A 253,115-nucleotide genomic window follows, 5' to 3' on the forward strand; every position below is an offset into this window, starting at 1 on the left:
TGTTTTTCCTTCCATAGGAATCCATTGTGTGGTTTTCACCAGAAAATTTTCTCTGTGTCCATTTTTGAAAACGTACAAATATTCCTCTAAAATCAGCCGAACTACGAATTCCGATTTACTCACCTGTTATCAGGAGAGAACCCAGGGCTGCATCTATTAGCCCAACACTGACCCTGAAAAGTAATTCTAAGCGTACTTACCAGTAACTTGTATTTCCTTCCGTAGGAATCCATTGTGTGGTTTTCACCAGAAAAGTTTCTGTCTATTTTCACAAACTAAAAATATTCCTAAAAAATCGTCTGTATGACTTAAACACATTCTTTCAACTGCTTACAGGAGGTTGGCCAGTGCTGGATCCAGGATCCACCACTGAGTAAGAAAAAGTAACGATAACACTACTTATCTGCTAAGTGAATTTTCTGCCATAGGATAACATTGGTGATTCTATGGGAAAAAGTTTCTAAGTGTCAACTTTTAAAATACAATAATATTCCTTAAAAATTACTACTGTAACCAAAGCACTTTCACTCAACTGTTTACAGGAGATGTCCAAGGACTGAATCTAGGATCCAGTCCTGTGGTTAGAAAAGTAATCCATAAAGTAACTAATTGCATTTAACTAGAAATTCACATTGAGCTCAATGTTGCTTTGTGTTTGAAATTGTGTTGCCCATTGCAACAACTGTAACTACTGTACTTAAAAGTCTGTTGCCTATTTGCCAAGTATTTAAACTAAAGTAATTCATTCTGAGAAAGTATATTTTGTATTGTAATGTATAATGTAATTATAATGTAATTAAAAAAAATATATCTAAAAATAAATAGTTTAAAAAATGTAGTAAATCAGTATAAAAAAATCAGTATAACAATTAATACATTCAAAATTGTCATTTACAAAACCTTTGAAATTCACTGAAAAACCATAGGTTTCAGGCCTGATATAGTTAGGAATTAGCATTTAAAAAACCTTTGAAATTCACTGAAAAAACCATAGGTTTCAGGGGCGTTATAGTTAGGAATTGGCATTTAAAAAACCTTAGAAATTCACTGAAAAAACCGTAGGTTTCAGGGGCGTTATAGTTAGCTGGACATTTCCCTCGTACAAAACCCTAGAAATTCCCCCGTTATAGTTAGTCAGCTAACTATAACTCGCGCCCCCGCAATGCACTGCTGATGACGTCACATATTACATCACTCATGACATGGTCAGTGACATCACTGATGACATCACTGATGACATCTCAAATGACATCTCTGATGACATCACTGATGACGTCATCCATGTGATAAATTAGTGCATCTTCTCACACCCTTTGATATACTCAATCAAAATTTCAGACGTCCATTCTCAAAACCATAGATACTCCAATACCAATAACTACATACCCACTCATTGACTCTTAGATCTACACACACATCCACTCACTCACCTGTACAGTCACTAATACTTACAGTCACTCAGTACAGGACTATCATATGCATTTATACACCTACAGAGACACTCACACACCACCAATCATCCATAGAGGTACTCTCACACCTAGTCAGTCATGCAAATAATTAATCACACACTCCCATTTACTCACCTATGCAGTTATACACACACAAGTTCACTTACTCATAAAAATAGTACCACATTGTTACGCTCTTATACAATCACTGATACAAGCACACACTCATCCATACAGCTACTCTCACAATCACACACTCTCACATATACCCACTTATATACTCTTACACACATATATACTGCCTTTCACATATGTAGTTACTCACAGATGTACCACTGAGATATACATTCAATCACTAACACACCCATACATACATTCACCCATCCATACATTCCATCACAGTTGCACTCTTAAAACCATGCACCCATAGAATCACCCACTCACACATGTATGCATAGAGTCACACACACCCCACCCACACAAACACTCAGGCACCCATACAGATACTCAGACAACCAATCAATAACCCATAGAGACACTCATATAGCTATTCACAAAACCATGCAGCCGCTTATACACCAACAGACAGACAGATACAGACATTCACACAGTTTAGTCACTAGTCTGCAGTAAGATACATTTAATGACTCACTTATAGAGTCAGTCACGCACCTACTAAATCATCCATTCACACACTTATACACCCACTCATTCTTCCATAGGTTTTTCCCTATATATATAATAAACATATTTAAAATTTACAGAAACACACACTGACTGGATGACATCATCAGTGATGTCATCAGTGATGTCATTTCAGATGTCATCAGTGATGTCAGCAGTGATGTCACTGACCATGTCATGAGTGATGTAATATGTGACGTCATCAGCAGTGCATTGCGGGGGCGTGAGTTATAGTTAGCTGAACTAACTATAACGGGGGAATTTCTAGGGTTTTGTACGAGGGAAATGTCCAGCTAACTATAACGCCCCTGAAACCTATGGTTTTTTCAGTGAATAAATATATATATATATATAGATATATATATACTGAGAGATGTACTGTAATGTTTGATGAAGTGCTGTATATAATGATGGATTTGTGATGCACGTTGGAAATTATCACTGTAATTTGACAAAATAAATTTAAAAAAAAGAAATTGAAACAAGTGAATGGGGGCAGTTTATAATTATACGATTAACTCCATGAAGAAAAAATACAGGTGAACGGTACTTTATATTACTGTAGTTAAATACAGAGGATACATCACTGGTCATATGTGAGTAGAATCCTGGGATGGCAATTTAGGATCATATTACATATTGCCCATTATGTATTTTTATATAACAGGCTTCTTTATGGGAATGAGTTTGAAAAGCTAGTTTCTTCACAATGTTAACAATGGGCACTGAATAGAATTAAATTATTTATGTTTTGTTTAACTTTCATGAATAAATTGTCAATAAACAATGTGCAATGGTTATGGGAAGTGGATTTATGTGGTTTTGGGTCTGCATTGCTTAGCACATAATTGTAGATTTTGCTCTTTTGTAAATTATACAAAAATGCTCTTTCAGGATCGTAAATATCCATTTGTTTGATAATTACATTTCTTAAACTTTGTGTGCATTCATATGGAAAGCAATTTTATCACAAACAGGTGATCCGTGTGATACTTTTAGCATATATTAAATTCATAGATGAACTTATGTGTTTTTTGAGAAATACTGAGAGATGGTCAATGTATTGTAGGTTATGAATATAGAATCAAAAATGTTTTAAAATAAATTAGATGAGAAAGTGCAGTGTGAATGTATGAAGTCTGTGCATGCTGTGATATTCTGTGCAAAGTATAATTTTTTAGTTATAGAAGGTAACGGGGAGTTTATGCAAAGCATGGGGTTTAAGTTAAACATGAATAGTAAAAAATAAATTAAGCATATTGTACTTATACTCATGTACAGTGTGGTTCCTTTCAAGGGAGTTGAATGTATAATCTATATGTTCTGTTGTTCTCCAGATGCTGAATGCAATTAAAGTTTGATATACCAATTTCGGGCGGATTTACATTGCAAAAGCAAACGTTATCCTCACAACAAATATTTTAAATCAAAAAGCACAAATGTCAACCTGTACAGTATCTACAAATGCACTTGGCACAGGAATTATAAAAAAGATGCTCGCGGCACAAAGTATGGAGAATACAACAGCAACATTTCGCAAAATTTTCATTCCTTTTGAAAGGTTTAAATTTTTGCTAAATTTGATATTCACTTCATAAATAACCTGACACATCAAGAAAAATAAAGCCGACAGATTTACAAATGTACACTAGCATACAGGATTAAGCATTTTTCCTGGTGTTGTTATCTACAGCTTGCAAGGTTTATTTGTTGCTGCTATGGGAGCTGTTCTGGTTAATTAAAGAGAACAATATTCCCACCTGGGGGATTAGGGAAGCATTTTTAGCTGTCCTTCCCTCTAAGGACTGGTCTGTGGCAGCAAATCACGTATGCCAGATAACTACCTACAGAGTGGGCCCTGACAAAAAATACTGTCATGCCATATATTGGAACACTTCGGTACTAATTTATAGCATATATTGAAGGTCCAATTCTGCAACCGGAAAAGAGAAGATTAACTAGTTTGCCAAAAGGTTTAGTTGCTAAAATGTTTCTTGATTGTAAAGAGGTCATCTGTCTCTGGTGTATGATTGGCGTATTGGTCTCCTCTGATCTGTCCATTTTAGGAATAATGCGAAATTGAAGAGTTCATTCTCTGACATACGTTTCTCTTTATTTTTTCTCATCTGTTTTTAAAACTGTATTTTTCGTTTCAATAATATGAAAATTGAGATAAAAAAAGACGACCACAGACAACAAATAACATTGAGATGAATTTGTCTACTCAGAGGCACGATCTGGCTTTAAAAAACCGAGTCTAGTCAGGTGGTTACGTTCTTACATTATTATGTGACAGTAAATACTTGTAAATTTAGCTTCGTATTTTTCCGGCTTTGGATTCCTGAGTTCTCTTAGGGCTCCTGTTTTATGTGTATGAATAGTAAATTCTAATGAAAACATAAAGAAACTTACCTCATTACAGTATGTCATGGATAGTAATAAACTCACAAACATTCTAAGTTACAAGTTATACACATGCTTTTCAGTATGTCATCTCCTCCAATCTCAATCCAATTCAAACTTAAATTTATCTTTCATATCCACCACTCAAATCACTTTCATATTTCACTATACTAATTCACCACTAATCCTTTATGGGTTCTGCAGTAGCATGCTACTTGCCGAACAAACGCTTGGACGCCTCATCAGGGGTAGTAAGCACTATATAAATGCAATTACAATACAATAACAATACCATAAACACACATAGGAGGATTTTTTGGCTATGTCGATTCTAGATAGGAAGGCATTTTAGAAAAAGTGAGATGGATCGGTACCGCCCAGACTTTAGGACTGAAAGAGCAAAATGTTTCATATCTTTTCTGAAAGACATAGTAGAGTGGCAGAGACCATAACTCCAAAGGCCCTACCACCACCTCTGGCCTTCTTAGCTCGTGGAATCTGAAGACCGCAAGCATTGGCAAAGTCAATAGGCATTGCCCCTGACACCGGGCACAGACCTATCGGCTGTGCCAGTGCTTTTTTTTCCATGTTTGCCTTGATTGTGCACGTCCTTCTTGCAACGCTTTTTCTTTCACATGTAGAAGTAGTGTTCCAAGATGGCAGTTGTGCGTATGCATGTATACATGCCTGGTGGACATCTTGGAATAGTGTGACTTTTGCTTTAAGAAAAATCATTCCAAGGTGGCCACCGTGCATGGGCAGCAGCCATCTTGGAATCCCCTTGCAATTCCTCATTATTAAAGGTACACAAGGGAAGGGATCCTGCTTTAACCTCTGGTAGCTTCCCCGCCCCCTCCAGAGTTACCAGTGCGATACCTCTGGAATATTTAACTGCGCGGGGCCCAGTTACAGGATATAACTTCAGGTCACTTGTAGTGAAGCACATTGGCTTAAAACATTTATCTTTATTGGCGGGGAGTGGCATTTTGAAAACTCACAAAAAGTCTGAAAATATATGCTATTGCCGTAGTCCAGAGCAAGCTTGAAAGAAAACATTTGCTGCCTGTACCTGATGAACAGTCTCTAGCTGATGGATGATCTTGCTAAGGAGACGTTAGAGTACAAAGGGAGTTTTACCACCAGAGTAACGCGTATTTCCATGGAAATGTCCTTGTCCAAAAAGATCCTCATGTTTCTTGCAACTTACACTGGAGCGGGAAAACACTCAAGGAGGTGATCAAGACTTCTGGGACCCAAACCGGAGAGATCTAGGTGGTAAACAACATTTCTGGATGCTACTAGCAGATTTTATCTTGGATCAGATGGAGAAATGACTGGAGGACCCCTTTAAGAAAAGTCTGGGATGGGCAGGAGAATGAGTTCTCCTGCAAACACCAATGGGAAGCCTACTTCAAAGCGAATGCATGTTGAAACCATATCAAAGAGAGAAATCTGCTGCAAACACTCAAGTGCGTCCACAATAAAACAGACTGGACCTACCTCTCATATGCGTAGTCTGAGACGTGCCAAATGATGCTGTCTCACCACCTTGAAACAATGCATCATTTCAACAATGCAGCGCATCCTTGTTACTCAATGCAAACATTTGGTCGTTGCTGTCAACAATGAAAATGGATTCTTGTAAGCCAGCCTGAATGTTCAGTTATTTATAATCACAATTACTATTGGCCTTCAACGTGCCCCCATACCCATTATTGACAGATAAGGACGCTGAGGGAAAGAGAAATAAAGGTATTTGTTTAGAATTGATTCTGAGCTTGACTTTGCGCTCAGTCTGATTTGGGACAGTGCTGGCCCAGACTGAGCTGAGAGAAAGAGGAATACACCAGGCTCTAGGCTAGCCTGGGTTTTTGGTTGAACTGTAGACTGGACTACGCCCAAGTCATGGAAGATTTTCTTTGAGCTCTTGGCTTGCCGTAGATGCATAATGGGATGAGCATGGCTGAGCATGGCTAATCTGGATCCTGAGCTGGGCTTTTGGGAAGAGGACTCCACACAATTTGGATGCAACTGAACCTGTCTCGGGGTTGCATTAGTTACCCATTAGGCAGACTTGGGTATGGAAATGGTTTGGCCATGATTAATGAATGGGTGTTTTTTTTTTAATCACACGTTAAACATAAAATCAGGTGATGTAGTTCAATCAAGGGCTTGATTTAAGTTTTGGTGTTTGGCCTGACAGCCCACCGAGTCAGCTGAGGCCGTAGTCTCCGCTCCAATGGGAGAGGACCTACTGGTCACAATCTCTTTGTCTTCAGGGCATCTGCTTGTATGGTGATGCACTGAAAGCTGAAACTGAAAGATTAATACAGAGCAGGTACAGTGTTTGTTTAGCCTGTTTGGCATTATTTGTTTCTGAAACTAACTCCCAAACATGGAGTCAGTTTTATAAAACATAAAAACTTGGTGGCCTTGAAGCGCAGGGAGTTGTATCCCTACACATCAGAGGTATTGCTTGTTTGACTTGCTTGGGTCCATCATGCATCATATGGTGAACCTGAGAATGGGAAATCCATGGCTATATCCCCACCCTAACTAAAAATGGGCGTTAGTACTGTGACCAAGTGGTACTGTGGCAGAGAGGTAGCCAGGTCAAGTGTTTCCGGCATCCGAGCCCCAGCGGTCCCCCAATTCTAAATGAGGCAGGGGACCTGCAAGTTTGGAAGAGCAGAAGGACTGCAAGCTTCTGCTCTGCCAAACATTTAATGAGGACTGAAGTTGCCACCCATAGACCTAAATGTCACAGATGTCACGAAGGGAGCTGAATTGGTGTCTCATTTTTCAAAGGGCAAGAGAATGAGAACAATTCATTTGGGTAATAATGTCTTACACTTAATGGGTACTAATGTACTTTTCCCGTTGTGAAGTTCCCAATGTGTTCCTTATCATCAACATGTTTATGGAAAGTTAAATGAAAAATAAAATTCTCATTAACCAGGTCAAACAAGATATGGGAGTGGATCTTTGTAGCAACACATGTTATTTATCCATGGCAGTGCACCTGTGCATCAGGCCTGCATCCAATTATGCTTTGTATCCAAGTCACATTTCTGCTTGACATTTAGTTTGTAAAAGATTTCGAAGGAACCAAACTTAAGAAGATTTAATAAATATCACTGGGTTGTCTGTTCTCAGTCTTCTTCATCCTCTGGCAGCTCTGTTATGGAGACCTTCTTGGAAAAGGCAAAGTCTCTCAAACTCAGGCTAGTTCGTCTCTGCTTTACAGAGTCTCTATAATCTATTAGGATTGCGGGCACTCGATAAAATTCTGAGTGCATGAGTCTGCCTTTGGTATCAATATACGTTTCACCTCCGTGAACATGAATGCCACCTGATGTCCATTTGGACTATCATTGTAAATAAACAACTGAATCTTACAATTAAAATAATTGTGTGATACTGCCCTGGAGGGGTGGGTCTCCTTACTAAAAGACTGGGATCAATCGGTTTCTCTTCCCCCATATACTCTGCTATGGTTCAATTAGATTGCGATGTACCACAGGGATCTTCCATATCCCCTCATTTGTTTAACCCTTACATTCCCCCTCTAATATATTCCCTCCAGGAGCGAAAGGTGAAAATATATAATTATGCTGACGACATGCAGCTGATTTTCACTATCGACACCATACTTTATATCCGGGACTGGAGGAATTTTCACCAGCTGAAGTTAAACTCCGATAACACCAAAGTTGTGGCTACTAATAATAACCTGATTCAATGGAATCCCTCCATTTGGAGCCCTTGAACCCCTCGTACGCTCAAGAAAGCAGTCAAAAGCCTTTGGATTCTTTTGATGAGGGTATATCCCTCAGACATCAGATTGGAGCTGTGACATCCTCTTGCTACTTCCAACTTCGGAGAATAAGGAGACTCGGGAGCGATTTTACGGAGGAAGCGGTCATCAAATTTCTTACCACTCGCGTGATACATCGGATAGATTATGCCAACACTCTTTACTTGGGACTTCCCACTGACTTAACCAACAGGCTGCAACTAGTTCAAAATCAGGCGGCCCGACTGGTCTTTTGTCAGCCATGACACTGTCGCACTGGAAGCCACTGATGACAAAGCTCCACTGGCTTCCAGTGGTTCAGAGGACCGTCTTTAAAACAGCCAGCACTTTTTTTAAGGCTCCTGATGGCAAAAGTCCTACCATTGTATCTGCCAGAATTCAGTGCTACACCCCCACTCCCCATCTTAGATCGGCTCACCACAATTTACTTACGGTGCCAAGATGTAAAAGAAAAAGATTTGGAGGGATCAGATTTTCCGTACTAGCCCCCCTCACGTAGAACACTCCTCCCCCTGGAGATCAGACCATCATCCAACTATGTGAGTTTCAGGAAACTTTTAAAAACCTGGTTGGTCCGAGAAGCTCATGTCTAACCTGGATGCTAGATGCTGTCTTTTGCTACCTATCGCCAAGAGACCTTATGGTGAACGTGCGCTCCACAAGATTCCTACAACATGACATAATTGGAATTAAAATTAGCCTAGCAAAGAGAAGTATAGAGGCTTTTTCCCAGATTGATTACGTTGTAGGGACCACCCACCAATATTAAAAGTGGGTTACACGCGTTCCATGCTTGGCAGTTTGCTAGGCACTTGGTCTGAGACAAAGTTGACTTCCAAAGTCTCTATGACTCTCCGGGTGAGCTTGATGGAGCTGTCAAGGCCCAGCTTAAAGGAGGAGGTTTGCAGGTTGATACTATATGCATTATGATACAATTATCACAACCTGAGTAAAGATTTGGTGTCCGGCCAGACTTGCAACTTAGTTATCATAACAACGCTTTAATAACAAACAACGCTTTTTGCATGGGAAAAATATATCAACCAAACAATAGGAAATTACTCCAGATAAACACAAAAATGGATTCAAAGTGTCATCCCTGGGTAAGCATGTTAAAAAAGCAACAAACTTTCATAGTAGGATGCACAGTCCTATAGCCTCAGTAGGACTCAAAATGTATTTTGTAACAGAAATCCAAACAAGATGGATTTTTGATCGATTGGACTATGTATAATCAGTCAGTCAGTCAATCAGTCAAAAAAAGCTTTATTTCGATAAAAATTATCATTAAAGCATATACATACAATAATCTTGGTTGTCTATAATATGATAGAAATATGATTTATGAACTGATTTAGAATTTGGTGGGCGGATACTCCCGCCTTATTACAAGTGGGGCAACTGACAACCAGGCCTATTGATGCATACACTCCGTGGGGCAACTGACAACCAGGCCTACTAACGCATACACTGTGTGGGCAACTGACAACCACGCCTATTGATGCATGCACTTCGTGAGGCAACTGACAACCAGGCCTACTGACGCATACACTGTGTGGGCATCTGACAACCAGGCCTACTGACGCATCCACTGTGTGGGCAACTGACAACCACGCCTATTGATGCATGCACTGTGTGGGCAACTGACAACCACGCCTATTGATGCATGCACTGTGTGGGCAACTGACAACCACGCCTATTGATGCATGCACTGTGTGGGCAACTGACAACCACGCCTATTGATGCATGCACTCCGTGAGGCAACTGACAACCAGGCCTACTGACGCATACACTGTGTGGGCAACCGACAACACGCCTATTGATGTATGCACTCCGTGAGGCAACTGACAACCAGGCCTACTGACGCATCCACTGTGTGGGCAACTGACAACCACGCCTATTGATGCATGCACTCCGTGAGGCAACTGACAACCAGGCCTACTGACGCATACACTGTGTGGGCAACTGACAACCAGGCCTATTGATGCATGCACTCCGTGAGGCAACTGACAACCAAGCCTACTGACGCATACACTGTGTGGGCATCTGACAACCAGGCCTACTGACGCATCCACTGTGTGGGCAACTGACAACCACGCCTATTGATGCATGCACTGTGTGGGCAACTGACAACCAGGCCTACTGACGCATAAACTGTGTGGGCAACTGACAACCAGGCCTATTGATGCATGCACTCCGTGGGGCAACTGACAGCCAGGTCTATTGATGCATTCACTGTGTGGGGCCACTGACGGATGCAGTGGGTGAGGAAATTGATGGTCATTACTAAGCCCAGTGATGATTATATCGTATGTGGGGCCTCTAGTAATAGATTGACTAAGGCAGGTCACCAGGCTAATTGATGCACGTGCTGTGGCCACCCACTGGTGCTTATTTCTAAGCCAAATGAATCCGGCCACTGTGTGGGGCTAATGATGGTAATTTCTAAGTGCACTGATGGATGCGCTGTGTGGGCCCACTGTCGTTCATTGCCAGACCCATTGAAATATGCACTTGGGTATCACTGATGCTCATTACAAGGCCTATTGATTTACGTATGGTGTGCGGCCACTGTTACATGTTACCTGGCCTAGTAAAGCATGCACTGTGTGTGGCCATTGATGCTTCTTACTAGGCCCATCAATACGAGAACTCTGCCAGACACCTAACACTTGTTATTAGGCCCATTGAGGCTTGCACTGTGTGGGTCTACAAAAGTGTGTTACTACGTGAAGCATGCACTGTTTGGGGCCAATGATGCTCTGGTCACTAGTTGCAATAATACATACAGTGTGTGGAGCCACTGATGCTCATCATCAGGAGTATTGATGCATGCACTGGGTGAAATCAATAATGTTCATTACTAGCCCACTGATGTGCGCATTGGGTGGGGACACTGATTGTCATTACTAGGTCCATTGATGCATGGCATATGTAAGGCCATTGATGCTCTTTATTATTCTCACTGATGCACATGCTGGGTAGATGACCTTGTTGCTTGCTACTACGCCAACGAAAGTACTCTGTTGGGCAACTGTTGCACATTACCTGGCCCAATAATGCATGTACTGTATGGGACCACTGATGTTTGTTACTAGGCCATTTAATGAATGTACTATGTGGGGCTATTGATGATTTTAACTGGGTCCAGAAATGAATTAACTGTGTGTACCACGTACGTTCATTATCAAGATGAAAAATACATGATTAAGCCCGTTCCTGTAATAATGAGTAATTTGGCACAAAAATCCTACCTTCTGAAGCAAAGGAAAAACAAACTTAGTGAGTGTGAACGGCTACTGCTCTTAATGTTCTGTTGCATTTAGAGCAAAATGCATCCTCGGGCCCTTTCTTCATGCAAGAGTTCAATGTGTGCTAAGAAACCAGCGCTAAATGTTGAGTTATGCTCTTTGCAGAGTTCTGTGTAATCTCACATAATTTACGTGCAAGTTTGCGTAATTAAGCTACAGCAAATTAGATGAGTTACGCCCACCCCTAGTTAGCAGCTGATTTTGCTAATTTACTGAGCCCAAGCCAACAATCCACAGAGAGAGACAGTAGGTCAGTGTGCTGAACCATTGGTGGGGTAATTGCTGCATCTTTCATTACACAAATTACTACAAAGTCTACAGGCTCCAAATAGGACCGCCCTAGTGGCTTTTCCAATGCAGGTTATCAAACAGTGTCACTGTCCTGAGAGCTCACAGCCTTAAACAAAATTTACGGCATATAGAGATGCTTTTTCGCTCTCCTGTCTCTTTGCCCCTCTCTCTCTCTTTCTCTGTGTTAGTTTCATTAGCACATCATTCACGGCAACATTTGAGCATAGCTCAGAGGGATAAATGTCGCAGAGGCCTTTCTGATGAGGCTGTGGGAGGGAACGGAAGATTAGTTCTGCTCTGTCCAGATAAACGAGGACTTCATGAAGCAAATCGCAACACTGTCCCTAAGCAAGCCTATGTGCTGGAGAAATATAGCAATGCACATCTAAAATACAATTTTCCAACATGCATACCTGCAGGTATTGCCATCAATGCTGGGAAGCAATCTTGTCCTCGCCACCATGGGGCGATGCATAATGCACAGTTGCAGCACATGAAAATATGTATCTATAAATTAATGTACATGGCCACTTGTTATTTAGCACGTACTTCCAGAATTCACCCAGTTTCTAAGCATGCCCACCGTTGGTAAGTATGTTAACTGAGGCACACTGCTGGGGTGGAGTACTGGGCTGAGTGCTGGGCTGGGCAAATCCTGCGCTTGTGACATCAGCTAAAAGATTTTGGGCCCTCAGGGTCCGTATTACTCAAAGTGCCCCAGGCGCGCAACAGACGTTTGCACCCTCTTTGCGTGCCCTGGGGCACTTTGGTATTACGGAAGGGGCCACAGACGCTAGTCTGGCCCCTTCCGCAATACAGAACATGCTGGCACATGTACACCGCCAGCGCTTTCTCAAGAGGGCCTTCCCTCATTTGCATGGGAGTGTGGCCCCCATGCAAATGAAGGAATCACTTTGCCTCTAAGCCCACACCGTTTTATAGACGCAGGCACATTACAAAACAAGCTGTAAAGGGGCACTGACAGTGTGCCACCTAAAAGGTGGTGCACTGTCAGTGCGCCCCCCGATAGCAGCCCTCTGGAGGGGGGAAAGGGGGTCCACTGGAACCCCCAGACATCCCCTTGCAGATGGGTGCAGTCACTCTCAGTACCTGCCTGCAAATGGATCTCTAATCCCCTTTAAAAGTGCAGGCGGGTTGCCGCCTGCAAAGTGAAACACAGAGCGGCTGCTTCAAAGCTGCTCGGTTTTTCACTTGAATACGATGCCCCCAGGGTAGCGAGAGTTCGCAGCTGCCCTGGGGCCAGGGCATTATATGTAATAGGGTGCACTTTCCCTGTTTACACCTGGCACATCTGTTTTAAGGTGCACCAGGCGCAAACAGAGAAAGTGCACCCCATACATAATAGGGCCCCTGGTATGTGAATGGCTTCATGCTTTGTTATAAGCAGTCAAAGACAAACACAAATATATTTTACCATTCTATCTTTAACAGTAGCATAGGCAATGCTAGATTCCAGGTAATTAAACACATTAGCATAAGCATATATTAAAAATGTAAACAAACAGATAGAAGATATCTGAGATTTCATTAAGGGCTAACAAGTGCGTCATTTAAATTTCTGTGATTTGCTAGAAGAGTACACCCTCTTATCGCTCCATACCGCTCCTTTGGTCAGCAATGATCAGTTTACCCTTCATCGGCCACATGTTCACATGACTTGGGCTTGGTACTTAGCTGACTGGAACAGTATTCCCTGGAATCCAAAGAGTCCTCCTTGGGCAACAATAGCCAGTGTTTTATCCAAGGTTCCATTCTGAAAACGTGAAACTTTCTTTGTTGTTTTCCCCACCAGACATCGGATCACAACACTAGAAGCTTTCCGTGCACAAGGTTATGATAATTATGATGCAAGGACTGTGCAATCAATTCCAGCAGGGGCAAACATTAATAAGTTTAAGATATTACACTGGCAGCAGAAGCATCAATGTACCTGTAGTTCAATCAGACTGTCTTAGGTAATGGTGGGTGGTGAACTCCGCTCCGCCATAGGAGTTAGCGGAGTTTTGCCACTCCTGCTCCGCTTTAAGTGTGGAGTTCAGCACAAAAAAAACCTCTGTCACCCGCTGTCGGAGCGGAGTTTACCACGTGCTACTGCTAACCCCTTTTACCTTACATTGCTCTTGCAGCTGGTTCTTGTCTGGGTTGATCAGGATCGGATGCGTCACTACCTTACATTTCAGCCATACATTTTTCATTGTAACGGGCTAAAAAAAACCTTGAGAAAGAAATGGCCGTGCCAGCACGCGTCCAATAAGAGCATAACATGGAGGCATGTGATAAATGCACAGTGCAAGAAACTGAATCATGTCTCCGCTGTTAGGGGACATGGCTTTGAAAAAAGGTCCGGCTCTAGAGGGATCACAGGGAGGGTCGAGGTTTTCTATGCAAGAAGAAACAAGCATTGGCATAGCCAATAGGTCTCGCTTTTTGGACCTTCTAAGTATTTAGTTATGCAGCACAATATCCTTGGTGCAACCACATCAACTGTTGCGTGGCTAAACACTTATAAGGTCCCAATGGTGAGGTTGTGTGTGTGGTTGTGTGTGTGTGTGGTTGTGTGTGGTTGTGTGTGTGGTTGTGAGTGTGTGGTTGTAAGTGTGTGTGTGGTTGTGTGTGTGTGGTTGTGTGTGTGGTTGTGTGTGGTTGTGTGTGTGGTGTGTGGTTTTGTGTGTGGTTGAGTGTGTGGTTGTGTGTGTGGTTGTGTGTGGTTGTGTGTGGTTGTGTGTGGGTGGCTGTGGTTGTGTGTGTGTGGCTGTGTTTGTGTGTGTGGTTTTGTGTGTGGTTGTGGTTGTGTGTGTGGTTTTGTGTGTGTGGTTGTGGTTGTGTGTGTGTGGATGTGGTTGTGTGTGTGTGTGGTTGTGTGTATGTGGTTGTGTGTGTGTGATTGTGTGTGTGGTTGTGTGTGTGTGTAGTTGTGTGTGGTTCTGTGTGTGTGTGGTTGTGTGTATGGTTGTGGTTGTGTGTGTTTGTGTGTGTGATTGTGTGGTTGTATGTGTGGTCATATGTGTGGTTGTGTGTGTGGTTGTGTGTGTGGTTGTGGTTGGTGTGTGGGTGTGGTTGTGGGTGCGGGTGTGGCTGTGGGTGTGTGTATGTGTGGTTGGGTGTGGTTGTGTGTGTGGTTGTGGTTGTGTGTGTGTGGTTGTGTGTGTGTGTGTGTGGTTGTGGGTGTGTGTGTGTGTGGTTGTGTGTGTGGTTGTGTGTGTGTGTGTGTGGTTGTGTGTGTGGTTGGATGTGTGTGTGTGGTTGTGTGTGTGTGTGGTTGTGGTTGTGTGTGTGTGTGGTTGTGTGTGTGTGGTTGTGTGTGAGTGTGGCTGTGTGTGTGGTTGTGTGTGTGTGTGGTTGTGTGTGTGTGGTTGTGTGTGTGGTTGTGTGTGTGGCTGTATGTGTGTGTGTGGTTGTGTGTGTGTGTGTGTGGTTGTGTGTATGTGGTTGTGTGTGTGGTTGTGTGTTTGGTTGTGTGTGGTTGTGTGTGTGTGGTTGTGGGTATGGTTGTGTGGTTGGGTCTGGTTGTGGTTGTGTGTGTGTGGTTGTGTGTGTGGTTGGGTGTGGTTGTGTGTGTGTGTGGTTGTGTGTGTGTGGTTGTGTGTGTGGTTGTGTGGTTGTGTGTGGTTGTGTGTGTGGTTGTGTGTGGTTGTGTGTGTGGTTGTGTGTGTGTGGTTGTGGTTATGTGTGTGGTTGTGTTTGGTTGTGTGTGTGTGGGGTTGTGTGCCTGGTTGTGTGTGTGGTTGTGTGTGTGGTTGTGGTTGTGTGTGGTTGTGTGTGTGGATGTGGTTGTGGGTGTGGTTGTGTGTGTGTGTGGTTGTGGGTGTGGTTGTGTGTGTGTGTGGTTGGGTGTGGTTGTGTGTGTGGTTATGGGTGTGGTTGTGTGTTTGTGGTTGTTTGTGTGGTTGTGTGTGGTTGTGGTTGTGTATGTGGTTGTTTGTGTGGTTGTGTGTGGTTGTGTGCATGTGTGGTTGTGTGTGTTTGTGTGCGTGGTTGTGTGTGGTTGTGTGCGTGGTTGTGTGTGTGTGGTTGTGTGTGTGGTTGTGGTTGTGTGGCTGGGTGCGATTGTGTGTGTGTGTGGTTGTGTGTGTGTGGTTGTGTGTGTGGTTGTTGGTGTGGTTGTGTGGTTGTGCATGTGGTTGTGGTTGTGTGTGTAGTTGTGGTTGTGTGTGTAGTTGTAGTTGTGTGTATGTGTGTGGTTGTGTATGTGGTTGTGTGTGGGGTTGTGTGTGGGGGTTGTGTGAGTGGTTGTGTGGGGTAGTGTGTGTGTGGTTGTGTGTGGTTGTTGTGTGTGTGTGGTTGTGGGTGTGGTTGTGTGTGTGTGTGTGGTTTTGTGTATGGGTGTGGGTGTGTGGTTGTGTGTGTGGTTGTATGTGTGGTTGTGTGTGGTTGTGTGTGTGTGGTTGTGTGTATGTGTGGTTGTGTGTGTGTGTGGTTATGGTTGTGTGTGTGTGTGGTTGTGTGTGTGGTTGTGTGTGTGGTTGTGCGTGTGGTTGTGGTTGTGTGTGTGGTTGTGGTTGTGTGTGTGGTTGTGTGTGTGACATTAATACTAAAAGCATATCAAAATAAAGGAACACATGCACAGAGTTTGTGGAAAGTGAAAGCACATCGTAAGTCAAACGGGCGCAGCAAAGCATTAATCAATCAAAAGAACTTTATTTCGGCCGCTCGAGCCATTAAAGTACATAAAATAAAAGACCACAAGTATTTACACAGACTGATCAATATTTTCAACCCTTACATTCATATAGGAGCTGACATCTAATTTTAGAAAGTTGTTAAAACTTAATTTAAAAACACACACAGAGTTACTTATAGTGATTTTGGTCATGTGCTCCTCCCCTGTAATTACTTTAAAAACCCTCTCCTTATGTGCCACATGGCATTTAAAAAACGTGAAACGGCAAATACAATTGGAGGATCAGTATCATATTTAAGCACTCTCTGGGTCTCTTGACAACGAACAAACCCAAGGTTTTTGCATATTTGGATAATCAAGCATTTACGGGGCAAAACATATGTAGGGTAGAAAAACAGAACATGGGTTTCAGTCTCGGCCGTTGATTTACATACAGGACACACACTCGAATTCTCAGGGGCCCATAGGCTGGAGTGCACTGCCAATGGTAAATTCCCAAATCTAAACTGTAAATACAGTTTCCTAGCCAGAGGAGGGTAGATTACATCCAAAAAGGATTCTTTTTGCATACCTCTTTGATTTGTAAAAACTCCATAGTCAACCTGCCCTATTTGGCACTTTCTTGTAGGTACAAAAGGGTGGATTGCCTGTATTGATTTACGATATCCAGCCTCGATGTCAAGGCACAAGAGAGCTCTGGAGATAACCATTAACCATAAGCATTAACACAACAACATGTTCTTTGATGTTTGATTTACTTTGAACGAGAACATCAATGGGGCGGCGCGAAAGTGATCGCGGGCGCTTAATGAGCATGATGAGGTTTGCCATATGGTGCCTCTGCTCCTAAGCACGCGCCCGCGCACATGCACTGTAGCTCTAGGCTGGCCATGGTAGCATTTTTTGAGCCCTCACTAAAAGTCTCGCCAGACCAGCGCATGCGCTGGGTCAGGCGAGACCTAAAAAACATAAATATATATACAAACATATGTATATACCCAACATAGGACATATGTTAAAAAGAGACAAAATGGCAAAGGGCATACGACACGAAACTTCCATAAGAAATATTAAACACATGCAGGAAGACATATGGCAAAAAGTAAACGCACATAGTCATATAACTAACGCCATATACGTGCAGAACATACATATATAGAAACAAACATATATGTAAAGACCCTAGGCATTCTCTGGTGGGAAAAAGATGATCCTGTTTAAGTGAAACCCCTGACAGTTCGAGGAGATCCCTCCCTGTGAGACTGGTAGTCACGGTGCAAAACATACATAATCATATATATATAGAAAAAACACATATGTAAAAACCCTGGGCAGAAACCCCTGACAGTTCGGGGAGATCCCTCCATGTGAGACTGGCAGTCGGGGTGCAAAACATACATAAACATACATATATAGAAAAAGCACATATGTAAAAACCCTAGCACATATGTAATAACCCTAGGAAGTCACTGGTGGGAAAAAAATGATTCTGTTTAAGTGAAAACCCCTGACGGTTCAGGTAGATCCCTTCCTGTGAGACTGGTAGTTGGGGTGTCACGTGATAAAGTAAAAGTAAATTCAAGTTAAAAAAAAAAAAAAGGAAAGAGAGCGAAAATGCCCCTCTTCATACCAATCTATGGTGTGTGGTAGGGGTGGGCGGAATTTGCGGAAGCGACTTTCGCAAATTATCGCGAAAATGTTAAAAATCTCCGCAAACAAGCGGAAATATCACGAAGATGCCGAAGTTTTTATCCCGCCCGTTCGCGATATTTTCTGCATGGATGCGGGTCGCTAACTTACCCCTGCGGTTGCTCGCGGGCGCGGCCATCTTGTTTTCAGTTGTCTCGCGGTGCATGATCGCGAGAAGAAAGACGTGATCGCGCGACGCATGACGTCACTGCGGACGCGAACTGTCGCGAGACAGCGCTAATGGCTAAAACAATACAACATCTCATGGAGAACGCGACCGGATCGGGAAAACTTGTCGGCGAACGCGGGGATTCAGGTAAGGCGATCGCGCGCGCGCGAGAATGTATTATTTTACAGCGCGAGCAAGAACCAAATTATCGCAAAGCTGCGGAATGCGGAAATTTTGACATTTCCGCGCTCTCCGCGGAACGCGGAAATGCCAAATTATCGCAAATTCCGCGAACGGAACGGAAATTTTGCCCAGGCCTAGTGTGTGGACGATGGGGAACGGAGGTCCATGAGTCCCCAAAAGTCGTCTCATGGATAAGTATTGAGCTTGTTCCTGTGTACTGTATGATTAAGCTGGGTGGGCGAAGATTATGCGAAACCGAAGGCCTCCTTGATAAGGGCCAGCGAATGGAGATCATGCAGAGGAAAAAATGGAGTGAGAAGGGAATAACAACTAGAAGGGGAACACAGAAAAAAGAAAAAGAAGGAGGTTGGAGTAAATGGAAAAGAAAGTGGAAAGTGGTGGAGGAAGAACTGACGCATGTTTGGAAAAAATAATAAAATAAAAATAAAAAACAAAGAGAACATGAAATGTAAAAAGGCATAGCTGAAATAGAATGTGCATATGTATGGTAATCAGAGCAGAAAAATAAAGTAAAAGCAGGCCATAATCGAAAAAATCTATCATAGTGAACTAGAGAGGAAACCATAAGCACCATCTGGAGCAGTCCATGTCTACAGGGTCCATCATGGTAAACTGCTCGAGAAGGTATGAGCACAATGAATGAAGTCCGCTTGGACCGTGAGATATGGGAAAAGTACGAATGGGGTAGATGAGACTGCAGGTGACAAGAGAGATAAGGAGTAATGCACGCGTTGAAGTGGGCCATGTTGCGGGTGAACGCAGCAGGTTGCTCCTTACATAAACATAGCGCCGTGAAAAATAGTATCTATGACAAGCCTGTTAACAGATGGCTGAGAAGAAATAGAGGCGGCTGGCATGTGTATAAGCAGAGGCGGCTGACATGTGTACTGTTACAAATGGCCTAGTTGAGGGAATAATATATGTTGTGAAAAGAGTAAAGCAGTGGCAGTTAAAGGGGAAAGAAATGGGCCCATGCCAGCCGAAATGTAAAAAGGCAAGAGAAAATGAGGAAACACAATGGTGGCATAATAAAGAAAGAGAATTTTAAGAAAAAAACGAGAATAAAACAGAAAAACCCTTCAACCGGAGAAGTAAGAAGCGGAAAAATAAAATGATATGAGCCATAAAGTGACCCAGGGCATAACTGACTTTGGACAAGAAAAGCCCTTAATGAAGTATAGGAACCTGAAACTTGGTCAATATCGTCATTTGAGAAGGAAATAGAAAAGAAACTGGAAAAAATACCCGTACCTGAGGTGCAGAAAGCTAAACGCAGTCCTCTTCGAATCCGAAAGCTACCGAACACTTGCATTCCAGCAATTAAAAGCAAAAAGACGCGGGAAAAGGAAACCGAAAGAGATGAAATATTGTGAGGTGCCGTGTGGCCTCCAGTATATCACGGATGTAGGAGAGTAGGATCTGCTTCACATGGGTCGCCCCCACTTTTTGCTGGTGTTTCACTGTTTTTCGACCTTAGTCTGGCTGTGGCCCCTGCTAAACAGGACCACAGCCTACCTGCTTCCTCTCTAAAAATGGTTTCCATGTACATTAGGTACTTATCTAATTGGATTCTGGAGTGCCTTATAAGCCCCTAGTATATGGTATACTATGTACCTAGGGCATAGGTACTTCAGAGGCCTACCAGGGGCTGCAGCATATATTATGGCACCCCTGGGAAGCAATCCAAAATGGCACCACAGGTCTGCTACTGCAGCCTGGGTAAGGGTGTGCTTGCACCCCTTGCAGTGGTATAGGCTACCTATACCCACATATATATACAGACACATATAAACCTATAAGCCACTCGTATGGCAGGCCTTCACAATCCTGAAGGCAGAGTGCTTGGTTTTATGTGAGAGGGTGCCCAAGCATGAGCTGAGCCCCTCTGCAGATTTCAGAAATACTTCCTTATGGCTGTTCTGTGACACAGCCATACCATATACTCTTAAGTGCATTATAACCTGGCGGTAAATGCTAACTTTGGGATGGCTGCATCAAAACATGTCGTGTTTGGTGTCAAACGCTTTGGAATACTACCCCCCTCCCCCGCTCCCCCCCCCCGCCAGTCCTGGTGGCGGCGGTAGCATTCCACCCTTCTTGAGGGAGAGACATGTTCACACTGGCTAAACCCGGAGGACATACCTGAGCCCTGGTATCACAAAATGGATGCCTCTGCCACAGACACGGGTCTGGCCACCTGCTGCTGACCGAAACTCCGGCAGGGGAGACCTGGCAATAGGTTTCCTGTCGAAGGGAGGTGTCACCACCTCCCCAGACAGGCGAATGTGTATTGGGGCTGGGCGGGAGCACTCTCTGGTGCTTTGAAGTCCTGCACTGGGGGCACGTTTGCTATCCCTGTGCATAGCCCAGTTCAAACCGGTCGCAGGGGCTACCTGACCCTGCTCTGGTGCGAAACTGGACAAAGGAAATGGGTGTAACCACCCCTCTTTCCTGGCCCACCCATAGGTGGGGCCTTAGAGTTAGTCCACCCCTTAAACTTACTATAAGTATCGGAATCCAGTCCCTAGGACTTTAGATTACCCTGGACGAAACTCTGCAACATACATCCTGGACCTTCGACGTTCTATCCTGACTAGAAGACTGAAGAGATCTCCCTTGGGGTCAAGGAGTGACTCCCCTGCTTGGCAGGCACCAAAGAAGCAACTGACCGGTCTGCAATTCTGAAGCTCCCGCCGGACTCCGAAGTCTCTGCATCCCAAGAGGTGGATTTCTAGACTTTCCTGAGGCTACCCTGAGTCTACAGCAAAGCTGTGACCCATGGCTATCGTGGGTGACGTGGAACTATGACCCCTGGACACCGTGAACTTTTGCAGTAACACTATCTTCCTGGTCCTCCTCAAAGTTGTGCTTTGGGCTCTGAGTATCTCCAGCCTTGAGCACCTCCTGCACCGAAGATTGTAGGCCTCCACTCCACGAGTGACCCGAGGGCCAGCTTCCGGTGCGACCGCTTCAGGCTCCTTTGCGATCACTAGCCCATTGGCTAGCAGGTCCCCGCGAAGGCGACTCCTTTTCTGATTGGGCTTACCTGATTGCTCCAGACAAGTCCTGATGTACCCTCACTGGGGGAGTCCCTCAGACCTTGCTGGTCTGCACCACAGTCCTTTCTCTAAATTCGAGTGACTTGCCGTTGCCAAGGCTTGTTGGGTCCATTCTGGTCAGTGACACCGCAGCACTCGACAGACTTCGTGGGACAGCTCAAATCCGGCTCGTGGACTTCGTCGATGCCTCCTGGACCTCATGGCTCAAGACACCCATCAACTCCCCTGAAGCACCCGATATCTGTGGGCATTGGTCCATCCTGCCCTCGGTCACTGGCAAGTGACCCAGACTCTGTCCCCTCTGCTTTCAGGTTCCTTCCATTCCAGATCCAGGCTTGGATCTCTTCGGACACTTATCCTCTTCACGGCAGCAGCAGTTCTTTGCAGGCTCCTATTGAAATCGACGACGCGACCCGACACTAAAAGACACCCATGCACCCGGCTTCCCTGGGTGAGGTAGCTCGAGTACTCCGGTGCCCTCGTGGGTACTAGCCCTAGAACTTCTTAAGTCCAAAAGGGTTTGGTCCTGACTCGATTAGAAGTTTTCCTAATCTTTAAATTTCCAACCGCGACATTGCCTATAGAAGATAACGGGAACCCGCGGTTGTGTTTATACACTGCATACAGTTCCATGGGTCCCCTGTGTCGCTACCTTGGGTGGTTCCTAGGGGTCCCAGCGATTCTACAGGCTATAGGCCTAGTGTCTATTCCAGTCATTGTTCTTATACCACTTTTTTGGTATATGGTTTGGTACGCCCCTAGGGACCAAACGTGTATTTGTGCTATTACTGATGATTGCTATCTTCTAACTTAAGAGACTAGAGGGGTGTGTGTTAACCTAAATACATATATTTTAAATATATACCTGGTGTGGTTGTCCTTTCATTTGATCATTCAAGAGATTATAGACTGGTAAAACAAGCTGCTTTACATTCCTTCAAGACTTAGCCTGAAGGCTGCTCTCCATAGCTACCACTAGGATAGCTTTCAATAAAGGTTGTCTTTAACCATTCACCATAAGGGGTTGTTTGGACTGATACATGGTGCCCACTAGAACTAGTGGACAGCATATATCAGGCCACCTTCTCACATTGGTGTGCAGCGTGTGGGATTCCAGTTTGCTATTGTTTTACCAGATAATCACAATTGAATTGACCAACTGAAAACCACTAAAGGTACCTAAGGTACATATAATATCAAGTTTAGCTACAGTAAGTTCTACTGAACTTAGAGTTGTGTGTTAAGGGATAGCACACCCTTTCTACAACTCAAGATAGTTTAGTAGGCCACACTAGGGTAGGTAGTGCAATACACCACACCACATTAGTAATGTCTAACCAGCCAGGAACCAGTGGGTCCCTACCAGGAACAAGTGAGCTCCTTCCCTAGAAATATGAGGCTCTCACCTTTGCTCAGCTTAGGGCCTTATGTTCCATTAGGAAGCTGAAGACAGGCAAAAGTCCATCCACTCAGCGACTCATAAAGATACTGAAACTGGATGATATCACAGGGCCTAGTGGGTCTGATGATGTAGACAGTGTGGGTGGGGCAGCACCTGAGGGTGGATCTAGTGGTGGAATCTCCCCTGACCCTAACTCTAATGCTGACCAGACTGGTGACAATGACCAGACTCTGGTGAACACAGACCACCAGGATTAGCATGAGGATGAGGAGGATGACAATAATGCCACTTCCTTTATTCCTCCTGGTAGGTCTGACAACAGGGCTAGAAGGGATAGATCTCTGTCAAGGGGATCTATCTAGTCTAAATCCTCTATAGGAACCTCTGTTTCTTCTCACAGAGGGAGGGAAACCTCCCAGGACAGGAGAGAGAGACTGCTGAAGTATGAGCAAGACAAGTTCAACCTCAGAAAGCAGCAGATGGCCCTAGATAGGGAAGCCCTGGAGCTCTACAGAGCTAGTAAAAAGGAGAGACTAGAGTCCCTTGGTGGCAGCAATTTTCCTAGAGATAGGGAGAGGTCTTATGACCATAGAAACCTAAGTAAGATTGTCCCTCCCTACCAGAGTGTGGATGACATCCACAAATGGATAACTGCCTTGGAGAGGGCATTTAAAGTACAGAAGGTCCCTCAAGGTCAGTGGGCAGCAATCTTATGGCTCTTCTTTGCAGACAAAGGTAGAGACAAGCTCCTCACTGTAAGAGAAGAGGATGCTGATGACTACAAAGTCTTGAAAAGTGCACTGATCGATGGGTTTGGCCTAACCACTGAACAATACAGGTTAAAGTTCAGAGACACCCAAAAAGCACAAAATCAGGACTGGGTTGACTTTGTTGACTGTGCTGCTAAGGCTCTGGAAGGTTGGTTATTGGGCAGTAAAGTGTGTGACTTCAAAGGATTGTACAATCTGATAATGAGGGAGCAGATTCTTAATAATTGTCAAAATCAGCACCTGTACCAGTAGCTGGTAGACTCTGATCTGACCTCTCCCCAAGAATTGGGAAATAAAGCAGACAAATGGGTCAGAACCAGGGTGAGGCAGAAAGTACAGAACCAAGGTGGTGACCCTAAGAAGCAAGATTCCAAAAACTCTGATAAGGGTGGGGACAAGGGTAAAGACCAGAAGTCTTCACAAGGGCCCCAAAAATCTTCTTCTGGTGGGGATTCACAGGCTAACAAAGGGAAAGGCCAAAAGAAACCATGGTGCAAAATCTGTAAACAGAAAACTTACTGGACTAGTGACTGCACCAAGGCCAAAGAAAATACGCCAGCCCCCTCAATGCCCCTAAGGCACCTGCTCCCCCTAGTGCAGTTACAATTGGTGGTGGGAATACGCAGAATAAGGGTGTAGTAGGGTTGACCCTGGGTTCTGAGATGGACTCTGGCCTAGTCAGAGTACCAACTCAGGCTGTGCTTGTCAATGATGGGGGCATGGATATGTCCCCCTTTGTGAGTCCCAGTAACCTGGGCAAATACAGACAGCAGCCTTTAATTAATGGAGTAGAAGCTTGGGCATTCAGGGATACAGGAGCAAGTGTCACAATGGTGACAAAAGATCTTGTGGATCCTGGGCAGATTATACTTGGTGAAATGTACCAAGTGACCAATGCTAGCAATGTCAGAACAGACCATTCTCTGGCAGATGTTAACTTCTCCTGGGGAGGGGTAACTGGCCTTAAGAAGGTTGTGGTAAGTGCAGATCTACCAGTACAGTGCTTGCTTGGCAATGATCGAGAAACTTCAGCTTGGGCTGAAGTGGAGCTCAGGACACATGCTGAAATGTTAGGGATCCCTGCACATTTCTTTGCTGTGACTAGATCACAGGCTAAAATGTCCCTGGATTCTGGAATAATGTACCAGGTGCCTCACAAGAGGAGGAGCAGTAGGGTTAAGGCAGAGCCTTCCCACCTGTCTCAGGATGTGGATCAGTCTCCTCAGGGAGATGATCTTGAGCCTGAAGAAGGAACTGTCCCAGAGGAGCTTGAACCTGACCAGGTTGAGTTCTTGGGGACAGGGGACCCTTCCAGGTCTGATCTGAGCCAGGAGCAGAAAACCTGCCCCTCTCTTGAAATCCTCAGACAGCAAGCTGCTGATGAGGCTGCTGGGAATGCTAGTGGCACCCATAAAGTTTATTGGGATGATGGACTCCTTTACTCAGAGAGTAGGGACCCCAAGCCTGGTGCATCCAGGAGGTTGGTTATACCTCTGAAGTTTAGGGGTTTCCTATTGACACTAGCCCATGATATTCCCCTAGCAGGACACTTAGGCCAGAACAAGACTTGGGACAGAATTGTTCCTCACTTTCACTGGCCTTGCATGTCTGAAGACACAAAGGAGTTTTGTCGCTCCTGTGTAACCTGCCAAGCCAGTGGCAAAGCAGGTGGCACTACAAAGCCCCCCCTGATACCACTACCTGTGGTGGGGGTCCCCTTTGAAAGGGTAGGGATTGACATTGTTGGTCCCATGGATCCCCAAACAGCATCTGGGCACAGATTTATACTGGTGGTAGTGGATCATGCCACTAGGTATCCAGAAGCAATTCCCCTAAGGACCACTACAGCACCTGTAGTGGCAAGAGCTCTCTTGAGTGTGTTCTCAAGAGTAGGCTTTCCTAAGGAGGTAGTATCTGACAGGGATGCAAACTTCATGTCTAGTTACTTGACTGCTATGTGGAAGGAGTGTGGAGTGAACTACAAGTTCACCACACCCTATCACCCACAATGCAATGGTTTAGTTGAGATATTCAACAAAACCTTAAAGGGCATGATCAAAGGACTCCCAGAGAAGCTTAGGTGAAAATGGGACCTTCTCTGGCCCTGCCTTTTATTTGCATACATGGAGGTGCCTTAGAAGGGGGTTGGCTACAGCCCATTTGAACTTCTGTTTGGTCACCCTGTCAGGGGTCCATTGTGTTTGGTGAAGGAAGGATGGGAGTTACCGCTCAAGCCCCCAAAGCAAGACATAGTGGACTATGTACTTGGTCTCCGCTCCAGGATGGCTGAGTACATGAAAAAGGCATACAAAAACCTTGAGGCTAGCCAGGAACTGCAAAAAGCCTGGCATGACCAAAAGGCTGTACTTACGGTTTACCAGCCAGGACAGAAAGTGTGGGTGTTGGAGCCTGTGGCCCCAGCAGCTCTCCAGGATAAGTGGAGTGGACCCCACACTATTGTTGAACAGAAGGGAGAGGTTACTTATTTAGTAGATCTAGGAACTCCCAGGAGTCCCCACAGGGTTTTCCATGTCAACAGGCTAAAGCCATATGTGGAAAGGGCTGACATGGGCTTGCTCATCGCTACTGATGAGGGACAGGAGGAAGAGAGTGACCCACTCCCTGACCTCCTCTCACAGAACCCTGATGATGGGTCCGTTGATGGTGTAGCCTTGGCAGGCAGCCTCACTGCCCAGCAGCAAACTGATTGCAGACAGGTTCTCAATCAGTTCAGACACATGTTCTCACTGACTCCAAGTCAGACTACCTGGTGCACTCATGAACTGAACACTGGGGACAGTCTGCCTATTAAAAATAAGTTTTATAGGCAACCTGACCATGTCAGGGACTGTATCAGGACAGAAGATCAGAAAATGTTGGATTTGGGTGTGATTGAGCCCTCAGATAGCCCTTGGGCTAGTCCAGTGGTCTTTGTGCCAAAACCTCACACCAGTGGTGGAAAAAGAGAGATGAGGTTGTGTGTGGACTACAGGGGTCTCAATGCAGTCACTAGGACTGATGCCCATCCAATACCAAGGGCAGATGAGCTTATAGATACTTTGGCCTCAGCCAAGTACCTTAGCACATTTCACTTGACAGCTGGCTACTGGCAGATCAGACTAGCTGATGATGCAAAGCCAAAGACCGCATTTTCTACCCCTAGTGGACACTATCAATTTGTGATAATGTCCTTTGGTCTGAAAAATGCACCTGACACTTTCCAAAGGTTGGTGAATACAGTTCTCACAGGCCTGGAAGCCTTTAGTGCAGCATATCTAGATGATATTGCTGTCTTTAGCTCCACCTGGGAGGATCATCTGGTCCACCTAAGGAATGTTTTGGAGGCCCTGCAAAAAGCAGGCCTAACTATCAAGGCTACTAAGTGCCAGATAGCGCAGAGTTAGGTTGTGTACCTGGGCCACCTTGTAGGTGGATGCCAGGTTCAACCATTGCAGAGCAAAATCCAGACCATAATGGACTGGGTTGCTCCAACTACCTAGACTCAGGTGAGAGCCTTCTTAGGCCTGACTGGGTACTTTAGGAGATTTGTCAAAGGGTATGGATCAATAGTGACACCCTTGAATGACTTAACTTCTAAGAAAATGCCCAAAAAGGTTCAGTGGACTACTAGCTGTCAAAAGGCATTTGCTGACCTGAAGCAGGCCATGTGCACTGCTCCCATTCTGCAGAGTCCTGACTACTCCAAGAAGTTCATTGTTCAAACTGATGCTTCTGAATTGGGGGTTGTGGCTGTACTGTCACAATTAAATGAAGAAGGTCAGGATCAGCCAGTAGCTTACATAAGCAGAAGGCTGACCCCTAGAGAGAAACGTTGGTCAGCCATTGAAAGGGAGGCCTTTGCTGTGGTGTGGGCTCTGAAGAAGTTGAGGCCATACTTGTTTGGTACTCACTTCCTTGTTCAGACAGACCATAAGCCCCTCTTATGGCTAAAACAAATGATGGGTGAAAACCCCAAACTGCTTAGGTGGTCCATTTCCCTACAGGGGATGGACTTTACAGTGGAACATAGACCTGGGAGTAACCATGCCAATGCAGATGGACTCTCTAGGCATTTCCACTTAGAACATGAAGACTCAACTGGTCAAGGTTAGTTTAATATCCCTGCGTTTGGGGGGGTTGTGTAGGAGAGTAGGATCTGCTTCACATGGGTACCCCCACATTTTGCTGGTGTTTCACTGTTTTTCGACCTTAGTCTGGCTGTGGCCCTGCTAATCAGGACCACAGCCTAGCTGCTTCCTCTCTAAAATGGTTTGCATGTACATTAGGTACATATCTAATTGGATTCTGGAGTGCCTTATGAGCCCCTAGTATATGGTATACTATGTACCTAGGGCATAGGTACCTCAGAGGCCTAACAGGGGCTGCAGCATATATTATGCCACCCCTGGTAAGCACTCCAAAATGGTACCACAGGTCTGCTACTGCAACCTGGGTAAGGGTGTGCTTGCACCCCTTACAGTGGTATAGGCTACCTATATCCTCATATATATATATATATATACAGACACATATAAACCTATAAGCCACTCCTATGGCAGGCCTTGACAATCCTGAAGGCAGAGTGCTTGGTTTTATGTGAGAGGGTGCCAAGCATGAGCTGAGCCCCTCGGCAGCTTTCGGAAATACTTCCTTATGGCTGTTCTGTGATACAGCCATACCATATACTCTTAAGTGCATTATAACCTTGCGGTAAATGCTAACTTTGGGATGGCTGCATCAAAACATGTTGTGTTTGGTGTCAAACGCTTTGGAATACTATCCAGTCTCATAAAGAGACTAGAGGGGTGTGTGTTAACCTAAATACATATATTTTAAATCTATACCTGGTGTGGTTGTCCTTTCATTTGATCATTCAAGAGATTATAGACTGGTAAAACAAGCTGCTTTACATTCCTTCAAGACTTAGCCTGTAGGCTGCTCTCCATAGCTACCACTAGGATAGCTTTCAATAAAGGTTGTCTTTAACCATTCACCATAAGGGGTTGTTTGGACTGATACAAGGTGCCCACTAGAACTTGTGGACAGCATATATCAGGCCACCTTCTCACAACGGAGAGGCGGATGAATCTTATATCTGTCAGCATGTCTGACTGAAAATGAGCGTCAGCACATGTCGACTTAAACCAACGTAGAAGGATGGGTGTGGCTGTCTGTCAAACAGCGTCTTTGGCAGAAAAACGAGCGTCAGCACAAGTTAGTCAAAACACCGTGACTGGTGGGTGATAAAACTAAAACAAGCATGCGCGCCGCGCGAGTGGTGCGCACGCGATGGCAAAAGTAGGCTGGCGAGTGGTGTGCGATGCGGTGCGGGGCTGAAAGCTGGCGGATGTGCGCGTGCACGCTCGCGTGAACGCAAACGCTAGGCCAGCCAGCAGCACTTTGAAAACTCACCTACAAAATGTCTCTCCGAGCACCGCATGCATGCTGACTTGGCGAGACCTAAAAAAGTGCTTGAGAAAACAACGAGCAGCAGGTCTGTTTTCTGTTCCCCTGTTCATTGCTCGACCGTGAGTCACCCAGACAATGGCAGGTCTGGGGGGACTGGGAGGCGGCCTGTGCTGAGGGTACGCTCTTCATGGAGAGGGAGATCAAGGACAGAAAGGGACAAGCCACCCCTCGCATGAAGAAGAGGCTCCCTCCCTCTTCCCCCCCTCGTTGGCCAGGACTTGTCTTATGAGAGTCCTGTTGGAGGAATCATGACGGAGGGGCTGCTACAGTGCCAGCTCTGGCTGCTGCACATTGTCTAGTGGTCCCTGGCAGCCAGCACCATCCCTCCTGACCTCCAGGATTCCGGTAAGCACACTGTGCCCGTACTGCACCAGTCTGAGGCTAGTTTGTTTGCTGAAGTGGAGTGCTTTAGTAGGTCGCTTGACTTGAGTGTATCATGGCATGAACGTCTTCAGGAGGGGAAGGGGGATGAAGGTGATAAGAGTATACTCATGGGGAGGGGACAAGAAGGCTGCACAAAGGCCAGGTTGGCCTTCTCAGATATTCATGTATCTTGGGTGGCCGACTCCGGATGCATGCAGAACTCCGTGTAATTCCACAGAGAATTTTTGTCAGTCTGTGGAATTCTGCGGAGTGGAACACCGTGAGCTCCGCCCACCCAAGGCATTTTTTGTTTCCTCAATAACTGTAGCAGTTTAATGAATTTGCCCTACCCCTTTGGCTCTTTCAAGTTTTGCACTGATCCATCAAGCAGGGTCAAGAAAAAGGGGGATCCCAAAAGTGTGATTCCCCATTATAATTCTCATAGGAAAGTGAGCTCTCTGATACAGAAAAAGGGCTGAACAGAATTACAGAATATATGGCAAAAAGTTAGCACTTTACCCAAAAAGCATGCTTTTTGTTATTTGGTGTAAATGATTTCAGTAGTTTTTACAAAATTTGCTGAATAGAAAAACAGGTGATATGTTTCTACGTACACTATATCACTTTTCATGTTGTAATGACATTTGCTTTTCCAAATGTACTTATAAGCAGTTCGCATGTAAAATAACAATATGACCTCTACTGTATCTTATGTTTTGCAAACATAAGCTTGTCTGTAAAATGGAACTTTCCTACTTTTTCTTTGTAATTTGTGCTTTTTATTTATTATTGCTTTCTGTCCTTTTCACTTTTATTCTAATGTTTGAAAATTCTGTAAAAACTATTTGAACAACTTCCCTCAACACCACCAGTAAGGAAATGCTCCTAAAAAAAGCCCATTATTGGTATCTCACACCAGCAAGAGTAGCTACTTAGGAACCCAGGTGGGTGGGGGGGCGGGATGTGCTGGCGAAAGTGCGGACAACAGGGTACCCTCACCCATCTCCTGTGGTAATGCCACAAGATTGGTCCATACTGGTTAGAAGTATTAGCTGCTATTGACACCATGTTTAATATGGACATGCCCAAACTCCCCACTTTCATACTGCTGGGTCTTCCCAACCCACTCGCCTATCCACTAAAATCTCCCAGGGTAAAAGCTATCACTCTTACGCTGGGGGCAGCAAAACAACTTTTGTTAGCCCGGTGGGGGTCTGACAGGAAACCCTCGCATCAGGATTGGTTGCACAAAGTCTGGGATATTCTGGGAATGGAGAAACTTACCGCAGCAGCTACGCAGCAACTACTGCGGGTTGACAAGATGTGGCAGCCCTGCATAGCATACTTGGTGGATGTGTTCTGCGAACAGACATGCCCTCAGTACTAGCGAGTCCTACGTTTAACAACCACGGAACCCATTGCGCAAAACCAGGCCACATCCACCTCCTAGTATCTCAACACTTCAGGAGAGAGGAAGCCGCCCCTCCTCCCCCCTCTCCTCCTCCACCCCTTCCTCGCTTATAATACTTTTATTTACATGTTGTTATTATGCTCCTGTTTTCTTTCGCTCTTTTCTTTTACGTTTGCCTACTGAATACACACCCAAATCAATACCCGCCAGCCATTGGATGTAGGCGGTTCAAGTTGTATAGTTGTTACCCTATAAAATCAATAAAAACAATTTAAACCGAAAACTATTTCACCTAAAAACAAAAAGAAAGTTGCTCAACGGGCATAAAGGGGCTAACTTTGCCAAAAGTGACAGATATCTGCACAGTTAGGTAAATGTAAAAACATAAAAGGAGTCTACTCATAGGATGGCCCCTGCAGCCAAGCATCCTGCAGGCTCAGGCCATGCGCAGTGGGTTGACCGCGCCGCACACATCAGTCGTATCGTTTGCAGGCGCCAAATGGTTTTTACAATGTACAAAAGCACTTTAATGAGTTGGGACCCACTCTGACGTTGCATATCTGTTTGACCTAATGGTTCATTGACAACTTGGAAGGGTATTATTTGGTGCAAATTGGATTGTTTTGTAAAAATCTCACTGAATTGAGTAAATCCTAGACTCAACATCTGTGGGGGTCTCATATGAAGCCGCATCCATGATTGATACTACATGGGGTACAAATACGATTGAAGAGGGTGGCTTATTCTGCAATAACAATTGTTCAAAATATATTGGGCCCGATTTAGAGTTCGGCAGACTGATGATTTAAGCAGGGTGGACATCCCGCCCGCCTCATTGTGATTTGGGAATATGGCGGAAGAATAAACCAAGACCCATCTAATCAAAGATCTATGAGACATAAACAATATTTTAACTAAACTAAATGACATTTAAACTCTATAAGAATTAATCACTGTACTCCTGTTTTTTTAAAGAAAATCCTAGGAGTGCCTTTCAATCCCTTAAAGCTCTCACAGCCACTTAGCCGACAAGTAGGCTGAAATGTGTTTTGTGTTAAATTTCATTGGCAAACAGGTTACAGAACCTTAACACAGGCTGTAGAGGATCCCACGCTAGGTCATTCGTGCTAATTTTCTTGTGTAATATTTGCACACAAAGTTCCCAATTTATGGCTTCGAACAAAACCATTAATTTGCCTTGCAGTGTCACATGTCACACGAATAAGACAAACCTCTAATCATAGAATGTACATAATTAAAGCAATTACCACCGTTCTTTTTGGCCTGACAATTTCAGTGTGCCTCTCCGTGCCTCCTTCAAAAGCAGTTGAAGTGCAAATTAAAATTAAAAATGGCATTACTGTGGCTCAAAAGAAAGTAAAGAAGCTTTCTTAAAGAACACTTAACTCAGCATGCCACAATTTGGTCCAATTAGACTTACAGGGGGGTCAACAGCCCTACCTCATAATGACAGATAAAGAAAACCGCTGACAGTTTGGCTGAGTACAGCTTGGCTTTTTTAGCTGAAGACAAAATTATGAAAAAAATATTATTTTTTGGAATATATTTGTATTGAGTTCTAATTTGACATAGGTGTACAAATAACATTGCAAACCAACAGAAATTGTAATAAAACAAATCCAATCGGTCACAGAGATATTCGGTCTCACTTCCGCTGTTTCCTCCCACCCACTCCTCTCGTACACTGTGCTTTGCATAAGTTACACTATTCCAACATATTTTCCCTCCATCATATCTCCAGTTTGAGGGTTGGTCCCCCCACGTGTCTTTGAGGGTTCTGCTGAGTTGTCTCAGTTGACCCCAGGAGTATGGTTCTAGTTCTCACATCTTGCTCGTCCCAAGTGGTCCACCGCCATAGCTTTTCAAATTTGTGGGGGCAGCCCTTCCCCTCATTCACTTTTTTCTCCCTTTTTCTGCATATATCCATGCCCCTTGTCCAGTCTTGAAGTCCTGGGCCTATCGCTGTGCCCCATTTTCTGGCAATTTCTCTTTTAGCTAGTAGAAAGCTAGGGATTGATGAGAAGTCTCTTGTAGGATGTGGCCTTAGATTCCTGATATATCCCAGTTTTACCAGTGGGTCTTGGGTTTCATATTCACTACTGTGGCTTCTTCCAGTTTGCTTATCACTCCTTCCCAGAACAGTTGGAGTTTTTGGCATTCCCACAATGTCGATATGAAGGATCCCTCTGCGCACATTGCCTCAGGCATGCGTTATCCCTTGTTCTGCCTATAATGAGTGGTAGTGTTCTGTAGTAGTACGTTCTATGCACTATTTTTAGTTGGATGAGACTGGATGTTGCTTTTATGGAACTTCTCCAGGAAATTGTAGTGCATCACTCCAGTCGTCAACATCCAGTTCGCCTTTATCTTTTTACCATCAAGCCCATAGTCGTTCAAGGTTGCCCTGCGTGTTCCCGTTAAGAATGGAGTATGTAAGTGAAGCAATAGCTTTTACTGTCATGTGGCAGTCCAAAAGTCTCTGCACCAGCAGGGAGTCCCCTTGTGTGTCCTCCTCTTGGAGTATCGTTGCCTGTAGTGCGTGTCGTACTTGGAGATACTTAAAAGTTTGCATTGTTGCCATTTTATATTCCGTCAACAGGTGCTCAAAAGGCACCATTCTAATTGCATCCCATACGTCCCATAGCATTGGTAGTCCGATCATGTCCCCTTTTTGAAAATCTGTAAACTCGGATACCAGGCCCAAACATATTCGCATCCACAGTGCCATTGTGGGGGGCGTTCTCTATTCCCATGCGAGTTTACGCCAAGTAGATACTACTGTCACTGTTGCCAGTAGGGTGTTGGTTCTAACATCCCTCCATATAGTGTGTGTGGGTATCACTTCTGTCCCAGATAGATAGGGTCCATTTTAAATTGCAGGTGACCTATCAGGTGTATACTCATTGATTCAATAAACTAACCTCGACCTTCCGTGTAGTATATACGGACATTTGGCAGTGCTATACCCCATTCATAGATGGATCTCTGGAGAGTGGATAATGCTAGTCAGGGTGGACCATTCTGCCATAATAAGGTCCGGAGCATTCTATTTATGACCAGGAAAAACATGTCTTGGATTGTGTATGGGCTGTTTTGCATAATGTAAGTGATTCGGGCAGTGCAGTCATTTTAAATATTGCCACTCTGCCCAAGAGGTAAAATGGCAGTGCCCCCATTGTTTAACATACTAACCCAACTTGCGGAATAGTGGGTCTAAACTGTCTTTATAATACATGTGCTTGCTTTTTGAGATCCAGAGCCCTAAATATGTAAAGTGGCAGGTGTTGATCGTCAGCCGTAGGAGTAGTTCCACCTCAGCCATCCTACTGCCCATAGGAAAAATTTCTCCCAGTTTATTCTCAGGCCTGAAAATGTGACCTATACCTCCAATATCTCTCCTAGTCTCTTCAGCGACCTTTCCAGTTCAAATATAACGGAAAAAGTAATTTAGCATTTGGTACATTTCCTCTTACATAGCAACCAATGCCTATTGCACATGCAGTAATGTGCAACATTGAGTCTCTGCCTATGTTTATTGCTTAGACTCTCATTACGATAGTAACATGCTGAGGTTGAAAGATATAATTCCATATCAATCATCGAATCAACACACTCGATCTCTCACCAGTGATGGTGAATACCAAAAGTACAAAAACGTTAAAGATGAACTGCCTATTATTCAGGAAGGGGTTATACTGCATGGGTCGAGAATCCTAATTCCGGAAAGTTTAAGACAGAAAATAATTGAAGTGGCTCACAAAGGACATTGTGGTATTGTTGCCACCAAGAGATCACTCCGAGATTGAGTTTGGTTTCCATATTTAGATAAGAGGGTTGAAAAGGAACTCAAGGCCTTTCATCTATGTACCTACCCCTCTACAAACATCACTCAACATACACTTACCATGTCAGAACTCCCTAAGCATGCATGGGAGAGAGAATAGCCATCAATTTCTTTGGTCCACTCAACAATGGGCATCTCCTGATGGTCATTGTGGGTGAGTACTCTTGATTTCCATTAACAGAGGACCTGTCATCCACAAGTCATGAGCGAGTAATTTAGTGGCTTGATGGCATTTTGGCAAAATGTGGTGTTCCAGCCCTTTGGAAGTCTGATTGTGGCCCGGTGTTCAACAGTCGAGAATTCATGGAATATCTGAAGCATCTGAACGTAAAGCATCAGAAGAGTACACCTTTGTGGCCAACTGACTTGTTGAACGTTTTAGGAGTAAGCTAAAGAAAGCAGTACAGCATGAAACTCTTAAAAGGCTCAATTTGAAAACTGTGTTGAATTCCACCCTACGGGCCTATCGTTCAACACCTCACTCGACCACAGGCGAAATTCCTGAGACTTTGATGTTCGGGAGAGCAATGACAACCAAGTTACCTCAATGAACCAACAAAAGAGAAGGAGGTAAGAACACAACTCAAATGAAAGACTTGGTTAACAAGAAACAGATGAAAGCCTATGCCGACAAGAGGAGACATGCAAAGGACTTTAAGTTTAAGACAGGAGATCTAGTGATCGCTTGCCAACTGTGAAGAAGAAAATCTGATGCACCATATGATGCTGAATGTTTCTATGTTGTGTCTACCAAGGGGCATATGGTGAGTGCTGAGTGTCCTGGAAAGTCTATTACCTGAGACTCTTCTCACTTTTGGCATTCGATTCATTGGTCTTCTGATCACAGTGATTAAAGAAAGACTGAACCTAAAAACCCAATGACTGCTGTTCGAATATCTCGGATAGTGAAGAAGGGAGATCCCAGCAACCAGATCAGGTTGAATATTTAAAGCGCCAAGAAGGTTGGTTGAGGAAATTTGAATATAGTGGGCTTGAGATCAACACCCAGAAGACCAAATCTATGGTCTTCAACCCAGTTAGCAGTACCCGACCAAACCAGCGCTTACAAGGCATCCCTCTGGAGAAGGTGTCTGTATTTGAGTATCTCTGGGTCACCCTAACAAAAAAGATGGACTGGGGAGCTCCAAAAAAAAAACAGCTTTACTTTAACTCAGACCACGGGGGGGTTTGTCTAAGTTATTTAGGAATTCCACCTATAAACCTGTTGGCCCGGTAGTTGAAATTTATAAAGTTTAAGCCAGGGGTACCGCTATGTACGGGGCTGAAATCTAGGGGCACAGTTCTCTCTGCACCATAGCTAAGATTGAGAATATTTTTTTTAGGCAGCTATTTGGTCTTCTCCTCAGCACCCCCTCACACCGCTTCACCTGGATCTTGGGGTGAGGCCAATAGAAGACGAAATTGCTTCCAGACCCCTCCCATTCTGGCGTCATCTGTGGGCCACTCCAGAACTGGTTGAATATAGGGCAGAGCTGAGGGAGGTCTTGAGCCTTCACTGTGTGGGCAAATTGCCATGGCTAGTTCATGTCAGGGACACACTTTTGGCTATGGGTAGACCATATATATGGTACAGTGCTGAGACAGCTTGCCCCACAATATCCAGGAAGGAATTGGCACGGAGTTATAGGGAGAGTAAACTCGCACACCTGCAGAGGAGCCCTACAACCGTGCTCACTTACAGCAGTATTCCTGGGAATCAAAGATCAGTATAGCATTGAGCCCGTATTGGACGACATTCATCCCACCCTAACCAGAAAGCTATACTTACAATTAAGGTACGGGGTTCTCCCGCTGCATGCCTTTACAAATAAATGGTCTGGTTTGACCCCATTTGGTTGTCCGGCCTGCAGCAATGTAGAGGAGACAGTACTCCATGTATTCTTTTTCTGTCCGGGCTATAGGAAGGCTAGGCATCAATGGTTGATCCAGTTATTCAGAAACCTGGGATCCCAGCACTGTGCAGAGGCATTTAGGTTATTGAAACAGAACACTTATATGCTCATTGTATTTGCGGTGTTGCGCTTCTTATTCTCTATGTCGGGTGTATGCAGAACGCTTTTGATTACCAACTCTCAGGTTCATGCTGACAACCCCACAATGTTTTAACTGGATTTGGTTCCTTTTTCTTCATTTTTAATATTTATGGCTTTTATGTGTGTTTTAGTGATTTTAATATGACTGACAATTGCTTTTATTAATGTCTTATGTATACATTTAGGTTTATTTTATGGAGTGTTGGTCTTTGGGATGGCAATTTTTTCAAGGCTAGGATATCTGGGCATGTGCCCATTTGGATCATCTTAATGAAATGTTACTGTAATACATATGCACTTTTATGGCCCCCGGCCAAAATAAAGTTTCTTTGATTGATTGAAATGTGAATATATATATATATATATATATATCCACACTGACAAAGACACAAATACCATCATCAACTTGTCACCAATCATCCTAGATGAGGCTGAAACACAACTGCTCTCTCTAGGATTGCTCAGACATGCATAGATGTATATAAATTCATTCGTAAATTGAAGTTGAGGAAATACCATCACCTAAACAAAACAAACGACACGAGTGAAACAGAGATGGAATCCAAGATTGCATATAGTCCCAATATCTTGACAGCAGCAGATGCTGAACTGCTCACAAACTTACAACAACTGGAACAGGAAAATAGGGAAGACATCGGTGAATCGGAGAATCCAATAATCAACACTTTTGGAACAATTCGCACGAATTATAAACCCAAATCCACATTTCAACCCATCACGCTAAGAGACTCACTAGATGTCTTTAACAAACTTGTAACCGCAAAGGTAAAGAAATTAAATTACCAAATATCAAGTGTACACAAAAAATACAATTATCAGAAGGACAAGTACAAACAGTTGATTAAGAAGTTACAGAGTAACAACCAAAATAATCATAAGAAATTCTGATAAAGGAGGGAATATTGTTATTTGGCCAAGACAAGACTATATGGAAGAAGCGACCAAACAATTGAATGACAGGGAATGCTACAAAAGGAGCAATTCTCCGTTAGCCCGTGTGTCGTGGAATTAATTTTATTCCAAATTAGTAGCGTGGAAAAGCGCTGGCCTTCTCAGCATGGACGAATTCAAATATCTCAAAAATGACCAGTCTACCATGCCAGTAATATACTTTATACTGAAAGTACACAAACATGCGACGAAACCACCTGGCAGGCCGATCATTTCAGCACGTAAAAGTCTACTAGAAAACACTTCAAAGTATATTGACTTTTTCCTGCAGGAGTTCGTCCGAGGACTACCATCATATATCCAAGACACTGGCGATTTACTCAGGAATATTGGCAACTACAAGTGGGAACCAGACTATCTTTTAATGTCTCTTGACGTGACTTCCTTATATGCCAGTATTCACCATCAGGATGGTATAAACGCCATAGAACATTACTTGGGGTCTAGACCAATGTATCTTTATCAACACAACAAAATGATAGTTAACATGGTATCATTTTGCTTAGAGAACAACTATTTTATGTTTCAAAACCAAACGTTTCAACACACACGGGGAGTAGCGATGGGGGCATGTTTTTCACCCAGATATGCCTGCCTCCACATGGGATGATGGAAGGAGTTGGTTTTAAATGTGAAACATAAGAAAGCAGTGGAAAACCATATCATTGCTTGGTTAAGGTACACTGGCGATTTATTTGTTATTTTGAGAGGAACTGAGGAGAGTGCATGTACTTTGGTTAATGAAATCAATAATAACACCTTAAACCTACAGTTCACAGCCACCATTAGCAAACAGTGAGTATGTTTCTTGGATGTAGAAGTATCCATTTGCAACCAAAGATTAGAAACAAAACTACATCGCAAAAAGACAGCGGGAAATAGCGTATTGCACGCAACTAGTTATCATCCTAAACATCTGATACACAGCATGCCCTAAGGGGAGATGCTGAGAATGCGGCGTATTTGCAGTAGAGACTCAGATCTAGCTGAGGCCCAGAGACAGAGCAAAGCAAGATTTATGGCCAGGAGATATATGGAAAGCACCATTAACAATGCCATAAGAAAAGCAGGTATACCCAATAGAATGGAGATCCTACCTAAAGTTGTTTCCTCCCAAGTGAACAGAGCAACTAGCCAAAACATAGATCAGGACACCAGATTAATACTGACGTACAACAAACCGCACAGTATACTGCGAAAAGTTATCAATAAGAACTGGCCAATTGTTCGTAGTGATCCCATTATAGGAAAATCTTTACCAAAGAATCCCAGTATCACATTTAGAAAAACTAGATCGATGAAGGACGCTTTAGTCAGTAGCAGTCCAGAGGTTAAACCTACAACTAATTGGCTGACATCACGCAAAGGGTTTGTGAAATGCACCATATGGCAGACTGTACTCAACCCACTGGGGTAACACTTTGCAATATTGGGCGATTCACCACGGCATCCACTGTGAGTATATGCGGAAAGAGAACATCAAGTACCAGCATGCTAGAGGCATACGCCTATTAGGGCGGGACTTATTGCAACTTATCAAGGGTTCCTTTCATTGCTGTGGTGTTTGCTGCATCTCTTGCCCGTGATCAAGAGCACAGGAGTGCTCGAAACGCGTTGGGCTCTATATGAATTGAGAAGGTTTTGCCACTTTCACAATGAACTTTCCTCCCATTAAAGGCAGTCAACCTTTTGCTGTGTGGCGTCTCCTCATTAGGCTGTTTCTTGTGTTGGATATTTAGCGGCCTAGCCTAGGTCGCGGAGACGCCCTGCCTCGAGTGATGAGGACTGGGCGCTTTGAAGTTTCGAGCGCCGAGGAGCAAAGGGGCCGGTGCGAGTGAAGCAAAATTGAATAGTTGACGAATATGGCAGACTGTACTCAACCCACTGGGGTAACACTTTGCAATATTGGGCGATTCACCACGGCATCCACTGTGAGTATATGCGGAAAGAGAACATCAAGTACCAGCATGCTAGAGGCATAGGCCTATTAGGGCGGGACTTATTGCAACTTATCAAGGGTTCCTTTCATTGCTGTGGTGTTTTCTGCATCTCTTGCCCGTGATCAAGAGCACAGGAGTGCTCGAAACGCGTTGGGCTCTATATGAATTGAGAAGGTTTTGCCACTTTCGCAATGAACTTTCCTCCCATTAAAGGCAGTCAACATTTTGCTGTGCGGCGTCTCCTCATTAGGCTGTCTCTTGTGTTGGATATTTAGCGGCCTAGCCTAGGTCGCGGAGACGCCCTGCCTCGAGTGATGAGGACCGGGCGCTTTGAAGTTTCGAGCGCCGAGGAGCAAAGGGGCCGGTGCGAGTGAAGCAAAATTGAATAGTTGACGAATATGGCAGACTGTACTCAACCCACTGGGGTAACACTTTGCAATATTGGGCGATTCACCACGGCATCCACTGTGAGTATATGCAGAAAGAGAACATCAAGTACCAGCATGCTAGAGGCATACGCCTATTAGGGCGGGACTTATTGCAACTTATCAAGGGTTCCTTTCATTGCTGTGGTGTTTGCTGCATCTCTTGCCCGTGATCAAGAGCACAGGAGTGCTCGAAACGCGTTGGGCTCTATATGAATTGAGAAGGTTTTGCCACTTTCGCAATGAACTTTCCTCCCATTAAAGGCAGTCAACCATTTGCTGTGTGGCGTCTCCTCATTAGGCTGTCTCTTGTGTTGGATATATATATATATATGTACATATATATTTGTAAAAAAATTCAATTTTTTATTTAACAGAGGGGGATATGCAGTGGCTTGCGATATTCAAGACGGAACCCTTCTGGCTCCTAACAGACTCCATAGAGCTGTGACGTAGGTGTCAGGACGCAATGCCATGAAAGCTTGTTTTAGAACTTTGGGTTCACAGTTACACTTACACACACCACCCTTTCAGCCTTTTTCACCTCATTGCAAACTGTTCGAGGGCCACTCCATTAAAATGTCACACGCCAGGCTCCCCTTGTATGATCTCTGTATCTTGTCTGAGATCAACCCCTATGCAAGTAAGGAAACACCCACTCTCCATGTCCTGAGAACAGCTTGTTATAAACAAAAACAAAATCATCAGGAGGAAGGAGCCATTTCCAATAGGGGGCCGGTAGCAAATGCACCGTGGTGTGTATGTGTCTATAGGGGTTCCTGAGCCCTCCCTCCATGGGGCCCAGATGACCCTGATTTACAGTCCCTAGGAAAGTAGGGTGGAGACAAAGATTAGGCCACCTACATAATGACACATGTAATGTATATATGCCACCAGAGGATCCGATGTTCGTCCTGATGAATGCCATGGACTCTGTTTACCACTGGGCCAGAAACATGTTGGTGGATTAGTGGGGCTGAGGTACTGGCTTCCCTACTCACCAAGTCTGGTTTTTAATGCCAGGTAGCACTCCAAAACATATAAAGGTTAGACTGGAGTAACATATTTGTTTTTAGATTGAGATATTCTGAACGAATCCATATTTAGTAAAAAGTGCCTCCCTGATTCCAAGGCGTAGGCTCGCTCTTAATCAAATTGGGTATTTGAAGAACATGGGTAGTCCTATGATGAAGCAAGACACCTGGTGGTGTGTGAGGACATCCCGTCACATTTTTTAGTAGGTTTAGGAGCAGGCTGGTATGACATGAATACATTACATAATGTGACAGATTTCAATAACCAAAAATCACTCAGGAAGCTTTTTTTGTGTATAATCGGTTCTGTTTGGAGGCCAGCTCACCCTTGAGGTCCCTTATCTTCTGGTTCCCTAATGTGGATAATCTCCAGGGTTTTTGCGATTTGATGCTGAGAACAGCTTCCCATAGTTCTGTTGGCAGAGATGCCAGCCTGAAAGTCTTCTCTGAATGTAAACTTTTCTATCACTTAAGATTAATATGGCATCTTCATGTTCAAATGAAGTCTGCTGCTGAAGCTGTTTATGAGGCCTTCTGTCCTTGCTTATCTCACCCAATGTATCAGTGTTTGCACCCCAATAGTCTACATTGTTTTAAAAGTGGCGACATGGCCAACCTTTCCTGCCTAATCAGAATATTTTTTTCAGACCGTAGTAGAAAAGCCAGTTAGCAGAATTTGCATAAAAGTATTAGGGGTATAGTTTCAAGGCCTACTTATGTAAACTTGTAAATTTTTGAAAGTCATTAATCTTCACTCTTGCAAGGTTTGAGACATGTGGGTGGACATTGGAGACTTTGATTAAGAATATTGTGGCCCATAATAGTTTGTAAATGTTGCCAATGTTGGTTTTACAATGTTTCTCTATTTAAATCAACAATCACCAAGCTGGTTTCCATTCTTCAGCATCTATTTGCATATGACCAAGGAACTTTTTGGTAGTAGTTTAAAAAGCCCCAAATTGTTAACTTTGACACACAAGTTTTCATATAGGAACTAATGTGAGTAAAGCTGAGCGTACAGTCCACTGTATATATTTGTAGTGCTCACAATAACTCACACTGCAAAGACTTTACATTAATGAACTTTATGTACCAGTTTGAACATTTTGTACATTACATGGAGATTCTTATTTTGCTTTAGCAGCAAACAATCATCTTTCCTTCAACCATACTGTGAACTGTAAACTGGTTGTAGTACAGCGGTTAGTGTATATGTGTCCGGTGTACAATATAAACCAACAGACTTGTTGTCCTCGACTCCAAACAAAGCATTCTGGGAGTGGGAAAGAAAATCAACACACCTGATGTGTGATTTACACACTTCATCATAATAGAAGGATCATACATTACCAAGGAAAACACTGCAGTAAGCGTTAAGAGTAAAAACTGAAACCACAGTTTAAGTTGGTCACCTTATTGACTGGGGTGGTAATGCTATAGGGCCAAGGCAGATTGAAAAATAAATAAGTTAGTATTCCATCCTGTAGTGTCCTTTCCCTTGGTTGGTGTCTCCCTGCTCCAGCTCTGGTATGTGATGCACCTAGTGATCTGAGGCAGTTCTCCACTGGTGCCAGTTGATGGGACAGCTGTACTTTGTAAAGTAACTTCCCAGCTCTTGCTGCAGAGCATGTATATTGTATAACACCTACAAAAGGCACCCATTCATTGTTTGAGATGAAGATGGCATTGGTAAAAAATAAATGCTAAAGGTAAACTCTTCTGAGATCCATTTAGAATAGCAATAGTCACTGGTTCTAAATCACTATTAGGCGAACAAAAATATGCATACATATTTTTGGGAATTGTGGATCTGACCAATATCAAATTTACTTTCAACAATGCTTCATTTACCCTTTTAGACACCTAGACATCATAAATAGCAGTGTAGTTCCAAAACTTTCTTTTCTACTACTTTTCTACAGTATATGATATCTACAAAGAGGTATCAGGCCCCAGATGTTCAAGGGGCTAACATGGTATAGCAACTTAACAGTGCCCCAATGTAAGGGAGGAATGTGGAAATCAGGCTGGAGTTGCAAAAGTTCTATAAAAAAGGAAAAGGGCTAATCACAACTCAATTAAGAAGGCAAAAATAATAAGTGGAGATATGTTTTTAAAAGACAAGCATGGAGAAAATACAGTGTCGCGACCGTTCGAGTTGAGAAACCTTCCATTTGCATTGAAAAAGTTGCAGCTCGAGTAGAAAAGAAGCAGGGCCCTCTTGCGCTGCGCATGGTGTTTTTCGAGTTGATTTTCCAGCGCATGACAAACAACTGGCACTGGAAATCAATGGGTGATCGAGCGCACTCTGCTACTTGTGGAACTCCACGTATCACTGCAGAGCTTTTTGGTCACTTTGCGGAGTTTTGCGTAGTGGAATTTCATGGACTCCGCCCAGGCTTACATTTGACAGTTGTCTACTAGGTTTCCTCTCCTTTTCGCCCTTCCAACAGAGGCAGGTTGAGGAGGCAGCGTCCCCAAGAGCACCCACCTGGAACAAAATAGGAGGGATTAGGTCCTGTGTTCAAGGTATGCACCTAAGCGCCATATACCTTTTCATGCAAACCTGTAACCGTAAAGTTGAACCTCTTCACATTTGCTCTTTTTTCACCCCTCCTCTGAATAAATGTCCAAAAAGCATAAGTTGTATGACTCCTGATCCCTGCATTCATTCACCGTCGTCCACTGTAAAATAGGATAAAGAGCCGGTGAGCTCAAAACCTACAACAATAATGCTACCGCAGGGTAAATGTTCCGTAGCTAATCTAATGCATTTGTTCCCCCTCCAGGCTGCAACCTCTCGGCCGAGATTCTCATAAGAGCACAGGTAGAGTCCTTACAAGAGGAGGGTGTTTAAGAAAGTTTGATGTATAAATAGTGCCTAGTTATCTATCATCATGCTTACACATGATTATTACTCCAGGTTGAAATACACCCCACTGGGGTAAAGATTGAACAACTGCCACACCATAATACTGACGTTGTGGCCACAAACAACGTCAGGACTGGCATGTATATTTATTGAGTTTTAAGGCTCCTAAATTCTATTATTTATCTTTGAACTGTGAGGTTTCACCTCAGTTATGTGACATATAGCTTTAACTTTTGCCTCATAAGTAGTGTACATCTTAAACTTTGAAAGCCCTGAGGAAGACTTTCATTGTTAATTGTTAGGCTCACAGAAGGTTGAAACGTGTCAGTGTAATTTAGTGCGGTTAAGGAACAGGGCCAGAATGGCCATAGCAGACATCAGGGGTTTGCCCAGGAGGCTGGAAGGGTGCAGGACGGTTTTATTACTGTGGGCCAGTTTTTCTGCGATGCTGGAATATCGGCCCCCAGTAGCAAAAGCTGCAGTGCTGGGGGCCAGTTTTGTTAAGCAGCAGTGCTTCATGCTTGAATCTCGCCTCTCCCCCAGCCGTTGGGGGCTGGTCCGACAAAATTGCCAGGGCTGCTTTGAGTTCCCAGTCCAGCCCTGTTGAGGGCACACCCCTACAAAGGCCAACAGAAGCCAGTGGATTGAAACCATGACAATTGAATCCACTTAAGGCAACAACCAAGGGTGGAACATTGTATGCCTACCCCATAGGGTCGTTTCCTGACATATGACAAACATAAGGAGGAGAAGTTTGCAACTCCTATGTCTAAGGAAATTCCTGTTCAACACTCATCTTTGTTAAATAGATATATGTTGTTATATAAATGTTCGTTTCATGATTTTATGTTAAATGTTTGTTCCATTTCTTCGAATATGTTAATGTTTTCACGTGTATGCACCACAAGCCGGTCGTGATTTAAAGTTCGTTGTGCATGTGCTGTATGTCTAAAGAAAAAGTCTAAGCAATGACTTGAATTTATAATGGTCATAGGAGAGGATGTGGCCTAATGGGCTAGAGCGGTCGATCTCAAATCTGGTGAACAGTTCGAGTCTCCGCAATGACGCACAACATCCTGTGATTCTGGGCAAATCACTTAATCCCCCAATGCCCGTAAAAAAACTACTGTGTCTTGTGTAACGTAACTGGTGCTCATGTACAGCGCTCTGATACCCTCGGGTCAAGTTTGCACTATATAAAACTGGAAAAAAAAAATTATGTTTTCAAATAAATGTTTACAGTACACTTTTAGGTCCAGGTACAGGTCTGAGTACACCTTGAAATTATCTTTTGAAGAATACAAATTGCACTGTTGATAAACGTAGGCGTGGAGTAATTACATAGCAACTACAAATATCAAAGAATCTATGGTGTAGGGCTTTTCTTCTCTTTGGGTTATATTAAGAGTGTAGGACACTTCTTTACCACAAGGGCAAGATGGAGGGAAGCAGGAAGCGGCACGTCTGCGGGGGAGCACAAATGCACATCAGAAGTAAAGTGGTTGCAAAGCAGGATACCACAGCAAGGCTGGCTGGCAGCCTAAAACAGTATGTGCACCAGAGGAAGAGGCCATAGTACATTAAAGAAACAAAGGAGCTAAACAAATGAATCAGAGGTGCCCTCCTCTGCGAGTTGTTTTATACCGAATTTCTTGCTGCGCCAGACAAGCGGTTTAAGTTTCCACATGAAAGTCAGTGGTTCATTTTCTCATAAAACAGGTTGGGACTGCGATATTTTACAAGTCTTTAGAGAGGAAGAGACGTCATGGAGCTAGAAGAAAGAGAAAGATCGATTTATTGGAGTCTGGAATTTTCATGATATGAATCTAAACCTGTGGGAACATTGAAAAGGTTTTTCGATTTCGCATCAAACACGATTTATACTTTCACATATTTATTTAATAAATGTTTTTGTTAAATATTTTACGTCAAATACGTATTTTTCCTTATTAACTGTTTTTTTTTAATGCCCGAAGAAAGACAAGTGGCTTGTCATGTAAATGACGTTACATACTGCTGTTGCAGTTGTCTGGTTTTACAGAGAGAACTTGAGTGTAGGAAACGGAGACAAACTACCAGGGCAATAAAATAAAAATGTAACAGTGTTACTGGTGGGATTGGAATCGTTGTTTCGCACCCTTCAGCTAACAAAGTTATCACTGAACAATAAAATTATTGAGACAATCTATTTCCCTAGCTTGCAGCTCTGTAAGTAGCAGGGTGAATGTTGGTGGGTAAGTTCACTTTGTGGCGGCTGGTGAGGGCCAGCGAGATTGTTGAGAGGGCCGAGTAAGCCCATGGTTGACCACAGGGACAAAGACTGCAGGCCATGGACTTACCTTCGGAAAGGCAGCAGGAAGATGCCCTTGCAGTGAAGTTTCTCAGAAGAAGGGGTAACTAAGTGATCTAATGCACAATGGCAATATGTATTGTGGCACTCCATCAGGAAGCAGGGAGAATGACCAAGAGGTTGGTGGTAATGTTGCGATCAGCGGTACTCCCGATGGGTCTCAGTTAGACCGGCCAGTATTTACCATAAACAGGATCAAAACACGAACCTTAAAATGTCTGGTTCAACCAAGAGTCGTGCACGACTTTACTCCCCCAGCACTGAAATCTGGTTAGGGATCAGACATGACTCCACCAGCAGTGAAATCCAGTTAGGTATCACAACACTGGGCAGAGTTGGAGGTAAGACTCCATTTTCAAGGAGTCTACTTCAGGAGCAAAGAATGATGTGAGGCAATAGAACGCATTGTATGAAATGTGAGACAGTCGGATCCAGGCGCTGCCTGCTTCTGCTCCTGTACATATCCTGCATGAATAAACATTTTAGTATTTAATTTTGGCCTTAACTTCTCTTCACTTGCAATCAGCGAGGACTTCAATTGACCCAGGAAAAGGAACAATTTGACAGTCCATTGAGTGTCTTGAGTGCATTTAAAGGGAGAAGCTGCAGAAAAACGTAAGACCTACTGGCTTAGGATGACACTTCGAATGAGGCGGTTCATGGAGGCTCGGACGAAGGGCCATACGTGCCACCCCCAAACAGCTATAGAAGCGGTCAAGCTTCCGCTGTCTTGGGAAGATGTATTGTACTGCCACATTGCTCTCCAGTTTGTCGACCCCGAGTGTCCACCCAATAAAAACGAATAACTTCAAGGAACAGTACTCTAGCAGTAACAATGCCAACAATTAAAGGTCTAATACACTATTTCATGGAGAAAAGGAACACTCATTCAACTAAAGGGAGAGTTGATTGCATTATTTGTGAAGTGAAAGCAGATTTGGGGAAACGAGCAACAGGAACGGTATTGTGTAATGTATTTTTATGAGTGAAATATAACTTTCTAAACTATTGCAGAACCAAAAAGGGTGTTTTCTTTAAGAGGAACACTATTTCACACACCATTGCCAGAATGTGTAACATCACTGCACCACTGTCTTTCATGACAACTCCAGGTAAACCTAACCATCTGGTGCAAGGGGACAACATGTTTTATCACTGTCCTGATGCACTGTTTCAGAGTAGATGGGACAGAAAGCTTTTGAAAGGCCCAAAGTAGGCACTAGTATTAAAATGTTATAAAATGTGTAATCTCAAACTAAACAGGCTCTATTTACCTAAATTATGCACAATGATGGAAAGACATCACTTTGGCGTACAAGTTCAAAGGGAAAGCGAGGAGGTGTCGAAGGATTTGTGACTGCATTGAGGAACCTAGCCTCAACTTGAAAATTTGGATCGACCATGGATAAGAGAATTATAAAGATCAGTTTTTGCTAAAAAAGCTGAAGTGACAAAGTCATAGTGGAGACGTGGTTAAAAGATGACCCACCTTCCAATTAAGTTCTAGTGGTGGCAAAAAAATTAACATTCTATGGCATGTATACAGGAAATTAAGAAAAGAAATTACAGCAAAGATCTGGGTTCAATAGGTGCAAAATGAGGACAGGTGATGCAAACTGTGGAGAGAAAGGAAAGCGTAATGTCTAGTAGGATTGTATGAAGTTTAAAGATGTATGCTACAGAATTGGTGATAGGAGGGACATAGCTAGTTGGAAAGATTGTTCAGGGAGATGAGAAACATGCAAACTTTGTAAGAAGGAAGGCCATTATCCCAAATGTTGACAAAATATGCAGATTGACAAGAAAGTTAGTGACGTATCAGGCAATGGAAGCATATGTTCTTCTAATCAGTGGGGAAGCTTGTGAGACACCTAAACATATGGTTGAATTGCATGGAGTGAAAACTGAAATACTGTTTGATTCAGGAGCTTGATTGACGTTATTACATTTGTTTAAAAAAAACATTGGAATGACGGCAAAAACTAAACAAGCATATACTGCACCAACTAGATATGAGGGAAAGCAAATAAAGCAGTGAATGATTTTGATGCAGAACTAAAATAAGGAAAAAGGATTTGAAGAGTACCATACTAAGGAGACTGCTTGCTGAGTTGGCCACATAGAAACTATTACGTATCACACCTCATCCCAGTGTTCACCCACAAACATAAATGAACTCTGCGGAGTACTGGGATGCTGATTTTTATAAAACAATTTCCACAGTTCTTTGTGGAGTCCTCGGAGTGCCTGAATGGTAAGTACGTGAGATTACGTTGAACAGAACTGCAAAACCCATGTTAAGCAAAGTAAAAAGCATCCCATTGAAAGCCAAAGAGAGTATGAGATCAAGTGGAGACAGAGTGGCAAGAACCAGTGGTTGTAGCTCACAAGCATGGAGGAGAGACATCTCTGCAGAATATGGAAGATTTGACTTTGCAAAATTTATAGACAAGTGACCCTCACCAAACATTATGGATGGAAACGGTGACACTTTCACAAGGGGGAATGATATTTTGCATGTTTGACATGACTTCAGCAATCGTTCAGGCAGAATTCCATTTGGTCCTCTGACAGCAGACTCAGGTTTTCTAAGGATCATAGAGAAAGCTTTAGCGAAGACGCGAGGAATCCGAAAGTCCAAGAATGTTCTATGGGGAAATAGATTTAGAGTATAAATGGATCATAAATCAGTGAGAGAGAATTTCTGCCAGAAAATCTCAACAATGTTTAAATAAGAATTTCACAGAGATAGCATCCATACAATAATACGAGTTTGATGCTGGCTATCTTTCAGTAGTTAAGAATGTAACAGCAGGTGGTTTACGCAGAATATTAGGTGGATTTGAGGAAGTAGAGGATTTGTAGAAGAGGTGGTGTAATGTGAAAGTTTGCAAAATAGCAGAATGGTGCATCAGAGAAGACAAAACGCAGAAAGAGATAGAGAATGATACACTACTTAAAAGGACAAGACAGTAGATTAGAATTAAGTGGTCCACTTGAAAGGAACCGTGTGCGGGAGATAAGAGATTTTGCAAAGTACAGAAGTGTTAGAAATAGTGAGTCTCCATTTGGCAGGTTTGTACCCTGTCCAATTAGGGACCCTTTCTTCTTGTCAGGGTAAGGGGGGATTACACTTCTAGAATAACCCCTGCTCACCGACTTGGTAGCTGTCACAAGCAGTCAGGCTTATCTCAGAGGCAATGTGCAAAGCATTTGTACATCACACTCACAGTAACACAGTGCAAACACTAACAAGCATTGGCATAGACAATAGGTCTCGCTTTGGGGACCTTATAAGTGTTTAGCCATGCAACAGTTGCATAACTAAATACTTATAAGGTCCCAAAAGCGAGACCTATTGGCTATGCCAATGCGTGTTTGTTTATTACTGCTCTGTAATAATGGCGGCGCACGGGTACCACCATTACTACATAGAAGTAATAAACAGGGAAAAAAAACCTGGCTCACGGAGAACATCAAAGCGGCCGTGGGGCCGCGATAGTGAAAGTGATCGTGACCAAACATCAAAGCGGCCGTGCGGCCACGAAAGTGAGGCGCGCGCGCCCGTGCACATGCACTGTAGCTCTAGGCTACAGTGGTAGCACTTTTTTGAGCCCTCACAAAAAATCTCGCCAGACCAGCGCATGCGCTGGGTCAGGCGAGACCTAAAAATGGACACCACACCAGTTTAGAAAAATAAAGTCTAACTAAACAAAACAAGTGAAATATGAAGATCAAAAATCCTGTATACATAAATTAAGATACCACTATTAGACTGACTATTGCAAGAATAACGCTTGTAGAAACATATAGCTCCAGCTAGGGCTATTACGATGTTATGACAGGCACAAATCCTAAGTGGGGTGCCGACCGAGGTCGGCCACAAAGTCACACGGATCCCCAAGTAACAGTACCTTGGAAAACGAAGTCGACGGATGGTGCACGGCTTCACGGAGGTTAGGAGTCGATGGGCCAAGTCGAGGCCGGCTCCTTACTACCAGAGGGGAGGCGAGGCGTTGAGTCAAACCTGGCAGGGGAGTTGAGGCGTCGTCGGTGTAGAGCGGTCGGTTCCGTTCAGCAGTGCGGTGTCGATGAGTTTGTCAAGCCAGCCCTGTCGGTTATCAGCTCTGCGATGACGAGATAAAGGTGCAGGCAGAGACTGCCGTTGGTGCGATCGCTGGTGTCGGGGAGGTTGATAACTTGGGAGGCGGGCTTCAGAGCTAACGTGCAGGCAGGGCGGTGCATTGTGCACTTCACAAGCGGTGCCCCTGCCCTCGGTGCAGGTCGCAGCGTCGCGGACAGCGCCGGTGTTGTTTTTCTTAGGTTGCGGCACCAATCATATGATTCCAAGGGCCCAGGAACTGGAATTGCACCCTTTGGCAATCAGGAGTGCAGCAGAGGAGTCTATGTGCTGTTTAGCAAGTTGCAGGTCAAGTCTTTGTGTCCGTGAGGCAAGCTCTACTTTAAGCCCTTGGAGAATCATCTTAAGCAGGATACCAAAACAAGGCAGAAGTCCAGTCCTTTCCACTGCCCACAGACAGAAGCAGCAACTGCAAGCCATCCCAGCAAAGCAACACACAGCAAAGGGGCAGTACTCTTCCCGACAGCTCTTCAGTTCTTCTTCTTGGCAAGATCCTCTTAGTACAGAAGTAATCTAAAGTCTGGGGTTTAAGGTCTACTACTTATATCCCATTTTCTCTTTGTAGTTGTTGTTTCAAGAGTCTCTGAGTTCAGTAAAAATCTGTTCGGTCCTCCCTGGTCCAGCTTCACTACAGGAGGTGGAGGCAGCATTGTGCAGAGCAGACACAGCCTATTCAGGTGCTAGTTAAAACTCCTCCCACAACTATAAACACACCTAGGAAAGGCAGGATACACCTCAACCCCCCCTTGTGACTGTGTAGAGGGAATGCACATCCCCAGCTCCTATCACTCCAAAACCAGACGGTGAATACACAAACAGGCAGAGGTACACAGGATGGTTAAACAAGAAAATGCTCATTTTCTAAAAGTGGCACTGTGAAACACAAAATTTAAAAACCACCTTTACTAAAAAGTGTTATTAAATATTGAGTTCAGAGAGCCTAAACTCCAAATCTCTAGCCTTTCCCAACAGAAAACTACACTTGTAAAATGTCACAAGGCAGTTCCAATGATAGCCTATGGGAGAGCTAGTCCTTGCAATAGTGAAAAACAACATACACATTTTTCACTATCAGGACATGCAAAACACACAAGTACATGTCCTACCTTTAACATATACTGCACCCTGCCTATGGGGCTACATTGGGCCTACCTTAAAGGCGACTTACATGTAAGAAAAGGGAAAGTTAGGGCCTGGCAAGTGGGTGCACCTGCCAGGTCGACAAGGCAGTTTAAACTGTGTGTGCAGAAACTGCAGTGGCAGGTCTGAGACACATTTGAGAGGCTATTGGTGTGGATGGCACAATCAATGCTGCAGTCCTGCTAGTAGCATTTGATTTACAATCCCTGGGCACACACAGCGAACGTTACCAGGGACTTACCAGTAAATCAAATATGCCAATCATGGCTAACCAATCATAATCATAATTTCCACAAGGAGCACTTGCAATCAGACACTGATCCGCTGTGGCAAAGTGCCCAAAGCATCCAAGCCAGCAAAAACAAAATCCAGCACAAAGTCAAAAATGCAGGCGGTAGAGGCAAAAATTTAGGGGAAACCACACCAACGTTGCCAAGTCTAACAAGAGGGAGTTGGATGATGAAGATGGCTTACTGTTTAGGAGTATGAGACTAATAATGCAGATGAGCTTAACAGCAAGATTACGAGAAGCAGTTTACAAAGGACACCTAAACATGAGTAACATAAAAGAGGGAATAGGGCCTAAATAAGGCACCATAAGGCATTAGAGAGAATACATTGTGGGTTTTGGTGGCCAGGACAAAACTTGATGGTAGACAGAAACATTAGAGAATGGATGGTATGTCAATGAGTGAAAAGGTTTGAAAAATAAATCGCAAGGACACCTCAATGATGTGCAGAGAATATTCTCAATGACCATGGGAATAAGTATGTCTGGACATTTTAAGATCAATACAAGTGTGAAAGTATCTAAGCTATTTAACTGCATTAGAAGACTTCTTTGCAGGGGGGGCAGTAATGGAGAAAGTGTCTAAGAGTTAAATACTGGCATGTTGATATGGTTCATGGATCAAATGTTTATCCATTAGGGACTTCCCGTCTGTTACTCACTGACAAAGTGCAGCAACTGACCTAGAAAGAAATGGAAAAGTTTAAAGGAAAAACAGGGATAAAATATAAGAAGGCCTCATTGTACAAACCATAGATGAATCATGTAGCAGTAAATTCCAAATGCAGAGTAAAAGAAGTGGGATGAAAAAGAGATGTTACGTTTTCAAAAAACTGTAGGCTCTCAGGGTGGATCCTCAGAGTACCAGGGGAAGCAGCCCCTTTGAACTTTTCAATGGGTGGAAACCAAACACAATGCTGTATCCAAGCTGGATGTATGGGAACAAGTGCTGGTGACAAATGGGTATACATGGGGAGTGGGTGAAGAGGAAAATGGTGAAGCAAAAAGAGAAGTACTGCTTTAACACTGGGATTCACAAATATTGTTTAAGGAGATATTGTGATCCTGAAAGTCCCCACTGAAGGCAGACTGCACTACAAGTTTACAGGACATCTGAGAGTAGCAAAAGAGTACAGTAGTGCTGACAAAACAAAAGATGGAAGGAAATGAAATCTGAATAAAGTTGTCAACTATAATTCACAAGTTGGGTGAGAATAATGGGATCTTGAAAGGGGGTTAACTGTGCAATTTCTGATCATATTACTGTACCTGGTAAGTATTGTCCCTGCGATTAGAATTCACTTACCAGGTCGAAGTCATTGAGACATAAATATTTAGATAACTGTAGGCCTCATGTACTAAAAATACATTCTGTAAAAGTGGTTGCAATCTTCACAATGACTTTTACCAAATGCTTTTGTCTTTTACAAACTGACCTTTGTATTCTTAGATTGCTTCACAAATACAGAGGTGAAGTGAGATGCAATTTGATCTACCTCGCTTCACAAATACAGAGGTGAAGTGAGATGCAATTTGATCTACCTCATAAATACGAACGAGGTAGGTGGCAAATTGCAACCACTACGATTGGCTACAACCACAAGCATGGTGGTGTGCTGGGATTAGCAGACCACCATGTCTGTCATTGCTTTTAAATAAACCAATCTCTTTTTGTTAAATGCAGACTGTTTTCCCAAATGAAAAACGAGATGTATTTAGAAAAAACATCCTATTAGCGGAATGTGTCCTATGGGGACGTTTCCGCTTGCATATGGGTTAACACATCCTTTGAGGTGGTGGTAAAATATTAATGTTTTGCAACTGGATTTGGGTCACAAAACATTAATACATACCATAAGGAATTGGATTCCAAATACCAATTCGTAATGATTTCCAAAACTCATGTAACGATTCCGAAAATATTTTTCAAATTGTTAAATGGAATTTGTACATTTTAAAAATAGTGTTAGCGTTCACAAATCCCTCTGATTTACCGAATCGGAGGGTTTGCAAGTGCCTTAGGCCCAATGTTTGTTGGTAGTTCAGGACTGTCGCTGCGCAGCTGTACTCCACCGACGAAGCTGTTTAACGTCAGTTGAATGCTATTTAATAGCAGTAAGTATTTCAATATTTGTGTTATGCAACGACGGAGGAGTGTGGTATTTGCATTCATTCTGGAACACAGAATGTAGATTTGAGACAGCTGAATACATTGCAAGAAATGATAGGCAGTTGGATGCAGGTAGATTGTGTGACCCGGACTGCCCCCTAGTGCGCCAGTATGCATATGGCTTGAATAAACCTTTTGGTACCAGACCCTGTTCCGGACGTCTCTTTCAAGGCTCTCGTGCAACTGATAACTCGTAGCAGACATCCATCCTTGGTGGTGTATTGCTCTGATAGAGCGACCTCGCGCCTGCTTTGGCTGCTCATTTGCAATGGGCAGCACAGCATGAAATAGGAGTCTTTGCTTAATCATATTCACATCAAAAGCACAGTTGGTAAATTGAACACGGGGCGAGTAATGGCAACTGTCACACATCTAAATTCAATTACCTAGCACAGTGACTACATTGTGGGTTTTATAATATGATTGTATTAGAGATACAACCTGGAATACAACACAAACATTTCTGAACGTTATGAAGAAAATGTAGGTCTAAATTGAAGATATAGGACACATATGCATAGTTATTATTCATTATGATGCTGTCTCCAGACCATAGATGGACGCGTGCAATATTGTCAACCCACCTGTCATTGTCGCAATCATGATAATCTACAGGTATATGATTGGCTTTGGATCTTACCCACCAACACCTATTTGCTTCTCCTTACGCCTCTTGTTCCTTACACTCCGCTGAACACATAACTCACCATTTCACTTTTGAGTGCAATTTCAATTCTCACTCTTCATTTTCTGCCATTCACAGAACTACCCAAGCCTCACTCGGCCACTTCTTGTGTTGCCAAATACTAAATCATGTACTGGACGATTTGTTCTAACCCGGCTGCTTCTACATTCGAGCCCTTCCGCCCACATATCTAGCTAGGAGCAATTACTACTCTAGGTAGAAGCCTTATCCAACCTATTATTAGGAATGTCTTCCACTGGAAGCTTCTATAGTGATTAGCAATTTCAAAATGCGGTTATTCACTGCAATGATGTAGGAACAAAGGGAAATGAAAGTTACTTCCCACTGTTGGTCCATCATAAAGGATTTCGAAAAACCAAAGTCCCGGGCACACGTAAGCTAGGTAAATTCCTTATCGTCAATAAAGTCACTTGTATTTCACAAGGTCTGATAATTAGTATCCACACAATTGTTCTTTCAGGTATTTCATTTTTACGAGCACAACTAGCCAACACGTGTTTCGTCACATTTGGGAAGTATCCAGTGACTTCTTCAGGGCAGGTTAATAGCGAGCCACAATTGAAGCGCCAGTCAATGAAATTACGGTGAGTTTGCCGTCTGAAAACCTGTTGTGGGTGTGCTTCAGAATGATGACAGGCACTGGTTCACCTCTGTGATACCTGAAAGAACAATTGTGTGGGTACCAATTATCAGACCTTGTGAAATACAAGTGACTTTATTGACGATAAGGAATTTACCTAGCTTACGTGTGCCCGGGACTTTGGTTTTCTGTAAATTGTGTGGGTCTTGACCCACACGCAATTAGGGGTTCAGGGTTTTCCACCTATCCTGGTTGCACCGTGCCGCACGGCAGACCAAATACATTTACGCAAACAGAGCAGTGCGCCAATACTTCCTGGTATATCCCAAACCCTTTCCATTAGACATAAAGGATTTCAAGTTCACTTCGACAGGGCTCTTTGAGAGACTTTCAGTGCAGGATCTAGCACATCTTTGGAAAGAGAGCGCCAGTGAATGCATAGGGGGTGGTGGGTGGCAGTCTGCCAGGTTTCTTTTTTATATGTGGGACCAAGAAGAGAGGCCATGTTTTGCATAGTTTCCCTATTACTTCTCTATCCGGTAAAAAGTGAATCACTTGCTTTTTTTTCACCTTGGGGTTCTGAGTAACATTACAGACAACTCGAGCTACGCTTTCATCTATTTGATACAACTCAGAATCCTATTTATTTATTGGTACCCATCCACAATGCTATATGCTATTGCATAAATCCAGTATTATGACCAAGCTTTTCAAAACACTGTTATCAACTTTGGCTCCATAAAAGCAATGAGAAACAAAGCTTCTTTCCCACTTCTGTGATGTAAAAATGCTTAGCACTTAAGCATGCATCATTCAGTCCAAGTTTATTCCTCGGTTTAATATGCCAAATTTCAACGAGCATATTTTGAGTATTAGACAGGTTTAGTACCCATATATAACATAAAATAGTAGATGGATGACTGGGAGTAAGAAGGATGATATCAATTCAGGGTTCTAACTGACATCATACACTATTCGAGCCTTGCTCTCGTTGAAAAACATCCGTCAACCATTACCCATCTATTATTCTACAAATTTGTTTACAGTTCCTTTTAAATCTGCACCTCTTTCCAACAGTTTTCTAAAGTTGGTTACTTATAACAATCTTCGTAGTAGAGCCCAAACCCCTTCTTTCATCTATTCAATCAGGATTTCGTTTAGCCCATGCTCTAGAGACAGAGCTTTGTGTGTAACTGATTATCTGCAGGATACAAACATTAATCTCCTATCATAATCCCCCGGCACTAGAGGAATTAGATATCAAACTATAAAATGTTACATTTCTTTCATCAGCCACCCACGCATGCAACATAACCACAGTTTAAACCTACCTTTTTTCATCTCCACTCTATCCTTCTCTGCTACATCATGCAGAAAAGAAAAGATGTTTATGGGACGGATGACGCCCAAAAAACACCAATACTCTTCTTGCCATTCATCAAAGATTTGTTTCTTCCTTTACTTAATTTCTTCAAGGGATCACACAACACCTTTGAATATACAATTTCATCTCATGCACATGTTCCACTTTCAACATAGTTTATTCATGGCTTATGGTTCTGTACACATACACTTGCTGTTCTTCATCTAAACAACCCCATTCTCAGCTATTATATCTTGGACTGATTTTATATCTCACCACATTCAACTGTGAGAAATGTATGTTGCTTTCTCCAATGATGGAAAAAACAACAACATTTCTGCTGTCTAGAACTATACTTCTTGTCTTTTACTTTAACCTTTATATCCCATCCCACACTTTATCATTCACTCCACACATAACTCTATTTCTTAAGAATAAGCGTAATTTTGGCTCATTCATTTATTAATCTCTGTTATTGCTTAAATCTTTGAAAAATCTGTACATTTCTGTCCTGCTGAGAATACTCACACATATACTTTACTCTACAACCACTAAATCCGTAATCTGCTTCTTGGGCAGTATATCTTAATTCCTCATCTGATTCTTAACTCCGCAGTCCAGTTCCCGATACCTCCATTCCATTTATGCCCTTAATTAGTTCGCCTCACCTGCTTTCTTCACATTGTTTCTGCTTCCACTTTCCTCATCCAGCACTGTTTTCCACATTATCTCTGGTTCACTCTTGCATGTAGTCACTGAGCACTGCCTGTTCTTCAACTGCTCTCAAGTGTTTTATTCTCCCCTCAAACCCTACCCTCTATCGCAGGTATTTCGTTCTTCTCCCTCAATCACAATTTTTAACTGAGGTGTTTCATGGTGTTAGGGTGTGTTAAACTGCTTTTAATGGGCTTTGCTCAAAAGGGGTAAATGAGTAAAATACTATACAAAAATAAATGGTACTACACAGAAGTGAACATTGACTTTCTTTACTGTATTGCTCCATACACATGTCAAACATTTACGATACCAACAGTTGCGTGGCGATGCATTTTAGGTTAAGACTCAATGCTCCACAAAAACCAAAACCAGAATGGAAACGCTGTTGATCTTTCCATGAATGCTGGTGACAATAGGGAGAGGAGATAGAAGTAAAAGATAATATTATGTGTCATGCACAGTGTTTTCAAGCTACCAAACAAACTTCCTTTAGTTGGAACAAAAGATAAGTTCAGCATGTGCCTCAGATATTCTTATTAAGTTGTTACATTGCTATTTTCAACCAGTAAATCAAATCCCTTGTAATTTTCTCTCTAACTAAAATAGGGGTAAATACACACACATACGCACACAGTTTAGTACAATTTACTAAAGTAGAGCTTATTTTGAACAATTTAAGAAACTCCTATTGGTCGCTTCCAGAAAACTGGAACATTAGTTGAATGTGCCATTTAACTGCTACTCTTACAGGGAGAAAATGTGGAGCACCAAGCCCTTTAAGATGGTTTCTTTTTTGTCCTGGGTGATGAAAATATACACCAATATCTTGTCTTGGCTTAGCTTTTAGCTCTCATTCACATTATTCCAAAGTGTTTTTAGTCTGAGCAGCTCTGGTATGTTAAAGAGAATAGGTTTGATTTCCAAGGATTATTCTTACAAGTGAAAAAGTGGACTCTCTGGACAAAAAGTCCCAGATCAGGTTTGCAAAATCAGGATCTGAAGTAATTTGTGTGTGGAGAATGTTCCTAAAATCGCAGAAAATATGCAAGATTCTCCAGTTGTAGGTGAAATCAAGAGGGAAGGAAATCACTTTCTCCTGTGGAGTGTCATGTTACTGTGCTATGCAAATGTTGTGAACATCTACATAGACAGAAATCTATTTGAATTCAAAAATATTTTCAATGACCTACCTACACTTACTGCAGTTCTAAATGTATACCTCATCAAAGTAGTAATAAGTGCTGAAGTACATGTGGGCATGTGCTATTAAAGTACTACTTTTCAGGATTAAAGTGCAAGGTAATATTAATTATTCACAAGTTAAAATAAACTGGACTGGAAAAAAAGAATAAAAATGGCTCAAATGCACTTATTTTCTTAACCCTACACCTCCTGATTGTCCACTAGTCATAGTGGGCCATATGCATGAACACATATTCCTATAGGCACAGAATGGGCAAAACCCTTTGTTGCATCTGGCCCTAAATGATCATATGGTAGACATTTCTCTAACCCTGCATCGGCATTTCTGGAATAGTAAATAAAATACATAAAAATGTGTGCCATGTGTAGATGAAATTCTACCCACTGGGTATTTTGACATTTTACGACAATAGGCCTAATAATAATGTTAATTAAATGTAATGTAGGAGGCCTATAATTCAGGTTGTAAAAGAGCTCTGTCAATTCACCGCCTTCTTGAGAGAAATTACTCTGGATATTCCTTCCTGGTCATAACAAACTGGGTTGGATTAAAGATGACTGGATAGTAAGATACGTTTTGACATTTGTACAGGCCTTTATATTGGTATGGCATCATACCACGATCTTAGTTTAAGAGCTCTTTCGTAGGTTCTAGATATGCCAACATGTGATTGTGAAGGTTGTTAACCAGTGTTCAGGTTGAGTAATGCTAGTAGTGCTTGTTGAATGCTTAGCTTAAACAGGTTTTTTCTGGGTTAGCCTGGAAGTAAAATTAGTTTGATGTAGCTAAAGATTTTTGTAGTGTTTTATGTTTAATGGTAGGTGTGACTGGAGTTTTGTCTTGTAAACTTAGAGGAGGTAGGTACCAGAATTACCCAGGCTGTAGACAATCTACCTGTTAACTGTTTGCTTTCTCATATAAAAAAAAAAAAAAAAAAAAAAAATCCTGTTATATAAAATCACGGGTCCATCAAGGTCTAAACATACAATTCAAATTAAATATTTCAAAATTGACTTCTTCATCTTTTCTACACAGCAGGAGTAATCTAGTTGTGCCAGTCTCATGAAATGTTAGCCACATTATGAAAAATCTACAGAATGTAGTATTCTAGTATTGAGTAGATATGGGGCAGCGCCACATTGCCCCTTGTGCTAGCTTCTCTTTCTTGAACAAAAAAAACAAACTTTTACAAATGATACAATAAAAAATACAAAACTACGTTCTTCAAGGACATGTTCAACATAAATTTCACAATCAGTGTTTGGTTTCCACAGTTTCTGTGCTGAAGATATCTGTCAAGTACGCTTCAGTGAGGCAGGTGAATGAATTGAGAATTCAAAGGCTGCTTGCAGAGAGTCATATCTACAGCCGTTGGCGGGAAAAAACTCAGATGGCGGAGCGTATCATGAAATATGGCTTTCAGCTCTTCCAGGTTACGTGTTTTTCTTGCAGTTTTTGTTGAATGTTGTACTTCATTTCATCCCAGGCAAGCAAAGACCATTGTAAACTCAGGACGTACCACATAATTAATAGTTTCAAGTCCTTCAAATAAGTGACCACTGAAGAAAGAACAGCGGCGCTCTCCAAAAAGTTGAAATTATGTCACTATCATCTGGGTAGGACTCGCAGGCAAAAATAAATAAAAGGGCCGTCTTTGGGCAGGATTAGGAAGAGCAGACACAACTGTGGAGAAAAAACAAAAAGCTTTTATATGAAATCTGAACTGCCATTACAAGCTATGTTGATGAACATTCAATTATAAAACTGAGATATGTTAATACATATGTCACTGATAAGATTCCTTTGGTTTAGGTTGACATGAACTCTTCTTTTTCCCCGTTACATCCATAAACATGAAAGACGGGCTGTCCGCCATGTACACACAAAAGCCACCATATAGGGATCTTAACTCGTTCTTAAAATTATGTAATAACTGTCTCAATTTCAGTGGCACTTGGTGAACACTGAAGCTGGAAATGACTGCCTTGAAGTTGGCTAAGAGGGCGGATAGAGGAAGCTTGACATCCAAAAGTGTAGTGTGCAGTAGGAATAAGTAGGAGAGAGACTGTGGGTTCGGCAGGTCTGAAAATGAAAAAAATCTGAAAGGGTACTAATGAAATATTCCATTATTTGCATGGTTTGCAGGCAAAGCTTAATCCTTCCCGAAATCTTGGGGGGATTATCATTCCCAAGAAAACCTTGGACAAATGCTTGAAAAGGAAAATGCTACTTACCAGTATGCATCTGTTCTTGGCATGTAGAGCTGCAGATCCACACACTATGCATTGATCGCCATCTGGTGTTGGGCCCGGATGTTTGCACTTGTTTTTGTCCTGGAAAAGTCTTTGGAAGTCACAAGATAGGTGACTCCTCCTTTGGATGATAGTGCGCATGGGCATCGGCTCCATCTTCAGATTGTTTTTCGCCAGCAGGGAAATGATGGAGTTTTGTGAGAAACAGGTAAGATGCCCATGTATGCTGTATCTAAATAAGATGAAACTGGAACAGATAAAGGTAGGTGGGAGTGTGTGGATCTGCAGCTCTACATGCCAAGAACAGATGCATACTGGTAAGTGGCATTTTCCGTTCGAGGCATACGAGCTGCAGATCACACACTATGCATAGATTGTATAGCAGTACCCCTCCTTAGCGGCGACCACCAGTATCTGTTGCAGTAGTTTGAAATAATGTTTTGAGTACAGCCTGGCCCACACTAGCTTGCTGTTTTGTTTGCACATCTACACAATAGTGCTTTGTGAATGTGTGTGGTGTAGGCCATGTAGCTGCTTTGCAGATGTCATGTAAGGGAATGTTCCCTAAAAATGCCATTGAAGCCCCTATCTTTCGGGTAGAGTGGGCTTTAGGGGGACCTGATAATGTTCGTATTGCTTTGTGATAGCAAATCTGCATGCATTTGACAATCCACCTTGCTATCCCAGATTTTGAGATGGGGTTGCCTTTATGTGGTGGTAAGAAGGACACGAAAAGTTGTTTTGTCTTGCAAAAAGGTTTTGTTCTCTCAATGTAATAAAGCAGTGCTCTAGAGTGTGAAGAGCTCTTTCTGCGAATGTTTGCGGTTGCGAGAAGAACACCGGCAACTCTACAGACTGATTGAGGTGGAAGGGAGAAATAACCTTAGGGAAGAATTTAGGATTAGTTCGGAGAACAACCTTTTTATGATGTATTTGTAAGAAAGGTTCCTCAATGGTTAGTGCTTGGAGCTCACTAACTCTTCTAAGAGAAGTGATGGCCACTAAAAAAGCAACCTTCCATGTTAAAAACTGTAGCTCACATTTATGTAGAGGTTCAAAGGGAGGACCCATGAGTCTTGTGAGAACTATGTTTAAATTCCACACAGGTGAGGGTGGTACTCTGGGAGGAATTATTCTTTTGAGGTCTTCCATAAATGCTTTGATGGCAGGTACTCTGAAAAGAGATAAGTGTTGCCTATTTTGTAAATAGGCCGCTATGGCAGCGAGGTGCAACCTAATAGATGTATATGCTAAGTTACACTTTTGGAGATGTAGAAGGTAACCTATGATGTGTTGGATAGACACATCTAGGGGGTTGATGGTGTTGTTATGACAATATATAACAAATCTTTTCCACTTGGCTGCATAGCAGGCTCTAGTGGTGGGAGGTCTAGCCTATTTAATAACGTTCATACAGTCAGGGGGAAGGTTAAGGTAACCAAATTCTAAGACCTCAGGTGCCAGATCGCAAGGTTGAGCTGAGCTGGGTCAGGGTGTCTGATCTCACCACGGTTCTGGGTTAATAGGCGTGGGGAGAGATGCAGTTTTTGGTGCAGAACTACAGAGAGTTCCAGTAATGTGGTGTATCACGGTTGTCTGGCCCAAGTTGGAGCAACTAGAATGAGAGTCAGTGAGTGTTGCTGTAGCTTTCGCACCACCAGTGGCATGAGTGGGAGAGGCGGAAAAGCATACGCAAATCTGCCTGACCAATTCATCCATATCGCATTGCCTTTGGACAATGGGTGTGGAAATCTGGCGGCGAAGCTTGGGCATTTGGCGTTTCCGTGTGTGGCGAAGAGGTCTATGTGTGGTTGGCCCCACATTTGAAAAAATGGTTGAAGAACTTGTAGATGAAGTTCCCACTCGTGAATCTGTTGCGTTTGACGGCTTAACAGATCGGCTATGTTGTTTTGGACTCCCGGGACATGTTGGGCTAGGAGAAAAAATGTTCTGCGGTATAGCCCATCTCCAAATGCTTTGCGCTAGTTGAGAGAGCTGTAGAGAATGTGTCCCGCCTTGTTTCTGTATGTAGTACATGGCTGTCATGTTATCTGTGCGGACTAGGACAGCCTTGCCTGATATTTGCTTCTGGAATGCCTTTAGGGCTAGGAATATGGCTAGTAACTCCAGGTGGTTGATGTGGAGTAATTTTTGTTGAGGAGTCCACCTGCCCTGCATGGTGTGATGTAAAAGATGAGCTCCCCAGCCAGAGAGCGATGTGCCCGCTGTCAGGACGATCTGTGGAACTGGCTCTAGGTACGGTCGCCCTTTGGAAAGGTTTTTGGTGTTCCACCACTGCAGAGAGCGATGAGTGCGACCGTCTACCAACACCAGATCTGTTAACTGACCTTGAGCCTGGTTCCATTGACGTGCTAGGCACTCTTGGAGAGGACGCATCTGGAGTCTTGTATGAGGCACTATGAATATGCAAGAGGCCATCATCCCTATGAGTTGCATGAACACTCGAGCTGGAAGAGAGTGTTGAGGCTGAAATCTGGTTATGAGGGCTTGCATGCTTGCTATCCTGGCTGGACTGGGATAAGCTAGCGCTTTTGAGGTGTCTATTGTGGCACTTAGGTACTGTTGTATGTGGGACAGTTGTAGATGAGACTTTGCGTGGTTTACTGTAAACCCCAAGTCGTGGAGCAGTTGAATAGTGGCGTGAGTGTGATGTACACACTGATTGTATGAGCTGGCTTTTATGAGCCAGTCGTCCAAATATGGGAAGACGTGAATGTGTTGTCTTCTTAGATGAGCTGCCACTACCGCCAGGCACTTGGTGAATACCCGGGGTGCTGTGGTGACTCCGAAAGGGAGTACTTTGAATTGGTAGTGTTGACTGTCCACTACGAACCTGAGATATTTCCTGTGAGATGTGTGAATGGGAATATGGAAGTAGGCGTCCTTGAGATCTAGAGTGGCAAGGATGTCGCCTTGTGAAAGAAGAGGAAGGACCTGCTGAAGTGTGACCATGTGAAAATGGTCTGAGTGTATGTAGAGGTTTAGGGATCTGAGGTCGAGAACAGGTCTCAGAGAGCCGTCCTTTTTGGGTATGAGAAAGTACAGAGAGTAAACTCCTGTGTTTTGTTGGTGCAGAGGAACTGGTTCTATTGCACTCTTTTGTAGGAGGGAGATGACTTCGTGCATGACCAGTGATAAATGTTCTAACGGGAGGGGTGGGGAGGGGGGGGGGGGGTCGCTAGGTGGCGCACATCCAAGATGGCCGCACACCTGTGAGGCTCAGGAAGCTTGGCGATCCTATCCACCAATTATCCTTTTTTCTACCAATAACGTTCTGCTACTGGCCGCATGCTCCTAGCACCTGTTGGAACAACTGGTGAAAAAATCGCGGCTCTCCTAGCCTCGGAGATCATCCAGAACGACCCTCCGAACTTTGCCGCCCTGCAGGAGTAAATCACCGGAAGACCTAAGCGGCCGCCACTGTCACCCGAGTCTCGGGGATTCCACGAGGTCGAGCGCCCGGGCTTCGCTGGGCCCGCTCCCTGCATGATATCGCCTGAGAAGAGCAGCCCCCTGTAGCTACTACCTGCATTGGCGCTGCCGCAATACTAAGGGATTCACCGCAGCCGATGGGGAGCGATGTGACAGCCTGCCTGGACCCTGGAGAATGATTACCTGCTGGTGAGAGCGCGCCATTTCTCCCTCTGACCCGCACGCCACCCCCGGGACTTGCTCGTGTGCTCTCTCTGAGGTGGCTGCAGCCTGTGGAGCCTTCTTGGGGGTCCAGTGCACTGACGCGACCCTTCTACCCCGAGAGCCATCAGCAATAAACATCCAGGCAATAGGACGGCTGCGGGGGGCGCGCGCCGTCGGCTCTGCCCGGCCGCTACTGCTACCACCACCCCGGATTTCTTGCGTGACTGCGGGCCCTGCCCATACCGTGTCTGCCATCTCTCCGCTCTCGCAGGCACGGACTGTCATTCTACTATGCCTGCTAACATCGGGGAGATTATTGCCGGTTCCTGTGTTGACGGGGAGGACTGAGCCATCGGCTGGGGAGTTGCTTTGACTGGGGAGGTGGCGGTGCACCCCTCCTCCCCTCGGGCTGCCACTTCGACGAACAAGCTCCTACAAGGCCTGCTCTCTACACTTGCGAGGACTGCTACCAGCTGCGATCTGCAACAAGACCACTACAGTCTTTGCAGCACTGTGGGCGCTGGACTGCACTGAAGCAGTCGCCTTGCTTATTTCAGCAATAAAGGCGCCAATTTGAGGGGCTGTAGGGCCGTTACATTGTACACAGGGCGCTGCTGTCTTGCTGTGCTCCAGTTTTGGCGCGCTCCTCCCTTGACATTTGGAAGCCCTGGCCGTCTGCCCATACACTCATGAGCCACACATCACTACAGACCTTACTGGTGCTACCGCCTGGGACCATAGAGAGACGGAGCAGGTCGCATTGGCGATGCTTGTCGCACTCCCCACGGAAGCTGCCCACAAAGAACCAATGCGCCCCTGATCCACCTCCAGTGAGGCCTTGGTTGATTACACGCTGCTAACAAAAGCCAACACACACTGGCGCCACAGGCCAACGTATTACGGTGATGGTGGCGCCACCTGCAACGGACTGACCATATGCTGCATTGTGGGCTGACTGCGACTACTGTGCGCCATTCCAGTGCTGCCCCGCGCCGTTCTTTGCATCTGACGAACTTGCTTGCCTACCTGCACACCGAGAGACACATACCGCCATAGCCTCTATTGGTGCTGCCACCAGAGACCCTGTGGGGGAGATCTCGAACATGTTGTCACTGCATGCCTTACATATCTAGAGACGTTGTCCACAGAGAATCTATTTGCTACTAGTCCGCGCCCCGATCCCTCCGCCTGGGCAGACAAAACTTTCGGAGCACCTGCGCATCTGTGTTGCCGTGACAGTTGTTCACTCCACAGAAAGATGGGGAAACCTGATGGGCGACAACCCAGGCTCACCTTCGAAAATAAAAAGACCTCGACCAGATCCACCTCCGCAGACTCCGGATCGAGCAGTGCGGATCAGACCTCAACACCCTCGCCATCCTCTGGAGAGGAGGTCAAGACATTGCTCCTGGCTGTTCAGCACAGGCTCTCTGGTCTCTCCGGGAAAATGGACACTATGAACACTCGATTAGACTTTCTGGTCCAGAAAGTCGACAAACATGACGGACAGTTAAAAGAAGCCGAGCGTCGTATTTCTGTGACTGAAGATGCCACCTCGCAGATGCAACAGCAGATGGTGCAAATGGATAAACTTCTTAAAATAATCGCAGCTAAGAATGAAGACATCGAAGCGAGGAGCCGCCGGAACAACATTCGCATTATAGGCATCCCTGAGAGTACAAACCTGGGGCGTATGGAGGACTATGTTGAACGCCTCTTAACTACTACCTTTGGCACTGAATCCTTTTCGTCACATCTGGTGGTGGAGCGCGCCCATCGCTCCCTTGGCCCTCGACCGCCGCCGGGTGAGACTCCTAGGCCCATCGTGGCCTGGCTCTTGAACTATCGAAACCGGGATGCAGCGTTAAAAAAGGCCCGTGAGCAGAAACCGCTACAATATGATGGCACCACGTTCAGCATATATCCAGACTTTACTATAGCGGTGCAGGAGGCGTGCCGTAAATTCTCTCCTGTTAAACAAAAACTGCACAAAGCCCACATAGAATACGCCCTCATGTACCCTGCACGCCTACGGATCTTGAGTCATGGTAAACATATCTTCTGCACGAACCCACAGCAGGCGGAGGACTTTCTGAAGGCCAACCAAAGGCGATCCCCACGGCGGGAAGGTGTTTCCCGGTCCCCATCTCCATCCTTTGACTGAACGGCAGCTTCGTGGAACTGGACTGCCTTCTCGCACCCACGGACTTCGGTGTGGGAGTTCCCGGTGGGGACGGAGGGCGTTGCCTTGACTTCTACGATGCTGCGGCTCCAGCTCTGCTCCCACGCTGAGACACCTATCCCGCATGATTATCCTGGACAGTTAAGTGCCCTGCTGGGCTTTGAACGCTTCTAGTGGCCTTTAATACAATCTCTTATTTTTTTTTTCTCTTTTTCTAAATTCTTAGGTAGATTCGTACTTTGCATCGCCAAGCACCCTTCCTCCCCCCACCACCCTCCCCCACCCGTCACTTCGTGGCGATTGGGGACTGCGAAGCAGGTAGAGGAATTGGGAACGGGAAGGTCAATTGCCCACTGGCGCCCCCCCTTATGGGAGATCCCCTGAACTGTTCTGTTTTTCTAGTTTCTTAAGGTCATTTATTGGTACTACTACATTGGGTTTCATTGGCCCTGTCGGACAGTCGACATTGTTTGCTGGGTCTGGGTGGGCGTTCTAATACCGGCATATTTGGGGTGCCGTTATGGGAGGGGGTGGTTTGGGGTTTCCTTGCCTGCGCTAATGTGATTGTTCAGATGACGTCGACAGAACAGGGCGTTGTGATTAGACTGATCAGCCTTACTGTTTTATATCTTATGCAGCACAGGACATTCATGTCTATAATCAAGATTGCGCAGATGTTTGGGTTGTTATTGGTGGTTGGGGTAGTATCGATATTAGCTACTTGCTATGATGCTAAATCACTGTGGTTTTTATTCTCGGTTTGCTGTGGGGGGAGGGGATAGGATGGGAATGTTTTTTATTGTTCTGATACACACTTGATAACTGCAGCCAGACAAATAAATTCAGCTATTGCTTACCATGCCCCATTGTCAGTGAGAGGACACAATACTTTTCAGTATCGACACCCTTGTCAAATACGATCTCACCCTCTATTATGACAGCGTAACCTGATCGCTCATGCATCAAACTGCTCACATGGAATGTCGGGGGTCTCCGAGACCCGCGCAAACGGAGGCAAATGTTAGCGTATCTTGATAGGCACCACATACAAATTGCTATGCTCCAAGAAACTCATATAGCCCCCCTGCTATGGTAGTAGGTGGGCTTCTGCGCGCGCCTTCTCCTCCTACTCGACCTACTCACGAGGCACACTCATACTAGTCAAGAAGAACACACCATTCGTACTGGGCGGTACATACAGTGACACGGGCGATCGCAGCTACATGTTCTGGGGTACGTTGGTCACCCAATCGGTCACGTTTGTCTGTAGCTATGGCCCCAACCTAGACAATCCTGACTACTTCACCTCACTCTGGGGACAAATACTAAAAATCGGCTCCACACACGTTATATGGGGGGGGGGGGGGGGTGATTTCAACACAGCTCTATGTCCCGCCTTGGCCTGCTCCAACCCCCTCCCCCACCACTACACCAACACTCGGGAAGCCCTATCTGGGTTGATTGCAGAACAGGGACTGGTGGATGCATGGCGTTACACCCACCCCACTGATAGAGAAGGCACGTTTGACACAGCAGGGCACGCCACGTGGTCCCGATTAGATTATTGGATTTGTTTGCGTGGAGTGGCTCCCTGGATTCACTGTCAAGCACTTAGCCTGCACATACTCAGATCACGCACCGGTTTACCTAGAAATACTTCCCCCCCAACTCAATAACACCCCACGCTGCTGGAGACTGGTCCCTGAGACGCTGCTTAGATACCGTCTTTCAATCCGAACTGGGGGAAGAGATTGCGGACTTCTTCGCTAGGAATAAAGGCTCTGTTAATCATGTGGGCACGCTGTGAGAGGCCTTTAAGGTCACTTTCCGAGGCATAGGTATATCCAAGAGTTTTGGAGTACTCCACAACATTAGACGAACCTTGCACCGTTTAGAGACTGAAATCAAACAACTGGAAACTGACATGTGGTCTGCTAACTCGGGTGCCCAGCGAGCCGCACTTCGCGAAAAGCTCACGGACTATACTACTACTGCAGGTCGTGAAGTGAAATTCAGAGGCAAGCACTTTGTCGCTAGGCGTTATGGGGAGGGCGAGAGACCTGGCCGTGCATTGGCAAGTACTATTAAACAACCGCGCTTCTCCAACTACGTGTTGGAAGTGATTGACAATGTAGGGACTCGCCATAGGGATAGTCTCGATATTCTAAACACTTTTGCCTCATACTATGCAGATCTCTATAGTTCACAACGCACCTCTCCTCCTGACTTTTCTCCCTATTTATAAGACATAGCTCTTGGGTGGCTAGGCGATTCGCAGCGCGAATTCCCGACAGCGCCATGTGAAGATGATGAGCTGAGGGAAGCAATCATGCAGATGAAGTTGGGGAAATCGCCAGGATCCGATGGCCTTCCCATCGAGTTTTACAAGACCTACATGGATCAGCTACTCCCCGTGCTAAAAGAGGTATTTCTCGAAGCCTGGGAGGCACGATTCCTGCCCGCCTCAATGAGAGGCACTAATCACGTCGTTATTAAAACCAGGTAAACCTGCAGACCGCTGTGAGTCCTACAGGCCTTTTTTCTCTTATAAACACGGATGCAAAAATACTTGCTAAATTTATAGCGAATCGCCTCAGCCTCCTGATGGATATGTTGTTCCTCCCGGATCAAGCAGGGTTTATTCCCGGCAGGGCGACATCCAAAACTCGCGCTGGTAGCTGTATTCCTAGATGCCTCTAAGGCTTTTGATTCGGTGGAGTGGGACTATCTGTTCACTATTTTGCAAAACATGGGCCTTCCTGCGAGCTTTATACTATGGATCAGACTCCTCTGCACTTCACCAACGGCGAAAGTCTTGATCAATGGCCATATGCCACCCTCCATCCCTCTCTCTCGCGGCACCCACCAGGGCTGTCCACTCTCCCCCATCCTCTTTGGTAATGGAACCACTGGCAGCCAAGATCAGGCAACACTATAGTCATGTGGGCCTATGTTGTTTCCTTCGTCCAGTCCTAATTTCCCTATATGTGGACGATGTCACCCTCTACATCAAAGACCCCCGCCAAAATCTGAACCCACTACTACGTAAATTTGTTAAATTTGGCGGTCAATCAGGTATCCATATCAACTGGTCCAAATCCCAAATATTCAAGCTGACCAGCTCTGCCACTCCCTTTGAGCCCGACTATCCCATTGTGTGGTGTGATGAAGATGTTAGATATTTGGGGATCCGCGTTGCGGCGGACAGAGAGGAGCTGATGCGCGTCAATTATGGGTGTGGAACATGTTACAGGCTGCATCAATCACTGGATAACGCTCCCCCTCACCATGGCTAGTCGTATTTCCCTTATCAAAATGGTCATACTCCCCAAATTCTTATACTTATTTCTTAATATTCCATACAACCCCGGACGGCATTTTTTCCCTACCCTCCAATCTGAACAGATTAGATTAGTGTGGGGCGGAAAACAGCCGCGCACCCAATGGGACATACTCGTGCGGCCTTATGCACACGGAGGCTTTGATGTGCCTAACTTTGAATTGTACTATTTAAGCGCTCAGGCACACTTCGCTCATTTTTGGTTTAACCCACCCCGCTATACTCCACACGTCACCACTGAACATTGGCTTGCAGATCCCATCCCACTGGACGGTGCCCTTCTTTCTAAAGATGAGCCCTGTAGACGATTCCCCACTTCAGTAGACTGTACGGTTAGGGCCTGGTCCCTATTCCCCACTTCTACCACTCACCTTTCACCCAGAGGTGTCGTTGCTACAAGAAGGAATTTTTAAGAAAGTCGCGTGTGCACGTAACATCCGCTGCTGGGGAGATCTTTATGCAGATGGTAAGTTTCGCACTCTTCAACAACTATGTCATGACCCCCCACCTTCAACCATGGAAACTTTTCTATACGCCCGCCTTCGTCACGACATCCAAATGAGTCACTCCACATACCCCTCCGAGGCAACAACACTGGCCCCACTACACCAGACATTGCGCGCGTCCTCTGCCTCACACTTAGTGTCCACACTCTATCATACTTTGTACGTGGATGCTGTCTATCCCCCATGAGCAGCCCGTGCTAAGTGGACGGCGGAACTCGGTCAAGACCTCACTGACGAGCAGTGGTCATTTTGCTGCAAACCGGCGGAGCAGGTCTCCTCCAATAGCAGGCTCCGTATTATTCATTATCGATTCTTACATCGCAGTTATTACACTCCAGACAAGCTCCACAATCAGTGTTTATGGGATACACATAGATGCGATAGATGCAAGGCGGAACACACAGACTTTCTACACCTTGCTTGAGGATGTCCTGAGGTACTTACCTATTGGAGACAGGTCCTCACGGCCCTCGACTCTATGAAATCTGCACCTATCTCCCGGTCGCCACTCATAACTCTTCTTGGGTACACTGCACATATTCCTGCTACACATCGGATGTTCGTGTCCTTTTGCCTAGTGCTGGCTAAGCAACAAGTGGCCTGCAGATGAGGCCGGGGCCGGGCGCCTAAGTTTAAGGACTGGCTGGGGGACCTGATTCTCTGGCAGGACCAACTCAGTACATATGCTGAATGACTTCCTCACTCCTCACGTCCCCGTGACATCTGGGGCCCGCTACAGACATACTTGCTAGAGCAACCGCTTAATGCTGTGGACGGTTCTCGAGACCTACTCACACTGCCCCTCAGACCTTTTCACACGTGTGTGCGCTAAAGCTCTTGCTTGTGCTGCCCTCGTGGGCTGCGCCCTCTCTTCTCATCAATCCCAGTTAACCTGTGCTTGATCCCCCCCCCCTGACATCCTGTTTCTACTGGCACTCATCCTGGTGACTCCATGAATTGCTCCCTTCCTCTTCCATATACCTCCTTCCTGACCTCTGGCAAAGTGTATTTGTCTTCATTGGTTGCTGTCACTTGTCCTTTTTTTTCCTTCAGGTGTCTTTGATTTACGATATTGTATTGCTGTCTATGATATGGCTGCGCATACGCTGCATATGCTGAGATTTTGATTGTATGTCATTGTTAAAAATTTAAATAAATAAAAATAAAAAAGGTTCTAACGACATTGGGCGCTGTTTTGGTGGTATGTTTAGGGGGGGGGGGGTGAGTTCTAGACAGTAACCCGATTGAACGATTTGTCTCACCCACCTGTCTGTGGTGATGTTGCTCCAAACAGGCAGGTACTGTTGTAATCTTCCCCCAACTGGAGTGGAATGGGCCAGGGGGGGGGGGGACGGTGGGAAGTCATTGGGTAGGGGTGGAGGCAGAGCGGGTGTTGTTGGTCTTGCCTCTACCTTTGTTATTGTTACCTCTGTAGCCTCCTCTCTGGTAACCTCTGGTGAATGTAGACTGGGTGGGAGTCTTATAAGAGGTGGAGGGGTTGTCAGAGGAGTAGCCTCTGGAGGTGCCCTTGTAAGAGGAACGACGAAAGGAACGTCTGGGAGCTTGCGATTGCAAGGCTCCCATTGATTTAGCTGTGTCCATGTCTTTCTTCATCTTTTCAAGTGATAAATTTACTTTAGGGCCAAATAGGTGTTCCTGATCGAATGGTTGGTTTAGGATGGAACTTTGTACTTCAGGTTTAAAACCTGAAATGCTGTGTTATCTGCTTCCAGCTTGCTGCTCAGCCAGTGCATGGTGTAGAATGTTTGTATGAGTGTATGATGTCATAGAGTGTTGTATGCGTGCATGAATGTCAGTTGAGAGTAGGGCTGAACAGCAAGCAGGCTGCTCCTGTTGGCGTTTCTTTCTTACTTGTTTTCTTTACTTGATTCCATTCTTCCTTCATCTGTACCTTACTTCATTTATTATTACCTAATAAACTACATGAAGATACCATCTGAATCCAGACCATTCTTCCGTTACAACACTGGCGACGATCTGAAGAACCTACATCTGTTTTCTCAAGGACTTCTGAACTTTGAAAAACCTAAGCAACTACAAGGTATGATCTTGTAACTACTCATGAACTTTAAGGCATTCTGAAACCTACGTACTTTTAAGCTTTCTGGCACCCTACGAACCCCAACAGTGACCTTCCACCGGTCGCCCTCAATACCTTCGTGCCAGTTTCTGCTTAGTTCCTGTTTATCTGCTGCCTTGTTTCCTCTCCTACTTCTTAGGGTTAGCACCCCATCCTGCTACTTTGGGACTGTTTCCTCCCAACGTGCAGTTCCCTCGAAGTGTGTTTTCCTGCTCTGCTGCACTTGAACGCTGTTGCTCTGGAGAGATTCAGTTTTGATCAAGATAAACCCTTCTGTCTCGGTCTGGCGAACTGCTAATCCCCTGTGTGGAACTTCGAGTCGGGTGAGAGAGCACCTGATGTTTCTGTATCTCTGCCTGCCATGTAGAGGAGCAATGCGTGTGATCGAGTGCTTTACAAGACGGTTTCCACTATGTAGAGGAGCAATGCGTGGGATGGAGTGCTTTACAAAGCGGTTTCCATTTTCCCATATCCCCTCAAATAAAAAAATTTTGGCACGGGTTTTCAAATGGCTGTGTAACCGTTTTGACGATTTCAAACTTGGCACGAGATGCCTTCTGCGCGTTGGCACACAGCGTGTGCACCCTTACGTGTTCCTGGCGTTCAGTCGATGCCTCCATTCTACCTCCATGACGTGTGCTCCTTTGTTTTCCTATGGTCAATATTCACGTATGTGCACGGTGATGCCGGGAGCCATCCGGCAAGGCGTCACTGTGTGTGCATCCATCTTGTGTTTGGCACCACCGGAGCACTTCAAGTTGCAGTGTTCTGAGATTTCATACTTTGATGCGTTTCCTCTGCCAACCACGTTTTGCGCTTGACTTTAAGTTATTTCAAGAGCTCCTCATTTGCAGCAAATGTAAACCTGCTTTATCTTCTCGTTTTTGACTGGATCATTTTATGCACCTCCTTCATTTTTCCTGGTGAGACTCTGGTGCAATGCAGTTTACAGGTGCCTAAAGAAAGGAAGGTACTGTTTTTTTTCTTTTTCCTTCACAATATTTTCAGCCAGAAATTTCTTTGTCATGGGAGACACCGTGAATTGAGCATTATTTCGTTTCTGCATGACCACATCTTTTATTTTATTTTATTATTTTCTTGCGACAATGATTTAGCTCGGGTGAGAAATCACTCACCGGTGGCTGCACTTGTTTTTTTTTACTATGCATATGGATATCTTGCCATAAGAGTTATTGCTTGCACTTTATTTGTTTTATCTTATTATTTATTGGAACGTTGTTTAAAGTTTAAAATGCTTATTTCTGTTATGAACCATTTTGCCAACATGCATTTTCTTGTGTTCTCGCATTTTACGCTGACATTTATTGTCACATATTGTAAGTACTTATTTTACATTTTGTTCAGTACTTGAGAGGACCAGTATTTGCAGGGTTTAGAGCATCTGTTTTAATAGCCTACTGGCTGTATACCTTACTTTACAGTCATTCCTTTGACCAGTATTTGCAGGGTTTAGCGCATCTGTTTTAATAGCCTACTGGCTGTATACCTTACTTTACAGTGATTCCTTCTCAATTCTTATTGGAGAATCTTCAGTGTTTCTATCATAGTATTTATTGCAACATTAATTGGTTTAAAAATTCCATAGGGAATTTCTGATTGAGATCTGAGTGATTTTGCTCTTATGTTACATGACTTGTCAGGTCACCAGCGTTATGCATCACGGTAGGTTACATTCCTATGTTACGTGACTTGTCAGGTCACCAACACTGTTATCCATTATGGTATGTTACCTTGCCATGTTTCGAGACTTGTTAGGTCACCTTCTCTGTTATCTATTGTGTTACCTTATTTTACATGTGCCTTATCCTCCTGTTTGTGATTCGTCACCCACAATGTTTCTTACATACATTAGTGGTTTACATTACTTTACGTTGCATTTCCTTACAGTGCTTTTCTTTAGGGCATATGCTATGTATGTAATTGTGTTGTAATAGATTATGTTTGTTAATTCTGGTATCTTATCTACATATTCTTGTTCTTGGGATCTATGACACTCTGTATTTTCCTCTTACATGGTACCTGTACGTTGATTTTACATTGTATCACTGTTCTATTTTCCTATTCTCATGTGTATTTTAGAATTCCAAATGAGTTTTCCTTACACATCTCTTATTCATTTGAGAGTGTTTTTCTTGTCTTTGACATGCACTGTCTGTTTTTCTTTTGCTGTTTCTTCTTGCCATCTTCATTCTGGTATGGCCATCTAGTATGTTTGGTGGTGATTTGGAGCGTCAATTCCTTTTTTAGGTCTCGCTGAGACAGCGAAAGCTGTCTCTTTGAGATATTTTGTATGTGGGTTTTTAAAGTGCTTCCCGTGGCATAGAGCTACAGTGCACGAGGCGTGCACGCGCGCAAAGCAGCCATATGGCTTTACGTCGCTCTCCCTCGTAGCCCCTCTCCGCCCCCTTCCCTGCTGTTATTTCACACTCCCGCTTCTCTCCCCCCACCCCCCCCCACCATCGCGTCTCGCGCGTCCAATGCTTGTTAGTCCTGCCTCACGCCGAATCGCCGACAGCTGCTCTTGGTTCAGCTCCCTATGCCACCGGTCACGCCCTCCAAAGTTTCCCAGTCACTTCCTCGCAGTCTCCCTACTGAAGTTCCTCGGCCCCCAAGCCCTCTGTGAGCGCTTGTTTACCAAGCTCGGTTACCGTTTCTGAGCTTGGTTGCAGTTCTTGAGATGGCTGTGGCTCGTGTACTGCCGGCTTAGCGAATGCTTTGCTGCAGTTGATGTGCTCTTAAAACCCCCACTGCGTTTGTAAACTGCATGTTTTAAACCAGCCTTTGTGTGCTTTGTGTTACTGGTACTCGGTTACACAGAGTGTTGGCAGTAATCTTCCTGTAACCTGCGTAGAAGTGCAGATTTGTATGCATGCTTCCAAGGTCCCCCTTAGTTCTTGTGCTTCGCAGCTCGACTCCTACGCGCTTTAAAGCCCAGCGACTTCAGTTTGTGTGCTTAGAAACTGCTGCGGTGTATGTTTAGAAACCTGCTTACAGTCAAAATGTAGATCAGAGAAAATGTGTGCACATTATAGAAGAGCTCAATTCAAGCTGATTTGATGGTTCTGAACAGTTTAAAGCAGACAGCCACACGCAGCTGATGCCAGCCCTGCCATATTTTGTAGTTTCCTTCTTAACCTTTTTCAGCCCACAGTGGAAGGCTGGCTACAGACCCACCCAGAAAATCAAATACAGCAAAGCTGTTTCAAGAAGCACAAAATGAAAAATGCCGTTCCTCACTCACAAGTTGCAATTCCAGTACCAAGTAGAATTTACTTAAAAGTGCAAATGGTGCTTTTGGTTTTAAAAAAAAATGTACAAAGTCGGAGGAACAGTGCATGCATTGGTCACTAGTAGAAGGTGCGGTTAATGTACTTGCCAACTGTTTGATTAGCAACATGGGAAGTTTCTGCACGATTATTTCGGGCGTCAGGTACCAGTAAACTAGCCTCTTAAAAATAATACATTAGGTTGATTTTTTTTCAATTGCTTGCTTTTTTTTTTTGCATTACACGTTAATCTCAGAAGTGTAGTCTGTATGGCCAGGACTCAGAGTTGATATTTTTTTTTCATCTGTAGAAAATACGATATGACTCGTGTGTTTGCCACATTTGAATAATCCGCCGCCTTCCCTACCAAGCATTATCTTTACGGGAGCAAATGGGCTGGGCAAATTAATAGATAGAGGACCTAGAAACCGGCAGGAGAGGGTGTAACTTGTCATCCCCTGCCGACCCCTTTTCCCACCGGCATTAGCTGGTAAAGTGTCTTTTCTGGCTACACTCATTACTTTTAAATGCTGGGTTCACCATAGCCTTCCTGACAGATTACTTACTCATCGAGGTTCAATCTTCGGGCGTTTACCTCACCCTCACTGCTTTAAACTCGGCATTACAGCTAATTTTAGAGTAATTTATAATGTTGCAGCATGGGTAGTCCAGTGGGTAATATTACAGAGCGCCATTCGTTGTGGTGGTAAACAGCCAGGCGTGGTCCCCTGCCCGCTTCTTTCGAACTAGAGGTGTGCTGCCTTGTGCTGTCTTCCAGCCCGGTTGTTTATCTGTACACACATTTCAGCTGGCAGAGAGGCAGTCCTGATTTTGTGTCCGTAAACGTGTAGTTTGGGGCACTGTGGGCACGGCTTTAATTAAATTAAAAAAGTGTGTGGGTGGAGGGGGGTACCTAAAAAGATCGGGTCTTATGAAGCAAAACTCGGAATCCTTTCCTATAGGTCAGACCTAAGTAATTAAGAGCATGACTTTAAACGTGTACATTAAAAACCTGTGCTTCCCATTGCAGCCATCTGACGAGTATTTATTGTGTCTCTGTGAGCTTTCTGTTATTACCTCCGGACATATAATTTACAACAACTGACATAGGCTTAAAATACGCTGGATCTATTGGCTTTGTCAATGCTTATTAACTGTATAAGATAAATAAGTAACAATGATTTTATTGTGACTAATTAGAATTACACATTTTTGAATTTTGAATGTGTGAATTAAACATTACTGAGGTCTGTGTAAGGGGTAGAGGTCTTCGGAGTCTTAATCGTTCCCGGTCTTCACTTCACACCTCTTTCCTTTACGGTTTCTCTATTAAAACACTTTATGCCCCTTTTCTCTCCCCATCTTTCTAAAACCCTCCGCCTGCATATCTCACACAGCAGTTTCTTTCCACTGACTCTCTCCTGCACATACTTCCAGGCATCTCCTTCACTTCACCATTGCCCTGCACACACCCATCAACCTGTAAGCAATCCCTTTTCACCTTTTCTTTTACTTTCGCAAAATGCAGGACTCTAAAAGCAGTTCACACTGTACAACGGCATTTATTCATAGTGTCTACAGACAGCAACAAGCATTTACAATGCAATAGGTCTCGCATTTACGCGAGTTTGAGCTATTGGCATTGTAAATGACAATGCCTTTTCTTTATGTTTTTGTTTGTAAAACATAAATAAAAGGCATTGTCATTTACAATGCCAAATAGCTCAAACTCGCGTAAATGCGAGACCTATTGCATTGTAAATGCTTGTTGTTATGTGTGTTTCATCTCTATTGCTACGCTATTGTTGTCCTTCCGTATTTTGTTAGTATCTCCTTAGCTTGTTAACATTTCCTACTTTTCCTCTTCTTTTGCTCTTCCTACACGATTTATTTGTCTATCTATTAAGGGGGAAGATGGGTGTGTGTTATTTGGATTATTCCTGTTATTCCTTGTCGAGGTTTGCATTTCCCCTTTTCTTTCTTATTTTAGTGTTTATCTTCTCATCGTTAGTCTGCATATTAATTCTATTGTTTGATTGCAGAATCCTCTATCATAATAATTGCAATATGTTCTCATTTAGTTACTTATGTTTATTGATATTCAGACTGCTTGCTTCTTCCCTGTAATGTCGCTATTTTGCTTATTCTTGCATTTTCAATTTTGTGTTTTTATTAAAGGGGGGAGAAGTGTGGTATCTGCTTCCAGCTTGCTGCTCAGCCAGTGCATGGTGTAGAATGTTAGTATGAGTGTATGATGTCAGAGAGTGTTGTATGCGTGCATGAATGTCAGTTGAGAGTAGGGCTGAGCAGCAAGCAGGCTGCTCCTGTTGGAGTTTCTTTCTTACTTGTTTTCTTTACTTGATTCCATTCTTCCTTCATCTGTACCTTACTTCATTTATTATTACCTAATAAACTACATGAAAATACCATCTGAATCCGGACCATTCTTCCGTTACAACAAACGCGTAGCCAGGCATGTCTACGCAGGAGAACACTTGTGTTGACAGCTCTGGAGGCGGTATCTGCCACGTCCAGCGCGCAACGAGTGGAGGTGTTGGTGATGAGTTTCCCCTCCAGTACTACGTGATTGGTCTTGTCCTTATATTTGTCTGGGAGGTGTTGCAATAGGGTTTCCAGCTGGTCGTAATGTGCCCTATCGTACCTGGCTAACAGTGCTTGAGTGTTGGCGATACGCCATATGTTAGCTGCCTGTGATGCGGTTCTTTTGCCAGAGGTGTCCAAGAGTTTGGACTCTTTATCGGGGGGTGGAGCGTTGCCTGATGTCTTAGAGTTGGCCCTCTTTCTAGCATTGGAGACTACAAGGGAGTCTAGTGGTACGGGGCCCTTAATGTAAGCTGGGTCTGCTGGGGCAGCCTTGTACTTTTTCTTGATCCTGGGGTTAATAACCCTAGCCCTAACAGGATCTTTAAATACCTCGGGTGCATGCTTGGTGACTCCTTCTAGCATGGGCTTGTACTTGAAACTTTCTTCTGACCCTTTCACGTTGTTCTGTACCGTGAATTTTTTAAGATTAGCCGCAAAATTAAGGAAGACCAGAAATGAGATGCAGACACCTCTGTCTTAGAGGGTAGGGACGGTTGGGCCTCACAAATATAGTTGTTTTTATGAAGTTTCCATGTCTATTATCGCCTTATCATTGACCTAGCTGAGGATTTATCCAAATTATGTATGGACTGGTATATTGTTTTTAGGGTGCGTCATGATGTTTTTAAAGACTTGGTTTACGTTGTAACACCCTGTTTTATATTGGCTATAATCCTGCACTTTATAATATTATATTTTGCTGCTAACTGAGGGGTACTTGTCAACAAAGCAACTCACGTTTTTTATGCTATAATGTTATTGCTTTTGCCAACTCATGTATGGCCTGGCAGATTGTTTGTGAGATGTGTTATGATGTTTACAAGGACTTGGTTCAGGTTGGAGCTCCCTGTTTTAAATTGGTTAAAACCCCGCACTTTACAACACCATATTTTTGCTGCTACTTTAGAGGTACTTGCTATCAAGGCGACCAACGTTTTTTAAGTCCTAATGCTGTTGCTGTGGCAAATCTTTGATGACATGAAATATTTTAAATCTTTTATCTATGTACAATTTGTTTTGATAATGAAATGTTTGATTTTGTTAAAAGTCATGTTCTTTTGTGGATATTATTATATCCGAATAAAGATTAATTGATGATGATGATGATGACTCCTTTTAGCATGGGCAGAATAGTGGTGGACCTTTGTGGGTTATCAAAGGTGTCCATAAGTAAATCGTCTTACACAGGGTCAGTATGTAAGTCCACCCCGAGGTATTGGGCAGCTCTGTGGAAGAGCTGATGAAAACCCATTGTATCCTCCGGAGGGGAAGGCCTAGAGGGGTAGATGTCATCCTGTGGAACATTAGGGACATCTGGCGTACTGTAATCATCCCAGGGGTCCGGGGAGTAAGGTGGACACCCTAGTGGCTCATCATCCGCACCCCCTCCTGTGTCAGAGGTGTCATCATCATCCATTGGTGGAGGAGATGGTATAGGAGAAGGGTGTGGGGGGAGGAGGTGGGGGAGGAGGAGGTGGAGAAGGGACCCTGAGGGGAGATGTGGCAATGTCCCTTCTTTTAGGTGGTGGAGCCGATATAGGCGTATCCAATGGTCTCTTCTTTGTACTCAAAGTCAGCTGACCAGTTTTGGGGTCTTTTAGAAGAGTTTTCTGTTTAGGGTCTAGTCTAAATAGCTCTTCTGATAGAGGCTGGTCTTTCGGCGTCGACTGTTTCGGATCGGCAGACTTGCGGGGCACCGACTCTGGAATGGTTTTGTGCTCCTTTGGCTTGGAACTGTCATGTTTTACAGTCTCTGTGGCCGCTTGTGGAACCGGGTGTTTTTGCGGTTCGGAAGCTTTTTTCGGTTCCGAAGGGTGTGAATCCGAAGCTTTAGGAATCGGCTTTTTGCTCAGATCCGAGAGTTTTTTCGGAGTCGATGGGGCGGTGCCTGTCAATTTCGGTGCTGAGTGCTTGGATGTGGAGGCAGCGATCGGCATGGAGGAGGACGGTTTCTTTTTCGTGCCGGTGACCGCTCGGTACCGATGGCAGACTGACTCGAGCCCGAGTCGCCTGAAGGCTTAGTAGGCTTCTTTGCCGGGCCCAAGGGCGGGGCATGGGAAGCAGTCTCTCGGTGTGCATCTGGGCCCGAAGGTGAAGGTGTGACCGAAGCCTTTTTTGATGGTGTAGGGAGGGGGTCGGAGTCGAAGTCTTTACTTACGACCCGCTGCCCAGGAGTGATGTCCTCGAGGTCGGAGTTATTGGCTTTGGAGGCGCTGACGGGGCCTTCTTCGATCCGCTCCTGTTCTGGTACATCGACGCCCTCGCCATTGTTCTCCTGGCTCGACGAACTCTAATGGTTTTCTTGGAGTGGAAAGAGGCACAAGCCGCACAGTCTCTGGCCTCGTGCTCCGGTGACAGGCATAGGTTGCACACCTCATGCAGATCGGTGTGGGGAAATTTCGACCCACATTGAGGACATTTCTTGAATGGCGTCCTTTCCATGAGCCAGATACCAAGGCCCAAGTAGGCCCGAAGGCCTTCGTTGACGACCGGAACCGAGGGCTTTGATGTTGAAGAGATGCGTGACGACTAGGGATCACGATCGAAAACAATACCGGAGTAGGGTGAAGGATTGCGCGTCTAGAGTGGAATCGGTGACGGTTCCGAACTGGAGCGCGAGAAACACATCCGAGCCCGATGGCGGAAAAAACCAATCTGAAGATGGAGCCGATGCCCATGCGCACTATCATCCAAAAGAGGAGTCACCTATCTCGTGACTTCCAAAGACTTTTCCAGGACAAAAACAAGCGCAAACATCCAGGCCCAACACCAGATGGCGATCTATGCATAGTGTGTGATCTGCAGCTCATATGCCTCAAACATATTTTTTTATCAAATAGCCAAGTAGCTATTAGTGCTATCAACAGTTTACAAAATCTGGGTTTGCAATTTCATTTGGTCTCCCAATTTCTCAAAATTACACATCCTTCCTGCCTTCTTCATTCTACTTGCTTTCAATATTCAATACTGCCCCTCCCAGATTGATTTTCTGTAAGTTTTGACTGGCAATGTACTTGAAAGGGTCCGTACGGAAAAATAAAAATGTCACTATTCCAAACCTAGACCGCAGAACTAGACATCCCACAGGTTCCATGCAGCAGTTTAATCATTAAATGTACAGATACCAGGCAGGCCACACCAATGTTACATGCTCAAGCCTCAGGCAACACTAGTGCTGATTTAATGAACAGCTTTAACGATCCAGATGATGAAATGAAACCATCAATCACATACTCTAAAATTTAGAACGTTTTATTAAGAAATTGGCTATAATTGCCAGACTCATTTGAGCACTACTGCTTTGGAATGTTTGTGGAATGGGAGGGCATTATGCAAAAAGCTGTATCACTGGCAAAACCATCTCCTCGGAATTTAATGAGTTGTGCTTCCGGTGAAAGAAACTGTGTGTGACAATAACGTGATATATATGTTATATTATCATAGTTTATGTTGTACACAATATACTACTTGAACCCTTGTTAGGATTCCAGTCTTTACCTTGCCCCTGGTTCAGGTAATAGGGCTGCCTCTGTTGGTGGTAACTATTATCATAGTTTCTGACACAGATTTTGAAGAAAGGTTTAAAGGAAAAGTCATCTGGAAGGATCCGAATGTTCAACTCTAGTACTGGATACTTATATGCCAAGCGTGAGTTTAGATGGCGATTGAGGAGACGGTGGGTAACACCATGCTAAGTTGGCCCCATCAGAAGCTACTTGGTATATCCCTTGGTCCCTGTGCCACACCACAGGTTCAAGTGAACTGCATGTCACATTTGCAAAGTTAAATGATTAAGGTATTTCCAAACAACATTGGATGACTGATTGGATATGTTCATTGCATAAATCTCAAGTTGCCTGCTGTGAGTAATAAGGGGATGCTCAGAGAAAATCCTCCTCAGTACGGGAGATGCTGTTAGGAGAGAGTTGGCTGCATTGTGTGTGGAGAACATTATCAATGGCTACAGAAAGGTTGGTCCCTTTTATTGTAGCATGTAAGGCTGGGGGTAAGTGAAAGTGGATGATGACGTAGTAGTAAGGTCTCCAAAAGCGAAGAAAGAGCCATCCGAATAAGGCACACCTACTAAGGTGATCCAATTGTTCAATGGGGTTGTAAAGCTTGAAAATGACTGCATCTGGAACCTCAGTGGTGGATCTGGACTCAAGAGTTGAGTGCTCTCAGGCTTGTTTAATGCAGTGTAATCTCTAGATTTTTTTTTTTTTTTAATGGCATTCTTTTTATTAACAGAATTAGGTCTTTCGCTTTTCTTAGTGGACTTTCTTTTGGCATTTTAATGCGGGTTGTCTTTGGTGTTGTTTGTGCTCATTCAGTTGTTATCCTTAAATTCCTTGTTTTTTCATCCCTGTGCGTCTTTGTCTTTTGGGAAGGGTGTGTGTGTGGTATCCTGGTGTAGTGTTTCTAGTCTTTTTGTTCTCGATCACCTTGGGTTCTTTATGGAATATGTTTCTGTGATCTGGTTTGAGATTTTCTGTGGGGAGTTATGTCCTGCAGGCTGCTGAGAGGGCTGATGGAAGGCGCCTCTTTTATTGAATAAAGCTTATCTCTGACTACTGCACCACCAGTGCTTCTTGTCTTTGGAATCTACAACAGTAGCCCCTTATATCATGTTATAATGGTAATTTATTAAGTGTCCTAAAATGGCAATGGGATACAACGTACAGTGGGAGGGGCTACTGAAAGGCTTGGTAAAGACAGAAGAAGGGCAATGCACAGTATATAAAGGGACACACTTCCGACCTCTACTTTCTAAAGTTACTATACATTTCTGTGGTGTGTTTTATTACAGATGGTCATTTTTGAAGAGTCAGGGATATAATTAAACTATGATTGATGGAAGTATCTTGGTTTGTGTATAATCCCAAAATTACAGGTAGCCTTCTTAAGAAGCACCCACTGCGTGCCTTCCACATAGGAAGTAGTTTCAGTGTTTAGAAAGGGCACCTTTTGTTTTCAAACAATGCACCCATATACAGTTAATGGCCCCCATCTGTTTTCGCCTGAAATAGATAGTTGACGACCAAGGGCTGCAACAGCTTCACAGGCACTTTGCTTATTATCACCAAGTGTCAAGTGACATCACAGCTCACCAATCCCAGCATTAGTTGGCTTGCAGTGATGTCATACAGAGGATTTTAAAGAGATTGGCTCTAGAATTATCACATCACAGACCCCTCGCTGTCCGGCTAGACTCCATCTATCAGCATTCCTTGCCCATGGAGAGGACAGGAGTCCGGAGAACGTGCTCTTAAGCGCTGCAGTGGTCCCGTTGTAAGGGGACACCACAGACCCTCTGCTACCAGGCTGGACTCCATCTATTAGCATTCCTTGCCCGCAGTGAGGGCGGCGCCTAGAAAATGCAATGTTAAGTGCTGCAGCTGCCCTGCTGCGTGGGGCGCCCCGGGCGAAGACCAGCCCAACAGCAGGCACGTCTGCACAAGATTGAGATCCGACCAGGCCACATCTCTTGGCTGCCATCCTCGCCTTCACTTTCGCCATGGGTAAGCGGAAATCTTCACCGGCTCACATCTCTCACAAAAGAGCTCGCAATGAGTCGAGCATTTTACCCTTTTAAATATGGGGTGGGAGCCATTACTGAGGCGATCACCTCGGTGGAAGAGGAACTTGGACTAACTACCAACCTGCTATGGGAACCTTTTTACTTTTACTGACCCTCTATTAAAGAATGTTAATATCTCATCAATAGATCTTACTCTTGTAACACCTAGTGCCCCTTCCTCTTGTACTAGGATCACTACCGGCCAACTGTCCACCAGCAATCTGCTATTAACATTTCAGACCCTTGTGCCCTACCAAGAACAAAGAGTAGAGTGAAAGTCACTGCGCAGGGCAAGGCCCCATCCCACTAAACCGGGGCTGGCTGTGATTCCTGTCTCTTATGCAACTCTCAATTGGCCAAGATACTAAAGAAGATTGAACAACTTATCATAAAATACTTTAAGGACTGCCACAACAGACTGTACAGCGTCAAAAGAGTTGTCAGTGTCCTCTCAGCCGCCTCATTCACCTCCTCTGCCTCCTACAACTCCAGCAGTCTCTCTTGCTACAAGTACCCTTTATCTGTGCTCTACATCGGCCCCTAAGCCGCCCTCCAAGGAACCTGTGTCAAAGAGTCTGGGTGTGAATTTTAAGGCTTGTGCCTCTATGCCTGATTTCCCAACTGTGCAACATCTGACTTCTCCTGTGTGCGATCATCTGATTACTTTGCCTGGTGTGGAGAACAATTCAAGACATAGAGTATTTACGTCCAACTGTGACGTAATGCACTTAGATCTCCCTCGAGCAGCTGCACTGCTTATTGTAGTTTTGACCAAGGTCCCAAAATTGAAGCCCAGCTCTACTGAAGGCTGTTACCAACTCAGAAATAAGGTCGTTCACTGGCTTCACAGTCGCGGTCAGCTAGGCTCCACTCTGTACTTATTTAATCAGGTCAACATGGTCAGATGTGTTTCTTGGTTAGAAAGGGGTCCTAAAATCTAGGCTGGAGAGTGCATAGACATTAATTTTAATAAGGCAACATGTGCAAAGAACATTCTCAAGGCATTAGACCTGCAGCGTAGCGAGGACAGGCATCACCCCGGTACCTCTGGATTATTTTACAAGCATCTTCACACACATACCAGAGGTCATTACACAGCTGTTGCCCTTCATTGCACTGATACTTACTCCGTTTGCCCAGCTCATCCTCAAAGCGGCTTGTTCAATGTACCCACATCAAACTATTGTGAACCTTTGAGCACCTTAGACGCTATTGATTGATTCTCTCTATCGACTGTAAATTCTGTGTCTCAGGAAACATCCCCTTCAGAGGCCAAGACCAGCATCAATAATACTTCCCATACGCTTGGCATTCTTTCTTAGAACATTGCTAGCATTGCGGGTCTTAGGGATGATTCTTCCTGGTTGACTTTCTTTATGGAGCTTTGAAATCCTCTATCTTCAGGAAACCTGTGAAAGTAGTCATACCTTTTTCCTTGATGGTTGTTGGACCTGTCAGCCCTAGGGTGGTCTCCCCCTCTATTTTTGATCGCGCCTCATTTTTTCCACCCTCATTTTGATGTTAGACTTAGGTCTCCGGGCGCCTTTTCATTGCCAATCAGTGTTAAGGTGCAGGTGCTCCCTTCTCCCAAGATGGCTGCCACAGGCCCCTGCTAATGCAGAGTGGTCTTCATTAGTAGCACCCTAGCTGCCAGGAGCTGGCTGGAACCCCACAACAATGTTGCAACACCAGCCCGCCTTTTTTGTCCCATAGGTAGAATGGGGAAGCTCCTGGAATGTGCTGGAACCTTCTCGAAGGGAGGTGGGGTTTTACTTTTGCCGCCTTGGCTAGAGGTCACCTGACCTAGGGCTACTTAAGTGAGGGAGGGAACTTTTTCTAGTTAGTTGGCCAGTGGGGTAAAGCAGAGCTGGAGAATCCACGCAGGAGTTTTAGGCGGTAGGGCCTAGCCAGGGACTTATGCCTCTGAGAGTGACAGGATTTAGGTGCTGCCTCTTAAGTGAGTGAGGGATCCTGTAAAGCCCACTGATCTTGCCCAGCAGTAGGAGGACCCAGGGAACCTCTGCCCAGCCTGACTAGGAAGGACCTAGTCGCCAACTCAATTCCTACCCCCCAGGAACAGACCCCCCAAGGGCGCCAGAGACATCTGCGCCATCAAGAATTCAGGTAGCAACTGAATGCAGAAACTGAATGCTGAAACCTCATGTCACGACGACATACTGAAACTGAATGCTGAGACTGCATGCCAGAACTGACAACTGAAACTTTATGCCAAAGCTGATTGCGGAAGTGCTCGGGATCAACCAGGTACCAGCGCTGAGACCCCTGCACTCCCTGACCTGGGATCCCCGGCATCCATCCCCGTTGAGCGCGGAGCTCTCCCGCTTAATTTGACCCCCCCCCTTGGGAGTGCGGGGACCAAAGCGCGCTCACCGCTGCGGCCCGGAAGCCTGAAGTGTGCATCATCACCCCTCATCGTGTCGAGGACCGCGGAGAAGCCCGGGGCCCCGTCGCTGCCGTCGCAGCTGCTGGGGAAGGTGTGTGGGGCCGTGGCCTGCCCCCGTCGAGGAAGGACCGACTGCGGAGCTCGGAGCTGGTTGGGACGCCTCAAGACGTCGAGATCAAGGTAAGCCCGGGAGGCTTGGGCCGGACCCGGTGCGCCCTCTACAGGCCGGGAGCAGCACCGCACCCCGAGACCCTGGTTCCCCTCCGTGGGAGTCCCCCCGTCCCCTCAAGACTTTTGACACCCCGCCGAGGGATTGCCCCTCGTCTCCGAGACTGTCGAGCAGCGTTGTGCCCCACGAACTGCACCGAAGTACTTGAAGCTCGATTAATGCGAGTAGCGCTATGTTCGCAGGCTGGGCTCGGAAGCGTTCCATGCTTAATTATTACGAGTAACGCTATGTTTGCAGGCTTTGCTCTTAAGTGCCCGATGCTCCATTATTGCGGTTAACGCTATGTTCGCAGGCTTTGCTCGGAAGTGTTCGATGCGTACTTATTACGAGTAACGCTGCGTTGGTAAGCTTTGCTCTAAAGTGTTCAAGGCTCCATTATTACGAGTAACGCTGTGTTGGTAAGCTTTGCTCTAAAGTGTTCAAGGCTCCATTATTACGAGTAACGCTGTGTTGGTAAGCTTTGCTCTAAAGTGTTCAATGCTCCATTATTACGAGTAACGCTGTGTTGGTAAGCTTTGCTCTAAAGTGTTCAATGCTCCATTATTACGAGTACCGCTGTGTTGGTAAGCTTTGCTCTAAAGTGTTCAATGCTCCATTATTACAAGTAACGCTGTGTTGGTAAGCTTTGCTCTAAAGTGTTCAAGGCTCCATTATTACGAGTAACGCTGTGTTGGTAAGCTTTGCTCTAAAGTGTTCAAGGCTCCATTATTACGAGTAACGTTGTGTTGGTAAGCTTTGCTCTAAAGTGTTCAATGCTCCATTATTACGAGTAACGCTGTGTTGGTAAGCTTTGCTCTAAAGTGTTCAATGCTCCATTATTACGAGTACCGCTGTGTTGGTAAGCTTTGCTCTAAAGTGTTCAATGCTCCATTATTACAAGTAACGCTGTGTTGGTAAGCTTTGCTCTAAAGTGTTCAATGCTCCATTATTACGAGTAACGCTGTGCTGGTAGGCTTTGCTCTAAAGCGGTCAAGGCTCCAGTATTACGAGTAACGCTGTGTTCGCAGGCTCTGCTCTGGAGTGTTCGAAGCTCAATTAGTACGAGTAACGCTGTGTCCGCAGGCTCTGCTCACCAGGATTCACGGCGCAATTATCACGAGTAGCGCTGGGTTCTAGAGCGCTGTTCCAGATTGTATCAGGTACTCCCTATAGCACTGTTATGGTTGATGGGTGCAACAAATGCTAATCGCTAATGAACTGCATTGACATCCAATGAATTGCATTTACCGTTAATGAACTGCATTGACATCTAATGAATTGCACTTACATATAATGAACTGCATTTACATCTGATGAATTGCATTTACATATACTGAACTGTCTTTATGCCTATCTGCTTGGATAAACTTGAGTTATTGCATAAACCCTACAGTGTGGCGTCCCTTATTGTGTGCGTTCCCTGCTTCAGAGGTGGCGTGTGTTGTATGGTCGCTTTACACAGAAGCCTTTGGGTGCCCAGCCGCTCGAGTCACGTTACCCCCTTAGGGCTTGGTGACCCCAGGTCTTACAATGGTTACAACAGTTTCTTTGTACCACACTGAGTTCTCAGTCAGGGAGGGCCAAGGGTGGCCTTTTGACATTAGTCCCTCTTGCCCTTCAATGTAAAATAGAGAAACTAGACATTGGCTTCCCTAAGTTCGAAGTTCTGTGGTTGTCTTTTTCCAGTTTGTGCGGGATGCTGGTCATTCATTTTTTTATACTGCTAATAGTTCCCATTCTACTGTCAATCATGTCAGTATACTTAGATCTCTGATGGATGTTCTCTTTCTATCAGTGTTTTAACTCCTGTATTTTTTAAGGTGATTTTACCTTGCATCTTTGCGGGGACTGTAGGTCTACCAATGGGATTTTACATTCTTCCTCAGTCATTTTGTACACACTGTCCAAGGTGAGCTATTTAATGCCCTGGTGAGTGACCATAACTTGTCTGATCTGGGTGAGGGTGAGACAAAATCTGGTGATTGTGCTTCTACCCCCACGTTTACATGGAGAGGTGCTTGCACCACCATAGACTTTATCTTCGTCTCAGCTGCCTTGGTGCCGTTGCTAATTAATTTAACATACTATGGGACACAAGAAGTGATCATAACCCTCTAGTAGCCACCCTATTCTGGAGGCAGCATTTGGACCTCGCCAAGAATTTAACCCATGAGCAGTTGACCACACATGAACAGGGACGTAGAGTAGACTTAGATGGAAGGGTATTGATCCCAACTCTTCTAACCGCAACTTGTTTGGCCACTGCTCTGATGCTATTACCCCATGTCTTCATCTCCTATGTTCAGACAATATCCATCTTATCTCACATGAACTTATAAGTAGCTATGTGGCAATCCTTCTAACTTCCTTTCAACCGCGTCCAACTACTCAAATTAAACAGTTAGACTTTTGACAGCTCTCTAGTTTCTTTGAAGAAAATCAAATAAAGATGACTATGACAGCTTTCAAGGAAAAGCCTAGGGACAGATGTAAAGTCGCTTCGCTTAGAACCTTGTATAAAACCACCTTACAGAGCAGGACGTATGCCTTCAAACAAGAGGCCTGGCAGGATCCTATCTCTGCCTGTGCCTCCAGATCTAGTGCAAACTTTTGGGAGATTGTGAATCATCCACTATTTACTTCCAACCTGGAAAGCTCACTATTGCAGCATATATTGGCATGATTTGTGAGTTAAACACTTTGAAAACATTTATGATAGGCCTTGTTCTATTGCTGGGCCCACCTTGTTTCATCCAGCACTGACTTCTGTGAACAACTTTTCTTTTTTTTTTGACTGGGAAAAAGAGATGCTATTCTTACTCTTATTAGTAACAAGGCCCCAGGTCCTAATGGAGACCCGATAGACCTATTTGAGTCTAGTATTCATCTTTGGGCCAATTTTAACTATTTACTTTAACACAATTAAGTATAGTCACACCAGCACACGGTCTAAATCAGTTATTGTTCCTTTATACAAAAAGAGTTTAAGGGTTGATCCTTGGTTTTACCTCACGATTTTCTTGATAGACTCTGAAGTCAAAGTTAAAGCTAAAGTGCTCCTATCGAAATTAACAACTTGGGCCAAAGACCATGGAGTGCTTTTGGATGTCAAGTGTGCTTTCAGACCAGGCAAGGGCACTGTGGATCAATGACCTAACCTGTATCTCTTAATCAACAAATACACCTGTGGCCAGACCCGGAGTCGTATACTGGCCTTTATGGATTTAAGCTCCGTCTTTGACAGGGTTAACAGAGAAAAGCTGTGGCCTATTATGCTGGATAGGGGGAAATCGATAAAAATATTGTTTTTTTCTTACGTGAATTGCACCTAACCCCTAGCGCATTTGTCCGCTATGGCCCAAACGGAGAATGCATTGAGCAATCCACACCTAACAGAGGGATCAGACAAGGTTGCATTCTGGCCCCTTTATTAGGTCGAGCCTAGGCAGCGCAAGTGCTGTCTCTTCAAGACATGTTGTATTCAGTTTGTGGGCTATCAGTCCTCCCCATGGCTTTTGTCTGTTCTGTCTTTAAACATTGTTCGCTTGCTATTGGCTAATCTCTCGTTTGTCCCTCCTTTTCATTGCTTGTTGATGCTCATAGAGTAGGGACTAACTACGGTATGTTTCCACTTGTGTGTTTAAGTGTATATTTACTAGAACTATCTTTTTTCATGTTTGATATGCATGCATGACTTGTTCGCAGCTCCTTTCCTGGTTAAACAAAGAACATTTTTTAAACACAACTAATGCGACTGCAATTTTAACAATGTTATGTGCATTACTTGTTCACAGCTTCTTTCCTGGTTAAACAAAGACCACATTTTAAAGAAGACTAATGCGATTGTAACAATGCATTTCATGTTCCCTGGTGTTCCGAAACAGTTTAGTTAGTATGCAGTGCTGCACGGCTGATAAATATATTAATAAACAAAGGCAACTTTTGACTGCTGTTTGTATCCAACGCTACTGTGCAGAAGACGGACCTTAGTTTGTTACTTGTGGTCATAAGCTCTTGTTTGCCTCACACCCTGTGGTTAACAAAGAAACCAGCAAAATAGAACATATTTTTGAAGGCCGAGTTAGACTGGTTTGATGCTGTACGGTGGTTACGAATTTGAGTTTTTTGTCTGGCTGGTAGTGCTTGCCTGCCTCACAACCTGACATTTGGAAAGGAAGAAAACACCAACAAAAACAAACATGTTTTGCAGGGCTGAGTTAGACTGGTTTCATGCTTCACGGCATTTGTGTAGATGATTTTTTTTCGTGTGCTGGGAAGCCCTCTACTGCCTTACATCCTGTTGTTTGTAAGGGAAACACCAACATGGAACATGTTTTTGACAAAAATGGCTGAGTTAGACTTGTTTGATGCTGAACGGTGAATGAGTGTATGTGTGGAGGGATGGCATGTAAATATGTCGAGCTGTGGTGTGTGAATACTACAGTGTGTAACTTGAAATAGGGATTTTGAATTGATCTTGTGTACGCAGTTTGACTTTAGTAGACATATTTGCAATTTCTTTTGTTTTGTGTGTTTATGTTTGACGGTTACTTTACTAAACGGAGTCTTTTTTTATTTTATTTAATCATATTTCAGGTAAGTTATAATTGCCAATATACAAAACTCCGATCTCTCTCAAGCAGGTACATTTTTTAATAGAGGTTTCTTGGTACTTTTATAGTTGCCTTCAAACTGTTGGAAGAAGGAACTGTGCCTTTTAAAAAAAATATTATGCCCTCTTACAATACCGGCTGCACACTGTAAAAGCGACCTCCTTCTCTCAGCTACCTGGGAAACGCATGATGCCCGATACGGCTAGTATGGCTGTGTTGGTTTGTTATTCACACTGATATGAAATGTTAAAGGCTGCTTACAGGAATGCAGCGCTACCACAAGCTAAAAAAATCGGTTATTTTGCTGCTGGAGAAGATGGACCTTAATTCAGCTCTGTACGTTTTATCAGTTATTGTTTTACGCTGCTTTTATATTTGGGCATGCTCTGTGATCTGTATAGTAGAGGTTGTTTCAACAGGTATTTTAACCTTCTGTGCTACATTAGATGAGCTATAATGGCCAATACATGAATACTTGAACTCTCTCCAGCAGGTACATTAATTAGTTGAAATATTTTGGCACTTTTATAGTTGCACGAAAGCTGTTTGAAATATAAGGAACTGCTTTTAAAATTATGCAGTTATACAAAATCGCCCCTCCGCTGCAAAAGCAGCTCCCTTCTTCCAGCTTCATGGGGAAACACATGATGCCCAGTAGAGTTACTGTGGTTGTGTTTGTCTGTTTCTTATTTACAGTGATAGCCATCTAAGCACTATTTACACTAGCCCCTTTTTTGGACACAAGAGGTTACACAATAAGAAAGCTCACTTACAGGTTGATGTAAAACAAACAGTTTCCATCAGCGCTGCTACAAAAGTGCTTAAATTCAGGCACATACACACACACCTATGATTGCAGCACAAAGGTCCATCTGCAATTGTTGGAAGGCGTTCCCTGGGGAGGCTGCGGAATGTGTTCCCGACCACCCGGAGGCCCACCTTACCCAGAGTTAGGACGAGCAAGAGCAGGGAGGCCCTTCCTGGAAGGGTCTCGCACCTAGGATCGCACACGCTGCGCTTACTCTCTCTTCTAAGTCGTTATAAGACAATATGCTTTTATCGGTAGTTGTCAGGGATCTTTATGATCCGGCAGGCAGGTGCAGAATTAATGCCACAAGCGGCAGCGATCTCTTGAGGAGGGAAAGGGGTAGCGGGACAGTCTTTGAATTAGTGTCTCTGCGAGGTATCCGGCGCACAGCTCTCAATCCTCGAGCTGAGGGGATGTTGCTTCTCTCGGCAATCTCTGCCGATTCTCTTGGAGGAGCGGGCCGCGAGTCACTCAGCAGGCACCGGAGGGTCGTAGTTCAGGGAGCCGCGACGGCATCAGCAGGGCTCAGATGGTTCAGAATTCGGGGAGCCGCGACAGCGTCAGCAGGGCTCAGATGGTTCAGAGTTCGGGGAGCCGCGACAGCATCCGCAGGGCTCAGGTGGTTCAGAGTTCGGGTAGCGTTCTTCTGTTCGGTGAGCAATCGAGCCGCGACCAGGTCAGCAGGCTCTCGTCAGTCCAGGTCTTCTCTGCTCCCGTCCTCTCCGCACCACTTGTTATACTCCCCCTCCTCTTTGAAGTCCGAAGTCCTCGCGGAGAGGGGTCTGGTGCCTGGGGGGCGGTGTGTCAGGGTTTCCTGTCGCTCGGCCCTTTGATCTGTGCAGGTGGGTCTGGGAGGGACTGCAGACAACCAGCAGGCGAGGCGCCCGCTCACCGGGGGCCTGGTGGTCGATCGAAACCTCCCTCGGGGGAGAGACCAGAGGTGTGACAGGGTCGGCGCCTCTCGGTCTGGTTTGGGGTGGGGGTTTCGTTCTCCCTCGGCCGGGCATGCGTGTTGGGGATCTGGTCGGCCCTCGGGATGTTGGCCCACGGGAGCCGGAAGGCCGTGTCCACGAGGTTCGGCGTGGTTGTAGGGTAACTTGCTGGTCGGGAGGGCCCACGCCACGAGGCCGGTCTCACACGTGCCCCCCCCAGCTGAAAGGCGGGGAGAACTACCCATCCACTTGGGGGTTCTCCTCGCTGAAGCGGAAGAATCGGGACAGGCCGTCCGCGTTGGCGTGGTCCGTCCCGGGGCGATGTTCCACCGTGAAATCCATCCCTTGGAGGGAGCTGGACCAGCGTAGCAACTTGGGGTTTTCCCCTCGCATCTGCATCAGCCACCGCAAGGGGCGGTGATCCGTTTGTACTCGGAAGTGGGTTCCGAACAGGTAGGGTCGTAGCTTTTTGAGGGCCCAGACTACTGCGAAGGTCTCTCTCTCAATGGTGCTCCACCGCTGTTCCCGGGGCAGCAACCTTCGGCTGATGAAGGCTATGGGCCGATCTATGCCCTTGTCGTCGAACTGGGAGAGGACTGCCCCGATGCCGTGTTCCGAGGCGTCCGTCTGGACCACAAACTCCTGGGCGTAGTCGGGTGCTTTGAGCACTGGAGCTGCGCACATGGCGGCCTTGAGGGTGTCGAACGCCTTCTGGCAGGAGGGAGTCCAGTGTACTTGCTTGGGGTGTTTTTTGGAGGTTAGTTCTGTGAGGGGGCCTGCGATGCTGCCATAGTTCTTGATAAACCTTCGGTAGTAGCCGGTGAGGCCCAGGAAGGCCCGGACTTCCGTTTGGGTTGCGGGGGGTTCCCAGGACAGGATGGCGTCGATCTTCGGCTGGAGGGGGGCGACCTGCCCACTTCCCACCTGGTGCCCCAGATAGGTTACGGAGCCGTGCCCAATTTGACATTTGCTGGCTTTGATGGTGAGGCCGGCCCGGCGCAGAGGCAGCAGAACTTGACGGAGGTGCTGGAGGTGCTCGGTCCATTGGGAGCTGAAGACTGCTATGTCGTCGAGGTATGCTGCGCTGAACCCCTCTAGTCCGGACAGGACCCTGTTCACCAGCCGCTGGAAGGTGGCCGGGGCATTCTTCATTCCAAACGGCATCACCCTAAAGCGGTAGTGCTCATCCGGGGTGGAGAAGGCGGAGCGCTCCTTGGCTCCCACGGTGAGGGCAATCTGCCAGTATCCACTAGTCAGGTCGAAGGTGCTGAGGTAGCGAGCGGCCCCAAGGCGGTCAATGAGCTCGTCGGCACGGGGGATAGGGTGAGCGTCCGCTCGGGTGACCGCATTGAGTCCTCGGTAGTCCACGCAAAACCTCAGCTCGGGGGCAACACCCGGGGTCGTTGCTTTCGGAACCAGGACTACCGGGCTGGCCCAGGGGCTGTCGGAGGGTTCAATCACCCCGAGGGCTAGCATCTTCGCCACCTCGGTCTGGATGCAGGTTCGGACCCGATCAGGGACCCGGTAGGCCCGATGTGTTCACGTCGTGGACACACCAGTTGGTGACCCCAGGGGTCAGGGAGAAGAGGTCCGCGAACTGCCCTAGTAGCTGGCGGCAGTCGTCGGACTGTTGGGCTGTGAGGGCGGTTGACAGTTTCACTCCCTCCACGGACCCATTGGTCTCTTTCGCCCCCAGGGGGTCTGGAAGGGGCTCGGTGTCTTCTTCAGCCCCATCGTCGGTGGCCAGGAGTAAACTCAATTCTGTCCGTACAAAGTGAGGTTTGAGGCGGTTCACGTGGAGGACCCGGAGGGGGTTCCGCGGGGACTGTACATCGACGAGATAGGTGACCTGGCTCTTCCGCTCGACCACCTTGAAGGGTCCAGTCCATTTATCTTGGAGGGCGCAGGGTCTCACCGGGGCCATGACCCAGACTTGTTGGCCCGGCTGAAACTCGACCAGCGTAGCATTCTGGTCATACCAGCGCTTCATTTCTTCCTGACTAGCCTTGAGGTTCGCTTCTGCGAGTTCTCTGAATTTCCGGGTCTGGTTGCGGAGCGCCAAGATGTATCGGAACACATCCGGAGGGGTCCCCCGGGGGGTTGTTTCCCACCCCTCCTTGACCAGGCTCAGGGGTCCCCGGACGGGGTGTCCATATAGTAGTTCAAATGGGCTGAATCCCAGGGATTTTTGGGGAACCTCCCGGTAGGCGAACAGGAGGCAGGGGAGGAGGACGTCCCACCTCCGGCGTAGGGGTTCCTCGAGGCCCATGATCATCCCTTTCAGTGTTTTGTTAAAGCGCTCGACTAGGCCGTTTCCTTGGGGGTGGTACGGGGTGGTGAATTTGTACGATACTCCGCACTGCTGCCAGAGGGACTTCATATATCGGGAGATAAAGTTCGTACCCCGGTCACTCACGACTTCGCGGGGGAACCCCATGCGGGAGAAGATCCCCATCAAGGCCCGGCCCACCACGGGGGCCGCCACGGTGCGGAGAGGGATGGCTTCGGGGTAACGGGTGGCATGATCCACCAGGACGAGGATGAACCGGTGGCCCTGGGCGGTCTTGGGGTCCAGCGGTCCTACAATGTCGATTCCTACCCGCTCAAAAGGGGTACTGACGACGGGGAAGGGATGTAGCGGAGCCTTGCGCTTGCCCCCACTCTTTCCGCTGGCCTGGCACGTGGGGCAGGACTTGCAGTGGGCCTCCACATTTGCTCGCATCTTGGGCCAATAGAAGTGGGTGACGAGTCGTTGGTAGGTCTTATCTTGGCCTAAGTGTCCGGCCAGGGGTACATCATGGGCCAGGCCCAGGAGAAGACTTCGGAAGCGTAGGGGTACCACTAGTACTCGGGCCGATCCCAACTCGGCCGACTTCTGTTCGCTGTACAGCAGTCCGTTCTCCCAGTATACCCAGTGGGTGCCCGTCCGGTCGCCTGCTGCTTGGGCCTCAGCCTGTTGTCGGGGTCTAATGAGGGACGGGCAGGTGGATTGTTCTTGGCAGAACTCTTCACGGGAGGGGCCCCCTTCGCAGGGCCACGGGGCCAGTTCTGGCAAGTCCCCGAGTTTGGTCAGGGTTTCGGGGTCGGAAGGCACTGATCCTTCGCCGGGAGCGGTTGGTTCGTCCAGAAGGGGGTCGTTGGCCTCTGGTGGTGTATTCTGGATCTCGGGGATGGTGGCGGTGCTCAGCGGCATGGCCTCTCCCCCCTCGGAGGAAGGTGCCCTGAGAGTCATCGAGCGCGTGGTGGCGCATACCCACTCGGGTAGGCCCATCATCTCGAGGTGGGCTCTTCGTTCCACTTGTCCCCACGGGGAGTTCTCAAGGTTGTTGCCCAGGAGGCAGTCCACGGGCTGGGAGGTTCGGACCGCCACCTTTAACTTGCCGGTGACTCCCCCCCATTCGAAGGGGACTAGGGCCATCCGGCAGAGGCTCTCGGAATTGTCTGATGATATGACGGGGCAAAAGGCGCCAGGCAGAATCTGATCTTCGGAAATCAGGTGACAATGAACCGCCGTGACACTCGCCCCCGTGTCCCGGAGGCCCTCGATGCGGTGACCGTTGACCGTTACCTGCTGTCGGTACTTCTTCGTGTTGGCGGGCAGGGACGTTCCGGGGACCATCTCCCGGTCCCCTAGGGAGACCAAGGCCATGGCGGCTGGTTCCCATTCTTCGGAGTCTTCCATCTCTTCCCCCAGGGCTACGGAGGCCATCTGTCGAGCCGGCGGGGTTGTTGTGGCGGTCCGCTGGTACAGGGGACATTGAGGGTCACTGGCATAGTGTCCGGTCTGTTGGCAGCGGAAACAGGTGATCCTCACTCGGGGCCCCGGCCTCCCTGGTGGCCCGGTGCTGGCCGGAGGTGGAGCTGGAAAGGGCGGAGATTGTCCTCTGGGAGGGCTGAGCGGGGATCCCCCCCGGGAGCTCCCTTTGCCGGCCTTGATTCCCTCCGCCCCTCTGGCGGGGGGGGGTCCCTGACTGTGGCGACCGTAGTCTCCCACGGGGCCCCGGGAGGCCCGGGTGTTCACCCACCGGTCAGCCTCGACGGCCAGTTTTCGAGGGTCTGTGAGTTTGCTGTCCAGAAGGTGCTGGCGCAGCTCTACGAAGCAATTAGCGGACAAGTGTTCCCATGCGATTAGGTCGAACAGCTCCTCAAAGGTGGAGACCTTGCTGCCCTTGATCCATCCGTCCAAGGCCCGGCTTTAAAAGTTCACGTACTCCACCCAGGTGGTACCGGGTATCTTTTTGCAGTCTCTAAACCGTTGCCGGTACATTTCAGGGGTGAGCCCATATCTGGCTACCAGGGCCTCTTTCATGTGACTGTAGGAGTTCATCACCGTGGAGGGCAGGTCCAGCAGGGTATCTCTCCCCTCGCTCAGGAACCGGCCCCACAGCCCAGCCCCCCAGTCTTTCTGCGGGACTCGGTGGGAGGTCATGGCGACTTCGTAGGCCTTGAACCATTGCTGAATATCTTCGTTCTTATAGTATTCTTTCACCACATCTTTGGGGATGTGGACCTTTGGTTCCACGGTGGAGGAAATGGTTTGGGTCTCCGAGGGTCGGGCCTCCGCTTTCTTAGCCTTGAGCTTGATTTCTTTTAGGCTACGTTCGTGCTCTAGTTGGAGTTTTCTTTCTTCGTGTTCTCTCTGTTGTTTCTTTTCCTCTAGTTCTCCTTGTAGGCGTAACTGTTCCACCGCCAGTTTTTTTTCAGCCAGTTTTATCTCTCCTTCGATTTTTAATTTTGCTAGTTCCAGTTCGTGGTTGCGACCTCTTTCTCGGTCCGCTAGTTCCTCTGGGGATAGGCCCCCCTCGGGGGCGCCGTTCCTTCCCGGGGTGCTTCGTGGTTCGTTGGGAGGCTCTCCTTCTGTTTGTGTCTGGGGAGTTCCCGCCTCGATCCAGGTTTTTAATGCCCCCTGGAAGTCCTCTTTCGTGCTTAGTTCGGTGGTAGCGATTCCAAAGTCTTTGCAAAATTGTTTCAGTTCTCGGTGCGTATAAGATTCTAACTGGTCCTTTTGAAATGCCGTGCTCGGGTTGGTGCCTGTGGCACCTAGGGAAGTTTCTCCTTCCATTTCTTCTTGGTAGTGCGTAAGCTGTCTACTGCACGATCTCTAGGTGTTGGCTCGTATCCCGTCGCCTGCCACCAAATGTTGGAAGGCGTTCCCCGGGGAGGCTGCGGAATGTGTTCCCGACCACCCGGAGGCCCACCTTACCCAGAGTTAGGCCGAGCAAGAGCAGGGAGGCCCTTCCTGGAAGGGTCTCACACCTAGGATCGCACACGCTGCGCTTACTCTCTCTTTGGATAGAGGGACACCACACAGTAAGTCGTTATAAGACAATATGCTTTTATCGGTAGTTGTCAGGGATCTTTATGATCCGGCAGGCAGGTGCAGAATTAATGCCACAAGCGGCAGCGATCTCGTGAGGAGGGAAAGGGGTAGCGGGACAGTCTTTGAATTAGTGTCTCTGCGAGGTATCCGGCGCACAGCTCTCAATCCTCGAGCTGAGGGGATGTTGCTTCTCTCGGCAATCTCTGCCGATTCTCTTGGAGGAGCGGGCCGCGAGTCACTCAGCAGGCACCGGAGGGTCGTAGTTCAGGGAGCCGCGACGGCATCAGCAGGGCTCAGATGGTTCAGAATTCGGGGAGCCGCGACAGCGTCAGCAGGGCTCAGATGGTTCAGAGTTCGGGGAGCCGCGACAGCATCCGCAGGGCTCAGGTGGTTCAGAGTTCGGGTAGCGTTCTTCTGTTCGGTGAGCGATCGAGCCGCGACCAGGTCAGCAGGCTCTCATCCGTCCAGGTCTTCTCTGCTCCCGTCCTCTCCGCACCCCTTGTTATACTCCCCCTCCTCTTTGAAGTCCGGAGTCCTCGCGGAGAGGGGTCTGGTGCCTGGGGGGCGGTGTGTCGGGGTTTCCTGTCGCTCGGCCCTTTGATCTGTGCAGGTGGGTCTGGGAGGGACTGCAGACAACCAGCAGGCGAGGCGCCCGCTCACCGGGGGCCTGGTGGTCGATCGAAACCTCCCTCGGGGGGGGGAGACCAGAGGTGTGACAGGGTCGGCGCCTCTCGGTCTGGTTTGGGGTGGGGGTTTCGTTCTCCCTCGGCCGAGCATGCGTGTTGGGGATCTGGTCGGCCCTCGGGATGTTGGCCCACGGGAGCCGGAAGGCCGTGTCCACGAGGTTCGGCATGGTTGTAGGGTAACTTGCTGGTCGGGAGGGCCCACACCACGAGGCCGGTCTCACAGCAATTCTGCCAGTGCACCCCCTCCTGGACATCTTGCGTAAAGAAAGACCTTGGCTGATGTACCTCAAGTCTGCGCCAACACTTGACTTCACAGTGCTTAAACCAGTCTGTGGCTCTGCCAGTCCTGTTCAGTAGCACCCCATGACGGTTCCATATTTGGACTCACGCAAAGTGTGCACCTGTGCCTTCTAACACAATGCTTAGATACATGAATTACTCTGAAAATGTCCCTCAATCCTGCAACAGCATCTTCTAACTAGATGGCTATCCATCACACAGAGTAGCACTGCATGGTGCCCACACCTTCATGGAACAAGCATCAGTGAACAAGGAAGGAAATAGCTCTGTGCACTAGATCACCAATGAGTAGTTGTGCATTGGTTTGTAAATGCATACAACTACCATGATTGATGTTGTGTAGTACTTGTCAATGTATTTATTAAGGTTAGGCTTAGTCAAACTACACCCCAATATGCATGCTGCACTTTTTTGAATCATGTATAAAAAAGGCAAATATATGGATGGGCTCATACAATTGATGGGTGAATATTTTCTCATGCCCTACATTTGAAATATACAACTACATTATAATGAAGAGTTATCCATGTTCTTCACACATACACACACGAGAGAGCCCAACTTACTTGTATTACTGATAGAATCTCCTTTCGATGCATTCACCTCTTGCGGGTTCGAAGCCTCTTCATGTAGCAACACGTCACTGTGGAGAGGATGACAATGCCAACAAAGAGGGCACTGGAGATGCCAACAATCAAGGGTAGGAACAGCAGGTCCATGGCTAAAAGAAAGGTCACATGAACAGCCTTTTTAAAGCCAACAGCCTTACAGCAGTGATACATGTTCCTACAACAAAATCTGACCCACAATTTACTCGCTTAATACTTTCTCGAACACGTCCATCTTTGTTGAACCGTGCAAAACTAAAGTAGGAAGAAACACAAAGTTGATGGGCGAGCTTCTGGCCTGAAGCCTTCTTTGTTGAGAAGTTTTCAAACAAAATGACAGGGAACTATTGAGACATTGTGCCTGGAGTGTTTACGGTGTAGATCTGAAAACTGGATTTGTTATCCATAATATTGGGCTACCTCAAATTCACTAACTTAAAAAAAAAAAATATTGTGTAATTTCTGGACGGGGGAGAATGGCTAGTAAACAAAAAATATTGCAATGAGGCATTTTCTACTCAAACCATTCTTCTGGTGGTATCTTGTGTGATTTTTTTAAATGTATGAGATACTCTCACCTGAAACATATGGCAGTTACTGAAATGTCATATTTTACTCTAAAAGTATAATGTTAACATTTTGTAAAAGCAAATTAGGCGATTTCGAACACTGCTAAGTCTCACTAATGTGAGCTCAGGCAGTTTTGGGATCCCTTTGATAACCTAATCTACAGAAATCACCTGGGGATGTATTATAGAAATTTCCCCGGCGGCGCAAAGGGACACTTTGATATTGCAGAAAGGGCCACAGGCGCTTGTGTGGCCCTTCCTGTAATACAGATAGCGCTGGCGCACATATAGCGCCAGTGCTATCACCGGAGTGTGTTCCCTCATTTACATGGAAGCGTGGCCCCATGCAAATGAGGGAATCTCTTTGCCTCTGAGCCTGCTCTGTATTATAGACTAAAGTGCAGAGGCAAAGAAGCTATCAGAAGGCGCACTGACAGTGCGCCGCCTAAAAGGTGGCACTCTGTCAATGCGCCCCCTGACAGCAGCCCTCTCGAAGGGGGTAAGGGGGTCGTATCGACCCCCCCAGACATCCCCTTGCAGGTGGGTGCAGTCACTCACTGCATCCACCTGCAAGGGGATCTCTAATTCTCCTTAAGAGTGCAGACAGGTTGCCCTATGGACAGTGAAACACAGAACGGCTTTGAAGCAGCTGCTCGCCATTTCACTTGAAAGCGCTGCCCCCGGGCCCTGGGGGAGCACGAGTTTGCAACTTCCCAGAGTGCATTGCATTCAATGCAATACGGCACACTCTTCTTGTTAGCGCTGACCACATCGTTTGACAGGAGCGCCCAGCGCTAACAAGGAAAATGCACTGCATTGCATAATACAATCCTTGGACGTAATTATACAATGCATTGCAGGTCTAAGCAATGGTGTTGGGTGTTTATTAGAACTGCATAATCCTGGGTTGTTTCTTCATACTATACACTACATGTTCCTGTGTACTTGGCTTTGGGGCCAAGTTAAAGAAAACTAATATTTAAATGCTCAAAATATTTCACTCCGGTGGAATGGGAAACTGAACATACAAACTTTCAATTGTACAGTCTAGCAAAAACAAACAAAAAACAAACAAGCAAGGTGAAAGAATCCACCTTATATCCAAAGTAGACTTCTCTTCCAGATGAAAGAATTGTCCATTTCAGAATATACTATGAAAGCCTGTCTAAATACAGGTCTACAAAATTAGCATCTGAAAATATTCATTACCAAAACATAGGTTTCATTTTTGCAAGAGTTCCTCCTTTTTTCAACATAAAAATGAACAAAAAATATTTTTTTATTTTTATTAAATAAGTCTATAATTACAGTAAAGAAAACTCTCAGGGTAGGAGACGCCTCAGTTTGCCTTGGGTGTAATCTGGCTCATCGACAATTTAAGGCGTAGTAGATCTGTTGCAGCCTTATCTGCCCAGGTGAAAAGGAAGTTTGACACATAAGCAATATCAAGAGCACTAAAGAGGTGTCTTAGCTCGCAGTGCTTCAAACAGATCCAGGGATAGACACTCACAGTGTACAGACCTATGGAGTAGGATTTATATTTGTAAAGGAACAATTTTTGGAGGAAATAAATGCGGCACAGAGGCAAATTCATGGAACATCTGACCACCTAGGAATGCTGACTTTGTAGGAATTCCCAAACTGGCAGATTAAGATGGGAAGAGACACCAGGGAGAGCTGTGGGGGCTGGAATAAATCTGCTAATTAAAACATCAAATACCAAACACTTGTAGAGTTTGCAGAAATTCATCATCACTCCAGCTATTAAGTGACTTTCAAATGATTCCACCTGCTGGGATTTGTGGTTCACATTACTGAATAGGATGAGCTAGATTACAACAACCAATCACATTTTGAAACTGGGACAGTATGTTCACATGACTTGTGCATAATCTCCTTATCAATCAAGAAACTAGCAGAATTTAAAGCTGCATTACTGTTCCACAAAACTCCACTCTTACCTATGTCTCCACAGGGAAATTCCATTGTCTACATTAACTAGATCAATTTTCGCTTGCAGTGAATCCATTTAGGGATCTGCAGATCCTATGACTTTGTTTTTGGGTTGGTTTAGGAATAGGGTCCCTCCAGTGTGCCTTGAACTCAGGGTGACTTATTATTATTATTATTATATTTGTAATGCGCATGGCTGCCACAGCAACGAGGCAACATGTTATTTTCTAACTGATGGATGCCGTCTGTGCCCAAAGTCCCGAAATAGCAGAATAATGGATCCAGGTTTGAATTCACAAACCCGAAAGGGGTGACAGGAGAAAAGGTTGCCTTGTCTAGTCATATCCCTCTATAGTCAATCTCTTGGGTTTGGAAATAATTCACAAAACCCTAGCAACTCAGACACACAAAAGAGTTCGCCCCTTGGCAACTTTTAAAAATGTTTTTAATTAGAAAACGACATGATGGATTAATACCAAACCAAGGAAAGAAGGTGTTCTGAGTAAAGTCTACTTTAATGGGAATTCTGGTGTAAATCTATTCAGCGCTTTGCGCTGTAAGCATATGTTAAATTTCCTATGGGAGCGAAATTAATAAAAACACATATTTTTTCTCCTCTCCTTTAAAGTATTTACCCCCCTGTGAGAATCGGCAAGAAACTTGGCGTGCCAAACCTCAGTCGACTAAGCTTTGTACAAGTCCATCCACTGTGTCAAACATATAGGCACATCAAAAACGCCGTTTAATTAAATGATTGCGTGTGCGTTTATGTATGTATCCATATTATTCGTTTCTTTATAAAACAAGGTGACGGCGCCACAGCTAAAGCAGCCTGTAGGCCAGACCTACAAATTGAATAAAAACATACAAAACTTTACTTGATAAACTAATTGATAAACATTTTCTTTTCTTGCCGTTAAAACATAAAATGATGTCATCTAGCAAATATTGTGATGGAATATTGAATAATGTATAAATACTAAAACTAAATGTATTAACTAATCAACCAAAGGCTTTTACTGAGATGTTGATTTTAACAACTACACATTCATACTCACCAAGAGCATAAGGATACACAAGCACAGAGTTGGATTTCACAGACGCAGCGTTGTACCAACTTCGATCCGGGTACTGGACCCAGGCAGTGACGGCGCAGTGATACTTCCCCTCATCTGAATGCTGGATGCCATGTATTCGCAACCGGTAGCACAGCACTCCAACCTTGTCTGTACTCACTTCTCCCTCAGGGGTCCGGCTGCCCAGTTCCGCCACTCCGTCCCGGTTCAAGGAAGCCAGCAACTTGGCGGGGGGTTTTGGCTCCCCATCCAGCTCCGCCCACCAACTGACTGCGATGCGCACATTCTGGGTTGTTTCAAAGGAGATGTTGCACAGGAGCTCTGCAGTGTCACCACGGTACAGGGATTGAGCAGCCATCGAAGAGTATGCCTCAACCACCACAGCTGCAAAGAATTTTAACAAATACTGTCATATTTGAAATTCAACAGTAAGCTTTCAGACATGACCCTGGTGTCTCTTTTTACATGTGTACTCAGAATGACATGATGTAATTTCATTAAGTTAGGTGCTTGATACACATTACATCCAAAAATATGTGCAAGTCTACAACTTATTACGCTCTTATGAATAAGTTTACTATTTCAAACATTAAGTTGCCTAAGAGTTGACTAACAATGACAGTGTGTTAGGAAGTGTGTTAGGAAATTCCCACTTGACATTTGAATTTACCTTATTTGAAAAGGTTTCAAAATCTCAAAGATTTTTCACAAATTTTAATTTAAAAAAAAATCTGCTAAAGTAATTTTTATTATTTATTTAGCACTCAACGCCTATTTTTGTGAATTTTTCTACCACATTTGTTTTAGTAAAAAGTAATGAATTGAATTACATTTATAGTGTTTCTAAAATAATGAGGAAAAAAATCTTGGTATTTCCCATGGCCCCTCCCTATACGAGCCCAACTTCCAGTCCACAAAGAATGCTTTGATTCCCAATGTTACCTGACAGACAAATAATCATTAATAGCACGTGTTCTATGCGCTACGCATTTGTAGTGCGAGTCTTCCTGCAGGAGATTCTCTACACAAACACACACACACTTCTGGGAAGGTAGTCATGATATTCTTAGGTCGAGTATTCGAGACCTCTTGTATATACTTTAGTAGATACTTATTTATGTTTGTATGTACTTTGTGGGCTCTGGAGATCAGCCCTAGGACTTATCTGCTTCCGCTTAGGGACTTTATTTTCTGTTCAACTGCCTCTATTTAACTGTCTTGATAAAAAACGACCAGTAGAGGTCAGTAAAATACCAGAATTCCTTTCTGCTTGTTCAACTGCCTCTATTTAACTGTCTTGATAGAAAACGACCAGTAGAACTCAGTAAAATACCAGAATTGCTTTCTGCTTAGCGACTTTCTTTTTTGAAATTTTTCTGGCAACTGCCTCTATTTAACTTTCTTGACAGAAAACGACCAGCAGAGGTCAGTAAAATACCAGAATCACTTTAGCATTCTCTAGATTCCAGTCCATAGAAATTGTCTTCCACAAGCACATGTAGACAATAATATTTTTGTAAAATCTTGTATTTTCAGTGATATGACCACCAAAGGCCCTGATTTTATATTAAAAACAGAGATTTGGACTATACTATTTCTCCCTGAAAGGCAATTTTTCTCTCCATGTTTTCCCATACCTGGCGTGTCACGCAGTTTGGTGCTTACTTTCCCTCCATGAATGAATGAATGAATGAATGGCGATTTATATTGCGCAGAACAGTAACCCGCAGGTATCAAGGCGCCTAACAAAAATGATCAGAGAATGATCAAAGAAGGAGACAGGAAACCTTACATGTATGCTTGCCGAAAGAGAAGGGTTTTTAGAGCAGAGCGGAAGTGCTGTAAAGACGGAAGAGATCTCAGGTCCAGGGGAAGGTCATTCCACCACTTAGGAGCAAGAGTGGAAAAGGCTCTACCACCCCATTTGGCTCTTCGTACACGGGGGGCTGTCAGACGCAATTTCCCAGAGGAACGCAAGTTCCTTCCGGGGATATAGTGGGAAATGATGGCCCCAATTCCTGTGTCGCTATTTTTGGCAATGGCTCTGTAGGTCATGCATAGAACTTTGAACCGGATTCGGTGTTCTACCGGCAGCCAATGCAGCATTTTCCTGGCTGCAGTGGCCGAAGAGCGTCTGGGGATATCCAGGACAAATCTAGCTATAGCGTTTTGGACTACCTGTAAGCGCTGCAGCAGGCCTTTGTTAAGCCCAGCATACAGTGCATTACAGTAGTCCAAGCGCGATCTGATGAGAGCAACAGCTATTGGTTTTCTTGCCTGCAAGGAGAGATATTTCCTGATCCTTCGTAGGGTGTGAATCAAACCCCAACAGGTGGAGACAGTTCTGCTCACCTGGCTGCCTAAGTCGAGGGCAGGGTCTATCAGCACCCCGAGGTTCTTGGCAGATGTTGTAGGGGAAGGGCATGTTCCTAGTGAGTCAGGCCACCAGTTGGCTGACCAGATGTTTTCTTTCCCCCCGAACACCATCACCTCAGTCTTCTCCCCATTCAGTTTAAGAGAGTTCTGAATCATCCAATGACCAACCGCCTCCATACAAGATCTAAACCTGGAGGCGATTAGTTCATCTGAATGGGGAAGAGAGACGAGGATTTGAGTGTCGTCTGCATAAGAGACTACCTCCATCCCGAAAGATCTTATAAGTTTGGCTAGTGGGGTAACATAGATATTAAAGAGGGTCGGGCTAAGTGCTGACCCTTGAGGGACCCCACATAGCACAGATCGGGATGGAGATAGGAACTCCCCCAGCTTGACTCTTTGTTCCCTCCCCGTGAGGAAAGAGGTCAAAAGATCCAGAGCTGCGTTCTTCACCCCCACCTCCCTCAGCCGAGATGTAAGGACTGAGGGGGAGAGGGTATCGAAAGCCGCAGTTAGATCGAGCAGGACCAGGAGAGAGGTCTGGCCCTCATCTACTGTCGTGCGGATCTTATCGAGCACGATGGTGAGGGCTGACTCGGTGCTGAATTCTCTCCTAAATCCATGCTGGGAGGAGTCTAGGCATCCCGAGCTTTCCACAAAAACAGCGAGATGCCTGTTAAGATGAGTCTCAAGCATCTTCGCTGGGGCAGGGAGCAGAGAGATAGGCCGGAAGTTCTTTAAGACCCCCGGGTCCAGGGAGGCCTTTTTCAACAGGGGTTTTACTACCGCCTTCTTCCATTCTATAGGGAAGATACCGTCTCTAATGGCTAGATTCATTACCTCTAGCAGCGGAGGTAAGAGGGTATCCCTACACTGCTTGATGACTTTCAGTGGGCAGGTATCCAAGGGAGAACCAGACTTGGTCTTAGTTAGCAATAGCTCAAGATCTTGCAAGACCAACGGGGAAAAAGAGTCCAGGGTGCTTGAGGGGGGGGTTTCTGTGGTGGTTAAACTCATCTCTACCCCGGATGTGGATGCACTGAGACCAGCTCTTTGTCCCTCGAGGGCCAAGTGGATATCCTGGATTTTAGTGTGGAAGAAGGAGGCAATCTTATCACATAGGTCCTGCGAAGGAATAACAGGGTCAGGGGCTTGCAGTTTGACCAAGGAATCAACAGTTTTAAAGAGCTCCTTCGGGGAGGAGAGCGAGGTGGTCACGGTAACAAAGTATTCTTGTTTAGCTTGCACAATTTCAGCTTTGTATTTTTTAATAAGGAGTTTATGAGCTTCCTTGTTCTTGAGGTCCCAACTAGTATGCCAAAGCCTCTCCTTTCTCCTCACTTCTTGCCTAAGGAGCCTAAGGGAGTCGGAGAACCAGGGGGCAGATGGTCTCTTTCTGGCTCGGCGCCGAGATTGTACTGGGGCCAGTTTATACAAGGCCTCGGTGGTGACCTGTTCAAAGTGAGCGACTGCAGTCTGTACGTTATCTAGGCCAGTGATAGTAAGGCTTGAAGCCCAGGGCTTGAAAGAGTCGCTGTTGATATTCCTGAAGTTTCTGGCAGTCTCCATTAGGTGGTTCCCTTTTTTACCGGAGTCCATCCTATGATATTTCAAAAGAAAAGGGACCGCCAGATGATCAGACCAGGATAGATGAATCGGGTCCTTAGTAGTCAGACGGGGGTCATTGGAAAAGATACCATCCAAAGTGTGTCCTGCACGATGTGTGGCTCCGGTAACACGTTGCGTGAGCCCACATGATTCCAGGGCCTCAATGAGACAGGAGGTATCAGAAAGGTCAAGCCGTTCTAGGTGGTAATTAAAATCACCCATGATGGAAAAGTTATCTCGACCAAAATAGGGTTCAAGGGACTGGAGGAGGTTGTGCGTAAAGTGGGTTCTCGAGCCGGGAGGTCGATAAACTAAGATACCGTTGAAGAAGGAGCGTTGCGCTTCCTTTATTGAAAAATAAAGTGCTTGAAAACTGTCAGGAAAATCGGGTATGGGGACGATATGGCATTGTAGGTGATCTTTGTAAAGGATCGCTATCCCCCCTCCCACTCGTCCCTGTCTATCGAGTCTGGCCAGGCAGTACCCTTCAGGGACCGCCTCGATTAGATCAGGTTCGGATGAATCCTTGGCCCATGTTTCGGTCACAAACACTAGAGTGGGCGTTCTATCCAGAACCATCTCCTTGAACATAACCTTGTTCTTGACAAGGGAGCGGGCATTAACCAAGATGCCCTCTATTCCTACTGAGTTGGGACTAGATATGACGGGGTGTTCAAAGAGAGGGTGGATGGGGGCGGAGTTAAGAGGCCTATACGTGGAATGACAGCCACATCGTAATGGGAACAGAAAGTCATCTGGTTCATAGGAGTGTGAGCAGCGTTTTTTACGAGGTTTAAGGGCCAGCATTTGGCTAAAAGAGTAGCTGCATGGGAGAGAGAACATTTTACCAGAGTCCAGGGGCCAGCCGTCCAGCGCGTCCTCAGCGCGGACGGACGCAGACGGGCTGGACTCTGGCGTGACTCCGGCGGGCATCCGGCGCATCCGCTAACGCGTCCGCTACGCGGAGCGTCTAGTACCCCCTTTTGTAGCAGCTAGAGCGCGAGAGCGCGACTCCACACCCAAGATGGCCGCTAAGCAGCCCTCGCCTCCCCGGGACCAGCTCCCAGCGTCAATGCTCAGCTGGGAGCGGCCCAGGAGGTAGAGGAAGTTAGGAGACGATAAATCAAGTGCAAATAAGCTTTAAAATCAAGCGCCTCTTAAAAACGAGCGTCACTCAAAACGCGATCTAAAATACGTGATTACCCTCAGCAATTCAGTCTGTGGCAAGGAGAGTAAAGAAAAGTGCAGTCCATGTTAAAGAACAATAGATATTGCGGCACCCAGGCTAATGTGCTGCAAAACTAAATACATATAAGGTGCCAAAGGCGAGGCCGATTGCATTGCAAATGCTTGTTCTTCTACTTAACAATAATGAAAATGGCGGGAAAACAAATAAATGAACAAACTGGCAAGTCCTTGGCAGACAGGCGAATAAACAGAATGCCACATTAGTACGCTGATAGAGCTGCTCATACAAAATTGCTTCCAGGGAAAATGCTCCCTTATCTACGGTGAAACAGGGCTCTCTTTTCCATTACAGGTACAGCAGGTCTCCACTAACACACATTGCCATGGGAATTAGCGGGATATGGAAAATAATGAAAACAAGACAACTGTTAATATAGAGATAGGAAGAAGGTGGGCGCTTCAAGAGAATAAAGCAAGCCGCTACAAAAAAAAAAAAAAAAGCTGCCAGGTATGCTAATGCATCCTTGAATGCAATTCTTAGAAAACCCTAACAAGTTATTCAGCTAGATGAAAAGTCATGCTTTATTCATATTTTCATTCTCTCCCACGTTCCCACGTTATCCCTCTCCCTGCCCCCAACCCGGTAAAATTTCTGTTACACCGTAATCGTGTGAAATGTCGTGAATTTCATATTACGCTAAATATATAAATGATGCCTGTGCTAGTGTCACCTTAAATGGTTATCTATATCAATGACGCAGACGCGTATTCAAATGTATGTGCCTAATGCATAAGGCAGACAGTGCAAATTCCATTGGCTTTCTGGGAAGAAGAATGCAAATGTACAGGTCTTCAAGGTCAAACTAGGGACCTTTTAGAACCCGAGCAGCCCCAGATTGGGAACCCCTGGAAAAAAAGTTCAAATCAGTCCATGGACATCGAGTGCTGCGTGTACCAACAAGCCTGTATCTGTTGGTTGCGCGCATGTCTAGGGGAGTGCTTCAACAAATAATTTTTTTAATAAAAAATAAATGGGTTCAAGTAGGGCAAAATAACTCAGTTTTCCATATATGCAAGCTAAGCAGATTGGGGTTGGAAATACCTGAAAACTAATGTGAACTAATGGAAAACGAAAACTGAGAAACCACATTGCAGGAAACTAAATCATGGAGAATTAATTTTAAGGAACGAAAATAAAAAATAAAAAATCGAAAATTAAAAGCAACATTGTAAAGGAAAGAGAAGTTTAAGGAAAACTTCAAAATTATATTAAACTTGGGGGGATTATAAGACTGCTGTGGGGGCTTTGGGTTCAGGGATGGGTAATGTTTAGGCTGATGAGGAGTTTTTAGGGGTCAGGAATAACTGGAGCTTGGGCATAGAGAGGGTTTTTTTATGGTTCACAGATAAGTGGTGTTGAGGTGTGTGAGGTGATTTCAGGTTTCAGCGATGGATGAATGTAAGGTGTTGAGGGGTTTTAGGGTTCATGGATGGGCGGAGTATAGGGCTGGTTAGGGTTTTTAAGGTTCGATTATGGGTAGGGGCTGGGGTGGTGAATAGTTTTTAGGGTTCAGGATGGGGTGGAGTTTAGGGTGGTGAGGGGTTTTAAGGATTCAGGGCTGGGTGGAGTTTTGATGCAGAAAGGGGTATTTAGGTTCAGGAATTAGTAGTTTAGGGTGATGAGGAGTTCTTATGGGTCATGGATGGCTGGTGTTTAAGGGCGGTGAGGGGTTTTCAGGACTCATGAATGGGTGGAGTTTGGGTGTACGGAGGTGTTTTAAGGGGTATGGGATAGGTAGGCTTTAGGCATAGAAAGGGTTTTTAGAATTCAGGAATGGGTGGCGTTAGGGGTAAGGAGTGATTTTATAGTTCGGGATGGTGGATGTTTTGGGTAGACAGGGCTTCTAGACTTAATGGATGAATGTAGTTTAGGTGTGGTTGGGGGCTCTAGGGGCCAGGGATTGATGGTGTTTAGGGGATGTCAGGGGTGAGTAAATTAAAAGCATCTGAAGTAATTACTTGACAATGTAAACGGTATCAATATAAAATAATATCCCCTGCAGTTAAGCACTAAATAAATTTCGCCGACAAAACAGTTTCTTAAAGTACGACCTGCAACTATTGCATTTACAGCTAAAAAATAAGCACTAAAAAGCCAATTTCGACCAAAAAGACATTCTATGAATCGGTTTGTATGGCAAGGTAAATGCCATTCATTCAGAAAATTTCCATTAAACAGTTTAAATGAAATGGTTTCTCAGTAATGGTATCATATTAAATCATTTTAGTATGAAATCACATACAACCCCTAAAAACATATGTTTAGATGCGCTTTTTTCAAAACAGTAAATAGTAGTTTTAACCAATGTAGCTATCATTTTTACTGGCACTTAAAGAGATTATCTTGATTGGGGGAGTTTCAATCGACTGAACTGCTGACACATTGCAATAAAAACTGAGGTTGCAAGGTCGAACAGTGTGTTTTGGTGCAGCCTCACTATCTGGGTAACAATCTTGCTCTAGCCATGCAGTCTTATTTTAAAGAATTTTATTTTATTAAGTTATTTATGATTAAAGGAAAGGCCTACACATCACCGCTCAGATACAGAAGGAAGAAAGATATAACACAGCAAATGCTAACAAGTTGAGCATTCAGCACGATATGTCATTCTTCTATGGAGATGTTTAATGTATATGAGAGTCTGTTTCAAAAGTTTGTTTTTTGGGGAATTCTAAATTAAGGATGGCAAGCATCCCTCTGAACTTAGTGGCCGAATCTCTTTCACATTTCTTTCCATGAACCCCAAAAGAACCTCCACAGTACTTTAGGCTCTGCCGGCTTTCTTTGAAGCACAACATATTTTGGTGTGCTTTTGTCTTTATATCACTCAATCTATGCTTATGGACAAATTAGTGTGCAATCTCTGTGTTTTCCAAATGTCCACATTCACAAATCCCACACACACAAAGTGAATATAACTCTTGTATGAAGCCCAAGAGGTTAAGGGCGCATTTGACTCTCTTTTAAAAATGCAGCGTACTGTTCGGGGTTTCAAATCCTTGATGGGTAAGACCACGCAGAGCCGGAGTATGGGACCAAACTCACAGAAACAGCTTAAGAATCCTGTGACCTCCCTCATTAAACTACAAGAAATCAATCTCAATTCATCAAATATAATTTCTCCTCAAATTTTGAGTTTGTAGGTTAAATATAATAATATGATGACGAATGGGGCCCTGGTTTCACTTGTGCATTCATATTCGTGGCAATTTCAGTAAGTAAATCAGACGGTAGGGTGTCAAACTTCAGCTCTAAGAAAGTGAGTGAATTGAATGTTGAGTGGTTAGAGAGTAGCCCTCTGGAAAGCGGTTGAGTCGAGACTCACATGAGACTGGTGACGAGAGCTGAAGCCCCTGTCTAGACCTCACCCCAGGAAATCCACTCTGGCGCCTGAGGTGCTATGCCCAGACAAAGGCTGTACTCCAACTAATTTTCAGGAATGGCTGAAAAGTCAATAGAGCTATAAAGATAGACGGTGGGCTTCACAATGTACTTATACTTTCATAGTGGTGGAAGAATAACGTTTGTCAGTTTGGTTGACAAAAAAAAGAGTCATGAACTCACTAATCCTAATCTCTTAAATGGTGTTATAGTCAAGTATAGGCTCACAAAAAGGCTGCGAAGGATCCTTTTATGCTGATCACGTTGAGACTATATTCAACACAACTGTATATGACACAGCAATTCTTTTATGTGAAGATATGAATGCTGGTTGTATGGCAACGGATCCCATGTTCTCAAACAAGTTAAATATATGCCCAATGTGCCATATATTATATGGTTGGTTTAGAGCATGGGTACTCACAAACTTTCTGTCGGGGCCAAAATTGCAGTGTGGTTTGTGGCTGAGGGCCGCACTGGTAGGGGTGGGGTCAGTGGGGGGCAGGGTCAGTAGGGGCGGGGCTAGAGTAAAAAAAAAACATCAACCCTGTTTCAAAACATTGGACAATGCGACAATGCAGTATTTCAAAAGCAGATGTAACTACAAAGAGCACATTTTGATAATACATTTTTATTAACAGACAATAGCAAACTGAAGAGGCATTGCATAGCTTCAGACACACTTTGACCCCAAATCCATCACAGGGTGTCAGTCAGTCAGTCTCTCTCTTTCTCTGTCAGTCCGTCTCTCTCTTTCTCTTTCAGTCTCTCTCTCTCTCTCTGTCAGTCTCTTTTTCAGTCAGACTCTTTTTCAGTCAGACTCTTTTTCAGTCAGACTCTGTCTCAGTCAGTCTCTGTCTCAGTCAGTCTCTGTCTCAGTCAGTCTCTCTGTCAGTCAATCTCTCTCAGTCTCTGTCTCTCTCTCTGTCAGTCAGTCATTCTCTTAGTCAGTCTCTCTCTATCCTCTCTCTCTCTCTCCACTCTCTCTCTCGCTCTCCATTCTCTCTCTCTAAACAAAAGCTGGGGGGCATGGGTACATTACCTGCAAGGTCCGCCGGCCGCCAAGGAAGGCATGTCGGGCTGTACTATGAGTACCACAGGTTTAGAGGAAGCTTTCCGAAGTACTTTGATGGCAATGTACACAAAAAATGCATTCAACTTGTTTGTGCAGGAGGGGGATATGTATTTTTTTCACCAATGAGGTACACAAGTTTCTCACTTGGCAAAGGTTCTTGGTGTTGGCAATGATTTAAAAGCGATTGTATTATATTGAACTTTTACATAAAAGTCAGAGGAGAAATATGGCTGTGTGAAAACTATCTATGTGTTTAGTAGAGAAAGGGAGCGTTTGGGAGGAATTTGTAAATAAGGTTTGGGCAAGGGAAGGTACGGACACAAGCTGGACAGCCTAAAACAAATAAAGCTAGCAAATGGAAAGCAAGAACACATGAGTTACAAACCACAAAGACAATGGCAAGAAACGGGCGGAATCATTCCTAGGTCAACTTTCTGAATGTCCCCAAGATGTCTTTAGCAAAACAGACAGCTGTGCGGTCTGGTAGGCTGCAACCTTAAAAGGAACAGTCACTAATACCCACAGAGTTCTCATCCTGAATGCCACAGATATTCATACGGTTTCCTGGTCTTGACTGCTATGCATGGCAGTCAAAGGTAAGAATAATGAACGACAATATTCAGACTATCATGTTATGATAGGCCTGTGGAAGATGTGCTGCCAGCAAAGGCTTTCTTCCGGTAGAGCCCGCATAGGCTCTGTCAGCAGAAACTCAGTGACTCCCACACTTCTAAATCAGGTGGAGGACTCCCAGGTTTGGTAGATTGGGAAGGCTGCTGCTTTACAGAAGTTGTCCCGCTCAGGCAAACCATAAACAATGCTTGTTGCAATATTTGTTGACAAATACCATATTAATTGTACACCAAGCAGCTTGACTTGCAGCCATTTTGAATGCCAGTGTTAAAGCACACAACTTTGGCCTTCTCGAGTCTGATGTACACAGCCTAACTTTCATGCCTAGCACAGCAAAGTGAGAATCCTCAATTGTGCTACCTCAGAGTCCAGAAGTCCCCTTATCGCACCCTTTTCAAGGTCTTTTTGCACTCTCCTTATGAGAAAGCCATGCACCCAGTGGCGGCTCGCCGAGGGAGTGCTGCGGTGCGGTGGAGGGGCATGGTGGGGGGGTAGTGGAGTCCGACATACGACGGTAAATAGTTTTATTTATTTAATTACTTACCTTACTCCTGTCCGTCGTATGTCGGACTCCACTACCCCCCCACCCAGGCCCTTCCCGCCCCTCAGCACTCCCTCGGTGAGCCGCCACTGCATACACCTGATAACACCACTATCTACAATTTTGGTTCTCTCACGTGCTTTCTCCTTTGATTAATTATGTCAAAAAAATGTATAAATGTTAGGGAAACCTGGGGGAGGAGAAAGCATCATATGGTTAACTGCTTGCAGAGGCAACGTTCGGTCTATCTTTGATCCCATGTCCTTATTTTTGCTTAATAAAAGTGTTTTAGACTTCAAGTTGGGTTGCAGCCACATTTTCTTCAAGTTTGGTCGACTGCATTTTGAAAAGTTGTGAACATAAGTGGAATTCAACATAACCGACAAACCATGAATATTACAAGACATTTATGAATTCCAATTTACTTTTGGACCTTTAACTGCCCATACTAGTTAAGGGTTCTTAATAGCTTTCTTCACCTAGCATACAGAGTAGAAATAGCAGAAGCATGTGAAGAGAAAGAGTATAAAAATATACAATATAAATATTGAAAAATGTAGACTACCAAAAGAGAGACAATGAATTATATGCAATCTTGCAAAATTAATGACATGCACCAATGCAACTTATCTGAAAATATATCTACCGGAAATAAAACTAGTAATTACCCCAGTGAGGGTCTATGTGGTAAAAGAGTTTAGCTTTCCTTGGGAATCTTAATTCGACAAAATATGTAGAAAGAGGTTTTTGCTTGATTTTTATTTCTACTGTCTACAATTAAGTCTATATTTTAACTTGGAGCCAACATACTCATGGCTAAAAGAATCAGGGCCCGATTTATATTCGGGTAGACGGAGTATTCTGCGTTGGCACGGCAGAGGACTTAACATCCGCTACGCCAAGACTACTCATGAGCCAGATTTATAAAGGACCAACAAAGTGGGCCGTCATTTATAAAGGCATTGGCAGGAACCGCAGTCACTGTTTCTCATCTCAAAGCATTTTACCTTTCAATCATGAAACTGGATCTTCTTTTTTTAAAAGAAAATTTATGCTCCCCTCCCCTTAAGAGTCTTTTCCTATGGCGAAGAGAGCTTTAGAATGATGTTACTGTTCCGTACCGCCAGGTTCTGCCTGGCGGTAAGGAACAGTAAAAAAAAATGACTACATGTCCACCGATCTAAATTGGGTGGGCAGACATGGAGTCATTTCCCCGACAACCCTTACTCCCAAGTGCTGTCGGAGGGGACTCATCCTGACAGAGTAGTCTCCACTGATTAACCGTAAGGTCTGCCTTCATGTAAATGCGGCAGACGAACCGCTATATTGGCGGGCAGTGAACTTCGTCACCGTTGTGAAGGAGTACCTCTCCGCCAATATATAAGTACAGCCCTTAATCTTAAAGAACTAGTAGACAGTAGCCAATACATTACATTGGCTGCCAAGAAATAATGAACATTTAAAAAGGGAGCTTGTTTCTTTATTTCATGATTGTTAGTTTATTCAAACAACTGCATTCCACCCATGGATATAAATCCAAAAGCTGTGGGTGGATATTGCCTAAAACATAGCACGTGCTAGTTAAATCATTTAAGACCCAGGCTATTTGTAGTTAGTGACCCTTACAATTGGATAGGCGTTAAATAATTCCACATATCCTACACTTCACATTGAATAAAGAAAGTGGTGCCATCCAAATCAAGTTACCTTCTGATTTCATATACACTTGCAGCCCTTCTGACTTCTTGTGTGCCACCACTTTCAGGCTCAGGTTGGGGTATTTCACAAATGCCTTTACCCTACAGCTGTATGCCCCTAGGTCTCCAGGCTGAGCGGAGTGGATTCTGAGACGGTATGATCCAGGCAATGGTGGAAGCTTTTCTAGTGAGATGTGGCGCCTGCCAACTTCACTGTTCGCATATTCTGTGCCGAGAGTAACAATTCCATCCGTACTCAGTCGGGCCACAATCTGTCCGCGTGGTATCTTGTCACTCGTCATCTCCCACTCAACTGAATACACCACATCGGGCAGCGGGGAAGCCACGTCTGTGACATTGCAGGTGAGTTCTAGAGTATCTCCAGATTTGACCTTGATGTCCTGGGGACCTACTGCTACTCCCAACTGACTGGCTGGAAAACATAGAAGCATAGGTTAGCAGTTTAGATACATCAACACAATTTGCATATAACTTTTTTTATAACAACATTTTGATACATCTTTAGAAACAAACACTACTTTATGGTGGTCTCAGAACACTGCAGTTTTATTCATTTGTCCTCACATATTAGAACAACAAAATTGTCTTTTAATGGTTATTTTCAGCTCTCTCGTGATCTTACTCATGACTGACTTCGTCAAATCACTCCTGTATTTAAATAATACTAACACAGATGGGGAGTGAAATGGGGAATCACAACTTTCCCCTCTCCCTTCACCCCCTTGTGGGGCAACCCAGATTTTTAACCTGGGAGTACCAGAGAGCCCTACGGCAACTGGCAGGGGGTGAATGCAAAACACAACGTGACATGTCTGAAGAGGGTCAGATAAACCCTCCGACAAGCAACGGGCTGATCTGGACTCCCGGAGGGGGAGAGATACCAATACTGCCAGCTGCGCCACAAGCTCCTCCAGTTGGGTGTTGAACAGGGAGCGACCAGACCAGTGACGCCCTTTGAAAAATATCTCATCACAGCCCCCAACGATGCAGATCCCTAGAATATACTGCATGCTGAACACACGGCAGGATACAGGTGAACTCACCTTTCCACGACCGTGGGAGAAATAATTACATATCACCCGTGACACGGATCAATGGCAGGCGATTCTTCAGTGGTTACACTTTTCGCCCTAAGTGGAATGGGTATGCCCAGACGTGGGTCCCTTGCTCACTGTGCCACTGGATTCAAGCTAGCCTGGCTGATGACGGCTGATTAGCCAGAAACCAGTCCCAGGATGCTTGTTTCCAGTCCAGAGAGGACCTGGCTTGCCAGTTCGGTCTGGACTGTTCCCATGAGGCACAGGGTCAAGACTGATTTGCATATGGCTGGGTCCAAACTGGAGTGGCGTAGTGGGCAAAAGAATGATGGATTTAACCCAGATATCTTGACTGGGGGAGAATGTTTGAATCATTCAGCATTACGTCCATCATTTGTTGCAGGTGACTTCAGGGGTTACACACAAGGCCGGGAGGGAAACGACTCTCAAACTCCTATATAAATGGCATCATATGCCTCAGCGCCTAGCTCAGGTGAATAAAGATGATAGTGCAGAATGCTGGAGGGAATTTGCAGAGCAGGGATCACTAACTCAGATCCTGTGGTCCTGCCTGAGGATCCAGGGATTCTTGGATGGGATTCTGTCCATGATACACCAGATTGCAGGTTCGGAGGTCACCCGCTGCCCAGAGATCATACTCCTGGACTGACCGGATAACAGCAGATACTCAAAGTAAAATAAATAATACTGGATTTTAAAACCCATAAGTAATAAATAGTTCAGTAAAACTAATTGACAAATTATTAATTTCACCGTAAGTGGATCAAATATTCTCTTTAGCAGATAACAACCAACTAATGCAGATTCAGAAAAGCATTAATGAGTATGGAAAGTAGTACTACTACAGGAGTACTCTTTGTGTATTCGTTCATGCCTTTTGAATCAGCCCCAAACTGTCCACCTCTCTGTTAATAAAAGTGCAAAGAGGCGCACCCATTCTTGTTTGTACTAACTGTATAGGACTATGACACACACATTCTCATTTTAGATGTTTTGAGGCAAGTACAGAGACAAATGCAAGATTATGTAAATAAAAGTACTTCAGGCGTACTCCTTTACATACTCTTAAGTGCATCAGCCTCCTAACTTTTTAAAGGTAAGTTCTAGCAAAGCAAAGGGGAAACCCCTGTGTGCTGTTATTATTAGAGCATGTATGCACTGCAGTCTGGAAGGTAATGATCATATTAGAATGGTTTCCTAGCACATTTTGATTCAGTCCCACTGTTTCTTGATTGTGTACTGCAGGAGCACGTGCAGTTCTGTAGCAAGCAGGGTGATTGCGCTGATGATTGTTGGGTGGCTGCGAACCAAACACCATAAGAGAATCATTGTGACTACTCTGATTGTGTACACAGGTATTGTGGTTGTCAGCATGAGGATGCTTGATCTTTCGGGGAAAACCACAATAACAGTAAGAGGGATGCAGGACCTTTAAGGGTGGCTGTCTCACTGGAACGCTGTCTTGTGAAGCAAACTTCATAGACTATGTGCTTGGTGGATTTTAAGCTCACTTTCTATTTAATCTTTTGACTCAGTCCTGCATTATTTTATTTTCCAGAGTGCATCCTTCACTGCCTTGATGAAGACCCAGCACAATACACCCACAGTACTGAAACGTTGATGAGCTACCAAATCCCGGATTGGCATCTGACACTAGATGTGGTTCTGAGGGGATTCTTGCATGAAATGCCTAGTTTTTCATAAAACGTTATAACCACTGGCAACAAAGTTATGCCTTTATTTGTGTATAATAAGCTGTTTGTCACTAATCACATCTCACGTGAACGGATCCCATACTAATAGCCACCAGTAACAAAACACATATTGACTGGTACAATGTTACATGCTGTATCCACCCACCCTAACGTACACCCGAAAACTACATGAAGTACAAGTCCAGTATCATCAGGGATGGCCCTTCTCTTCAGGAGCTAATAACTATTTTCCCTGAAGGCAGTGAACTGGAGCTCAATTCATCAAGGACGTGCACCCCCGCTAGCGAGATCACCCCCGTGCGCCCCACCACTTTACCTCTATTGTGAGCAGAGGTAATCCTGCACCAAGTTTATTTTTCATTTCTTTTAGGGATCTGTTGTCATTCAACCCCAAGCAGAGCGCTTCTCTTTAATTGCTGGCGGCTCGGACCAGGTGCCTTAACTCAAAGTGGCTACATTGTCCCTTACTCCATTAATCCCCAGGGCTCTAAGCCATGCTGCTCACCCGTTGTAGGCCTGGTCTTTTCCTAACAGCTGAGTCTCCATGGCCATCTTGGAAGTGGAGTGCGCTGACCCACACATCTACGTCACTCCGCTGGAGGGCCAGAAAGGAGGCCCAAGTTCAGAGAGATTCACTTTCAACCAGCTGTCGGCCATCACTTCACCCTTACTCCGCCTAATGGTCCATTCGCTCATTCCTGCCTCCTTTTCACCAGCACTGGTCTAATCCAGTGCCTCTCTCTTACCATCCCCCAGAGGTGCCAGCCGGTGAGGTGCCTCAGTGACATGTACCCACCTTGTGGCGCTTCAGCTCATACCAGTGCCATGGCCTCTGTCTGACCTCACAGTTAATGGCTAGGGGGTTCATGTGGCTTTTTTGCTGGAGGTCACTGGAGGCCTGAAGGCTCTCTATGCTGCCATCTTCAACGGAAGTCTAAAGTTTAATATTTTCGATGGAGGGATGTCATTAGATCTCACAATAAAAACAAAAATAAGCTACATTAGTTGTAAATATAATAATTGAAGCAACACCATCAGCATAGAATTGGCGCGTGGCTTGGTTGATTCATGATTTGACCTCTATAGGGTGGCATTGAGAGCTATGGTTGTTACAGATTCTTTGAAAGTTTAAACTGGAATTTAACACAATTTGAAACTTTTATTAAAATGTAATAAGTACAGTCAAACTAGCTGGTTAATAAGAGAATAATCTTTAGTTTACTATCACTGAAGGCGGACAGCCTACTTAAAACAGGTAAAATGTTGACGTCTTCCATAATTTCGGTCCCTGCCCAGAGCTTTTCGAGGCAAGCATATTGATTAGCTTGCCTGTTACTATTCGCCTTTCATTTAATGACTTCAGAATAATTCACATAAAAACTATGATTTACACACTATTCAAACAAATTAGTAATAGAAGATGGCAGATCATCTAGGCTGAACATAGAGAGGTACATTAAAGAGATCTGTAAACAGAAAATGCTCCATAACGAGGGATAAGTTGATGAGATAAAATGTAAATGTATGTCATGGGGAAAACATTAATATTGCAGAGGATGTGCCTGGATAGCAGTGTGTCATGGAGGAAATATAGGCCTTTTTAACGTTAGCTCTATGATGTAAACATATGTTTATGTTTCTATATGGTGCAAATCTTTAAAGCATTTTAAAGAGAAATAAATATTTGGTTTGAGTGCAACCATTAAAATGGCTGGTAGCCAGGCATTTACAGAAAAATCTCTTCTAAGCCTTAAAATCATAAAGGTGAGGCTATCTAAAATGTAAGGAACCGTTGCCTCTATTCTCTTCTACCACCGACGGCCTCAAACCCAGTTGGTGCCCATTGCGATATCACTATAGAGAAGTGATTGAGGCTATGTGGACACTTGCCCGCTGTGATTGAGAGCAAGAGCGCAAACTCTTCAAAAGAAATACCAAACAGCAGCCAGCCAGCTACTATATTTGACTCTGCGGGGTTTCAGAAGACAACCCAAGTGCAAGACTGCTTTGTGCATAAACACCAAGTTCTCCAGAAACAACATATTGTAAGTGGAGGAGATCCTTGTTCTGTGACTGCTGACTGCAAAGAGGTTTCAAATACATTTTGTGAGTTAGGTTGGTATTTCTTTTAAGGATAAGAAACATATGGATGGACATTTCAATTTCAGTTCGGTCAACCGGAGATTGAAAAGAACCTGGAAAATGATTTGAAACTTTGATGCAACGAGTCTACGAGTGCAATACTTTCATTAAACAGTTGCCCAGAGCACTAATACAATGCTATTACAGTTTTTTTTCATACCAATTGTCTGAACGTTGAGCTGTGCCAAAACGGAGCGCTTCTCTACAATTTTCTTCCAGCTCCCATCAGGGTCCTGGATCCATTCTCCAACCGTGCAATGGTAGGTCCCTGCATCTTCAGGTTGTGCCCTGGTGATCACCATCTTGTATTTGTCACCACCAGACTTTTCGACACGAAGCTCGCCCTTCTGGTAACGGTCAGCATACATCTGATTGCCTTCCGCACCCTGAACGCTGAAATCATGCCGCACTGCAATGATCTCCTGCAAATTCTGGAGTCCCACTGGTGCCTCTGGTGAGGAGAAGCCGAAAGAGACGGAAAGGTGCGTGTGCTGTTGGGATGCGGTCGAAGCTGTGCATGTGAGCTGGACCTCCTTGCTCTCTGGAGTATTCAGCGTCAGGGGGGAAGACAACAACTGTCTGCCCTTCGGAAGGGAGGGAGAGACCTGGAGAACATCTGGAATGACTGCAGTAGACAAAAAGAGAAAAAAACATCCTTTAAGCTTTAGGTATGCATGCACTATTTCAAATCACTGGCGTAACAAAGCCTGAGGTGGCCACCCTGCAAAGTTAGTGGAGGGGCCCCCTGCGGACCCAATAAGGAGCTCTCCGGGAGGGGGCCCCCTGGAATTTGGGCCTACCCACCGCGGGGGCCTGTGTTACGCCACTGCTTCAAATTAGCAATTAATAATTATCTGCTTTTAAACAGCTTACACCAAATCGTGGTATTCGGCATCTGGGATTATTACCAAGTGAAAGAATTTACAATCTTAAAAATGTTGAGATTTAGGGGATATCCAGGATTACTTTGGGCCAGAAAAAACAGCACGCAAACTACTACTTGGTTTCTGATCCACGAGTACATGAGGGAACAATATGCTCTGAAACCTCTCTAATCGGAAAATACCACTTGTTTAACCAGTGTCATAAAAATGAACTTACAATTTAGCTCACTGTAATGTTGAATACTTATTTTCTATCACTGTACATGTCTAAATTAGGAATTAATGTTCACTGTCTCACAACTAAAGCAATACTGTAAGCACACCTAAGCTTCATCCTTATAGGAGTATTACTTTATTTATTATTCAATAAACACAACAATTGATAGACAAGTGTTTGAAATAATTTCAGCCACTGGTAATGACTCACGACTCATCCCAGTCCAGTTTGTTTGTCCACCATGTCTTTCAGAGAAGAACCAGCCACATGCAAATCACCCTTGGTTCTGCCCATACTGCCAGGCCAGGTTCCCTCTGAACGGGAATCCAAGCAATCACAGAAAGGTTTCTGGCAAAATAGGCCTAGTCAGCGAGGTGTAGCTTTAGTCTTGTTGAACAGTAAGCACAGAACCCATGTCTGGGCATAACCGCCACACTTAGGACAACACACTGAGGAAGCCAAAAAAAGTAATGGGTGGAATGTGTGAATTAATCTCAAGCACGGGTAACTACTCACAGCCTCATTCCAGTATTGTTTTTTGCCCAAAGTCAGCTCAGACAGGAACAAGTCATATTCAAATAAGCTTTCGTCCTGCTGCAGTAGGACAGTCCAATGCACACTGCCAAGACAGGTCTACTCTCAATGGGAACAGAGGCAACCCAGACCAGCTGTGACCCAAGTAGGCCGCAGTGAGGTATAGCTTGAGTCCTGTGGCACAGAGAAGATGAGAAGCCCCTTTGGGCATACCTATTGCACTTAGGGTGCTGCACTGATAAAAACAAAGTGATGGATGGAGTGGTTGAATTATCTCACCATTGGTAATTACTGAATGACGCATCCCAATCCATCATTTGTTTGCCCACCATGCCACCCCAAACTGGAACTGCCAAACTGCTTGGTTCTAAACCTTCAAAAAAGAAATATTCTAGAGGAAAACATTTGTAACTTGTATCACAGTTCACTGTAATATTTAGTACTCTATTTGTTAATGACTTCTTATTAGATATGTATTTACCGATGATATGGGTCATCTTAGCTCTGACCTAAGTAGGGTAAACATATTACTTTTACCCAGGGGTGTGGAATTTGATAAAATATCTACTTGTCCATGGTGCAGGTTGCTTCATAAATCTACGTGTCCTGTAACCAAATCCACTTGCCTCTTTGGTGCCATGTAGTGCAGCGACAAATTATGGCAACAATCTCATTATATAAGAGCTCAGATATAGCCTCTCTGATTATGCCAGGGCTCATACCAAAGTAGTGTTTGAATACTTGCAATCCCCTTATGTTGTCACGTTTCTGCAGATCTACATAGTGGGGCTGAAGTTAGTGGTAAGCAATAGTTCCAGGGTTAGAATGCCCTTTTGAATCTGTGCAAACCTACTAACTTGCATCTTTTAAGGGTTTTCAACAACGTTCTCTATTCTTTTCCCATACTGGAAATTTACTCCTGACAATGGCAAACGTAAACCTTCTTCCAGGTTTGGGAGAAAAGTGGCTGGTGGGAAAGTGAACTTGCAAACACTCAGATTTTCACATGAGCAAATCTACACATGCACATTTGCTCATGCTAAAATGCAGTTCACAAATATTTTCTAGAAGTACTATTTCTTGTCCTACTTCTGTAAATTCTTGGGGATTCACGAAAGCCGTATAGCTGCCCTTAATGCAAGGACATATACCATGGGTGCACTTTTGAGACTTTCTTTCATAATTAGACCCCTAATTTGGTCTAGCCTCGACTGTGACCTTTTGTGTTTAATAAAATTCTGTCTCTCTCTCTCTGTATCAGCTGGCTTCACTGTGAGTGACAGCATTCTGCTCTTTCACAAGAAGCATATCGGCATGCAAAGTACTTTTGTTCAGTGCCAGTAACAATTGCGTCAGTGTGTACTTTTAGACCAAAAACAATTTTTGCTTTGCCAATGTTTATGATAATGGTGAGGACCCGGTAGTTCCCACACCAATAAGGTTTTACAAAAACCGTGCCAAAACAAGTCACACATTGACAAAACTAAAAAGCTGACCACCAATTTCAGACCTACCGACTTTGCCAATGCTTATTTTTGTTTCCCATAATCTTATTGAAACTGGTGACACTGATATTACATTAGGAATATTTTGGGGAAATACTAGCATGCATCAACACATGCTACTAAATGAGGCTGCAAAGAAATGGTACCTGAAATTTTACAGTAGTTTAGCAAAATGTTTTTTTTCTTGCTTTCATTTTTTATGAACATTTTATTTTGAAAGCAAAGAATCATCAATTTTGCTTTCAAGCTTCTGTAAATATTTGCATCAAATCAGAGAGCATTCTGGGAGCATTATACATAGCCACATAGTGCTCAAATTTGAAAACGTGTGTACACATTTTTATACTGGAACCACTGTCAGAAGTGCAGTCGGAACTTACAACATTTACTCGGGGCACTCACCCTAATAATAAAGGTTTTCAATTAATGAACCATAAATACAAGTTTGAACAGCATTTACATATGGATAAAAATATTACCTTAACTGCAGACAGTGCTCTTCCCTGATCCATAATGTGATACTGCAAACTGGCAGCCAAAGGGTTTGTACTGCAAACTGGCAGCCAAAGGGTTTGTGCTGCAGGGGGTTGGGCCTACTTGTCCCACGGACAAAATACACATTAAAACTTGTTGCCCTTGACCCCAAACAATATGTCCTGCACAGGACTATAATGATGCAGCCAGTGCTTTCCATCTTTGACAAGGTGGTGTAGCCTCAAATTTATCGCTTAAATATTTTTTAGGGTTAAGAAGGAAAAAGTCCATCTTCTTCATCTATAACCAATTTCATAAAAGATATGTTTCCAAGGTAGGTATCCACTTTTCCATTGAGTGTCACCCCAGTACCGCCCTTAGCTCTCCCTTGTGTTGTGACCCTTTGGAAATGGCTGCATCAGGCTTGGGAAACAGAAAGTAGGGAGATTCCTCCTGACTGCTCAACCTCCCATCACGAATCAGAGCCTCCTCCTCTCTTGAATTCTGCAAGAAGCTCTGCGAGTAAGGCCCTCCCGCCCTTTGAGGCAAGGTTGTTACACATGCTCAGCGCCAGGATACTCTTCTGGAGATAGCACGCATTACAAATACACATAAAATAAATAAAAAGGCAAAATCAACAATAAAATCCTAAAAGAGGAATGTAACCATATTTCTTTAATTTCAGGCACAGTACGAGTTAACGATCACTGCCCCGCAACTAAAGGGATACTGTGCACTATACAGATCTACACTTCAACTTAATGAGAAATAATGTTTCACATTTAAATTAAGAGTATATAGTAATTTAAAGAAGTGTTACTAGTGTACCAAGATATATCACATTCCTGCCACCATTAACTGCCACAGTATCTACTCTTGAGCTGTTTTACCTTGAGGTTTCAAATAAAATTATATATTTTTCGCCTTCATTAATCCTTATTGCGGTCAACAGAGCCTTAAACAATACTGTGTTCCTGAAATTTCCAACTACTCATCCTCTGCTTACCAAAGCATGACACAGAATTATTAATGTTAGATGAGCGCATTCCTATTGGTGCATTTGTATTGCAAAAATATAATAAAGAAATATGCCTACTTGAGTATTGCGCTAATAAGATATTCATTATAAATAGAATTAATTCTTCTCTAACTTCTTTCCTTCCAAATTCAGTGAGAATGTTCTAACTGAACGCAGCCTTTTCTGAATATATTTTGACTGAATCTGCTGCATTTTCATTCATATGTATAATTATTTAGAATTAAATCGTTCTATATAGTAATGTTCAAAAAAATTGTACTTAGAAATAACTCAGTGAATCTTGGGAATTGGAAACATCCCTTAAAAATCCCAGTTCAGGTGTTCAGATTTAACCAGAATTAGGATTAAGGTAAACAAATGTAAATAGTCTGTAACCCCATCTCTCTAGCACAATCTTTGTCAATAACTTGTCTGCTATGTAGGATCAATCCAAATAAATATTCAAACTGGAATGATTTTTGGAGTCTTATGAAATTCAAAAAAAAAAAATCCTGTGAGTTCTAGTAAGGGTAAGATTCAACCAAGGAAAAGATACAAAAACATGTGGTTATTGTTCTGTAGTTGTGAACATCAAACTTTTACGCTAAATCTTACTTTACTTTCTTAGAATACAAATGCTGTCGCTGAATCTCATGTACTAAATTAGGAACTATTTGTATTTTGGATGCAAAATGAAAGTAGGTAATTCTTTATTCGGGATCAGGGATTCAACATGAGATTTTTAGGGTTTCAGACTTCCTTACAATGGATTTCAATATTTTACAACTAATTTATTTTGGATATATTCGTTTTAATTCCCAACAAAATATTGAGAATGTTTAACCCATCTAAATGCACTATGCCATAACCAATTACTTGTCGAGGGGAGGATATTTTTTCATTTTTACTGTGCCTCACCACCAGGATATTTCTGGTGGTGATGGACTGTAAAAAAAAATAAAAAAAATAAACATCCAACCACCCGCTCTAAATAGGGTGGAGAGACGGAGGGCTTACCTTCAAAGGTGCGTACTCCATCTGGCTGTTGGAGGAAGGTTTATGCCGCTGATTAAATCTGTGTAAATCTGGCAGTCTGTCAGACTCAAAATTGGGCGGGCGGACCAAGAGTTCGGTGGACAATGTACTCTGTTGCCATCGCAACAGGATGCCCTGTCTGCTAAACTATAAATCAGGCCCTTCAGGGGTAGGTCCAAGTAAGACCAAGATGAATTTAAACTCATACACAACCACTCCGCCCTCAGGGGCAGGTTGGTCAACAATGTAACTGATCCTACCCTGTGCATTATAAATTACGCCTTTATGGCTATTTGTAATGCTCCCAGAATGCTGCTAGATTATATGTAAATGCATGACGAATGGAAGCAAGATTGGTTTCAATATAAAATGTACCTAAATAATACTGCACTTTGGAAAAAGCGGACGAAAGTTACTGGACATTTTACACATTTCTGTAAGACATCTATTAAAAACAAGTATGGTGTATGCAAGCATTTAAAAAAAATCGAATATCAAAGGGTCAGTGTAAAACCAATATGGATAACATATAAAGACCAAGTAAACTATAGGCCTCATTCTATAAAAACAAATTCACAATGTGCACCTGAAGTCTATGACCCTACATTGGTGCAGACAACTGACTTTCAGTAATTCACAGGTGTACTTACAGAAGTAGCCCTGGAACCCATACCCCACGCAAATGGTTGTGAATTACATTTTGGAATGGTCAAATATGCACAGATACATCTGCTGATGCCAAGACCTGCATAGCGAGTGCAAAGTCAGTTGTTAAAACTTTTCTTTTTTCTCCATAGGAAAAATATTTTTCCGTGTTAAGAAACGACCTTATTTTTGGGAGGTGCAGGTCCCTTGCAAACCATTTTATTCTTGCCGTTGTCAAGAGTAAATTTCCAACCTTCTCCACGGTGGGAATAGGTTGGAGGAAGAGTAGCTGGTGAATGTCCTTAAAGATGTATATTTGTGGGTGAAAACTCACTAGGCATCCTGGCCTTAGAAGTTGTACTTTCCACCTGCTTTCAGCCTCTTTGACTAGATTTGCTCACACAAGAATTTCCTTGCGAGTAAATCCATTTAAAAGCTTAAATCCAACTTTTGCACAGGTAACCCACGCCTACGTGCCTTCGAGAATCAGGACCATATCTTTTTGCCTCGGACAAGACCTTGCAGAGTTAATCTAATTGTAAAATATGAACCAGTCATTCATCTAGTGCTTGGTATATGCTCAAGATAGCTCTATTGGAGAAGGTCGAACTGTGAGTCGATCATTGATCCTACATTGGCAACCTTGGCACTAGACCAAAAGTTCTTTTTTTTTTTTATAGTAATATTTTGTGAAATTGAGTGAACTATTAAAATTAAATTTACCAAAGTATTTCACAAGACATTTCCCTGGGAGCTAACATCAAAGAAGTAATAGTACAGTTTTAACATCTGTATTCTGAACTCTGCAATAATTAGACCTATAGCATAAAATAGCATTCGCATATTCAGCTTTACTGTGATCAAAAAGCTGCCTTTAACAGAAGCCATTCAAAAACAGATCCTGTGACTATACAGATATGTGACATCAATAGAACCTTGGTAGGTTCACCATTCAGTGCGATCGGAAATGTGGTATAGCTAGAGCTTCCTAGAGTCCAAACCCTGACATAACATAAGCCTTGGTATACTACGAGAGGACATTATGAGAGCTGAAATATGAGAACGCAGGCACAATTTGTCACCTCAGTGCATGGCATCAAATTGGACAAGTGGATTTTTATACAGGACATGTAGATTTATGACGCCCTTTGCACAAGTAGATATTGTATAAACTTCCACGCCACTGTAATACATGCAAACTATTATAACCCGAAAATGTTGCATATAAAGAAAAGTCAAAAACAGGGTAGTAGGAAATTGCTAGATTTATATAATTTATTTACATCAGTTTTTGTTTCTGTAGTAGAGCGGACATAATTCCAAAAAGAAGCCAGTTTGGTTTTTGGGAAAAGTGGTGAAAATACATTTACACACTGTTTATAAGCTAGGAGAACAAGCTTTGTACAGCTGACCTCTCCCTCGACTCCACGAGACAAAGAGATAAAAATGGGAAAATGATATGTGTGTGTGTGTGTGTTGGGGGGGGGGGGAGAAGCGAGAGAGAGAGAGAGAGAGAGAGAGAGAGAGAGAGAGAGAGAGAGAGAGAGTGTGTGTGTGTGTGTGTGTGTGTGTGAGTGAGAGAGAGAGAGAGAGAGAGAGAGAGTGTTTGTGAGAAATAGCATCACAAAATAAGTGTGGCAGTCTAGTTATGTAGTCAAGTCAGAAAATCTGCCTGAATTGTTTTCAAGATATAATTATTCAAGTTTTTTTTTTTAAACATAGCACCTTTTTCCCTTTTTGTATTGTTGTTCAGAGAATTTTGGTGGGTAAGAGATACATTTATGGCAACTACCCCTCAGAGGGCACAGTAGGTTATTAAACTTAAAAATGTCCAATTACAAATGGCCCTTAGTATTTTTCAGTTTGCTTCACCTTTAAAAATGGCGGGCCTAGAATGAGGAAAGCGGATTCTTTATTAAACATTCGAGGATTAGAGCAATGCAGATGAAAACTCCTAGCCCTGGGGATTTCAACACTTCTCGGTTAGTGTTAAATGGATGAACTAAAACTGCTGATCGATGCACTTTCAAACCACCTTCAATATTTATTGCTTTTTGAGTGGTCTGCAGCCCAGCTCAGTGTTGCTAAGCAATAGTAGCTCATGAGCAATTACAATCTTTTATCTGAGCAAAAGGTTTTTCTATAGCTTATTATATTTTTCTAAAATATAATGCTGCAACCGCTTATCAGATCGTTGATGAGATTAGGATAAGGGTAATAAAGTGTGTCAGACCTTCCAACTCACACAGTGTCACCCTGTGCCAGATGACATCGTCTCCCATCACAAGGTCACCCGGTGAGGAGCCGATACCTCAGGGTGTGCAAACAATTAGCTGAAAACCCCTGCAGAGAGCAGGCTTCCAGCTAATTGTATGAAAGTGCTGCTCAGCCGATGTCCATTACGAGCTGTAAACAGGGGCAGCTGGGCGGGCAGGCGACTAAGTGGTGGGTGGGTAGCTGAGTGCATGCAGGCAAGAAGAGTGTCAAATCATTAAAAAATAAAGCCACTCACCTTGCCTGCTGCATCTCCAACGTGGTCCTCGGTCCCTCCTCTATCGGCTCTGTGGGCTCCAGCCTCCAGGAAAATCCACTAACCAATCCTGGTACTACTTTCACCAGCAAAGAGCAGAGCCAGGATTGGATAGAGCATCCTGACTGGATGCTCCTTCAGGCTCTTGAGGTCAGTGCTTGGTCTCCACCCAGCTGTCTAAAAGAGCTGAGTGGAGAGCTGCAAAGTGTGCATGTCACTTTGGCCGGCTCTACTTTGGAGGGTCCATCTTGCTACTCCAGTCCTCTATGCAGCCAATCGGCAGCAGAGGAGGACACACCTCATTTATCCTGGCTGGAGACTGCTGCGCGCTAAACGTGAAAAATAAAATGGCATTGAAATCATTTAATTGGCATTTTATTTTTCAAGCTCTGTGCAGCTTCAGCGGGCGGGCGAGCCGACACCCCCTTGCTCTCACAAAGAAACTGCCCCTGGCTATAAGACTGCCACAGGACATCAGTGGCAGCCTCAAAAGCTTTGTTTTTGGTTTTGGCTGGGGCAGATGGGGGGAGTGGGGCATTCGGGGAAAGGGGCTTTAAAGCAGTGAATTAAAAGGTCCTTGCGCTGTCCTCAGCACTAAGCCCCGCCCCTTCAAGGCCCGCCCCCTCCTTACATGGTGAAAAAGTTTAATGAGTTGGCAGGTCTGGTGTGTGGTTGCAAAAGCAAAGACACTGCATACCAAGGGGGCACTCTAGCTGCAGAAAACTGCCAGGAGCAGGATAATACTTGTAAAATATAATGCTTATAAAGGCTACTTCAGTTTTATCACACTCTCTAGCAAGACGTTGGCTCTTTTTTCCGGTAAGATAGCAGACTGCTCCCTACACCATCTTAATGGTACATGGGATACCAGCGATGTGTCTGCTGTTCTGCAGGGGTGTGGAATTTAATAGAATATCTACTTGTCCATGGGGCAGATTGTTTCATAAATCTACTTGTCCTGTAACAAAATTATCTTGTCCCTTTTGTGCCATGTAATGCGACAACAAATTATGGCAGCAATCTCATTATATAAAAGGTCTGAAATAGCCTCTCTGATAATGCCAGGGCTCCTTTTAAAGTAGTGTTTGAATACTAGCATTTCCCTTATGTTGTCACATTTCTGAAGATCTACATACTGGGGCTGAAGGTAATGGTAAGGCTTAGTTCCAGGGATGGAATGCCCTTTTGTGTCTGAAAACCTTTTAACATGCATGTTTTAAGGGTTTTCACCAACTCTTCTCTAATTTTTCCCCATACTGAGAAAGGTTGGAAATGTACTCCTAACAATCGCAGACATAAAACTTCTTCCAGGGTTGGAAACAAGGGGTTGCAGGGAAAGTGAACTTGAAAACACTCAGATTTTCACATGAGCAAATCTACAACTGCATATTTGCTCATGCTAAAACACAGTTCACAAATATTTTCTAGGAGTACTATTTCTTGTCCTACTTCTGTAAAGTTTTGTGAATTCACGAAAGCCGTTTATCTGCACTTAATGCAAGGACATGGGTGCATTTTTGAGACTTTATTTAATAATTTGGCCCCTAATTAGGTCTTGCGTTAACCATGACCTTTTCTGTTTATTAAAATTCTGTCTATCGGCTAGCTTCACTGTAAGTGACAGCATTCTATTCTTTCACAAAGAGCACATCGACACACAGTCGTTTTGTTCAGTGCCAGGAACTACTGTGGAAATGTGTGCTTTTTGAGACCAAAAAATATGTTTGCTTTTGCCAATGTTTGTTACAATGGTGAGGGCTCGGCAGCTCCTGCACCAATAAGATTTTACAAAAACCATGCCAAAATAAGTCACGCGTTGACAAAACCAAAAGGCTGACCAACAATTTCAGACCTACTGGTTTTACCAATGCTTGTTTTATTTTTATGTTTCCCATTATCTTATTAAAACTGGTTACATTGATTTTCCACTATGAATATTTTTGGGAAATACTATATACATCAATACATTTTACTAAATGATGCTGCAAAGAAATGGTACCTAAAATTTTACAGTAGTTTAGTGAAATGTTTTTGCATTTTTGTGAACATTTTATTTTGAAAGTAAAGCATCATCAATCTTGCATTCAAGCTTCTTCAAAAATTTGCATCTGATCAGAGAGCATTCTGGGTGCATTATACATAGCCTCATATTGCTAAACACTGAAAACGTGTGTACACATTTTTATACTGGAACCACTGTCAGTAGCGCAATATGAGCTTACAACATTTACTTAGAGCGCTCACCCTAATAATAAAGATTTTGCTTTAATGAACCATAAATACAAGTTTGGACAGCATTAACACATGAACACAAATATTACCTTAACTGCAGGCAATACCTTTCCCTGATCCATAATAGGGTACTGTAAACTGGCAGCCAAAGGGTTTGTGCTGTAGGGGGTTGGACTTACTTGTCCCAAGGACAAAATACACATGAACACTTGTTGCCATTGACCCCAAACAATATGTCCTGGGCGTAGGGCTATAGGAATTCCACATCCCTGTTCTGTAATTGAAACTATTTCTGCTATCCAATCTACCTTTTCTTTCCTGAACTCTTTAACAAAATATCTAATGTCATGTAATGTAATGTATACAGCACAACAATTACAAATAAGGTGTTGTGGACAACTGAACCTACAACTAGAGAATTACCTCATTTAGGGAATAGCCAAGTCTTCAAAGCCTCATGGGACCCAGATAAATGACTCTGCGCCTTAACAGCAAAGGTAGCAAGTTCCACAGCTTGGCCGCTGCCATCAAAGTCTGACGAATTCTAGGTACTGTCACGAGGAGAGCATCAGCTGATGTTAGGCTACGAGAGGCAAGATACGGACGGAATCTGTCTTGTAGATATATGGGCCCTCTTGTATGGAAAGCCTTGTATACTAGTCACATACGAGGCACATGGCCTTGAATTCAATCAGTTCGAGGATAGAGTCAGTGAAGATTAAGAAGCTGAGGAAAGCTCACGCAAACTCGTGGCCAAGCGGGCCGCAACATTTTTAATATGTTGCCAGCGATATAAGAGAGTTGCAGTAGTCGAGACGATTCAAAATGTTGGCTCTCGCTACCAAAGGTCTAGTCGGTACTGGTGGGAAGACCCTGATTTTCTCTACTACTCTCATTAAATTAAAACAAGTAGAAGAGACCCTGCTCACTTGGCTGGCCAGAGTCAGCTTTTGATCAGTCTGGACTCTCAAATCCCGAACTTTAGGGCTGGAGATGGCCGCGAACCCAGTTGTTTCAGGCAGCAGGGTTTTAAAAAAGGTTTTGCCTGCAATCATCAACATTTTTGTTTTATCAGTACTCAGTTTTAATTAATTCATAAGCATTCAGTTGGTCACTGCCGGCATGCATTTATTAAAGGCTGGCATTGAGTCAATCTGTCTTCGGCCAACCGAAATCAACAGTTGAGTATCATCCACTTAACAGACAACATTCAAGCCAAAGGAGTAAATTAGTCCAGGCTTAGGCTATACATCCTAGTTGAACAAGGGTGGACTTGAGGCGATAAATAACCTGAGGAGCACCCCGGACCACTAATTTAAAGCCAGATTGAGATCAAACTTTCACCAATTCAACCTTACACAAATATTTTTTTGTTAACACAAGAATGCCAAAACCTATGATTCACTTTTTGTTTTAAAACCCACAAAAAATTGAAACCAGAAGTACATCGTTTCCAAGGACATACTGGGGCATGGATATTATTTAACACACAATTTCACACATTTTCACAATTTAACACACAATTTCAGGACTTGGTTTCTGCTACAAACAAATGTGGGCAAAGCCAACAGGCCTGGCTTGCATTTTGTTCCTAACTAAAACAATTTTTTAAAAATGGTGGTGCAGTTAAAAAAAAAAAAAAAATCCTAAGCAAAGCATCTCGGCGGTGAAGAATTTAAAATGTGAAACAGTACTTTTGAGATGTAAAATAATCCCTTACGCATTGCATTGCAAGCATTTCTATGAGGGTGGAAAGATGCACTACATTTCCAAAAACATGAGCTGCCATGACGCGTTTCGACCGTAAGGCACACGGTCTTGATCACATGACACACTGCCAAAATGCCATTGTTAAATAGTGCAACTTAACTCCACCCATAGTGCAAAAAAACAAAACTAAGGCTCGTAGACATAGTCAAAAGACTGCGGGGTAAATGCACAGACTAGTGTCAAATGAAAAGACGAATACCAGCATCACAAACAATTGCAATAATGTACAAATAAATACAAAGATGTTGTCCCCAAAATAAGATGGCATCATAAATATAATTCAGAGAAAAATTCAGAGATAAACATCACTACATAAATACACACAAAGATGGTAAATGAACATGTTGTCATCATCTAATAAAGGTATTAGATAAAGTGCTAGTGCATACTTCTCTAAAGTGCAAGTGCAAAGAGAATCACTACATGAAAGGTACAATGACCCTAATCAAAGTAGTTAAGCACGTAGTAGTAAAACAATCTCTAAAAACTCTGAAATAAATATGTTAAAACATAGTAAACCAAAAAAGGACATCATTATTGCACAAAATATTGTACGCAATTGGAAACGCCATATTAAAACAGTCGATCAATATGTACATAAAGTGCAAATACAATCTACCCATAAAGTGTAAAGTGCTAAGTTAATCTAAAATGTAAACATATTGAGCAAGAAGCGGCCCAGAGGCGTATATACAAATTTCATCATGGAAAATCATAGGGAAGCAATCAACTAATAAATATTGTGCAAGCTTCGCAGATGTAAGAAGTTCATAAACAGATCATATAGAAAACCACAAAAGAAGGGAATTAAAGTGAGATTATAAAACCACAACTTGCTAAAAACAATGACGATGTTGAAAAATAGCTATAAAAGTATTGATCAAAAATTGTTACTATAAAACGTTGGGCGTATATATGTATATATTCATTCACAGAATAAAACAAAGGGTACAGGGACGTTATAGTTAGGAATTTGCATTTAAAAAACCTTAGAAATTCACTCAAAAAAATACAGGTTTCAGCGACGTTATAGCTAGGAATTAGCATTTAAAAAAACCTTTGAAACTTATGGAAAAATACAAAGGTTACAGGGATGTTATAGTTAGGCTGACATTTTACTCATAAAAAAAACAGAGAAATTCAGCAACTAGAACTTGCGCCCTGCAATGCACTGCTTATGATCTCACATATTACATCACTGATGACATCACTGATGACATGACCCCGGGCCTGCCCTCTATTTATATTTCTTTTGGGTGGGGGTGGCTGCGCGGCCCCCTCCTGATGCCTATATTGCCTCGGGGACCCCATTTCCCAGGGCAGGGCCACATCCTTGGGGACCGCAGGGGAGCCTCAATGCCACACGATCCCTGTAGGCTACCCACCTCCTGCAGTAGCCGGCATTGCTTTTGGGCAGAGGGAGCTGCTAACATGCAGCTCCCTCTGTCCAAAAGCAATTCTCCTTAGCATCATGGAAGCAAGAGCATTTTTCCTGCTCTCACTTCCATGAAGCGACGCAGAGTTTGCTATGAACTGCAATGTCCCAGGGATGGGCACGCCGAGACATTGCTGGAGTCGGCCCCCCCCTTCAACGTTGTTTTAGCCCTAGGGAGGTGGTGGTCCCCGGGGCTGCATTGGGGGGGTTGGTCTGGAGCCTCCCACGCATCTTTCCAAATTTAGCCCCGGGGAGGTGGCAGTCCCCGGGGCTATGTGGGGAGGCAGGAGCCTTCCCACACCTTTTTAAATTGCCCCCAGGACCTGGCCCACCCGGGGACTTAAAGAAAATGAAGCGCGGGAGTCCACGCTTCGTTTTTGAAAAAACTTTCAGCCGCATTTACAGATCCACCACGACTCCCGCCAAATTTATTTAAGAAATTGCTTTTTTGGCCCTGATAGGGACCCCCTGAGCAGGCCTAGGGGGTCAGGGTGTTTTTACCCTGACCCCTTTTCTTGATGTTTACAGTTTTTTAACCTTTTTTGTCTTGTGACCTGGTTCAACCAAGTCACAAGATGGCTGCCAATATTTCCTGGTGTTGGCAGCCAATCAGATTGCAGGCTCGAGATCGGGAGGATTCACTGATCCTCCGCGTCCCTAGATGTATATCTGAGAAATCTTTACATTTCTCAGGAAATATTGAACGGATTTACACCATTTAACAAAAAGAGTGCACTCTGGACGAAGAGCTACCTTTCTGCCATATTTGGTGTAATTCCGTTCACCAGTTCGGGCTGTAGCTACATCAACGTTTCCTATGGAATTAACAGAGAAAAAGCTTTTTGGGAACGCCCATTTTCAACACAGCAGCTAAAGTGAGAGGGCCATTGGTTTAAAAAAATTATGCAAAGATTCGTCAAACGGCATCAAAGATATTGGCAAAAGAAAAAACTATTTTTCAATAGAAACAAGGTCCTAACTATAACTTCCTAGTGGCGACCGCCAGTAGGTATTTAATATATATTCACGCGACCGCAATCCTCTGCTGATGACGTCAGATATTACATCACTGATTACATATGTGTCTTTCTGAAAAATAAATATTTGTAATATATGTATAGCTAAAGATTAATGGAAGAAGACATGGGTAAATAGGTGTCTAAATACAGTGATGTAATATCTGACATCATCAGCAGAGGATTGCGGTCGCGTGAGTTATAGTTGCCTGCACTAACTATAACGGTGGAATTTCATTGTTTTTTTACGAGGGAAATGTCCAGCTAACTATAACATGTGTGAAACCTATGGTTTTTTAAGTGAATTTGCAAGGTTTTTTAAATGCTAATTCCTAACTATAACGTGTGTGAAACCTATGGTTTTTTAAGTGAATCTGTACGTTTTTTTAAATGCTAAGTTATGTATTTATTAATATATTTTTTTCCAGGTTTTTCACCGTGCGCGCACCGTGCGCTTCACGCACCGCTGCACCGAGCACCCACGATGCGTTGTGCGTGCCGTGCGCGCACCCCGCGCTTTTTCGTCAAAAAAATACATGTTTTTTTCACCCTTGGGGGTCCTTCAGTGACCCCCTGACAAAGGCTAGGGGGTCAGGAACTGTCCACCCTGCCCCCTTTTCACGTTCTCCACCTTTGTTTTTCACTGCCTCAGACTGCGAGAGACAAAATGGCGGCCGACACTTCCTGATTTCGACCGATTCGAATGTTTACTGACATCTAACAACCAATCAGAATTGCGCTTGCGCACGTCACCGTGCGCGCACGGGGCGCGCCTATAGATATATATGTACTTTTAACTGAAATTTTCTCAGGAACTACTGAACAGATTGACTCCAGAAATTCAAAAGGCACATCCCTGACCCGAGTACTACCTCTCTGCCAAATTTCAAGTAATTCAGCCGTTTGGGCTGTACCTTGGACTAAAGGTCCCTATGGAAAAATACATGGGGAAAACGAGTTTTGGGACCCCCCTTTTTTCTCGGCCCCTGCTTGACTAATCACCCCGAGACTTTCAGGGTAGGAGCGGAGCGGAGCGCCCCACCTATTTTGAAAAATTCGCGAGGATTCGTCAACCGGCGCCAAAGTTATTCAAAATAGAATTTTCAGATTTCCTATGGAAACACGGTCCTAACTATAACTATCTACTGGCGACCGCCAGTAGATAATATATATATATACATATACACACACACACACACACATATATGCACAATATATATTTTAAGGTGGTATAGAGCATATACATGATATATATTTTAAAGGAAACAATAGGTTTTACAGACAGTTTCTCTGTCAAGCAAGAAATAAAAACTACAAATGGTACATGATGATTTTGAGTCAGTGTAATTGAAGGCTTTACTAGCAGCGCAATGGACCTGCAGCTTCACTCTCCAATACATTTAGCAAATAGAAGTAGAAAATAATATCTTGTATCTTTGAGATTTTTGTTTATTGCAGCCATTGGGTTTGTAAAAGAATACCAGCAGGGAGTTACTGAAATCACTAGCACAGACTGTTGCACTCAAAGACTGAGAAATCTCAGATACCTCATAGGCCATATTTTTAAAATAACTTAACATTAGTCACTGCAACAAACTTACAGTAATTACAATTACAATTTATTTATTATGTTTTGGCACTCCAAAGAGGGCCACACAAACAAAATACACAAAATACATGTACATATTCCATCATAAGAAGAAAAAGGTAAACAGTTACAACACTCTCCGTTAAAAAGGACATACTACGACACAGTCCTCCTTATTTCATCAATAAATATCTAAAAAACCTTTAAAAAAGTTAAAAATATTGAAGCAAAACATTTCATTGGGAGGAGTATATAAAGCCTTTAAAAAAGAATTTGCATCAAGAATTCCCAATTGTAAACAAATTGATCGTAGCCACTTTAAACGAAGTGAGCGCAATGCAGGACAAATAAACAATACATGAGTGCAATCCTGTGCGGACATATTACAAAAATTACATTGGGGTGAAGATCCATACCATTTAGCCAAGAGAGAATTAAGCGGCAATAGATCTTGCCTCAAAAGAAACCAAAATCTCCGAATGCCGTGTGATAAATTCCAAAATACATAAGATTGAGCAAGCTTCCTAGAATACGTGTTAAACAGAAGGACGCTTCGCTTCTTGGCTGTCATGGATTCTTTATCCCTCATGAAGCAAAGAGTCCAGGAAGCCTGTTTCAAAAGAGATTTTAGTTGGGAAGGAGAAATAGTAAAGATAGAACTCTCATCTAATTCAAGGAGTGCCACAGCCTTTCTGAAATTCTTAACAATTTGAGAGTGCTCTTTAAAACTTCTCAGTAATTCTCTCTTGAGCAGGGATCTCAGAGTCCCCATTTCTCCTCTAGCGAGGCTGGCGACCCAACGTACTAATGCAGACAGGGCCTGTACCCAACTGCTACGCAGACCAAATTCAAGTCTAAGAGCAGCTGTAGAGCAAGCAGAATTCAGAGAGGTTAAAGACCTTAATAATTTTCCTTCAATCATATGAAGGAAGCCCCAGTGTTTTAAATCGACCAATTCTATTCCATATAGGAGAGTAGAAGGGATTTTTGCCTTATAAACCTCTAGTAAAAAAGCAAAGTGTCTTCTCCCTGTAGCGGAATAAAGAGCACTCAAGCTTTTGCCTTGAGACAGGACTTTACGAGAGTTGTTATCAATGTGCTGCCTCTCGCTCAGGTTTGCAGAAACAATTCTTCCTAAAAAGGTAAATGATTTAACCACTTCCAATTTCTGCCCACCTACTGACCAGCCATAATTCTCGAATTTAGATTTTTTCCTCCCCGTAATGCACATAACTTTACTTTTTGAGGCATTTATCCTCAAGAAATGGGACTCAGCAAAGTCATGTAAAGCCTGCAGACGATTAGCTAGACCTTTAGGGGTTAGATCTAGAATTAAAATATCGTCAGCATATAGAAGGCAGGCTATAGGATAACCCCCCACTACCGGGGCTATGCCAACACAAGATGCAAGTGAAGTTGGAAGATCAGCAATATACAGGGAGAACAGCAGAGGAGCCAGAAGACAACCCTGCTTTAAACCATTAGTGGAGGGAATAGCCCGCGAGAGCCCCCTTTCTCCACCCTGTAACACTCGACACCAAGTGTCCGAATGTAGAGATCATACTAGGTCTAATAGAAGAGAGGGCATACCCAATATAGCTAGCTTTCTCCACAGCAAAGGACGATCCACTTTATCAAATGCTGTGGAGAAATCAATAAAGGCCGCATAGACTCCTCCGCCCCGAACTCTTACATATTTATCTAGCATAACCTGCAGGGCTGTAAGGTTATCCAAAGTACCATGCCCTTTGCGGAAGCCCGTTTGTTCAAGGGGTAAAATCTGGTTCACCTCGACCCAATCGGTAATTAGAGCTAGAAGGCATTTGGAAAAAACTTTTCCAATAGCATCAAGAAGGGCTATCTGACGATAGTTCATTGGGTTATTCCTATCTCCCTTCTTGAACAGGGGAACCAAAATGCTCCCCTTCCAAGAAGATGGCACAATCTTACTGGAAAAGCAAGCTCTAAATAGAGGAAAGAGAATCTTACTCCATAAGACAGGGTCTAACTTTAGTATCGAAATGGGAAGTTCATCGGGCCCCATAGCTCCAGAGGAGCGCATATCCTTAATGGCCATTTCAATGGTTTTCTCTGAGGGGGCTTCAATGGGAAGCTCAACATCTCTAGGAGCTCCTAAGGAGCATTCACAATCAAATGCTACGCCATTCCCAGCATAAAGGTCGGAGATAAACAACACCCATAACGATTCAGCAAGGATGAGGGCTGACTCTAACTCCACAACCCTCTCCAATGAGATACCAACATTTTCTAACATTACCATGAACAACCGCCTCCCGTAAGCTTATCCAAAGAGAATCCTCTTTTTCCTTTTTAAGTTTCTTCTTAATGCGACTTCTCCTTCTTTTTAACAGATATATTTTGTTTTTTAATTCAATAGATCTGCACAGAAATTGTTCTCGCACTAACCTATTTATCGCCTTATTTAAAGGGATCAAAGAACTGGGAACGAAGCTCCTTTTTTCAGAAAAAGTGGATCTATTAGCAACACGAATAACCTCCTTCATGAAGTTCTCAAAATGAGTCAGTTCAGAACCCTGCCAATCATTCAATTCTAGGATAGTTTTTCCTAAAATACATTTCAGGCCCTTCCTGGCTTTAAAATTCCAAAAACATCTTCCAGTATTCTTATGAAAATTAACTATATCGCTATTAAGATACCATGAGTCTGAACTTGGAAAAAATAAAGACAAATTTATAGTAATCACCTTGTGATCACTAAATAATGTCGGTAAGACTACCAAATCTTTTACAGAAGAAAAGATATCATAGTCAATGATTACATAATCCAAGATTGACTGACTGAAGGGGGATCTATGAGTATAATTGGCAGGAGAATCAGAGGGGAGCCTACCATTCACTATTATCCCCTCAGTTGCAGAAAGTTCTTACAGTAAGCAACTGCCATCTCGCAACTTTTTTGTATCATTTTTCAGCCTACGTATCAGCATGTGGGTTGGGGCATTACTATGTACTGCTGCAGGAGAGTTACAAATTACGCTTGTTAGCAGCTTTCATGAAGATGATCTGGGCCTCTATTAAGGAACTGGTGGAGTGTGAGGCCCATAGTAAAGTGGTAGGGTTAAACCCACTAAACATGGTGTTCCACACCTTATTTATGAGTAGGGAGCTATTAATTATCCGCTAGTGCAGCTTCCAATGGGTGTTATGGCAGTCAATCAATGACAGTAGATCACCTGAGCACATTGAGGCAACCGTATAAAAGCACTTGTAGACACAAGGGTGCAAGATTAGGGGACATACAAGAACTACAAGTCGGTACGCATAATGGTAAAATAGGTCTTCAGATGTTTTCAGAATTTTAAGAGCCAGTTCTGGAAGCCTATTCTTAGACATCGGGGACCGTGACACATATACAGCACACTTTCCTTGTTTGCACTACAGCGCACTTTTAAATAGGTGCGTAGTGCACAAGCAGGGAAAATGTGCCCTATTACAGTAAATGCACTGCTCCCAGGGCAGTTGTTAACTCGTGCTGTCCTTGGGTCAGCACGTTCAAGTGTAATATGGAGCAGCTTCTTCACACCCGTTTCATGTTTCGCTGTGCAGGCAGCAACCTGCCAGCAGTTTAAAGAGGGATTAGAGATCCCTTTGCAGGCAGGGGCAGTGAATGGCTGAACCCGCCTGCAAGGTGATATCTGAGTGGTCCATAGGACCCCCTTAACACCCTCCCAAGGGCTGTCCTCAGGGGGGCGGGCGCACTGACAGTGCCCCACTTTTTTGTGACACTTTTAGTGAGCCTCCTGACAGCTTCTTTGCCTTTGCCCCCATGCAAATAAGGGAACACCCTCTTGAGATAGCACTGGTGCTATATGTGCACCAGCGCTACCTGTATTACAGGAGGGGCAGCACAAGCCTTTACACTGTCACCAAGCTAGTGAAAACGGCTCCCACAGCAGAGACAAATACATGGGTGAGAGAAGGTGTTTTTGTTCCTCTAACAGGAAAACCAGTTGGGCTGTGCACAGGAACCTAATTTACTTTATAGAAGCCTTCTCTGTTACAAGGACATGTCGGATAATACCTGGTCAGGTGTTTTTTTGTCCTCCCTGTCAGACAGGCACCAAACTCAGTGGGGGAGAGCAACCCCCAGAACTGGTTTGGAGTGACCAAAGAGGAGGGGCTGTTTATTACCCAGGCCTCACCTCTGGGGGACACACAGGTTCTGCATAAGTGGACAAGGTATTCACAATTTATGATTTTAGGCACTGTGAGGTTGTTTGCAGTAGGGTAGACAGGAACTGCTTCAAACGTGGGTAGGGTTATCCATCAGAATGTTTAGCTCACTGATTAGGGAGTTGCTAGTAGTCACCCACAAGCTAGTGCGAAGAACAAACGTGGCATCCTAAGACACCTTCTTCAGAACCCTACTCGACCTTAGGAAGAAGAACAGAAGAAGACTGGACCTACTGTCTGTGACTAAAGGACTGGACTGGACTCAGGACAAAAAAGTGGACTTCCAAGTACCAGTTGACTGGATTCCTGTTTGGCTACAGAGCAACGAGAAGCTGCAAGATGCCATTTGCTGCAACCCCCAGCTGACCCTTACCAACTGGAACACACCTGAACCCTGTTGGTGCCTTCTGTAGGATTGAGTATTGTTTCTGAGGTCCCAAGACCCTTGACTGTGTCAGGCATGACGTCTATTAACACTACTGAAAACCTGGAATTTCTTTAGACCTCCAGAGGACCAGGACCAACCTATCAAGCTGATCTGCTGAGCCAAAGCAGGAATGGTGAGGTAAAAGGGGAAATTGCTGGCAAAGAGCAGCATTACTTCCTTCCGTGCCTAGATATAGGGTCAGGGGAAGGTCCAGGACCAAGCTGCACTGCGGCCCACTAACAATGTGATTTTACTAGGCAGATTTTCAGGCTAGTAAAATCAGGTTCAGTGTTGCCACACCCCGGACACCCACGAATTCAGCTCCACTAAACTTACAATAAAGGCTTATGTGGCGTATCGGAGTTGTGTGCATAAGAGTGACATCATCTGTCTAATGTGTTCTGTTGGATGGTCACATGTTTTATCTGAGTGTAGGTGCATCTGATAGGTGTCTGTGCTGTACTGGATGCATGTAAGATGTTCTAGTCTGTTCTCTGGAGTGTTTATCTTGTGGATATAATTTTCTCCCAAAACAGAAACCCCAGACATTTAAGACCAACCCAACTTCACATTTGGCCCTCTAAGTAGTTTTTAAAGTAAATATAAATACCCGTGTTGCCAGGACCTGTCTCTTGACACCCCCCCCCCCCCCCCGGGGCATCTAAAGAGAAGTGGGCAGCACTAGCGAGCATCATGTGATTTTTTCAAATTCTCCTGGACCTCTGACACGGTCTTGCGGTTTGTTAGCCAAGTACACTGTCTATGCTCATGCCCTTTTAATATCCAGATATCCCCAGAATATCCACTGTACTCCTTCAATGAAACTTCGGCCTATAGTTAGCAGAACTGTCTACCACATCATTCTCAAAGTCTGTTTGTGTCAAAGCAGCTCTGTGGGCTTAAGTCCTTGAATTGAGCATAGGAGAAAGACGACCAGTATGTCTGTAGGATAAATGTGAAATTTGATCCTAGGGGCAAATGAACATAGTGAAAATATGTTGCTCACAATATGTTGAGGAGGTAGACCTTAAACAAGAGGTAAGGAAAGTTGAACCCTAGAGGCCCTTAGAAGGAAGAGTATTTTTGGTCAAGCAGAAAAGTAACCGCAATATATAGCGATGAAGCAGAACATCCCCGTTGGACACCGTGTTCGATGGTCTTCAAGAATGAGAACCGGTCCAGTAGTACCAAGATTCTGCAGTGTGATCACATTAGACAAGCAATAAAGCGGTCTCTGCTAATAAAAAACACCATAAGGGAGCCCAGTATCTGGAGGCAATCTAATTGATCTCTGAGCTCTCACCTCACTAGACACAGACCTCGATGGTACAGACTAGATTACAAATCTAAAGGTAGTTTGAGAGGGTTAAGCTGTCCAAAGACACCTGTAAGAGACATGGAGTGAAAGTTATTTGCTCCTGTAGCCAGACCAACTTCCTTTCCTAAAAGAACACTTCATCACATACAGTCGCCTGGATTTAACAAGATGATATCACCCTAGCAAAGGCTGGTTATGGTTCACTCAAGTCCACTAGCAAAAAATAGCCACGTTCCAGAAAATAATACTTAAATTGGAAAAGTGGTGCATCACAAAAGTGTCTTCATGACCAAGTTTTGATGATTGTGAACATATTTTGTTTAAAGGAATCGGTGATTCTCTAAACAATATTGTGGCAGAATAGAAAGTGAAATAAAGTCCTTAAAATTTCAAAGGTATTGGCCATTGCACAAACACCTTAGATCACCTACGAGGCACAATAATTATTGTTGCTGTGGGCGTTTAGTTTGTCTTGTATCTAATGGCCTAAGTAAGTCAGACTGTTCCAAAATGCTGTGTAGAGAGACGAAACAGTGAGAGGATTTGGGTTACATACTAATGCAACAATGGCTTTTTTAGGTCTTTCCTAACAGACAGCACATCTGCTGTCTGTTATGAGACGTAGTCCGCTCATTGCTCAACATTGGTTGGCGTCACTGTCACTCATCTGCATCCTTCTTTAGTCTGTGTACATGTTCTTGTGTTTGTCCCTCCCCGAAGCATGGTTACTGTTTCTCTACACTGCTCACTTTCTTGGGTCTACTTTTTTCTTTTTGTTTAAACACACCACACGAGTGCATATGTTTCCAAGCGGTCTTCCTAGTGTACTTCTCCAGCCCCCCACCATGATGTGCTTGCCCTCATGTGCTCCCCCAAACCAAGTTGTTTTCTCGCCTGTGTGCTTCTACACTCTCCTAGCTCCCCTATCTCGCTCATTTGGATTTATCCCCTTCCCTCCACGCTTCTCACACTCACTTGCACCCCTGCATTTCCTCCTTCCCGCTCTCACCCTCCAGCCTCCACTCTGCCCCTGTGTTGCTGCTGCGCCCCTCCATCTGTGGTGCTCTCCCACAAACCCCTTTCCCAAAAAACAAAAATTAAAAAACACTTTTCAGCTTTTCTTCTCTTTTGCGGATTCGAGTTGCATGAGCAAAGAAATGGCTTAAGCAGTAATGATGTGTTTAAGCCTAAATTCACCCTTTTTCTAGTGTGTGCACAAAACAGATTTCGGTTTATATTTTAAATCAACCTCCACACTACTGGTGCACTAAAAAGAAACTTGGTTTTCCGTTCTGTTTGCATTTTCATTTAAAATTTCACCAACTTCTACTGAATCTATGTAAAAAAAGTAAACACCACCACTCCTGAGATACCAGAGAGCCTTCCTATCGGAAAATCAAACACTGCAGCTGCTTTTGTTACTGGGGGCTGATATTGCAGCTGCACAACTTGCCCCCGGTAGCAATAAAGGGCCCCCAGGGGTCCGAAACCGGCCCCCACCCTGGCGGCCCCCCGGAAAAATGCCCGGTGCCAGCTACGGCCAGTCCAGCCCTGTCCTTAACCCCTGTGTTGCTTCTGCGTCTTTTCCCCCCTTCCCGTGCTAGTTTTGCATCCCCTCCTGTGTTGCTTCAGCGTTCCCTCTGTTCCCCGTGTTACTTTCCTGTTCCGACCACCCTCCCCAGTGTTGTTTCCGCTCCCCAGCTTTAAAAAAAAACAACAACAAAAACCTTTCACATGTTATATTTTTCATTTTAGTTACCGATCCAACTTGGTCTCATAACTAAAAAAGTTTTTTAAAAAGCAACCGTGTCCTTTTGTGGGAGCGTGCATGAGTGGTGCACGTGCCAACAAAAGAATGCGGGCAGCCGCATCGAAGGCCTTTTTCTTTTAAAACTTAACTATAGCCAAGCTGCACCGCGTCCTGGATACTGTGCAGAGTGGCTAAAAACCATTGGCAAAGCCAACAGATTACAAAAGCAAGACCTATTGGCTGTGCCAGTGCTTGTTCTTTATTATGACTTGAGAGAGAACCTTGAAGTACATGAACTCTGGATGTCTGCAGTACAAACACATCCCTTGTGTTTGATTTAATACATTATAGTGTTGCTCCATGTATAGTAATATTCTAGGACACATATATACGGTACACAAGACAACACACTTGTCTCTTAGTTCACTTAAGGCATTAGTGTTAGGCCAAGACAAGGGGACGGGTGGTTAACGGTTTTAATCTCATGTTTAAAAACTATTATTATTAATAAATGCCTCTCACTGTGGTGATATAATCTGATGTACTAAAGTGAAACCGTCCCACATGTTAAAGAAATACCCTTGCTTGCATTTTGAAGAGACTATCACATCATGTGTGTTGCATGGTTTACATTCCAACTATTTCCGTGGCTCGGCTCGTGCACCAGTTCTTAGAGCCAAGCCAGGCACTTCGGCACAGTTCTCCCTATTAATGTGTTGGCTCGCGCGCCTCTTGTTACTTCAAGTTTGAGTTTTCAGGGAAAGACAGACATCTGTTAAAGATAAACTACAACATATATTATTGCATTATTTCAGCCTTTACAGAGTGATGCGTTTAATGAACCTTGAGGGCACAAATTCAAAAATATTAGGTTTGAGAAGGTGTTACGTGCTCACACTTGCAGTACTCCTGTCTCACTGCAAGTAATTCAGGAGTAAGCCAGGAATAGTACAAGAATAATAACAGCAAACTCTTTGAATAGGGGCAGAGTGCTGACTAACAGTAATGCGCAATATTCAAAGCGCTTACACATGGCAGAATTGTGGTACAAAGCACTATATTAAAATCGGCAATCATTATACGCTAAATCGGCAATCATTATACGCTCTTTTATTTGGCACAGTAGAGTAATTTTCAAAACTAACAGTGCTTAGAGAAAAGCAACATCTGCTCAGTGTGACTGCAGGAGGTTTGCCACGTGTTCCACATCTTCTGACTCATGCGAATTTCCTCAAGACCTGCCATAACCACATTAAAGAATGTCTCTTTCCCCTTCTCATATGGCACTATGCCGAGATCTTGGGTCTGTTTTTTCTTCTGACTCTCACATGTAAAAAACAAGCATTTGCAATGCAATAGGTCTGGCATTTACGCGAGTTTAAGCTAGTGGCATTGTAAATGACAATGCCTTTTATTTATGTTTTAAAAACGAAAACAAAAATATAACTGCGAGACCTATTGCATTGCAAACGCTTGTGTGTTTAGTTGTCACCATAACACCAATCTGTGTACATAACAATACTAAGATCTCTTATTCTGCTAAGTGCTGTAATCATTGTGACAAGCCTGTATGACTCGTCCCCTCTTTCCTTCTTTTTATTATTTAGTTGTAACATCTAACATGTATTTTAAAAAAAGACATTTAGAAAAAAGTAGGGGCCGAACTTTCTTCCTGGGTCCATGTGCAACAATAAGGTGTTGTAGGTACAGGGCTTCAGATACAGTTGCGTTGCAAATATGTAACAAAATAGAATGGCACCCAATGTATCGTCCTTGGAAGGGTGAAAGGCTGGGTTGGTCTTACTCGAAATCAAAGGCACTTTGGATACCAGATGAATGTTGAACTCACTGGCACATCTTTCTTCCAAATGACTCATTTTCGAACTTTCTGATGATGTCAATCATGGCATGCACAGCTAAATATGCAAAACAATGAAGAAGCAACTCTAGTACCCTACATAGAAAATGCTCCAAACGATTCAGCTGAAGTTCGAGTAACAAAAATTACCCACTGCAAACTTAGAAGTGTTATTACGCAAGAAGTACGCAAACATAAGGCACTCCTTTTATTTCTATACTGAAGCAGTGCCTAATTGAAGAAGATCTGGTTGGGCAAATAAGATGTGTTTGCTGAAAAACAACGATACGAAAGAGAAGTGACACCATATGTATTCCTTTTGTACGCAGGCTGTATGGCTAGAACCAGCAGCGCCGGTGCCACACAAGGTGAGGGGAATAGATCCCACACACAATCTACACGGTTCACATTCTCTGCTTCCCCCAAGAAAAGCGTCAGAATCTATTAAAATTATTGGCCGCTGATAGCAACAGCGACATGACAAATCACAGGCCGAGAGGCAAGATACCGCTGTATGTATCGTGGCCTACAGGGGCCTGGCCCATTTGCAAGCAAATTATATTGTGCGTATCTGGCCTGCCCCGCGCACATGACACACTGATGCAATTTCAGCCGTGGCAGGGCGCGGCGTCAGATGCCACGGACTCATGCTGGGTTTACTCTGCCGAACTGCGCAGAGCACCCAGATTGGAATCACCAAGGGTCTTAAAGGGCATCTCCTGACAAGCCACTAATAATTGCAGCCTACTCACCCCACTGTACTCGATTATTCTCCACTCCTTATCTCCAGGGTCCGGGCACCCGCAAAGAGGCAGAGGGGCTTGCTTTGCAACTGAAACAAATGATGCAGAGAATCGAAGGGAGGAGGTGGCTCAAAATATAACGCTGCCGACTTTGGAGCTGGAGAACAGGGTTCGAGCCTCGGGGTGGGCTGTATTTTTTTTTTTTTAAATGGAGATCTCAGAGGGGGGTGGTGAGAGACAGATAAACTACCTATCCGTGTGCATAGGTCCAGCCGCTTGTTTATATTTCCGTGTGCCTAAATAAAAGAAGCATTACACAATAGAAAAACACACAAGCGCTGTGCTACAGCGTGGTACATGGCGGCCCATGAAGCGCGAGCGGCCTTGTTAAAGCAGAATGAGCACAAAAGAGTTCTTACCCACTAATCTAGTAGACAGTGTAACACCGCAAGTGATAGATCCAGTCCGGATGGGCCGTCCGAGAAGGAGACAGGGCGGTAACAAAGAAGCCTCATTTTGAATCGGAAGCCAGCGTTTAGCATAAACTATGACGCCAGCCAATAGGAGTGATGGGCGGGTCTTCAAGTCCACTTCTGAAATCTCCTCAATTACAAGAAGCCTCGCAGAGTGAGCAGCGCATGCGCGCTGCATTGCAGGTCTGCGAGACCTAAAAACGTGGAGTGAATTTAACCGAACTACGTTCCCAAGGAGCTGAATTACGTGTGAACAGAAAGTAAATTCACCTACTGCCGTGCACCATGGCTGAAAATGAAAAAAATAAATAATTCAAAAGTGCTAAGTAGTAGTCAGTGGTAGCCGGGTAATATAGGACTTCCTTTTTATTTTTTTTTAAATTACTGGCAGGAGGGTGTAGCACGGTTAAAAGTAAATAAATAAAAAAAGCGCTATGACACAGCCAAAGCGGGCTGTGACATGGTCTTGTTTTGGGGGTGGGGGTGCTGGCAGAAGGGAGGGTTTTAGCTATGTTGTACAATAGTGAGGATGCTGTACTGCATGGCTGAAAGTTACATTAAAAAAAAGCTATGTCGAGACCTGCACTTACCACGGCATAGCTCTTTTTAGGTCGAGCCTGGGCAACGCATGCGCTGCTGCGAGGCATGCAGAAGTGGAGTATGGCTTTGAAGCCCTGCCCACTCTCTGGTGATATTTGTCATTGGCTTGTGTCATTGCCTTTCGTAAACGCTGGCTTGCAAGTCGTTATTCGGGTTGTTAGTCCCTCCTTGGTACCACCTTGTCTGCATTTGTAACCTCCCATGAGCACTGGCCCTCTTACTTCTGTTGCGACACAGTATGTCTTATTTAGTCTGTAAGCACTCTTTTTTTAATGGGTTTCTCCTACTGCAGGCACGGCGTGCTTCCCTCGCCATGCGCGCTTTTACTTTCAAGCAGTCTAGGACAATGAGCCTGCTTCTTTGAAGTGAAATAAGTCTTGCATTTACAAGAGTTAGAGCTATTGCCATAGTAAATGACAATAACTTAAACTCTCGGTAATGTGAGACCTATTGCAATGCAAACACTTGTTTAAATAACTTCTTGGACAAGGAAGTGATCTGGCCATGTTGTACTGCAACACAAACAGCAGTGGGTTGGAAGGGCAGAACGTGTACGAAGGCCAACACGACAATGGAGGGAGAGCACGAGGGGCAGCGGAGGAAGAGCGGGTGGTGGGGGCAACCCAGATAACAGGGGAATGGGGAGGCAACACAACAGATAGAAGAGGGTTGTCAGGCAGGAGGAACACAGAGGAGGGCGAAGTGCGTGAGTGAGGCCACTGAAAAGGGCGTGCTCCGGCAGAGTGCCTAAACACAAAGAAAAACAAAGTGCCTAAAAAAAAAGAGCTGCGGAAGGACACAAGTGATGTGCTATGCTCCAAGGGAGAGACAAAAATATGAAGAGGAAGGAAGCCTATGGCAGCTGACCAATAAGAAGCAAGCAAATGAGAGTGACAAGGAAGCCAACCAATAGTACATAGCAAACAGCTTCCAAGGCCCCGGTTTCAAAACAATATCTCAGCTCAAGAATTAGGTGAGACCTAAAACTCCCCAGTGCATCCCCTGAGTAGCAAGCCCACAAAAGCTATATATAACACCAGACTGAGATGTTCGGACATGCAACCTTTCTAAATGCTATATAGTTCTCCAAATAATCATATGGTCTGTAGTTGAAATACATACCGACACACACACACCCAGTGTTTCATAGAAAATTACGTTTTGATCTTTACTCACAATTGAACCATTCAATGAACCACCACTAAATTCAGCATAAGCTTGGTCCTTTTATCCCAAATTTGCCGCAGATCAGACAAGGAGGCAGGAGATCAAACATTATGTCTCAAAACACTGTTGGGGGCGTGCATACAAATTCCCCCGGTTAATATTTGTTCTTTTGTTTATTACAAATCATGCAATACCATATTTGGCATTAAGTCAAATAATTTTCCAGTGGGGGTCTATTCTGTTGTAAATCTAATACAAAATCCGACAATACACACACAGGCAAGGGTTAATTTTGTGTATATTTGTCTGCCATTCGTTCCATATCCCACCAATGAACTTACTTTCTCCACCAACCTGCCTGACTCTGATTAGCTGGTCTCGGCTACAGACAGCTTTAGGATTACAGACCTGCTGTAATGTTGGATCCTAGTTCCCAGTGGATGTGCAATATGCTTCACTGGCTGATTACCACTGCTGAAATCTCCACTAACATTGCACCGCAAGGCCACAGTGATTCTGTTTGTGGTAATTCCGACAACCCAAAAAAGTAAAGCCTCTTCCAGAAATAGGCTGACTTTAGTGTCCACCTTTAAATCAGGGAGACAGCGCGTTTCTTTCCTGATCTACAAATATTTATTGATGCACAGTGGTTGCAATATTCTCGTTTGGTGAAGTTATGGTTTTAAGAACTGCTGCAACATATTCACTTAACAGTTTGAAGTCTTAAAATTGTACTGTGTTTTACCAAGTCACTGCCCAATGTACTTAGACATTTCCTGATAGTAGCAAAATAATCCTCATATCAACCAAATGTCTGGAAGACTATGGGCCAGATGTACGACCCTTACATTCTCCTACTCGCAAAATGTGTTGCTTTGCGGCTCGCAATTTGCGACTCGCAAAATGCAATGTACAACAGCGTCACAGACACGGTTAGCGATTCCCAATGGGGTCTCAAATTGCATGCCTCATCAATATTCATGAGGCAAGCATAATTTGTGCCCCCATTGAGAATGGCTAGCACACCCAGAGATGGTGGCCTGCTGGGGTCAGCAGACCACCATGTCTGTGACTGCTTTTTAAATAAAGCAGTTTTTTTTTAATCCACTCGTTTTCCTTAAAGGAAAACGGGATGCATTTAAAAAAGAAAAATGAAACTTTTCAATCCCTGGGACTACTGCCTGCTCTTAAAAAATATTTTCTCACACACTCACAAAATGGAAAAGGTCTCTTGTAGGTGGGTAATAGCGAGTGTTTTGCAGCCGCAAATGCGGTCGCAAAACAATAGTACATGGCAGTGAGTCTCGCTATTAGGAAGGGACGCCCCTTCCTAATAGCGAGAGTCACAAATGCTATTTTACAAGTCAGTGACTCGCAAAATAGCATTTGTACATGCCATTACACCTTTTTGCAGTGGCAAACAGCCTGATCTCCAATTTTTGCGAGCGCAAAAAAGGGTCGTACATCTGGCCCTATATTTCATGTACTATCCCTGGCAGGAGGACTGTTCCTAAGGGGAGCATAGTCAATATTGATAGGCATAAGGTGTGCCTCTGCCTATAGCGGCGCAATGGATAATGCGCGATGGGTTGCGATGCTACCCTGAGAGATTACCTGTAGTTTAGACTTTTGCAAACATTCCTACCATCAACTTGTAGGTGTTTTGTTTCTCTTTCCTTGATGAGCATCACCTCAAGCCTTTTGTCAGCCTGAGGTATTAACAATGACTATGCTTGGTTTTTAGGTCGAGGACTACCGGTCTGCCGGAGGCAGAACCGGAAGTCGGAAGATTTAATGTTTTCTAGAGTGGCTCTTTAGCCCGCCTCTCTTTTTGCTTCTCCTCCATTGGCTGGCTTCCTAAACGGAGGCCAGCCATTGGAGGAGAGAGCCGTCCTTCCAAATAGGCTCCGTCTTTTTCAGATTCGGGGGCGTGTTTCTTGCTGTTCTTTCCACTTTTTAGCCACGCCCTTTTTCGAACAGCAGGAACACGCCCCCGAATCCGAAAAAGTTTGGAAGCTCCCATCCGCCATTTTTTATCTATCGTCTGGCCGTGAGGATCTTCTTGCTGTTGCTCTCGCGCGCTGCCCGCCTGCGTCCTCCTCGCTGCCCTGCACACCGGGTTTTCAGGCTGTGCTTGTTTTTCCTCCTTTGTGCGTTTTCACGATTGTGCGAGCCATCCGATGGACCCTGACGGCTCGAATTACGAACTTCGTAAGGATCACGCACTTTCCCGGTTCGCAGCGCCTTAAAGGCTGCTCTCTTTGCTTGTTTTTTATTGACTGGGCTCTTTTTAGCACCACGGTGCAGAGCAATGTATTGTGCACGGAGCTGCAGGGACTTCCCGTGACATCAGTAGATCCATGGATAACTAAAGCATTCGCCTATTATACAACGAGGCTGCATTTTGCGAACATTTCATTTTGGAAAAAAAGTATGTTCTGTTCAGTAATTGACTGCGCAAACACATAAGAGTTTATAACTTGGCCAAATACTCCTTCGGATACGCAAGTGAGTAGTGCTTCACACAACCAGCGATCAAAGTGCATGAAAAAAAGTACGGGAATTGTGATCCTGGGTTAATTGTGGGGAGGGAGGGGGGGGGGGAGAAGGGGAGAGGGCGTGGGAACAAAGTGAAAGGCCTGGCTGAAGAGAACTAAATAATCTTAATTATGTTGGTGTATCACCTTTAGGTAACGGCATACAACATAACGCACACCTTAAATGAAAAATAAACGCAAGGGAAACTAGTGAGGGGGACATATGCTATTTGACGTTATGACGACGACTCTATTGATTAATGCGATCACTGCGGAGATCTGTCGGTGTAACGAGATCTGAATCCGGGTTGGTGTGGTGGGGAACAATGACTTGTGTATTTTTAGTACTACGAGGTCTACCCTGTGGCAGAAAGCTCTGTGATTACATTATTTTAAACTAGCATTGCACAGTATGAGATTGGCTGCCACAAGTGTGCAGAAGATTTAGTTTCACGATTAAAAAAGCTCTTCTAAAATATACATTTTATTAATATACAAACTGCACCTAGTCCAAACATTTTTTTAACTGTCCATTAAAAGCACACGTTGGTAACAACCTCAGCATACCTCTGAAAAAGAATTAAGCTTTGTAACAAACAAGCTTCAAAGGGCTCCACCACCGGCCCCCGAGCAGCCTTTACATTCGCAGATCAATCAGTCGCACATATTTACATTTCTTTCAGCAGGCACCCTAGCAAAAAGTCTTGTTTCTTGTTCAGGGTCGTACCTCTCTCGCGCCTTCATAACACCGGAGACTCCCCCCACCCCCACCCCTTTTCACTTCTAGCTGTTTAAGCTAACTGCCCCCGGGATCGTTGTCCTTTACAAAAAGAAGGGGAGCTGTTTTTGTTAAAGGAAAAAATAAATATGGGCAAGTCCTGCCCCACAGATCCTGTCCACTTTGACCTCTGCACACAGTAGAGTGACCACATGGCACCAAAAGCCATATTTATTGCTGGTCCTGGACTCTCTTTTCACAGTGTGTATGTATACTTTGCAAGCCTTCATTTCAGGTCCTACTGAATGAGTTGCAATAACACGCCCAGAGTCGCCTTACAGTGTCGCGGAAGCATTTGAACCAGAACCCCCAACCCCCCGGCCATTTTCGTATGACAGATTGGGATGTAGCCAGCGATGATGCACATTTTGGGCAGCACAATTTCAAAGGGTTCTTTCCTCATTTGCGGAGGTCATTGCCTCATGCGAGTGAGGAAACACCCCTACAGGTGGGGAGATTCCTTTGCTCCTATGCAGTTTTACTAACACACGTGCATGTTTAAACCAACATTGTGGGAGTGCAAGCATTGTTTGGCAGCTAGTGCGCTGTATGCACACCTCTGGCGTTGCCCTTCACCCAGGAGGTGCATTTTAGAGGGCGGCGGAAGTGCGGGCGTGTGTGGGGGTCTCTGTGGTCCCTGAAATGAATTCCTTGCCTGCCGCTGCTGTCACACACTTCACTTTGGATCTGCCGCTATAGTATGAAGTCACCCCTCCTCATGGTATTGCGTCACTGCCCTCAAGGCAGACGACTTGAGTGTGCTTCTGGAACACGCATATTTCCCCAAACAATCTCACGCACCGTCACGGTCTTACCAGGTACACACGCAAAACAGACCAGCAGTGTCAGGTCCCTAATTTGGCCCCTGGTAACAATGGCCGTTAAATGTACAATACTAGGGTTCGATTACAAAAACACTTTGCACTGGTGCAAACACTTATGCAGCGTTTCTGGTGCTTGAGTAATATGAAACGAAGAAAACAGTATATGGGCAATCATGGTACAAACTTAATATTTCTGCTGTGCTAACATAGTAAGATTTTTTTTTCTCCTATTCCAGAAGTTTCACGCAGGCCCCAGACAGCAAGGCTAAATGTCACACATCGCCTTTAAGCGAATTCTGACTTTAGAGCCAGCAGTACTGCTAAGACTTGTAATGCTTGTTTTTTTTATTGTAAGCACGGATATGCTTTCAAAGTCCTGTTGATTAAAAAACATGGCCGGTTATATGTGTCCCTGCATGGGAGCAATCCGGCAGCTATGGCCAGAGAAAGGCACCCTTCGCTTTTTTCACCATGTATTTGTTCCAGTTGGCACGTTTTGCGCAGAAACGAAAAAGTAGTATTGCAAGTTTCTCCAATAAAATGTTGGCGTCCATCTTATATGTTGTGCCACATATGACCATACAGGATTTATGGACTCTTGCGTCAATCATAGATAGTAGTCAAAATACCCATGGCAGGTGTGATGCCTTTAGCTTTACTCTGATTTTGTTGTTTGTTGTTACCTCACAACATCCCTCTCCCTCACTACCTCACTACCTCACTCTTTCACTACCTCACTCTCTATCTACCTCACTCTCTATCTACCTCACTCTCTATCTCACTACCTCACTCTCTAACTCACTACCTCACTTTCTCTCTGCTAATGCAATAGGTATCACATATGCAAAAAAAAAGCTAATGCCAATAGAAATGACAATGCCATTTATTTAGGGATACAAAAATGATAAAAAAATAATGAGCAATACCAATAGCTCTACCTATAATATTGCCGAGACCATTGCATTGTAAATGCTTGTTGTTCTTACCTCTAAGCAGCAAACATGGTGATAAAGAAAAATCAACAGTATACTGCTACTTATTTAATAATTGTGGCTACCCATTTCACCCATGGTGTGATACTACAGTATGCACTGATGGAAGAACTAAGCTAGCAGCCGACTTAGGCTCTGTTCCTGTACAGTTTCTTCCAGACTGGGCTTTCAGGCCCAGAGTCACTTAGTAGCCTGTAGAAGCTAAATTATAAGCCTGTCATCTTTCAAACACACGCCCTAGCGGTGTGAGCTTTATTTATGAGGCAATCATGTTGTTCCCATGGATACAAGATTCAGCTGAAAAAGTGCAAAGGACTGCAGCAATCACGCCTGGAAACCTTTTATTGGACCAGATCACATTTACGACCCTGCAGAGAGCTAATTAGTGATCAGCGGACCAAGCATGCAAAAGTGTGAGAAAGACCAGGGACTATTTTACTCTTGCAGCACAGATGCCTAACACACACCGGATGGAAGGTTACCAATGGACACAGAAATGAGTAAGTGGGAGAAGAGAGGTAGGATAGCGGTCAGAGCTGCTGACGGTAGAACTGGGGAACCAGTTTCGAGGCACAGTGTCGGCTCAACATCCTGGGATTCTGAGCAATTAAGTTAATCTACCTGTGACTAAAAAAAAAAAAATTGACCCTGTATAATGTATTTTGGTGCTCATGTAAAGCGCTCTAATGTCCTTATGCCAAATTCGTGCTATATAAAGCACATACAATAGATTTTATTCTATCATATTATTAAGACCTACACTCAGATTCCTTTGACAATAAAACGTGACAAGACACAACACATACTATATTAGGTCAAGATTTAAATCCATGTCCACAAAACAGGCCCCATATACATGGACTTAGAGTTTGGGGGAAAGATACCCCGTCGCATTTATTTGGAGATGGGTGGTCCTTAACTTACCGTTAGTCCAGTTGCCCTATGGAGTAGGGGCAGTCGGAGGAAAGAGATTACACCACTTTCCCTATTTACAGTGGACAATGTTAAGTATGTTCTGCAACAATCTCAAGCTTTGGAAGTTTGCGAATGAAAAAAATAAAAATTTGGTGAACTGCTGTCAAACCCGACAACGGCCATCCACCAAGTGTTTTGCACATTGAAACGGATGGCAGTTCATTTCAATATACAGAGATTACTTTGGTCATCTCAAAATTTGAAGTGAGAGGGAATGTTCTCTTCCACCCAGAGGGATAGAGTTTCCTGCATCAAACTGTCAATCAGACCCCAAATGTTTACATGCCTGCAAAAATAAGAATCTCGCCCCTAAATTCAGGCCTAAAATGATCCAAGCAAAAGGGTCTTTCTGGGATGTACTGACCACCAAAATTAAGTACTGATACCGCACAGCACATTGTTAAAAAAACATATGGACGGTGCTGTAATAAGATGCTCCGTGCAAGGGCCTGCACTTGGTGGCACAGATTCTAATTTCTGCTGACATTAACCAAATTTTCATCCCAGGACATTGAGCAAGCTAAAGAGAAAGGCGGAAAATTGAGAAAACAAGAAGAATAGAAACACAAGAAAAGCAAGAGAAACATAGAAGGGAGGGATTAGAAAGAACCCACAAGAGTAAGGTAAAGAGAAAGAAAGTGCTGGGTGTTAAAAAGAGGCGAGAGGTTGAGTCAAGATTGGGTAGACCTGGCATTCGGAAACACCACCATTCAGTGGTGTCACAGCAGGCTCTTAGGGAAAATTTTGAGCCAATGCAGTCAGTTTTTCTTTTTTGTGCTTAGCACATTAAACACTACTTAAGAGACAGCACATACCTTTTATCACAACTTTACTGCTGTAAGTGCCAAAGTACTTGGCATCAGTTGTAGGAGTGTAGCACTCGTAAACACCATCATCCTCGGCTCTCAGCTGCTTGATACGGAGTTCCGCACTATCACCACGGACACGGTGAATGTATACTTCCCCACTCTTCACACGAGGCCCAAAAACAGCGTAGGAGAAATTAGGGTCCTTGGTGCTGATGATACCGATGGATATATCTGGATTTGCTGGGCGATACAGAAACCACTCAAAATCTTGAAGGGATGCTCCCTCATACTGGGAGACATTGCACGGAATTGAAATGGCTGTACCTTCCACACGGTAGAGGGGTCCTTGGGGTACGCGGACCTCTCGAGCTCGACAAATCACTACGGATAAGAAAAAGAAAAACAGAAGGAATATTAGATTCTTTTCTGATGATAGAGGTGGTTTCTCGCAGTAAGATAAATAGTGAAATTTAAAAAAAATGTGTATCTTACAATTATGAATAGCAGATGTCAGGACAACAGAAATAACTGGTAATCGAAGCATATGATACCTTTTATTGACTCACAATAACATTTTTAGAATATAACATTCTTATTTCTGATAAAGAAAAGTATATCACAGTATCTTACCTATACAGGGCTTTTATCAGTTTTCTGATCAAGGATACACAGTAAGCACCAAAATACTATTACATTAAATCATTTCAGCTGCAAGAGATTAGGGGCCAGATGTACGACCGATTTTTGCAGTCGCAAATGGGAAATCAGCCCGTTTGCGACTGCAAAAAAGGGTCCTGGCATGTACAAATGCTCTTTTGCGAGTCAGTGACACACAAAATAGCGCTAGCGACTCTCGCTATTAGGAAGGGGCCGTCCCTTCGTAATAGTGCGTCACAATGGACTATACCAATGTTTTGCGACCGGCTACCAGGCTTCCATTGTAGCATTTTGGCGATGAGAATGGGATAGCCCCACCAGGAGCAGCCTCCCTGCTGCTCAGCCCTTACTCCAACTGCCACTCTCCACCTCACAGGCACCTAAGCATTCCATTGCATCACCACCACTCCAACATTCCACACAGCACATTCACATTGGCTGAACAGCAAGGACCAGAGCACCAGGGAAGATGCATAGTGAAGTACACAAGATAGAACGCACCTTCCCCCTTTACAGAACACATAAAAAATATCCAAATGCAAGATGGAATAACGCATTTACATGAGGGAACATGCGTAGTGGAAATACACCCGATGTAACACACTCCTTGATTGTTGCTGTCTGGTTTAGGCCCAGCAAATTTGATGATTATCAATTTTTTAACAATCTATTTGACCATCAATCGTCAGATGTGGTAGACATGTTGGCTGACCATGTTGTAAAACTGAATAGTAAAAGGAGTGCTTGCTGTATGTTATGGGAGGGAGATTTTAATTGTATCCTGTGCCCTTCTAGTGGGTCTCTGAAAAGAAGTTGAAGGAGCCTGGTAAGTAGATTAACTTCTTCTTTATTACCAGCAGGACTCAAGGGGAGACGATGTACAAGCTCTCTCTCTTTGTATTTTCCCAACTGTCGTCTCCCTTGCTTCCAGAACCCCTCTACGTGGAAGTTCCACGACGAACATCACAATTAGAACCTAACACATCTTCCTCCTATACAATTGAAAACTAAAAATAAATGCTTACTAGAATTAAATATCAACAATATTTTCATAAACAAGAATAATTGATCAAGATTCCGACATATTCATACATTCATTAATACATTACGTAGTCATGAAATTTGCTAGGCAATTTTGTTGACCTAGACGAGTGTTCACGAATGTGGGAACTGTGACATGTACTGGTTTGACTGGAACAAGTGGTAGATTGATTGATACAAGATGAATTGTGGTGGTTAGAAACGAAAATCTTACTTTTATTCCACCACCTTCCATCTTCTAATTGTACCGCACTTTTATTAGTTCTCACTACAAGCTGAGGATGAGAGAACTTAGACGATCCCTTAGGCAAAATTCAAGTACATTTAACACGCACAAAATCTCCCACCTTTACTTTGAGCTGTCTTGTGCTAGACTGAATGTACTTCTTTTGAGCTTCAACTCTCTTCTTGTCAACATCTTGTAATTTTGTTATCCGTACACTGAACGCACCCATCCACCCTCTTAACATTTTTGAAGAGGGAATACGACCTCTGAGTAAAGCAAAAGGAGAAACCCCTGTATCCGAGTTAGGAGTGGTGCGTACAGCCCATAACAAATTTTTAAGTTCTTTTTTGCAATCAAGATTGCTAGCCTTGGAGAGTTGTATGTTGTCTTTCATTACCCTATTAAACCTTTCCACAAGGCCATTACTCCTAGGGTGATAGAGAGAAGTGTTGGTATGTTTTATGTCCATGAATTTTAAAAATTCCTCAAATTCTGAAGCGGTGAATTGGCAACCATTGTCAGATATAATTTTGTCAGGAACGTCATCCCTTGCAAAAAGAAATTCTAGAAATTCTATGATACTAGATATTTCACTCTTAAGAAATGTATTTACTTCCAACTTTAAAAGCAAGGAGTAAACTATTAATGTTACAGATAAATGATTGCTTATCTGGTGCCCTCGCTGATAGTTTTGGAAGTGGTAGACCTTTCCTGTTCCCTCATCCTAACAAAACATCTTAGCTACAGAGACTCATATGAAGTGCCCGGGAGAAAACTTTGCCTAGCTCTAGGGAGAGATTTCCTTAGAAATAGACAAGGCCTATTTTTATGACCAATTCCTGCATTAGGTATACCGAATGAAAACCCCGGCCAAGTGACAGATCACCAAGCATGAGAGACGGATCTCCAGCTGCCTTGGAAGGAGTCAGTGACTGCTAAACTGTTTCGAACGAGTTATCCAATATATACCAAAGTGGTTCTCAGTCGTGTATGTTGGTACATTTCGGCGGGGTCGTTAATGTATTGCCTAATTATTAGCCAGCAAATACAAACACTCGCAGACAAAAAAACGTATTGCAAATTGTATTGTTCAAAATGAGAATACCCGCCAAACACATCAGGTGCTCCAAACAAGGGAAACTGTGCACTGCACATGAGTTGAGACAAGGTGAAGAAAGGAATTTACAGTAACTTTAAATATTAAGGGATTGATTTAGAACTCGGTGGACGAGTTACTCTGTCACAACCGTTACAGATATCCCGCCCGCCAAAATCTAATTCCCATTGTGGGGACTTGGGGGGGCAGCCGACTGCAAGGAGATCTGCCCCCCCTTGGGTTTTTGGGGAAGTGGTGCAATTTATTGACTGCACAGGGTTTTTGGGCTTCAATTGGACTGCTTTCAAGCCCTCCTTGCCCATGCTTAGTGGCCGCTGACCTGGTATGGAGCGAAGGGGAGAAGGAGGGGAAGTATGGGGGTGGGAAAGAGGTGGCCAGGTCTAGACTGGGGAGCACAGCCAGTGTCCTGGAAGTCAGGCGTGTGGGCAAGGTATATAGGAGGCCGAAAAAGGGAGGGCTGGGCAAGGGGGAGTGGGTCAGGGGGAGGTTGAAGGGGGGCCTGGGTTGCCTTTCCGGTTAGTCCACTGTCCTGGTGCGGGGGGCCCTCCAGCAGGTAATGAGGATGTGGGGCAGGGTCAAGTGAGAGGTTTGAGCAAGAGGAGTGGTTTTCCAGCACACCGGACCATGTCTCTGTGTTTCAGGTCAGCAGCTTTGTTGGGGGCCAGACTTGGGTGCAATTAGCTGGAATTTATCAGGGGTCAGAACGATCATGGCCACAAGAAGGTCTGGGGTGACCTCAGCGGTGCAGCGGGCGGAAGGACCGGGGGGGGGTCCTCCTTCACGTCAGAAAACGGGACTATGCATTCTGTATTGTTGGAAAGGTGGGGAGGGCAAGGTACGCCCCCGGTAGATGGACGTGCGAACATGTATTGCATGCGAATGAGCCCCTGCATAGGTGGGTGGATTGCGGGAGGCTTATGGATGTGGGGCCACAGGCTGAGAGGACATTGCCCGATTATGATGAGGGCATTTTTGGAGGTGGTGAAAGGGTGCGGTGGGGTGATCTTTTAACTCATCTGCACCTAGTATGCTACACGATACAAGGGCCCAGCAGAACACAGGATGTCATGACAAGTCCTGGAGGCAACAGTTGTTGGTAAACTGGCGGGCCCCCGAGCGAGCACCGACCTTGGCACCAGTTAAGATATCGAAATATGGGCCTACACGTTCTAAACATGTTACACAGCAAGGAGGGTTCAGGCCATGGATTCTCAGGCAAGCGGTCTGCCAAAAGATACCACACGTTGGGAGCAAGGCGAGGGTGCCTCAAGCAAGCAAGGAGGGCATTATGATATTGTGTCCATCGGGATCGAGGCAAGGGAGCCTCAAGACAGCGGGGAGCCCGCTTAAGGAAAGGGAGGTATAAGCGGGACACTTGTGTGGGCACCGAGGACCCCACAGTGCGCACAGAGAGTACCATAGTGCAGCTAGGGGGAAGAAACAAGAGGCACAGGAACAAGGTAAGGGGATATTAGATAAAGGGAGTATGTTCCTGATTGTATTAGTATTGGTTTCCCAGCCTAGCTGTCTCCCTGCTGCTCAGCCAGAGTGAGAGTTGGTAACAGAATGTTGGTGTGACTGTGATGCATGGAATGCCTGGGTGCCTGTGTGGATGAGTGGCGACAGTTGGAGATGGGCTGAGCGGCAGGCAGGCTGCTCCTGGTGGGGCTGGTGTATGAGCATAAGAAGGTGGATTGTAAGGATTACCAGGCTGTTGGACAGATGTACATATTTGCCATCTTGCAACCAAAAAGTTAATTAAGTAATATATGAAAGACAACTCGGCTACGTTTGGTAAACTACAACATAGTCCAACAGATAAGGGTACTGCCAAGTACAGGGTCAGGGTGGAAACAAAGCAAGCGGAGCCGGGTGACAAGCTGGAGAGCAAAGAGATTAAGTTCAGGAAATCATCCTACATGGGAACAGCTGAACCGCTGGGGGCACTCCTTATTCAGGCTACAAAAGAGAGGATATTGAAGGGGGAGTATGTTGAGAAGATGAAGCTCCTCCATTGGGAATTTAATCCAAGGAAGGGTGTAAGGAGGAGGAACTAGAGTTCTCAAAATGGCCAATAGTGCTGGTGACAATAGAAAACTGGACTGCGGCATTCCTCATTAATTGCAAGTGTTTGCTGTGAGAAATACCCAGAAGGTCGGTGGCACTTTTTAAATATATGGATGTTATAAGAAAGGCCCAACTGAATTACGGGGGCTCTGCTTGGGCCCAGTATGACGAGGAGTTCTGGGCGCATATGGCAGTGGCCCCGGGAACGAAATGGGGAGAGTTGGACACCAACTTATGTCAACACACCATGGGCTGTGCAAAATTCGGCCAAACCAATTTTACAGCTAGTGGCCTGCCGATCATTTACAAGCCCTTTCAAGGCTGCCCGACCCGGGGAGGAGTGGGGGACCAAGCAAAGGTCAAAGTAGTTAAAGTGAAGCCTGTTGGGACTATAACAATAATAATAATATAATATGAAATCAACCAGTAAACATGCACCAGTGGTTAGGGAAAAACTGCGCAGAGATCAAGGAGGGTAGGATGGCGGGTACATTCAAGGGCCGGCCTATAGAACACTTCAGGGCCATTGACATGGGGAGGAGTGGCCTGAAAATTGAAAGAGGGTTCCTTTAGTGGTAACGGTGATGCTACGGGAGGGAGCATCTGGCCCACAAGAGAGTTCCCTTTCACGTGGACATGTCAGTCATGCACGTAGCAAACAGACATTCAGCCAGGGAGCCACAGTTGTGGCAGCTTCTGAAGGTTTTTGTATTGCATTGCTTGAGTCTTGACATTACTTTCAGATCTAGACACGTTCCGGGGGTGGACAACTACACTGCTGATGCTTTGTCTCGTTCACAGTGGGAGAGGTCCCATTGGCTGGCCACAGAGGTGGATCCAGTGAAGACACGGATGCCACAAGAACTCTGATCATTAGGAGAAAAAGGATGCTCCAATTGGTAGCTGGGATTTTAGCCATTTGCATGAGGAGGGCGTACCATCAAGCATGGTCTGAATTCTTGTGAGAGGGGGCCACAAGGAGGTCACGGGAGTGGGAGAGGGTGGAGGATGTACTACAATTTATACTCTCCCTCACAGAAAAGGGTCAGTCAAAAGTTACAATCGTGGCAAGTTGTCTGGTATTGCATTAATGGGCAAGCTCCTAAGAGGCTACGCCCCCACAATTGGGGAACTGGGGACCAGGATTTTAGAGGGCTGGGTGCGGGAAACAGGGCATTGCTTTGACCTTCGATGTCTTGACCGAGGTGATATTGTCCCTTAAGAAGGTGTAATCCAGGAGGAGAGGGGTGGTGCTCTTTTCAACTTCATTTTTGGGGCCTATAGGGCATCGGAGCTTTTGGGGGGGAAAGGGGGGAAGGGGAACTAGGGGTCTGCTGTGGGAAGAGGTGGTTTGCCTGGAAGAGGGCGTACAAGTTTGGCTGTACGAGTCCAAGACTGACCAAAGGAGGGAGGAGAGATCTGTGCTCCTGAAACTTTACCCTGCAGAAATCAACTGCCCGGTACGAAGGGCTAATACTCTTCAGTTGCAGGGTGCTAAGGAAGGGAAGGTGCTTAAGCACAATGATGGTAAGCCTGTGACTTATTTCCAAGTGTTGGCAGTTTTGCATGCGGAATTGAGGGCGGGTGGCTTGGATTTGTGTGTGTTTGGGGCTCACTCCTTTAGGATAGAGGCAGCGACAGAAGAATGCCACATCAGGGTTGGGCTCAAGAGAGCATTGTGGAGCTGGGCAGATGGTCATCAAATTGCTTTCGTAAATATATCGGGGGAGGGGAAAATTGGGTGGGGGGGGGGGGGGGGGAGAAACTGCACAGTTTGTCAACTTTAATTATGTTACAGGTTCCGTCTCCGGACCACAGGAGGCAGGGATGAACATCTCGATAGTCAGTCACTCCTTTTTGAAGTGGGCGGAGACACAAGCGAGGGACAGCAGCCATGGCTGGAATCTGGGTTTTGACTAGTCGTTATATACTATAAAATGTTTAGGTACAGGGGGGGGATGTGTTGGAAAGAGCTCATCCCCTGCCTGAATAGGTTTCTGGTGGACAGGAAATTCCAGATGTGCTCATTCTTTATCTGGGGAAAATGATCTAGTAGTTAAGGAGGGTTTGGCGCTTATTAAGGCCATGAAGGAGTACCTGAAGGAGATATGCAGGTTATGGTTCGGATGCCACATATTGTGGACCGAATTAATCCCCAGGAGAGTCTGGCGTGGGGCAATAAGGCAGGGAGGAAACTAAACAAAGAGATGCGCACATTCTGCGGGGACACGGAGATTGGCAGAATAGACCATTAGATCTCCGTTACAAGGATTTTGACTTTTTCCAGAGGTGACGGGGTACATCTCTCACTCATGGGAATGGAGTTCTACTTATTGCAGGTGAAATTGCCTCTCGCTAAAGTACTGGGCATTCCTAGAGGGCAGACATTTAAAAGTGGGGTTGGGGTGGCTCTGGCGGGGTTTGGCAGAGAAAGGTGGGGGAAGGGAGTGATGTATCCGGTTTGTTTCTCTTTCCCTTCTTTCTCTGGGAGGCGGTGGGCTGAGTAGTTGCCATGATTTACAGAAGTTTATTGTTTGTCAGTTGCAGTACAGGCTGAAAGGGAACTCGCAGGCAAGTTCATGCCTGGACAACATAGGAAGTTCAAGGTTAGGTAGAAAGTTCAATGGTGTTCAAAGGGTTATTGAGGTAGGAAAATAAAAGGGATTTTAGAGGTCTCACTTACAGCTGATCAGCTCTGATGCAAGTATTTTATTGAGGTTTTAAGATTGTTATGGGGGTATGTTGGGGTGGTAGCTTATCGTAGGTGATTAAAGATGTATAGTGAGGTTATAGTTTTGTAAGGCAAAGGCCAGTTTTGTAAGGCAAAGGCCAGGTTATGTTGTAATGTGCACCTTTTTCAATAAAGCGGGCCTTTTCACACACAATACTGGTGTCTGTGCTGCTCCCCTCTTCCCCAATGGAGACTTAGGAGGCAGCCAACCTCAGGGAAGTCTAACCCCCGGGGTTTTTGGAAATGTGGTGCAGTCCAGCGACTGCACCTGGTTTTTGGTTTTTAATTGGGCTGCTTTTGTTGCCAAACACATATGTAGGGCTCCATTTTAGGTACCAGCTATCGTTTTGTCTTGGTGACAAGGTGGCTGGTACCTAGGCAGGACCTTTTTGTTCCGCCCTCCAGTCCCTGTTTTTTAGTCATTCGATGAGCTTCTGTCAGTTGGGTGGCTCATATTCAGGGGGTACGGCTTGCTTTAATTGCTACAGGTGCGCAAGGGGTTATATAGGAGTCTAGGTTGTCGTTTGATTCAGGGGCACAACGGTTGGCGGAGAATTTGCCAAGATTTACAGACGTTTATTGTTTGTCAGCGGCAGTTCAGGCTGAGAGGGAACGGGTAGGCAAGCTCACGCCTGGATGACATAGGAAGTTCAAGGTTAGGTAGGAAGTTCAATGGGGTTCAAAGGGTAATTGAGGTAAGAAAACGGAAGGGATTTTAGAGGTCCTGGTTATAGTCGATCAGCTCTGATGCAAGTATTTTATTGAGGTTTTAAGATTTTTTGTTGGGGTGTGTTAGGGGTGGGAGGATTATGAATGAATGAAATGCATTTGTAGAGATCACGGCTACTCTGCAAGAGTGTCCCGGCGCGAATAGTCTCAAACAAACACACCTGACACACACATCTTGCAATGAAAGAGCTAAAGGATGCTTAAAGATGTGTAGTGAGGTTATAGTTTTGTAAGGCAAAGGCCCAGGTTATGTTGTAATGTGCAACTGTTTCAATAAAGCAGCCTTTTTCACACACAATACCGGTGTCTGTGCTGCTCCCCTCTTCTCCAATATCCTATGGAATTTAGATTTTGGCAGACAGGATATCAGTTTTGACGGAGTAACCGGCCGGCGAGTTCTAAATCAGGTCCAAAGTCTTTTTGGCTGGATCATCAGGTGCCAGCATATATAAACAGGACAGGCAAAAATGTAAATATCCGCTCACACTTTAACTTTTTTTTATGTAAATCAGGCCCATGGAATTAATTTTGTAAACATCAGAAGGAAAGCGGCCTTATTCTCCCGGCCAAATCATATAGCAGCGAACAGCAGACTTAGCGGTTGCAAAGCGATCTTTAAAGTTTAGCGCCTCTTTGGATTCTGTTGCCCTGCTGCCCGAAAGGAATTTATATAGTTATCATCGAACCATTCTCTGAAATGAGCCGTTGTGAGAATAGATGTTTTTCAGATAAGAAGCTCAATATACCCAGCTACAGATTGATATTTTGGCAAGCAGAGTAGAACAGTTGTAAACTCATAACCTACACAACGCAGTGCCAGATGCAGCTATTTATTAACCACAGGAGCGATGATTATGTTAATATAAGTGGACAGGCCAGGCTCCCTGCACTTGTAAAGCACTCAAAAGAAATCAATGGCAGGCCTTTGGGATTACAAGCATCATGCTGCGGAAGAAACACGACAATAACCAATAAACGAAGGTTTCTCAATTCAAAACCGAAAATAAATTACTTCTATATTCCCATGATGCATTGGGGCATACGGTATGGAGTATTTTAATATTTTGTCTATTAATGCCATCAAAGGCTCACTGAACCAGTGTTGTGGGCTGTAGAGGGTATCATTTATTCCCCTAATGCAATCTGAGACAACTACAAAATCGTTACCTCTCTTAAGTGTCCAACCAAACATATATTTCATTTATGTCCGTAAATTTCCTTCGTAATTCGATTGATGAAGAACGAAACAGGTATTGAATCTCTTAAATTAATAACTAAAAAAATAATGATATCATATGACACAATTTTACCACAGATATATGTGCCAGTTAACTTATAATGCAATGATTGTCCAACAATGTTATGGAATTATTCACAAAAAAGATTTTTAAGTTGCTCAAACTTCAAAAACCAAGTACGACATGATGTTATATTTATATCACTTACGTCCTCGATAAGTCACAATTTATTGGAAAAAAAGTGCATTAGCAGAATATTCACAGATGTAGGGTCCACCTTCTTTCCGTTGAGTCCTTAACTGGGCAATTAATGACGACTGATGCACCGTCCATTATTTGCCTCTCTGCCATTAAATCAAGGAAGAGCCAACATGTCCTCCAAATGAACCCTGCCAGGATCATGATGAGGATGGTGGTGGTGGTGGTGCAACCTCCTTTTGCAAGGCCTGAACATACATGGTTGTACTGGTTCTTTTAGGACACAGCGAGTCGTCCTCAGAGTACCAATAGATAAGCAGGAACAGGAATTGATTGCAAACTTGCTAATGCAACTCTAGACTGCAAATGTGGTCAAGGCACATTTTTTCCATCTTTGGAAGCTAGAAATGATTTACCATACATCATCTTGATAGAGCTTAGTGAGAAATGGCTATGAGATGGACCGAAAAAACAGTACCTATATTGGTGTGATGCAATACTTGGAAAACGGTTGCAAAGAACGCAGAAAGCATTTGCATGATTGGTATGACATCTTAAGCATCGAGATCAAGTATTCCCACCAATCCGATCCCTTAACAAATAGTTCCTCAGGAATGGGGCACGCTTATATCTGAGTACTTCCATACATGGTCATCTTTAGGGCACATTAGCAGCATCAGGAACAACATTCTTAAGTTGCCTTCTGTGCAGTGTCAATGTACATGGAAACACAACTTCAAATCCCTTGACACCAAAAGGTAATACATGAGACAAAGTATTATCTAGCTTTAAGCCAGATGCTAGTGGTGAGGAAACTAATAGAAAAAGAAATACAACAAACACTGGTGGTACATTCTGAAGCCCCAGAATTGCATGACCGCTGCAGGAGGGGGAAAACTATGCCGAACCAGTCATCTTTGACAATGTGATTTGGGACATCCATCATGGAACAGGGTGGAGGAGGTCTACTTCAATTTCAGAGTGGCTGGTGACATGGCCAACAGAGAAACTGTTTATGAACCTTAGAAAGCTCAATGTAAGTCCCAGGAAGGTCATGCTGATTTCATACGAAGAAAGCCACAGGAGATAAATTGTGCTTGTGTGATGGGAATGATCAAAAGAGTATCTGAAGGACCAACAGTAAGGTTTTTTACGTGTATGTAGGTAGTATTGTGGAGGCACAGAAATTGAATATTCACTTTTTGTGGATAACCGTAGGTTCATTAACAAAGTCGGACCCTGCTTTCTTTTGGTCAACATGTTTCAGTGCTGGACACAACACCGTGCGTTCAGGCGTCTTCCTCAAGAGCGTAGGTGTTTCGCATAAGTATGGAGATACTGTCCCCGGTTCATAGGGCATGTTCACTGCAGTGCATGTGCAGCAAGGGCCTTGACACTGGCAAATGTACGCCCGATACCCAAGCATGTCCTGCCTCAGTTCGTTTATTGAGGAGATGACGGCTGGCTACCATAGCTCTCTGATGCTCTGTCTGTGTTCTATCCCTTCTGGAAAAGAAGTATCATGGAGGCTGAGAACAGCTCCTAACTCAGACTGGCCCTCCCATCCTGCTGCAAGTATCATTGACTGGCATAGTATTTATAGCTTATGCATGAACTGACATTTTTTTTTGTTAAAGTTTCTTTTGCATTGTTTCACTTTAGTACTGTGGATTATATCGCTATACTGAGTGGCCTTTAATAGAATAACAGAATCTCACCCCTTCTGGCCAGATGATTTTTTTAATCACTCAAAAGGCAAGTCAGTTGATTGGTTTCTCCTATATAAATCTTTATTTTTGTAGCAGGAGCAAAATTATGGTATAGTAAACCGCATAGAGGTTTTTGTACATTCTGAACTGAATTATTTCAAGGTGCTCTCGAATGTGATGATCATAGAAATGGGGGCACAGTGAAGATAAGTAATTGCCTAGGATCATACAGCTAGGAAGCCGGGACTGAAATCAATATTCTTGATAAGGCACTTTACAAGTAAGATCCAGGGTTGTATCTCATTGTTGCTTCTTCTGCCCTGCAGACAATTTTATTAGTGACCCTTGAAACAAATCTATAGTTGTGTGCCTCCTATGCAAACCCTTTATTGTTATAGATGGTGCAACATTATAATCTAATAAATTGTATACAAGAAAGGTTTATTTTACAATGCGCACCCTGAACTTAATTATGTAAAGGTGCTCTCACATACGATTATCATGGAAAATAAGACAAAGCAAAGAAAAATTAAATGCCCAGGATCACACCGTTTGGTCAAGCTGGAAAGCCCGGATTGAAACCAGCACCTCTGGATTGGAGCTCTACAACGAGCTTTTGCCCAGTGTCCCACAAAAAGCTTTTGACTGGTCTGGGCATTTTTTTACAAGTGCATTCAAAACATTCTTTTTTTTCATAAAATGGGGCAACTGCAGTGGAAACACCCCTTCTTCACAGAACAGGTACACCTTGGGCACAAAGAGGGCACGCTTCTCTTCTTCAGAGGAGAGGCACAGCTAAGGCAGCAGGATCGCAAGATTTTATTTCATAAATACAAATTGGATATAAGCAGAACAAGTTTGCTTCTTCACAGAACGGGTAAGAGATAGCAGCAGCAAAGCAAGCTTCTCTCTCTTACAGAAGGCCGTAAGTGAAATCTTCCCTTTTCCGAAGGAAAGATCCAGCAGGGTAGACTGCTACAAGCTTTCATCGCTCAGGAAACGAGTACAGTTCATGTAGGACTGTCAGATAGATTTACAGGCAGATCTCTGGAGCTGGTGCTTAAGAGAGTGAGACAAATATTGGTGGAGGAGTGAGGGATTATCCTTTCTGGCACCATTGCCAGGTGATATTCAAGGTCAATTTCCTGAAAGCTCTGCTGCTGTCAATTTCAGACCTGCTGTTTGGGTTGCTTCTTTGGTTTTCCACTTGTTGAGAAGTAGCCGTTACCTAGTAAATCATTGATTTTTAGAGCAGCCTAGCCACAGTAACTATGTTCTAGACAGGCACATAGGTGCCGGCAACTTCTAAAAGGTTTTAACTCCGACCAGACTCTGTGCACCCTCAGCTTTAAAAAAAAGTTTTTTTAAGGTAGTTTTTTATAGCGCAAACCCGACCCGAAGGTATTGGAGATCTTTACATGAGCACCAGTTGCATTACAGAAGGACACATTCATTTTTGGTAGGCACGGGGAGATTAAGTGATTTGCCCAGAATTACAGGATGTTCGAGCCGACAACAGACTCAAACCTGGTTCCCCAGCTTCAAAGTCGGCCGCCCTAGTGGTTAAGCCACTCCCTCGCCCCATTGCCTTGGTGCTGGATTTGTTAAAAATGCTGAGGACCACCACAGCTGTGCCCTGATTCAATTCCGAACAAATGGTTTAGAGGTCTGAAGAGTGGCGCCGGGTTACACCTGGCTGTGCTGTCCCTCCCCCCATAAGGCACGTGTTCAGTGAGTAAACTTTGGAAGGTTGATTGAATCTCCTATCAGTCCAGCTGCTCAGCAGCACCCTGCCAAGAGTGCTGTATATTAATCCAGACTGTGAAACACTTATTGAAGCAGACATGTAAGACTCCTTGAAGGATCTGTGGAGGAACACACGGTCTGAGCCTCAGACACAACTACTGCTGGCACTCCTGAGCCAGGCAATTTACAGCCTCGAACCAAGGCCAAAGCAGAGCAACACACTACACGTGTCAAACCATGATCATATCAAAAACGTCTAAACTAGGATTTAACAATTTAGCATCTGAAGGATCGCCCAAAACAATTTAAAAAATAAAATAAAGTATGGCTGTCAAAACGAATAAAATGCAGCTCTCAGTCGCTCAAAACACACAAAATCAGGAATTAAAAAAGCACTGGTAAAGGCAATAGGTCTGGCCTCAGCCAGTGGGTACCAAGGTACTTTTTTTAGTTTAAGCATATGCCGCAAATATATATATATATTTTTTTTTAAAACCTCAACCCAGCGTGCATATGCTTGCATGCAGTCAAATGTTTTACTTCAAATTATATGTGATGGTAATATTTTTCAGTTAAAAATATTACCATCACATATAATTTGAACAGAGCAGTACAGGTGCTTCCTTGAAGGCAGTTATGCTTGGAAAGGATAATCTCTTATTATTAATACATGGCACAGAAAATTTCTGTTCTTATTGGTACAATTTTTTTAATTGATTTTTAATCAATGTATCTTGAAAACATAGTTTCCACACACAATGATGACGAGTAAAATAACCGGAATAGTCAAAGCCAATACATATCGCTTATCCAAGCAAAATATTGGCACAAGCAACAATGGAGGACGGGTGGGCACAAGCAACAATGGAGGATCACAAGCAACAATGGAGGAGGGAGGACGGGTGGGCGCAAGCAGCAATGGAGGAATGAGGTCGAGTGGGCGCAAGCAACAATGGAGGAATGAGGGCAGGTGGGGGTAAGCAGCAATGCAGGAGGGAGGGCGGGTGGGGGTAAGTAACAATGCTAGAGGCTGAGCAACAATGGAGGGAGGGCGGGTGGGAGCAAGCAACAATGGAGGGGGGAGGGCGGGTGGGGGCAAGCAACAATGGAGATGGGAGGGAGGGTGGGTGGGGTCAAGCAACAATGGAGGAGGGAGGGTGGGTGGGGGCAAGCAACAATGGAGGAGGGAGGGGTGGTGGGTGGGGGCAAGCAACAATGGAGGAGGGCGGGTGGGTGGGGGCAAGCAACAATAAAGGAGGGAGGGCGGGGGGGTGGGGGCAAGCAACAATGGATGAGGGAGGGCGGGTGGGTGGGGGCAAGCAACAATGGAGGAGGGAGGGTGGGTGGGGGCAAGCAACAATGGAGGAGGGAGGGTGGGTGGGGGCAAGCAACAATGGAGGAGGGTGGGTGGGGGCAAGCAACAATGGAGGAGGGAGGGTGGGTGGGGGCAAGCAACAATAGAGGAGGGAGGGCAGGTGGGGGCAAGCAACAATGGAGGAGAAAGGGTGGGTGGGAGTAAGCAACAATGGAGGAGAAAGGGCGGGTGGGAGTAAGCAAAAATGGAGGAGATAGGGTGGTGGGGGCAAGCAACAATGGAGGAGATGGGGCAGGTGGAGGCAAGCAAAAATGGAGGTTCGAGCAACAATAAAGGAGGGAGGGAGGTTGGGTGGGGTAAGCAAAAATTAATTGGCTGCAAGCAACAATGGAGGGATCAAGTAACAAAGGAGAGAGGAAGGGCAAGCAACAATGGAGGGAGAGAGAGCGGGTGGGAACAAGCAACAATGGAGGGAACGCAGGTGGCGCAAGCAAGAATGGAGGGAAGGAGAGGAAAGCAACAATGGCAGGAGTGAGGGTGGGATCAGGCAAGCAACAATTTGTGGAGGGTTGACCAGGCCAAACAACAATGGAGGCAGGGTATGTGTGAGCAAGAAGTCGGACAGCAGGGAAGAAGTACAGGAGGGAGCCTACAGAAAAGATGTCCTCTGGTAGAGTGCTTAAACTCAACGAAAAAAGTAGCACCTACAAAAATGAGTAGTGAAAGAACACAAAAAATGTGTCCACGCTCGAGGAGAACAACCCCATAAAGAAGAAAGAAGCCTACGGCAGTGACCAATAAGGTACAAGCAAATGGGAGAGAGTTCGAAAATAACTAATGGGAAGCAAACCCACTGACAGAAAGCTAAAGGTCTCAAAGAGACCGCGCATGCGTGGCCTGGGAGAGACCTTAAAAAGGTCAAAGAATGGGGGAAAAAAGCATAAAGAATTTGCCCACGAGCCCTGAAGCGCACTTCTTTTTTGGCAGATTTGTGCATGCGATAAGCTAAAAATCCATCTCTCACTGTAAAAGAGCCAATGGCTGAAGTGGACCGACCCCTTACCTCAAGCAGTATGCTGTAGTCGGCACAAGGACAATGTGAATGACGGTTGAACAGACCAATATACGAATAGGGCTTACCCACTCTCTCTAAGTAAGCACAAATGTATGTATTTTGTGTTTACGACTATTTTTTTACTACTTGAGGAAGCGAGATTGCTAATAATTTATACAGAAGAACTTCAACTCACACCTGTCCTCCACCCTGACCTTACCACTTTTGAATACCTTGGTGCTGAACTTACAGTACAGGGTTTACCCCTATCTGTCTACATAATATCTACCACCCCCCTGGCGACCCTCTCTCCTTTGCTGAAGAGTTGTCTGATCTTCTTATTCAATCATCGATTTCCAAATCAAGAAACCTCTTCCTTGGGGACTTCAATTTCCACTGGAACAAAAATGACGACCCCTCGGTTAATCTCATCAATGACTTACTTGACATCAGTGACTTGAAACAACTCTGTAATTCTCCAACACACTCCAAAGGTGCCACCATTGACGCTATTATCACTAGCAAGGATCTGGCCTCTCTTTCCCACATAATCCCCATTGACTGGTCCGACCACCACCTCATCCTCTTCACGATCAATAGCTCTTTGCCCCAAGCTAACCAGAAATCTTCACCTTATTCCTCCAGGCGAGCTAGAGTTAACAATAAAAGCTCGTCTACAGCTTTCCCCTCTCTCCGAAAGTGCCACTGGCCTTACAGAACATTACAACAATTCTATCATTGAAGTCCTAGACCAAATTGCCTTCTATCATTGAAGTCCTAGACCAAATTGCCCCGGCCAAATTAAAATAAAATAAAAATAAACCCTCCAAATCCTGGTTCAATACCGACCTTAACAATGAGAGACGAGCTCTCCGGCAGACTGAACGCACTCGGAGGCAACAGCCTTCCCCCTCGAAGCTTGTCCTCCTCAGAGCCGCAAGGCCCAACTACAAAAAACACATCTTTAATGAAAAAGCTTCCTTCCTCCGTTCACAACTTGACCGGGCAAGAAATCGACCCAGGGAACTTTTTAACATTGTCAAAAACCAAACTACCTCAGCCCCCCCCCCCAAACTATTGGCTACGGTTGAGAGATGTGAAGAAATTGCTAGCTTCTTTTCTGATAAAGTCACCAAGATTGATCAATCCTTCGTCCTAACTCCCCCACCACATAGCCAACCTCCCCTCCATAGCATTCCCCCCATCCTCTCCTATCCTCTCCATGATTCCGCCCAACTTCCCCTCGCTGTCACCCCTTTTGAACCTTACTTCACCGCCCCCCAGCTGAAAAAACAATGCTTCCTGGAATACATTTTTCCCAGTTTCAGAACGAGATGTCCTCAACATCATCACCAAGCTTAAACCATCCTCACATACTAGAGATCCCCTCCCGGCTTATCTTGTACAAGAACTAAAACACATCATCGACCCATATTGGACCACTATCATCAACTCCTCCATTGCCACTGGTTGTGTCCCTGCGTCCCTCCAACTAGGCGAAATTACCTCCATCAAAAACGCTACGGCCGACCCCAATGACTTAAATAACCTGCTCCCTATTTCTAACCTTCCTTTCTTATCTAAGGCCCTGGAAAATAAGCCTTGCTACAGTTGGACAAACACATCGACTCATACAACCTCTTGGACGCTTTACAATCAGGTTTTAGACAGGGATGTAGCACTGAAACAGCATTGCTCAACATTATTGATGACATCCATCGCTCCCTAGACAAGGGTGGATCCTCCGTTCTCATTCTTCTAGACCTCTCTGCTGCCTTTGATACCGTTAACCATGTCACTTTACTCAATATTCTCAAAGACTGTTTCGGCTTTGACGGTGCTGTCAAATGGTTTACCTCCTATTTCCAACATAGAACCCAACAAATTAAAGTCAGCGATTGCCTTTCTAAACCTATGCCAGTCATCTTGGGCGTTCCACAGGGCTCTATTCTCTCCCCCACTCTATTCAACCTCTTCATGGAACCCCTCACCCTTATTCTTAAACAAGCGAAAATCAGTTACCACCTCATTGCTGATGACACCCAACTTTACTACAGGATCAAATCCCATGACGACGTCTTACATCTTAACGATGCCTTGACTAAGATTCAATTGTGGTTCCATCACAACCACCTCAAATTAAACCCCAATAAAACAGAAATCATTCTATTCTCTCCTAAGAACAACTCGCTCCCTATTCAACACTGGATCTCTGACATCAAAGCTCTCAACTGCTATCTCGCCATCTCCAACTCGGTCAAATCCCTCGGCATCAGCATCGACCAGAGCCTCAGTCATACTCCCCACATAAAAAATTCGACCAAAGGTGCTCTCTTCACACTACACCATCTTAAAAAAATTAAACCCTTTATTCCGGCAGATGACTTTAAACCAGTTGTTCGATCATTGGTCCTGTCTAGAATTGATTACGGCAACATCACTCTTGCTGGAACTCCTAAAGTCCACCTAGCCCTTTCAAATCCGTTCTTAACCTTGCTGCTAGGCTTATTACTGACTGTAAGCATTATGATCACATCTCCCCCGTTCTTAAAAACCTTAAATGGCTTCCGATTGAAGGCAGATCCACCTACAAGATCGCCTGCATCACACACAAAGCTCTCCATAAAAATACCCCATCTTACCTCTGACAAACTCCACAAAGCTGTACTAGAGCAATGAGGAGCACTAATGCTCCTGTCCTTGTCCCTCCTCTGTTAAAAAAGAAAACAACACAGTCTCGCTCTTTCTCTGGAAACGCGCCCTCCGTCTGGAATGCCCTTCCTAAAGATCTACGTTGCAACCCCTCCTACCCCTGCTTCAAAAACGACCTCAAGCTGCTCCTTCTCAATAAATACTGGGGCACTTAATATATTGTCACTGGCTACTAATTCTTCCCCCTTACATTGTCAATATTGGTCCCCTTTACTTATAGTATCACCCCCTCCCCCCCCTCCCCATCATATTCTTTCATCTCGACCACCTCCCCGCCCCCCCCTTCCTATTTTTCGGATAATTACCCACCTTCTGCCGCCTGCTTTCCCCTTACCACGCACCCTCCACAATGTCCTTCATTCTCTCGCCTCCCCAACTTCTCACACACTATCTAATCTTTATTGTCTTCCAGTTCTACTATCTTCGATCTGTTATTTTATTTAGGTCTTCCTAGTTTATTTATCCAAAAAAACACGTTCTTAAATGTTCTAATTGCTCTGCCTCATTATCTCAATGTACTAAAGTTTTTCTATTATTCTGTATTACCAAATCCTGTAAAGCGCTCCGATACTCTTGGGTCCAGCCAGCGCTATATAAAACCTTTTAAATAAATAAATAAATGTTGTCTCCAAGTCAGACCTAAAAAAGGAACCACATTAGACAACAAAACAAAGAAAAACATTTCTAAGAACCAAGTTATTATTTATTTATAATTATGGGCTAATGTGCGATTCTGTTGGTTGATCTGCCTATGCAAATGTCACCCCATTCAAGAACAACTGGAGCATGTGATTGAAGATGAGCACTGCTTACAGCACGCGCACAGCTGCTAGACAAAGACCCTTTATTTTCAGTGAACGGACAGAGACGGACACTCTGTTGTGGTGCTGTATGCAGAAGCCCCACGCTCGAACAAGCACTGGCAAAGCCAGCCACCTTCAAGTAAAGAAACTCACCAAAATATAAACACCAGCTAATGTGCCAATGCAGCGCTCGTTCTTGATTGTATCTGGGAATCCCAAATGTAAGGCTCATGTCAAAGAAAGCACAGCCCTCCGCGGGACGTCGTAATTCCACGAGTTTTCACCCAACTCGTGGGTTCAAGTGTTTTGTGAAAACCATAATCCACGGTTCATTTCTTCGTACAGGTTTTGGCGGGAAAAATCTGGCTAAATGTGCCCAGTCTAAAAGGCTTTGCAATAATTCAAAAACAGGCGGGAAGTGGTTTGCAGATTTCGTTCTCACCATATCATAGGTCAATTTTCAACTTTTGACCTTCATTCTCGGGGCAAGGAACACAAGAATAAGGTTATAGCCGTTTCTTCACCCTGTGCCCCGCGGTGCTTTGAGGCTACCTCGGGCACTATACAAACCAGTAATACGATAGGTCATTCGCTCTAGAGATATGGATTTTGTAAAGAATTTCCCAGAATACCTCGCGCAGATCACTGTAACCATCTGTAGGCATAGCCAGTTCTAGGGCAAGCAACTCTAGCCTCCCCTTGGGTGTCAAACGCAGAGGAACGTCTGATGAGCCCTTAAAGCTTAAAAAAAGACCTAACTGTAAAGAAAGGGTGGCAAAAATACAATTCGCATTTCTGGCAAACATCTGTGCACCGGTTCTACATAGGGAGTTCAGATCGACATCCTATGTGAAAGGAGCTTCCTTTGAATTGCCCTATTCCGAAATTGTTTCAATAGTATTATATTATAGCCTGGTTTGCCCTGAAAGTCAGACCTCAGCAATATGTGATTACCAGAGCCACTGGAATTATGCGGCCGTGACAATTTTGGCATAATTATAGATTTGCCACATTTCTCACATAATGCATCATCTGCTTTATAATCTGCAGATGTTAAAAAAAATCGTTTCTAGCTCAAACGGTTCAAAAGTTACTAAAAACGCAGCAGCAAATGTTGGGGCGCAGTGGAAGGCCTTGTACAAAGGTTGACTCGAAACCTTTCTGTCGCTTATTGCTGTATTTGGGTATTAACGGTAACTAATGAGATGCAACCAATTCCCAGACAGTGTTACCAAGTGTAAAAAGTTGAAAATTAAGTAATACTATTTAAAAATGTGCCGCATTAAGCCACTTAATTTGCCTTTTCTTGCAACATAATTTACTCAACCCTGCCGCATAATTTGTCCCTCTCCTGCGGCACAGTTCCAGTGACCCTGTTCACTACCACATAAGGCCCCATTCAAAGTGACTTGTTAATTTTGGGTGGTAATACTATGCTCTGTTACTAACCAATACTTTAGAGTGCATGGCATTGCCTACATATTTCAAGTTCTCCTGCTCAGCTACTGAAATCAATAGACACCACTTCATATTAATAACCACTTGAAAGATGCAGGTGGAATTTGCAGGAATTTTGTCAATAGTAATTTATTGTATGTAAACACAAAATCTGTAGCACATCATGTGGATTCAGTGAAAACCATTAATTTCTGCTCTGTCTACCTACAGGCTATATATTTCCAAGGCACATGGACGTGAAGTTATGAACAGAAAATATTTAATTATCAAATCGATATAGTGGTAGTCTTTATTCGGGAGTCTACATCTTTGTAAATCGAAATTCTCGATTTGACATTTTGATATCAACCTCCAGAGACACACACTTTGTTTCGTGCTGCATCCCCATCTCTTTAATTACCCGAGACTAGGACCCCAAATGGATAGACACTATTTGGCGAGAAAAGTGTGCTGCTGCAATATTTTCCTTCCAAACGGAGTTGAAAACAGCAGTGGAAAAAAGGCACGGTCAGGAGGAGTAATGCACTTTATTGCTTTGCACATCTCCACGTAAAAAGACTTGATGATGCATATAAATATCTGGGCATGTTGTGCTGCTTACATCTGTTGGATCTATCCCAAATCTAAATTTGCACTGTTAGGTTTGCAATTTAATGTCCTACAGTACCCAAAAAGGGCGCCTAACATGAACATGTGTCTAAGAAGTGAAAGGTGTTGTGTGTTGCAGTTAGCGCTCTAGCGTCCGACGCTAGAGCGCGTATGTGGACAAAGTTATGCGTACGCCGCGACGGTGGCGTACGCGTCCGTATAAATAAAGGGGGGCGTGCCTCGCGGGGCATTGGCGCCGAGACACTGTGACTGTGTGTGGTCTCCGTTATTTCACTGCGCCGCTGCTGCTAGGCCCGCGTAAGCAACGAACGCAACATTGGCGACGAGGCGGCCGGACCTGCCGCGTGTATCGCACCCAGCGCTGCCTCCAGCTACACAGATCGCGGCAGTCCCGCGATTCTGCTCCGGCCTCGCTCCAGCCCCTCCGGCCTGTCACGCTGCTCGCCCGAGCCTGGGACAACGCGTGACTGACGCTGCAGCTGCTGCTGTCGGTGCCTGAACCCTGCTGCAGCCCACTCCACACGGTGAGCGAGTATGCACCAACCACCAATGCCTGCAACAAGTGGATGAAGATTCCCGCTTGTCTCGCCTGAGCGTCGCATCGCATCTGGTTCCTCGTGCCACATCCTCTGTGCCAGCCCTACATAAGCCCCTGAAGTCGCCTGGGCGTACCTCCACGTGGCCCTCGGTGCCCTTCGCTACGCTGGTCCTCTAGCAGCTGCCCTGCCTCCCAGCGCCACGCCTTCACAGCTGTACCATGGGAGATGACGGAGCCCAAGCACCTGCCCACCCGTTTCACCCACCGACCGGTGTCTTACCACCTTTCAGCGAGACTGCTGACCCCGCCACAGCCGCCCCACGCTGGCAGACGTGGATCGGTCGGCTCAACGACTACTTCATCGGTTCTCGGGAGACGGACGGGGCGGTAAAGCGATCGCTCCTTCTTCACTACGCGGGGGAGGAAGTATACCTGTTGTTTAAGCACCTGCCCAACACCGGTAATGCAGACGACTACGACGCAGCCGTGACGGCCCTCAACACGCACTTTGACCCCCAAATGAATCCAGATTTAGAGAACTTCAAGATGCGTCAGGCGAAGCAGAAAGAGGGGGAGTCAGTGGATGCCTTTCATGCACGGCTGAGGGTGCTCGCGGACACTCATCTGGTTGGCGACCGAGCAAAAGAGGAGATCAGGGCGCAGCTCATCTATGGCATCCGAAGCAAGAAGCTGCGGAGCCTCATCCTCCGCCAACCAAACATCCCAATGGCTGACATCCTGGTGCTGGCACGGTCCCACGATCTGTCCGACGCACGTGCGGAAGAGATGGAACAAGCGCTCACACGGAGCACGGGGCCAGGAGTGACCGTCAAGACCGAGCGCGCAGACGCAGTGCGGACGCGCGAGAAGACGCGCCGACCAGCACCCAGGAGGTCGCCCCCAGCGCAGTGTGACTACTGCGGGTACGAAGAACACCAGGGCAAGACGTGCCCTGCGAAAGGTAAAACGTGCACCAGCTGTGGCACCCTGCACCACTTTGCCTCCGTCTGCCGGAAGCGCGCCCCGCAGAAGGATCACAGGGGCAAGAGGCCTGCGAAAGGCATGGTGAGACAACTATCCCAGCTGTCCCTCTCCTCAGGCACTGACGCTGAGCCCAGACACACGCGAGCCCTGCAGGAGGACGACTCGGAGTCTGACGATGGAGAGGAGACATACGTGATCTCGTTCACCAGAGCCCTAAAAAGCACAAGACGACCACAACCCCGGTGCGACGTCAGGGTCGCAGGATCAAAGGTGAACGCGGTGATCGACACGGGGGCATCAGTCACCGTCATGGGGGTGCAGCAATACAACCGACTCCGACCGAAGCCAGAACTCAAGGGATCGAAGGCCCGCATATATGCATATGGCAGTGATGTCCCATTACCCCTTTTGGGAAAAATGACAGTACCGGTGGGAACAGAGGACGCCGAAATCACCATTGATGTACACATCATCAATCAAGAGGTAGACACGCTCCTGAGTGGACACGCCGCCGAGGACCTAGGGCTCCTAGTGTTCATCCGGAAAGTCCAAGATAATCAAACGGCCAACCTGCTGGACCAGTTCCCGGAACTATTCACCGGTCTAGGGAAAATCAAGCGCCCGCCGGTCAAACTCCACATCGACCACTCCATCACACCCACAGCACTGAAGCACAGACGGATCCCCTTTCATCTACGCCCTCTGGTGGAAGAAGAACTCAAGAAATTGGAAGAACAAGGGGTCATAGAAACAGTCACTGGCCCCACCCCATGGGTGTCCCCGATGGTGATCGCGGAAAAGCCCCGTCAACCAGGCAAGATCCGGGTGTGCATTGATATGCGGCTCCCCAATAAAGCCATCAAGAGGGAGAGACACATCACACCCACCATGGACGACATCATTGCGGACCTCAACGGGGCACGGTGGTTCTCCAAGTTGGACTTAAACGCCGGCTACCACCAGCTAACACTAGCCAGAGAGAGTAGGTACATCACCACCTTCAGTACACACCTTGGGCTGAGAAGATACCGGCGGATCAATTTCGGGATATCATCCGCGGCGGAGATTTTCCAGAACAGGATCAGGGCCATATTACAAGGCCTGCCGGGAGTTATGAATGTGAGTGATGACATACTGATCCACTCCACTACCATAGATGAGCAATATCGGAGAGTCAGAGCCACACTGACACGCCTCAAGGACTACGGAGTCACACTCCACAAGGACAAGTGCCAGCTATTCCAGCAGCAGATTGAATTCTTCGGGTACAAGTTCACCAACAATGGCATTCAGGTGGACCCCCGGAAATCCCAAGCCATCAAAGACGCCCCAGCACCCACATCCGCCTCGGAGGCGCGCAGCTTTCTGGGAATGGCCACGTACTGCGGTCGGCTCATTCCGAACCTAGCGACGATTGCCGAGCCTCTCAGACAACTGACGAAGAAGGACGCACCGTGGCAGTGGGGGCCCCAGTAAGACACCGCGTTCCAAGCCATCAAGACAGCGCTCCTCGACCAAGCCACTCTGGTCTACTTCAACCCCACACGAAGGACTGAGCTACTAGTCGACGCCAGCCCGGTGGGACTCGGGTCAGTCCTCACACAGGAACAAGAGCCGGGGCGGTGGGCCACACTGGCCTACGCGAGCAAAGCGCTCACAGCAACCGAACAAAGGTATTCCCAGATCGAGCGGGAGGCACTGGCCATAAGATGGGGCTGTCGACACTTCCACCTATACGTCTGTGGACATCCGTTCACGGTCGTGACAGACCACCAGCCACTGGTGCCCCTTTTTAAAGGGACAGCACCACACCCCCCGCCGCGAAGAGAACGATGGGCCATTGGACTCCAACAGTACCATATGGACATAACCTACCGGCCTGGCGCCAAGAACCCGGCCGACTTCCTGTCCAGGCACCCAGACAAAAGAGAGCCCCCACAGGCCGGGAAAGACGAAGAAGACGCGGCTGAAGCACACCTAGACTTCATCGTGGCCCTAACCTGCCCTCAGGTACTGACACTCCAAGAGATTTTACAAGCTGCGGAGCGCGACACCGTAATGACCAAAACCAGGGAAGCCCTCCAACAGGGGTCGTGGACCAACTTCCTACAGTCTGCCAACACGTGGACAGAGGATGAGAGGGCAGACCTGCAACAGATCTGGCGCGTACGGAATGAGCTCAGCGCCACCAGAGATGGAATAGTCCTGAGAGGAGCTAGAATCGTCATGCCAGCAGCGCTACGCCACCAAGCCACCCTCCTGGCCCACAGAGGTCATCAAGGGACGGAGAGGATGAAGGCCAGAACGAGAGAAAAGGTGTGGTTTCCGGGAATGGACGCCTTGGTGGATACATCGTAAGAAACTGCCCGGCGTGTCAGATGACTAGCCGACCTGAACCTCCAGCCCCCATCGTGACTGAAGAGCCCGGGAGACACCCCTGGGACAAAATCAGCGTGGACTTTGGGACCCTCCCCGACGGGAGAGTAACGCTGGTAGTCGTGGACAATTTCTCCAAATACCCCCTGGTGGAGGCGCTGCCATCCACAGCCTTCACGTTTGTAGGGCCAGCATTAGAGAAGATATTCCACATGTTCGGGCGCCCCTCAGAACTGAAAAGCGACAATGGGCCACCGTTCCAAGGCCACGAATTTCGAGAATTCCTCGCACGTCAAGGCATACGCCACCGACGGATCACCTCACAGTGGCCCCAAGCCAACTGCGAGGTCGAACGCTTCATGCGGACACTAAATAAAATCCTGCGAATAGCCGGCGCCGAACATCTAGACCCGGAACGAGAGATCCAACGGTTCATAGGGGAGTATCGCAGCACACCACACTGCTCCACCAAGCAAGCCCCATGGGCCCTCATGCTGAAAGGGACACGCCGTGATGGTCTACCCACAGTCCCCGGGTGGGCCCCCCCACCATTTGAAGCGGAGCAGGCACTGCAACGATGAGAGCGGCGGAACCAGCAAGCGAGCCGGGCCAGAGGAAGCCGGGAGCGCGCCCTGGGGCCGGGAGACAATGTCCTCATAAAGAACCGGAGACCCGGGGGAAAGTTCAAGCCACGGTACGAGCCCGGGAGCTGGACAGTGGAACGCCGCCAAGGGACAATGGTTACGGCCCGAAGGGGAGCTGAATCAGCCACACGTAACATCTCGTGGTTCAAACGAATCCCTGCGGCTACAGAACACCGGCAAGAGACCGCGGAGGAAGAGGAGGAGGACGCTGGGATTCCCGAAAGAGAACTTTCATCACCTCTGACCCGGCCCGAGTCGACAACAGACCCGGACGGGCCCAGCTCCGAAGCCGACAGGGTGGAACGCGACTGCCCGCCAAACGCCAACACCCGAGCGACGACCAGGTATGGGCTGAGAGGGAATCCTCCACCGAGCAGCCGCCTCAGAGACTTTGCCTGCCAAGTAAGTGACTGAGTGGGGAGTTCGAGTCTGAGTTTCACCATCCAAGTTGGAGAGGGATGTTGCAGTTAGCGCTCTAGCGTCCGAGGCTAGAGCGCGTATGTGGACAACGTTATGCGTACGCCGCGACGGTGGCGTACGCGTCCGTATAAATAAAGGGGGGCGTGCCTCGCGGGGCATTGGCGCCGAGACACTGTGACTGTGTGTGGTCTCCGTTATTTCAATGCGCCGCTGCTGCTAGGCCCGCGTAAGCAACGAACGCAACATTGTGCTCCAAAGGTTTCACAAAACTGAGCTGCATATATGCACAAACCAACTCCAATAATAGGAGCTATAACTGCAATTAAAACAAGAACAGTAGGCAGCACAGCTTGGAAAAGAGGACCAGTGATTGACTCTCAATGTTTGCGAGTTGGGCTGTCTGAGCACATATTCTAAGGCGTAGTGTTCAGTTACTACATGTGCTGCAACCAGAATGCTTTTGGAAATAAGGGGTGCCTCCCACCACTCTGTACCTGTGCTCGGGAGCAGGGCATTACTCAGGAGCAGGGATATTTGTGAAATGCTGGGACTCTTGCAGGAGGATCTCCTCGAAGCTACACACCCACATTCTGGGTTCCTACAATTTACCCCAATGTTCTCAACGCTGGCCCTGGAGCTTCCAGTTGAACGAATAACTGTCAGTGGCAACAGGTCTCCCATTACTCCAATGATGCATTTTCCTTTTCAGATTATGGACTGGTCTATCATTTTTTTGAATTGAAAAACACGGGGATCAGACACTATCTTACTTCGATTCTAATACTATACAAGATTCGATTGGCTGGCATGTAGACACTAAAACTTTTTGGGAGAAGCGCGTTGCTCAACACAATGTGGCAAATGTTTTCTCAATACACGGTCTACGACGAGAATCCACACAAATTAATTTGCTGAAACTGCACAAAGCTTTCTATAAACATCACTCGCCATTTCCTTTTGGTGCAATCACTATGAGAGACAACCAGAAGAATCACTCTATTACTACAGTTCACATTTCTGTAAAATGCCTAACGAGTTCCGTCCAGACACTAAAAGTCACATTACACACGCGCTCCTAGTAACACCTCACAGTTTACTGAAAAAGGGATAGAACACATTATGTTCAGGGTTAAGTGTCTATCTGGAAGTTTTTCTTTTCTATAAACCTCATCTTGGTTTGAGAATACTTCTACGGTCGCCTTGAACCTTACCCCCAAAACGGCAAAGCCATTCTTACTCACATACACTTTCCGCTACATAAACTGCTCCATATGCTAAAGCTGACCAAAAACCAACACATTATGGGAATTTTACCACACCATGTGCACACAGTTCCTACATTTTGGCTTCACATGCAACAGAAATCCTTGACCATCAATCAAACCATATTTTCTTTACATACTCTCCCATGAATTTTGATTAATGCAATGTTGCATTGATCAAAATCAAAATACTCGTATTTCCTACCTTGCTTTTTTAGTTCTAAACATTCTATCCCCTCTTCATGTACCGAGCATCGCAACATATAGCATTAACATTGTTACGCTTGATATCACCCCCTTAACTCGTTCGGAGGCTCCTCCGTTAAAGTGGAGGAGCGTCGCCCCACTGAGCAGGCCAACAAGGAAAAAATAAAATAATAATTCATTGTTATTATAATTTTATTTTCCATCCTTGCTCAGCTGGGTAGGGGCAGGGGTGCTTTTCTCACAGAGCAGGGCAGGAGTGGTTTGCCCACTCCAAAGGCACAAGACGCTTTGGCGGGCCATACAGGGCCGGCCAAACCGTCATGCGCACTTTGCATGCTCTGCACCAGCCTGGGTGCAGAACATGCCCAGCCTCCCATTCCCTGACTGAGCCCCGAACCACAGCGCTAAGACCAATCATGAAGCATCATTGTAGCATTGTGATTGGATATGGGGAGCCGGGTACTTCCTGCTTTCTGCCCTGGACTCGAGGGAAGAGAAACGAAAGTCAGCAGTGGCAACATGTAAGTGTTTGAATTTTGTTTCACGTCCCCCATGACCTGCCGTTCCACCACCGTTAAATACCAGCCGCCACTGCTAAAGTAATGTGCTTCAACTTCCGGCATTCCCTACACTGCTTATTTGCTGCAGGGTATACAGTATGAAATAGCGACCAATACCTAAGATGCAATACAGAGGCTTGTCAAAAGAGTTTTTCTGTACTCTGCTATTTTTACAGTCCTAGAATATTGCTTGCCTGTAGTATGTTTTCAAGCTGAATCAATGGGTTCTGATTTTATTGTTAAATTTTTTAAAAGATTTATGCAAGTATTCAATGCCTCACAAAATTCCACACATTTTGCTTTTTAGGTCGAGCATTCGAGGCCTCTTGTATATACTTTAGTATATACTTATATGTGTATGTACTTAGTGGGCTCTGGAGATCACCCTAGGACTTGCCTACTTCCGCTTAGGGACTTATTTTCTGTTCAACTGCTTCTATTTAACTGTCTTAATAGAAAACGACCAGTAGAGGTCAGTAAAATACCAGAATTGCTTTCTGCTGAGGGACTTTCTTTTTCTAATTTTTCTGTCGACTGCCTCTATTTAACTTTCTTGATAAAAAATGACCAGCAGAGGTCAGTAAAATAGCAGAATCAGTTTAGCATTCTCTAGATTCCTGTCCATAGAAATTGTCTTCCACAAGAACCCGTAGACAATAATATTTTTATCAAATCTTGTATTTTGAGTGATATGACCACCGAAGGCCCTGATTTTATATTAAAAACAGAGCTTTGGACTATACCATTCCCCACTCTCTCCATGTCTTCCCATACCTGGCATGTCACCCAGTTTGGTGCTTACTTTTCCTCCATGTTAAAGAACAGTAGATGATTCAGCACCCAGGCTAATGTGCTGCATTGCTAATTACATATAAGGTCCCAAAGGCAAGACCGATTGCATTGCAAATGCTTGTTTTAAGAAGTTAAAGCCCCTTGTATTACTTTTCTTGCGTAATAACGTCTTAAAATGCGACCTTCCGCTAATAACACTGCAAACTTTCCAAACTCTAACAATACTTCTGAGTTCACTCAAATCAGTGTTCTCACAAGCCTTGAGAAGCATCAATACTGGGTGCATGTTTCTCAAGGCACTTTACAGCGTCCTTGCACTGCTCAAGTTCAAAGGTGGAAATGTGCAACCCACTAAGCCTCATAAAACCAGGACTGCACCAACAAACATGCAGTAAAACCTACTATATAGCTCAAACCTCCTAGATAAACATTAAACGCCCTGAACCACACCTTCTTCATTTCAGGCTTGCCTTGAGTCTGTGGATAAGAAGCTGATGCCTACAGTTTCCTCTTTGCTGTCTAAAGTAGAAAGTACTCAAACTACAAATGCTAATACCAACAAAATAGGCCATAGCTTATGAAATATGACACTGGTTTCCTGTTACAAGTAACCAAGTATTAGCACATCGTACATACAGTTTTCCTCTGCAAATAACCCGATCATACTCGATCAAACGCCTTTTGTGGATGGTTGTAGTAGGGAGAGTGATCTGTTGAAAGATACAGCTAAAAGAAATAGTGATACAGCATGCAGGCCACTCAAAATAGTTGTAATACCATGCACCCACAAATGCCACACACTAGCAGTCAGACTCACTGCATGGTGGGTCAAATGTGCTCTAGCCAAGCACTGTCATAAGCGATCGCTGTGAATTGGCACGCACATACAGACAAACATCGGTGTTGACTGCTAGGGTTCCAAGGGAAGAGCTAGAGCGAAAAGGACAATGTCTATGCACAAATGAATAGTCAAATATAAGCGGACACTGTTCCTGCACCGACCATGAGGCAAGTGTAGGAATAGAAATAAGCATTGTTGCGGCCACAGCGAGTGGGCACTGAATGCGTAGTTGTAAGGTATGGGTCGGAAGCAGGTTCTTCAAGGTGTGTCCAGTGCGATGCTCAACATGGAGGAAACACTGGGGTCGTGAATTGGTAAAGCTTAGCATTACCAATATAAAGTTCACACCTGCAATTTCCCTCTAACATTCAAAACAAACATTCTATAGAAAATGGAATCCACGTAGTTCTAGGGGATGTATACAGGCAATCATGAAGCAAGAGACAAAAAAAAAACAATCAGGCTACTACTATATATGACGCAAAATAATATGAAACGTGCCAACCAGATATTAAATTAACCATAGGAGTAATGGAGGGAAATTCACAGGTATAAAGAGAGGTTTTTTTAAGGAAAGTTCTTCCATCTGATTCTTCCAAACTGGTAACCATTCTGGAAATCATGCTTTCTACGTTCCTCTTCCTCGTCCCAGTTCTTAGGTTGAAAGGTGGATACTACTTCTAAGACGGGAACCTCTATTAATGTTAGAACAGTATATATCTTAAAGGATTGCCCTATCCACACCAACCGGGTGCCATTAAGAGTGACAGTTATGCCATGGTCCGTGCAGATTTCTATGACTACTTTGATGACAAGTCCTCTTTTTATTTTGAGAGGCAACTACCACTGGGCCAGGTTAATGATGTGGCCACTCCATGCCTCTGTTGGGTAGCGGAAGTGGATTCAAGGTGTGTCCACGAGGAACGCCTCCCTCAGTCCCTACAATGGGGTGCAGGCCCTGGGTGAGTGCTTGCTGATCATACTCAATTTAGGATTTCAAAAGGAGCAAACGATGACCTCCAATTTTCCACTCTGGGCTGTGGTTACAGTCATCCTACATGGTCCCTACAAGATGAAGGGCTCAGGTTGAGAGCACAGCATATGCACCATGGTGAATGTTACATGACTGGACTTACTAGGCAAGCGTAGGACCAGACCACTGAATGTGACTACAGATCACTCACTTGCATTTTTCCTCCACCTAATTTGGTGAGTGCAGGGTTGGGTGTGCTTCTGTTTCTTGGTGTTAAGGCTATGCTTGGATGTTTGAGCTCTTGGGAGGAGAGCGCCACTGGACTAATGGGACACTCTGTGCATTAGCAGCCTTGTACAGCATATCTGCTCATGTGGCACAGTGTGGACTGGAAGAATCTCTCTAAGGAGCTTCTGTTAATATTGGTAAATACAATGTAAATTTACACCATAAAATTTGCAGGCCCAAAAGTGGCAATACCGGTAAATGCAATGTTGGTGTACATCATAAACGATGCACGCATAGCACTGTCAAAACTAGTTAAAACAATGTAGATGTATGCTGTGACTACAGTACGCATAATAATGAGAATGTCGATAAATATTATATCAACCATCTCCATGTTCTATGCACACACAACAATGAGCTCATATCATTGCTGTAGAATTCACACAAGATGACCTCCCCATCAAAACTGAGTCAGAGGCCCTGTGACCCAAACCCAGGCCTACCGATTGATAGGTCACATGTTGGGGTTGCACAAATGCACTATCAGGGAAAAACCCTGATCGATCCCACAGATAGGCAGCTACATCACAAACAGGTCCAAAGAAATTGGCCCCAATAAAACACTTTTGGCCACAAGTTCATGTTCCCAAAATACCACAAAGTTATCCACATGTAGCTAGGACACTCAGCCAATCAGGACACAGCACGCACACCACATGTAGTAATCATGCTCTCCTCATGCAGGACATCTAAACACATACACACTGGCACACACTAGCTCTCCCCTAGGTTGAGAGCAACCTGTGTTTACGTTATCAGATGGTTGTACTTATAATTTATGACTAGGGCCTGACCCACATGCGCTCTAAGAATGTGGAATTGGTTTATTGTACCTCACAAACTGTATAAAGAATGGGCCAAAACTTCTTTACATTGAGATGGTCTTCAGAAGCTACTCTGTCGATGCTCTCCCAGCAGCTGTGTTTAATTAAACTCACTATTTCCTGCTTTACCAAACGTCTCTTGTCTTTTCATTTTTAAAAGGTAAATTCATATACGGGCAACACTTCTTACATCATGGGTTAGCGGCTGAAACGTGCTGAGGAAGAGCTTAAATAGGGTATTGCTTTGCAACCTGAACCCGCCAAACAATATATGAGCATTGGTAAGCTTATAGTAGGCAGTCTGCAGATTGACCAGCCAAGACAGGATTTTGAAAAAAACTATTTTTTGAGTCGTATCCACTAGACAGCTTTTGCTACCTATAGGTGAACACTTCTTATTAACCATGCCAAACATTTTCAATGGGCTTAGAGATCGCTCATTGCTTACCATTGGTTGGCTTTGTCACTCATTTGCTTGCTTCTAATTTAATGGCTTCCCTTCCTCTTCATGTGTTTACCCTCTCCTATAGTGTAGTTTCTTTACCATCTGCACAGACCGGGTGTGCCTGAGTCAGTTTCACACTCCAATCGAGAACGCACTTCACTGCTCCCCCGGGGCACAAGCAAGGACCTGCTTGAAGACTCTTGTGTTCTTAGTGCACTTTCCGGTGCCCCCAGGGGCCAAGGTGGGCATATGCCTCATGTGCCTTTGTGGTGTGGAATCCCCTGCTTGCTGAGGGATTCCCCAAGACCGGCTTGCACGTCTACATATACAGATGTTTCTAAAAGCGCACAATTCTTTAATAGTGTCCATGCGCTTGTGCTTTACTGCAAATTACAAAAGCTATTTGGTTTTCCAAAAACTCTGGTTTACAAAAATTACACTAGAAGGCACTAATATAACATGACCTACTAAATACTTTTCCAGCTAGCTTTTTCTCCAACTACTTGGACCATGCCACATGAGTCAGTTAATTAATCTGCCGCAGGACTTCTCTGACTGGCCTCACTCGCCTGCGAGCTATTGCAAACAAACAGGTTGCCACAGCTAAGGCTGCCAACACAAGCACTGAGAAGCAAATGGGCTAGTAGAACATGAATCCTTGTTTCCTGCTGGATTAAATCCATCCCTACACTTTTGTACGTGTACCCTCATCTTTTATTTTCTTCTCTTCTCGGCCACTTGTTGGGCCTCACTTCTGGAAGCTGGTTTCCGTTCCAGGAGGACCTGGCTTGGCAGTTCGGGCTGAGGGTCAAGGCTGCTTTGCATATGGCTGGGTCCAAACTGAGGTGGCGTGGTGAGCAGAAGAACGATGGATTAAACCCAGATCTTTGTGACTGAGGGGTGAATGTTTGCACTGTTCTGCATCTGTAACAAACACACATTTGCAATGCAATAGGTCTCGCATTTGCAAGAGTTAGAGCTCTTAGCATTGAAAATGACAATTTTTTTTACCTTTTGTTTTTTTGTATGCAATGGAGTGATGATGTTTGCATAGGGCTATTGATATTCATATGACCTCACGACGCTGAAGAACCAGAAAATGGGAAATAAGTTATGAGGGAGGGAAAACAAGAGTAATATACTGGCTCGAAAAAAAAAAGTAACAACATCCCTGAAATAGCAAACACTCATAGGGAATGCAAGATTAAGTAAAGCGTTAGAAATGTTAGCAGGAATTACATAGTTAATGAGATCCCCACCACCTTTGATGGCTCGTTTTTAAATAAAATGGGCAAGTATGTCATGCACTGAGAAGACCCAAAAGGTTGAAAAAGAAGAAACTGAATATTAGTAAAAGGTTTTTGGTACAAGACTGTCAAAATGAGTATCTGTAAAAGGTGCTTGGTACAAGGCTGCCAAGGTACTTAGACAGAAGGTCAAAAGAATCACAGGGGTCCCTTCCCACATGTTGAGAGGTATCATTATTTATGACATCACCAATGCTTCTAAACCTCTGTGTTAACATTGTGAAAGTAACACGGACTATGCAAATGGTTGACATCCGCTATATAAATGTGTAAACAATAAAACGTGTTTGAGAACTCCAGCAACTAAGAAATCACCTGAAAGCACATAAATCAATATGGAGGGTGAAATTTGTATCCCTAACGTAAACAAGCTGGTGTTCTATTTGGCTGAACGTCAAGTAACATGTGATTTACTAGGGTCATTAATTGCAAAATCAGGCCTCCTGTAGAGATTTAATCCTCCCTTATGTGTTATGCGAAAGTCATCTGAGAACTGAAAAGGGTGCTGCAATACACCATAGATACAGGTTTTATGGTGTGAGTGATACCGGTAAATGCACTGCATCAGCCCAAACATTAAACAAACCATTCATCTTATTATACAATTGCAGTCTCAGTGAAGTGTCTGCAGTCAGTGCCAAGAGTCAAGGCACAGGTGACCGATGAAAAGAACTGCAAATGGCTGCTTGGAGCCTTCTAGTGCAGCTCACGAATTACACGAGGGTTAACAAGGTAGTAAATGTGTGCAAAAGCATAGGAAAGCCGAAGCAAATTTCAGCACTGCCAACAGTATTTAGGAAGTGAAATTAGCATTAGAACATAAAATATAAGCAGAACACAATACCCATAGCATGCAGAATCAAATGCGAGTGTTACAGTACATGTGGAACGTGTTAAACATCAAATACACCATATGAACAGCACTTTTGGAACGACCTATGACTGGAGGGGGATGGGGGGTGGAGCAAGGGGTGGGCTGAAGTGAGGAGAGGCACCCTGAGCAGCAATTAGGAGTATGCAAGCAACAAAAAACAAACAAGCAGCAGCTGCCAGTGTGTGTGCGAATATTGGATGGCCACAGCAGTCTGCTTCCTTTTAAAATGAAAATTAAACCATGGTAGTAGTGGAGTTACTACCTAAAAAAAGCGTTTTACTCCTGGTCATAAAAATATAATGCATCGCAGCCTTCAGCTCTGTGTAGTAACACGTCAACACCGACATTCTGGTAAGAACGCTTACATGTTACATAAGCATTGGAAATGTAATTGGTGTGGTCCTGTCTGCCATAAACGCACGCTCCGTGGCTGGAGTGGGGGCTAAAGCATGGAGAGGAACCCAAAGGGGCAATTAGGAAAGTGTAAGCAAAAAAAACAAGCATTGGCATAGCCAATAGGTCTCGCCTTTGGGACCTTATAAGTGTTTAGCCATGCAACAGTTGCATAACTAAATACTTATAAGGTCTCAAAAGCGAGACCGATTGGCTATGCAAAGCGGCCGTGCGGCCACGAAAGTGAACGTGAAAGTGATCGCGATCAAACATCAAAGTGGCTGTGGGGCCACGAAAGTGAAAGTAATCACGGTAAAACGCGGCACACGTGACCGCGCACTTGCACTGTAGCTCTAGGCTGGCCTGGTAGCACTTTTTGGAGCCCTCTCAATAAGTCTCGCCAGACCAGCGCATGCGCTGGGTCAGGCGAGACCTAAAAAGAGGCGTGCAGGCTGCAGCGCGAGTGGTGCGCGCGCGCTGGGGGAGAGATCTTTTTCAAAGCACATACTCGTGCTTGTGGCGTGCCGCTGCGCACTCCCGCAAGCTGTATGCCGCCAAAAGCACGAGTATGTGCTTTGCACTACTACTCACCAAACAACAACTTACAACAAAAAACAAACTATTATTAATCACAACATGTCCACTGCTCAAATTAATTTCATATTTCCCTAGACTAATTCACCACTAATCCTGTTTGGGTTCCGAAGTAGCGTGCTCCCTGCCAAAAAACACTTCACGTTCCCGTTATTAGGATTTTATTTTTATTTTTCCACTATAGAAATAGCAGTGGGGCAACGCTCCTCCGCCTTAGTGGAGGAGTCTCTACTGTTAACGCTTGAGGTACACTATAACTTAGCAAAACATAATTGAAACATACCTCGAGGTGCTTCAATTCAAACACACCCGTTCATGTTGTTTATATAATTACTCTCAAGTTGATGCAACGGTTCTAACTAGAAGTGTAGCCAAGCGCCTCACAAAATAAAGCAGCTCATTTTCTTGGGTGTGTTCTTTAAACAATTAATGTCAAACTGCTCCATCAGGGTTTTCGGTGACGTGCCCACATTTGATGCCTAACCGAAAGGTCCCTGGATTGTCTAAAGCATAGACAGGAAAATAAAATTACACAGCTCGCTCAGCTTAAATTACGAGACTGCTATTCATTGTAAAGGCTGAGATTAAAACGTGTGCGGGCAGTGAGCGCGTGCAACCTCCCTTCATTAAAAGGAGTTCTTGTTGTTCTGCAAATGACAAGGAAGTCGCGGGAAGCTTGGCAGATGCTACAAGGTAGGATTACGAAATCACGGATTTATTTCCAGTGAACTGTCATTTGAAAGTAATGGCAGTGTGTTTCTGGAACTCCGTGGTAATAACAAAATAGAGTCTGCATTGGAGTCTCATGCTGTGAAAATTTCCATTTTTGAGTTTCAAAGAGTACATTTCAGATAACTTGTGGCCGAAGCTGGTGGCAAAAGTAAAAAAAAAAAAAGAAGAAATAAATTAAAAATAAGTGTATTTTAAACACACTTCCACGATGGAAATTCTTCGTTTACATAGTTATCACGCCTACATAATTGCATACAAATTATAGACCCAATCGCATTATTTTCGGTCTGGCTGTAGGCACTTTTTGCTGTATGAATGAAATAATGCTACCAACACACAACATAAGAAACCATGGGCAGTGGGTCCGCCATTGCTTGTTGAAGTGTAATTCTAATTTTTTGAACAGCTCATCCTTCAGACCTTCATTGTTTGAAGAGCCAACCATGATGTATAGTTTCACAGCTTTACAACCAATATATTGGTGGATTGGTTGCATGAGTTTGCACAACTGAGGTAGGACTGTGAGCCAGTGCTGTAAAAATAGACCCTGTGGTGCATGGGGGCACCTAGCTCCAAGGTGCCCGCTCCGGCACTGTGCAAGGGCGGGCCGTGGAGTTTTTCACTGGGTGGGGGGCCCCTCTATGCACTGTGCAGGGGCCCCCCTCAAGTTTCGTCACACGACTGCTTCGAGTCAGCCCGTCAGGGGGGTGAAGTCAATTCTGTTCAAGGAGCTCATAGGATCGTTGCATACTGTACTCCAACAAGCTCGAATAGGGCATGTCCTGTCGTTTCAGCCACAGGCGCATCAGTCCAATTGCTTCTGTCACATTCACATCAGGCCACCCCAGGCAGATTCCATGGCCCATCTTGGGACGTCTGGTGTAGGCTTTGCAAGGCGATTTCTTTGTGGGGGTATGGCTACTCTTTTTTTCAGCCTGTACTCCTACACAGGCAGTGGCTGCTCCAAAGCCTAATGTGGTGACTGGTTTGTAATATGACAGATTTCGAAACAGGACATCATGGTTCAAGATGGCCACCACATTCGCATTCCGGTTGCAATTCACAATGGGAATCAGTCTTGCATTAGGCAATCCTGAAGGGCCCAGATAAGTGCCGTTGATGTGGACCTTTTCTACTGAATATCAACCCTACACCCATTGCTGATCAGTCATGAGATTTGTACTGCTTAGCACAACTCCCTTCGCGTGTCTGCTCTATTTGGATTGTTGGTGATCCAGGATCAGAGTGGAGAATACCCAGGACTCATTAGAGAGAAGATAGTGGGAAAGGCAGGTGGGGAGACAGACTTCTGGCTCAGTAGCAGATGGTGCATCACACACCATGTCTCTAGGCCCCTACAGACTTCATTCAAAGCACAAGTGTGTGTTTTCTCTTTTTATTTTAACGGATGCGACTGATGCACATGCAATGTGGTTCCCAGTTTTTCGCCAACAAAGCAGGTTTTTCGCTTTTAATGGATCCTCAAGGTGACCTCATCACTGCTTTCAGCACTCACTGGGTAGGTATGATGCAGAATTTAATGGATCCATGGTAAGCCCTTGGACTTTCCTATTCAACCTGCAGACTACATAAGGGCACATCGGGCTTCATGAACAATAAATCATTATTGCTCAATCTCAGCTACATAGCTTTGGTAGTGTCTTGCGAGGGGTTTCTATTCCATTTTAGTTGACTGTAGTGTACTCCAAACGATGAATCCAACGTAGCCTTGCTTGAAAACATTTACTGGGAACAAATAAAACAACAACTTCAAACATCCGACTTGCAGCCAGGTCCCAAATTAACAGACCTGGAAACCCCCTTCAAACATACCCACAATTAATCTCTATATCTAACATTCTGGCCCGATCGAAGATGTCAGAACCACAGAGCATGACACAATAGACCAACAGATAAAAAGACAATTGGAAACACAAGAACCAAAAAAGGGAAAACAAATGCACAGTTGACATGCAGAAATCTGCACAAGAACAGTCAGGAAAAACAGTATGAATTCCAAACAGGGATCAAAAACTTGACTCGGGCATAATGTTAACAAAAAATAATAGGAAATCAACACATTGGATGAAGATTAACCTCAAACACAGTCTTTAAATCGTTGAGGTTACTGCAATTCATCTTTGCATTGCAAACCCCATGTCTGTGGCTTCTCAACACTTACCGGCCCATCTTCATTTACAATTCCTCTAACAGTTAGCATCATCCTTGTCCACTCTGACTACATTCTTCTTGACTTCAGTCATAAGAAAAGGGCCATAGCAACCAAACACACCCTTACTTCCTCAACAGACTGTGTTTTTCCACCACAACTTGTTCTCCAACATGCCACACATTTGCTTTGACACCATGTAATCAGTCGGAATTTGATGCTTCCGTAGCTGTACCTCAATACTCAGCACCACCTCATCCTTACATCCACATCACAACCATTCGGCATGCATCTTGGTTCCGGACTGCCTAACCTTCTGCAAAGAAGCACTGCAAGTAGCCGTGTTAGGGGTTGTTCATGGGCCCATAATGTCTCACTCTGCACTCACTTGAGTGAGCTCTTGCTTTATACTGCATGCCGCACACACACTTTAATCAGCCTGCTCATGCTCTATGCCGAATCACAGGCCTGTGGTGTATATATAAAGTAGTTCTCTGACCATTATATCCTTTAAGGACTCCCTTCATCTCCATGGACATAAACTGCACCCCATTATCTGCCACAATGAATTTGGAGATCGTTTGCTGCAGAGCTCTTCCTTCAACAACTCAATGATTGTTTGGTGAGTCACAGTTCCCATACACCCCAACAGAGAGAGATCCACTTGGAAGTGAAATCAAAGAAAATAATCAAACTCTAAGAATTATGTGGTAGATTAAACAGACCCCACAATTTCTATGCTGAACTAATGCCAAGATCTTTCCTGCACCCCAACAGGGAATAGTGCAGTTCACTTGATCCCCTTGCTTTTGCTGCAACACCCACACTGCAAAGAGTCTCCAACTATTCCTTTTACCATATTGTCCAGTCTGGGTTCCCAATGACGCTCCCTAACCATATTCCTTCCTAACTGCCCCTCATGTGCAAAATGTATTACAGAGTCTCACAACCCTTTGAGAGACACTGGTCTCAAACTCCTCCAAAAAAATACCACTATGCAAACACAGCTCATCACACATCACCCTTTTCCTTACTGGAAAATAAATATGTCATTCACCCAGCCTTTGATCAGGCAATGACAAATCTTGACCAACATGGAATTTTCCTTTGAGAACTTGTTCCACACTACTGCTCCGCAAGAGCACATTTATGCACCAAAAAACCAGGAGTGGAGTTCACAAACTGCCCCTTGTACTTCACCGGCAACCTTGACATACAATTACCTGTGACTCCATGTTTTTGCTTTCTCTCTCCACTTACATGTGAATAGGCGTACCAGAGGTCTGTGAGCTGTCTTGACATCAAAAAGCAACCCACAAAAGCCAGGCACTACCGGAGACCAGGGTGAGGACTCGGAGCCCTCAAACAAAGATCTCCTGGCAGCAATCACCACTGTGAGGACCTCTCTTGAAACCCAAATAGATACTATAGCCACAGAAATGGCCCTAATGAGGGAGAACATGAGGAAAATGGCGGACCGGGTGAGCACAGTCAAGACCACGACCTCTGAACTGGTGACTGACACAACCCTCCTCAAGACGCAGGTTGCTGACCTGCGCAACTCACAAGAAGCTATGGCAATACAGCTCGATGACTATGAAGGCAGAATGCGGTGCAATAATGTCCTAATTCTTGGTATTCCGGAGCGGGCGGAGGGGCCGTCTGCTGATCTGTTCGTCGAGGAGCTGATACTGCAGCATCTCCATCCAAGAGGCCTGTCCAAATGCTTCTCCGTTGAACAAGCCCATCGGATGCCAGGAGGTAAGCCGAAACTAGGAACCCCTCCCCGTCCGCTTTTGGCCCGAATATTTAATTTTCGCGACCGCGATGTGATTCTGCAAACTGCGAGAGCTGCCCCCACATTAACAATCGAAAACAGTAAAGTTTAATTCTTCCCGGACTTCACTTTGAGGGTCCAGAAACAGCGCCGGAGTTTTCTGGAAGTGAAGCGAGCTCTCAGGGACCAAATATGCCATGTTGTTGTCGGCGAAGCTCCGAATTGAATCTGATGGAAAACTGTGGTTCTTCACCAGGCCGAAGGACGCTTGGGACTGGCTTGACGGTTGGCGTACAGCTGGTAAGCAACCTCACAATGGATGGTTCTTGTGTCTGTCTGCCGCCCCGGGAGGACCCACCAAGAGGCTCGCAACGCTCCAAGTTTGCTAATGCACTGGGAGTTGTAGACATATGGAGATGGCTTAACCCGCTACACACACATTTCACATTTCAATCTGGGGCGCATGGTAGTCAATCTCGGATAGATTACATATTCACACACGCTCAAGATATTCACGCCTTCATGAGCTCGAGCAGCCTAGCCCATGGGATTTCCAACCACTCTCCAGTCCTCACGACTTTTGGCATACAACAGACTAGACGCCCTGGTACCATTAAAATACAGCCGTGGGTTCTAAAGATACCTCAGATCAAAGAGGCTCTCCGAAAGGATGCCGAACTATATTTCGCTGGGAACGTGGGCTCCGTCAACTCGGCAGTGACGATATGGGGAGCATTCGATGCAGTCATAAGGGGCAGGGCGTTGTCGTTAATAGTGGGTTACATAGCTGAGCGAAAAAAGAGGGTGGTTAAGATGGAGGCAGACATATTAAAATTGGAGGATGTGGTGGTGCGGGCCCCTTATCAAACTGACCAACATAGCCTCATAATTAAACAACAGGATTATAGACAACTTCTTTTAGAAGAAGCCACGATGCGATCTCTGTGTTCCCGACACAGGATCTATGAGCAGGGTGAACGAACAGGTAAACTCCTTGCGTGGCTGGAACGCAAGGAGCAGGCTGCAAGATGGGTCCGTGCGATAGGAGGCCCAGATGACACTTTTCACTGACCCCCAACTGATTGTTGACACCTTTGCATCCCATTTTGAGGAAGTCTATAAGGTCCCACAGACCTCTCAGGCCCCAATGTCGGCCGACTTACTAGCGACTATTAATGTGGTCAGCATCTCCCCACAGGGAAGGGAGGCCCTAGAGGCAGACATCACGGAGAAGGAGATTCTAAAGGCCATACAGGATGTCCGATCCGGCAAGGCGATGGGTCCAAACGGGCTTCCAGTCGAGCTTTTTAAACCCATGACAACAATATTAACTCCCCACCTGTTGAATCTACATAACAAATGTTTTGAGTCAGGTCTTCTTCCGGCGGATATCTGCACGGCCGCTATAGTAGTCATCTACAAACCAAACAAGCCAATAGAAGACTGCAAATCGTATCGCCCCATCTCCCTCTTAACAGTCGAAGCTAAGATGCTGGCTAAACTCCTGGCCAATTGAATACTTCCTTATATCACCGACTTGGTCCACCCGGATTCATCCCAGGGAGAAACACGCCCCGAAATCTGCAAAGGGTCCATGGGGTCCTTGGTAGGATCAATACTATTGAGGAAGAGGCAATCCTGTTATCCTTAGATGCCACAATGTTGTTGAATACCATAGAATGGGACTTTCTCTTTGCCGTGTTAGCCCGAATGGGATTTGGACCCAAGCTAATACGCTGGATTAGGCTCCTGTATACACAACCCATTGCGCACGTCGTCGTCAATAATCACAGCTCTGCCGCTTTCTCCCTTCACCAGGGGAACGAGACAGGGTTGTCCTTTGTCTCCATTATTATTTGCCCTAGTGTTGGAGCCACTCGCGGTTTGGGTTAGGGGACCTCCGGGGGATCAAATGGATGGCTGAACAGGAGGACCGCATATCACTGTACGCGGATGATATCCTCTTGTATCTGGCATCTCCAGCGCGATCTCTGCGGCGGGTGCTACATATTTTTGGTGCCCACTCTGGTTACAGGATAAACCGGTCCAAATCCCAACTATATGTGCTATGGGGCACTCCCTCATCTAATCCAAGGGGCTACGAGATTCCGATGGCCATGGGAGGTTTCCGCTATCTGGGCATTTTTGTAACCCCAGACGTTGACCTCTTCTACGAACGTAACCTGCTCGGACCCCTCCAACATTTAAAATCTGATGCCGCACACTGGCGATCTCTCCCTCTTACTCTGTTAGGACGTGCATCTCTGTTCAAGATGCTCGCGCTTCCACATTTTCTTTACGTGTTACAAAACACTCCCAATCCTATTCCAGACTCCTATTTCTCCCAAATTGATAGCGTATTGCGGGGCATATTATGGGAAGACCGTACACCACGAATCGCAATGAATAAGCTCACGATGGGCTGGTATGACGGGGGCATAGGGCTACCAGACTTAAGACTATACTATCATGCCTCCCAGTTAATTCCAATCAATAGATGGGTGTTCAACCCGCACGACGAGCCCAATTTCCGAACAGACCGTTGGCTTATGGGAAGGGGCGGCTATAATAGGGCGCTTTACACCAATTCCCGTAAACTTCATTTAACCGGTCCTGCGGCCCGTACGGTCGAGACTTGGCACGGGGTGACTAGAAAATTGGGCTGGAATGGACGCCTGACTAAGGCAACGCCACTGTGGGAGCCTGACATCCTGGGACGCCTCGGTCGATGCCCTGGATTTGACAAATGGGACACAATTGGGATATCCACGGTTGGGGACATATGGGTTTAAGGAAAGCTGGCCTCATTCACTGACCTCCAGACGAAGTACCAGCTGGCACAATCCGAGACCTTTAGGTACTTGCAGATTAGTCATGCAATTATGTCCGCCCTGCCAAAGAACACCCCTCTCCCTGACTCCTCCCCCTGGAGGACAGGTTATTACTGGACCCCATGGAGCACAAGGCCATATCGCTCACCTAAAAGAAATTGGTAAATAATCGTGTAGATCCGATGCTGAAAGTGAGGGTGGGCTGGGAGACGGACCTGGGAAACATGGAGAATGACGACTGGCGAGACGCCCTGGCGTCCCCCAGGAAGGTGGCCATTCCTATGCGCCTGCGGCTCATTCAGTTGAAAATTCTCCATCGGGTCTACTTTGACACGAGGCTCCTATTTAGAATGGGTAGGCGCCCTGATCCACTCTGTCTCAGACATTGTAACCAAGTGGATACCTTTCTACACATATTATGGGACTGTCCCCAAATTCAGTATTATTGGGATAAGATTACCCGACAAATTGAGAGGACATGTGTCAAGCCCCTAAAGGCGTCTCCACAGCTCTGACTTTTCAACATTTGGGGAGCGACTGACCTCTCCCAGGCAGATCAGAATTGGTTATCGATGGGCTTTATAATCGCGAAACGCAACATAGCACAGAAAGGGGGGGTGGACACGGCCCCGCTAGTGGGTGAATGGGCAAAAACTATGGACGCAGCCATGGTGGCTGAGAAGACGGTGTTCAAGGCACGGGGTTGCCCCATGAAGTGGGACCATAAATGGGGGAAGTGGAATAAATACAGAGGGGACATCTGCATTTCCCCTACGGTAGAGCTGCGGAGAGAACGGCAAACCTTGATGGCCCAGTTGACAGCAGAAGTGGGGTCTCCTGACACTTAGCAGACAAACTAACGCCAGGTCTAGGTCATTCAATAGGTCAAGATATGTAACCTTTTTCTTTGACAATCTATTTTAAAAGTGGCTTGGCTTTGAACTGGGGCAGTGAACTACAACACTCCTTGCTCACCTCAGATGTGAATGTTAACCTATCAGAACCATGGGAGAGAAACACTACTATGTTTCCTATGTATACTATGTACCGATGCAATATTGTTGGAAAACAACTAAAAAGTTTTTTTTTTTTAAAGCAAACCCACAGATTAACTATGGAACACTCTACCATCCACTTCTATTTTCCGCGCTTTTTAAAAGCTCTCTTGAAGGATGCACTACGCCTGTAAAACCTTTAATGAAAGTCAAACAGTATTCAGAGTTGAGGAGTGAAAGTACTTTTTCCTTGTGCCTTGGCAGAGGAGGTTCCGCAATAGATATGACTAAACCAACTTTAGGAATTATACCCTCCCTGGAAAAGGTGTGGCCTAGATAGGTCACAATCCCACCCTAAATTGGCACCTCTCCCTCTTCAGAAATAATTCACTCTTCTGTAATCCCTCTAAAAATCGCATCAGCATCTCATCATGGTCTTTCTTACTTGCATAATAGACTAAGATGTCATCCTGTAAGACTTTCGCCTGCTTGATGTCCTCCACCACCTTCATAATTACACGACCGGAACATACTGCTGCCCATGCCGAGCCAAACCACATACATATAAACCTAAAAACCCCTAATGGTTTGGCACATGATGTGAAGGGTTTAGATTCTTCTCACAGTCCTACCAGGTGATACAACACAGAAAGATCTAATACCACTAAATATCTGAACTCCCTTCAACATAAACAACTTCTCAGTGACATTCAGTAAAGTTTGACTATTAAGCTAAATGCTCTTGTTTATTTCACAAAGGAGTATGCACAACCTGTTTTTCCCACTATCTTGTGGCTCCAAAGCAACTACAGCGAGTCACCCTAAAGATTTAGTATTGTTAACTACACCACAACTCATTAGCGCTTCCAACTCCCTTTTCAAAGATTCCAGTATCCTTGCGGACTCTATGGACCACCGTCTGTACTTTAACCAATACAATGTTCAAATTCTCTGAACTGGCCAATACCATCCCTAAAAACGAGTGGGAACTGGAAAATGTCATCATCTTCACTTAGCTGTACAACCATAACTAATTGATCAGAGGAAATGGTGTCTTCAGCCCATCAAATGATCCACTGTTTTTTGACAGATCTTAGCCACTGTTTGTATGCTCTTGAAACATCACAATCATCCATTAGGTCCTTAAAATCATTCATATTTAACATCATATTTTTGACTCCATTCTGGAACTCTTTAATCTGCAAAACAACTCACCCCTCCTCTCATTCTTGATCAAGAAGATTCTTACAAGGGTTACAGTAATGCCATCTCCAGCTGTACTTCATGTAAGAGGAGGTCTTTGCAAAATATGAGGGCTATCTGCAAAATGTATATTGCTGCCACATCTGTGAGATTTACATATGTTGCTACCAGACACACATGTGGGTTCTATATCAACGTATGTGTCTTCAAAACATCCTTAATGCTGCATGTCCCAAACCTTGCAACTTTCCTCTTTTTCTCATTTCCCTCACCCAATCTGCCATGTGCTCCATCCCCCTTATAATAGCAATTGCCGCTTAAGGGAAGGATTTTTTTGATTATTTGTAAAACACTCCAACTGGTCTCTAGTTAGAGTTCCCTAAACATGCAATTCCATGCCATACTACTTAGGCTTGCAACATAGTTACATTTTTCTCAGGCTAGCCCTGCTGCCATCAAAACAAACCATGCTTCAGAATGGCAGAAAATGTCTCTTCGTCAATCGCCATTAGACTTGAATCAACCAATTGTTCCACCATGCCCATGGAAATAAGGGCTCACCAGTCTTGGAAAAAAGCTGTGGTGCATGAGACATCCTTGCAGCTGCCATACCTAAAGGACCTCAAAAACAATTAACACAAGCTCATAAAATGAAATAAAGCAACTGGCTGAATTAACTAAAATAACAAGGAAATAAACTATTTGATTGTATGCAGTGCCAATACAGTAGTACAAGGTCACTTTCCCATGTTCACCAAACTCAAGATAGACTGAGCGATGTTCAAGACAATTCACACTGACAGTGCAGTGTTTAATACAACACTGTCAACAGAGCTCATTCATCTAAGACTATTCCTAAATCCACCTAGAACTCCAGTGCAGCAAACAACCCTCACCGGAATTTCCAATCTTGAGCATTATCCAATAAATCTCCTCCTTTTTTGGCACAATGTGTGTGTTGCTGCGCTTTAATCGGTAGATCACCTCCTCTTTTCACACACCATGAGTGCGTACTACAGCATTATACGGATGAAGAAAGCGTCAAAGCGACCACTGTGATTCTTAAAAGGACAGCCAGCAAGACCCAAACAGGGGATAAATGTATGCAATAACTTCATAGAATAGAAAAAATTGAATCCAGCCTCATTCATGTAGAACAGGCCTAGTCGCCTGGAATGCTGGCAGATAAGTCACAGAATTAGTCAGGTGACTTTTAAATAACGGATTCTTGTTTCGGAGCCAAAGTGGCATGTAGGACAGCTATGACCATAATTCAACAACATACTCACAGTGCAAGGCAGGCAAAAGGTGATGGATTTATGAGCAGCAAGAAATGCGAATCGACCACATTCACAATTTTGGATCAATTACAGGAGTGTATGTTATTGAGAACCTGCAGGTGCGCTCATCTCCAAATCTAAAAGCTGTTGTGTTCTCCAAATGATGAATCCAAAGTAGCACAACACTGTATTGGAGAAGTGGTACGTTTTCATGTTCATCTGAGAACAGAAGGGAATGCCAAAAAGTCAGTGTGGGAAGGTCAGCTATGTTCAAAGAGGAATGCTTCAAGAAAGTGACCTTGAGTAAAAAATCTCCTAAGGGGTTTTTAGGTTTCACAATTGATTTGTCTCAATTTCTTTCTTTTGGCTTAGAAACCTGATACTTATCTCAAAGCATTGCCCATTAAGCCCTAATAAGGGCGAACTCGATCCTGGGTGGCTTGCGTTCCAGTAGAGGGAGGGCCTTGCCAGGATATTCGGGTTGGACAGATGGTTCCAAACTGATGTGGCATGGTGTGCAAAATAATGATGGACTGGGGATGCGGCCCGAATAATTACCAGTGGCTGAGATTATTTCAAGCATTATATACATTACTTTTTTGTATACTTCAGTCTACACTTAACTTGGCATCACTACTGCTGCCTGCATTTATTACTGTACCTCTACCCCCACCTATACGCTAGAATCTCCCACTTTACTGATACCCTATTGCTTTAGTCATCACCTAACTCGTTTGATTCTTAACTATACCCTAGGACCTTCCCCCCAAAAAACTACACCCTAGTTCTTCTATACCTACCTAAAATGCTTGAATCGCTACAATGACTTATTCTGTAGTATTTCTATCCCTATCTATGCCCCTATACGTTGACTCTTACCTATACCCCTGTTTCTTTACTCCTTCCATAAATCAGGTTGATTCTTTCTCCTCACCTGTTTTGTTGTGTAATTTTATTATCCCGCTTACACCCTTATTTTGCGGGTTTCTTGTTTTAGAATGTTTTACATTTTTTCAAGAAAAATGGTTTCCCTCAATTTTGGGAATTCTTCAAAATTGATTTTCCCCCAGCCTGGCTTAGTCATGTTGGTATTCTTCATTTTGAAAGCTCTCCACCATAGGGTATAGCAGAATGAGGCATGCATGGTTGATTTGATTGAATGTCATATCTGTACTGTTGATTTCTTTCATGGAATCGCATCCAACTGTTTCGTCCCAAGAGGTGGCAGTGAGTGTAATCGATCAGGAGCAAGCACTGAACAATGTGATCTACCTGTGGCTCATTTTGTCTAAGTATGCCTTAGTGTCTACATCAATTTGGTCTGCGACACCCATTTGTCTGGTGAATCGGTGTCCAAGATTTTTTATAAGAAATCAGTGTTCTAGGCCCTGAGTACTCTTGGGCTTAACGGTTACAGAAGTACAGGGGATCTTCGAGTCATGTCATAAAATGTGGATATTCCTAGTTGGAGTGAAAAATAATTTTGCATGTACTTAATGAAAACAGACGCGAATATGATCCACTCCAGGGTAATGGCTTGCACGTAAATATTCCCGATCAATTACCTACCCCAGTTCCTTCTCACTTTTCAAATGAGAATTTATTGGAAAGAATTGAACATCTTATGAAGTCCTTAATGTCTCCACTCATGGAAAGGGTAAAATGTTTAGGGGAAAAAATGGACAATATGGAAAAAATAATGCACACTTTTAATACTAGTTCTGGCCAAGCGGAAACTAACTTACACCCCAAGGACAAACAAAAAATTGATTTACATTCTGGTAAAAAAAGACCAACACCAACTCGCTCTACCACTCCGGTATTGTCCATCCCGCCCGCTAACATTTTATCAGCTCCCCTGGGGATTTCCGAATCCAGGACAACAGGGGCAGCTGCCCCACACAGGGATGCTGAGCCCGTAAGCCGTGTAACAAATACCTCTCATACCTTAGGTCCCTCTAGGGACCGTTCCATACAACCAACCCCGTTGCAGTCTCTCTCACATATTGATTTACCCCCACAATCAACTCCTTACACTGTTGTTTTAGTTGGGGTACCAGAGCTATCACAGGGCAAATTAGAAACTTTTTTTGAGCTAAGAAATAAAGTTGCTCATTGGTTGAATACGAACAGACCATTACCCATTTCTATGTCCGGAGAAATCCTATTCGCAAGAAGGTTAAGTTGGGTGGGCCACAGGCCAAAGGATATTTCAGGAGATTGTATCCTAATAAATTTCAGGGATAGGCGAGTGATCCATCATATCTGTAATTTTTTTCCATCTAGTGCCAATACCAAGATTCAAGTTAGGGATCTGACTTTTTTCTATCCCCAACCTTCTTCCCACCTATCAGACATACACTCTCGTGATTTAACAGCTCTGGTCAGAAATGAGGCCCCCAGACTATGTTATAATATTCCGACTTTCAATCATTACGATCAACTTTCTGATCTGGAGAGAGTGGATTGACTTAAATCAGATGGCTTGTCAGCTATGCCCATGTGTAATCCACCTCCCGTTAGTGTAGAGTTGGACCATCTTCTTGAGGGCTTTGAAACATCTGGGTCCCTTTCTTCACCCATTGTTCAGTCTCTTAATCAGGTTGATTCGTCAAGACTGCTTCCTGACGGAGTGACCCATAAAGATGTCTCATTGCTTAATATTTTATTTTGGAACGTTGCTGGCCTTCGTTCAAAGGTTTTGAACGACCTCTGGCTTACTTTCATTCAGGATTTTGATATCCTCTGCTTTCATGAAACTTGGACTCCCACTGAAATACATCTCCAGGGCTTCAAAACATATTTTTCCCCAGCCTTACCTTCTCCCTCTGGCAGGGCCAAGGGGGGCCTGACTATTTTTGTTTCTAACACCCTCCGTTTTACATCAATAGTCCCAATAGCGCTGAAAGCAAATTTTCAAATTCTTCTTCTTCATTGGAATACTTGTAAAGCCCTAGTTCTAGTGAATTTTTATAATAATCTTTCTGCTTCCGATTTGGCGAATGTAACTAAGGAATTACAAGGTCACTTTCAAGAAATATTTTTAAAAACCCACAAGGAGTTAGTTCTAATATGGGGTGGGGATTTTAATCAAAATCTTTGTACGCATAGTGATAATATAGTGTGCGGCATAGTGGATGAGAATGATGATCCAATACCTCACTTCGCGCACACCTCTACTGGATATCTCTTGAATGAGATATTGAGCGGAACAGATCTTACACTAGCTAATAATATGTTGAATCCACCCACACCCGTGTTACCAACTTTTAATGGAAGAGGCAGGCCATCCACCATTGATTTTATATTTCTTTCGATGGCAGCAGGTAAAGATCTCTCTAACTGCAAAACACACGATATCGCCATTAGCGATCATTATCCTATTAGTCTCGTTTTAAAAAATCCTAATACTCGAGAGAGGTTTAATATTGAGGGAACTTTAGCCCAAAATAATCTAACTTTAGACAGACTGAACGGATATTCACTAAGATGGGAAAAGGTTGAACCCATGGCTATTACAATATCTTTAGTCAAAAAATTGGGTCCAGTGATCAATAAATGTCTTGATCCAGGTATTTTTAACGAGGGAATCATGGATAACTTTGCAACACTATTGATTGCAATAAAGGATTCCCTATTAGTAAAGAAAAAAAATGGAAAACCTAAGGGATGGTTCGATTCTTGTTGTTCCAAGGCGCACAAGAATTTAAAAACTGTCCTCCAAAATAAGGCAAGGAATAGCAAGGAAATTGCAGCCTCCAGAATTAAATATAAACAAGCGTTAAGGCATAGGAAAAATAACCTAAAGAAAGAACTCCTGGATCAATTACATAAAACATCCATTCTTGGGGACACCGCTGCCTTCTGGAAGGTTGTCAAATCCCCTTTTCTAACCGATTCTGCGCCAAAGCCAACTGTTGAGGTTGCAATAGACGATCAAACTTGGCTTGGATATTTTGAGCGGATATTCAGCCTTCCCTCAACCGCTGGCCCTTTAACACTTTCCAGATTATATACCCCGAATTTCCCTCTGTCTATCAATATTCGATATGAGGAGGTGGAACAAGCCTTAAAAGCTAGTAAAAATGGTAAAGCCCCGGGCCCCGACGGGGTCCCAATTGACTTTTTTAAATTCATGATGGATTTATGGCTTCCAATTTTAACGAGGGTTCTACAAGCTTCTTGTGCAGTAGGCCCCATTGATTCCTGGACTAAATCAATTCTTGTCCCCATTTTTAACAAGCATTTACAATGCAATGGTCTCGGCATTGGTAAAGTTAGAGCTATTGGCATTGCTCATGACATTATTTTTGTTTATGTTTTTGTTTTTAAAACATTTAAAGAAACGGCATTGTTATTTACAATGTCAATAGCTTAATCACTCTCAAATGCGAGACCTATTGCATTTGCACCCACACACAGAGCCACCTACACACACACTGATTAAGCTATTGACATAGTAAATAACAATGCCGTTTCTTTACATGTTTATAAAAAAAAACATAAACAAAAAAAATGTCCTGAGCAATGGCAATAGCTCTAACTTTAACAATGCCGAGACCGTTGCATTGTAAATGCTTGTTCGCTAGCCGAGACCTAAAAACTAAATAAAACATGTTCCGCAGAGGAAAATACAAGCAGCCTTCATTTTGTGTTCAGGCAGTGTTCTTGAGTGTGTACAGTTTTCCCCTTTAATATGGTTGTGAAATCTATGCTTTCAGGCAGCAGAAAGGAACCCCCTTGCCAAACAACACTTGGAAAGAGCAGGGGGAAGTGGGTGGGGGGAGTGGATGCGATGTCCTCGCGCTACCCTTCGCTCCACCCATGCACAAACTTGCAAAGCTATAAACCATCGCAAAGTTATTCCTGTACAGCATCCCATTAACCCCCCCCACTTGTGACCATTGTGCCGCCAGGCACTCTCGTAGCGGATGCATGGGGGACTATGGCAATAAGAGAGGCCATCATGGCAAGAAGGGGCATTACTCTTCTGACCATCAGGTGGCGATCCGGCACAAAAAGAGGCAGTGGTATAGTTAACTCAAGTAACTATACTGCTGAATTTCACTGGTTTATGTCCCAGGGCAGAAGCTCTGGTGTCATGCCCTGGGGCTGGCTATACACTTCCTCTGCCCTCAGCTGCCCTGGAGGGTCATCCTTCACCACTGTGCTTGTCTGATCGTGTCACTTTGAGATTTGGCGGCTGCTACTTCTACATTTTTTCTAGTGCCACCTGTTTGTGGTAACTGGGCGCTCAAAATGCATTGCATGTAAAAAAAGCGAACACGCCCCTTTAACGAAGCGTTCACTGCACGGCAAGAAAACAATCGATTTGGGTATTGACACAGCAGCAGGTTAAACTTAAATAACCTGTTCACGTAATACAGCCGCCTGGTTACCAAAATTAGCCCTGGTACTGCGGCCGACTCCTTCCCAGCCTTTGCAACAGAGGGGCGGCTCGGGTTTGTGTACTCTCGGCCAGACTGTTACATAATAGGCTGTTTGCTCTCGACCGGAGACCCTGCTAATCCGGGCACAGCGCGCGCACTTATGTCATCAACTAGGTGCTAACCCTTTACATGTCCCTTTCCTGAATGCTGCCACCTCGCCCATGCACCTTCGCCTCACCCTGATTATATACGCCTCCACTGCAGCCCTCTAACCAAGTGCTGTCCAATGTTATGAACCCAATGTTGTTCACCCACCCTGATGCCCTTCCAGCCAGTGCAGACCACAAGCAGCTCTGTGCCACGTATCCCCCCTCTACCTGGACTGCACCCACGGTGTTCCACTCCCTCTTCTGCTCTCCCCCTCACCTCCTTCTCGGCCGCTGTTACTTCAGATTGCGAACACTTCCGGCACCCACCTCCCTCCCGACATCCCCGGCGTGGAGTAGAGGGTGGGGCAAGAGGGGTGGGGCTAGGAAAGTAGCCTTAGGAGCGCAGGCTAATGTGGGCCGGAGGGGTTAAGGCGGTGTAGAAGAAGCGAGGGCATGTGGGAGGAGTAGTTACTGAAATATCAAAGGTGGGATTTATGGTCGTGATATGGTTCTTTTTCAATAAGAGGGCAAGTGTGGTGCTTCAATAACCGATTCGGCGTGAACTGCCTGAAGTTACTACGGAATATAGCATTGTAGACCGAGAGACACGGTTCTGATTAGAGGGATAGAATTCAGCGCTTTGTAATGTGCGGTACTATATTGGAAAGATACTGAATAATTATTATCAAAATGCTAAAACATGTTTATCCCACAAGCAGACGTCAGGGTAACCCCCCTCCTCCTCCTCCTCCTCTCTACGCTAAAGATGGCCGCTTCGAGATCACAGCGAGGCTTGTCCTTTTTCCATTTGTACACTTCAGCGGAGGCGGGATATCAGGCAAGCTCCTCGGCCCTTATAAGAGCTCAAACAGCACTTCAGAGCGAAGGGTTGGTCATCGAAATTACGTTTTATCTGGCATGGCTCCGTTATAGGAATTAGCTCCACGGGCTAAAGAAAAGCTCCAAATACAGCCGAGGTCCGCCTGCTTTGTGATGTAATCTATAGATTGCATTAAAGACAACCGCTCCTTGTATGGGTAAGCTTTTTGTCGGCGATTGAGGAGAGCGACTGCTAATTTCGAACGGAGGCAAAAGGCACACCATCGCCTTTCTCCGAGGCAGAGAAGAACTGCCTCGGAGAAACGCAGCGTCCTTTTCGGATTCGGGGGCGTGTTTTGCTGTTGTCTCCTCCCTGAGACTTTTCGCCAAAAACACGCCCCCCGATCCGAAAAGGACGGGGCATGATTGGAGTGACGGGACCTCTTCTCCAATGGCTGGCCAGCATTTACGAGGCCAGCCAATGGAGAACAGGGGAGAAGAGGGGCGGGTTCAAGCCCCTCTTCTCCCAAGTCATTAAATCTCGGAGCGAGACTGCGCAAGCGCAGCCTTCGCAGCCGAGACCTAAAAAGGGGGACCGTCACTTGCCATCCTGTTACCGACCTATTTCTTTATTAGACTCACTCGGGAAAGTGGCCGGTCGTATTATCCTAGAGCGCTTGCAGCAATGGGCACTGGATAATAAAGTTCTTTCTGATCTTCAGTATGGCTTTCGCGAGGGCTTGGGAACTACAGAGCAAGCCCTTAACCTCTCCTTGATGATAGACAAATATGTTAGTGCTAAAGGAGGGGCCCTCTACTTGGCATATGTGGACCTCTCCGCAGCATTTGACTGTGTCAACCACACCAAACCGTGGATCATCCTGGAGAATATGGGAATAGAGGAGCCCCTAATACTTTTCCTGCGCGGACTGTACTCAGGTGCCACAGCCCGCGTGAGATATGGCTTGGGGGGTGAGGTGACAAAACCGTTTAGAGTAGAGCGCGGTGTTAGACAGGGATGCGTCCTGGCCCCATTTTTATTCAACTTATACACAAACGGCTTGGAGAAAGCCATGTTATCTGGGGCAAAGGACCTCCCCACCATAAACAATCGTCCCATACCGGCCCTACTCTACGCGGATGACGCTGTAGTTCTGGCGCGAACTCCGCTTGAACTGCAGCGTTCCCTCACGAAATACCATTCATTTATGGAGAACTTGGACCTGAGGATTAACATTAAAAAAACATTTATAATGTCCCTCGGGTCATCGAAAAAGAACAAAATGTCTATTTCTGTAGATCACCAAAAAATAGAGATCACTAACACGTACCCATACTTGGGTATTGTTTTCAATCAAACATGCTCCTGGAAGAGCGCCATCGAGTCTAGAAAACTCACTTTTGCAAGAACAACTGCCGCTTTGGTCAATTTTGCCAGCAAATTAGGTAGACGACCCACTGTTGAACTCCTGGAAATTTACAAGGCAAAATGCATCGGTAGCGTAATTTATGGGGCGGGTGTGTGGGGCTACGCTATGATTGACGAGGTCCAAAGGGTGGAAAACAGATTCCTAAGATTTCTCCTTGCAGTCCCGCGGTCTACCTCAACCTATGCATGCCATTTAGAAGTAGGATTGCCCTTTGTAGCAGATCTAATAAGAATCCAACCTTTGTTACTATGGCACCGCATTTGGACCTCTATAGACACTACCTTTACCCAAGGGTTCATTAAAGACTGTATCGCCTTGCATAGAGTACATAAGGTCAGATGGATTGCTTATGTAAAGAGATTCTTAGGTGATTTGGGCATGATCCAGTATTATCTTTCCCCCTTGAAAATTGCTGAAATTCCCAGGAAGCAATTTAAAAAGTTGTGCCTCGCTCAGCTTGAATCCCTGAGGTTAACTAGCGAAGCCCACAAACCCACAGTTCAATACTCCTTACTGACCCAAACGACCCTCTTAATTCAGCCCTATCTGACTTTTAACATTACTGATTATGAGAAATCTCTTCTAACAAGGCTTAGACTGAATGTTTTTCACCACTCGGTTACCTTTCCTATTTCTAAATCTTGGGAAAGACATCTTCAACTATGTCCCTGTGATATGAGTTCTTCTCAATCCACAATGCATACAGTAATGTTTTGTAAATTTTACAATGACTTGAGAAAGCAGTGGTTAACCCTGATTTTTAAAATTTGGGGTTTACGCAGATGTCGTCCCGCTTTTCTTGTCTTGCAACTATTGGACACCGAGTTGTTTGCTAAACAAAGTTATTTTTTTGAAATTGGTAGTGAAACATAGGCAGAATTTGTGACTTGTTAAATAACTTTTTTAAATATTTTTCTTTGGTTTTAATATGTTTGCTTCTTTTACGCTGAAAACCTTGAAGCTCTTGTCAACTGTTTTTCTATGTACTTTTATGGTTGCCTTTTTGGCTCCCGAATAAAGATTGATTTGATTTGATCTGATCCCACTTCATGAATAATATATATTACTATTTTTAACGCCACCTAAAATTATTTAAGTTAAGGGTTTCCTTTTGGTAGCAGGAACGTTAGCAGTGGAATGACCTCCTTTACTGGCCAGGGAGAACACTATATATCTTTCTTATACTGATAACTGACAGTATCAGCCCTTTTACCTTGTTCAGCAACTGGTCATACTATACCTCCACTTTCTTACCTAAATCTTTAGTATTGTTAAGCCCAAACATTTAATATTATCCCTGATGTATTGGGTATTGTGGCACTATTCTAAACCAGTGCTTACTTGTTAATGTTTACTGTAAAGCCATATAATTGGGCCAAATGATGCACGTTTCATCAATTGAGTTGAGGAAAGAAAATCCCAATATATCATTATATCGTCTATATAAAGCACTATGGGACTGATGTACGAAAGAGCTTTTCCCATCCTAAGTCTGAGATATTGTGATCATACACATGACCCTTTCTACCTTACACCCACTATTACCAAAAACCGTCATTTTAGTGCCAACCTCATGCAGTGTCCAAAACGTTCTAAACAAGGTCAAGTATTTTTTGTTTATACATATTATTTTAAAGGTAAGTAGATATTTCTTATGTGCAACCCCTTCTCAATGCCTAAATTCTACTATTTTTCATCCAATTGCCATTGCCTATCCGTGTTTGTTTTGCACACATCAGAACTAATGAGTACTTGAAAAAGTCAAAAACGTAATACTGTTGCGATATCAATGTCAATACAGTAGTATCTTACGTATTACAGTATATTTTAAATAATTCACAGGGATTTTATAAGCTTTTCTCCACTGAGACTGAAGGGGACCCTTAGGGGCAAGTTGTATTTCTGTATCGAAGTCAAATTGTTCCTACTCATTAATAACAGTATCTCACAGCAACTGAACGATTTAACTTTTAACATCAAAATTCAACTCCACCTCTTACAAAAGGTTTAGATACCTTAAAATATTCCTGCAAGATATATTGTATTGTCCATCTAAGTGGTCCACAAGAGATTTCTTTGTTCTCTCTGGGGATTTATAGATGGTGCATTATAAGCCATAATCAGCTTTGTTACTCGCACTACGTTTTGAAGGGCTTTTTGGTCCACATTGTCAACTTGTCCAACTTTTTCTCACATCTTTACAAGGCTATTTAATCTTTCCTTAGTGTACCTCAGATACCTCAAACATGATTATTACATCTACATTCACTTTTGCCGCAGTTTTCACAAACGGTTACTCTGCCCCTCTTAATCCCACACCTTCTCTCTACTCCATGTTTTACTGAATTATGAGTTGCCCAATTTTTCTGATCTTATACCCCATTTTCCTCATCTCTAAGAGAATTAATAACGGAGTGGAGTGATAATGAGCTAGATGAGGGGCGCATACTCTGTTCCGGCAATACTGTCTGCTTCCCTTTGGAAATAACACACAACTATCTGGGCCTGTCCAGCACCCATGTTCAGACAACTGATCCCACCCTCAGAAATTCGAATAACATCGTGGGAGTGGGTATCAGATATGTTTTCTGAGCACCACCAATTCATGAGATCGCCAACAACCCCTCCCTTACCATTTGCTGACCCACTGGAGATAAACACATGGATGAGGGGTTCTTAGGAGACTGTTCACCAAATATCCTTTTCTGAGAACGACCAAGACTTTTTCTGCCTGCTCTCTAATCATACACATCCCATCTACCCTCAGCTTGAAACTCACTCATGCCAAATGATTCTATTGGCAGAAAAGAAACTAGTCTCCTGCCATGTATTTTCTTGTCTCCAAATAGGGGGCACCTTGCCACACTTAAAACACACAACCTCCCAATATCAGCACCTTTACTGCTCTCACTACCCAATACAACATTGCTCCCCCTGTAAGGTCTACCATGTTCCACTGAAACATATACTTGGGTACTTCGGCCATGTAAGATGCTAAATGCAGCGGCATGACGAGACCTGGGTCTTATGCTTACAGTGCTCCAGAATTGAAGCTGCATCTCTGATGAGACCTAAAAAAGCTGCAAGCGCTTTGAGGTTGGACATGTCCTAGCAGTTCAGATAAAACCAGTCCTAGTGAAGAAGGTCCAAACCAAATTTAAATAAGGTCAGTGTCTGTTTTTGCACAGAGAAGAAAACAAGCATTGAAAATGCAATAGGCCTCGCCTTTTGTTAAGTTACAGCCATTTGCTCTCCTATATAATACCATTAGCAAAGCAAATGGCTTTAACTTAATAAAAGGCGAGACTTATTGCATTTTCAATGCTTGTTGTTTCTCTTTGCACATTCTCCTGCAGAAATAATCACCTTGGCTCTCCCATAGGTCTTTGCTTTTATCACCACATTCCCATCTTTTGTTCTTATTTAAGGATCCAAATTTCACCTCTTTCCCTCCCACTCCCTTCATATCACTACCTTCACATGTAAGCTCCTCTTGATGCCACTCCTTTCAGCTATCTTTCCTCACCACTTTTATCTCTCTTCCGCATCTTCCATCCGAATGCCCACCTCTCCCACTATAATTGACCCTCCCCCTTTCAGCTCCGTCATTGTTTAGTGCCCCCTTCTAGTTTCCGCTTTGCTCTTTTCTCCCTCCCAATTATTGCCCAATCATTTTACCTCCTCTTTTCCCTTTTAATCACTCCCCACCATCACATAATCCCTTCTCATTTCAGACTCCTTTCCGGGCCACCCAATTACCCTCACTCACCCCGTCCTTTTCCGACTTCGTCGGCTCTATTTCTGTGCACATTACTCCCTCTGTAACCATATCTTCACTAAACTCGATCCATTCTAATACTTACCGTTCGCCGCTACAGACCCCGCCCGGGCATCGACAGAGAAGACAAACTAAGCGCGACATAGAGGGAAGACAAGCTCTGTGCGGCATAGAGAGAGAGGAAAGACTAAAAAAGGTCCTAGCCGCAAGGAAATACGACCTAAGTTGTAGCAATAGCGACGGATATAATGGACTTAAAAACCATTCACTGGGTGTGGTAACTAAAGACACAAGCATTGGCATAGCCAATAGGTCTCGCTTTTGGGACTGTATAAGTATTTAATTATGCAACTGTTGCATGGCTAAACACTTATAAGGTCCCAAAAGCGAGACCTATTGGCTATGCCAATGCTTGTTTAGATTGATTACACGACAGCTGCGCTGTCAAACCAGACCTAAAGAAGGACTCAAATTTGGTGTGGACACCTTCTGTGGGGGGGAAAGGTTATGAAGGTATGAACGTGAGCTACTCCTAACTTCCAAACGTCCAAAAAAGGGCTTAGCCCCCGTGGGAAAGCCCTGGCAGTAAAGAGTTTAACCAAACCCAATGAATCTCACGTTGTCGGAGCACTAGCTGGTACGATAAGTCACTGGGGCACATTCTCACTAATTGGGTGAGAGTGTTGTGTCCTCGCACTATCTGGTATAAGTCACTGGAGCACATTTTCACTAATTGGGTGAGAGTGTTGTGTCCTGGAGCTCAGCATGGTTTATGCGTATCATATTATTGACTCGCACTTGAGAATCTCCCCAGCTACGTCTTTTTGTCAGTGAAACATCGACTATTATCACGCCATCTAAAAGACGGCTTCCGTCAGCTGGGCATGTGGTGCAGCCGTGCATGCCCAGTGTCCATCCATATGGAGTGTGAAAAAACAAATATTGCGACGGCAAAGTCACTGAATTCGGCGAAATCAAGACTCTTGGGGGCGAACTGGCGAAGCCCTTGAGAGTAGAATGAAGAGATTTCAAACTCCCTATTCCAATCATTAAAGCAGAGGTTGCATAAATTGAAATGTAAAGATACCGCTGGTGACAAATGCAGTAACCTCAAAGTCACAAGTTCGAATTCAGCCGCGGCAAGTTAACGTTTCGATATTTCTGATGGGAGCAAATGTGGTGCTATATATTAAGCAAGGGCGACATCGGTTATGTAGAGTGCCTAGAGCAACGGTACACGGCGCTACATAAAAAGATCTGCATTGATATTACATGCATGTCGGGTGTCGCTCTTTCTAACACGTGAAACCAGGGGGAGGGCTGGGTGAGCCACGGTAAACTCTAAAACAGCATTTGCTAATCAACAGGGGCCAGCAGCGGAGCGCAACAGGAGCTTAGAAATGCGACTCGAAAAAATACACACCTCAGCAGCGCAAGCAACCGAAATAAATGCAGACACAATGAGGGATTCAAACAGGTCGAAGAGATGGCGCACAAGCAACGCCAACAACGCCTCCCGCTTTTTTTCCCTTTTAGAGCCGTCCCAGTTGGACTGGCTCGCCTGACTGGTTTCTTATCTTTATGGTTTTTGCTTTGATCGCCATAAGTTGGCAGGGTATGCTCAGACGTGAGTCCCTTGCTCACTTTGCCACTGGATTCAAGCAAGCCTGCCTGAAGACGGCTGAAATGCCAGAAACCGGTCCTAGGAAGCTTGTTTCCGGTCCAGGGAAGACATGGCTTGGCAGTTCGGGCTGGACTGTTCCCATGAGGCACAGGGTCAGACTGATTTGCATATGGCCATGTCTGAACTGGGGTGGCAGAGTGGGCTAAAGAACGGTGATGGATTAAACCCAGATCAGTTGACTGGGGGTGAGTGCTTGCAATGTTCAACACTCCGTCCATCATTTCCTTTGGTTTTTGCTTTGTTCGCCATGAGTTGGCAGGGTATGCTCAGACGTGAGTCCCTTGCTCACTTTGCCACTGGATTCAAGCAAGCCTGGCTGAAGATGGCTGAAATGCCAGAAACCGGTCCTAGGAAGCTTGTTGCCGGTCCAGGGAAGACATGGCTTGGCAGTTCGGGCTGGACTGCTCCCATGAGGCACAGGGTCAGACTGATTTGCATATGGCCATGTCTGAACTGGGGTGGCAGAGTGGGCTAAAGAACGGTGATGGATTAAACCCAGATCAGTTGACTGGGGGTGAGTGCTTGCAATGTTCAACACTCCGTCCATCATTTCCTTTGGTTTTTGCTTTGTTCGCCATAAGTTGGCAGGGTATGCTCAGACTTGAGTCCCTTGCTCACTTTGCCACTGGTTTCAAGCAAACCTGGCTGAAGACGGCTGAAATGCCAGAAACCGGTCCTAGGAAGCTTGCTTCCGGTCCAGGGAAGACATGGCTTGGCAGTTTGGGCTGGACTGTTCCCATGAGGCACAGGGTCAGACTGATTTGCATATGGCCATGTCTGAACTGGGGTGGCAGAGTGGGCTAAAGAAAGGATGATGGATTAAACCCAGATCAGTTGACTGGGGGTGAGTGCTTGCAATGTTCAACACTCCGTCCATCATTTCCTTTGGTTTTTGCTTTGTTCGCCATAAGTTGGCAGGGTATGGTCAGACGTGAGTCCCTTGCTCACTTTGCCACTGGATTCAAGCAATCCTGGCTGAAGACGGCTGAAATGCCAGAAACCGGTCCTAGGAAGCTTGTTTCCGGTCCAGGGAAGACATGGCTTGGCAGTTCAGGCTGGACTGTTCCCATGAGGCACAGGATCAGACTGATTTGCATATGGCCATGTCTGAACTGGGGTGGCAGAGTGGGCTAAAGAACGGTGATGGATTAAACCCAGATCAGTTGACTGGGGGTGAGTGCTTGCAATGTTCAACACTCCGTCCATCATTTCCTTTGGAATTTGCATGTGTTTGGCCCCATAAAGATAAAAAAAAACTTTTATGCCAGCAGTAAGTCGGGGCAGCCAGTCCAACTGGGACGGCTCTAAAAGAGAAAAGTGTACGTCACTAGACGCTCTTCTCCAATGGCTGGCCACTGTTTAGCATAATCGGTGACGCCAGCCAATGGAAAAGAGGGGCGGGGCTTAAAGCCCACTAGAGAAATCTCCTCAAATCATTAAATCTCGCCAGCGAGACTGCGCATGTCTGCGCAGTCTTACGCCAGGCGAGCCCTAAAAAGGATAGCCAGGAAAGGACTCCAGAGTAATTACTAGAGGCTAAAGTTAATTCATTCTCCACCCCTCACTTTTTTTCTCCAACAATGTAATTGTATTTATATAGCTCTTACTACCCCTGACGAAGCAGTACACAAATCTCTGTATGGGGGTGAAAATGTTATGCTCAATTTAATATGAATGGGTGCGAATCAATTTACAAAATAATCGAATGATTATGTTCATTTACATGACGTGTATCTCAACACTCCGATAAATCTTTATGAATGGCAATAGACATCAATACAAAATATCAGACGATTATGTTTTTTTTTAATAAAATAGGGATTTTCCTGCTTTTATCCCATTTATGGTCAAAATCCTTAATTTCCGTTATATGTATCAGATCAAACATAACTGGATGCAAAATGTAACCGAGTAAAAAGTGCTGACTGGTTGAGGGTGTCATACGTCATATGAGGCACCTGGGAGCTAAGCTGAATACATATAATTATAGTCTGGAAAAGCCACTAACAGGCACAACCCCAGTCTGGTCAAAACAACCTAAAAAGAAGTGCGATCATATGCAAGGGCCTCTGCAAATGAAGTGGAGTTTCAAAAAAGTGTGCAGTTGCTAACCTTGTTGAACACAGTGCATGCACAGTCCATATAGGTTTGGAAGGGCAGTTTAAAAGGCACTGAGATGGTATCGGATATATATATATATATATATATATATATATATATATATATATATATATATATATATATTTATATACAGATAGCTAGAGAGAGATTTCATTGCGCAGACCATGATAAGAGTGAAGAATCTCTATTTGTTCAACAGCAAGATAAAATGAACGTACGTGCTGAGATTTGCATTGCAGCCTAATAAATAACACAAGTGTTCAGCTAATATTCTCACTGCTTTACAATATGTTCGAATATATCGAAGTCTGTTGTTCCTATAAAATCAAAAAAGAAGGAAACGGCAGTACAGCGTAGACATGCTTCGGATTTTCCGTGTTCCGTTTACAAACGCAGACGTTGGAGGTGGTTAGAATAAATGGTAAAAATGAATCTCACCCAGTATTGCAGCCATCAGCAGGCAAAACTGCAAGCTCCTAAGCGACTCCATGCCAGCTGCCTTCGAAAACAATGTAAAATAACGAAGACTGATTTAAAAACGAAGTATACAAAAGCAAGAGAAGCCTAGGATAGGCGATGGAGTGTGATTTGCATCGGTGCAGCGAGCCGCCCCCGCCTCCTCCTCAGTCACGTCCTCTCCCTCACAGGCTTCATTCCCCGACTCTGGCAACCGCAAGAATCACCCAAGAAAAATTCCAAGACATCTATCCAATGCTATAAACCCATGGTCATTTCGTGGGGAAATAAGTCTGTTAGAAAACGATTTAAAGCTAAAACGAAAGGAGAAACACCCAGCAGCTTTGCCCCTCCCATTTTCTTTCCCTTTTGGTTCGTCTCGCGCTTCCCCGCCCATTCTCATATTACTTAATTAAATCGTTCACAGAAAGATGCATCTTATTGACACGATTGTCCTTGCATCATTCTGTTGTACAATTTAGAGCACTAATGGGATGTTGCAAAGGACTCGGATGAAGTTAAAATTAAACGTTTCCCCCTGGACCCGTTTCTCCGCCCCATTACACCCCTGCTCCTCACAACAAAGTTGATGCAACCACTGTCAAAATGGTACATTTCCAAAGGCATGGTAAAGGAAGGGTTAAAGAAAACTATTGAAAATAGTAAAATGTGCTTCTTGTTACACACCACACATCAAAAGAAAAGGAAATTTTATTCTCTATAAATGGGTTTGCTATACATGTAGAACCTCTATTGTGTGAGAGTTTCAATAATAATAGCGCCACCAGCAGCTGGCACTTCTTGTCACAGTATGGCACAGACATCGTGTTAAACGACCGCTGAAGAGCCCGCCTTTTTCCCACGGGGTGTCTGGGTGACTACGACAGCCTCAGCCAGCGGCTAGATAAATGTGATTTACATGTCAGTGATGTGAAAGCGAGGGCTGAGACGCACGAAACGCTTCCTTCACTAACGAAAATATGGTAGCCATTTTACAATACACTGGTTACCGCCTAAGATATGGTAAAGGCTAGCTTCCGGGGAATCGTTTTAATAAATATATTTTGTATAAAAAATAGAGAAGATTTCATGATACACTCTGTTGTGTAATTATTTCATAAAGCATCATTTATTGTAAAATCAAGAAAAAAATAGTACGGTTTCGTAACTAATTTAACTATAATAATTTTGTTCTAAAACTATTAGACGTTTTTTGCAATTTTTACATCTGGCTGGAATGGATCACTGCAATTCCCAGTCGTCTGCCACCTGTCATAGACTGGCTGCACTGGTCTTTCTTGTGTATTGGTTCTTCGTTTTATATTTACATCAAGATAGCCTTTTAGCCGCCTGCTTTTCACTCAATCCTTTCGTTGCATTGGTATGGTGTCTGTCTCAGGTTTACGACTATGAGGGACAACGTCGTAGCAACTGTTGAGCCCATTTGCTAGCTCAGGGGTGTACATTGGCGTTTCAATAGGGTTGTGTTTGGGTGAGCGACAGGCAAGACTTAAAACAACTGTTTTGTTGTTTGCTCAACAGTTGGCCCATTATACACATTTATGTAGCTGCCAAGTTTTCAGATTATATATGTGTGGCATTAAACTGGTTTCAGTGGTTGGGACATTAAATCGAAGAAGCAACGTCGAATCAATCTAATTACCACTCTATTCTACCATAATTTATAGTAAAATTGAAGATAACAAGTAACAAATTTTGGGCATCCGAGTTCGCTGATTGGACAATCAGGGATCATCCTTTTGGTTTCTCACAAAAGTGTCTTTTGGGTTATGACCCTTGTCAGTTCCGGTTCACACAACAGTCTTTGTTCGGAATACTTGGACGACGTCCCAGACTGTCCTTGAAAGGTACGTGTTCATCTGGAGTCAGGTCCAGGCCACTGTGTATCTGTTATCAGCGCAGGCGCACTTCACCCAAGCCTTGTTCAGCGTTGGCAGTCGGGTTAAGCACCAAAGTCAGCCATCTTTCGGCGGGTCAAAATGGTCAACTTAAGCAAAGAAACACAAAAACGTAATTAATACATAGAAATGACTAATTAAATGTTATTCCCCCGCTAATACCCATATGTGTGTGTATTTATCTAGCCAAAAGCAACACTCAATGCGGTTTATACTTACTAAATAAAGCACAAATCACAATTACATCACCAAAGCAACATATATCATGCAACATTCTAATTTTGCATAACCCGCTCCAGCAGAGGAAGGGAGAGGGAGAGACCCCCCCCACCCCGGACAAAAGGGTGCTTTTTAGGTCTCGCTCCTAGCGTTGCAGTGCGTGGCACTGCTCGCGCAGCCAGAGACCTCTTGTAGGGGGTTTGAAAACACTCGTGCGTGTGCTTTTCCTTTTGGGCCACACTATTGGCCTTTGCATGCGTCTTTTTATCAAAGACAGCACGCAATTGGCCAAAGGCGGGCGCATTGCTCTGCCTATGGCCTATTCGTGTCTGTCACGTGCAGCATCCCCATGTGGTTTCAATTATCGTGCCCAGACACGGGCGCGATAAGTGAAACCACATGTCTCGCTGTGGTGCGCGCGCGGGGTGGAGCAGGTAAAACGAACATTTTTATACCTTCTCTATTTTGCATGAATATATTAATTACTTAATCCTTCTAAATACTAATTTGTACTAATTGTTTGAAGTGTTATCACTAATCAACCTTACACCTTGATAAACACAAGATACACGGGTACTTAATGCAAATTGCATGGCTAAAATAATTCTAATGACTAACTGTGGTACGCATATTAACTGTAGAATGTGGTGGTATAGAAAATTGCATGATTTATGTTGCTTTTGTGATGGTTTGTGCTCCTGGTACTGCGTAATGGTGAGTATTATTGCTTTAAATGTCGCTATAAGCTAGGAAGATACTAATATACATTAGTGTGGGTTTAAATATTAGAATCTTCATTTCCGTATATTAATTATTTTTTTTATGTTTGTTTTGCTTAAGTTGGCATTCGGGCCTACTAGGCTGCAATATTTAAAATGGAGTTCGGAAGTAGCCACCGTCGTGTGAGCGCGATGCCTACTGCGCAGACTCTGATGGCTCTGAAGATCTCCAGGCGACCTCCAAAGTGGTTACCGTGTTCCTTGTCAAGGACAGGAACGTGGAGTATTGCCAATGCTCAGCTAATGTGAATGACAGAAAAGGACAATGAAAAACCTGTATTCAGAGGTTTACATGTTGTTACTTCGGAACTTTTCGCATGAGAACTGAATGACATATTCAATTTCCTGGGAACCAAGAAAACCCTGGGAACCAAGTCCAATATTTCAAATTTTAGGAGCTTAGCCAATCGGAGCCCTTCGATTCTCAGAAAATGTTGCAGGTTATCCTAGAATTTATTATATAAGGGGAACTTTAGAAGAGGGTATAGACTAGTGCGTTCTAGAAGCGCGTTCCAAATTTCCGTTGGTGACTGCTGGTGAGGAGTGTCGATTTGCTAGCACGATTGCCTGGTCCTTGTGATACCTTTGGGACTGTGTCGTGCCAAGCGAAATAACTTTTCCCGGACTTATTTGGGTCTTAGCCTGCAATTGAATGGACGATTTGACCAGAAGGGATTTGATTTATGCAGGGATGACCAAATTGGGAAAATGGTCAAAATATTCATTGATCTCTGATTTGATTAAAGCCGCTTATGCCAACGTAAGAGAATTAATTAGATAAACTAAATATTGATTAACTAAAATGAGTTTGTGACTCTTTTAATAAGGTATTAATTAATCAAAGGTTCCGAAGCTTTGATGTGTTTTAGCTGGTTCTAAATCACCATCAACCAGTCCAACAAATTGGTCCATTGACCAAGTGGTGGAGTGCCTTGATGTCAAAAGTTAGGATTCTACAGCGACAAATGTTTATAATGTAAAGAATTTTTATTCCTATAGGTAATAAGGTACCCCCACATGTCCAGCGCATCTTTCCTCCTGTGCGCAGATTCGGAGTGTGACGTATGAGTGTTGGTGTTATGGGCCCCACCAATGGATGCATGTGTGAATGAGTTAGTGTGATGATGGGTCTGTGACGCAGGGAAGATATGTAAATTTGCCTTTTTCCGCTGGAGCACGCGCACCACCACTCGCGGGCTTGTTTGCTTGTTGTTCCCCGTCGCCGCGAGGGCTCGAGCAGCATGGAATGAGGGGTAGCCCATTTAACGCATATTAGGGTGCCCTCGGGTGTATGACATCACCGGACACCGAAGAAGGCGCAGAGAAGTCAGAGCCGGGCCATAGAGAGCTTTCAGTAGAACAGGACCGGTAAATGTATACTTTTGTTTCTTTTCCACAACATCTTTTTACTTTTCCTCTTTCTACTATCATGTCAATATCTAGCATTTCGCTTTCCAGATATGCAACTTCGGCCAAATACACCCCTTTCTCTCTGTCTGTTAAAACTTGCATTCAGAATCGTATTTCCGTTTACCTTTCTAGATATTCTCTTCTTTTGTTTCTACCTAGAAAGCGGACCACCGTCGACTACTTAAACTGCTCTATGCCTCTCACATTTCCCCCCCTGGTGCCCCTCTCCGGTAGCCACTGCTCTCCTGACATTATTAATGATGTATTAAATATACTCATGCGCTTCCGTGAAGCACTTGACCGTGAAGTGAAATGAAACAATGTTAAAGTGCTCTTCACTCAGGAACGTAGATGCCACGTATTAAGTCGACCTTTTTTTTATTTTTATTTTTTACTTTTTTCTCTATATGAGAGACAGGGTTTAGAGAATGAACAGATAGGCCCGTTCCCATGGCTTATTCGTAAATAAATGCATAAATAAAATTACAAAGTTAAGATCAATGGCCCTGCGCTTTTCTAAGCAACACGCCCCCAGCGCTGCTAAGAAGCCACTAGGCTGCTTAGCCTCGACTCCACCACATGCCTTTTCTTCTCCGATCCTAAACGCCCTTTTTCTTTATCTCACATTTTCACTTCCTTTCTCGTTTTTATTTATATTGAGTTAATAAACTTTGTTCAAAAATATTTAGTTACTTTGAGCATGTTTCACATGCTAAATATGTCCCCTGCCCCCTTGCACAGACGCTGCGGGAAGTGGGCGCTGTGTTAATGAGGGAAATCTCCTTGGATGCTTCTTCCATTGCCTCTCTCTCAGTGCCCTTTGTGTTGCTTGCGTTTTTTAAGAGACACAGTATCAACTTCATGGTTCCTTAATTTATCAGAGTTGGAAGTGACTCTATTCACTACTGAATGTTAGTCTCATAACTAAAACAATAATGGCGTGTATGTTGTAAACCCTTAGGAGCTTGCCAGTTGTGAAGGCTTCCACCCAGAATCACGCTGCATCAATATTTTGGAATAGCGACCCCCCTCTCAGGGCTGTGATTTGGGACTGCGTTCCAGGTAATGTTTTTCTTCTTGTTAAAGCATTGCACGCCGCGCTTGAAAAGATAACCTGAGCCCTCCATATGGTGTGCAGAATTTCCACTCTCTGATGCGGCTGCCTACAGAATACAAGCATGTTCAATGCAGTGGTCTTGCATTTGCGAGAGTTTGAGCTATTGGCATTGTAAATGACAATGCATTTTATTTGTGTGTTGTTTTTCAAAACCGATAAATAAAAGGCATTGTCATTTACAATGCCAATACCTTAAACTCTCGCAAATGCGAGACCTATTGCATTGCAAATGCTTGTTGATTCAGTGATAGATCACAAGGAAAGGGCCTAGATACATATCGGGAAGGAGACAGGGCTAATAAGGGAATCATAAAGAGTATGCCTGGGAGCCCGGAATTAACCTTTTGATGTACACATCACTGTGGCGGATATCCAGGTGTGAACTCTAGGCACTCCCATGGCCTGTGTGGTGGGATTATCAGCTTCAGAGTTTCTCCTGCTGTAACATGCAGCCTTTAAAGAGGAAGAAGAGAGAGAAAAGTGAGTAAAGAAGTGAAAAAAGCAGAACCCCAGCATACAACTTCAAACACCAAGGCCCTAAATCACATTTGGTGTTTGGAAATGGATAATTGAAAGGGGAGGTTGAGACCCCAAAATGTGTCATCTGCCAAGCAGCTAGATGGGCTTTGCAAGGAAGGGGAGCTCTGCAAGACTTCTGACTGTGCCCAGAATTGGGGGCCAAGGCCTGCTAGTCTCCCTGCTGGCTGAGGGGGGATCACCCAGGGAAACCAAGACCGCCTGCTCTGAAACCTCGAACACCAGTGCCTGCCTGATTGCCAAGAATAGTGTGCCCTGTGAGGAAGAGGAGAGCAATGAAAGGAGCGCGGTCCAGTGGAGACAGTGGGGAGGCAGGCGAGTGGACTGCTGGTGCGAGGTGTGAGGAGACAGTTGCTGCACCAATTGGGTCATTGCCTGTGTGCAGATTCCAGACTGCGACCCACACATGCCGTGCGGGGGCTGCTGTGAAGATAACTGTGAGCAAGCAGGCGGTGCGGGGCAATTGAAGCAGTGTCCCAGCTATGGCGGGGACTCCATATGCCAGGGGGGGCTGCCATTGTACAGATTACCATGTGGTGAGGCTCGGCGCCATGGCTAGTGGAGTTACTGCAAACCTGTATACCAGGAGGAGCAATTGTGGTACAGACTACAATATGAAGAGAGTCGGTGTCTTGCCGGTGGAGTTACAACAGCCCCATATGCCAGGAGTAGCTGCTGATGCTTAATTGGTTGCAAGGATCGAGCCATCGCCCGAGATACCTAAACCGTGACCTGTGGGTCACTTCAAAGCAAGAAGAATTCAGTCAGAACTGCCCCAGTGGCACTGAGAAAGATGTTGTGTGTGCACCTCTGCATCACCAGGAAATCCAGCCGGTAGCACAGGAATCCAGAATCCCCTTTACCACCCTGTGTAGGGAGTTCAAGATTTACTGTGCAGGAGGAGCTGTAGAGCACCTACAATCGCTGCTGGAGCCGGCCCAGTATGCTCAGGGGAGAGTCGCATGCAGCCGACTCCCAGCACAGGACCGGAGCAGTGTAAGAGCCCGTGGTTGGGGCACTCGCTGGGACGCTGCTGGCATGGGTAAAACTAGTTACAGGCCTGTTGGGCCCCTGGGAAACTTGCTGCTGAGGGTGCTGCAGTGCCAAGACACTTTTGACTATTTCACAAATAGTCAGAGTGTACTCTTAAGCTTAGGCCTACTAGTGAGCATTCCAGTAAATGGAGAATAATCCCTACCACGTTATGAAGAACTGGTGGGAGATGAAATTGCTAGAGAAACACTATAGCTCAGACCTCAAGGGGAAATGTGTTATTGTTTATATATGTTGTAATATTGCTTTCAATGCGTAGAGTAAGGACAATTATACTTCTTTTTTACTATAAAAATAAGTATTTGACTGGACATTGATTTTATTGACATTTCTGTGTGCTCTTTGAGTTTATAAGTCGTGGTTACTGACCTGTATTCACACTCCCCTCCCCCTGAGGGAGCATTGGACTGCTCGACCATAGTGACCACTGAGTGTCAAGTGCAGAATGGGTACCTGGCCCAGTCGCTCTGGATCCACAGTAAGTCGGATCCTGGGACATCAGAAGTAAAAGGTTTCAACCCCCACGGTTGAGCCCAGTAATTTCTGCATACCCCGTGGCCCTCTGAAAGGGGTTCTGACAACATGTACCTCCAAACCCTCTTTATGCTTATGGCACAGCCTCCTTTCTGTTGTTCGATGCCTTTTCTTGACTTGTTGAAAATCAGTTCAACTATTTTACTTCATAAGGCAAAATCTGTGTGCATGTCAAAGTTTGCTTTTACTCAAAAAGTTTCTGAACCCCGGACCACGGATGCACAGAAGGTTGTACATGTTCATTGCATGGCATAGTGTGAGGTCCCAAACATCATCATTGGTTTATGAACCAAAGCAATTTGAAGGGACATGGGAACCAAAGCACCATAATTACACACCCAAGGGCACCCTAGGAAGAGTCCACCTCTTATTGGTCTGTAGTCAGACATTCCCCAACATATCACTCAGACACATAGGGCCTCATTGAAGATCAGTTGAATAACTCCAGAGGAGTTACTCCACACCCATTTACAAGTTCATGGGGGTAATTGATCTATTCTGGGACAAAGGATGGTTAGAGAAGAGGTTAGATATAAACAAAAGATTATCTGAAGGCTGGGAGGGAAGCGGGACTGAAACAGGTTATAAAAGGCAGTGAATAGAGAACTGGATGTCTGTAGAAGAAACTATGAAGCTAATACAAGTACAAATAACAGGAAGGTAAAAGCAAGGAAACAATAGACAAACTATGATAAATGATAGATTGTCTGCTCCTCTGAAGTGATCTCTCTTTCAGGTGAAAAAGATCTAATAAGAAGGCAAGGAACAGATTAATCTCACAGAGTTCAAGGAGACACCCTGAGGCTCCGAGGGAGAAGGAGCGCTGGGTGGTTCTCTGTGCCAAAAGCACAAGCCTTGGAGTCTGACTGGCCCCCTTGGAAGCAATGACAATCAGGATAATCACATAAACATACAAGAAGAGCAGTGGAAGGTACACAGATATAGAAACTGGGCTCAGGGAAAATCTGAACTGGAATAAGGGTCAAGATTCACAGGATTAAAATACACAAAACTGAATATATTTGAAATCTGCACATTAAGAAGGACACGAATATGCAGTTGGGACAGGAACACAGAAATACAAGACAAGGAATCCGCATATACAAGACAGGTCTGGATGCATGCCGTCAGAACAAGAAACAAGACAACTAAGGAAAAAAGAGGCAGAATAAACAAGAGAAAGGCAACAGACACAATGATGAAGCCAAATAGAAACATGGAGTCAAACAACAGTGAAAACAGAAATCAAATGGCCGGTGTGGCGTATAGATGCAGGATCAGAGAGCAAGCAGCCACAGCAGCAAGGTCAGTTGAAACCCGCTGCACTCTAGGCTCACCAGGCAGAAATAGCAGGTTGCTCAGGGGAGGAGCACAGGTGCAGGAATGAACAAGGGGCAAGGAATCAAGCAAGCGCCAATGAAGGGAAGACAGAGCAGGGACTTAGAAAGGGGAAGTCCATGGTAGTCAGCAGACACAAGACAGGACACAGGAAATTAAGGCACAGAGTATAGGTCAGAACAAAGATAGTGAAAAGTGCAGAGGGCAGGTATAAAGAAGTCAGAAAGGCTGTAGAATGGCGATTCTCCAAGCAGAGTGATATGAGAATCAAGATTTCATTAAAGACACGGAGGTTAACATTATGCATTAATCCTTTAATTGCCACTCCGCAGCACCTTTACAGAACTACAACACATCAAAACACCAGAACTAGAACACAGCAATCCATAAATATCCCTGCTCCTGAACATTCTTCCTCTTTTAATTCGCAAACATCTTCTTTCTTCTCTGTCTCCATCTCTTCTATCCGCCATGTTCTCCAAACTCAAACTCACTAGTCTGCTGAAAATAGAAGAAACAAAACATCAGCATCAATCTGCCGGCATAAACCTCTTTCCTTCATACTGCAAAACATAGTCAATAAACCAACTTATACATTTATCATCTAACATATACTCCTTAACTTAACAACCCTAGGGCGAGGAGGGAGGGATAATGTTAGCCTCCGTGTCTTTAATGAAATCTTGATTCTCATATCACTCTGCTCGGAGAATCGCCATTTCATTACAAGACCGGAGGCTACCATTATGCATGTTGAAAGCCTGTCATAATCACATTTGATACATGCTTTATTGGTCTAAAATAATGTTTTGCAAAAACATCAACATTAGACCAATCTGCCGCTTTCAAAATCTCCTCCAACCTTCCTCCGCACAAATACATCTTACTCGCACTACCACCTCTCACAGAATGCGCCTTGTAATAATCCACATCTATGCCACTCTCTCTCATAACGTTCTTAACCCATCTAGCAATGGTTGCTGAACTTACCGCTCCATAAGGTTTCACATAAGAAATCAACAACTGATTCTCTCCATTTTTCCTGAATTCCCTTATCCTACTCTCATACTCACGCATACAATCTACAACACACAACTTCGTCTCCTCCTCAAATCTCGGATAGAAAATTGTCTCTGACATTGTCTTGGTTCTTTTCCATATCTCAAAAGACACCCCATCCGGAGCCATAACCTTGTTTCTTACCTCCAAAGCTTGTACGTCTGAAATTCTTCTGCATGATACCAAACACAATAAGGTTGCCAACTTCCCTGAAAGTCTTTTAATTTCCAAAAACCTATTTGCTGGCCATTGCAGAAATAATTTTAATACCACATCGACATCCCACAAAACATTATACCTAGCCCTAGGAGTTCTCTCCAACCTCATACTCTTCATAACCCTACAAACCAAAACATTTCTATCCACTGACCTGTTGTCCACTAGAACATGTCCCGCTGAGATTCCTGACCTATAACAATTTACGGTCGGTCCTATAACCTAAACCTTCTTCAAACTTCTCCACTAAAAAATGAACCACCTCAACTACAGGCGCCTCCACGGGATCCAGACCCCTTTCCATGCACCAACTAACCCATATTCTCCAAATTCCTCTATATCTACACCTGGTTCCTGGTGGCCATGATTCTTCCAATAACTCTGCAGCCTTATCTGAAAGTCCACTGAAACTGCTACATCTCCTGACACTCTCCAGACAAGAAGTTTCATCACCTTGCTCTGCACTAAAGGATGTTCTTCTCCTACATTCTTCAAAAGTCCCTCTTTTGCCGGAAATAAATAAGGTTCTGCACAAGCCAACTCCATCATTGACGGAAACCAAACTTGTGACACCCAAAACGGAGTCACTAACACAATCTGACATTTCTTCTGTCTCACCTTCAATAATTCTCTTTGAATCCTTGCAAACGGGGGAAAGGCATATGCACTCTTCCCCCTCCAAACATGTTGGAATGCATCCACAGCTAACGCCAAAGGATCCGGTCTCCAGCTGAAATAACTCTCCAACTGAAAGGTTAAGCGACTCGCAATCAAGTCTACTTGCAGAGGACCCAACAAACTTTCTATCCTTCTGAAACTATTCACATCCAGCTTCCAATTGCTGAAGTCCCTCAAATGTATTGAGTTCCAGTCTGCTACCTGATTCATCTCTCCTGGGAAATACTCTGCCCTTACCTCTATCTTGTGTTCCATGCAGAAATTCCAGAACTCCATCGCCAGATTTGCCAGATCCCTGGACCGCGTTCCTACCAACCTGTTTATGTGATCCACAGCTGAAATATCGTCCATCCTTATCATCACCGACTGACCTTTCAGTATCTTCCTGAAACTCTGCACTGCATACAAACCTACAGTTAGCTCCAAACAGTTTATATGTTCTGTTCTCTCTTTCTTTGACCAAAGTCCACCTGTCAGATTCTCTCCTAATCGTGCTCCCCAACCTTTCAAACTCGCATCTGTCTCTAAAACAAAATTTGGCCCTCTTCCAAAAATCGTGCGCCCATTCCAAGCATCCAGATTGCACAACTACCACTCCAACTCCTCCCTTGCTTCCATGCTTAACAAGATCTGATCTCCATACCATAAACCTTTCCTCAATGCTTCCCCTTTCACCCTCTGCAAAGCACGATAGTGAAGGGGACCTGGAAATATCGCCTATATCGAGGAAGACAATAATCCTACTATTCTTGCCAAATCTCTTAAGGTCATAAATTCTCTCCTCATGCACAAATTTATCTCCTTGTTTATCAACTTCACTTTCCTCTCTGGCAACAAAAGCATACACATTTTTGTATCCACCTGAAACCCCAAAACTCTATGGTTTGACTCAGAACCAGAACAGACTTTTCCAGGTTCACCAGAAACCCTAATTTCTCTAACAAACTGATAACATTCCTCAAATCCTTTTCCAACTCTCTCTTGTCCTGATTCATCAACAAAATATCGTCTAAGTAGATTATCATTCGCACTCCTCTCTTCCGAGAAAAGGACACAACCACTCTCATCACCTTTGTGAAACACCATGGTGCTGACGAAAGGCCGAATGGTAGACATAAAGCATCCCTTTCCACCTGAACTGTAAATATTTCTGACTCTCCCTGTTCATAGGAATTGTAAAATACGCGTCCTTCAGGTCCAACTTTACCAACCAATCTTTTCCCTCCAAGAGATCTCTTATGCAATGGATTCCCTCCATTTTAAAATGTCTGTAAACCACACATTTGTTTACATCTCTCAGATTTATAACCGGTCTCCAACCTATTTCTTTCTTCCTCACCAACAACAGATTGCTCACAAAACCTTTCCTTTCTTCCCTCACTTGGATAATAGCTCCTTTCTCTAATAGAGAAATTATCTCCAAATCCACTAAATCCCTTTGTTGTTGTGTCATACTTTTCTCTCTTGCCTCCTCTCTTTGATTGGGCAATTCCGTAAATTCTACTCCATACCCCTGTATTGTCTCCAAATACCCAAGGGTCCTGAGTAATCTTTTTCCATTCTTTTACAAAAAAACCTCAGTCGTCCCCCTACTTTGTTTGGGATAGAACCAGTTAAAGTTTCCGTACTCACCTTGTTCTCCTTGAAACTGGCCCCGTCTTCTTGTTGAACCTTCTCGTCTGCTCTTCCCAATCTTCCTCTACTTGGGAAGAAACTTCCTGGAGCATAGCCTCTTCCTCTACAGCTACTCTCTCTTTGGCTATAATATTGTCCACCATACTGGGACCTTTGAAATCCTCGGCCAGCAGATAGTCCCCTTCTGTCGGCCCTTCCAAAAACACTTCCTTCAAAGACCTTCCTCATATTTACCTGCGCTTTATCTAGCACTGTGAATGTATTCACATATTTTCCGATGCTCTTTACAAGTCCGTCTCCAAAGAGAAGTCCTTTTGCATCTTTGCTCCCTTCCTTTTGTGCCAGGTCACCTAACTTCGGATTAATCTTCATCAAAATAGCACTTCTACGCTCCGATAAAATTCCAACGTTAGCATTTCCAAACAGTACTAGAGCCCTTTGGCTCCAACCTCTAAGCAACTCTATGTCTACCTCTTCTTCATTGGCATACGCCTCCTCCGCCATATCTAGGATCCTAGCTAAAGGACCTAAAACATCCAGTAGCTTATCCTGACAGATCTTCAATGACCTTTCAAGACCCTTACTTGGGTCTCTACCCAGTCGAAATAAAAAACTGATCAGCTCTGGATCCATATTAGGAGTATTGCATAACGTCTCCTCTATCACTGGCCTTGCACATTCTGATTTCATTATCCTTCTCACCTCTCTATACAGTGGTTTCCCAATCCATGTTTTAATACATTTTGCGACATGCTCCATGGGCCACCACTCTCCACTTCATGGATGTTTGATGTTTAGAGGTGTAAACATTTCACCCCCATAAGATCCTTAATTCGGTCACTAGATGTTGACCCCGGAACTTCCATATCTTCAAATTCCTCATCCAAAACCTCATCCTGATTTAAATCAAAGATATATTAATCAAAATCTTTTTCATTTTCAACACCTCTGCTATTTCAAATCCTTTCAAAACTTTCCTCCTCTTGTGTGCCGCTAAAGGACACCTTTCTGTTGTGTGCCGCTAAGGACACCTACTTTCTTTCCAGAACACATGACCTCCTTCTTTGAAATCAAAATATCTTCAACATGTCTTGTCTTCTTAGTTCTCTTTCTTTCCACTTCTCCACTTACTCCTTCACCATCAGATAACGAAAAATACTCTTCACCATCATTTTCTCTCTTCCTACTTTTTAAAACCCCATCTACAACTTCTTTCACTTGATTTTTCATTTCATGCTGTATCAATCTTTTTACCACATCTTCATTAACCAATTCAACTGAACCATTTACACTAATATTCTGCTCCTCTGACATACTTATGTCTTTTCTCCAAAAATACTCCCACTTACTTCCTCAACCAACCTCCTACTAACCAAACTCCTCATAAAATGCCCTGCGTCTCCTCTTAAAACTACTTCTCTCCTAAACCACTTCGATCTCAGCGACCGTTAAACTGCTACCTCTGTTAGCTTATCTTCTATTATCCTATATCTAACTAAAACCAATCCAAAATGTCTCCCAACTCTTGCGTTATTTCAATCACGCGCTGATTATGCACGTAATAACGTGCTGCCCAAAGCGCGACTATCTAAACAAACACCCAACGCGCTGACCTTGCACAACGTGTTACCCACGCGCGAAATGTTCCAACAATCATCCCCTCGAGATGCTGTTATAGAGATGCATTACAGTGTTTTCATTTTAAATGTGTGTTGTGAGTCGCGTGATAGCACGCGACTCTTGCTGTTCTTTTTCATGTCTTTATTTGCATTCCAGAGCGTTGCTTTTTAATCGCGGAGATTCCTTCCGAACGTCACTCTGGACGTTGGTTGCTTTGCGTTTGGATGGCTCCGGTCGTGGGTGCAATACTTATGCAATAAACCACGCTTTGAACTAAACTTACCTTTGTGGAGTTCTTAATAACTTGGCGACGAGCGGGATCCTTCTCCGCACCCACCACCAAGAGCCTAATCTTCAAGGAGATTCATCTTCTTCCGAGCAGCTGATCGTTCCTGAGCCGATCACCTCCGAGCGGCCCTTTCAGATGAAGCGACCCTGCTCTCCATCGATTTTCATGACCTCATACTCCTATACAAGGTCGTATTAATTTAACTTTCACCATTTTCACCCGTGTGGCAGTTGAAACCCAGCTGGCTTCTCGCGCTTCACTGTGTGTCTCCTCAAATTCGATTCACGCACACCCGCGCCCACATGCCTTACGTCACAGTGACTGATCTGCCTTGTTAAACAAGCTCACTCGCCTCAAGGAATTACACTCAACCGTAACCATGGTTATAGCGTCAAGCAGCCATTTTTGAATTAAGCGAAGCTGTCTCCTGCCTACAGCGATAGGCACGCTTTATCTCAGACTTTATTTATTGCTCGTTACGCTTTCACAATTGCGTTATGCCTGCTTTCAGCTTCAATGGTCAAGTTTTAAGCTTCACGCAGCGATAGGCACGCTTTCATCATTGCCTATTTCCATTTGCTATTCATTTACTCAGCGATATGCATGCTTTCACCTGCATGTAATTACAGTGCATGTCCTAACTAACTGCTATTCATTTACTCAGCGATATGCACGCTTTCACCTGCGCATAATTACAGTGCATGTCCTAACTATCCACATTTCATCTCATTCTCATCTATTTTGCTTGTTATTATATTTCTGATTTATTTTTAATAATACGCACAGTTACTGAAACATTGTTTCAATTGATCAGCGTTGATCATATTGATTTATTATTTATTTATTTTTGTGTTGTCATGGCTTCTTCACAACAATTTCAAACACCAGCTCCATTTTTACAATCTCCTGGCAAACCACCTTTGGCGTGGCGTATTTGGCTAAAAGGTTTTGAGAACTATTTGATTGCCATTGATGCTGTTAAATACCCTCCGGCTCGCAAGGTTGCCATTCTATATGGTTGTCTGGGAGTTGCAGCACAACAAGTTTTTGAAAACCTTCCACCGATTTCTCCTCCTCCGGATTCAGGTGACAGTTGGAATACATACCAAGAAGCTCTTAGTCGTTTAAAAAAACAATATGGCGATGAACCTAGTATTGTTTTAGAATGTCATAACTTTTTCAAACGTAAGCAAAATGCAGATGAAAGTGTGGAAGACTACATTGCTCAACTCAGAATCCTTGCTTCCACATGCAAATTTGGTCCAAGTACAGATTCTTCAATTAGAGACCAATTCATCTTTTCATGTTCGTCTAAAAAAATTCAAAAACGCCTATTAAGTTGCAAAAATCCCACATTAGCAGAAATAGTGGATATTGCTAAAGGCATTGAACGTGCAACAATATCTTCAAAACTTTTACAAGAAAGCCAAGTTAGTCAAGTTAGTGTTCACACGATTGATGGACCGTCTTCTTCTCCCTCTGTGAATCTTGTCAATAAGCCTTTCAGACAATCATCAAAGAAATCCACCATTTGCTATAGGTGTGGCTCTAGAAGTCATCTTGGCAATTTCCCTAGTTGTCCTGCATCTGGAAAAAAATGTTCTTTGTGCAAAATAATTGGTCATTTCCCATCTGTTTGCGGAGGTGGCAAAAGATTTACCAGAGTGAATAACCTTGAACTTGATGAGAATCTAGAGTTGTGTTCTACTAGACTTAACGATGTATCTTTGTCTGTTGAATGTGATTCTATTGATTTTTCCAAAGTCAAGGGTCCATTGTGTGAATTAATTGTTGGTACTATTCCCTTACAGGTCAAAGCTGACTCTGGTTCACCGATCACTATCTTATCAGACCTGACGTTTCATACAAATTGGGGTAGCAGTGTGTCTCTTTTTCAATCCGATGTCAATCCCAAAGCTTATGGCGAAAAAGATATTGACATGTTAGGGTACTTTCATTCAAAGATTGAATGCCTTGGTAGAAAAACTTTCACAAAAATATATGTCGCCCTCAAGGGCAGAAATATTTTGGGTTGGTTGGATCAAGCTAAAATGGGTTTAATTCTCAAACCCGGGTCGGATCAACCCATTGCTTTGGGTGATATTCCAGATGATTATTACACTAATCTCGAACTTGAGAAAATTAATGTGGCTGACTTGTCTGTGTCTAATCATAAAGTTGATAATATACTCAATCAATTTCCCAATGTTTTTCAGAATAAGGTTGGCACAGTCTTGGGTTTCAAGCATGAAATTCGCCTCAAGCCCAATGCCCAACCAGTAGTCCACAAAGTTCAATCTCTTCCTTTGAGTGCAAGGGATGAATTAAAGAAAGTTTTGAAAAATTTGTGTGATGAGGAGGTTATTACACCTTGTGATTCATCCGAATGGGTTTCCCCTATAGTTTTAGTTCGCAAAAAGTCTGGCGAGGTTAGATTATGTGCCGACTTACGCTCCTTGAACAACAATATCATCGTGGATTGTCATCCTTTACCCAAAATTCACGATCTACTTGCTAATGTGGGTGGAGCAAAGTTTTTTCCCTTTTGGACCTCAAGTCGGCATATCATCAAATTCCCTTGTCTCCAAAGTCTCAAGAATTAACAACTTTTGTAACGCCATTTGGGGCGTACAAATACTTGAGACTTCCCTTTGGCTTAGCCTCAGCTGCTAGAATTTTTCAAAAACTAATGGATAATTTACTTCGTGGGATTTCTGGGGTACAAGCTTACCAAGATGACATCTTAATTTTTGCCAGCAATATTTCGGAACATGATCAGATTCTAGCTAAAGTACTAGGAGTTTTGGAGAGAGCTGGGATGACGGTTAGGCACGACAAATGCAAATTTGCCGTCCAAGAATTGGACTATTTGGGTCATACACTTTCTCCTAATGGCATAAAACCCAAATTTTCATTAATAAAAGCTATTAGAGATGCCACCCCTCCCAACGATAGGGATTCTCTTTGCTCATTCCTTGGCCTGGCAGAGTACTATGCGAGATTTGTTCATGGCTATGCCCAAATTGTTGAACCTTTAAGGAATCTTTTGAGAAAGGGAGTAAAGTTCAATTGGTCAGACGACCTACAAAAAGTTTTTGAGCATGTTAAGAAGCTCATTGAAGACTCACCAGCCCTACATCCTTTTTTCGGATGGGTCAAAATGTTTTATTACCGTAGATGCTAGTCTCACTGCTTTGGGGGCTGTCTTAGGACAATGGGTGGATGGTAAAGAACACACCGTCGCTTTCGCATCTAGAACACTTTTACCAGCCGAAACTAGGTATAGTACAATTGAAAGAGAGGCTCTAGCTTGTGTTTGGGCCATACAAAAATTCAAACCATACATTTGGGGTTGTGAGTTCGAAATTTATACAGATCATAAACCACTCATGCACATGCTTTCAAACAGCACGTCAAACAGAGCTTCTGCAAGACTTGTTCGACTGCTGTCAAAACTTCATGAATTTCACTTTATCATCAAACATATTCCTGGGGGAATATTTTTTAGAGCGGATTGTCTTTCAAGAATGTCTTTAAAGGAAAATTCTGTTGTTGATGATGATGTTGAATGTGTTGGTGCTGCAATTGATGCTATTGCAGAATGTCCACCCATTTCTGAAACCGAATGGAATTCAGCTTACAACGATGATGTCACACTTTCCAAGGTTACATTTTTTATTGTGAACAAATGGCCTGAGCGCAGGACTCTATCTCCAGACTTAAGAGCCTTTGCAAATGTTTCTGAAGAACTTTCTTTAGTTAACAATATGATTATGCGCCATGATTTATTTGTTCCACCTGAATCCTTACGAAATATAATCATTCGCTCAGCTCATCAAGGACATCTTGGTGTTGTCAAAACATGTCAACGCATTAAACAATTTTATTGGTGGCCCTCCATGGATGCACACGTCAGGAAAATGATTGACAATTGCACTCAATGTCTTCTTTCTGATAAACATTGGAAGACCCTTTCCACTCCGTTGCATCCTGTACCACTTCTCGTAGGTCCATGGGACAAAGTAGGGTTAGATTTTTCTGGACCTTATGATATTTTACCAACTGAAAACAAATTTCTGATTGTTTTGATTGATTATCATACTAAGTGGCTATACTATTCTTTCTGTAATGCAGCGTCAACTGATAATGCCATGACATTTTTGCAAACAGTATTTGATGTTGAAGGTTTTCCCAAAACCATTGTTACTGACAATGGGACACACTTTGTGTCACAAAAGATGTGTTCTTTTCTCAAATCCCATGACATTTCTCACTTTAAGGTTGCCTTATATTCTCCCTCTTCTAACGGTTTGGTTGAGAGGTGCAATCGAATAATCAAGGAAGGCATTCAGACTGCAATATCTGCTAGATTAGACCCTTTATCCTTCGTACATGATAAAGTCTGGGCATATAACACCACTTCACATACCACCACTGGCATTGCACCTTTTACTTTGTTTAGGAGAAGAAAAGTACATACACATCTCAATCCCAGTTGGTTACATAAAGATGATAGTGTTTCACTTAAGTCTGCTTCCATCCAAGAATATGTTAAAGTAAAACAGAATGCCATGAAAGCACGCTTTGATGCTGGCAAACATTCCGTAGATCAACCCTTAAAAAGAGGGGATTGGGTACTCATCAAAAATCCTAAAAAAATGCCGAAAGGACAATCAAAATTCTCTTCTCCAACGTTAGTTATACATGTCAATAGAGGTTCTGCCCTTCTTGATAACAAAGGATGGTGGAACAAGAGAGCTCTTGTTAAGGTATCTCCTCATCAGGCTGATGTTATTAGACAACATACCTTTTCAGAGTCAGAGTCAGAACATTGTGACTGGTTTGATTTAATTTATGAGAAACCTTCTTCCATTGGTATTTTGGTACCATCTGAACCACAAATCACTCAACCCATTGTTACTGACAATTGTGCTTTGTCCATACCTCTTTCGAGTTGCGTTTTGGAACCATCTGAAAGTCAACTCACTCAATCCGTTGCCTCTGACCCTTTGCCATTGTCTTCGGAAATTCGAGTTGTGCAACCCAGTACTTCGGAGATTGGTGAATTGTCCAAGGCAACGGAAAAAAGAACATCATGTCTCAGACAAATTTCTTGTAGATTGAGAGACTTTGTTTTGGAATAGATAATATGTTTATGTACTTATTTTGTTGCTCTTTGAAGAGGGGAAGGTGTTATAGAGATGCATTACAGTGTTTTCATTTTAAATGTGTGTTGTGAGTCGCGTGATAGCACGCGACTCTTGCTGTTCTTTTTCATGTCTTTATTTGCATTCCAGAGCGTTGCTTTTCAATCGCGGAGATTCCTTCCGAACGTCACTCTGGACATTGGTTGCTTCGCGTTTGGATGGCTCCGGTCGTGGGTGCAATACTTATGCAATAAACCACGCTTTGAACTCAACTTACCTTTGTGGAGTTCTTAATAGATGCCTTGCCGCACGGAGAAGCTGTATAAGCTTCCTGCTCCTCTCACGCGTCAATATCGCGTTCTGTACACTGCGCGACCCTTCATGTGCTCAAACGGTAAGCGGATTTCATTTCAAATAATGCTTGACCTTTAACAAACAAATAGTCGATACCTACTTTTCCCTTTCCCCCTTTTTTTATTATTTTTTTTAAAACATTCAACTAAAATCTCGAAATCCTTACAACCCAAACTTTTTCTGACCCATAAATGAAACTAATTAACTCAAACCTACACCGCAGCTCCTGAAAATTAGAAGCTGGAAGGTACAGACATGTATTAAATTTTCTTAAAACCATGTAATTAACTACAAACAATAATACCTGTTAAAATATATATTTAAATATACTAGTAAGTAGAAATTTAAAAGGTACTTATCTTGTCCTGAGCAGCAATTAAAGAGGAAGAATGTTCAAGTAAGACAATAGAACAGCACCACCAGGATGTGATCAGGGCAGGGGTTGGAGACAGAAAGGACTACAGGGACCATAATGCACCAGGAAGGTGGAGCAGAAGCCTGAACTGGAATATTAAGTGTATCTGGGCTTGCAGGGTGTGGTAGTTTAATAATCTTATTCAAGGAAAAGGCAAGGTCCCAGAGGGCCTTTGTGAGTGCCACCTAGTGGCCAGATGGTAAAATCCTAACAACTACAGCTTTACAGACCACGGGGGATGTCACTTCAGGCTTTCTTGCTTAACATTAATTGTTTATTATATGAGGATTTCTGTAAGCAAGCCGTCCACATTTTTTTGCTCTGCCATTTGGAAGCCCCAATATTTTGTTAAGCCTGTCAATCTGATACAGGTGTTTTTTTTGCGAAAGCCCCGGAATATTGACTTGTTGTTTCACAAACATCCTTACATTATCCACAGGTTGCAAACTTTGTTTCTTCTTTCAGTGATGATTTCCACAGCATCTGTGATGTGGGATCTCAACATAAGCGCTGCAACATATTCATTTTGTTTCATATTACTGTACGTATTTACGCAGAAGTTAGAACCTGGATTATTCTCAAGATAGTTGGTAGCATCTCCACTCATAGGGAGATTTAAAAATATATAATGTTCATCTATGCGCTAGTCACAAGATGCCAATAATGGCAATGAGTTGTTTGGTAAACCAATATCAAGTTTTAAGAGGAGTATTTTGATAAAATAATTAGTATTCTCATTAATTGTGTCACTTGATACTTGAGAATATGAGATGTGTTCATGTCTGGAGCTTCTCTCAAGTATAGAATATTTCTAATCCTGTTTCATTCAATACAGTTACTAAGTCTAGGAATGTCTAGCCTGTTATGTCTTCCTGGAGTGGAACAAACATATACAGGCAGGTGTAAATAACTCCTAACATGTTTCCTAAAATTCAGGATATTTACTCCTTCCCACTCTCGGGACCACCAGATTTCCTACCTCATATACTGTGTGCAACTAGCATGTGGTCAGCCTTTTGTCCCCTAAGTTTAGAAGCATCCATGAGGGAACTTAACAAGATAAAATCAGGCTCTCCTGCGGACCCTTGTCCTGCCAGATTTTTCAAACTACTTACCCCTTGGCTCCACCCGGTATTGAATGATATCTGGAATTCCTTGCTGGTGACGGGGGTGTACCCCTCCAGCTGGAAAAATGCATTTGTCCAACCCATTTTTGAAAAAGGAAGATGCAGATCCAACAGAGCCTAAACATTTTGGGTCAATCTCTCTCCTTCCGGTTCCGGGTAAAATTTTAGAAAAGGAAGTCCAGAAACAACTTAGGGACTTCCTAGAGTCGAACCATCATCTTCACGACTCCCAGTCTGGTTTTAGATCCGGATACAGTACGGAAACTGCCTTGCTGGAAGTTGCAGAGACTATCTGGGAAACCGTTGATCAAGGAAGCTGTGCGATGCTGGTGCTGCTGGACTTATCCGCAGCTTTTGATACGGTGTCGCACAGGATCCTTCTAAACAGACTTAAGGGTCTAGGGGTGTCAGGAATGGTATGGGCCTGGCTTTGCTCTTTTCTAGAGGGGCGCACGCAGCAAGTGGCCCTCCATCCTCATACCTCCACCTCCAGCTCCCTTAAGTGTGGGGTCCCACAGGGCTCGGCCTTAAGTCCTACACTTTTCAATGTGTATCTTACCCCTCAGGGCTCGACAAATCCACTCGACCGCTCGCATTTGCGAGGTAAATTTAATGAGGTCGAGCTATTTTTAGGTCCTACTCGCCCTTTCTGGCGAGTAGAAAAACATACTAACTTTTGTCCTCTGTCTTTGAAAACGGAAAAAATGTGACAAGATAACAAGATTTAAAGGCCTTTTTATTGCTCACAAAGCAAATGAGCAATAAAGATGCCTTTAAATCTTGTCACGTTTGCTCCGCTTTCAGAGACGGAGGTCAAGTAGGTGACTGTTAGGTCGAGGAGATTTTTCAAGGTACTAGACCTGCAGGACTAGTACCATTTTTCAGATTTTTCGAGCCCTGCCCCTCTGGCGACAATTATTGAGCAATATGGGGTGAAGGTCGTCTCGTATGTGGATGACACACAATTAGTGTTCTCTCCAAAGATCATAGCGAGACAGCCTTTGTGAATTTTAAGCAGTGTCTTTTAAACATCTCCTCTTGGATGACAGAGAACTGCTTGAAATTAAACACAGATAAAACGGAGGCCTTGTTTTTTAATCAATCCATTACCACACGGTCAGAGCTCTGGTGGCCGGTTGAGTTAAATCCGCCTCCTCTTCCAGATACTTCTGCTAGGAATTTGGGCTTCAAGTTTGATACACAATTGTCTAGCAAAGTGCAAATTGCCCATGTTTCTGGGCAGTGTTTTTGGAAGTTGAAGGCCTTACGGAGCTTCCTTCACTATCTTCCTCTGGACTGCAGGAAGACTGTGGTGCACGCATTGGTCACCTCCCAACTTGACTATGCAAACAGCCTTTACCTGGGGCTCCCTGAGTATTTACTCAGGAGGCTGCAGATTAACCAGAACGCGGCTGCTAGGCTTGTGCGGAACGTGCCAATGTGTCACCACATAACCCCCCATCTGCTCAGTCTTCACTAGTTACCAGTGAAAAGAAGAGTAGAGTAGAGTACAAAGCTCTCACTCTGGCACATAGAGCAATGAACAACACTGGTCCACATTATCTGAGGCAAAGACTTCAAAAATACAGTAACAACAGAGCACTCACATCAAATGACCAGAATTTTCTGGTCATTCCGCGATTTGCAAAGGCCAGGACCGGCTGCCGATCTTTTTCGGTTAAAACTACCACACTGTGGAACACTATGCCGGAGCATCTAAGGAAGATCAACTCTGGACATATGTTCAGGAGAGCGTTAAAAACATGCCTCTTTGCTCTTCCCTAACACTCTGCTCCCGGTTCCTATGCCTAGGTCAATTAGTACTACTAGCGCCAGGACACCTACGTTGGAGGTAGCCGTGCGCTCTACAAGCTATATATTATTATTATTATTTTTAAGGGTTTAAGGTTTCTGTCTCAGTTATTTCATCCAGAAACGAGAAATTTAGAATGAAATATTGACAAATGATTGACAAAGGATTTTCATTTTCTGTGTTGGTATCAAACAGTGGTGACCGCCCCACTGCCGGGCTCAGAGCCAGTAAATGAATAATAAAACAATATCATTGTTTTATTTTTCATTTTCCGGCTCTCAGTCAGCTTGCTCAGGGAGGGGTGGGGCATGGGGAGAAGGAGTTCTATGTGCACTCCTTAAGTGTGCATATGTGTTTGGCCGGCTGTCTCAGGCCGACCAAAACACACATGCGCACTTAGGTTGAGCAGCCGGGTTGGAGAAACCCCCACAGACTGTCTGTTGTATGCTGAGCGTCTTTCCAGTACGCTCAGACCGATCCCCACAGCGCTCTCACATGAGAGCAACACGAGTATTGCAGGGAGTCCATGATGTGGCCCCAGTGCTTGCTAGGACCAGGTAGGACGGGGCCAAGCGCAACACGAGAGGCGGGCGGCAGCTCCAGGTAAGAGTTTATTTTTATTTTGTTTTTTTATTATAAACCCCCGCATGAGCTCCCGCGCTACCCCGTGCCCCCTACACTCACCCCACAACCTCTTTATTGTGCCAGCCACCGCTGGTATCATAGGTAGATTGTTCTCCTTCCATTCAGTTAACAGGTCATTCATCTTATTGTTAATATGAATCAAATGTGGATCAAAGCTCAGCCCAAGATATCCTTCAGTGTCAACAGCACGTATACATTCAAGATTCTGTTTATCACAGACCCATGGCTCAGCGTTATTTACTAATAGTGGACATTGCTCTTAAACTGTGGGATGAACTCCCACTACATATCAGAGCTCTTTTCTTGCTTCTCGAGTTCCGAAGGAAGTTGAAGATTTGGCTCTTCAACTAGCTGACCACAACTGCTTAGCCCTGGGGTATCCTTGTAGATATGAGTGTGCTCTACAAATCAACAAACCTACCTAACATAATATATTTATTTTCCTACAAAAATGTGCCTCTATCCTTTCTTAGGAATGCTGCCATCACCATCCTCTGTTCACCGAGTGAGAAAACCGGACGCCTTTTAAACAGACCGCGGCATCTGTCAAAAAGTCATGTGACCTGAACGTCAACACAAGTAAAAAATAGATGTGGACAACAGACTATGGACAGTGCACATGGTGTAAATTAGTAAAGAATAAATTGATGAGGCAAAGAAATGAAGAATCAGACAAATGAAAAACATGATTTCTCTGTTATTGCACAACATAATGAAATTGGTCGTTTATATGAAATAGCTCGCTGTGGCCAATAATAATTAAACAAACCCGATCATAAAATAAACATTTATGAAGAGCAAGAATTTCCGTTGCTTTCTCATATCAAAAGTTTGTGTTGCAACAGCCTCTACCCATGATAATAGTCAATGTGACACTACAAACATGGTATCATTAATAACCGCAATGTCCACCCCAGCTTAAGATACAATTTTAGCAATAAGCTATTGCAAATGACAGTACCATTCAACCACATCCAAATATATTTACTGAGGTTACACATAATATTGCTTAAAAGTGCCATTATGACATTAGTACATGTTCCAAAACCAGTATGATGAACAACTTATGGCTTAAGAGGTGATGTGCATCTAGAATATGCACACACAATGTTTCCAGGGTGGTTATGAATCCTTTTGACCATCTAAATCTACAGAATATTGAACAATTCAATAATTGACAAGAAAAAGATGAAATGATGAAACAATAATACATACTGACTCAATATTACATCAAAGTGACTCCAAGGGAAGGTGTTTAAACATGGTCCCTTTACCCTATACCTAGTGAATCAACCATTATGTGTGAAAACTATATTCTACCTCAAGTATGAAAGGAATGTATTGTCAACCACAGAGTTTGGATGACTCCAAAAATAAGCTAGCGTCAGCAATGTGATATTTAAATTCAGATCACGTATTTCTCTTTATAAAGAAGAGGACATTTCCAATTTATCATTTATACCCTGAGGTAAAAGGATGTCAAATTTCTTGATCCGAAAAGTTTCTCATTGTGGTAAGAATTTGGGTATATTTATTTCAGGGTTTGGTTTGATCACCTCCAAAATTTGGAAACGCATTTGTACTATGTTGTTTTTGTTTTCAAGCCAATGTGTGGCAAGACGTGCATTTTTATTCTTGTTACTTATCATGCTCTTGTGTACGGTTATGTGTATTTTGATATTCTTTTCAGTTTTGCCAACAGACATCAAGCCACATGGGCAATTGATACTGTAGATGACGTTCTGTGTATTGCAGTAAGATGTGTGGCGCAGTGTGTGAGAAAGTGCCATCTTTCTTGCATGGTATGTCCCCACTTTTTGCTGAATTGCTGATGTACTTTGACTGAGTGTGCCCTGGGCTCCTGCCAATCGGGTACCCATGGCCTGTGTTCCTTCCCTAAAACTGCATGAAGCCTAAACTCAATTGGCAGCTCTGGCCACATGTCAGCCCCTGGTAAATGGTACCCTAGGTACCCAGGGCCCTGTGACCAGAGACGGCCCCTAAGGGCTGCAGCACTTATTGTGCCACCCTTAGAGGCCCTGTACCCTGACACACACACACACTGCCTTTGCAGGCTGAGTGTCTTGGTAAAGAACAAAACAGACAGTTGACATGGCACACATCCCTGTGTGCATGCCCACAAACACATTTCCCTCAGTCAGTCACCCCTCTAGCTGGGTGCACTATGCCAGTGGTGTGGGTACAGGCGCATGAGCCCTGTACCCCTACAGTACCCAGGTCCATTCCTGGACATTGTAAGTGCAGTGCTGCCATTAAGAGTATATGGTGCTGGGAGGTCGTCGACACGAACTCCACAGCACCATGATGGCTACACTGAAGACTGAGAAGTTTGGTATCAAACTTCTCAGCACATTAAACCCACACTGATGTCAGTGTGGGATTTAATGTAAGATGCACGACAGAGGGCAACTTAAAGTTGCCCCCTGAACCTAACCCACAATCCATGTCCTGTCTGAGAGGCTGCCTAGGTTGCCACCCAGCAGACATGTTGCTGGACCCCCGGGTAGAGAGCCATCTGCCCTCCTGGGCCTGCAACAATGCACATCCTGGGCGAGGTGCTAGGTCTCCTCCCCGAGGATGGGCAGGGGAAGCTTCAAAGGCATGCCGCCTTTGTGAGCTTCTCCAGGCCACTTGCTGTACTCAGCAACTGGCCCCCACCGGTTCTGACCCCCTCTTTGGCGGGAAGACTGGCGGGAAAGCCCAAGTGAGGAAAGGGGGTGTGCCAGTCTCTGCCAACCCCACCCCTCAGGTGGGGGAGACGAGGTGAAGCATAACTCCGGGCTCTCGCCATCTTGAGGATGGGGAGCCCTGCCCAATCAGGATTAGACTCCTGCCCCCTCCCACTGGAGAGTGGCAGGATAGGGGGTGTACCCACCCCAGGGAAGGGACCCATTGGTCCCTGACCTCTACCTACCTGTAACACCCCTAAATTTAGTATTTAGGGGCACCTTCCTTCCTCAGATCCCGAATCCGAAACAAGCAAGAAGAACAAGAAGAAAGAAGACCTGCCGTGCAGCTGCTAACAAGAGGACGACACCAACTGACTTGGCCCCAGCCCTACAGGCCTGTCGACCCTCGAACCTGCTCCTGCTAAAAACCCGGCGTCTCCAGTGGTCAGCAACCTCGAAAACCCCAGAGGACCTGACTGCCTTTTGACTCTAAAAGACTGGGACTCCCACGAGCAGTGGTTCTGCTCAAAGCAAGTAACAAGCCCCTGGTGCCAACCAGGAACCGTGAATCCTGCACACTCTGCCCCCGCCAAGCCCGGCCTGTGCCTGAGTGGACAAAGACCCAGAGGACGTCCCCCGGCGACTGTGACTTAGAATCCAGCTCCCAAGTATCCACCTGCAGCCTCAGAACCAGGGACCCCTCCAACCGCGACCAGCTGAGGGTAAGATTTCCCGACGCAAAAAGACACCCCTGCACCCGGCGCCCTGTGGCCTCTTTGTGCCCAGCTCCTGAGTGCCTACCTAACCTACAGCTTCCCAACTTACCTCTCAAAGTGGTAGTCGCACCTGAAGAATCTTCGTCCCGAGCTTGCAGCCTTTGTTCGTCTTGTAGCTTCTCCATTGAAATCCATTGAGCGCCCGATGGCTCAAAAGCACCCTGCACCCAGGCCCCCAAGTGCCCCTGGGAGTGCAACATCTATCCTAATCTACTTCCCCACTTGCCCTGAGTAAGTGACCAGGAGCCCAGCTCCCACAGCCGCGTGGCCTGCCTGCTAGCAGCCACCAAGCAAAGGCCCCCTGCCTGCCATAGGGTAACATTGGGCCTAACTCTCTCTGCACCCGGCTGCCCCTGTGCCGCTGAGGGTGTAGCAACTGTACCTACCTGACCCTGGGAGACCCCTGAGTCTATGCCCAGAACCTTAACTCTGCCAGTCGAGTACTTACCTGAAAGCCGATAACTCACTTTTTCTCCATAGGGTAACATTGACTGGTTCCACTTGGAAATTCTTCTAAGTGTCAATTTTTGAAACTTTAAAATATTCACTAAAAATCAGCCGATCAACAAAAATGAAATTACTCACCTGTTATCAGGAGAGATCTTGGTGCCCAGCACTGACCCTGAAAAGTAATTACAACCGTACTTACCGATAACTTCCTCCATAGGATAACATTACCTGGTTTTTGCCAGAAATTCTTCTAAGTGTCGATTTATGAAACTTACAAATATTCCTTTAAAATCACCTGTGTAACAAAAACGATTTCTTTCAACTGTTTACAGGAAATGCACCAGGGTTGAATCCAGGATCCAACCCTGAGTAAGAAAATCACACGCAAAGTAACTAATATTGCATTTACTTAAAAAGTCCCTTTAAGGTCAATGTTATAATTGTGTTTGAATGTTGTTGCCTATTGCAACAACTGTAACTATTGCATTCAAAAGCCTATTGTCTATTGAAAGTATTTAGCTAAAGCATCTCATTCTGAGAAAGTATATTTTGATACCTACTTGTGGCTCTAAAATAAAACAACGATATATTTTTATATACAAACCATTGGCCTAGAGTTTAGTTCTTCAGTGTGTGAGACCATTTGCTGACTGAGTGTGTACAACAAATGCTTTACACTGTCCTTACTGCTCGACCAAGCTACCACTTTAGAGAGTAAGGTTATATCTAACTTTAGCCTCTGCCAAACCTCTGGGGACTGTGGACTTTGTGCACACTGAACCTTACTTTGGTGCAGTATATACAGAGCCACTTTCTTACACAGTTTAACTGGCTGTCCTGTTTAGGAAGCTGCGCCTCTTTTGGCCAACAAGATTTCCAGAGGTTAGGGGAAGATGCACCAAAGATCATGATCTCGGTCTTATCCAGGTTGCATTTTAGTTGGCTCCTCGTCAACCACTAAAATACCTTAGAGAGGCAGTTTGTGATAGCCTCACCATCGAGCACCTTTCCTTTTCCACAGGAGAAAAGAAGCTGGGTGTCATCTGCATAAGAGATTACTTTCATGCCCAGCGACTCTGCCAGTGCCGCCAGTGGTGTAATATAGACTTTAAACAGGGTCGGGTTCAGCGCTGAAGTGTTGAACCCTGTGGAATCCCTACCGTTAGTGTGCGTGTTTTGGATGAAAAAGGAGGCAGACAGATTTCTTGGCTTCCAATGTCCAAAAATGAGAAAAGCCACTTCAGGGCCATGTATCCAATCCCTTTTGCCAGAAGACGATCGAGCAGCCTTAGATGAGGTCCGGTATCAAAGGCCGCAGATAGCATAATCAGCATGGTCTAACCTCCCATGTCCAGGGTGCCTCTAACATATTCAGCTTCTTCCAAGAGCACTGTTTCCATACTGAAATGTGGACTAAAGCCTGATTGACTAGAATGAAAAAGCTAGTATTCCTCTAGGAATTGTGACAGCTGTCCATTAAGTGATTTTTCCAATATTTTGGAAACAGCAGGAAGGAGGGAGATAGGTCTATAGCTTGCCGGCTATTTCAGGTCAGCTGTCGATTGTTTTAGCAGAGGTAGCACTTTGCCCCTTTCCAGTGTGCTGTAACCTTGCCCGATGAAAGAGAGGTGCTTACTATACTGTTAACAGTAGGATTGATGATCTGAACTACCTTAGTCAGCATATCAGTTGCGCATGGGTCAGAAAGAGAACCCGACTTTAGGCTCTTAATAGCCGACAAGGACACCTCCAGGGATATCGGGCAGAAACTGGCCAAAGTGGAGCTTCTCGTAATAGAGGTAGGAGCTTCAGTTAGATCAGGAAGGGTAGAATCAGGTTGCATGTTTTTAAGAAGATCTGCCTGAATGGTAGTGATCTTATCATGAAAGAATGAATCCAGCTCCTCGCCCCACTCTGCCGACGTTTGGTAGTCTCTAGTAATGACATACGTTCTAAGATAGGATTTCACAATTTTAAAGATCTCCTTTGATCCATTAAAGGCTTCATCGATCTTCCTTCCAAAGAAGGCCAGATGCACCTTTGCGTGATAGTTCTTTAATACTCGCTCCTAGACGTTGATTTATCCTCTAGACTGTAGTTACACCTCCATTTCATTTCAAAGTGTTTGCATTGTTTTTTGCTCATGCTGAGGTCTTCATTAAACCAGGGAGTTGTTGGTTTAGTCCTGGAAGAATGGTGTGCCGAGATAGGGGCTAATTCATTAATAGTCTCTTGAATCCAGCTATCCAGGCATGCGGCACCCTCTTCAAGAAAGCCAGGTTCTGCTACCAGTGCTTGAGTGATGTCACTTTGCTGGATGTGTATGTTGGAACAGCCCCTTAAAGTCTGGCTCGGTTTGCAACAATCCCCAACGTTGGTTGATAATACATTTGGTGACCTGGGACTTTGAGGAAAATTAAGAAATAAATGCTGGGCATACAGGTTTCTCAGTGTTGTCCTTACAAAACAAGCTCATGCGATCTCTAGATGTTATACCTTGTCCAACTTAGTTAAGTAAATCAGAGGGATAACCTCTGTTGAACTGTGATTTATATTCGTTCATAAACATTGCGCAATACGCATTATCCGAAGTAATCCTTTTGATGCGAAGGAACCGAGAAAAAGGTAAATGATTTTTGAGAGATTGCGGATAAAAACTGTGAATGAATAAATCGCTGTTCCGATAAATTGGTTTTCTATATACTCTAGTCTTAATCCCACCTAGGGATAACAGTAGCAGTACATCAAGGAATGCAATTGTTTGATTACTGATTGTGTGAGTACATTGAATCCATGGGTTTCTTTGACTGAGTGTGACGATTCTGGTTTCCCGCCTCTTTTCGGCCCTTTCAAGTATGAAAGATACCATCAATATAGCAGAAGTGTACAACAAGATTTTCCTGTTATGCCTGTGTGGAAAAATAAACTGGTTTTCGAAGTCTGCCATAAAAGTGTACACATAGCTGGGTGCTCCCGAAAAACCCATAGAGGTACCTTTCTTTTGCAGATAATACTGACCGGCAAAAAATAATTTAGTCAGATGAGCTGAGTAAATGTGTATCACTCCTGTCTTTTCTGATCTATTCAAAACAAAAAAACACATTGAGATTACATTTACTTGTTGAATATTAATTGCAGTCCAACTACTCGCATATTAAGGAAGCATTTACCACTCTGTCTTGTGAGGGTTAGCAGTGGTTTTCCTACACACCAATAATGAATTAATGTTTTTGACCACAGGTCTTGGTATGTCTTGGAAGGTGCCAGTTTTGACCCATGTGATCACAATATGGGATCGCTTTCTGATCTTCTGGTTATAGGTTCTGCTACCTGTATCCTGGATCAAGTGGCATGAGACTGACATTATTAACATACACAATCATTGCCTTTTTCATTTTAAAATATTTCCATTTTTTAAGTGAGTTCTAAATGTATTTGCTCCCTTAAGTACGGAAGGGACATGACTTAAAATAGGTGATAATGGCATTTCTCATTCGTTTGTGTGATACCAGTTATTATATCTGTTGCTAGGTAGTTGTTAGTTTTTATATGTGTTGCCGTCATATAGCACTCAAACAAAGGTTGCTTCAAGACTCAAATAAAAAATGAATATAATTACAATTTTCATAGAATCTCACTCATTTCTTTTCTTTGTCCCTGATATCAAGTTGATGATTTGAGTAAGTAGCTCCTTAAGCCACTCTCTTCACACATTATTATGTTTTTTATCATTGCCTGATGGATATACATGCCCTACATAGGTATGCTTACTTACAAAGGGTTTTAAAGCATGCATGCATCTTGCAAAATAGGTTGTTCTTAATTGCCTCAGTCAAGGAAGCATTTTATATGTTAAATAAACACCTTGCTGATTTGCTTGCTTGTGTGTGTATCCACATTAGAGGGTGAACTCTTGGTAGGAGCCATGTAGGTCTGATTGCGTGTACTTTGTCAATTTATATGACTCCTATCTAAACGCTACTATATTATTAATAATATTATTTTGTGTATTTGTAACAAGCATGGCTTCCCAAAGAGCTTCCTAGCGCTAGATCTGAGAGAACAGAGGTGCCCACAATGATTAAAAAAGCCATGTCTTAAGGTTCTTGCGCAACAACCTCAAGGGAAGTGGCAGTTTGAACTCCAGAGGGGAGCGAGTTCCAGAGCGTAGGGCCGATGTATCTAAAAGACCGGCCTCCTAGCCTAAGCAGCTTCACCCGTAGCCCAGGCTGCATCAGCGTAGGGCACGCATAGGAACATAAGGGTTGACCAACTTGTTCATATTGTCTGGATCCCTCTGGGCTATTGACTTATACATAATACACTGTGCCTTAAACTGGTTTCGCTTTTCAATGGGCAGCCAGTGAAGCTCACGCAAGCGAGCAGAAACTGAAGCAGAACCAGGAACATGACAGAGTAGTCTAGCAACCGCCTTGTGCACTCTGGGACTCCGAGGTCCCCAAATACAGCACGTTTCCATAGTCCAAACATGAAGTAATTAGGGCTTGCACAACAGTCCTCTGAGCAGGGACCGACTGAAGCCCCGTACTGTTTTGCAGAGGTTAAGTAGCCCAAAGCACATGGCGGGCACCCTGTTGATCTGTAAATCCATCCCAAGATTGCAAACTCGGTAAAAACCAAGATTCTTCACCACCTGCTATGGGAAAGGGATGGGACCTAGAGCTTCAGGCCAATCCAACAGACCCCAAACCTGAATCTGATTACCCACCACCAGGACCTCGGTTTCGTTTCCATTCAACCTTAGACAATTGTCTTTTATCGAGAGTGCCACTGCCGCTAGGCAGGACCTCAACTCAAGGCTACTTTTTTCCTTAGTAGAGGATAAAGAAAAGACTATTTAGGCGTCATCGGTATAAGAAAACAAGGTAAGGCCAAAAGCCTCGACAATATCTGCCAGGGGTCAAACGTATACATTGAAGAGCGTCGGACTCAGGGAAGAAC

At 44.4% G+C, this 253,115-nt stretch overlaps 1 protein-coding gene across 1 annotated transcript; it reads right to left on the reverse strand.

Annotated features, from left to right (window-relative positions):
* Window positions 1-58,006: 58,006 nt before the first annotated feature.
* IGSF8 (immunoglobulin superfamily member 8) lies at window positions 58,007-220,709 on the reverse strand. Its single transcript, XM_085637156.1, has 7 exons — window positions 220,316-220,709; window positions 157,793-158,167; window positions 121,598-122,062; window positions 116,512-116,934; window positions 103,924-104,325; window positions 100,302-100,456; window positions 58,007-60,640 (listed from the first exon to the last, which is right to left on the reverse strand). Exons 1-6 carry the CDS (start codon window positions 220,365-220,367, stop codon window positions 100,335-100,337), a joined length of 1,839 nt encoding a protein of 612 aa, XP_085493282.1. The 5' UTR covers window positions 220,368-220,709; the 3' UTR covers window positions 58,007-60,640; window positions 100,302-100,334.
* Window positions 220,710-253,115: the final 32,406 nt, after the last annotated feature.

The sequence above is a fragment of the Triturus cristatus genome, chromosome 12, assembly GCF_964204655.1.
Source record: "Triturus cristatus chromosome 12, aTriCri1.1, whole genome shotgun sequence".
Classification (NCBI taxonomy): Eukaryota; Metazoa; Chordata; class Amphibia; order Caudata; family Salamandridae; genus Triturus; species Triturus cristatus.

Coding starts and splice junctions, on each gene's coding strand:
- IGSF8 (XM_085637156.1), bottom strand. CDS start 220,367: ATGGAGTCGCTTAGGAGCTTGCAGTTTTGCCTGCTGATGGCTGCAATA. Junction 116,935..121,597: donor GCTCAACGTTCAGACAATTG/GTATGAAAAAAA, acceptor TATGTTTTCCAG/CCAGTCAGTTGGGAGTAGCA. Junction 100,457..103,923: donor TGTGTATCCTTATGCTCTTG/GTGAGTATGAAT, acceptor CCTTTCTTTTAG/CCATGGACCTGCTGTTCCTA.